General features: G+C 28.7%; 5 protein-coding genes across 11 annotated transcripts; 4 read left to right on the top strand and 1 right to left on the bottom strand.

The window, feature by feature from the left end:
• The first annotated feature begins 47499 nt into the window (after positions 1-47499).
• LOC107447835 (band 3 anion transport protein) lies at positions 47500-156076 on the top strand. Of its 5 annotated transcripts, none has more exons than XM_087168227.1 (27): positions 47500-47677; positions 80655-80727; positions 92385-92520; positions 103395-103470; positions 105456-105612; positions 106744-106964; positions 108579-108754; positions 112289-112437; positions 114134-114197; positions 114995-115122; positions 115255-115400; positions 116255-116432; positions 118331-118550; positions 121292-121421; positions 124506-124700; positions 125280-125384; positions 127522-127699; positions 127926-128123; positions 129546-129694; positions 131159-131353; positions 133139-133354; positions 144642-144731; positions 146480-146628; positions 147349-147596; positions 148816-148985; positions 150627-150794; positions 155228-156076. In XM_087168227.1, exons 4-27 carry the CDS (start codon positions 103405-103407, stop codon positions 155294-155296), a joined length of 3765 nt encoding a protein of 1254 aa, XP_087024353.1. In that variant the 5' UTR covers positions 47500-47677; positions 80655-80727; positions 92385-92520; positions 103395-103404; the 3' UTR covers positions 155297-156076. The 5 variants fall into 5 exon arrangements, with proteins under 5 accessions (XP_087024353.1, XP_042897163.1, XP_087024355.1 ...); XM_087168228.1 differs by lacking the exon at positions 92385-92520 and adding an exon at positions 72827-72936 and having other exon boundaries at positions 47551-47677; XM_043041229.3 differs by lacking the exon at positions 92385-92520.
• Positions 156077-170959: 14883 nt separating this feature from the next.
• Ucp4A (Uncoupling protein 4A) lies at positions 170960-183721 on the top strand. Its single transcript, XM_043041233.2, has 10 exons — positions 170960-171188; positions 174364-174489; positions 176395-176457; positions 176650-176734; positions 178459-178581; positions 179681-179793; positions 182340-182421; positions 182585-182677; positions 182760-182862; positions 183547-183721. The coding sequence occupies exons 1-10, from the start codon at positions 171092-171094 to the stop codon at positions 183616-183618; spliced, it is 957 nt and encodes a 318-aa protein (XP_042897167.1). The 5' UTR covers positions 170960-171091; the 3' UTR covers positions 183619-183721.
• Positions 183687-231552, bottom strand: LOC107447834 (transducin beta-like protein 3). Of its 2 annotated transcripts, none has more exons than XM_087168246.1 (22): positions 231305-231552; positions 230935-230986; positions 228344-228439; positions 223650-223775; positions 223131-223279; positions 215204-215371; positions 213889-213964; positions 212791-212887; positions 212043-212248; positions 210774-210977; positions 210580-210683; positions 207071-207275; positions 202791-202880; positions 200541-200609; positions 200269-200339; positions 197887-198043; positions 197012-197070; positions 195144-195247; positions 191717-191785; positions 189686-189844; positions 185979-186067; positions 183687-183796 (listed from the first exon to the last, which is right to left on the bottom strand). In XM_087168246.1, exons 1-22 carry the CDS (start codon positions 231316-231318, stop codon positions 183767-183769), a joined length of 2394 nt encoding a protein of 797 aa, XP_087024372.1. In that variant the 5' UTR covers positions 231319-231552; the 3' UTR covers positions 183687-183766. The 2 variants fall into 2 exon arrangements, with proteins under 2 accessions (XP_087024372.1, XP_087024371.1); XM_087168245.1 differs by having other exon boundaries at positions 231124-231405.
• Positions 220052-222737, top strand: LOC147807297 (zinc finger protein 862-like). The gene has a single exon (XM_087168506.1). It carries the CDS (start codon positions 221065-221067, stop codon positions 222634-222636), a length of 1572 nt encoding a protein of 523 aa, XP_087024632.1. The 5' UTR covers positions 220052-221064; the 3' UTR covers positions 222637-222737.
• A 192-nt stretch (positions 231553-231744) lies between the features above and the next one.
• On the top strand, positions 231745-267781 carry BBS9 (Bardet-Biedl syndrome 9). 2 transcript variants are annotated; one of them, XM_087168244.1, is made up of 23 exons: positions 231745-231994; positions 233394-233524; positions 234808-234970; positions 236928-236992; positions 238970-239083; positions 240642-240813; positions 243045-243120; positions 243298-243382; positions 245828-245923; positions 247158-247287; positions 249873-250048; positions 250286-250362; positions 251686-251748; positions 252900-253101; positions 254668-254808; positions 255856-255951; positions 256156-256331; positions 257789-257941; positions 259930-260112; positions 263218-263416; positions 265505-265630; positions 266036-266168; positions 267622-267781. In XM_087168244.1, exons 2-22 carry the CDS (start codon positions 233413-233415, stop codon positions 266125-266127), a joined length of 2697 nt encoding a protein of 898 aa, XP_087024370.1. In that variant the 5' UTR covers positions 231745-231994; positions 233394-233412; the 3' UTR covers positions 266128-266168; positions 267622-267781. The 2 variants fall into 2 exon arrangements, 1 of the variants encoding a protein (XP_087024370.1); XR_015435605.1 differs by lacking the exons at positions 263218-263416; positions 267622-267781 and having other exon boundaries at positions 266036-266922.
• The last annotated feature ends 864 nt before the right edge of the window (positions 267782-268645 follow it).

Below are 268645 nucleotides of genomic sequence, written 5' to 3'. Positions count from 1 at the left end.
AGCTTTGACCTGCGCGCGCCGACCCACAAGGTTTAAGTACACTTACATCACCTACGACGTTTTATCTCTAAAATTTGCATACAAATAATCTTTCTACTGAATTACGTGCATATTATACTGCAATTTCATGACTATCTTATACTTTGTTGGGGAGCTGTGGCCGAAAAACCACTTGTTGCTTAAGTTTTGCACACCAGTGTATGTACAGTGAGCAAAAAATAAACGTACCCCTCCCCTGAAAAACTTTGGATCTAATGATAAAATTTTCCCGTTCTAGAAATCAATCTAATGATTCAAGCTGGGGGACTTCAAATATGTTAATTAAGTAGTGCAGACGATATTTTAAATTATGAAATCAAGCACAAAGTGTACTTTATCTGCTGATTTCTGATTCGAAAATTATTGGATTAGCCGCAATTTGGGACATATGGTCCCAATAGCATGGTCAGGAAAGCGGTCTTAAGTTTGGACCCCTTATTGTTTATTTTATTTTATTGCGTATTTCGCCATTTCTCGAGAAGTTTTAGGCGAATTGAAAAAATTCCTGCTCACAATTAAAAAATTCGTTCATTCAGAGATAATTCCATGCAATAAAAGTATAATTTGATAAGTAATTACTATTATTTTATTATATTATTTAGTAAGAGACAAAAAAAATTTTTTGTTTTGTAGGCAATTTTGGATGCAATTTGTTTTGTTTGCAATGCAATTGATTGGATGCAATTTGATTTGTTTTTTATGCAATTTTATTTCAAAAAATGTAATTTTACATGGCAAAAAACAAAATTTGAGTGAAATCGTGGAAGAGTATCTGAAAAATCAAAATCTAAAAGTCTTATTTTTAAAATTCGATACATATCCGAGATTGCGAAAATTCCCAATATTCTGGGGGTCTGAAATCTGAATCCGTCAGGAAAAAAGGTATGCTTATTCAGTATTTTTAAATTTATTCGAACAGTAACCGTCAAAAGCCTCAGCCTTAATCAACGTTCAAAAATAACGACATATATAATTTAAAAATCCTTAGTAAAACAACTTAAACAAGTTAACGCATTGAGGTTCACAAATTTTAAGTGAGAGAAACAAAATGCGATCGAAATCTAATGGATTGTTACTGAGGAACACGGGTGCCAAAAGGGGTACCTTAGAGTTTCAGGAAAATCCCCTCACACCCGTTTCCTTCCCTTTTCTGCTATTTTGTTCAAACTTGTTTCTCTGTTTCTATTGGTTAAACCACTTTACACATGTTCGACTTTTTACTTCTCAGTCATCATTCGGTTTTTAAAAACTGAGGAAGGCTCATGTTTATAGAACCGAAACTACAGTATATCCTTCTTTGTACTTCCATTTTTGATTTATTCACGAATTCACGTTGTTTTTCCGCTTTTGTTAACTTTGATAAAACTTTGTAACTTTAAACCATGTTAACTTTGATAAAAAATAAAGTTTATAAAAAATGCCTTGCTAGACATTTATATACTTAAGAATGAACAGAATATTTTGAATAACTGAATAATTTTAACCAACAATAACATACCTATTGATATTTTGAACATGTTTTATTCTTTGCAAGAAATTATAAAGCCAAATTGTATTTAGATTCAGAAAATATTTGTTAACATTTTAGTCTGTATTTCTTTGAAACAAGGTACTTGACAAAACATCAATATAGTTATACTTTACCTTTTCTTTTTATATAGAAATAAATTTTTTACATTTTTTTCTTTTAAAATTCGTAAATGACTGGCGGCTCAATGGTTCCTGTTTTTAGTTGCAGAATATTAAACAATGTATTCCGGGAAAAGTTTAACATCAATATTTGTTCAGTGGTCTGTTGAACTATTGCCCTCGTTTGTCAAAAAGCAATTTTGTTTTATATTAATAGCCTCGGTCACAGAATCAAAATTATTATTTTCCATAGATTTAAGGAATCTATCAATCTTTGCTAAGACACTGTATTTTTTCTTACTTACTTGAATTTCTTGGCGAGAAAAATCGTTTTCCATGAATCGGCATTTTTCATTAGCGAATCTTAAATCTGCAGACTCTTCCGAATAGTTCATGAGGGGAAGAGTACCAGAGTTCTTCGCCTTATCAACCGAGCTATTTTCGTTATTTTCCTTTCCATTCTCAAATGCAGAATTATCATCGATATTTCTGCTTCCTCCCTCTGTTGAGCTAAGAGAAGAATTCGCAAAGTCAGTATTTGTTATCTGGGCAGTTGAAGTCTTTTCATCGTTTTCAACAAAGTATTCTCGCATAACCTCAGAATTTTCAGATACTTTTGGGTGATTTGTCTCTTTTGTTTTTGAAGAATTCTTAAATGAAAATACTTCAGAAATTTTTGCCTGGTTTGAGGAAGCGTCATCACGGTTTTCCGTAAAATGGACCCTCATATCTGCTGTGGAATTTCCAAATACCTTTAGGTAGTTTGCCTCCGTTGTGCCTAATGTGTAATTAGGAAATGGGACTACGTCGGAATTTTTTTCTTTGCCAGATGATGCGTCTTCGTCGTTTTCCGAAACATATTCCCTCATAATTACTTCAGAATTCCCGGATATTTTTTTGCAGTCTGCTTCTGTGGTGTCTAGAGGCGAATTTGCTGAAGAGAGTACGTCAGGAATTTTTGCCTGACCTGTTGAAGTGTTCTGATCGTTTTCCATAATATACTCTCTCATATTTATTTTAGAATTGCTGGTTATTTCTCTACAGCATCCATCAGCTGTTTCTGAAAAAGAATTTGCAAACGAGAATATGCCAGAAGTTTTTTCCTGGCCCCCTGAATCATATTTATTGTTGTTCACAATAATTTTTTCTTGAATATTCACATTAGAATTGTCAGCTATTGTTTTGCACCCTTTATTCATTGCTATTAAAGAAGGTTGGGAGAAAGGTAAGATAAAGTTATTTTTTGACTCATGAAGGGAATTATTTTCCTCTTTTTTGTCAAAGAACATTCTACTCATATTTCCTCTCATAGAACGTTCAATAATTTTTCTACGGTCTTTATCGGTTATATTCTGTTTGAAACTTGATAAATCAGTATTTAGTATTGCATGTCTCGGTAGGCTGTTCATATTCTCACCAAAGCACTTTTTATTTGCATTGCTGAAAATGGCATGATCAGAAGATTTTCTGTTGCCTTCTTCCATTGCATTAAAAAATCGCCGAGCATTTTGCAAACTGGATCCTGCTTTATGTTCTTCATCAAGCATTTTTAAGCGCTCAGGAGATTTTTCATTTCCTGACTGAAGAAATTTTTTACTTTCCCGAATTTCGCTTGAACCAAAAGAACAGTTTTCACAATATTCCGTATAATCAACCCCTTTCTGTAAAAATGGAGTTCTTGGAGCAATTGTTCCTGGTGAACAATTTTTAAGAACTCCGATATCATTCTTGCTACTTAAAATAGGAGTATTTGGAACTGTTGGAGGCAAAGGATCTTCATTGTTGCATATTAAAGCATTATTTGAAGGAAACTTTTCAATAGTTCCTTCTATAGTTATGTCAGGACTATTTGGTTCTGTAGGGGGTAGACTATTGTCATATTTTGTGTTATTTCTAGGTTCATCCTCAGTTTCAATATTAGTGATAATTACATTATTTTCTAAATGATTTTGATTTGTCATTGCATATCTATCCAATTGTTTTCCCCCTAGAATACAGTTGCTCTGAGAGTTAATTTCATTCCCTTTTGTTCTTTCATTAGTTTCAGCCTCAGTTTCAATACCAGTGATATTTATGCTATTCTCTAATTGATTTTGATTTGTTATTGAATATCGATCCCTCTGCTTCTCAGCTGACTTAAAGGTCTTCAAAATATTTTCTTCATTCCAAATACTCTCTTTTGTGTTGTCCTTAAGTTCATCTTTAGTTTCAATATTAGTGATAATCCCGCTGTTTTCTAAATGATATTGATCTCTTATTGAGTATTTTTTCATTTGTTTTTCATCTGCCACATAGCTGCTTGTAATATTAACTTCATTCATGGCAGGACTGTTGGCATTTGAAGATAATTTTTTATTATTTTCAAACTCATTTTGCATTTCTTCCTTGGTGTATTTAATTATTCCATTTCCATCGGTTTCAAGCTGAGTATTACAATTAGTATAGGGATTACAATTTTTTAGGTGATTTTGATCGTGATCAGATAACGCCATGAAGTTTTTACTTTTAGCACACTCACTATTTGAATAAATATCCAATTGATTTTTTGTAGTGTATGCTGATACTTTTTCTGCGTTACCACAGTTAGTAAAACAGTTAAAGTTCTCTTTTGTACGATTGCTTGCATTGATATTTAAGTTCAGGAAAGGACTTGTTCCAGCATTTATTTTTGGAGCACTGCAAGTTGGGCAATAGTTTAATGTAGCTGTTTCAGTAAAAACGTTTACTTTTTCAAATCTTGTTTGAGTAGAAGTAGAAGTATATTTACCTGAGGACTCATCATAATCTCGTGTTGAATTTTTCGAATCTATTGAGTTTGCGTTGGTCGTTTGTTCATATAGTGATTTCAAGACATCTGTTGGAGTGGTCTGTGAATGTTTAAATCTTGGCATTGGTGAATTTTGAATACTTATATTTAAGTTTCTATTCTTAGGAACTTTTCTTGGAGAAATGCGGCTAATTTGGGAATCCTGAGATGTCGTTAGAACATTTGACGAAGACTCTGTTGGTTCCTCCATGTTCTGCCTTGAGAACTTTTTGCAGCTAATGTTAGTTGTTGGATGGAAAGAAAATGGATTTAAAGGACTTTGACAAAAACTCGGTAGATCTGGACGTCTAAGATTTCTTAAAGGAAGTTTTGATAATTCACCAGTGCATCTAGCAAATGGACTGTGAATGCTAACATCTATTTTGGGTTTCGGAATTATATCTAAAGTAACGTTGCTCATATTTTGCTCGTCTCGAGAAGTCAGAGTCTTTGAGGAAAGATCCGATGATTCATTACTAATTCTGTTTTGTGGATTTTGAATTAAATAGGCAGGATTCGCATTTTGTAGATTTTGCGATCTTACGACCATGGGCGAAGGGAAATAACTTAATACGGAAGAGGGTTTTTGTATATTTTTACTTTTGCTATTATTTGCGTGGTCAAATCCGTATGGATTAAGTTTTTTCTGAAAATCTGATTCAAATCCAAATGAGTCTTTTAAATGAGTGTTGGAAAGTTTAAATTTCTTTCGGTGACTTAGCGTGCCGTTTTTCACTTTTAAAGTTTCAGATTGTTTGAGACTTGCTTGAAACATTTCATAACTCGGCATGTATTTTGTTGGGTGCAAAGGATCAATGTTCATGTGTGCGCAAGAGAAAATAGTTGAAGGAGATGAGGATGATGATGTAGAATCTGTTGAAGATAGTTGTACATTTGAAGACATATTGGCTATGTCATGATTGTCTCCTTTGTGAGCTGTCCAAAATATATCGTAAACATGGCTCTTATTGTGCTTTTTAAGTTTAAGGTCACAATTTTCAATCATGGTTTCTAGGTCATCTAAACTTCGACGGTAATCATATGTTGGTTCTGCAATCGAAGGCCGTCCCATGTCTCTTGACACTTTTAAAGGCATTGACTCAACCGTACACTGACTAATTCTTGAATACGATAATTTGGATTTATGCAAAACAGCATTTAAACTCTTCTTTTTCTTTTCATGGTTATTAAGATAAGAGCTCATTTTATCCAATATTTTCATTTTCTTTTTAGATCGATTTTGGTTTTGTGAAATTTTACTACGAAAAGGTTTTTCAGTATTAATTTCCTTCAATGTCTTATGCAAAAAAATGTCAAAAAAAGCATTCGTATCTTTTTTATTTGGTGAAAATTTGGCATTTTCGCTACTTGTCCGGAAATTATCATTGACTTTACCAGCTCTCTTCAATTGGTCAACGTCGGCTACATCGTCACGACAAGCGTTGGAAATGTCCATAAACTGCCTATCGGTTTTAAAGAAGCTGTCTTCTAAAACACCATTTCCAGATTGGTTTACGAGGTCATTCGTATTTTCGGGGGTATCCTTTTCAGCATATTCGCGTGAAATGTTTTCAACATCATAAATATCCGCAATATTAATTTCAGAATCTGAACTTGTTTGATGTGTTTTTGTTTGATTAAGAGAAATCTGCCCATTTAAACGCATTTCTGTTTCAATCCCATTCTCAAATTTTGAATTGCGAGCTTCCCAAGAATTTTTCATAATTTTATTTTTCGAAACTGGATTATCTTCTAAGGGTGTTTCAGGTAATGGAAGAGTTGCATGAAGGACAAAGGAATTGGATCTCTTATCTAAGTTTTGTTTCATCATTTTTAAGGGTTTGGAAGGAACGCTGCCTTTCTTTAAATTCCGTTGTTTTAAATAAAATGTAATCAAATCGTGACTTAATGTAGATACGGATAAGGATTCATTAACGTTGCTCGAAGATGCTTTTTTTCTTTGCTTCTCGAAAAACTCTCGTTGTTTCTTCTTATCATTTTCTGCTTTTACACGACTTCTAGCTCCTCCAACCCAGTTCATATTCTTGAATTAGTCAGTTTAATTTCTGGTTACCTATAAAATTTTAAAAAAATATCAAAAAAGTGTGCACATTCTTTAACTATCAAGAAACATGATATATCTTAAAATGCTAAGAGCTATAATTTTCTTTAATTTATTCTAGCGAAAAAAAAGGTGTACATTCCCCACCCTTTTTCCTCCCAGAATTGCTGGTTTTAGTTTTAGAAGTTTTCGAACAAATAGTCCCTTCTATTATTGAATGTTAACCGAGCTTAAAACCAAAGCGTAAATGTTTTCTTCATCTTTGTTATTTAAATATTTAAAAAGAAGAAGAAAGAAAAGAAAAAATGATTTTCCCTTTGCCCAAAGCAGAACTTGAGGAGAATTCCTCCAGACTAAAAGTCTGAGACCGTTTGCTACTATGGTAACAAGTGAGAGCACATTTCTGATGGGGGTGAAATGGAGGAAAGAATGTGTCACCTGATTTACTCACGATGCCCTATGCCAAAATTAAGACAAAACTATTAACTCTATACCCCTATTCGAAATGTCTTGTCCTCATAGCCATAGTAGCCGCTATGACGCGAGACGGGCAGGGCCGTAACTACGCCGGGACAGTCGGGGCACTGCCCCGGGGCCCCGACGGTCAAGGGGCCCCACATAAAGAGACCACATCATGCTTTTTCAAAATACAGTATTCTAATTATATACGTAGGAAAGAAAATGTGTTAAGATAGAGTTGCTGAAAATTTTCTTTTATGTAATTACGTACCTACTATAACATAAAGGAAAGGGTAAAAAACGGTAAAAGACCTTTTTGCGAGTTATTTCCCTTTCTCAAAAGAACAAACACGCTTTGCAGAGAAGGGGAAAGGCAACAGCTGCATGTAGTTGATTGTTAACACTTTCTGTATATTGCACTTCTGGTTTACTTAGTTGTTTCCTCTACTATCTAGCGTCAGACCCAGTGGCGTGCCAACCGGGGGAGGCAGAGGGCCCCTCTAAAATTTAAGTGATGGGGCAAACGATGCGTTTCGCCCTTCCTGAAATTCAGACGCTCACAAAAATAAAGTAAAATCGGAAATTTAATTTTTTTTTTCAATTTTGAAGCTATTTTTGAAATAAAAAAAACTTTATATTCCACTAACATTTATGTGCTTTGCCTCTTCTGATATTTAGTTATTCGCCAAGACGAAGTCCATTAAAATAGGTAATTTTAGAGAAGAAAAAAAAAGCTATTCTTTCTCAGCTTTAAAGTTAAACATCAAGTAGTAAACTTTATTTTGTTATGGGCTTTTAATGTTCCAATTTTCCAGTTTCCAATTTTCACTCTTCCGAAATAGTAATGAGGGGGCGAACATAGTGTTTCGCCCCTTTTGAAATTTCGAAGTGCTAAAAAATAATAGAAATTGGTAACTAAAAAAAATTTCATCTTTGAATTTATTTTCCAAATAGAAAACTTTATTTTCTTCTGAGATAAAAGTCAGGGGGGGGGAATTTGCTTCTTATCTTCAGAAATTTAGATATTAATAGAATAAAATCAAGTAAAGTAGGACATTTTAGAAGAAAAAAATTGTTTTGTTTCATAGCTTCGACGATATTTTCCAAATAGAAAACTTCATTTTCCTCTTAAATTATAGTAAAGGGATAGGAAACTTTATTTTCTCCTGATATAAAGTAAGGGGGGCTAAAATGTGTTTTGTATCTTCTGAAATTTAGACATTTAAAATAATAAAGTCCAGTAAAAGTTTTTTCTTTTTGTTTTAAAAAATAAAACTTTGAATCTATTTTCCAAAAGGAAATTTTATTTTCCTCTTAAATTAAAGTGAGGGGGCGAAGAATATACTTCACTCCTTCTGAAATTCAGACATTCGTAGGAATAAAGTCAAGTAAAATATATATTTAACTCTTATTTTCGACTTTAAAGCTATTTTCCAAATAGAAAACTTTACTTTCCTCTGAAATTTAATTGAGATGGAAGATAATGTGCGCCACCCCTTCTGAAAATTTGACATTCGCTACAATAAGGTAAAATAGAATTGAGAATTTTAGAAAAAGAAACTACTTTTTTTTCCAATTTACTAGCTATTTTCCAAATTGAAGTAGAAATCCCCCCCACAAGAAAAATACCTCGGTCTTGTTTCAATTTTTTTCTACATAATACGACTTTTAATTTATTAAAAAAATTTAAAACTAAAACACGAAAGGAGAAGAGGAGCACATCATAAAAAAATATAACAAGTGTTTAGAAAACTAAAATAAGTACCACTGTTTTGCATCCTGAAAAATGCATCCTACACTGAGACTAATAGATATATTTTAAAGAATCTTTTGACTGTGGGTGGTATGAGGGTGTTAAAACCTTCATACCACCTACAGAGTTGACCCACAGTTATCTGATTCCTCAAAAAATAGCCATCTCCTTTTACACCATGGGAAAATGACCTTTTGCTTCTTTAAATTGCCTTAATCATTTTTATGACCCTGGGCTCTTTTGCGCTTCTATAAAATGTCATATATTAACAGTACCATCTATATGTCCCTTAAGTTGTCCTAAACTAGTAATTATCTAGATGTTCTAGGAAAACAGATGCAAGCTTTTAAGGGATCCAAGGGGATGACTCTTGCTGACATTTACTTAGATCATTTTGTCAAGAGATTTTTCTGAGACAAACGCAAAACGTTCCAGTTAAATTCCAGTTTTTAGCTCATTTAATTGCGTCATTTAAACTAACCATTTTTAATTCAGATATAAATTTTCTGTTCGCTCTTATTTTATTCAATTTTTGAAATTAAAATTTAAATTTAATTAAGAGTTATGGAAATTACTTGCAACTTCCTTTTTTAAAAACATAAATCATGATATCAATAATTCCCATTCTTAATAAAAATTTTCTTTGGAAAAAAAGAAAACCAAATGTAAATTTATTTATAAGGAGGTAAGTAAATGTTTGCATTAACTCATTTAATACATTTAAATTTTATATTTATATACTGTTCTAATTCTTATATTAGAATGGTAACATAAAAATTGCTTTTTTTTATGTCCGTTTATAAAATTTTATTTGTATAGTACTTTAATTGATAATTTTACTGTTTATTGTGTGCATGGATTTTGTTCTTATTTTATATTTTTGAAATTATTAAGACCTTTAAATTTTTTAAATTGGAACTTCGAATTTTTAGGGTTTTTAACAACTTTGTTTCCATTAAAAAATGAATCTTTATTTTATATTAAAAAAATCATATTTAATTAAATAAAAGAACGCATTTAATTTAATAAAAAAGCTATGAATATCAGCTTAGAAATCCGTAGCAATTAAAATTCGTTTCCGAGACAAACCATTAAAAAGAATTTTTTTTTTAATTAGCAAATATGCTTTGACTTTTTCTCATTTCTCTTTCATAAAAAAAACTATTACTCTTTGTCATAATTTTGTCACATACGATTACATGGCGTCATGAATACATAGGCCAAATATTCAAGAACGATTTTCTAGGGGCCTGTCCATATTGGAGTAAGGCAACTTTGTTTTTGTTAATCGATGTATATAGAGAAACAATTTCTGAATATTTTTTCAATTACGACTATAGATCAATTTGGAATATTTTTTCAATTAAAATGTGGGTACGTGTGCCGATAGAAAAAAAAAGTCTACAATTTCCTTCAGTTTCCATAACGCGATCAAAAACTTTTAGATTTGAAACTAAAAAATAATTTTAATTTTTAAAATGGTTTTGTCTTGAAAAGACCTTCCTAACGATATAGTAACCGGATTTAACAGGTTTATAAAATTAATATTTTATGATTAGCATTATATTTAGAGGAAAAGGAGGCTACTGTGGATATGGGGGCAGGAGTGGACAACATGAATAGCTATTTTCCCCCAAGTCAAATTCCCTCGGTGAGATGTCGTAAATTGGTAACATTTACGTACAGTGAACCAAAAAAGTACCACCCTGAATAACTTTTGATTTAGTGATCGGATCTTCACGTTCTATGACTCCATCTTAATAATTCGTAAGGTGTGACATCAAATATGCAAATTAATTAGTGCACGATATTTTATTTTAAGTTACGTAATCAGACACAAAAACATACTTTCTCTGAAGAAACATAACTTTTGTTCAACAGGTTCGATTTTCTAACCCCCATAATATAGGAGGTAGCTGTAATCTGGGGAATATGGTCCCAATAGTTGGATCGGGTGAGCTATCCAAAGTTTGGACCCCCAAATGTTAATTTTATTTTTTTGGATTTCACTACAGATCGAGAGCTTTTTAAGGGAATTGAAAAAATTTTGCACACGATTATAAAATTCTGTTATCTAAAGATAATTCCATGCAAAAAATAATTTTTAGTAAATATTTATCATTTTTTAATTTATAATAGTCTGATGTTGATCATTTACGTCGCACTAGTGCTGCACAATAGGCTATTGGCGACGGTCTGGGAAACATCACTTGAGATTTGATCCTTTGTAGACGGGATGGCACCCCCGCTTCTGTAGCCCGGTGACCTGCATCCGAAGTCGAGCACTTTATCGTAGAAGAGTTTAACGGGGACCAATACCGCACACCCTCGGTCAATACGCAGACACCGTGTCTTAACGATCAGTCCTCTTTGGGATAATAATAGTCTGAAAACTTTTGAATCGTAAGACATACAGTTTTTTTTTGTATCATTTTAAAGTATCGAATTCCACATGGAAAATACAAATTTGAGCAAAATTGGTTGAATAGTGCATTAGTTCCTGAGAAATCGAGTTTTATAAGTACGACTTTTTTAAAATTTAATTTCTCAGGATTAGTCTATTTCTCTGAAATTTTGCATTTTGTCATGTTTAAAACTTACAATGTTTTGCAGTCAAATTTATATGCGTACAAATAACTTGTTTTCATAAATATGTTCTCGAACATAATACATAAATAGCTAAAATGACGGTTTGAGATGGAGTACTGAAAGTTTTTGAAAGGGCCCCCGCCAAAAATGTTTGCCCCAGGGCCCCGAGGGGTGAAGTTACGGCACTGGAGACGGGTGTCTGGAGGAGTTCTGAAAGCCGCACTATACTTTGTACATAAGGCAAACATAAACAATAAAACTGAAACAGTTAAGAGGCTCTGCCCTTGCTTAATTCCAGTATTTTAAAAAAAAGACGGATAGCAGAAATACAAAAATTTTGAATCAAGAAATCATTAACAGACTTAGTGAGTGGTGTGTTGTGAAAAATTCGTGAAAAATACTCGAAAAGACCCACAATTGAACGTACTCCGGACTGAATTATTCGAACCATATTTTCCAGATTGTGGTTCCTTCCTCCTCCCCTCTTGCTAATATTTTGAATTCAGAAGTGTGAATCAATAAAAAAGGGATGTGCATTCAGAGGAAATAAATTTTTTTTGTCTAGTTTCGTGACTTAAAAATGTAGCTCTAAGCAATTTGAATATTTAAGATTTATTCTACGAAATATTTATTATTCGATCTCACCGTATGTGAAAAACTGTGATCATCAGATCCATCCTTTATTTTTTTTTTCACTCTACAGTAAAAGAACAAAAAAGCATCACTTTAAATAACTTTTGTTCCAATGATCAGATTTTAAACTTTGGTTTGAAAGGTTGACCAGAAATACATTAACTAATTTATTACCAACAAACAAGTCATGATATTATCAGCATTTGTTATACAAGAAATAGTGGGATGCAGTCCACCTTGGGTGGAGTGGCGTTAGTTTTGAAAACAGAAACTTTTTTTGTGAATAAAATTAAACACAAATTCTTGAATTCTCACATCTGCAGGTAAAATATGAAAACATATATTCAATTACTTTACTGTTAAAAAATTACTTGTTCTGCTGCGCACAACATTTTAAGTATCTTTATGTAGAAATATAATAAGCATGAATCAGGATGAGACCTAGAGGTGTATTGAAACACTATTTGTAGAGGATTAAGCTATTAAACGATTATGGAAAAATAGTTTCATTCTCCTTAAAAGTTTCTTTTATATAAGGCGTCTTACTATCATAAAGTGAAGTTTGTAAAATTTTATGAGCAGGAGAGTAATACCTATGTATTCAAATTTGAAATTTGATTACCAAAAAAAAGATTAATAATTAAAAAATAAAATGAATAAATAAAAGAAAATTAATTCAGTTTCTTTTCTATTACTGAAACTGTGGTAGATTTTAATTGAAGCAAATATGCCTAAAACAGACACCAATTTTTTTTAAAAACAAAATGTGCATAAAATAGAGATATTTCTAAAAATTATCACCGCTTTTCTAACATATTAACTAAGATGAGGATTTATTTCAACTTTCCTGCACAGCCGTATCGTAATTGTTAAATAATTATCATAATAAACAGTCATTTATTTATGCAAAACATGTTCATAAACAGATTTCTCTTAACTTTTTAAACAGGCATTCTGCATTATTGAAAACTGCAGTTAGAAAGTTGCTCAGTGGAAAATGTGAATATGTGCTTGGTCATAAATAAAATGAATTATAAAAAAAATTCATTTTTATAAAGTTAATATTTTTACAATAAAGTTAATATTTTTACAAACTTAAATACAGGTATACAATTCCACTCAAAATAAATTTATTCAAATAAAAAAAGACAACTAATCGGCATCATTAAACATTTTTATTTTAAACAAAAAATTTTCGAATAATTAAAAAATTTTTCTATGAATTTATTTTGCCAATGTTTAAAATTTTTCATGCACGAAAATCAAATTTTTGCAACTCTTAATTCTTTTAAATTGCTAATTTTCATATAAAAACGAAAGTAATATGCATATTAAATATAAAATAGATTAAAGTTATATTTAAAACTCAAATAAAATTTTGTATGCATCTTTATTTAGTATTTAAAATATTGATTCACTTTTTTTACGGAAGCGGAGAAGGATACGAAGACTACAATGTTATTCCGTATTTAGAGAAATATTATTACACAAAACAAGAATATAATCGAAATTAATAAAATTAAGTCGTAGAAATATTTAAATGTAAAAATTTAGAAAAATAGTAAATAATTTTAAAATGCATACAGGATAAGTAAATTGTGCTTAAATTAACAAAAGAGTATGTATAGCCAACAAAAATTGCATATATTTATTAAAATTAATTTATCAATATAAATGACACCTTAATTATAAAAAAGTAATTTTTTATTCAAAATATAATGAAAAAAATTATATAAAAATTTGCACATTAATGATTAATAAATGACCACTTACTTGTTCTTAAACTTCATAACCTCTACAACTTCATTCTAGTTTTTATGCTATATTTTTTTGTTTCAATAAAAATTAAGCATTCTTTATAATGAATATTTTAACACGTTCATTTGCACAAAATATTTAAGCATTAATCTAAGACAACTATTCATAACAAAAGTCATGTTGCTCGAATTGGAAAACGAATGTCTATTATCATGATGCAATTTAATTTATTTATCTTTGAAACTACTCGAAATGAGAAATCAATATCACACAATTATTTCGCAAACGATTTTGATTAATTGTCAAAAAAGAAAATTAGAGAATTACAAACTTTTAGAACTCATTAAAATCAGGTATTTGTTTGTACTATAGTTTTTAAAATAATGTGAAAAATTTTGGTGTTGTTGTATGGTATTAGTTTGAATAATCATAATATTAAAAAAAGAATTTGAAATTCATAAAATTATATTTTTTAGATTTACAAAATTTAGGATCGTCTGCTTTATATTCAAGGTAATGTCGTTGATCAACATCTCAAGTTAAAAGAATTTAATAAATCTAAATTGTAAGTAGCAAAAAACAATGCTAAAGGGAATTAATGATAAAGATACTTTTTTAAACTTCACATTTACTGAACAGTAAGATTTTTTATTCTGTAGATATGTATACTTATGATAAAGTGATTTGTTGTAACATTTCTTCTTAATTCAAAATTGAATGTAAGAATTTATTGAATATAAGAATTATAGAATATAAAACTTCCAAACACAAATTCGGGTATATATTTGCAAGCAAGTTTATAAATCTATGTCTATAATTTAATTAAACAAAAACTTTATTGTTACTTAACAAAAAGTGAAAATTATAATATAAATATTATTATAAAGAATTATAAATTTAACTAATTTTAATCTTAACGATTATTATATACTGATAAAAAGAATAGATACAATTTTTTAGCTCAGAAGCTTAGCTAGAATTTATTATAGTACCAGCTAGTCAATATTTTTTCAAGAATATATAGTTTTTATTATTATTACTAGGAGGCGCCGCCCCCTGCTCGCTAACGCTCGCCAACCCCCGAGAATTGCTACGCAATCCTATGTGGTTCACGCCGTGAACCATGGCTCGCTGCGCTCGCTCGCCAATGAACACAATGTTCTAGCACAAAGACATAATATATTATCATCAAAGACATAGTATTTTATCAAAGACATAGTATTGTACTTATGTAGAAGAATTCTATCAATGTTCTTATTGGCTTTTAAAAAAAAGTATATTAGCTATTTAGATTGTACATGGCGAAAAAATCAGAACATTAGCTAAATAAGAAACATATTAGCAAAATAAATTATCAAATATTGCTTCACTAATATTCTGCATTTTAAAGCGTGAAAATTCAATGCATAAATAAACGCGAAATATAAAAAAAATTCAATACATTCAATACAAGCACTTAAACGTTTTTTAGACGTTTAGGTAGCTCCCAGTAGAAAAATATCAATTCAACAGCGGCCTTTTAAAGCATTCTCACTTCAATTAATTAATTAATTCCTAATTGAGTTTAAATTAAATATTGTCATGTTTTTAGTGCATGAATCTGAATTGAACAACCTGATAATGCTCACTCTGGTTATTGTTATCTGGTTGCTCACTACGTGCTCTTACGCGCCGAATCCAATCAATTAAAAATGAAAACTGTTGCCAGCGCGAGAAAAGAAATATCATCGGTTTTATTGATACATACATACGTACGTATTAGCGTTTTATATAATATAGATTATTATTTAAAAGATAATAATCTTTCAATGATAATGGGGAGACATGCCCCTTGCTCACTAGCTTTTGGAACGCTCTTCAAATTTGTTCAACTTTTGATAAGTTTATCGTTTAACGGTTGATTTTTCGATTGATCTAATTTATAATTTTCAGTTATTTATAAATAAATATTTTTTTACTGTAGATAAATTCATAAATCAAACTACTGAGAAAAATTTTGAATTTTAAAAAATAATAAAATGCATGTGCTCTCTTTACAAACTTAGGGAATATTCCTACTGATGTGATTTGATTTTTTTTACTTAAAATGCACAAACTAAATGCTTAATTTCGTAATATATATTTAACTTAAACTTTTATTTGGTGAAAAAGTGACAAAAATACTGTCGGTACGAGTATATTTTGTATTAAAATGAGAAGCTTACTTCCAATTTGAATTTTACAAAAAATCGTATTTATAACAAAGAAAAGAGCAAAGAGCAAGTTCCACGCTGTGGAAAAAGCGATTTTAATGAAAATCCTTCTAGCTTCATTAGATAATTTAACTATTTTTGGTGTTTGCAACCCTGTTTGATTTCAAAGTGATCCGTCATATTCTGATTACGATATTAATTTTTCATTACTTAAATAATAATTTACAATATTAGATATGTCTATTTTTTACTTCATTTTTAATTGGATTATATATTGAAGGTGGTAATTAAAGAACACCCTATGCATAAAAATCACTATAAGGAGTCAAATTATTAGAAATACTTACTGTCAGTATATTTTTTATCCCCCATAATCCATTGAATTTCAGTCAGTATTAAGCCAGTGAATATATACAAAAATAAATTTTAAATAATGTTCCACGTGTTATCAAAGTTCTCTTATTACTTATATTAGAATAGATTTGGGAGGCATTTTTTTTTACATTGAATGTGTGGCAGAAATACCTTGGTTTCATCAGTTCCACTTTCACTAGGTGGTCCTAGAGGTCCTGGAGACCCCTATAATTATTTTTTTCTGTCGTATGCCTGTTTTAGGCAGTGGGGAGTGATTTTTCCTGTTTTTCAGTGGCGCCATCTATGGCCAGGAATTCGACTTCTGCCACGCCATTCACAAAACCACAACCCGTTTATAGGGCATTCACACACAAAGCAGAAAGGAATTAGAACACAGAGAGAGAGAGAGAGAAACATCCATGCCTTCCCGGGATTCGAACCCAGGTCCGTTCTGATGCTGCCCCCTACACAGGCCGGTCGGCCCCTATAATTATAAAAAAGTATTTAAAAATTCGACGAGTTTTTTTATTTTCATTGGCAAAAGCAGTAAGTTTTACTACAATACTGGTTACTAAGAGAATACAACTGTTACGTTGCATTCTCAGAGCAGAGACAAAATTTATTTCTGCATTTTGGCTCCGAGGACATGTTTTTGTAGCATTAAAATAGCTGCCATTATTAATCTTCTTACATCAAATGGATTTATATTTTAGTAAATAATAGATAGCCAACCCTTGGAGAGGCTGATTTTTAAGAATGGCAAGTGAAAAGTTCTTAAAAATCGTCTTCACTAAGAGCTCTACTACTAAAATTATATCGAATTTAGAAATTTTGCTCTGACTGTAATTGCCTAAATACACACGATTTGACAGTCATAGTTGTAGGTTTGAATCAACATATGTTAGTGAAAAGATATTTTTTTATTATAAACCTAATAAAACCAAAATTCGAATCAGAATACACTGATCTGCATCTTAAACCTCCAATTTTGTAAACACCTGCAAGAACTTATCTAAATATATATGGCCTGATAAGAAATAAACAAAAATTTTAAAAGCTGCGATAATTATTCAGTTATTCATTAATAACTTTCTACAATTAATTGCTTCAAGTTATTAATTTTTATTTTGCACACAACACACAACCTAATCAACTTAACCTGGAAAAATGTTTATTAATAATAAAAACCATAATCTGAGCTGTATGCTGTTCATGCCTAAAAAATTAATTATCATTTTTTATTTGTCAACTTGTCTCTAAATGAAAACACTCGCCGAAGAAAAAAATAATAAAAATTTATGTATTTTAATACTATCATGTATCCTTTTTAAATTGCCCTATTCTATATTTAAAAAAATTCAACAATGCGTTATTGTGATACAGTGCAGAAGAAAACTTTAAAATCAGTTATTTCGACTTTTTATTTTTTGTGTTTCGTAGATTGAAATTTTTATTCAGTTTTGATCGATTTTTATTCAATTCAGAAGACAACATTAAACAAATTTTAGGTAGATTTTTGATATATTGCTTCTAAATTTTTATCATTCAGAGAATGACTGCAAAACTAACGCAATATTGTTAAAAAAATTCATTTTAAATCTATATATATATTTCTCTTACACGGCACCAAAAAAAAAAAGCCTCATTACAACTCCCTCAATGGCAACGTTAGAAAATCGACCAATGATTGCTGCTAAAAATGTCACATGCCAAATCTAGCTCAGGTGGCTCAACATATAGCGCTTTTAAAAACGGAAGCAATTACCAGAGTGAGCATTATCAGGTTGTTCAATTCAGATTCATGCCCTAAAAACATGATAATATTTAATTTAAACTCAATTAGGAATTAATTAATTAATTGAAGTGAGAATGCTTTAAAAGGCCGCTGTTGAATTGATATTTTTTTACAGGGAGCTACCTAAACGTCTAAAAAACGTCTAAGTGTTTGTATTGAATGCATTGATTTTTTTTTATATTTCGCGGTTATTTATGCATTGAATTTTCACGCTTTAAAATGCGGAATATTAGTGAAGCTGCTAGGGCTTTTAAACGTAATGAAAGAAAACGTGTTCGAAGAGCCCAATAAAGTGTCGAGGAATGTTATGGAAGACGTAGATTGCAGAGATCAAGTGCAATAATAACTGTTCAAGATGTAACAGTAGAGTATAATATTGGCTCAATGACGGAACAATGTAGTTATTGTAATGCTTACTTCTGGGCAAAAGAAAGAAATTCTTCTGGCAAATATACGAAATGCTGCCACGATGGAAAAATTAATTTGCCTACACTAATGGACATTCCCGAGTTGCTGCAAAAATTATTAAGTGATAATTCGATTGAAGCACGAAATTATCGAAATCATATCCGGGAATATAATTCTGCTCTTGCTTTTACATCATTTGGAGCACACATAAAGCCACCTCCTGGAAATGGACCGTATTGTTTTCGGATTCATGGTCAAATTTATCGTATGGTGTCACCTTTGTATAGCAATGATCAAAATAATGCTGGATACGTACGGGCAGCTGTATATTTTTGATTCAACTGAAGCTACCAACAGACGCATTGAAAACAATACTGGATGTTCACGCTCTGTAATGGAATGATAAAATGTTATGTACTTTATCACAAATGTTAATTAATATAGAAATTGATTTCAATAATGCTGATCACCAAAAAATATTTCATTTGGCGATAAAACAAATTTTTGTGTTCTTGAAAATGAAAGATTTTTTGAGGGTTATTATCTCACAAGGAAAAGTTAGGGTTTGAAGTTTATATTTTTAAATAATAAAATTTTTTTCTAAAACTTTCAGAATTTCTAGCATTAACTAATTTATTATACACATTTAGTTGAATTTAGGTGAGTAACTGCAATATTTGATAATTTATTTTGCTAATATGTTTCTCATTTAGCTAATGTTTTGATTTTTACACCATGTACAATCTAAATAGCTAATATACTTTCTTAAAAGCCAATAAGAACATTGATAGAATTCTTCTACATAAGTACAATACTATGTCTTTGATGATAAAATACTATGTCTTTGATGATAAAATACTATGTCTTTGATGATAATATATTATGTCTTTGTGCTAGAACATTGTGTTCATTGGCAAGCGAGCGCAGCGAGCCGTGGTTCACGGTGTGAACCACAGAGGATTGCGTAGCAATTCTCGGGGGTTGGAGAGCGTTAGCGAGCAGGGGGTGGAGCCTTCTAGTATTAATTTTATTTTTATAAGGATATTCTGCTTTTTTCTCCCTGAATAAAATTGGTTACAAATTAAATAATTGAGACAATTTTTAAAGCAGCTGTCTTTTGTGCTCTTTTAATGTTGTTGTTTTTTTGTTATTAATTCATAATTTGAAATCCATGAAAAATAATTTAGTTCCAAACATATCTAAAAATATATTTAAATCGTTAAAAAAATATTTCAAATTTGTTGAGCTTGCTCTTTTTTTTCATAATATCTCCTCAAACAAGCATCTGTAAATATTCCATATTTGACTAATTTAGCGAATCTTTGTTTGTTAACTAAGTTATTTAATATTTTTAGCATATAATTTGAAATAAAATTCCTTTCTAACAACTTAAATTTTTTCCCCAGAGTAATGTAACTTACAGGGTCTCCAGCTTGAACTACAGATCCAGGAAGCCCATGGTTCTCCCTGATCACCCTAAGACAAAATGGTAAAAGACATGATCTATATTACAATGAATGTACAATGAATGTACTACCTGAACTACAAGTAGGTAAAACAAGATAAGATATCTAATATATATAATTCTCTTACGTGGCTCCCAAATTTTGGCTGTATTTCTTTTCAGCCGGTGGCAACGTTTGCTTTGTTTTGTTTACGTTACTATTTCTCTTACACGGCGAATCGACCAATGATTGCCGCTAAAAGTCTCACATGCCAAATCCAGCTGAGGTGGCTCAACATATAGCGCTTTTAAAAACTTAAACAGAAATAACCAGGGAGCATCAGCTGCGGCAATCTCATATTATTAAGTTAGGCAGAAGTGAGTAGTCTTTGTCGATAGATCTCTATTTTAGTATTTTGTCGAAAGCGTTTTTTTCACGAATTTATATATTACGAATTTATTTGACGATTTTTGATTTATATCACGAATTATACTATAGCACATTTCTAATAGGTTTATCGAATTACATGTCATTTATATGAATTCAAATTTATTTTAATGACTTAGTATTTACTAAAAAAAAATTTTTTTTAAATGTTTTTATATGGATTTGAATGATTGTTTTGAATTCTTAGAATTGTGTGCATTTGCAATGTACCTAAGTTAGTAGCGAGCGAAGCGAGCTTGGTTTGCGAAGCGAACCACATAGGATTGCGTAGCAATTTTTTTCCACTAGTTATCTATTTTACAGTGACTGCAATCAATCTACGAGGCAAAACAGTAAAAGATATTATCTATGCTACGGTGAATGTAAATTATCAGTGAGGCAACAAAAAAAAATATTTTTGTTAATGTAATTAATTAGTTATTATTAATAATCACCAGTTATTATTAATAACAACCAAATAAATCTGTAAAAATGAATAATTTATCAGAATTCATCACATTTACAGGTTATTATTAACAATTACCATTAAATTTGATTCAGTTTAATAATTTTGAACGCATTTGGCTAGAGATTTTTTATACTCATGCATAATAGTAATTCCCCGCACAACAAATAAACAATGTTAGTTTCTGATATACTTTGGAAGAAGACTCCCGCTCTTAGTATGCCTTGTTAATTTGTTGTATGAATACTTTGTGCTAGAAAGTTTTAATTCTTTTATTATACTTTTTACATTTTTTGATTTTTTTTAAAGCACTTAACTTAAGAAAAGACGCATCAGTGCAGGATACACCGGGCAGTTGCACTTAACCTAAATAAACATCAGTACGGGGCTTTACCGGGCAGTGGCACTTAATATAAATAAACACCAGTGTATTCAGTAAACAGAGTAGTGACACTCAACTTTTAAGAACATCAAGCTAGGGTATACCGGGTAGTGGCATTAATCCTTCAAAAAATCAGTATAGAGAATAAAGGGCAAATGTGCACCAGGCGGTAACACTTAAACTTTAAAAAACATTAGCTGGGCAATGGAACTCATTTCCCTTGATTAATCCGATTATTAAAAATAACAAACAGCGATTATAGATAACAGTCGTAATTCATACACTAATATTTTCATTAATTTTTTGCTACGATATTAAAATTTATCAAGTCAAGATTTCGAAAATTTTCATTCATCAATAGATCTGAAGACATATGAAAAAATAAAATCGAATTTTAAAAGCTATTATTTTAAATTAAAACATAAGTAAGAAGTCGCACTTAATATCACTATCAATAAAACCAATGATATTTCTTTTCTCGCGCTGGCAACAGTTTTCATTTTTAATTTATTGGATTCGGCGCGCAAGAGCACGTAGTGAACAACCAGATAACAATAACCAGAGTGAGCATTATCAGGTTGTTCAATTCAGATTCATGCACTAAAAACATGACAATATTTAATTTAAACTCACTTAGGAATTAATTAATTACTTGAAGTGAGAATGCTTTAAAAGGCCGCTGTTGAATTGATATTTTTCTACTGGGAGCTACCTAAACGTCTAAAAAACGTTTAAGTGTTTGTATTGAATGCATTGAATTTTTTTATATTTTGCGTTTATTTATGCATTGAATTTTCACGCTTTAAAATGCAGAATATTAGTGAAGCAATATTTGATAATTTATTTTGCTAATATGTTTCTTATTTAGCTAATGTTCTGATTTTTTCGCCATGTACAATCTAAATAGCTAATATACTTTTTTTTTAAAGCCAATAAGAACATTGATAGAATTCTTCTACATAAGTACAATACTATGTCTTTGATGATAATATATTATGTCGCCCCCGTCGCATGATAATATATTATGTCGCAGGAGCGCCCCCGTCGGGCATGGCCAGCCCCCCCATCGGGAAAAATTTAAAGTCTCGTCGGGAAAATAGTCTGGTCACATTTTTTTTTCTAAAAAATGTCAAAAATTCATTTACAAATGCCTAATAAAAATTTTTGTAGTTGACTTTTTATTTATTTATTTTTAAGAATTAGTAACAAAATTTAGTAAAATATATTGTAAATTCTATGTAATTGTAGTTTCACTGCACTACTCCTAACTTTGCTTATACATTGTTAAACTAGAGTCCGGATGCGATTAGACATGGTTGAAATTGAAGACTTTTCGAAGACCCATAGAAATCCTTTCCCCTCAAACACATCTTGATTTTCTTGGAAACTTATCTTTCAAACTGCTATTCTTTTTTCTCGAGAACTGAGGAGGGGATAGATAATCATCCCTCTTTACTGGGAGAATAACTGACAAAAGCCTGAGGGACAGAGAGAGAGAGGCAGGTCCTCTTTACAAATTCTTTTTTATGTAACATGTTTATTAATGGTTTATGGGATCACATAATTGCTTTGTGAAATTTTCAAGCAAAATGAAAGTAAAAGAATAAAATTAAAAAAATTCAGTTTTAATTTTTTCATTTTTTTAATACTTTTAAGTGAGGAAAATCATTTACTTATTCGGATTCAAGGTTTATATTTTAATCAACGCATTAAATAAGCAGTCGGAAAAAAAAAGAAAAACAATAACAAAATATTTGTAATTTATTTTAATTTTTTTGGCAGATTTAATTTATTATTTTTTTTTATCATTTTCTTAGTAGTAAAAAAATTGTTGATTGATTCAGAGAAACAATTAAACTGTCCGTATTCAATATCTTAAAATATATATTAATCAACATAATAGATTCTCATTGACTTATTTTATGTACAGTGTATGAAATGGAAAAAGGGAACACCTTGATTAACTTTTGATTTAATCGTATATTCACGTATAAAGAGTCAATACCATATTTTTACGAAAAAGAGCACTAAAGCGCATTTTGTTCAGGATAAACATGCAAGTTTGTCAAAAGTTTAGTTTTAGGTTTTTAATTTTCAAAATGCGGAAACAGCCGCAATCTGGAAGATGATAGTGTCCAAAGTTATGGCAAAAAGAGAGATGGAAAGTTTGGGTCCTTTAATTTTAACTTCATACTTCGATTATTGCGCATTATCTCGAGAACTTCTTGAGTGTATTGAAAAATGTATACATTAAATTACAAAAAAAAAGAAAAAAATTAGAGAAAAAGAAGAGAATAATTTTAAATAATTATTTGTTATTTCTTACTAGTTTATTAAATAATAATAAGATATATTGAATTGCATGTTCTACATATTTTTACATCCTTTTAATTTCAAAACACAAACTTTCAGAGCAATCGATCGATTAGTTTCTGAGTTCAAATTTTAAAAACGTCGGTTTGTTTAAATTTCATTTATCTTTAATTATTCAATCAATTTTATTCAAATTTTGTATTTTACAATTTAAAATTACCTTCCACAAAATAATATAAAAATTTGTATATCTTGCTATTTTATTTTATTCTATCCGTCGTTGAACAGCAGACCTAATTTTCGGGTTTACGACTACTAAAGTTTAACTCCGTAGCCTTGTAATTTTGAACCAGAGCCATTTTTAAGGATGGGCTCATTGGGCCCTGGCCAGGGCCCTGAGTTCTGATGGGGCCGCCGAAAAGTCTAAAATCTCATTGCATTAATTGTTTTTTTTTTTTTTTTTTTTAAATTCTAACTCATTTATTATTTATAACTCAAGAGGGCCACCAGATCCCACTTTTTTCTTCTTTTTTTAAAGTTTTATTCAGAGATTTATTCAGATTATTTTTTCTTTTTTACATAGTTGGATGCTTTTCAAAATCTAATCGAAGTGCTTACAAACATAAAATAATTGTTATTCTTCACTTTTCTAACCAAAAGAGCAATAAAACGCTTTTTCTACTGATGAAAATATCCCCACTTTCGTAGCTACCACCACAGAGCTACCACACACAGAGTTGTTAAATAGCCTCCTCACTTTACACTGTGAGAATATGTTTTTAGCTTCTTGATATTGCCTAGGGGCTCTTTTCTCCTAACTTCGGAAATATCAGATATCCACAGAAACACCCTTTTGTTTGATTTCTGGTCATAAATTTCTAAGAAGAAAACATTTCTTGGGCTGTAGATAGGGGGAGGGTCTTGTTAGAATCTGTCTTGAGATTTCCATACTGTCCTTAAATTGGGACTCGTTCAATTCGAATTTTTCTCTCTTACAAAATTTAGAAGATATTTTTTCTAATTTATTATAAAAGCTTTTCTTTCCTTTAATCATCCTAAATGTTTCAACTAGCATAATTGTTTACTTTATTTAATTATTGTAGTTGATTTAATTCTGTTATTTTTCAAATCAATCGTAAGAGAATGAAATAGGAATTTCTAAATCAACTTTTTGTAGGATATTAAGAAGACATAAATCTTTCACATGGAGGTAAGCAAATGTTTCAATGAAATAAATTTTGGTAAATCAATCAAAACGTGAAAGATTTGAGCAGTTTTTTATATATACATTGAGATTTTTTTGTTTTGTTTATTTATTTAAATGGCGGGCCACTATTCAATTCCCTCTTTGACTGGCCTGTTTGCCAAAACTCTTGATTTGGTCTGTTCCGGATAAAATTGATATAACAAATGTAATTTAATTTTAATTTTACTTACTGCTAATAGACAGAAACAGCACATGATTTTGTTTAATAGAGCATTGAAATCAAATGATCATCAGCTAAAAAAATGTTACAACATGAGAAGAAAATTGTCTAAAACTCCTGTATGATCAAATTTTCCATGTTTCCCCTAAATATGAAATATGTTTAATTTGTAATATTATAGTTCGTACACGAAATTAATTAATTTAGTTAGCTTACGATTTTATTGTTTATTGATCATTCTATTTTTAACTCCTTTTTGTTGTTATTATGTGTTTAAAGTTAACAAGGCTTCTCAATTTTTTCATTAGTAAGGCTTTTAAATTTCCTAATCAAAGTCGAAGGAATTTCTTAAAGTTATAAATCGAAACTATATATAAAAATTTGACAGCTTTGTTTTTATTTTAACCGTGTGCATTTAATTTAATGAAATAAAAATAAATAAAGAAGTGGAAAAAATTTAAATAAATGACTGAATAAAAAAAAAAAACTTCGTTGTCATATCATCTTTTGAATAATTTGAGTATTAATAAGTTATATTAAAATAAGCAAATTTTTAGTTTAAAAGGTAAAAAAAAAAATTTTGATTTGTTTAAAAGGTAATTATGCTCCATCATTCGATCATGAGACTATTTAATATCTGTTCCTAAGGATCAGAATTCTTTTTCATTTTACTTTATTGTAAAAATGATATATACTTAATATTTTCATGTGATATGCTGCAGTTTTAAATACCTAAGAGATGATTGAAATTGTCAATTCAAAAATCAATTAATATTTAAACAATTAATACGTAAAAAAATAATTGTCGCAAGCAAATTAATATTAAGTAAGAACGAAACAAAAATGATATCAATATTTGCTGAATCACTAGTGAGACAGGTGGGATGAACGACATCGAAACCAATTTGATTGAATAGTAAAACTAGAAGGTGTTTCTAAAATCCGGAAATCAATTAAGCTTCAATTTTTTTTTTCTTTTTTTTGTCACGAAATTTATCAGGGGCTATTCGTTAGATTTCAATATGTGTTATGTTTTTTCATAGATTAAATATTAAACATTAACAAATATTTGTCTTTTAAAACCTTTCACTCTACAATAATTATTAATTCTATATTAATTCTATAATAATCTTATAATAATTATTCCATAATTGTAATTCTAAAACTAATTGCTAATTGATATAAAGCGTTAGTGTGTAGGGGAGAGTGGGGTCAATTGTAACATTTTTTACTTAACTATTTTTAACTAACAAATAATTCAATATATTATTAGTATTAATTGACAGACGAGTAAAGTAGACTATCCTCTACTAGAAAGAAAATAAATACCTTATTTTAAATGTTATTATATCAGTTATTAACAATTTTCGACAGTCGTGCACTTGTTACAATTGTCCCCACTTACGGGGTCAATTGTTGTTAGACAAATAATAGAAGTTAAAAGGTATGAGGTTCGATTTTCCATCGTCGATCTCATGCATTCAACTTGCGTCGGTGACGTCATGGTCTGCTGGGATCGGCCAGTTTATTTTCATTTGCTGTTGGTCGTTCTTGCGTGGATCATGACGTCACCTGTTATCTGTATTTAAGCTTCTGTTGAAGCAGATAATTTTGTATTCTTTCTTTTCGTCACTCTGTTTGTGACATTCTTTATTACTAATGTTTTTAAATAAACTCATTTCTTCAGAAACTTCGTTTCTCTTTTCTTTTGAGTTATTGATATACAGGTATGATATTCTGAAAGAATCTCGGCTGTCAAGGTTATGGTCCAAGTTTTAGGCATAACCTGGATTCATTTTCTATCGTCCTGAATACCGAAATTTCATTAGCCTGGATTTAGCCGAGTCTTTGTCAACTTTAAATGGAGAATCTTAAAGATGGGGGCCGTTCCCGCCCGCCAAATTTGCAAAGTGAATCGTCAGCTTAAATCACAAGTTTGCTGTGGAGTACTTCAAGGTGCTGTGGATTTGAAAAATAATACCACATTTAAGAAAATATGATGCTTCTAAAGAATTTTTCTCCAGTTGACAAAACTAATAGTAAGAATTTATTTAAAGAATTTTAGACCGGAATTTGAAGTCGGCACATCCAAATTTGATGGCTACCGCTATAGATTACGAAGTTTGGTATCTAGTATAGAATGAGCAGTGATACACCCTTTTGCTTTTAAAGAACCTTTTGAGTTATAATTGTTTCATTATGGAATCTTCGAACCTGCATATAGATTTCCTAAATTCGTCAAATTGGAGTACGTGGAAAGAAAATATTAATCCTCATGGACCGAGGAGTGTGGAGTTTTATCTCCAAAACTGAGCCTGCCCTACATTCAGAAGCAAGTCGAAAAGAAAGTCAAGAATACCTCTGGAGACGGGACAAAGCGTACACGTCGCTATTTCTTAGTGTGGAACCTGAATACCGAAGTCTAATCTCAGCGACAATGGATGGTGCTGAAGCTTGGGAAATTTTAAAACAACATTTTGAGCCGACTACGAGAGCAAGAGTTATTCAACTCCTAGACCAGTTCTTCGATCTGAAATACACCCCAGGAGAAGAAATTGGAATATTCGCTGCAAGATTAAAGAACTTGGTTTCTCAATTGAAAGAAGCAGGACATCCTGCCGACGACCTATACCAAGGATTCCAACTTATAAGATACTTACCCAAGGACTTTCAAGGTATAGTTCAGATTATTTATAGATGGGAGGACACTAAATTTAAATTTAAGAACATTTTAGACGAATTACTTTTGGAGGAGAGTAGACTTAAGCAACTTAATTTTGATTTAAATAATGTTAGTGATATTGCTCATAATGTTAATTCAAGTTTTAATGAAAAGTTAAGCATAAGATTTCTAAAATTGTAAATGTTAGAACTGATAATGGCATGGAATTTTGCCATAAAGAATTTAGTGATTTTCTTGAGAATGAAGGGATAAAAGCTGAACGTACTAACGCTTATACGCCAGAGCAAAACGGTGTTAGTGAACGCTATAATTTAACTGCCTTAGATAATGTAAAAGCTATGCTAAAATCTAGTAAATTGGGAGATGCGTTTTGGGCTGAAGCTTTACTATGCTTTACTTACACTTTCAATAGAATTTGCCATAAAAACCAAATTAAAACCCCCTTTGAATTGTATAGTGGTAGAAAACCATCAGTCACTCATTTGAAAGCATTTGGTTGTTTAGCATTTGTGGGTCAACCGAAACAATTGCGTAACAAACTTCAAATGAGAGCTAAAGAAGGGATTATGTTAGGTTATGCAATGCATACGAAGGGTTATAGAGTTTGGCTTAAAAACGAAAGGAAGCTTGTTGAAACAATAAATGTTCGTTTTGACGAAAGTGTAATTGGTGTGGAAGCCGTACTGGGCACCAAACCCATTAAACCCGATTTTGCTAGTTTTAAACCGGAACGTCTCGATTTGAACGAAAGTTCTTCAGATGAAGATATAGGCAATTCAAGCGTAAAACCTGATTTAATACAGTGTAAAAACATTTCGTGGATTAGAAAAACTGTACCCCGTCCAGATAATAGTCGAACTGATATTTATTATAATATTGAAGGAGTAAAAATGAGATTAAGATCCTATAACGATGTAGAAAATTACTGCAATAGCAACAATATTAAGTATGATAGGGATTTATTTGATTTCAGTGGGAAAAATGCTTTTTCGGGTAAAGTTTCAAATTTTCAGGTTAATCATAATATAAAACATGAAGCAAATCATATTGAAATAAAAATTCCTAAAAATTATGAAGACTGTTTAAAATCTCCTCAAGTTAAAAATTGGGAATTAGCCATGTCTGACGAGATTAACACTATGAAAGAAAGAAAAGTTTGGGATTTGGTACCAACTCCTAAAAATAAAAGAATTTTGGGAAGCCGTTGGGTTTATACAACTAAAGTAAATGAAAAGGGGGAAATTGTAAGGTACAAAGCACGTTTAGTTGCACAGGGATTTAAACAAATAAGAGGTGAAAGTTATGATGAAGTATTTAGTCCTGTGGTTAATTTTGTTCTTGTAAGAATGTTTTTCACAATATTAGTTTGTATGCTAGGATGGTATCATTCCCAATTAGATATAAAGTGTGCTTACCTTTACGTAAATTTGAATGAGGATGTTTTTATGTATCAACCTCAAGGTTTTGTTCATTTAAATAAGCAAGACCACGTCTGTCATTTAAAGAAAGCTATTTATGGACTCAAGCAAAGTGGTCGAGAGTGGTTTTTTGAACTGGATAATACACTTGAAAATTTAAAGTTTGTAAGATTGAAGTGGTGTAATTGTACATATGTATATAAAAATGTAATTCTTATAATTTATGTAGATGACATAATTATTTTTGCTAAAACAAAAAATGAAGTAGACAGTGTTATTAACAGTGCCGTAACTTCACCCCTCGGGGCCCTGGGGCAAACATTTTTGGCGGGGGCCCTTTCAAAAACTTTCAGTACTCCATCTCAAACCGTCATTTTAGCTATTTATGTATTATGTTCGAGAACATATTTATGAAAACAAGTTATTTGTACGCATATAAATTTGACTGCAAAACATTGTAAGTTTTAAACATGACAAAATGCAAAATTTCAGAGAAATAGACTAATCCTGAGAAATTAAATTTTAAAAAAGTCGTACTTATAAAACTCGATTTCTCAGGAACTAATGCACTATTCAACCAATTTTGCTCAAATTTGTATTTTCCATGTGGAATTCGATACTTTAAAATGATACAAAAAAAAACTGTATGTCTTACGATTCAAAAGTTTTCAGACTATTATTATCCCAAAGAGGACTGATCGTTAAGATACGGTGTCTGCGTATTGACCGAGGGTGTGCGGTATTGGTCCCCGTTAAACTCTTCTACGATAAAGTGCTCGACTTCGGATGCAGGTCACCGGGCTACAGAAGCGGGGGTGCCATCCCGTCTACAAAGGATCAAATCTCAAGTAATGTTTCCCAGACCGTCGCCAATAGCCTATTGTGCAGCACTAGTGCGACGTAAATGATCAACATCAGACTATTATAAATTAAAAAATGATAAATATTTACTAAAAATTATTTTTTGCATGGAATTATCTTTAGATAACAGAATTTTATAATCGTGTGCAAAATTTTTTCAATTCCCTTAAAAAGCTCTCGATCTGTAGTGAAATCCAAAAAAATAAAATTAACATTTGGGGGTCCAAACTTTGGATAGCTCACCCGATCCAACTATTGGGACCATATTCCCCAGATTACAGCTACCTCCTATATTATGGGAGTTAGAAAATCGAACCTGTTGAACAAAAGTTATGTTTCTTCAGAGAAAGTATGTTTTTGTGTCTGATTACGTAACTTAAAATAAAATATCGTGCACTAATTAATTTGCATATTTGATGTCACACCTTACGAATTATTAAGATGGAGTCATAGAACGTGAAGATCCGATCACTAAATCAAAAGTTATTCAGGGTGGTACTTTTTTGGTTCACTGTACGTAAATGTTACCAATTTACGACATCTCACCGAGGGAATTTGACTTGGGGGAAAATAGCTATTCATGTTGTCCACTCCTGCCCCCATATCCACAGTAGCCTCCTTTTCCTCTAAATATAATGCTAATCATAAAATATTAATTTTATAAACCTGTTAAATCCGGTTACTATATCGTTAGGAAGGTCTTTTCAAGACAAAACCATTTTAAAAATTAAAATTATTTTTTAGTTTCAAATCTAAAAGTTTTTGATCGCGTTATGGAAACTGAAGGAAATTGTAGACTTTTTTTTTCTATCGGCACACGTACCCACATTTTAATTGAAAAAATATTCCAAATTGATCTATAGTCGTAATTGAAAAAATATTCAGAAATTGTTTCTCTATATACATCGATTAACAAAAACAAAGTTGCCTTACTCCAATATGGACAGGCCCCTAGAAAATCGTTCTTGAATATTTGGCCTATGTATTCATGACGCCATGTAATCGTATGTGACAAAATTATGACAAAGAGTAATAGTTTTTTTTATGAAAGAGAAATGAGAAAAAGTCAAAGCATATTTGCTAATTAAAAAAAAAATTCTTTTTAATGGTTTGTCTCGGAAACGAATTTTAATTGCTACGGATTTCTAAGCTGATATTCATAGCTTTTTTATTAAATTAAATGCGTTCTTTTATTTAATTAAATATGATTTTTTTAATATAAAATAAAGATTCATTTTTTAATGGAAACAAAGTTGTTAAAAACCCTAAAAATTCGAAGTTCCAATTTAAAAAATTTAAAGGTCTTAATAATTTCAAAAATATAAAATAAGAACAAAATCCATGCACACAATAAACAGTAAAATTATCAATTAAAGTACTATACAAATAAAATTTTATAAACGGACATAAAAAAAAGCAATTTTTATGTTACCATTCTAATATAAGAATTAGAACAGTATATAAATATAAAATTTAAATGTATTAAATGAGTTAATGCAAACATTTACTTACCTCCTTATAAATAAATTTACATTTGGTTTTCTTTTTTTCCAAAGAAAATTTTTATTAAGAATGGGAATTATTGATATCATGATTTATGTTTTTAAAAAAGGAAGTTGCAAGTAATTTCCATAACTCTTAATTAAATTTAAATTTTAATTTCAAAAATTGAATAAAATAAGAGCGAACAGAAAATTTATATCTGAATTAAAAATGGTTAGTTTAAATGACGCAATTAAATGAGCTAAAAACTGGAATTTAACTGGAACGTTTTGCGTTTGTCTCAGAAAAAATCTCTTGACAAAATGATCTAAGTAAATGTCAACAAGAGTCATCCCCTTGGATCCCTTAAAAGCTTGCATCTGTTTTCCTAGAACATCTAGATAATTACTAGTTTAGGACAACTTAAGGGACATATAGATGGTACTGTTAATATATGACATTTTATAGAAGCGCAAAAGAGCCCAGGGTCATAAAAATGATTAAGGCAATTTAAAGAAGCAAAAGGTCATTTTCCCATGGTGTAAAAGGAGATGGCTATTTTTTGAGGAATCAGATAACTGTGGGTCAACTCTGTAGGTGGTATGAAGGTTTTAACACCCTCATACCACCCACAGTCAAAAGATTCTTTAAAATATATCTATTAGTCTCAGTGTAGGATGCATTTTTCAGGATGCAAAACAGTGGTACTTATTTTAGTTTTCTAAACACTTGTTATATTTTTTTATGATGTGCTCCTCTTCTCCTTTCGTGTTTTAGTTTTAAATTTTTTTAATAAATTAAAAGTCGTATTATGTAGAAAAAAATTGAAACAAGACCGAGGTATTTTTCTTGTGGGGGGGATTTCTACTTCAATTTGGAAAATAGCTAGTAAATTGGAAAAAAAAGTAGTTTCTTTTTCTAAAATTCTCAATTCTATTTTACCTTATTGTAGCGAATGTCAAATTTTCAGAAGGGGTGGCGCACATTATCTTCCATCTCAATTAAATTTCAGAGGAAAGTAAAGTTTTCTATTTGGAAAATAGCTTTAAAGTCGAAAATAAGAGTTAAATATATATTTTACTTGACTTTATTCCTACGAATGTCTGAATTTCAGAAGGAGTGAAGTATATTCTTCGCCCCCTCACTTTAATTTAAGAGGAAAATAAAATTTCCTTTTGGAAAATAGATTCAAAGTTTTATTTTTTAAAACAAAAAGAAAAAACTTTTACTGGACTTTATTATTTTAAATGTCTAAATTTCAGAAGATACAAAACACATTTTAGCCCCCCTTACTTTATATCAGGAGAAAATAAAGTTTCCTATCCCTTTACTATAATTTAAGAGGAAAATGAAGTTTTCTATTTGGAAAATATCGTCGAAGCTATGAAACAAAACAATTTTTTTCTTCTAAAATGTCCTACTTTACTTGATTTTATTCTATTAATATCTAAATTTCTGAAGATAAGAAGCAAATTCCCCCCCCCCCTGACTTTTATCTCAGAAGAAAATAAAGTTTTCTATTTGGAAAATAAATTCAAAGATGAAATTTTTTTTAGTTACCAATTTCTATTATTTTTTAGCACTTCGAAATTTCAAAAGGGGCGAAACACTATGTTCGCCCCCTCATTACTATTTCGGAAGAGTGAAAATTGGAAACTGGAAAATTGGAACATTAAAAGCCCATAACAAAATAAAGTTTACTACTTGATGTTTAACTTTAAAGCTGAGAAAGAATAGCTTTTTTTTTCTTCTCTAAAATTACCTATTTTAATGGACTTCGTCTTGGCGAATAACTAAATATCAGAAGAGGCAAAGCACATAAATGTTAGTGGAATATAAAGTTTTTTTTATTTCAAAAATAGCTTCAAAATTGAAAAAAAAAATTAAATTTCCGATTTTACTTTATTTTTGTGAGCGTCTGAATTTCAGGAAGGGCGAAACGCATCGTTTGCCCCATCACTTAAATTTTAGAGGGGCCCTCTGCCTCCCCCGGTTGGCACGCCACTGGGTCTGACGCTAGATAGTAGAGGAAACAACTAAGTAAACCAGAAGTGCAATATACAGAAAGTGTTAACAATCAACTACATGCAGCTGTTGCCTTTCCCCTTCTCTGCAAAGCGTGTTTGTTCTTTTGAGAAAGGGAAATAACTCGCAAAAAGGTCTTTTACCGTTTTTTACCCTTTCCTTTATGTTATAGTAGGTACGTAATTACATAAAAGAAAATTTTCAGCAACTCTATCTTAACACATTTTCTTTCCTACGTATATAATTAGAGTACTGTATTTTGAAAAAGCATGATGTGGTCTCTTTATGTGGGGCCCCTTGACCGTCGGGGCCCCGGGGCAGTGCCCCGACTGTCCCGGCGTAGTTACGGCCCTGGTTATTAAACTTTTAGGTGATAATTTTGATTTAAAAATTTTGGGTAAAACTCGTAAGTTGTTAGGTGTTGAATTTGTTCAAAAGGATGGTGAGATGTTAATACATCAAAAGAGTTACATCCAAAAAGTTTGTAAAATGTTTTCTAGCTTTAAATTTCCTTTGTCATCGTTGCCGATTACTAAGGGTAACTTATTATCAAAAGCTGACTCTCCATCTTCTAAAAACGAAGTGGATGAAATGGCGAAATTGCCGTTTCGGAGCATTTTGGGTTGTTTGGCTTATATAGCTAATCGCACAAGACCGGATATATCCTATGCGGTAAATATATTATCACAATTTCAAGAAAACCCAGGTTTAAAGCACTGGAATACTTTATTAAGATTATTAGGTTATGTTCAAAATACTCAAGATTATTTCTTAAAATTGTCAAATATTGAAGAATTAAATGTTAATTGTTACTGTGACTCAGATTTTGCTGCTAACAGGGATGACAGAATATCAGTAGGTGGTATAATATTGTTTTTAGATAAAACTCCGATATTCTGGAAAACTTTCAAACAAAAATGTGTGAGTCTATCAACAATGGAATCAGAATATGTGACTTTAACTGACACTGCCAAAGAGGTAATGTGGATCAAGCGTATAATAGATGAGTGTAGAGAATTGAATTTAGAAGACATAAATTTAAGTGATTGTATTATATTTAGTGACAATCAATCTGCAATTGATTTTTCTCATTCACCTATTGAAAATAGTCGAACGAAACACATCGACGTAAGGTATCATTTTTTAAGAAATTTAATTTATGATAAATTTTTTGCTGTTAAGCACGTTAGGAGTAAATTTAACTTAGCGGACATTTTTACAAAACTTTTAACCAAGTTAGAGGTGGAAAATTTTTGTTCAAAAGTATTTGCGAAAATTTAATCTTTGGATGGTTTCAGGACTGAAACAGTTTAAGTATTAGTTTAAGGAAATTAAATATTTCTTTAGTTTATTGAAGATTTTGATAAACTGTATATGTGTATTTTTTTGTAAAAGTTGAAGGCATGAGAGGGGGCCGCATGTTAGACAAATAATAGAAGTTAAAAGGTATGAGGTTCGATTTTCCATCGTCGATCTCATGCATTCAACTTGCGTCGGTGACGTCATGGTCTGCGGGGATCGGCCAGTTTATTTTCATTTGCTGTTGGTCGTTCTTGCGTGGATCATGACGTCACCTGTTATCTGTATTTAAGCTTCTGTTGAAGCAGATAATTTTGTATTCCTTCTTTTCGTCACTCTGTTTGTGACATTCTTTATTACTAATGTTTTTAAATAAACTCATTTCTTCAGAAACTTCGTTTCTCTTTTCTTTTGAGTTATTGATATACAGGTATGATATTCTGAAAGAATCTCGGCTGTCAATTGTAACAGTTCATAAATTCAACTAAAACACAGTTAATTATACATACTATTATCATAGTTGTGATATATTTTTTTATTGATGAAAATAGTAGTGATATTTTAGGAGTAAAAATAATAATGAGCAGAGACCTAAAGGGTTAAACTTTTAACTTTAAGGGGTTAAAAATATTAATTTATGCTGTGAAAGGTGACAAATAAAATAATGCACATGCAACATAATATAAATGATATAGGAAACTATTGGCTGTTCTTAAAGAGTTATGTAATGGTTTGTAAACACAAGATTATTTATTTTCAGCCGTTACAATCGTCCCTTTACTTATTGTTACAATCGTCCCCAAGACGCCATTTCAGCTTCATTTGTTAAAAACAATACTAGTTAATTAACAAAACTAAAATTTTTTTTTATTGAAATGTTAATTAAGGTGTCCACTTACATATTCAGTTAATAATTTTTATTTGTTTAAACAAAATTACTTTGTTACAATATAATATTCTAATACCAAAAAGAGTACTTACGTAGCGTGAAAATATCTTTTGTGATGTAACTCTTACAAAAGTACATAAAAATGGTTGCCAGCAAGGGCGTACATGTGAATTTATTAAATACATCTTGTGCGCCACCTAGGAACCAAATCTAGAACCCGACACTCGAAATTTTTGCTCTGTTACAATCGTACCCTGTTACAATTGACCCCACTCTCCCCTATAGATTAAATGTCTTCCATCGGCGGAACCCCGACATTACGATTAAAGTTTATTAAGGTAATTACGAATATTATAACCTAAAAACAGACTATTTTTAAAATATTTAATTCGAGGAATGTAGATTTTTCCTCGTTTTACCATTTTCAATCTTAAATAAGGTTTTATATCCGACAGTTAAGTTTGCAGTCCTTGAGTTATATCTAATCTAGTTTTGAATAATTTTTGGTGTATATACATAAGCTGAAAATGAATAAGATAAGCCGAATTATGGTTTACTTCTAAATGAACTGATCAATTTGGAAAGCATTTTTCAAGAATGTTAAGTATCCAAATGACTTAATTTATTGAATTTAAAAAAATTTTTAAAAAATATCCGCAAGGCAGGTTTGTATATTTGGGGCTGATGATTATGAAATCTAACACGAAACTGTGAGATCGGGGGCTCTATTCCAGCTGATGGCAGTTTTTAATTATTATTTCTTAATACTGAAAAATGTTTTTCGTATTTTTTTAAGTATGCATGTTAATAACTAGTAATTTAACAATTATTTAAAGAACTGGAAGGCTCCGCTACCTGTTCATTTTGCTCACTAACCCTCGTGGTTGCTTCTGCATTCATTGCAGGTTTAGAGGAAAAACGGTTTATTTCCCTTTTTTTCTACAAAAATTACGATTGAATTACCATTTACATTTTGAAGGTGATTAAATTTAAGTAAATCAATAAAATTGGTACCAATCAATAAAATTGGAAAATTGGTACCTGCCGCAGAGTTATTACTCAATAAAGTTGGACTCAAGGGATAGAGCATTCTCCTCCGAATGAGGTGCACCGAGTTCGAATCCCAGTGATGGCTGAGTGATATGAATTCCACACCCGGCTTTTACCGACCACAGTGCTGACGTGAAATATCCTCAGTGGTAAGCGGATCATTTCTTGGTATCAGACTAACCGTAGGAGGATTTCGTGGTTTTCCTCTCCATGTAACTCAAATGCGGGCTATCAAAACGTCCTCCACGAATGCAAAAATTTCTTCCACTACTTGATCCTGGAGTTCTCTTGTCTGCTGGATTAGGTTCAAAATTACAAGGCTACGGAATTAAACATTAGTAGTAGTAAGCTCGAATTTTTGGAATTTTTTCTAGTTGTGCATAAATTTTTTATTGTTTGAGTTGCATTGTTTGAGTAGAATATTTAATTGAGAACACTGTAGAATCTTATGATGGATGTGCATATATTGTTTATTTATTCAGATATCACTTTTATATTTTTTCTTTGTTAATATTTGAATCATGATAATTTTTTTATCAGAACAAATATGTCTATGTCATATTAATTATTTTTCGTATATTAAAAATTATTGCTTATTTTCAAAATTATCTTAGCCCCCCTGTCGGGGCATTGCTGACCCCCTGTCGGGCTAAGTCTAGCGCCACTCTTGATTTTTACGTGCTTGACTTCGCGTACAGGTCGTCGGGCTACCGAAGCGGGGGTGCCATCCCCTCTGCAGAGGATCAAAATTGTGATGGCATGTCTTCGGATCATGATGTTTCCCAGACCGTCGCCAATAGCCCATTGTGCAGCTCTAGTGCGACGTAAATTAACTACAACTACAACTGGTTGATTTTTACAAAAATTCAAATCTTGCTTCAGAGTTAGAATTGGACAAAGTAAGGAATTGCCAACAATGTACCAACTTCACAATTTAAAGCTAGATGATAATTTGCATAATGGACTTAATCTCGCTGCTTGAATAACATGCTAACACTAATGTATGATGTTACACGGCATCAAGACTGCCAAAAAAGCGAGTTTCTGGTGCATCCCTACGCTTATGTTATGCTTATGAGAGGATTTGTGAACAGGCTTAATATTCTAGGAAGTTTTATTATTATGATTTGAATTTAAATTTACTCACAATTTTATCATTCATGAGAGTTTTCCGTAATTTATAAATTCTATTTGGTCGTGAGTCTAAAGCAAATTTAAGAAAATTAATATCACAACATAAATAAAGTTTAAGGTTTGCCATGTTTTGAGTCTTATCCCTTATTTGGGAACTTTTGTGCAAAACAGCATCCTTTGTTATTTTTTTGGGTAGCTCCATTGCAAGCTTGTGGAGTCTCCCGAGTTCCAGTGGCGTGCCAACTTTTTTTTGATTGGGGGGGCGAGCCAATGCTAAGTCACAAACTTTGCCCGATTTAATATTTTAAAATTAGTTGTATTATTTTAATATTGTAATTAAAAATGGTTATTATTTTAAATCCGAAAAATTTAATCACATACTTGTAATAGTTGCATAAATTATTCCCGTTGTTTATAACGACTATGACTTAACTATAACATTCACACCAACAAATTAGTTAACAAAAAATGATTAATCAATCGGAAACAAATTAAAAAGAAAAAAAGTGCATGAAGATTAAAAATTATTAATTAATTATTTTTTTATGTCTGTCGTTGAGCAGCCGAACCAATTTTTGGGTTCAAGACTACTAATGTTCACCTCCGTAGCCTTGTAATTTTTAACTAATCCAGAAGACAAGGAAACTCCTGGATCAGTACACCCAGAGGTATTGATTTGTCATGGGGAACATTGAGGACTTTGTGACTCGACAAATTTAACGTGCATCAGTCACCATTTACTACACGAGGAGTCAGTTAATAAATTTTGTAATTATTACTCCTTTAAATTTGTTAATGCTGAGCAATACATTTTATAGATACACTTTAATCATAATGACATAAAATGTTTTTTCGCTCCTCAAAAACATATTGAATCAAGAATAATTTGTGATTTACATTTCGATTCTGATATAGATTTGAATTTAATCATGAATATAAATTTGCAGAATACAAAAAAGGAGAATTAACTTTATCATATTAATTTAATTTTAATGATAAAGCACAAGGTATAAAAAATTAAAATAAATGAAGGTCGTAAAAGATATTGATTTCTCAAACTGAATCTTATTTTAAAATGAATTTTAACAAGTCTTCTGATTTTTCTGGTTTATTCCAAGGTAAAAATTATGCCTAAAGTGCACATGCAAACCTACAATTATACAACATAGAATTATACAAGGTTAAAAAAAGGGTAAAACTTTATCATGCTAATTAAGTTTTCATGATAAAGGACAAGGAATGAAAAAATCAAAACAAATGAAGGAATTAATTTTCATTTAAAAATGACTTTTAATTTTAACAAGTCATCTGATTTCTCTGGTCAGAGTAAAATATAAATATATAACTTCTAGGATGCCATATTTAAATAAGTTTCTTATTTACAGAAGTATAATCTAAACACGTCGTTAATTTTAAAATTATAACCAAACTTTTATTGTATATTAGAGGTTTAAAAAAAAATTTAATTTTTTTTTTTAACTTAACAATGTAATATTATTTTTGGAATTGTTGCTATTCGAAACAAAATTGGATAGCTGGATAGGGAAAAAGATTAATGAAAATTTTAAAAAAATCTTTTGAAAAACCAAATGATATTGGGAAATTCTGTTACATACTTTTAAAATATTTAAAAAATTTCAAGTATGAATTGAATGAAATATATTTAAGGATTTTAAATTATTCTAACAAAATATGGAGAAAGCAATTAACAAAAATATCATTAACACAAACAACGTAAAAGCTAAAATCCGATAAAAATGAAATCGAAAAAAAAAAATATTTACAATTAAACAAAATCGAAATCTGAAAAATGTGTTGCACTTTTAAAAATTATTACATGGTTTTTAGTAAGACTTATTATTTTATTAATAAGAATTAAGAGTTACGGGTTACAAAATTAATCACAAAAATAAACAAAAAGTCCCATTTAGCTTAAAAATGTTTGAAAAATAACAAGGACTGAAGAATAAAAATTATTATAGAGAAAATTAAAATCAGAAGGAAAAAATAACTAGCAAAATAAATAAATAATAATAATAAACTACGAAGTTTGAAAATTAAAATGTGAGGAAAATGCATTTCAATATTGCTTGACTAAATATAGAAAGTAAATCAAGTCAGACAAAAATCGTAATTATTAAGCCAGGTATACCGACAAAAAATGCATTAAACTATCTGACGCACAAAAAAAAAATTAAAAGATTACTGATCATTACTGAATAACCTTAGAATCGTCAGTCCTGTGTAAACTAAAAAATGCAAATCGCAAACATGAGAAGGCTCTAACTGCTCAGGCAAAATTGTTGGGACCATTTTTTTTTCTCCAGATTACGGCTATACCATTATTTTAAGGGTCAGAATCTGCATACGTTGAAAGAAAAATGTTTATTCGAAGCAAGTACGTTTTTGCGGGGGAAGTTTTTTGACTCTTAATATCGTCTACTCTTACACCAAAGAATATATAAGTGTATCACTTATATACTCCGTGCTTACACTACACTAATTATTTCGCTTACTTAAAGTTAGGCTCTTGATCCATTCGAATTGAGTCCTGCAAAAATCCAATTGTTTGATATAAAAGTGTTCGCTTCGTTTATTTATTTGCGCTCAATACATTGTTTGATATTGCTACAAAATAGAAAGCTTTAGCCTCTTACACGTTTACGCATACATAATACAAATGGTGATTAATTAAAGTACCTGCACTGCACAGGATCACAAATTAAAAGTGTGTGAGTATGCGTGATTTTACGCGAAAGTGCTAAACCTCTTTAACAACGAAATAACGTTTATGTTTGAACCAAATAATAATTTGTGCTTGGCACGATGTACCCGTTTCTGTACATGTTCCGTAAATTTTCGCATTTAACTGACCAATTAGAATGTGAAAAGGCAATAGCTACCTTTATCACTTTTATAGTAAAAAATGTGATGCAAAAGAAAAGCTAAATGTAAATTACTACTAAATTGATATTCAATTATTATAATAATTTTTTATAAAATTGAACAATGTTTTAAACTTCTTTTTTTTCTTCAAGAATTGGGTGTTAATGTCAACTAAGAATTTTTGTTTGCTTCTTCGAAATGAACTATTGTTACAATTAATAATTTTAGTTGAGATTCCTCAAAATTGTCAGGAAATCGCATGAACAATTGGAATTCAAGGAGAGGATTTTCCATTTTAAGAGATCCGGAAAATTACTTATCAGAAGAGAAATTTACACAGAATGTATTAACTATAAAATCGAGGATGGCTCCTGATTTATACTTTAAACAAGAACTTCTTTTTTCTCTTCCTGTCGAAATCACAAAATAAATTTAAAAATTTTTTTCTTTGATGCATACTTCTATATTCATTTTGGCTTATTTTTAGCTTTCCGAAATTACTTTTTAAGAAATAACATGTTTTTTTTCTTTACATAAATTTTAAAATTCTAAAAATTTACTGAAATTAATTTTTAATTGGACTAAATATTATAGTTTTATTAATTCACGTAAACTAAACGAAAAATTAATTATAGAACTTTTAAAATTGGATATGATGCATTTGAAAACTGATGATAAAAAAAAAAAAAAATCTTAACTCCAAAAAAGTTCAATTGATATGTTCATCAAAGAAAAAAATTTAAAAGGACTATTAAGGATATAGACCATCAAATAAAACAAAAATATTTTAATTATTATTATTATCCGGTATACAAAAAGTCAGGTAAAATGGAATTAACAGGTCAGACATTCAAAACTGCATTTCGACGGTTTTATAACATCAAAAAATGGATTTAATATAAAATTAAGACTTTGACGAAAGTATAGCTCTGTCTATATATAATATGGTTACCATCTGACATATGAGATAAAATGATATAGTAAAATTAGAAAAGAATAAAAACATTTGGACCTGATTTAATTCATAAAGTTACTACTTATCATTTTTTAACTTAATTTTTCAGACAATTTTAGCAAATATCTGTATTGTTATATTGATTTTGAATCTGGTCTTATCCTATATTTATCATGAATCTGGTTAATATATTGTTATAAAAAATGAAATCACTTATTGGTTTCAAATGGAAAATTTTCAACTCGTGTTACAGAAATTGGATGAAATTTTAGGGTTCTATGTATCACACATGCCCCCGTTTTAAATGGTCACTATTAAAAAAATATTCAGCAGTTATATCTTTAACATCGAGGTAAAAATAAAGTTGCGTTACTTCAGCGTGTTCAGGGTTCTAAGAATATGGACATATATAATAAAAAATATTCATTTTTAAATATACTGCCTATTAAACCTTCTGATTAGAATAACATATAAATATTATGTATTCACGACGTCATGCAATTATATATGACTAAACAATCATGACACGGAACTATTGATTTGTAATTATTATTATTATTATTTTTCTTTTTTTGGAAATTCCAAAGCAAATATCTTACCAAAGAAAAACGTCATACAACTTTTTTCCTAAATAAAAAACTCTTTTTAATGGCTTGACAATGAATTTTATTTCCTTCAGATTTTTATAGAGAAAAATAAAATAAAATGGAAAATGTGGAAAAATAAATAAAATTTAAGCAGTTTTATGTGTAGTGTTTTTCTTATCTTGTTCCAGTTTAATTTATCTGGATTTAAATCTAAATTGCCATGTTTAAAACGGAATATAAAAATACTCAATTGATAAAGAGAAATATTCACATTTTTAAGAAATGACAAATTACAATAGTGTTGGTCGGATTAATTTTTTATCCTTTATCAACAGCATTTTATTTTATTTTTATATCCGTCGTTGAACAGCCGACCCAATTTTGGGTTTACGACTGCTAAGGTTCAACTCCGTAGCCTTGTAATTTTGAACCAATCCAGAAGACAAGGAAACACCTGGATCGGTAGCCCAGAGGTATGATTTGTTGTAGGAACATGGAGGGCTTTGTGACTCGACAGATTTGCATGCATCAGTCACCATTTACTACACGGGGAGTCTTCGGCCGGCGGGGTTCGAACCAAGAAACTTTTGGACATAGGCCTAGTGCTCTACCAACCAGGCTATCCCGGCCTGTCAACAGTATTTATAGTTTCAGCATTAAAATTTTTATAAATTAATACTTTAAATTCAGAAAAATTATTAATGATAAAAGCTTTCATAATGTTAATTAACACAATTTGACCCTCCTATAAAATTATAAGTGCAAAAAAAATTACGCTAAAATTTCCCTTCATTGTTACGGAAACAAATTGCCCCATTTTTAAAAATATGCTTTTTGTTTAATTAAAGTTTTTATTACTGAAAATAATAAAATATTATAAACAATTTTAATAAAGCATTTTTTAAAATAATTTTTTGACATTTTTATCGTTAAAAATGCAAATGGTAGTCCATTTTTTTGTATTAAGATAAAAATTATCATTAATCATACAAATTTGTTGGGGAATAAAGGTTTTTTAAAATGGTTTATTTCACATGAGAGAGAGAGAGAGAGAGTAAATGTTTAACGGATTTGGTGATCGAGTTCTGCTCTACGTAATCATATAATATACATAATCATATATAATGGTTATAATATAAGACAGAAATAAAATGGTGAATTTAAAAAATTGGAAAGAAAAAAAACACCTTGCGGAGCTGATGTAATGCATTCTCAATTGTGTTATTTTCCTGTTTTTAGAATTAACAGTTTCTCGTTCATTATTATTTATTTAAAGTATATTAAACTACAATATTTATCACTTTTGTGCAATAAAAGCAAAAAACTTGAAATTAATTTCAATAAAATAAAGACAATGATGATCTTAAAGAACCGATATTAAAATGAGCCTCCTAAAAGTCGAAAGAATGATCGGAAATACAAAAACAATTTTTTTTATTTCAACGTACTTTATTTATTATTATTTCATTGACAGGGATATTTTTTAAAAAGTAAAGGTTGAATTTCAGTTTTGAATAAAAACAAAGTTGTTTAAAAGCAAAAAGAATTCAAGATATTATTTTACAACTTAAAAAAAAAGTTAATTCGTAATAGAAGTTAATAACAAAATACTTACACAAACAATAAACGGTAAAAATTCTAATAGTACTTAAATACATAATTATTAAAGCATTAAATAATTTAATGAAATGAAAACATTTGCTTACCTCCTTCGAAATTTATTTTATGTTTTATTTATGCGACGAGAAGATTTATTAGGAATTGGTATTATTGATGAATGGCACGATTTATGTTTAAAAAAAAATAACTGTTGCAAATAATTTATCAAACTGATGTAAAAAAAAAAAAATTATTTAAAGCAATTAAACAAAATAAAAAAAATATGCTTTCATTTAAAATCGATAACTTAAATAATGTAATTAAATTAACTAAAAAGAAAATTTGACAGAGTGCGTTTATGACCGTTTATGGCAAAATGACCAGAGAGAATGTCAACAAGGGTCTTCCCTAGTTTAGATCCCTTAAAACATCTGTTTTCTCAGAGAATCTAGATAATTGCTTGTTTGAGACGATTTATGAAGAGATATTCAAAAAAGATATGATTCAGTGGATATCTGACCTTTTAAAAAGGGGTCAAAGGAGTAAAGGGCCATAAAAAGGAAACAAAAGTACTTTTTCCCATAGTGTAACATGGGGTGGCTGTTTTTGAGGAGTCGAATACTGGCTTGGCCACCAGAATTATATGTCAATGTGGGAAAGGAAATTGTTGAAAGTAAAAGGATGCTTTGAAGCCAATTTTTATCAGTGAAGGATGCATTCTTTCCAGGGAAGGGTAAAAGAGATGAAATTATTTTAATTTGCTAAACCTTTGATATATTTTTTATGCAATGCGTTTTTTGAGATGTATTTTGTTTTCAAATTTTTCGTTCAATTATATAGAAAGTTATCATATGTAAAAAAAAAAAGTCTTTCTCTAAAGAAAACAAAGTTTTCTATTTTGAAAGACAATTTTTTTTCCTAAAATTGCCAATTTAACTTAATTTTATTTTCACGAATGTCTAAATTTCAGAAGGGGCAAAGCGCATTATTCATTTGCCTTTCAATTAAATTTCAGAGTAAAATAAAAAAAAATTATTTCGAAAATAGCCTTAAAGTTGAAAAAAATAGTGCTTTTTTTCTAAAGTTACCAATTTAACTTGAGTTCAATCTCACGGAAGTCAAAATTTCAGAAAAGGCTAAGCACACTATTCGCCTCCTCAATTAAATTTCAGAAAAAATAATCTTTTTTTAAAAAAAAAACTTTAAAGTTGAAGAGAAGTTCTTTTTTTTCCCTAAAATTACTAATTTAATTTTATTTTCTAATTTTATATTCTGGCTAAATTTCAGAAGGGGCGAAGCACATTATTCGCCCCCTCAACTGAAATTCACAGTAAAAGAAAGTTTTTGATCTGGAAAATAATTTTCAAATAGAAAAAGGAAAGGTTCTTTTTTCCTAAAATTGCCAATTTAACTTAATTTTATTTTCACGAATGTCTAAATTTCAGAAGGGGCAAAGCGCATTATTCATTTGCCTTTCAATTAAATTTCAGAGTAAAATAAAAAAAAATTATTTCGAAAATAGCCTTAAAGTTGAAAAAAATAGTGCTTTTTTTCTAAAGTTACCAATTTAACTTGAGTTCAATCTCACGGAAGTCAAAATTTCAGAAAAGGCTAAGCACACTATTCGCCTCCTCAATTAAATTTCAGAAAAAATAATCTTTTTTTAAAAAAAAAAACTTTAAAGTTGAAGAAAAGTTCTTTTTTTCCCCTAAAATTACTAATTTAATTTTATTTTCTAATTTTATATTCTGGCTAAATTTCAGAAGGGGCGAAGCACATTATTCGCCCCCTCAACTGAAATTCACAGTAAAATAAAGTTTTTGATCTCGAAAATAATTTTCAAATAGAAAAAGGAAAGGTTCTTTTTTTCTAAAGTTATCAGTTTAACTTGACATTATTTTCACGAATGGCTAAATTTCAGAAGGGGCGAAACGCATTGTTCTCCCTTTTATTAAATTTAAGAGGAAAATAAAATTTTGAGTAAGAAATTAGCTTTAAAGTAGAAAAAAAAATGGTGCTTTTTTTTCTAAAGTTACTAATTAAACTTAACTTCAATCTCACGAATGTCTAATTTACAACAGAAAATATAATGCTTTTTTTTTCAGAAAAAAAAAACTTTACATGTGAAAAAAGTTCTTTTTTCTAAAATTACCAACATAACTTAACTTTATTTTCACGAATGGCTAAATTTCCGAAGTGGAGAAGAACATTATTCGCCCCCTCTATTAAATTTCTGAAAAAATAATCTTAAAAAAAAAAAAAAAATCTTAAAGTTGAAAAAAAGTTCTTTGTTTTCCTGAAATTACCAATTTCACTTTATTTTCTAATTTTGTATTCTGGCTAAATTTCAGAAGGGGCGAAGCACATTATTCGCCCCCTCAACTGAAATTCACAGTAAAATAAAGATTTTGACTTCGAAAGTGATTTTTAAGAAGAAAAAGGAATGGCTCTTTTTTTCTAAAGTTATAAATTTAACTTGATATTATTTGCACGAATGGCTGAATTTCAGAAGGGGCGAAGCACATTATTCACCCTTCAATTAAATTTCAGAGGTAAATAAAGTTTTTTACTTAGAAAATCACTTCAAAGTTGAAAAAAAAAAAGTTTTTTAAAATTTTTTTTTAATATAAGTCTACAAATTTAAATTGACCTTATTTTTGTGAATGTCTAAATTTCTGAAGGGTCGAAATACATTATTCGCCCTTTTATTAAATTTCAGAAGAAAATAAAGTTTGAAAAATAGCTTTGAAAAAAAAGAGTGTTTTTTCCTAAAATTACCAATTTTAGTTCTTGCTTTTATATTTATTATAGCCTCTTACTTTAATTTCAGAAGAAAATTAAGCTTTCTACTTGGAAAATAGCTTCAAAGTTCAATTAAAAAGTTTTTTTTATTTTATTTTTAATTTTAGTTTTTTACTTTTTTTTTAATTGGAATTTTACTTTATTTTATTTTTTCGAATGTTTAAATTTCTGGAGGGGCGAAACACATTGTTTGCCCCCTCACTAAAATTTCAGAGGGGGCGATCGCCCCCTCTGCCCCCCCGGCTGGCACGCCACTGCCGAGTTCATTTGCTGTTTGTTCCGTTGAAAATTAAATATGAAGACTGCGTTACATTGAAACACTACAAGCATAATTATATTGAATGGCACGCTTTTCAAGCTTTTGGCGAAAAAACCAAGTAACAGTAACCCGGAAGTCTTATGATGAATTTCTACCTTTAGGCACCATTTGTGCGTAGATTTACGTGGTGAACCATCCATGGCAATGTACTATCATATTTTCCCTCCGATCACAAAATTTTTCCTATTTAACTGTCAAAAATATTTTATAAAATTTCCACGATACTTTCTTTAATAACTATGTTTGATGCAGTTTTGAGTTCCATATAGTTTGTAAACTTAAAAGTTTTTAATCTGTTTGAAAATCAAGATAGAAAGTAACGTATACTTCCTTATACTATGATTGTCCACAGACTAATGGTAAATGCATATGAAGTGTTGCCATAGATAGAGAGTCCCGCTCTGTGCCATCGCGATCGCCAGTACGAGAATTCACTTCTTCTTTGAACGCATATGCAGAGAAATCGGATCAGATTGGTTCTTTGTCACGTTAGAAAAAACTGCGTTCTTTTTGTTGGTAGCGCCATCTATAAGTTTATTTTTCCTGTTATACAAGTGTGTTGTCGGATTAACTTGATTCTCTTTCCGGCAGAATGAAAACATGTAGACTAGAATCTAGAAAGAAACCGCCTGTGGATTGATTAACACCGGTTGTTGTGACCATGTGCTATTGTTGATAATCTGTCACTGGAGTAAATAAGATTCCTGTTATTTATTTCTTGCTCTCAAAGATATCTTATCTTCATAACCAGTGTGAGTAATTCTATCTTTTTTTATCTTTCAACATTGTAGATAATTTAAAGTTGCATTTTCGTTTTCTCTTGTTTCTCTTTTTAAAATTATTTATCATTGACGTTTCCTCTTACATTTACCCTTAACAACATTCATTTTTGTTTGTTTATCAATGAATTGTTTCGTATTTTCCTTTCCTTGATTGTTTATGGGAATTGTATGATTAATGAGTTGTGAAATATATAGCTTTATTTTAGTTATTAAAATTTATTTTCCATTGTACTTTTTATGAATGCATTTCATAATTTAAAAATTGTTATAACTTTCAAAATGAAAAAAAAAGCGTGTAATTTATATTAAATATCTTTACGAGTGGACACTTCTTTTATTAACAAATTTTAATGTTTTCTGCCATGTAAAAAAACTTTTTAAATAGAATCATACCCTTTTTTATTAAATGAAAGCAAAAACAGCAATTTTTTACATTGCTTTTTAATAGTTTATATTCTCACCACAAAGTATATGTTTTTTAACTATAAATTAAACTCCTCTAAAGTTAGATATTTATAGTACCAGTGATCAATTACTTAGTCATTTTTAATTGTTACTAAAACAGATCTTTTTTTCTCTCACATAAGCTATTGAATTTATTGATTTTAGCATAAATATATTACTTACATAATTTGTTTTGCTTTTAAATAATTTATTCTCTCCTGTTCTAATTTGTGTTATAGTAAGTATATGTTTTTTAAACAATAAAAGTAAGCACCTCTGAAATTAGATATTTATAAAACCTGTGATTAATGAATATTTAGTCATTTTTAATTGATGAATCTGAAATAAATCTTTTCTTTTACTCTTTAAGCTATTGAATTTGTATGGTTGTTGCATAAATATATTACTTACAGAAGAAAGTTATTCAGTTTGTACATGTATAACTCCTCTAAATTAGATGTTTTTTTTAGATCTTCCGATATGTACCTACTGATTTTTTTTAAATTTGTTAAGTTACTTAAGCTGAGTTTTTTAATAGTTTACAATTGATGTTACTCATAGTTGTGTTTTGAGAAAATTTAAAACAAATGGCTATTGTTTTTTCTTAACAAGTTGAATGAAATATTATCTTAAACATTTCAAAAAATATTCTGGTAGTTTTAATATCAAGACTGAAAGAACAGATAGAGACATGTATATGTATATATATCTATATATATATTTGGTTTATTTAATAATAAACAACTTTACAATGTGAATATCTTTTATAGTAATCTTCAACATGATACTTAGTATATTTCTACAATTAAATCATTTGTAGAGCAGTTAATTTTTTCTTTTTTTAAAAAAATAAGTATTTTAATTATACTTGAAAAAAATAAAGAATGAGGCTGCTTTAAGTATTCTAAAATAATATGACAGTTTGACAGTTGAAGATATTAAGAAAATCTTTTTTAAAAAAATTCTGCTAATTAAACAAAGAATTGTTTTTTATATTAGATGTTTTTAATACTTACTCTAAAGTATGTTAAGCAAATGTTGTGCTGCTTTTTCTAATTTTTAAATTGAGTGTTAGGTAATATTTAAGGGTACAATGTTTTTTATTAATTTTCCTGCTGTGTGCCAGGGTTCTTACTATTGTGGACCAAGATTTTCTTTCTCTTTTTTTCTTCTTCTTTTACTTGGTTCAAAAGTTTTATCATTATTATTATGAATGATTTGATAAAATACTTCTATATTCAATTTATAATATTTGTATGTTTTCTAGTTTTTAAAATAGTTTGGATTGGAATTAACATGTTTTATTGCTTCTCTTTACAATTGTTGTTATATATCTATCTATATATATATAACTAAATTAAGCTTCTAGTTAAGAAAATTAAAATTATGTAGGTATATTCATGTAGGATAGGGTATGTTTTATTTTTGAGGAAGTATGTTTTATTTTGAGTATTGTTGAGTATGTTTTATTTTTGTTTTACTCTTTCTTTCCCATTCGTTAAATGGCAGTAAAATTTATTGTAAAATTAATCTTAATAAAAATTTCATGTAAATTTTAACTTGACAAAAACTTAGTAGACATACTAACTTTATTTAACATATAAACTTTAAAACTTTATTTTAACAATATTTAGGGTGTATTATTTTTTATACTAGTGTTTTTAACACTTAATTTGTATTATGATTTGCTAATAATATATATATATATTCAAATTTTTGTTTGATGGTTATTCAGGATACACAACATTTTATATATCATTTTTCTTATCACCATGGTTTTAATTTTTTTTTTTTACCATATTAAATAACTTTTTTACTACCAATTTTCTTCAAATCCTGTATATTTGGTTAATAAAATCTATATATTTTCTAGTTTGTTTCAATAGCTGATATGAAGTATATTTAATTAGATTAGACATTTAATCAAAATAATATTAAAATGGTGTAGGTTCATTTATAAAGGATGTATTGTATGTTTGGGAGGGAAAAAAAACTTAACTTGTCCCATAATATAGTAAAGTAGAATTCATTGTATAAATTTAATCTTAATAAAAATTACGAATTAGCTATAATTATGAAAAAAATATCACTAAGCGTACCAAGTCAGCAGATTTTTATTATGCATTTTTAAGTTTAAAATTGTTGATGAAGGTATAATTTTCTTTTTTTTTTTCCTTCCTTTTCGGAGCAAGGAAAAATTTTAAGTATAAAAATGCAGGTTTTACATATTGTTTCATATTTAAACACGCACCAATAATAAAATTTTATATGAAAGTGTCAAGCCATTTCATAGTATGTACTTTTTTCCTTCTATATTGATTATGGATTTCGAAGCATTCCATAATTGTATAAAATAATATATGTTACTTAAATATTGAATAATGAAGTCATAAAAAATTAAAGATGAAGTGAAAAGGCTTTTGTATTTTTTAAATAAAGAAAATATTATTTAGGCTGTGGTACAGCTGGAGAATTTTTTGGGGGGAAGTTTTAAAGTTGATAAGTAATTATAATTTCCATAAATTTTCAATAGAATCACTATTCAGTGCACAAAAAGAAAAAAAAATCGAACGCCTTTTAACATTTTGATGTAGTGATTGGATTTTTACGCATTTAACCTTGAATATCCTTGAGTTTATAGTTACGAAAGTAGACATATGAACGTATCTTCCTTGAATAAACCTATTTTTCAGTAGATTCGAATTTTTGTAATTTATTTCAGGTTTATTTTTTTTATTGAAGCAATTAAAATAAATTTGCACACAATTGTGAAACATGTAAGTACAATGATAATTTGATTTTAATTTATTAAGATTATATATTATTTTTTGAGTTTTTATTGAATGAATTTGAATTTTTTATTGGGCGAAATTTATTTAGGTACATAAATTTTTTTAACATCATTTTTAGCTTTGCAATTTTGAGTGACGGCAGAATCGGTCCGAATTGTTTCCAATAAAAGATAAACATTTAAAAATAAAAATTTTTTAATTTAGAAATTGTTAATTTTGTCTTTTAAAATTACAAAGAAAAGGAAAAATTTGTCGAAAGAAAGGTATGTTCATTGAAACACTTTTGTTTCCGATTTCGTAATTTAAATTATCCTCTCCACAAATCAAATAAAAGGACGCTACACTGCGAGAGAAACTATTTTCGCGAATTCTATTTCATAATTCCATTTCTAAAATTAAAAGTTTAAGGATAAGTGAATTCAGATATACTTAGAGTAAGCCATGAAATTTTAAATGTTGAAGAAAAAAAGTTTTAAATTATCAAAATGCGAGAAAACTAGTGGAGAACTTTCTCACAATGTAGTCCTTAGTGATTTCTCATAAATTGTTCGCATTGAAGTCTTTTTTTTTTTTTTTTTTTTAGTATGAAACTTCATAGCTAACTTTTGGTATGGCTGTGAAGTCACCTTTTCTAATCTTAAGTTTTTAATTACTTATGGAAGTGAAAGATAATTGCCATGAAGAGTTTTTCCTGTGGTATAGCGTCCTCTTAAGAAAGGAAAATAAAATATAGTATGAAAATTAAATGACCAGCGAAATGAAAAAAGAAATGACATACATTTGAAAAGAAAATCTACAGATTTTTATTGATTTCTTTTCTTTTAACATTGCTCTTCAGTGCGCGAAAATCGAATAATTAAATCAAAAAATATCAACACAGCTCCTTTATTTGTTTTGCGCTCTGTATAGCAGTAGTTTTAAATTACTGAATATTTTGTTTTTGGTGCCGGGCTGGCTCAGGCAATAAAGCGGTCTCCTCTTAATGAGGTGATCCAGGTTCGAATCCCAACGGTGGCTGGTTAATACAAACTATGCTCCCGGCTGTCACCGACCATAGTGCTGGCGTAAAATATTGGTTGGGTTAGAATCCCCTTGCTGTCGGACTAACTGTGAGGTAGTCTCGTGGTTTCCTCACCTTGTAACGCAAAGGCGGATCTATACCATCAAATAATTCTCCTTCAATTAAAAAAAAAAATAATCGTTTGTCCCAATGCACGATCCATGAGTTAATTTGTCTTCTGGGTTGGGTTCAAAATTACAAGGCTACGGAGTTGAACATTGATAGTCCAGAGTCGTTTTTAAAAAGTGCTTTAAGGTGTTTATTTCCGATTTTCGTTTTTTAAAAAGCCCTTAAAGGTGTTTTTTTCATTGGGTGTTTTTGAAAAGTGCTTAATTTTCCCTTTTTTAAAATTAGATTTTTCCTATACCATGCTGATTTTCGCTACGAATTATGCAAAAAGACACAGTTCACATTGTTCTATTCAACGTTTTCACAATTAATTCAACCCCAATCTATTTCGGCGTATTGTCAGTCCGTAGTGTATGAAAACACCATTCGTTTTACATGATTCAAAATTTCATGATTTTTGACAATTGTCAAAAAAAAAAAAAAAAATGCCAAGTTTTTTTTTTTTTTTTTGACATGATAAAACCGTCAATTGTCTAAAACTTTCCAACCCTGCCTAATTATGATATCTTTTAAACTGCTTAAAAATATTTTTGAGTGCTTAAAAGGTGCTTATTTTTTGTTGAATAATTTGGCTACGCACCCTGTAGTCGCAAACTTAGAATTAGATCGGCTGTTCAATGCCGATTAATTAGATATAAAATGCCTGTATAAAATGAAACATGCATGAATAAAAATGTATAAATATAAAAATATTTCATGGACTGATACTATAACACACCTACACACACCCCTGCACAACTTTAACTGTGTTGCGGGCCATATTACAACTAAATTTGCCCCAAACCGAAAAAAATTCAAGAAAATAATAGTGTTGGGATTAATAGTATCAGTATAATAATATACCAGAAAAAACAACAATTGAATTATATAATCACTCAGGAATTTAATAAGTAGCGCTTCATTCTAATTTTTTTTTATTTAAAAGTATACTAAATAATTAAATAATAAGATTTATATGCAGTCTACTCGAGCCACAACCTAAATGTTTGTTGTGCGGGTTTGTTCTAAAATGATCGATAAAATGAGCGAAACCAAGAATCATAATTTCAGGAGATAAGATAGAGGAAAAGAAATCATACTTTTATTTTTATAGTATTTATTTTACATTATTGCTTCTTTAGTGCGTTTCGTATAACCTTGAAATAGTTGCTTAGAAATCAAACGTTCGTTGCGATCGATCTGTTACTGATATAATTTTTAATAATGTATGATTAGTGGTGCATGTTTTAACTCCTGACCCTTCCCTTGGCTGTGCTGCTGTATTTAAAAGAAGTTAATTAGTTATTTCTCGAAAAACTTTTAAAAAAAAAGTTAGATCTGAATATTTATTGAACTAACAAACTTGAGTTTCCTGGTAGGAAAGAAGTCGTTGGTTCGATCCCCTCCGACCGAAGACTCCCCGTGTAGTAAATGGTGACTGATACACGTTAAATTTGTCGAGTCCTCCATGTTTCCATAACAAATCATACCTCTGAGGGTACTGATCCTAGAGTTTTCTTGTCTTCTGGATTGGTTCAAAATTACAAGGCTACAGAGTAAGTAGTCGTAAACCCAGATTTGGGTCGGCTGTTCAACGACGGTTATAAAGTAAAAAATAAGAACTTGAGTTTGTATGAATTTAAATGAAGTAGATAAATATTTTTTTACTGATTTCAGTTTTAAGAGTTAGAATTTCTTTTTCAAAATAATGAACATTTTTAATAAAAAAATTTCAAAGTGGGCAATTACGCTTCGTTAATGAAAAGATACTGAAATATATGCTTGAGTAAGTCTCTTAAAAATGTTTTTAAAAATTCTGACATGAATCAAATACTCAAATCTGGTACATATACGAAACAAAATGTATACATTTTTTTACGAGTCCGTCATAGTAGTAGTATAAAAAGAAATAAATTCCTACTGAATTTTATGCGAAGAATGAGTAGTTTAAAAGAAAGGAATAAATTGTTCAAAGATATTCAGTACGCTATAAATAAAATAATGTATCACTTTTCTGATATTAAATGGATTGTATCCAGAAGTTATGATTAATGGTAATAAAACCCTCTTTTTAGCATCAGTATAAAATATTTCGATGTTTTCAAAATTCTTATTTTATGATTGATTGCTACTTTTGTATCCTATCTGTGAGAAGATTCATTAAGTTCTTGTATTAAAGCAGTTTTTGATTATTTTGGTTTTTTTAGTTATAATTTATTAGCAAATTTGAGAAAATTATTTTCCCATGTGAATATTTTAAATATGATCGTTTGACTTATTACGGACATTTTAAGCAAAACTTATCTAGCCTATAAAACATTCTTATTGCATTTCTGCATATTTTGTCTGTTAATGTACTGTGGTGATTTCTATGGAGTGAAATAAATAAATAATAATATTTACTCGTGTAAAAATAATTGCTCATGGAAATACACTTTTATTTTTTAATTTAAAATTTTTATTATAAAGAAAAACTGGAAGAGTTCTCTGGGAGAGAGGATTTTGTAACGAATACGCAGGCAAACAGTTCTTAAAAACATTCTAATTTGCTAAATGTTGCAGGCATAAAACTGTGTTTTAGAAATATTAACTCAAATTCATAATTTAATTCTTTAGACTTTTATTTCTGTGTTCGCCTTTGAAATTAGGAATCGTTAATGTCTTAATTTTTAATTTTTTTAATATTTATAAATTTTTTGTTTGAAAAAAAAGACTTATATTGTTAACCCTTTGACGCAGAATTTTTATTTAATATATTTTTTTATTAATTTAGGTCAAAATAAGTGAAAAAAATTATTTTTAGCATTTTAAAAAGGTTATGAACTACACAGCTTAAATAACCGTTGTCATTTTTTGCGTTAAACGAAAGTAAAATCTTCCAAGCAATAATTTTTAAAATTAACTAATTAGCAGTTATTTAGATCTAAGAGAAGCAGTGAGTCATTATTTTAATTTCTTCAGTTTATGAAATCAATTATGGATAAGTTTTTAAATATGAAAAACACATAAAATGAGCAAAAATGTAAAAACATTTTCAAGGACTTTACATAAGCATGATAATAACTAGTTTCTGACTAAGAACTCTTTTTTTATTATTATTATTATATTAGCCACCATAATAATAACTTATGCACAATTTTAAATGTGTTAAATATAGAGTCGTTTATTCCTTTTTTAAAATTAATATTTATTTATTTAATTATGTAAAAAATTAGTTTTAATTTGAAATTATAATTAGTTTAACTTTTATTTAAATAAGTGTTATTAATGAAAGCGAGTTAAAAAAAACATTAACAAGAGTAATATTATTAATCATACTAAATTTATAAAGATATGCAAAGAATTCAGCAAACTAAGAAAATCTTAAAAATTCATATTACGAATTAAGTAAGTGAACGGCCCCTATTAAATTTTTATTATTTTTTTATTATTAAATTTTTATTATACGTAACTTGGTTCAGTATTTTTTTAATGAAACGTTTGAAATTTTTCTTAATTATTTTGAAGTGTAAACATAATACATATTGGAGCTAAACATTTTTGTCAAAAGTAAATTATTATATGGTCCTTACATCCAAAATATTATGCAAATCTTAGATTATTGAATTTTTTTCAATCATTTTTAAATGAAATTATTAAAAGATGAATTATATTTTTTTGGAATAACAAATCGTAATAACATAAGATTTTTTACTACATTCGCAAAATGTTAAAATAGTGAAAAAACCCTTAACTTCATTCTTTTTCAAAATCCTACCTCGAAATTTTATTGAGTTTTTTTCATAAAGTAACTTAAGAGCAATGGAAATTTTAAAAATAATAATACAATAATAAAAGTAATAAGAAAAAAGGTCATATAAGTAGAATAAAAGTTTAAAAACGTATGTAATTAGCGGACCTCCCTCAGGGAAAAAGTCCTACGATTTAAAAAATCAATTACTTATCTTTAGTAAAATTAAATGGATAAAAAGGCGATGGAAATTTTGAAGTGATGAAGCTCAGTATTTGTTGACTGCTCTGAACCCAAATGAAAATACGTAATTACGAATTAGTCAAGTTCAAGGAGTATGGTACTCATCTATAAATAGAACAGCACGAGAAAGTCATTGGCTTGCTGGTGGATGATGGCGCTACACCAGCTCTGAAATTGACCGAAACAAATTATTTTGCTACTCAGGAAAAAATTTAGCTATGTGTAGTTGGTCCTCATGATCAGCAAAAATTTGAGATTTATCGATTCGATTTCAGGAAGGCAGAAAATTAATCCTGAAATCCCGAATCTCTTGCAAAATGCAGCAGAGTTGCACATGAGAGTGCAAGAACCATCAAATCCAGCATAGTGCAGCTTTTGCAGACCCACAACATATGAAATGAAATGATTTGTGCTTTCATACACTACGGACCTACGGTACGCCGAAATGGGTTGTGAAAAAGTTGAACGAATTGTGACAAAGTTGAATAATACAATGGGAAAACCTTTGCTTAATTCGTAGAGAAAATTGATACGTTGAAGAAAAAAAATCTTATTATTTTGGAAAAGGGAAAATTATGCGCTTTTTTAAAGCAGCTGTAAGGGCTTTTAAAAACGAAAATCGAAGATAAGTACCTTTAAGCACTTTTTAAAAACGCTACGAACACTGTAATGCATTAATCTATATTATATAAAACGCTAATACGTACGTATGTATGTATCAATAAAACCGATGATATTTCTTTTCTCGCTCTGGCAACAGTTTTCATTTTTAATTGATTGGATTCGGCTCGCAAGAGCACGTAGTGAGCAACCAGATAACAATAACCAGAGTGAGCATTATCAGGTTGTTCAATTCAGATTCATGCACTAAAAACATGACAATATTTAATTTAAACTCAATTAGGAATTAATTAATTAATTGAAGTGAGAATGCTTTAAAAGGCCGCTGTTGAATTGATATTTTTCTACTGGGAGCTACCTAAACGTCTAAAAAACGTTTAAGTATTTGTATTGAATGCATTGAATTTTTTTATATTTTGCGTTTATTTATGCATTGAATTTTCACGCTTTAAAATGCAGAATATTAGTGAAGCAATATTTGATAATTTATTTTGCTAATATGTTTCTTATTTAGCTAATGTTTTGATTTTTTCACCATGTACAATCTAAATAGCTAATATACTTTTTTAAAAGCCAATAAGAACATTGGTAGAATTCTTCTACATAAGTACAATACTATGTCTTTGATGATAAAATACTATGTCTTTGATGATAAAATACTATGTCTTTGATGATAATATATTATGTCTTTGTGCTAGAACATTGTGTTCATTGGCGAGCGAGCGCAGCGAGCCATGGTTCACGGCGTGAACCACATAGGATTGCGTAGCAATTCTCGGGGGTTGGCGAGCGTTAGCGAGCAGGGGGCGGAGCCTCCTAGTATCAATTATAAGACAACTCCTGCATGTGGCTATCACTGACCGATAGTCAATTAATACTCGGTGAATCTTAATAAACTTTATTTGTGTCTAGGTTAGACGGAGTGATTGGCGCCTTAATCTTTTTTTGACCTTAAACTATCACTTTCACACTTCTAAAAGAGCAGGTTTGGTTTGTGTTTATGCAAACTTTACCATTTTTATATATTCCCTGGATATTTTTATCTAACACGGATCTTCATCGATGATGGCAGATTTGTTACAACTTTGCCATTTGGACAAATATTTATTATTATAATTTTTTTTTATTTTGTCTGCTGTAAAGAATTTAATAGTTGTAAAGAATTTAAGCAACAGAAACTAATAAAATTCAATTCTTGAATTTACATATTCATAAAATACCATCTTTGTATGATTTTGCTATAACGATGATAAGCTTTGTTTTATTCACCAAAAGACTAATCGTCCCAATTCTTCAACTGAAAATTGAACTGATTGCATCGCTATCTCTATTAAATAATTAAAGTAAAACATTTATTATTAAACGTCTTCAGCTACCAACTAGTCTGCCAAATACCTGTCTTCTAAAGATGTACGCATTCATTCATTTCATTTATGTCCTTTTATTTAGAAACTTCGAACAAAATACTACCATCCTTAGCACCCTCTACTTATAAGTTTTTGTCTCACTTGTCTTCAAATGTAGCTGATCAATTACAATTTGCAAGAACATCTGAATTTTTATGTATTTTCTTCGTATAAAATGGCAAATTCCATAAATGTTTGAATTTTACTGCTTAAGAAAGACCATTAAACAAAGTAATATTCCACATTTTTTAGATAATAAAGACATTCTCAATGTATCCCGCAAATCACTAATGTTTTTTTTTATGGCAGTTATTGGCTTATGTAATATGGAACAAGTTCGACTACAGGGCGCCATTTTCTTTCTCATGAGACGCAGATGGTCTCTTCAAACCTCTTGTTATTTTTTTAAGACAATTTCTTTTATTACCTCTGTGCACCAGACTATAAGATTGAAGCATGGAATTGTCCAAAGCGTATGACCATTATTTTATGGGTGTTTTACAGCCAAAAAATACAATGCAAGAGTTTGTTCTGATGCCTGTCATTTGTCTTGTTGATGGTGTGTCATTTGATGGGAAGAGGCGATGGTTCGCAGACACAATAGTTGAGGGTTGCTAGTTACCTAATGATTTGGATTTTATACGACCTAGTGTGATTTCAAGGTCATAATGACAAAAGGGATTTGATTTATTATGCAATGAATGAGTATCAAAATTTTTTTTCGTGGGATTCTGCCGGAAGTTTGTTACACTTAAATTTGAAATAATGTTTGACAGGCTGAATTTGTAATAGAATACTTAATAAATAATTGTGCCGTCTTTTGTTTATAAATTTCCCCATCACCGTTTTTTTTTTTAAGACTTTATTCGAAGTTTTGTTTGTTTAATTTTTATCGAAAACCAAAAGAGTTCCGTGTGCACCCACTAAGTATAACACGAGGTTTAGAAATGAAATTTTGAAAGCATAATAATAAAGAATGGATAAAGTTTTTATGAAATTCTGTTTCACATCCATAACTAATTTAAAATTAACAAAGCAAACATAGAGTAAGTCACGAAGTTACAATCGCTGAAAAGGAAATTTAAAATATCAAAATGCAAACAAATTATTGGAAGAGAACTTCCCCCAATTGCGTAAATCTAAGTAATCTTCTCATATACAACAAAGGATAGGGTGATCTTTGTGCTATGTTAGACTAAAGCAAAAAACAACGTGTATATACATAATGAAAATACATAAATTGTGTACTACAGTTACAATTATGTAAACAAGAACCTTCCTCAGTGTCAAAACGTCAAATGAAGGTAGAGAAGAAGAGACAAACACGTGTTAGCACGCCCATTTACGTACTTTCATTTGTGCTCTATTGACGTTTTTTTAGTTTGTTTTCATTTTGATGTTTTGAAAATTTATTTTCAGTATTTGAAACCTCGTGGCTTACTCTGGGTTTGCCTGAAACCACTTTATCTGCACTTTAAATTTTTAATTACTTAAGGAGATGAAAGAAATTGCGATGAAAAGTTTCTTCTGCTCTATAAGCGTCCTCTAAAGAAAGGGAAATGACATGTCATAATGTAAAAATTAAATGGCCTGCAACATGAAAAAAATACAATAGAAAAGAAAATTGACAGATTTTTATTTTTATAGATTTCTTTTCTTTACGATTTGATATGTAAAAAATCTTTGCTACACTAAAGAGTCAAAGGAATTTGTAATAAACAAAAGTTAAATTATATATATATATATATATATATATATATATATATATATATATATATATATATATATATATATATATATATATATATATATATATATATATATATATATATATATATATATATATATATATATATATATACCTCACATGTGTATAATTCGGGGCTTGAAGAAACTCAGAAATTTTACCCGTCCCCGAGGATGGCTTGTCCAACAATGTACCCGTCCTCATTTGAATCTAACCCGTCCCTTCTAAATAAATAAAAATATTTTTTTTTCTTCTTATTTATTACAAACATTTATATAAATAACACAATGAATTAGTAGCTACTAGGATTACATTATACAGTAATAAAAGAAATACTAGGTAACTAATAGTAAAACCTAGTATTTCTTTTATGAAATAATTTAAATGACAAAGGTCAAGTTATCTGTAATGTCAATTTATTCAAGGGTACTGAGTTTTTTAAATGAATCAAATATGACGTTTGCCAGTACCACAATAAAGCCTATGATTTACAGAGGTTTCTGCACAGAAATCTGAAAGAAGTTTACCATTTAGGTGAATGTTCTTGAATTGCGTTTAACGCTTACGTAATGTGTTTTTTTGTAAGTTCATTGCTGAAAAGTCCCTTTCAACTGCTGCAGTACTCCCAGACGGAAAAAACATCAATCCACCATGCGCAGTATGTTGCTGTACGGGATTTCTAGATTAGAGGGTCATTTTAGAAGTGAGGCGCTAGACTCTTGTAAGATAACAAAAATTGAAAGTGTATCACGAACATTAACGGGAAAATGGCCATTCGCGCGAACGTCTGATTCGAGAAATTCGTTGTCCGCGGGAAATTTTTGACCGGCGAGGACGGATGGACGGGCTGTTTTTCGAGCCCTGGTATAATTAGCTTGTGTTGTTCAAGGATAGCGGTGCAAAATTCTTTTCGGCAATGGAACCCTTATTGATTAACCTTCTTTCGGTAGAACCCCAACTTACTTGATAAAGTAAATAAAGACAATTGCGAATGTATTGAAATAAAAAACATTAAAATTCGAAGTTACGAAGCTGTATCCAGTCTAGTTATAAATTTGTTTTAGATGTAATGTACGCTTATAGCTGAAAATGAATTTTTAAAAAAAGCAAAAACAAGGTTTTCTTTGAAAAGTTAAAACGAACTGCTGTGAATATTGAAGATCGTTATTTGGGAAACATATTTCTTTATTAACGAATTTAGTAATTTTACTTTCATTTGAAAAGCGTGAGGGAAAGTAATAATGGAAATTTTATAAATGCATGATCTTTTCATTTATACAATCTATTGTTATTAGAAAAAAAAATAATTTTTAAAAAACGATTATCCATTTCTTTTTCAATGGCATTTTTCTTTAAATAATTTCATAAGGGTAATCGAAATATGAAATAAATAACGGATTATTGATTGTATCTAACTATAATTAAAGATTCCAAAGATTACTGGTTAAAACTAATGTCCTAACTCTCGGAACCCCTTTATAAATCTTCCACGGTACCCTAGGGTTTCGCGGATCATGCTTGGACACTGCTGAAGACTTTTTTTGATTAAAATTTAAAAATAAAAAAGTTTAAATTATTAACAAATTATTTAATGCGAGCTATAAAAAATTCGAAAAATTCATTTCTGAAAGCATAATCTTACGATTTGCGATTTTAGGACCGTCTGTCGTTTCTAAAAATAGTCTGTCTTTCCTAAAAAGAAACCGTAATAGGTTAAGCGCTGAATATTTTGTTATTACAAAATTTGAATACTTTCTTTAGCAACAGATTTTATAAAAATGCGGTTTTAAATAAACATTTTAATGCTATAAATTAGAACCAAGTGTTGTATAGTGAAACTTATTGATAGAATTCAACTTTAAATATGTCGTAAAAGAAATATTTACTTACACTTTTTCTTTTAGCTTTTTCTTCCCCCTTTTCTTTAAACGGGTTTCTTACTGGATTCGCTTGGTCGAACAACCGTAAAATATGATAAAAATAATATCTAGGAGACATTTTTGAAAAACTTTTTAAAATTCAGTGTGCAGTCTTATTAAGAAAAAACAATTTTTGATGTAGTTTACCTAAATAATTCTAATTAAAATCTGTCATTGTCTCATTATTGCCTACTTATTTAATTTAAATATGCGTTTTTTTATTATGGCACACAAAGCGTTTTTTCATTGATTTTTTATTTTGATATCTTCCGATTCCATAAGTTGAGAAAAACAGGGTTTCCACGGACCTTAAAAACTGATTAATATTGGTTTTGAAAAATAAGGGCCCTTAAAAAAACTTTTTTTTGAATCAAGGTTTTTTAAAAGTTCTTAATTTCCAGTATCACTAGTTAATTGGAAAAATTTTTTAAGCTTGCGAGAATATTTGAAACAAAAAGTCTCTCTTTCACCTAGAAAGAGACCCTGCAACCAGGGTAGAGCATATTGAGAGACTAGAAAGGGTATCTGAGTGGGCTACAGAAGGCATGCCCTTGCTGTGGTAGTGTTATTAATATGTTCTTTCTTTTGCCTGTGTGAGAGGGGTGCATTTTGAAAGAAAAGACTAGAGTGTGGGGGGGGGGACTCCATGTTGCAGACTCCTCTAAGGTTGCAGAGATCATTTTTTTTTTTTTTTTTCCGGTCAGTTCTTGGGGGCTCAGATTGATCTTCGATGTCATCAGAGTTTAAGAAATTAAATTCTACTAGTAGTGCTTATAAAAACAAGTAACACAAAGTATTTTTGAACTCAACTCAATAAAAGAAACAATTATTTTTTAAAATTTATGTGTGTATTTTTTAAAATTTCTATGTGTTATAACTAAATTTTTTCAAAGCAGTAACATTTTTCTAAGATTCATAATTGTACCGAAATAAAAAGTTGAATAATAAATAAAATAATATCAACACTTGCAATTTAATTTTTTCGAAAAGTAAATAATTTATGCGGTCACTGTGAGATTTATTTATATAAATAATTATCATACTGTTTTTAAAAAATAATGACGTTGTGTCCTTAATTATTTAGACAAAAGACCTTAATTGTTTCAATTAAAGTTCTTAAAACTCCCTAATTTTTGATTTGATAAAAGAGTGGGAACCCTGAAAAAAGAACGGAACAAAAATATTGTGAGAAATTTAGTGTCAAAATATTTCAGTCGTTAAAAGTAGTAATTCGATACAAACTTATTCAGAATCTTTTACTCTTCTAGAATGGTTTTTTAAATTAGAAAAATATGATTTTGACGTTAAAATTTGAAATATAAGAATATTTTTTAACAGAAAATTGAATTTAAGCGGAAATAAAAAAAGAATCAGTGACAGAAATCTAAAAATAAAAGAGTGAGAGAGAATTATTATGTTACATTAGAATTGATTGTAATTGTTATTGAAATATGAGCCAATGCAAACTTGGAAGGAGAAAATAATTTTATTAATAAATAAAATCATAAGGAGTTTTTTTTTTGTTTTTTTTTTTATCGATTCAGTGGTTAATCGGAAAAATTAGACAAAAATAACAAAAACTGCGGAAACGTTCAATTTTCTCTGCCAGGTGCTTGTTGTAAGATCGAATTTTCGTGCAAAAATTTGTTGTTTCGATCTTCGTTCACTCAACTGATGGTCAGAACGAGGTCAAAATATCGATTTTCGAACTCTGCATACCTATCACAAGCAGTTCTGGCGCTCCTTCAATACACAGCGCAAATATCACCAGCAGCTTTACGTTCTCGATTTATACCTCTATTAAAAACAACGAAAGTGTGAAAATGGCTCATTTTTCGCAACTTGTTATTCCATTTTAATGTTCTGAAAGTTATTTTAAATTAAATCGAACCGAAGACAAAGCAGATTCTTGTAGAGCAAAACGCTCTTTTTTCTAATTTTCAATAACATGCAAAATATTTAAAAATTTAAATAAATAAATAGAAAGACGTAGACGGCAACGTAGTTGCTAACTTTCAAAATTAAACCCTTTCCACGTGTAAATTTTCTTGTTCTTAGCTCACGCGTGTCAGATTGAATCTCAATGATTTTAAAACGAAATATCTTCACAAAAACAACATACTTAACCAAGCTTTTAATGCTTGTTCCAATTGCGCAGCTTTTAATTCCAACTCAAGGTCGCTGTTTAAATTTTAAGTTTTGAGGAATTGCTCTTTTTCTGGAACCGAAACGTTCCATGTCACTTATCTCCGAAACTAGATCTAAGAATAAATGAAAGGCTTAATCCCACACACAAATACTGTCTTAATAGCATCAACTTATATTTCGAAATAATTCATTCGCACTTGTTAATTAGATAAATCTGTGTTTTTGCAATACAGTCGTTTAAGATGCGCTATTTATTTTACTTGATTATCTTTGTTCTTTAGCAAGCAGGTGTTGCGAATCGACCTACAATTTTACCTTGACCTGTATCACCTGTACTATGTTGGTGTGATTTTATTCATTTTCTGAAATAATAGGAAATTTAGAAAATTTATTTTGGATGTGGCTTGTGGCGCACCTGTACAATTATTTTATTTCCACCTGCCTTTGTATTTATTGTTGGTATCCACAACTATGATATTTATTCGTTAATGCCCAAGTTCTAATTTTTTTTCCAGTTTTATTTTGTTTACTAATAATCTTAATTGCGAGAAAGCAACCGGACAATTTCCTCAAAGAAATCTCGCCTTGTTTTATATCAAAATTTAAAAGATGCCTAAAATTTGGTGATGTGATTTAAAATACCACAATTACAAAATTTTAAATTAAACGAAATTCCAATGAGTAAAGTATTCATACTGATTTATATAAGTTTAGTATTTAGTTGCTTAGTAGATTTGGGTTATATAAAGTTAAATATTGGTAACGATGTTCTTTAAAAAATTCTCGCTTTATGTATCGTGTTGCATATTTGACGATAAATTTCGTTTCAGCGATAATTATTGATATCGATAAGATCGCGTATAGTGTCGATAACGATAATTATCAAATATGGAGCCGCGTTGGCTCAGGGGATAGAGCGTTCGCCTCCCATTAAGGTAATCCAGGTTCGAATACCTGCGGTAGCTAGCAGATATGAATTCTGGTCCCTGGTTGCACTGACCATGACCACAATGCTGACGTGAATTCTCCTCAGTGGTAGACGGATCATGGGTTAGAATACACTTGCCGTCGAGCTAACCGTGGGAGGTTTTCTTCTCCATGTAACGTAAATGCACGTTAGTTTCATCCAAAAGTCTCCCACTAAGGCTAGTTTGCCCCAATGCTTGATCTAGAAGTTTCCTTATCAAAATTAAGGGTTTGGTACAAAATGAAAAGGCCGCGGAGTTGAATATCGATAGTTGTAAACTTAGAATTAGGTCAGCTGCTCAACGCTGGTTATAAAATCAAATATATATCAGATAAATAAATATTAAATACATATTCAATATACGTTTTTTTTAAAACTGCAAGTTCATTGTTAAATTTGTTTAAAAAACATAGTGCGCGAAAAATATTTTAATTAAACCAAATATTTCCATGTTATTTAACACTTGTTTTAATAGTATGCAATTAGTTTTTTGCTTAGGATATAAGAAACATTTTAAATATTTATTGTCCCTATAAAATAATAAATGCTATTGCCCTGTTTAAAAAATTATGAATTTTCTTAAACATGATTACGTTTTCATGCGATAACAGTTTATAGAATATTTCCCTTTAATCAAATATTCTCCTGTTGTTTATCACCTTTACGATGCAATTATTATTATATTTTTTTATGAAATGTAACAAAACATTTTACGTACTTGCTTTACGTACTTGCTATATCTATAAATTACTAACTACCTATCTACGCAACTTCCCAGTTTTAAAAATATATAAATTTTCTTAAGCGTGCTAAAGTTTAAATGATAATTCTTTGAACGTTCATTATAACGAAGTGATGTAAAGCTAAACCTGACGGAAATAGAATACAAGATCTTGGATGCTTGAATGTTATTAGGAACTGTGCATAAGGTAGGATTTAATTTGCATAAGGTAGAAACTAAGGAAATTTTGTCACTGGCAAATGCTTAAATATGTAAAACGGAACAGTTTACCTTTCCTCTACATAGGTTAATGTTTCGGGCTGTTCACTGAAAATTTATTTTATGATGACGCTAATTAAATTTTAGTGTTCATGGATCAACGGATTATTATTGATTTCGATCCTAGCCCACAGTACTGAAAAAACTTATACAAAATCTAATTCAACTCTTTTTACATCAATTGCTTTCATACATAATGAAGTAATAATTTTATTATGACCATAAAAAATAAATTGTTCAAGAATAATCGAATATTCAGAAAGATTGGCCGACTGCCGAATATTTAATGTCTTCTTAGCAGTTAAACAGGGGTCTGTCCAGACATTTTGTGAAAGGTTCGTTTTTCGTGAAATTGTGAAAAAATTACTCACATTCTTTCAACCAGGGTCCGCTTTTATGAATTTGTGAAAACTTTTCAACTTATGAATTTGTGAACTTTTTCAAGGAGTTTTTAAATTGTAAAGATATACAAGATTATGCTCTGCACTGTAAAATTATAATAAAAAAATTTTAATTTTTAAAAATAAACAACAATTGCTGCTTCTAAATTAGAGATGCAACATACAAATATTTGATATTTAGCCTATACTGCTGAACGCAGAATATTCATTTCGGACGAATAATGGAAGAATCGTCTGCCGAAGACAAAACTTAATTCGTTTACATCCATCTTTCTTGTTATCTGCCCTGGAAAAGGTTTATTCGATTAACAAAATAATAATGAAGATAAACAAATTTGTGAAGGTTCCGATTATAAGAAAAATCATTTTGTGAAGGGTCCGTTTTTATGAAAAGATATTTTGTGAAGGGTCCGTTAACGGACCCAAATTTCTTCTAAACAGACCCCTGAGTTAAATATAGTGTTTTTATTTTGTTTTTTATCCTTGTTCTTTTTCTCTAGTTAACTTTTAAAATAAATATTAATTCTAGAATTCAGATTCTCATATTTTTCAACTTTCTTTCCTAAACTTGTTTGTTGCACTATATTTTTAATATTAAAACAGATATCATCTTAAATTTCTATCTAAAAGAAAAAATTAATTTTAATGCAATCCTGAAAAGTTGATTAATAGTTTCTTAAACATGATTAAAATATATTTCTTTAATTAAATTACAACTTGGAGTAAGCACTATGAAAAATTCAGTCTAGATACTTGATACTATCAGATACTGATGATGATTCAGTCTAGATATCTACTCTAGATACTTGAAATAGTTTAATTTAATAAAGCTGGTAATTTTTCATAGTGAAGTCAACCGATTTACTTATAATTTAAACTACTACACTATGTAGCTGGAATAGCATGGTCGGTGTGGACGTTGGGCTCGTGTTCGGAAGTTCTAAACGCTCTGGCCGAAGAATCACCGTGTATTAAATGGTGACTGGTTCATGTTAAATCTGTCGGGGTCACTAAGTCCTCGGAGTTCCCATAACAAATCAATACCTCGGGTACTGAATCGTAAATTGATCTGTCTCTGATTCAGGTCAAAATTATCATTTGTGGATGAATGAATGGTGTATGATTGGATCCTCCCTGTAAAACTGGCTGTGATGTGTGTCTGGCAAAAGTCGTATTCTTTCCCATAGATAGCGCCACTGAAAAATTAGAAGCGTCTTAAAATAGCTTGGATTCCAATAGCAGGTTTGCTGGTAATGGCAGGGAGCATTTGTAACAACAACACTCCTACAATCTGCCTCGAAGTCCTAAAAATGCAAAATAGATTTTAAAATTCAAGCTCTTGTCTTGACAATTTGATTAATGAAAATCTCGATCATTGCATCTAAATTTAGCATTACACAGGTTTCTTACCAACATATTCTTCACAAGGACATAAATTTTGTGTTACCGCATTAATTAAAGATGAACTAATATGCTTTCAAAACAGGGTTATTGCATTTCAACTCCTATATTGAGTGAATTCAACTAATTATTATTAATTAGGTGAATATTAATATAATTATTCACCTAGTTTTAGATGTGTGACGATAATTTATCGAACATGGAGCGGTGTTCTTGATTTAGTGGATGACAGCTACTTTTTTTAAGAAAACGCGCAATTCTTTTGCTTAATCATATATTTCATTAATATTACAAAACATATCTAGAAACATTAACATAAGACAAACAAACTAGTTAAATTGAAAAATAACTCTATATATTGTGAAATATCGATCGATGAATCACGAAATTAAAACTCAGTTGTTGGACTCTTTACTGAATGTTTTGGTGTAAGCTGACGTTCATAAAATGATAACATATATCTGACGATATAGCTCTATGTTTAAGTACCTTTATAATAAATGTAAAATGTAAGCAATTATTCAGTAGTCATTCATGTCAACAGTTAAGTGAAATCATCTAGTGTTTGACTAAATGTTGTTGAATTTGAATGAAGAAAATTGTTTTTCGTGTGAACTCAAAAAACTAAGGCGTGACTATATTGTCTCAGCATGAGTCAGGTTCCTCTCTCTCTCTTTTTTTTTTAATGTTTAACAATCGAAGTATTTCGGGCGTGTTTAAATAGTCAATTATGACGTCACAAAGTTTTTTTCTTTCTTTTGTTCTTAAAGTTGCATAAATTTCAGAGCGCGCTTTAGGTGGTAGGGAACGATATAAATTACAGAGATGCCAACTGCTCCGGACACGCCAAAATAATAAAAAACACGGTAAATAACTACAAAGTAAATTTTGTAAATATTTGACTATTTTTGCTTGCTTTTGAAAAGGTATAGCATGTTAAAGTGGTGAATTATATGAGTCTATGAATTATTTAGAAATAGTGGTGGATGAAAATCTACTAAATTGAATTTATTAAACCATGAATCACAATTGATAAACTACCACTTTAAAATATATATTTGCTGTCCGGAGCAGGTTGGCTTCTCTGAGATTATATAGACGCTCTTGGCCTCGCTATAAAGCATGCCAATCTGACTTTTTTTAAAAAAAAGTCAGCAAGAAAACAAACGATTTTTTGTTTTTCTGAGCTTTAGTCAAGCAAAAGTTTTTGTTTTGAAAATTTTTTGAAAAAAGGCTCTTGCCCTATGTTATTTTAGTTTTGAAAATAAAATAATGTATGGAAAAGTAAATTTAGGCCTCACTCCATGGAAATAAAATAAATTAAATGAAAAAAGTTATTTTCTTAACGCATTAAAAAAAATCTGAATTTTCTTCGAAATACTAAGAAAACAAATGCAGGTCCTCGAGCTAATTAATGTATTCAAATGCATCTCAATCATCATACAAACATAATTTTACATTAAAATTATTATATGTCTTCAGTAGCACCCAAGAATGTTTAATTAAGTCAGAGCCAGTGAATTCAGGAAAAATCAGAGAGTTTGATAATGCCAAGCATGCTATCTTCTCAACAACATTTCCTCCCAAACCCATTTTCCAACCTTAAAGTTTCGTTTTCACCCATTTGGCTATAGCATAGCCTACCGTGGTATTACGACTTAGAAAACTTTCAACTGGAAAAGGATTAATTACGGATAGAAGGATAAATGGACTTCAAATTATTTATTCTTATTTTTGATTAAGAAATTTATTAGGATAAATAATGTTTTAAAATTTTTTATAAATTAATGATTTTTATTGCTTACTTGCTTAATCCTCTATCACCTAGGCTTGATAAATGAATTGAATTAACCTTGCCACGAATTTAATGTTTAATTACACTTAATTAAACTTGTCACGAGTTGAAATCGCAGGAAGCATTTGGATTATTGTTCCATGTGGAAATTCTATAGCAATACTGTAATATCGAGCCCAGGTTTTTTTTTTGGGGGGGGGGGGCATTTAATTTGAAAAACTGAAATTATTTTTTCCAAATATTTCTTCATTGATGAAGAGTTCAGTTTTAGCATTCACTATTTTTATTCTCTTTTTTTTTTTTTTTTTTTTTTGTAAATTTACTAGTATTTTCGATTTTTTTTGCGGTGGATATCCTATTGTTTTTCTAATTAATTCGTATATTTTAAAACATTATTCCGATTTGCGAATTTAAGCCATCCATTTTTTCGAAACTTTCGATTCGCGATGATTGCATCATAATTTTACGTCGTCTGATGATAGTTCATCCGCAGTTATTTTATCATATTTTCGGTTCCTTTAACATGGTTTTTCTGATTCCGATATTTTTAATGCGATGTTATGACGTTCGAATTCACATATTTTTGCTATCACTTTTTGTCGCCTTCGCCTGACGTTTGATGACAGTTTTGTTAAGGGGCCGGGCCATTTTTTATAATTTAAATGTCATAATGAGGCCGTAAAAGGGCCATAATTTCTTCCTGGATCTACCCCTGATATCTGTTCTGAAAATTTATTTTATATAATAAATAGACAGATATATTGCGTTTTTTTTTATTCTTCATTTTTATTTCGCTTTGTTTTATTTATTACAGATAGACATATAAATAGATAGATAAATAGACAGATAAATTGCATTTTTAAAAAAAAAAATATTTCTTTTTATTTCACGTTGTTTATTACAGTTAGGTATTGCAGAAAATAGTTACATAATTTGAGCTTTCTTTTCTGCTTGTTTTTGCCGTCTTATTTTTACTCTCAATTATGTTTATATCTCTAATTTATTTTATATTTTATAATGGAGTGGAAAATAAATTGCACTTTTTTTTAACACTCTGTTCTATTTTCTGTTCTTGTCTAATTTATTCTTTAATAGATTCCCTACCAGCAAGATTTGAAGTTGATAAAGCTTTTTGTATCATTGATCATTTTACGTTTGTTTGGGTTTAATTCTTATTAATTGTATCATTAATTTTTATATTTTAATGAAAATTTTTTGGAATACTTGTACTTCCGTTTTGGAAAGACGTTAATATCTGCATTAATTTCTATTGATACATTGCTAGAATTTTGTTTTGTCAAGAAATAATTTTCTTTTCGAGATATTTAAAAAAAAATAAAGTTCTCTATAATAAATATCTACATACAGTAGTGTTATATTTTTAAATTAAATATACGATATAATGTACAAATTACAAATATTTTTTGTGGCACACTGTATATTTTGTGACCACCATTGTCAGTTCCTTTCATTGATATTAGACTGGAATTTTTTAAAAACATACTTGGAATTTATTCTCGTACTTGAGTAGCAACCATATTAGTTATTTTTAGAACTAAAAACTCAATCGTTGTATAATCTAACAACGCTAATCGATAGAATTGGCTTTAAAAAAAGTATTATAGTTTATAGTTAAAGTTATTTTATTTTATTTTTTCTACAGGTTCTTTTATTTTAATAAAATAAATTATCAGATTATAGATTAACGTTTATAGATTATCGTATGTTAGCATCAAGGGCCTTTAATCGATCGAGTTGATTAAAGAAATGAAATTTTATTCTTTCTTTCCACTAGATCTTTTTTCTGTGTTTAATATGATATTCTTAAGTTTAATTTATTGACGATTGCTATTAATATCATTATTTAATTATAAAAGCTATAAAAAATAAATGAAAAAATAAGTTATTCTATCGAGTTGATTTAAAAAAAAAATATATATATCCAAATGTCTTCCCCAAGGTTTTTCATATATTTTTTATAAAGGAAAAACCTAGCGGATGTATTTTGAGTTTTAATTTATAAACGATTTTATTTTATATCTGAATAAACTTATTTTATGGACTAAGTTAGCACCGAGGACCGTTAGTCGGGGATAGTTAGCCACTAGATCTTTATGTGTTTTAATGTGATATTCTAAAGTTTTAATTTATTGACGATTGCTGTTATTATCAATATCACTATTACTTAATAATATAAACTAATAAATTAATACCAAAAAGGGTTGGTCCATCGAGTTGATTTTTAACAAAAAAATATCTAAGTGTTCTATTTATTTTTTCTGTTTTTCATATATTTTAACAAGGCAAAAAACTAGTGGATGTATCTTAAGTTTTAATTTATAGACGATTATTTTATTTCTTAAATAAACTATCATTTTACGAGCAAAGTTGAAACCAAGGGCGAATTAGTCGATCGAGTTGATTAGAGAAATGTAAATTTTCCAGTTTATTCTGTCCGCTAGATCTATTATGTGTTTTAATTTGAGGTCCCAACTGAAGTTTTAATTTTTAGAGCATTTTTACTATTTAATAGCAAAAATTGTTTGGTCGATCCAGTTGATTTTTAAGAGTTTGCAAATGCAAGTGTTTCAATTGATTCTTTCACAAAGATTTTCATATATATTTTTAAGTCTTATAATTTTGAAAAGTTCTAACTTTGGAGATTAGTTTTAAGAAATGTAATCACAAGATTTTCATATATATTTTTAAGTTTATAATTTTAAAAAGTTTTAACTTTGGAGATTATTTAATCTATATCATGATATGGAAGAAGTTAATGCCAAAGTGGGTTAGTTGTTAGAGTTTAATTTTTTGGAGATATGATTGTTCCACTTTTTTTTCACACGGTCCTAACACACATCTTCAAACACACCTTGTACCATTATGTACAGTTTCCATGCTCCTTTCCACCTCATATATTTCGATTGGACAACATTAGAATAATAACGATGACTTTAGACCCTGATATGTATTATTTATGGCGATTAAGTTTCATTGAGATCGATCTAATATTCGATAAGATCTTTCTAATTTTAACAATTCACCTACTCTGCATGCAATGTTCGATCCTTGAAAATAAGATGGGCTTTGGTGAATGATGGGTAAATTTTCTTCTCAAACCGGTTAGAAGGGCTGTTTAACATTCTACTTTTACTTTTTTTTGTTTTGTTTCAGGTAATGAGAGAGAACGTTTGTAAACAACCATTTTTGTATGCATGGATGATCGCATGCATGTGTTTGCCTATGATTCATGGTATCCATTTAAGTGAATATTATGTATAATGACCTTTGACCTGTCTACCTCTGACACGTGTTAACAACAATTTTTTATTTTTAGGAATAATAATTGATGTGCTCTATTAACACTCATTCTAGGTCTGAGAGGTGGGTATGTACGCAACCATTGCTTTGTTAGGTGATAAGTTAGGAACGGTTTTCTCTTAAAATGTTCGTAAATTTTCTGATTATTAGATTATTAATCAGTATTTGTAAATGCAGAAATCTACTAACTCACAACATTACTGAGTTTTATCAGTTTTTCCTGGCTTAACAAAAAATATTTTGCTTTTATATACAGTTTGGAACAGCGTTTCCCAAATTTTTTTTTTTTTTTTTTTTTTTGGTCTATAGAACACTAAATGATCACCCCACTTTTTACGGAACACAACTTTATAAATAAAATCAATTGTAAACATATCAACCAAAGAAAGACTACTAAATATTTTGAAAATATTTAATGTTAATAATAAAGTTGTTTTGTTTTATCAATAATCCGTTTAAAATTGATTTTATGTCAGACAATTGAATTCGCAAAGCTTGAGCGGCATCTTGTCTTTAGTTTTTAATTAAGTTTTGTTGATTGCTAATGCTGAAGTAGTAATGCAATTTTTTAAAGCTGCTTGTTCTTTTCATAATTTATTTAATGCGTTGTTATTAGAATAAATAAATATTTTTTAAATTTTGCTATTTTTTTTCCAATGATATTTTTCTTAATTTCTTATGTAACCGAAATATTAAGCAAGCAATTGATTATTGTTTAGATATGATTACAGGTTTCGAAACTCATAACTATTAAAAAATAAATTCAAACTCTTGGAACCAATTTTGTTTCTTCCAGGGAACCCTAAGATCCCACGGAACACCTTTCAGGAACCACTGGTTTTGAAAATTCTGTGAAATTTGGGTAAATTTTAAAAAACAATACCAGAGCTGAAAGGTGTCTGGATTTACAGTATACGAAATATTTGTCCCGTTTTTTAGCTTTTTCTTCTGATATTCCTTTTTTTACGTATGTTTACAATCATGTTTCTACGAATGCAAATTTTATAATTATTAGATTGAAGAATCGTAAGATATGAATTTTCGATCCAACTTCATTATTTTTTTAATTAATAATGCTTGTAAAAATCTCTAAATTCGATTGTTCTAACTTGGGGATCGTCGATTAACTATATACATGGTTCAGACATATAGCACATGCCATTTTTAAAACACCCGTGCCATGTAAAAAGTTGCGTTATTTGCATTTTATGAAGATTATTTCAATAATTTATATAGTTATTGTTTTTCCCCCTAAGAAGCTTGACCGTTAAATCAGATTGTTGTAAATAAACGTGAATTGTGGCGTAGGTCTTATATAATTGAGATGTTAATTCATACCATTGCATTGTAAAGTTTCTTGATACAATACATGACTTTTCGCCAGTCACGACAATCGTATTTATTCGCAAACACGTCATAAACAAAGCTCTTTCGTCGCATGTCGTTTTGGTGACATTTTAACGCACACCATGATTCCGTTGTTTTTTTCTAGAAGATTCTCTTTTTCCTGTGCCATACACAAGCACGAAGTCATTATATATGCTGTCACCGAATATTTCATTACATAAATCTTATTCCTATATGCATATGATTTTTTTTACTCAACTTGTTGTTGTATACCACAACGATAGTTTAATAATAGATAAATGCTGCTTGCTTTTCTGAGTTGATATGTGAATAATACTTTTTTTTATCATAAATGTTTTGCTTGGTATTTCATGCTTTTGCTATGTCTTCAGGTATATGACGCAATTTTATAAATTTATTGTAAATTTTAGGCGACGAATTTTGCTCTTAAAATGATTAGACTATTTGAGAGTGGGAGAAAAATCTCGTGTTTTTGTCTTTTCAGTAATTCAATGAAATAAATCAAAGTTCTGAAAATAAATCCTAACTAGTGGGCTGCGGCCCCTGCTCGCTAACGCTCGCCAACCCCCGGAAACTGCTACGCAATCTTATATGGTTTGCTTCTCTCGCTACTTACTTAGGTACATTGCAAATGCACAAAATTCTAAGAATTGAAAACAATCATTCAAATCCATATAACAACTTTAAAAAAAAAAAAAAAAAATTACGTATTTTTAGTAAAAACTAAGTCATTAAAATAAATTTGAATTCAAATAAATGACATATAATTCGTTAAACCTATTAGAAATGTGCTATAGTATAAAATCTTAAATCGTAACAGCACGACTGAGACTCATTTTTCAATGAATAGCTAATAACAATAATAAAACAAATAAATTCGTGATATAAATCAAAAATCATCAAATAAATTCTTAATATATAAATTCGCGAAAAAAAGCGCTTTCGACAAAATATTAAAATAGAGATCTATCGACAAAGACTACTCACTTCTGCCTAGCTTAATTGTATGAGATTGCCACAGCTGATAGGGTGAATTTCGGAAGAGATCACATTTAGTGAGAATGCTCTCTCTGGTTATTTCAGTTTCCGTTTTTAAGAGCGCTATACCTTGAACCACCTCAGCTAGATTTGGCATGTGATATTTTTAGCGTCAATCATTGGTCGATTTTCTAGCGTTGCCTTTCGGGGAGTTGTAATGAGGCCTTTTTTTGTCGCCGTGTAAGAGAAATATATATATAGATAGATTCTACAATTATGATTCTTTATTGTGAATTGAAAAAAGTAATTTTTTAAGTTTGATACAAAATAAAATGGCGAAAAACAAAATTATTCTTTTTTTTCCCCTTTTTGACGAAACCCTTGTTTTTGAAAGAGGTGCAGCCGAATTTGCAGCATTTGAAATTTTTAAGTTGTTTAAAAAACTGGATGATGAAAATATTTTTTTCCCTATTATATATATTATTAGCTACAGCAGTAAACTCAGTGGTCTTAATTAAATTTTTGTGTAATTAGCTACAACTACGACGACTTTTTTATTTTTTATTTTAAATGTAGTGACTACAAACTATTTCGAAATGTAATCACTACTTTTTGATGACGAACTTTGCTAGACTGTAAAAAATTTTGGTGTTTAGTTGCCCCATTTCTGGCGTTGAGATAAACTCAAATACATTTTTAAGTCAAGTACTGTTGTTATCGTCGAAAAAATTTTATTAAATTGGCAAAATAGCTAATGTTTGAAAGAATTAATGCTAATATATACTAAAAATGTGCTTGGTTTTTAAAAACGCAATATAATGAAAGTAAGAAATGTTTTTGAATGTTTTAAAGTCGTAATTTAGAAAACAATAAATTCAAAAACGTAATAATAGCATAGTGAAATAAATATTAAGGGGTTGCTTAAAAAGTATTATTACTTTAAAATTAAGATTTTACGCAATTTTATTATTATTATATTTTACGTAATTTTATTATGTTATACGATTTAATAAAATTGGGATTGGGATTATTTTTCTGGAAAACAATACCTTTCCTTTATGTCTTTTATTTATTTTATTCTGTTGAGTAAAAAAAAAAAAAGTAAATTTATGGGAGAAACTGGATCCTACCACCTCCTTCATTTGAAACAATAGCAGCGAAAATTATTATCTAATTTACATATTTAGTTCAAATTAAGCGGGTGGGGTGACCACTTTGATCAGCCTGCTTAGGGACCAAGGGTGCGCCGTATCGTTTCTCGTTAAACTGTTCTACCATAAAGTGCACTACTTCGCGCGCAGATCGTAGGGTTATCAAAGCAGGTGAGCAATCCCCTCTGCAGAGGATCAATATTGCGATGGCATTTCTTCGGATCCTCCTCAGGGATGTTTCCCAGACAGCCGCCAATAGCCATTGTGCAGCTTTAGTGCGACGTAAATGAAGTACTGTCTACCTACCTGTTTGCACTTGAAATATTATGCCATGAATTCAGAACAATGCAGTCGAAGTTAGCTGACAAAGTGGTGTGTTCGTGAAGATAAATGTCAGTACGAAAACGCAAAGCATCTTTAGGGAATGCTACTAATGCATCTAGTTTCATCTTGAAGTGAATTTCTCATCTCATCAGCCCTTGTTAACTGTTTCAGTTGAGGTTTAAGATAAAAAGGTTTCATGACTCAGAGCTATCATTGTGATCTAGTTCTTCTATCTTCCTTTTTGTATTTTCGTCAGACATAGCTTCTAGCATCTAACTGTTAGATTACTTTGAGTTTGGCACATGGGTATAACAGTACCTGGCCCTTATGTAATTCAATCTTATCTTCATTTTATATTCAAAATAGTCCTTAAAATTCTACATTCGGAATTGTATATCCATGTAAAATCAGTTTCAAAAAATAAATAAATATTCTCTTCCTTTTTTTTTTCATAAGTAAAAAATTTATAAAGAAAATTAAATATGATTTAAATAATAATTTTTTCGAATTTCATTTCGAGTTTGAATAAAAATATAGTTCAGAATACCTGCGATTGTATATAATTATCACCCTATGTATTATATCGCCCCATATATGAAAAAAAAAGAAGCAAAATTATAGCTTCCGGAACCAACGAAAATTGCTGTTCTTAATAACCCTATCACATAACTGAAGCAATGAAAATAGCACTCTATAATCGATTAAATTATCTATTCGCTTGTCAGAGAAGAAGAATTTATTGAATGGGATGAGCTAACTATTGTTGGATAAGGTTTTTTTTTTATAGTTAAGGTAGTGCCAAAACCTTAAGTCTTTGTTCTCAACAGCCAACCTTTATGGGTCATTCACCTCTCTTCTTTAACCAGACAGTCATACAATTCTAATAGTAATCTTTGGGATCTTTTACTAATTATTTATCTTTTAACTAACTATATTTCTAAGCGTGAAATGAGGCATTTGCGTGGAACAAAGAATTAATTTTCGTTCTATAAAGTGTACATATTATAAGGAACAAACTTACTGAAGTGTTAATATCTACAGTTGAGCGATATATCGGGAAATATCACATCACGATAACGATATTTTAAAAAGTTTTCTTATTATATATCGAAAATATCATTTTTTACTCTTAAGTATCAAATGTATGATCAAATCAACGACGATATGTCACGATCACTGTCGAAAACTATCAATCTTGAATACTTTAATGCCGTAAGTACTACCCATTAAATATCAAATACGATCAAGTTACAATCGTACAAAAAAAAAAGGAAATGTAAATTAGTTAAATTAGAATATTATTGCATTGAAATTCTCTGATCTTCAGCTCTGAATTCAGGGCTTTTAATATTCTTTCACGTGACTTCCAGTTCCGCCATTATTTTTCATTTTTCCATTTTTGAATATTAATAACGAAAAATTAAAACATTCACGGAAATTAAATAATGTAAACATGTTTATTTTATTTTTTACTGCTAGCTTTGTCTTTTTTTTTAGAAAAATTTAAATTGTGAAAAATAAATAGTTGCATAAAAAATAGAGTTTAAACAAAATAAAGTACTATTCTTTTAAAAATACTTACCTGTCCCTATATTTTTATAGGATGTCCCAAGTTAGACTGTCAGTTTTTTTTTTTTTACAAAATTTGTAATAAAAAACGGTCAGTGTTCTTATTACAAATACTTATAGTAGGGTTATACTTATTACAAATACTTTAATAGTAATAATAATAAATTATTATTACTATTTTATTATTAGTTGTAGTAGCGCTAAATTCAGTAACCGAGCTTAATCTTTCCATAGTTTCTGTTTTTAATTTCATTTTTGTAACAGATGGCACTCCAATTAATAAACGTGCTTGGCATACAGAGACTATATAAATAAAAACAATTAATTAAAACAATTAACAATATAAATGAAACAATACAAATAAAAGCAATTGAAACCATTACGTCATTTTTATTTATCAAAATGCAAATAAAAATTTTTTTAAAAAAAAAACATGCATCTTTACCAGTTGTATGTATGGGATGGGTGTGTGAGGGTATATATATATATATATATATATATATATATATATATATATATATATATATATATATATATATATATATATATATATATATATATATATATATATATATGGGTCATTCTCACGAAAACTGTCATTTTTCAGTTCATAAAATCCCAAAAAAGTAAAGTGAATAAAAAGCTCTGAAACTTTTTATATTAATAGAAATATGTAATGGCATTATAAAGAAAGTATATATCCTATAAATTATACTTAATATTTAAATTAATTAATTTTTTAAATAATTAATTTATAATTAATTAATTTATAATAATTAATAATTAATTAGTTTAATAAATAAATTAAATAAATAAATTAATTAATTTAATAAATTAATTTATTAATTTTTTAATTTATTTTTCAAATTAATTAATAAGTAAATTAATTATTTTCACTATTTAAAAAGTGAGGGAATGACACTAATAGTGAGGGAATGATATTTTATTTCAATACATGTTTTTATCTAAGTTACATCTACCTAAAGTTTGAAAATTATAACATACTAAGTATATCTAATATTTATTATAATTTAGTCTTATATATTTAATAGTTTTTACAGGTTTGGGAAATAAAATTGGCTGGCACGATTGAACAAAAAAAAATTTGATAATATACTCATCTTGAATCATTCCCTCATTTCAGCGTCATTCCCTCACTTTATACACTAGTGAGGGAATGACGAATTCAATAAAATTTAAAAATAACAGTTAGGCCTAATTAATTTCTGAAGTCAATCGCATACAAATATATTCATACAAGAAAGCAACATATAATTATCCACTTTCTCGATGAAGTTGTATTTTATTTTACTCTAAAAAATGACATGAGGGAATGGCGAATGTAAAAAATTTTACCTGGTTTGATTCATTCAAATTTATTCCTCAGCAAAGCTTCTTTAAGTTGAAGATGGAAACATACTGCAATTTTGTTCTATGATGCCACTTGTTAACTTCTGAAGTTTTTATTAAAATATTTTTATTCTAAGAAGATTGCAGGTGATAAGAACATTGTTGTGAGGGAATGACGCGAAACACTGGGGACAAAGTTTAAAATAGTGCTGTGTTAATATTTTTATCAGAAATTAAATTTAAAATTGATTTCCTGAATTCTACATTTCAGTATTCTGAAATAAAAAACACGAATTTGTAAAAAAAAAAATTTTTATTTCAGAAACAATTTTTTTCTTTTTTTAAATCAGCAGTGGGGACAAGTGAGGGACTGACATATTGGTATATTTTAATTACCTAAAATAAATATAAAATAAAAATTGATAATTTTATTTTTATTCTTTTGTTAGATTGCATTCTGAAGGACACTTTCCCTGAATTTTTTTTCTTCGTAAGCTGTAAAACAAACATAAAATATACTGGGGACATGAAAATGTCTGTTTTTCTGAGAATGACCCATATATATATCAAAATCTGCATGTCTGGCTGGAAAAAAAAATTGAAAAATTTACCTTTTCTCACAATGATTTTGTTTTTTGATTTCTCACAAGTTTTTTTTCTTCTTAATTTTCTTCCTTTTAATTTTTTTTCTTGATATAAATTTTTGAAAACCGTTAGTCTAAATAATAATATCCTCTATCTATATGTATTCAGTTAATTCCAGTTAGCTTCCATGAAAAAATTAATCTATCATCGGAATTAATCTATTTAATGGAGTTCTGGGTGATGGCAAATGACAGCGATGGGGGGGGGAGTGACTTTAAACTCTTGATATTTTACATATGAATGTTCTCAAAGCTCACAATCAAATATTTTATCTTACATAAAGGCGTTGGAACAAGATTTCTCACTTTACCAACCTTTCATTTCATCGAAAAGTAAACAGATGTTTAATTTACTCATTTCTGAAAAGTGCTGATAATTTGGGTTGGAGAAATTCTTTCTTTCTGTTTTCTCTTTCATTCCAGAACATTAAAGCGTTTTCATTCTTTTTTCATTTTACAGATCACATTGAAATTTCTGGTAACTTCAGAACGCTTTTCAAAAGATGGCACACTTAAACGCATGAAAGAACAAGGTATGTAAAAAAAACGTTTTAATAGATTTTCTGTAAATATAAACGTTTTAACCTCATGGCATATCATTTCTTGATATAGAAATGATCTTTGATTGCACTGTAAACAACAACTTTCAACGGAATGTTGACAGAGATGCCAACTGCTCCGGACACGCCAAAATAATTTAAAAAAACAGGAAATAACTACAAACTAAATTTTGCAAATATTTGACTATTTTTGCTTGCTTTTTAAAAGGTATAGTATGACATAACTACTATAAAGTGGTGAATTATATAATACTACGAATTATTTAGAAATAGTGATCGAAAAAATCTACTAAATTGAATTTATTAAACCAAGAATCACAATTGATAAACTACCACTTTAAATTATTTATTTGCTGTCCGGTGCAAGTTGGCATCTCTGTGCTGAAGACGTCTGAGACACGTCAATTATTGTTCTGACTTTAGAAACAAATGTCGTCTCCCAGACGTCTCCGTACGTCAAGGGGTCAATAGCAAACCTGCTAATTTCTTTGGAAAAAAATTAAAATTTACTTTCCAAGTATGTCACTTTAGCTCATAATTCGTCTGACTACTTCGATGTTACTTTATTTTTAACTATTTTTCGAAATTATGGCTTAAATTAAGTGACTTTATCTCGCGAAAACAAGTGTCGTCTTGAATTTGTTATTCGCATAGATTATAAAATATTTTGCTTGTAGTCACTACTTTCCTTTTTTAAATCTTCAATTAATTAGTATATGATAGAGACAAATAAATAATACTGAGATTCTGCGGAACCTTTAATTAGTTGCCTGACACATTCCCTAAAATGGAACTACTGATTAATCGTAACTTTACATAATATTATTCTAGAAATATTGGTTACTAAATGACGCACGCACCTCGGAATTTAATATTTTCAGTCTACTTCATATATAATCCGTTGCTTGGTAGACTGACTGGGTAGTGGAAGAAAAAAAATTTTTTTACTTACCGTTATTCAGGAAATATTTTTAAGTGACGCACTTAGGAATTTTTTTTTTTTAGTCAGATTGCACCTGTAATTAGTTACCCAACTCATAGGCTAAAAGCATGAAAATAAAACTTTTATTTCCTTGGAAGAAATATTGAAATTGCTGTTTATGAATCGTTAGCTGCTAATTTTACATTATTTAGGAAGTACATCTGTTTCTAAACAGCGCAACTTGAAATGTCTAAGACTATTTGCGTCGTTAATTATTTTCTCAAAACATCCGCTAAAAAAACTGAATGACAATTTCCCCCCCGGAAATATCATTTTATAAAATATGTGAAAAAGAAAAAGAACTGTGACTATAGATGGATTTTTGTAACTGCTAATTTTACATAACCTGTGTCAGAGGATATATATTACTGAATGACGTACCTTTTAAACTGCTAACTCTCTTAAATAACAAATAAGGGAAATTATATTTGATATCGCAGTCGAATCACAGCCATAAACAGATATTTTGTAACTGATCTAAAGTATCTGTTACCTGGCAAAGTTCTAAGCTAAATATATGTTGTCTAATTCTATTCACGTATATTTCTGTTTAAACTTCTCAACTTGAATGGCTAATGTATAATTAAAGACGTTCTTACTTATTGACGTAAATATAAAATTATGAATGTGGAAAACATACACCTTTGGCAATTTAAATGTTTCAGCTTCAATTAATATTCTTTCTTTATCTATGAAAGAATTTTTCTAAGACACGTAAATTTTTTTTAAAATTTCTGTTACATGATTACAGGAAAATTTGAAATAATATGCTTGGTATTATATGTATGCTAATTGATGCAATGTTCTTTGTAATGTTCGCAATATGTCAAATCTAAAAAAAGAAAATATTTAAAATTTTATACTTAATATATTCTAAATTTTCTTAGCCCTTTCTTACTTAGCGTTGGTCCAAAACATCACAATTTAGATAGTTTAAAATCAGATTTTTTTAAAAAAAAATTAATATAAAAGATTTTTAAAATCTATTAGGTCTTTTTGGTTGATTTTTCGTGTTTATTTTCAAAAAACCTTTCTATAGAAATTTTAATGTTCGTGTTTATGTAAAATAAAATCCAGTATATCCATTAAAATATAATCCAGTATAGAGTTTAAAGGATAAATAAATTGCTTTTGGTGTAATTTTCACCTCATGCTGCTTACGAGAAATATTTAATTTTAAACCTTTAAAAATAAAAATAAAATTTCACCCCATCTCAAAATTTAGGGGAAAAGCAAAGTCCGTTCCTGCTAATCCACCCCCCCCCCAAAAAAAATATGAATTAAGCGAGAAGCCAATTGGAGTCACTTTGGCGTCTTCGCCTGGAAATATTGAACTGATTACGATTTTTAAAGGTATTAACTTGCCACTATTAATCAATGGGATGCCTGCAAGTGTCGTAGTGTAGGTATATCGATCCAGATTGGTTGTTGAAACGTGGCATTTGTTTACGTTTGCAACTGTTCTTTCCATTCTATTTCGAGTAAGCCAAGCCCTTCAAATATCAATTTTCTTGAGTGACACATTCTATATTCTTGCACAAAGATTCTTTCGTCAAGATTTCAATTCTTTTATGACTTATTTCTTACTTAACACTAAAACAAGCATGAAGTCGTGTAGACCATAAACTAATTTTGCATCGAAGTTGCCAGGTAGTACACAAAACAAAAATATATCACAGTTACGATAAAACAATAAAAAACAGTTATTGTTTTATTTATCTATGTTTCAATAAATTACATAAATCTAAGTTAAGTAAAAGACGTAGACGAGAAAGAATTATATTTCCACAAATTCGATGTGCGATAACTTTAATCAAGTTTACGTTAATTAATATTCTGACTTATGTGGAGAAACTTAGCTCAACATTAATTCGCCATTTTGCGTATAAGCGATCAGCTTGAGCTGACGTCATAAGTCACACGTGTGGGTATTGTGATCTTCTTAAAGTGCAAGTACCCAATAGCGAGATTTTGTAATGCATTACAGTTTGCATTAACTCAACGCTCCCCGAGTTTCATAGCGCGGTCGCGAAAATTTTCCTTTAAATCGCATTATGGCTGAGAGATAGAAAACAAGGTTACGTAAGGACAAATCCTATTTCTAAATCTTTTTAATGCCGAATCAAATACTCGCTATCTCTAATATATAATCTCTCTATATAAGCGTTAATGTTTTCAATAACTTGAACCCTTCTTGAGCTTCTAAGCGCATGCGTGAAAGTTTCTTTACTATCTCATTATCGATGAGATGTCGAAAACAAGGTTAATGTTACATAATTCCTATGCCAAATTTCTATAAGTGCAAAACAAATACTCGCTGTTTCTAGCATATAATTTCTCTATAAAAGCTTTGTTTTCAGTTACTCAGTTTAAAGCGTTTCGATTTACATTAACTCAACGCTTCCTGAGCTTCTCAGTGCGAAATATGCTAAATCTCTTTAATACCGAAACGAACACTCGCTGTCTCTAACATATAATCTCTCTATATGAGCGTTAATGACGCTTCTCAGCGCATGCGTAAAATTTTTTCTACAAATCACATTATCGCTGAGGGGTGAAAAACAAGGTAAACGTATGACAATATCGTAGCTTACTCGCTATCTCTCATATATATTTATCAGAGTGCGTAGCGTTTTTAAAAAGTGCTTAAAGGTGCTTATTTTCGTTTTATAAAAGCCCTTAAAGGTTCTTTTTCCATTGGGTGTTTTTAAAAAGTGCCTAATTTTCCCTTATTCAAAATGACATTTTTCTTCTATGTTGATTTTCGTTTGGAATTATGCTGCAAGACACTGTTCACATTGTTCCATTCAACGTTGTCACAATTAATTCACCCACAATCTATTTCGGCGTTTTATCAGTCCGTAGCGTATGATTCAAAATTACATGGTAAGCGTTACATGATTTAAAATTTAATGATTTTTGACAATTGTCAAAAGCTATGCCAAATGTTTTTTTTTTTTTGTTTTTTTTTTAGCATGATGGTTAAAACAAGATAAAACCGTTAATTGTCGAAAATTTTCCAACCCTGCCTAATTATGATATTTGTTCCAAGAGCTTAAAAATATTTTTTGAGTGCTTGAAAAGTGCTTATTTTTTTGTTAAATAATTTGGCTACGCACCCTGTTTATAGGCCTCATGAAGATAATCCGTTTTGCCAAGATGCTTCGCATTTTTCTATGAAATGAGTGTAAAAACAAAAATTAGGGAATCCTGAATTATATATTCATTTATTTCCCCTTCCCTCCAAAAAAGTCGTCTCATTTTTTTTTTTCCTTCAATGAATTTATTTTTTGAAAAGTAAGGCAAGCCATGCGGGTTCACAAATTTTCCTGCAAAATTGAGTTTTTTTAAAAAAATTGAAAACAAAATCATCTAGAGTTGTTTGAAAACATTGCGTTCATTAAATAACCCTCCCAAACTTATATCTTTCAGAAATAAACCTTTCCTTTCCTTTAACAAGAAGACAATTCAAAACAGTCTCACCGTTCCAAGAAATTCACGAAATCTCGTGAATTCCGCGTATAGAATGTGTGCCAAATAAAAAGATGTGTTTTTCCTCCTTTTTATTATCTCGATTCCTTGAAACAAGAGGAGGAAAAGCCCATTTAACATGATGATTCAGTTGCCGCCGAGATCGGAATTCAATCACGATTCCGTTTGTTTGTTTTCTCACTCCTTGGAAAGGAATTGAATCACTTTTGCTTTTTTTAGCGCATTTTCTTACTCTCTGCGCACTTTAAAACGCGCCATTATTTTTCGCACGCTTTTTTTCTTCCTCTTTTTTTAAAAAAGTGATTCCAAGGTGAATAAAACAAGCAAAAAAGTTCGTCATGCATATGCAAAACTGGAGCAAACACGTGTAGAAAGGAGAATGTCTAGGTCAATGGAAAAATTGTTCCTGTGTGACCGGTCATTGAATTTTGGGAACGTGGATGCTGTTTCGTGGGAAGTTTATTTATGCTAATTAGCTGTTGGAACTTAAATTATGCAACGGCTCGTTTGTTTGTGGACATAGTTACTGAGTTTGAATCTATCTTTGGTTTTAAGTTAGGATTATATTAAGAGGACACAAAAAAGTTTTTAGCTTTGCCTTTAATGGCTGAATTTTTTATGTAAATTGTATTCTTGTTCTTGAGTGTATTAAGAACAATATCAATTGAAATTTAAAGTAATTTGAGGTTTTGTTTAATTTATCTTAATTAAAATTAAATTATAGTAGGTTTTTAATTTTCTCTGTAAAAAAAAATATTTTAATGTTCTCAGTGGTCAGAGAGACATTTTTTTTTTTGTAGTTAACTACATTTATAATTATTCTTTTTAAAATGTGACTATTAAGTACTTTCAAAAATAAATTATAATAATAAATAAATAAATAATAAAAAAGATACGAAAATTTTAAAGAAAATGTCTTCTATCCCAACTCATTCTAAAGAAATCAACCACAATAGAAGACCCCAAGGCTATTTAACCCCTAAACTGTTGAAAGAAAGTAAAGAGGCTATCTCCTAGCCCCAAAAAAGACCCCCCAACTAGAACAATTACGAATTATTTGATTGGTAGATGAAGAGAGGACAGGCAAGAGGGGTGGTTTAGGCTCTTTTCGTAAATTTGTTTAGTATTTTTTCATTTTTCTTTTATAATAACGCCTTTCATAATTGAAAAAAATAATTACGAATTATTTCTTTTGGAAGCTTTAAATGTATAGTTTGTGTACGCGTGTACTCAAAAATAAGGATTTACTGTATGAATTTTGATAAAAACGGATTTCTAGAAGATAACTCAATTACCGATATTTCAACTCCGCCCGAAAAATCATCCGAATTTCTTAGTTCTAATGTCGTATTTTCCAGAAACGTGCCAATCTTATTGATTTAAAGGGTTGATCTAATATACTAATTAATTAGTGTAACTACAAATGAAGTTGTGGAACAGACACAAAAACATATCTTCTCTAAGTAAACATACCTTTTTTCGAGTAAACATAGTTAATTCTTTTTTCTCTGATTACACATACGCATTTGGGTTTTTGACCTTCAAAATACATGACAAATATGGACGAAGTGCAACTTGAAAAATATGGTCCCAATAGACAGCCTGCTGAAGATGTTCGAATAGCAAAATCATAATGAGCTTAATTTTTTTATTATTTCTCATTAAGAATTGTTTCACCGATTTCTTTCAAACTTTTTATTTTACCAAATTATATTGCTTAAAAAATTGTAAACCTTATTAGGGGCCGTCCAAATAATGCTAGGTGTTTATGAAATTTTGTAGTTTATGACAAGGAGATTCGTGTAATTTTGGTAGCTTATGACAAAGAGGAAGGAGGGGTAATATGAAGTGTGGCTTCTATTATTTTAGTAAAATTAAAAACTTTTAAAATCAGTAGGTTGAATATTTTTTATGGACTATTTTTATATCTTTTTCATGAAATTAAATTCACATGCAAATAATATTGTTATGGTGGCAAATTTCATTGAAACGCAGTTTTTTTTCCCTTCCTAAATTGAAATGTTTGTCATGTATTGCTTCTGCCAAATATTTGTTTATGCAATATAGCTTGTGTTAAGGTGTGCAGTTGGTATGATGTGTGACAGTTCGTAAAAACGGCATAGACGTTAAAAAAACTGACATCATATTTAGATGGTCCCTAATTCACAATTTTTTCAACCTTTATTAATAAAAATAATTATTACAAATAGTTTTTATTTATGGAATCATCTTTGGAAAACAAATTTTATAACTGTGTGCAAAGTTGTATAAATCCGATTAAAGTTTTCATACGATTGCGAAGTACACAAAAAGTCATTAAAGGCCCACTCTCCTCATTAAGCTCTATCAGGACCATATTTTTTCGATTGCGTTTATCTCCCATTATTTTAATAGTCTAAAATCCAAATAAGTCAACAAAAAAAAAAAATATTTTTCAGAGAAAATATAATTATGTCATAGAAAGTGTCTGTTTTCGTAACTTAATTAATTGTTATCACTAATTGATTGGTATACTTATGGTCAACCCTTTTAAACCAATAAGACTAACATTTAGTTTCTGAAAATCCGATTATTATAAATAAAGTTATTCAGGGTAATATATTTTTCTCCTTTCACCGTTCACATAGTTTAGAATTTTAACTTTGCTTTGTGTTTAAAGCACAACAAGTGGCGGTTTTATTTCCCGTAACGAGAGAGCTTTTAAGAACGTTTCACTATTGGGGTTATAGGAATTTCATTGGATTTCTATAAATATTACCACTATCTGTATTTTGCCAGGCAAGTTGTTTATTAACAGGGCTTGATTTAGAAATCCGAGGGCCCTCAGCACAGAGCTGTTGAGAGCCCTACCGGTCCTCAAATTTACATGTACAAAATGGTTTTTAACTTATTATAACACCATCACATTATGTTATATTAGTAAATTTGTGCTTTTTTTATTATAATTTTTGTTAACTCATAATTTTAATAATCAATTCTTATACGAAAAAATAAATATTTGTAACATTTAGGCAGCCTCTAAACATATGAGGACCCTAGGCCCGGACCTTTAAGGCCTTGTGATAAATCATTCTCTGTTTATTAATAGTTAACTTCATCATACTATTCTAATAAAAAAGTTATGTTCTTATTTTTTCTTTCCTTATAACAGATAAATATCAAGTGATTTTTCTGGAAGGTAATTATATTTTTAGCTAATTTCCGAAGTAAATATCCGGTTTTTCATTATGAGGAATTTATAACTTTCTCATTTGTCACGGCCAAATATTCTTTTATCATCCTAGGGAAAGAGTTTCATTAGTCACAGGATATTACTATGCATTTTAGATTGAAGCTTGCAGACATCCTGCTCGAAAAAATATACCCTTTCCCCAGACCTTTACTATATATAAGTGAAAGAAAAAAAAATATTAACGTGATTGATTGATTAATCGAAGGTCGTTATCATTGATCTGGCAAAGAGTTGGGGACATTTTTATGTGGTATGTATACTTGAAATTTATTTATGCTGATTCTGTTTTATTTTTAAGGTTCTTAAACCCACATTATATGCTAACGGAAATACTTTTTTTTAAGATTAATTTCTTTTAAATTATTCTTTCAAATTTTGTCATTAGTTCGAGTGTTAGTTATATAGAATTTAGTCATTTTTCTTGCTTAGCTTTTCACTATATCTAAAAGGAAAGTGATAAATGGGTGTAATTATTAATTTACACTTAGATATTTCGATTAATACGGTTGTGATACTTTATTTTAAAGGAATGTAAAATAATTGAAGATTTTGATTGTTTTCCTGCATATATTACATTGCGTGTTTTGCGAGTATATTCGTCTTTTTCAAAAGAAACTACGTTTTCAGGCAGGTTTATAAATTTGTTAATTATAATTTTTATTTTTTAATTAGTTTTCCAGCCGATTATATACGACACTCATTACTATACAAAATATTGAAAATCGGGACATCGGAATTAATGTGCGAATGTTCAAGGATGTCATGCCAGTAGACCTTATGCGGCCCGAAATTATTCGATTAAAAAAAAATATATATTAATACAAAACTTCGCTCTTATATTCATACAAAACTCTTAAAACTATTTTAAAAGAATTTGCTGTATTCTTATAATGTATCCGTTTTTCACACTTCATTATTCACTCTGTTATTTTGTGGTCTAAATTAGCTTCATCTCAAAATAGAACGTTATGTTGTGCAGCTATTATTAAACAAATGGCTTATCCTGCTTGCTTTATTTGCATTATAGTTTTTAGTGTGTATAAAACAAACGAATAATATTTTTTTATTTATTTATTCGTAAAAGAACTTATTAAAAACAAAAATCTTGTCGTTTGTAAGTACCCAAAGAATAAATACAAGATATAGTATTTATTCTTCAGGATTAGGCTTAAAACATCTGCTGTGAGTTAATCAGCTGCCATTTCCGTCAACAAATGAAACAGATGGTTAACCGTTTAAATCGTTCCTCGTTCGCTACTCATCAATATGAAAACAACATTTTCTATAATTTAGTGGCCGATTTTCACTGAAGCTTCCTTTTTTATAGGTCTTCAAATTTCTAGCTCTATGAAGCGTCATTTTAAATTGATAATTCTGTTCACACTCATTAGTAGGACTCTTAATTTTACTATTCTATATTGATGTAATGTTATTTTAATGCTTATTGTAACATCCGTTCTGAACAGTTTATTGAAGTTTAACGATCGAAATTAGGTTCTTCCCATATCTTGTCTTTCTTTCATCCCACCCCATTTCCAATAACAACCTCTTCGGTTTGGAGGATTTGGCCAATGTTATAGAAAGAACAGTGGTCGGAAAACTACATTGTTCTTGTAGATTACTACAACTACTTTGTAACAAATGTAGTTAACCAGGGTGCGTAGCGTTTTTAAAAAGTGCTTATAGGTGCTTATTTTTGATTTTCGTTTTTTAAAAGCCCTTAAAGGTGCTTTTTTCATTGGGTATTTTTAAAAGGTGCTTAATTTTCCCTTTTTCAAATTGAGATTTTTCCTCTACTGTGTTGATTTTCGCTTCGAATTATCCAAAAAGATACAGTTCAAATGAAAACGCCATTCGTTTATAAGATTCAAAATTTCATGATTTTTGACAATTGTCAAAAACAATGCCAAAATGTTTTTCTTCTGCATGCCAGTTGAAACAAGATAAAACCGTCAATTGTCAAAAACTTTCCAACCCTTATTAATTCTGATATTCTTTTAAAGTGCTTAAAAATATGATATGAGTGCTTGAAAAGTGCTTATTTTTTGTTGAATAATTTGGCTACGCACCCTGTTAACTATAACTACGTGTTTTTAATGAAATGACTGCAAACTACTCTGGAATAATAGTAACTACTTCAATACTTTAATGAGACAAGCTTACGTTAAATGTAAGGGGATAATTAATAAATATTTATTCATGTTTACATAAGCCAGTTTGTTACTCCCCCAATTTTTTTTGTTTTTTAAATTTGTTCTTAACCTTCAACTTTTTATGCCTTTCTCGACAGCGAATATTTAATTTAAGAATTGTGAAATTATCAAATACTTGAAATTTTTTAAATTGTTTAATGCTATTTTGTTTCCCCTAAGAAATTAAGCACATATCGAAAATATCGTTCCCTTCCTTTGAAATAACATCAACATTTCACGAGTGTACATTCGCGTGTGGAAGTGTGACCAAAGTAATATATTATAAACTCTGGAAAAACAAAAACATAAAAATTCAACCAAAATTAGAATTTTCAATACTTATAATAAATCTGACATACTCTATGTATCTGAGCCATATAAAAATGACATGAAAATACTTCAAATATTTATTAACACCAATTAAAGAAGAATCTTCCGTATTGAGTGGTTTCTTAAAATTTGTAACACTGAAATCTATAGAAAAGCAAAACAGAAACCAATTGAACAGGGAAATTTAAAAAAGGAAATGGTTCTACGTAAACCTGTGAAATTTAAAGTATGACAAGGTTTTTATTGGTACCCACTGAGCTACTGGTACTATTACATGCATACCAATATTAAAATAAAATAAAAGATGCGTTTTTAAGAATTGTTCCATCATATTCCTAATTGGTTTTTAAAGTATATCGTAGTTTTGTCACAATTAGCCCAGTATTCCTTAGTTTATGAGTAAGTGTTGGCGATTTATTTTTTAAACTACTCATGCTGATGTTCTCGTTTTTTTCGAAAATGAAATCTATCTTAAGCTATTAAATTTAAAATAAAAAGATTTCCTTTTTAGTATTTACATGTCGTTAACCGTCATTGAACAGCCGACCTAGTTTTTGGTTTACGACTATTGATGTTCAACTCCGTAACTTTGTTCTTCTGAGCCCAATCCAGAAGACAATGAGAAATTTGCTTTCGTGGAGGACTTTTTGATGGAGCTAACTGGCATTTGCGTTACATGGGGAGGAAAACCACGGAAACCTCCTATGGTTAGCCTGACGGCAAGGGGACTCGAACCCTTGATCTGTCTACGACTACGGATATTTTAAGTAAGCACTACGGTCAGTGCGAGCCGGGTACAAAATTCGTATCAATCGGTCATCGTTGGAATTCGAACCCGGTTCACTTCATTGGAAGGCGAATGCTCTATCCCCTGAGCCACCACGGCTCGGTCTAATTGAATTGTTATTATTTTGCCATGCAGTGGGCTAATTGGGGAAATCTCTAGTGTTACTATTCAGTCTGATATTTTTAGGCTTATTGCAATCAGCCCATATGCTATCAGGATGATTAGAAAATATGCTAAAAATTACTCAGTTTTAATTTCCTTTGGCTTATTACTAATGAGCTTTGTCTTCCGCTGGCTCTTTAATAACTCTTTACTTAACTGACCTCGTTAAAAAAAAGCCTACATTACTGCGAACTCATTTAAAGCAGTTGACTAATTGATCAATGAGTTCTAAATTCTCTAATTAGCCTAAAGGAAAGTGGACTCATTGCAGAAGGCCTAAAAATTATCAGACTGATTATAAATTATTACTAGAGGTTTTTCCAATTAGCAACAATTCCAACATAATTTGCCCATAATCGATTTTTTTTTTCATTTAGCCTACGGCATATTTGATATTTAAAGAAGCTCTTTAAAGAAAAAATCTGCGAATATTAATCTGAGATTTTCTTCTAGGACTCCAAGCATTCACGGCCGGGAGCATTTTAATTGTTCTGCATATTTCTCTGTGTTATCTGTTGTTTCTTCTTGACCATGCAGCTATGATAACAGCAAGACTAAGAAAACTTGAAGGCTGACTTTAAAAAAAAAAGTATATAATATGGAATTCACTTCTTTTATTTTATTTTCAAGCATTTCTTACTGTGTTTTCTTCATGCTTTCGAAGCAGTATTTATAATGAATGTTTTACTAACCGTAATACAAAGAGTTCTGTGAAACAGTTCTTAAAGGAAAGCGAGACAGAAAAGTTTCCTCTCTATGGTTAATTTTTAAAGTTTTTTTAAAAAAAAGGCAAAGGAGTTATTAAAATCATCAAAGACCAGTTTATTTATCTAGTGAATCATCTTTCATTAATCATTGCCTTTATTTTTGTAGCCTCAACATAAACTGGTTTAATTTTATTGATGTTTTTTTTCTTGGTTACGTCAATCGTGATTAATAGTTTTGAGTGATAAAAATTTTTTTAACATCGTGATATTTTCCAATTCATGTAATTTGCATTATTTTTACATTGATCAATATTTCGTTGCTCAGATAAAATTCGTTTACATTTACGATACTATCATATTTGATGATTATCTTAATCGATAATTTCTCACTCGCTATATTAACTTATTCGATGTTTATTGTGGACCAATAATGATCGCAATATTATTGTTGTCCGTAATTATCATTGATTCGATTTTTCATGAAAGACATGGTATTCATGGTTTTTCGTGAAAATTCTTTTTAAAATATCTTTACCCCGTGACCTTTCGATATTTAACGATACATTGATGTATCACCCAGTATCAATAATTTACCATATTTCAAAAACGATTTTGGTTTTATTCTCATTTTATTATATATTTTTTATTTATTTATTTTAGTTTTTCTGGCCTTATTTTTTATAAGTAATTTTTAAATATATGTTGAGCTTTAAACCTGCATTGTAAAATATTAATTGCTATTTAAACCATCGTTTCTATACATTAAAAAGGGGGGAAATATATTAAGCTCTTATCGACTATTATTATGTTTTCCCAATCCGATTTGATAGAGGAAAAAAGTAATATTGTCATCTATAAGTACTATCAGTCAAAGGATGGTATTGTCACTTATGGTGTTTCTTTTAAGAAAATCGGTTGTCATGGTTACATCACTGAAAAATATGTCGCCTTGGTTTCGAACCAAACAAAGTATCCCTTTCACAAACTGTTATTTAGATAAAAAATATAAAAGAAATAAATAAAAAAAGAAAAGAAAATATGCTATTTCTTATTTTTAACATTATTTTTCCCAAGTTCGTATTGTTATATTTCTTTAATGTAAAATTACTTTCTGTTTATTACGAAAATACATTCACGATATATGGTTAAATAATTTAATAATGATAAAATTTTGTGAAAGTTAAATTTTAAGCGTATAAAAAAGAGATGAAAGAAAAAGAGTATATAAGTTTTATACCGTGTGATATTTTGTTACAAAAACTAAACAGTTCTTAAATAAATCTTCAATTCGAAGTATTTTGGAATCGTGTATTTAAAGTTAAAGTGCAATTTTTAACTTATTTCAGTCTACTAAACAACTGCATTTATTGGTAGAGTTAAAAGTCTGTTTTCATTAAAATTGTTGTAATTTAACAGTTAATTAAACAGTTAATCAAATGTATATTATTTGTCAGTTCACTTTTTCCTCAGGAGGGAGAGAAATTAAACATTTCGTCAATTTTGATAGCATTTAACGTAACGAGGCATTTAATTCATTAGACTAGATTCGGTTGAAAATTTTGATTCCTGTAATATTTCGAAAATGATTCAACTTAAAATAAATGTTAATTGAAGTAATAAATTTTTAAGGTTTCCAATATATTAACCAATTTTCTCTCAGTAAATCGGGAAAAATATTATAATTTTTTTTTAAAAAAGTTATAATTTTAAAAAAGGAAAAAAAAAACATTAAAATAAAAACGAAATTGAATAAAATAGACTCTTTTTTCGGGGGAAAGAAAGGAGATGAGTTTTATGAAGCATTCATTGCCAAGGTCAGTTAAACATTAAGAAGGTGAAAAGTCCTGCCCTTCAAATAAAAGGCAATTGAGTCATCTAATATTCCAGAAGAAGTAGAAAAGAATTATATTAAGTGCCAGCTGTTCGAACTAACCATCAGTAATCAGGCATACAAAATAGCACTTAAACATATACAGTTAGCATTAACGAAATTCAAATAAGTGATATTTTAAGGTGTGCAAACTACTTAATTCTACATTAGTAAGATTATGATTATTAAATAAAAAATATGTAACACTCACATAAAGTTAAAAATAATACAATACTGAAACTTTATACTTGATTTTAAAATTAAATTGATTACCCAGAATCAATGTTCGTGTTTTTGTTTAAATTAGAACTATCCCCTATTGCCCATTTATCATCATGTAATTAATTGAACCATTCAAAATGTTTACTCACCGGAATTCAAATTTTAGTTATTATGTAATTTAGTTTTAATTTTCTATAAGGAGAGAAGATTTGATTTATGAATAGCTTGTTAGAAAGGAGAAAGATCGATTTATTTTATTTTATTTTATTATTTTTTTTAATATATTTCTTGTTCCTATCAAATCGTTTTGTTTTCAAACGGTTGCTATTAATTATTTTTAAAATTGATTTTGGAATGGAAAAACATCGTAGGTTAGTTGCAAATAGCAAAGTTTCATAACTCAAGGTATTTTAACACAAGATTGCTCAAGGAAATCATTTTGACTGCTTTTTCATTTGCAAAAAAATGTACAAATAATCATTCATAAATTATTTTTTTTCTTCCAAGTGAAGTAAATTTTTTTTATTGTTAATATTTACTAATAACTTGTTATATAACTGTAAATAACATGAAAAATATTAAAAATTAATTAAACAAATTTCTTTACACATTAGTTATTTTTTCACAGTGCAGTAATTTTGACTGCTTTTGGGCAATACTAAGTTTCAGTCTTTCTAGTGTTAAAAAAAATACGCATATTTTAAACAGATTATTACGGAAATTCTCAAAAACCCTAATAATTACGGATACCGTCACGGATTACGTCTTAATTGGCACCTGTGCAGCACCAATTTTAAAAGTAATCAATAGTAACAATAGTCGGCTACTAGAAGTAAATTAATTCAAGATAATTGTATCAAAATTATAAGTCCATTCGATGAAAGTTGGCGATGATTAATAGTACCTCCTTGCTCTGATTGTTACACTAACTTCAAAATCCATTATCTCGAAAACATGTTTTTGAAGTGTGTTGTAAAATTTCCCCAGCTGATCAATGTAATTTTTGTTACTCTGTGTTCAGCAAGGTTTTCTTCATCGTTTAGTTAGTTTTACCTTTCGATTTAAATTCAATTTTTCACAGTCGAACAAACTTATTTACAGAGAGAAAAATAGATATCTAAAGTTTTTGTAAAGTCGCCATTTTATTGCTGATTTTTTTTTTTTTTTAATCGAATGATAAAGTGCTAATTTTTATTCCCATTAGTGAAAATGCGGTGGAATTATTGATTTTAGGTCATTTTTCTGTTGTCAGGAGTTGTCATGAATTACTATTTCAAATAACCTTCATCTGAAATCAACCGTTCAAAATATAAACTTCACGATTTTTTCATATATATATAGATAGATAGATTATTTTAAGATTTAAAGATGCCATTAATAAGTGTAAGAAAACAATTAAACAATTTTTAAAATGATAATTTTTCCAAAGGAAAAAAAAAACTTTGTTGGAAATGAGAAGTGTTTGAATTATTTTTAATTGTATATATCATCTTTCGATTTGTCACAGCAACTCACAATTTTAAATCTGAATGCGACCGTCCGATTTAGAAGGCCTGCAATTTATTTATTTATTACTTTTATTTATTAATTTATAACTGTAAGAAAACAAATTTTAAAAAATTTTCCAACTCTGTATTAAAATCTAATAATGGTGTCACAGTTTTCGATTGTTGTCGGTACATTTTTATTGCCCGGCGTGACATGGTAGGATTAAGTTTTTCCACATTAATTTCCAAAATTTTTTCGGTGGTCATTAGCATAAAATTAATTAAAGTCATAAAGGAATTTCCGGTAAAATATTTTTGTATCCAAATTTTAATTTTACTTTATTTTAATATTTATTTTTCTTATTTTACTCAGTAATTATTGCGTTTTTGATTTTGATTGTTTTCTTAATTCCAAGTTTAAAACTAAGAGAGTTATTTATTATAACGTAAATTACCCTTTTACATTACCTTATTACGCAATTAGCCTGTTTGGTAAGCGAAAATATTAAATTACGGTAACAAACTCACCAAATTCGTCATTAATTTGAAATGTTATTAATATTTTTTTTAAAAAATGATTAGTAAGCAAAATTGTTCACTAATTGATCTTAATAGAATCATACGAGATCATTGATATTATTTATCAATCAAATTTAACTTAAAATAACATTTAATTTAAAGAATTAAATATTGGACGTGGCGTGGGAAGGGGAGAGCATAAACTTAAGCAAACAAATTTTTTTTGTAGTACATATATTTTAAAGGAATAATTTCAACTTATGTAGAAAAAACTATTTTATACTAAGAAACAACAATTATTGCGAGGTAATCGGGCAGGGGCCCTAATCTCCCTATATTTTTCATAAAACCATGGAGCGTAGCGTTTTTAAAAAGTGTTTAAAGGTGCTTGTTTTCGATATTCGTTTTTTAAAAGCCTTTAAAGGTGCTTTTTTCATTGGGTATTGGTAAAAAGTGCTTAATTTCCCTATTAGAAAATGGATATTTTTTCTTTACCATGTTGATTTTCACCACGTATTATGAAAAAGTGTGCTTTTCACATTGTTCTATTCAACGTTTTCACAATTAATTCAACAATCTATTTCGGCGCACCGTCGATCCGTAGCGTATGAAAGCGCCAATCATTTAAATGTTTGATGAAATACTTGCGAGTCCGCATGTGCGTCTACTGAGCAGGGTCCGGTGAGATTATTGCACTCTCAACCGATAAATCTCTTGATCATTTTATAATAGCTAATATAATCAAGAAAAGCATTCTTTGTCAGAAGCTAGTTATTTTTTCATGATCATGTAAAGTCTTTGGAAATTATTTTGCATTTTGTTAATGTATATAGTGCTTTAAAATATTTTTGAGTGCATGAAAAGTACTGAAAAAGTGCTTATTTTTTGTTGAAAGATTTGACTACGCATCCTGTAAAACAAAACTATTTTTTTTTTTAAATCTACTAATAGTATTTAGTAGATTCAAAATCTAGTTTTATTACTTCTAATATTAGAAGCGTGAAAATTATTGATTTTAGGTAATTCTGGAGTCGTGAGTTCACACCGCAATTCGCAATTTTAAATCACCATCTAGAAGTGTAGATCGTCCGCTATTTTTCTTTCTTTATTTATTTATTAATTTATTTTTGTAAAGAAAAATATTTTGAAACTTAGGAAAAAAAGACTTCTAGAAGTTTTTTTCTTCTTTCCCTTGCTGATATGCAGGAATTCTTTATTCAATTCTGCTGCGCATTTTTTTCCCCTACAATTTGTTTCTCATATTTTGAATTTTTTATAGCGAGAAAGCAAATGATAAGTTTCATAAGAAAGAAAATTATAGAAATTTTGTGTGGAAATGCGAAATGTTGTGTATGATGCTGTAAATATAAAAAGCACCTCAAAACAAATAATTGACGCAGATTCCCATATGGTATTTACCTCGATATTCTTTCTGAATCAAAGAATTCAATTTATCTATAAGTTATTTAAATTATTTATAAAGTAATTCAAGTTAGGAAATATCTTGGATTTATCTGTTGCAGTTTTTTGTATTTCTCATACAGTATGAATTATATTCTTATATAAATGATGACAGTGTTGAATAGGGTATAATTTATTCTTTATTGAGCTTGTCAGTGCTAACAAACGGCCTTGCATTGTAATTCATCGTGTTTTCCATTATTTGTTGAGTAAAATTACGTACGATTGTTATTTTATTTTTCGCTTTTTTTTGTGAGGGAGATTATAGTTTACTTTTTTTTTGCTTTCTTTCTTTCTTTTTTTTTTTAATTCTTTTTCGCTCATCCGTGAATTGAATTTATTGTGCTATACTATTAATGACTTTAATATTGTGTTTGTGAGAAAGTTTTTATTGAAAATTATAAACTTCCTGGACTAATACTGACAAAGTCTTTTTGCAGGAGAACTGTAGATAAGCCAGATGTAAGTCTTTTTTTCTAAGTATTTTTTATTTGTATTAAATCCGTCGTACGCTAATGTAAGACGCAGAAAAATTGCATATTCAATTGCGTTTTTTGTTATTTTATTATATTTCCAGTAATAAATTCTTTAAAACTTAATTTTGAGTTTCAAAACGTGCAAATTATTGAAAAAAATTATTTGTTCCAGATATCTTTATTAATGTGCTTTATTACTACGTTTAAAATCTACAAGTAGAAATTTTTGAACTGTCGATTTTATTAATTTCGCATCGGTGTCAAATTTTTGGGAAAAAATGCACTTATGCTTTTTTTTTTTTTTTTTTTTTTTTTTTTTTTTGTGGAATCAAGTTTCTTTTTTACTAATAATTATTCTGGAAGTTATAAGAAATTACGTGTTTTCTTATTATAAATAAATAAATAAAAATTTATTTACAGATGCTTATTATTTTATGTAAAAACCAACTAATAAACAAATAAATAAATAAAGCTGAAATTCGGGTAATTATTTCTTCGATAACACTTAGTGTATTTCATATTAATTGTGCTATTAAAAGCTTTCTATTATATTTGCAAGACATCTTTGTACTATATATGCAAGAAATCTTTTTACTAAATTGGTCTGACTTGGAAATGTTTAATCTACAAATCAAATATATATTAAATGAGTCTTAAATCATATGTAAATAATTAACAAAATTATTTTAAAAAATATATGATCCTTATAGCCTAAAATATTATTGTAATATCTGCATAAATATATTTAGACAAGTTTTGAATCATACGGACATTTTTAAACATATACCAAAATATAAATGTTTATTATCTAATAGAATATTGTTATCTGTAACATGGTATTTTGATATTAGGTATTTTTACGATTTTCGGATCATTTACACCCTTTTAAAGAATTAAATGCCAAAAAAAATAATTTTTTTTTAGAAAGAATACTATAAATAATCTATAACATGCATATATTTAGACATTTTTGAGAGTGAAGGTATTATAAAAAAAGTAATTTCCAAAACTACAAATGCTTCCACAGAATATTATATAAACACGCGCCTTGGTGCGTATGTAGCTGGCGTAACTTTTTCATCTATACAATAAAAATTTATCTTGATAAATTACTGAATTATTCAAAAGAATTCATAAATGCGACGCCAGTTTCGTAACATTAAAATGCTAGACCAATAATTCTCTTCGCAATTTTGAATTTTAAATGCATTCCATTTACAATTTCATCAAATAAATAACACATTTCTTTCGTTACCTTGTAAATTTTTTTTTTAAAAGATGAAAAGGGAAAAAAATGTTTTATTGCTATATAACAATGTTACTTAAGATGCATATTTCTTTTTCTTTCGTTGCTGAAATCATTTCTAAAACACCTCCTCTGTGGCCTTCATTTTAATATTTCTTTTGCTCTTTAAAGGCGGGCGTTTTCGGCGCTGTTGCTTTTCGTTTGGTTTCAGATTTCTTGTACATAGTTCTAATAATATCGTTTGTTCTAATATTTTTTTATTTATCGTTATTATTTTTATTTTAACATTAGTTTTCTATTTGAGTTCTAAAGTAGACAAAAACTCGTTAACTTTTGCTCGTTTTTAACAACATTTACATATTGTTACTCTGTATCTAGGCTAATTTTAATTTTGATTTAAACAAAATTTAATTGCCTTATTGTTTTGATGTATTTTTTTTCCATCTTTTTTTTTAAAAAAAATATTGGAGGTAAATTTAAACTTATCAATTTATTTTTTTCTTTCCTGAAACGATTTAGTTCATCTTATTTCATAAGTATTATATTAGTAACATACAATGCGTTGACTTTAAATTAAATATTTTCTAGTTAAGGGGAAAAAATTAAGTTAATAATTATTACGCAATAATTATCTGTATGTTAAATCTTAATGCGCATTGCATTTATTCTTAAGTTGTACTAATATTGAGGACTAAGGTCTGTCAATTTAGTGCATTTAGAAAGATCTTAAATGTAATTCCAATCTTTTTATAAAGATTATATATAAATAAGACTTTTTAAGAACATTTTAAATTAATTAGATCACATATGCTTAGTTAAAAAACGTTATTAGAACATTTGTTCTAAAATTTTTTTTTATTATGTTTTAAAAAATTTTTCAATCTTGAAATTTTTTTATATTTTTATCTATAGTTTTCTGTTTCATTCAATAAAAATTTACAGGAACTCCTAAACTTATTGAATATATTACTTATTGTGATTCAAAATTAATTATAATTTTGATTTAAATAAATTGCCTTCTTGTTTACATGCTTTTTTCTTTTTTTTTTTATTAAATATTGGTGAAAATTTTTAATTTATTAATTTATTTTTTCTTTTCTGAAATGTTTTATTTCATAATTATTTTATTAGTAGAATAAAATTTGTTTTCTTTAAACAAAATATTTTCAAGTTGAAGGTAAGTTTAAGTAAATGGTTGTTATCATTAGATAATTATCTCAATGTTGAGCTTAAGGCATTTATTCTTAAGTTCTAAGGTATGCCAATTTAGTGTAATTCGAAAGCCCTAAATGCACTAATAAATAATTTGGATCTTTTCTTAAAGTTCAAAGGTAATTTACCATTATAAATGAGACTCTTATTAAGATCGTTGTAAATTAATTAGATCACCTATGCTTCTAATAACGTTTGTTTTAGGTTTTTTTTTTTTTTTTTTTTTTTTTTAAATTTATTTTTTTTAGTCTTTTTTTTTTTTTTTTTTTTTTTTTTTTTTTTTTTTTAAATCCACAGTTTTCTGTTTGTTCAATAAAGTAGACATGACATATAACGTGTTGAATATTTATATATTGTAATTCTGATCACAGCCAGTCTTAAATTTGTTCTTAAAAATTGCATTATTTTCCAATTTCTGTTAGTTCATAATTATGCTTTTAATATATTGGTGGGAAATATAAATTTTATATGTTTTCAAATTTATTTTTTCCCTTCAAAAATGATTTTATTTCATCTTTTTTCATATGTGTTATATAGATGTAGTATAAAATATGTTGGCTTTAAATAAAATATTTTTATTTGTGGAGGAAAATAGAATTAATAAGAAAATATTCTAATTGCACATGGCATTTATTAAGTTTTCATAATTGTCTGTTACTTTAGTGCATTTAGAAAGCTTAAATGTAATTTAAGTCCTTTTTTTTCTTTCCCTTCCTATTTAAGTCTTTTTTTTTTTTTTTTTTTTTTTTTTAAGTTCAGAGATAATTTATTATGGTAAATAAGACTCTTATTTAGAATGTTTTAAATTAATTTGATTACATATATGTTCATTAAAGAATAACTTTCATGTTCATTAATTATTAAACATAATCTAGTAACAATTTTAATAAACTATAAATTTATAAGCAAAACATTGTTACATTGATTTTATTTCATGATATCAACATAATAAAACAAATAGATTTTGATTGTGCTTACCAAATGTATCCAAAATCCTTATATGAATATTATCCTCGTTATTTCATAAACAAAACAGAAAATTTTTTAGTTTTAAATTGATCTAAAAATTTTAAACGTTATTTCAGTTGTGAGCTCCATTAATCATTTGTGACCTTTGAATTAATGCCACTTTTATTGCTTTTTGAATTAAGCAGAAGAATGTAAAAATATTTATTTTATTTTATTTTCTACAAACGTTTCTAGTAAATTGAATTTTATTCAACCAGACTACCAGACTTATTTGTTCTATCATTATTGATCGATTTCAGTGTAGTGCAGAGAGAAGTTCAAAGAGGGCATCGAAACGACCACTAAAACTAAAACTTTTTTTCTCCGTCCAATACCCACCCGATTGACTCTCGTCATTCAGGTATCAATAGGGTAGATTTGTTGGTCACTCTTTCAGGGGCATCATATTAGGTGGGCTAACATTATTCCCACAGTAAGGACAGATAGTACAGATAAAAGAACACCCATGCCTTATCCGGGATTTGAACCCAGGACTTTTCTGATGTGAGGTCAGCTCTCCGACCACTGCACAATCCGGACGGCAGCTATACTAAAACTTAAATCTGAATGTAGATAATTAGTATTATTTTCTTTAAAAAAAATTTTTTTTATCACATAAATTTCATGGAAAATAAAGTATGATTTCCAAACCAATTTAATTATGTTTTAGGTCATAAAATGTAAATATTTTTTACATTTAAGAATGCTTTGTTGGAAATAATTAATTTTTGCAAAAGAATGATTTTCGTATATATATATCTACTTAAAATTAATTTAAAATATGGATTTAAATCTTATGAATACATTTGTTCAAATATTAAATATAATCTTTATACAAATGTAATAACACATAAAATAATGTTATGTATAATAATGAAATGTGTAAAAATACAATAGTTTTATAATATATTACTTTATAAAATATAATTATTTTCGTAAAAATAATAAAGTTCCACCGTTTTTTTTCCTTTTAATTTAATAAGAAGTTTTCTACTCCCTCCAAAGATAACATTATTATACATTATTATAATAATGTTATACATTATTATAATATTGTATAATGTATATAGAACATTATATACCAGAGATAATATTATTATACTCCTTTTTTCAGAAATTGTTCTCCTCTGTACACTATTGCCTAATTTCATAAGATATTTTTTTTTTGCAATTTTCATTTATTTGCTTACATGTTTTGTGTGCTGAAATTCTTCATTATAAATCATTAACTTCTTATTTAAATTTTTTACTCTAGTTAAAAGCTCATGATGGAAAGAAGAAATTCGAATGATGATAAACGATATTCAGTAGCAAATTATAATTATAACAGGGTGAGTTTGTTATAGAATAGAAAATTTAATTCTACTTTTGTCAATTATGTTATTAAATAAAATTTTAATTTTGACTGACTGTGTTAGTTATTCATTCAATCAAATTTATTACTTTCTTTTTCTTCTTTTACAGAATAAAAACAGTTTGTGATTTTGTCTATTTCATAACTATTAATGCAAGAGCTCTTAAAATTATATAAAAAATTTATCATTCATAGTTTGTTTAGTTTTTATAACGTACGTATTGTTCTTTGCATTAATGAAAGGGAAAGGAAAAATTTCACTTATTGTTAAAATAAATACTAAAGTTTCCATTGATACTAGTTTTTCATTTTTTAAAAAATGATTTTTGTATTTATCAAATATTTCATAATTCATATTTTATTTAATTAATATAACATTCTTAAATTTTAGAGTTTCCTTTTCATGTTAGTTTGTTATTTTTTTAAGAACTCTTTTGCTCAAATTTTTCCTGACTAACTCAAGTAACTATAAATTTATAATTATAGTTACTTGAGTTAGTATTTCTTCATTTTTTAATGAAGAAATAATTCATATTTTGTTTTATTTAATGACATTCTTATTCATATTTCATATTATAATTCCATCTTATTCATATATCATATTTCTTATTCATATTTATAATTCATATATTGTTTAATTTAATGACATTCTTATTGTTCTTTGCATTTATAGAAGAGAAAGTAAAAATTTAATTTTGGTATATCAATATAAAATTCAAATTTTGAACTTTTTTTTACAAGACTAGTTTTTTTGTTTGTTTCTCAATTTAGTTTTTTTTCTTGTTTGGTTCAAGTGTTCTTTGTAATATATAAAAATTTATAATTCATATTTTATTTTATTTTTATAAAATTCTTATTGTCCTTTGCATTAATAAAGGGAAAAGGAGAAATTTCATATGTGTATATCATTGTTAAAATAAATATTAAGGTTTTTTATTAATATACTAATAAATTTATCTATTTTTTCTTTTATTATTTATTTTTAAAAAAGTATTCTTAATTTAGTCACATCTTGTAAATCTTGTTTTAGTTAAATGTATAAAAATTATATTTCGTTACATTATTCTTAGGTACAATTATTTTTTTGTCATTCACATCAATGAATGATATAAAAGAAGAAATTTAAAATACATTTGTATTTTTTAATGTATATTTTAACAGTTTGTTCTTTGATTTAAATCCAAGAATGGGTTGAAAAATATAAATGATTTGCATAAATAGTTTTCACCTACTTTTCTGTCTGAAGTTCTTTGCAATTGCTCAGTTTTACTGTTAATTGCATTTTCTCCATCATTTTTTATTTATCTGCAAACAGTATTTTATTATATCGCTTTAAATAAGCTAAGAAATTAAAAATTAGTTAGAAATGTCAGGAAATTATGATACATTTGCAATTTTATTAAGTGTGCACTGATTTTATATTTCCTCTAAGAAATGCAGAGAAAATATGTTCCCTTCCATGAAAATAACTGAGTGTACATTAGCATTTGAAGGTGTTGCAATAGCGATATTTTAACTATCATTCCCATTGGCTAATTTAAATATTAGTAGTACATTATTCTTATTAACGCTCAGTCACTGTGACATTCACATTATGTCATTTGATGGACCAGCGAAGATTTGTACCAGTCAGGTTCAAAAGATTAAGTTGCTCTTGAACTTTCCTTGTTTCTTTACTAAACTAGCATTAAAATTAGTTGCCAAAAGTTGCTACAAACTACTTTTTTGTACCACACATCACTTTATTTATTTCTATGAAAGAGTAGTTTACTACACTACAAACTAAGGAAAAAACTAGCAACAGTAGTAGTTGTTCCGCTTATAAGACACTATTTCCGACTACTGATTATGCCATTGAAGTAATTTAAACTAAAAGGGTAGCTTACACAATCATATATTCACTTAATTTAAATGCAAAAACTATAATGTTTCGTACAATCCTCAAATAATGTTTTTTTGCAGTCAAACTCAAATGAAAGGAAACATTGGCGAGATGAGGATCTGGATGAAGAAATGGAAGACATTTTTCATCCTCCTGCAGAACAGTGTTCTATTGCTAATCTCAGTAGTGATGGAGAAATTGAAGGAAGGGTTCGTTTTGATGAAAACGATTATAACTGTGAGTGAGATTTAAAAAAAATTCTACTACATTTAAAGTGCTTTTAAAATGTGTTTTGTTAAATAAGAAATTTCTTAGTTATTAAGATTTTATTAAAAAAATGTTTTCATATTGAATACCCTTTTTTAGCAACATAACTTGAAACTAAGTTTATGTCTGTCTTTACTTTTTACTTATCCATTAGTACTCTTTCATTTTTTAGTATGTCTGTTTTTTAGTAGTTAAATTAATCACAATCATTGCATAATCCATTAAAAACTCTTTCACAAATTTCTACTGTGTCGTCCTCCTTAAAGTTAAAATTTTTGCTGTAAAACACCACAATTTCCATGTCGAATGCAATGTGTTTCTATGTATTAAATTGTTATCTTGTGGAAATTATAGAAACATGTTTAGTCAAGTCATTCATATTAAAAGAAATGTGTTATCCTAACCGTTTTTAGTAATGTCAATATCCGCTGCATGCTAACAGAATCTTCAGTCGTTATCAACAAATGAACACTGCTCAAACTTTTTTTTAAAAAAATGATAATTTCAACGCCTAGTTACTATTTAATTCAGGGTGTGTAGCGTTTTTAAAAAGTGTTTAAAGATGCTTATTTTCGATTTTAGTTTTTTAAAAACCCTTAAATGTGCTTTTTTCATTGGATGTTTTTAAAAAGTGTTTGATTTTCCCTTTTTCAAAATGAGATTTTTTCTTTACTATGTTGAGTTTCGCTTCGAATTATGCAAAAAGACACAGTTCACATTGTTCTATTCAACGTTTTCATAATTAATTCAATCCCAATCTATTTCGGCATATAGTCAGTCCGTAGAGTATGAAAACGTCATTCGTTTTACACGATTCAGAATTTCATAATTTCTGACAATTGTCAAAAACAATGCCGAAAGTTTTTTTTTTTTTTTTGACATGACAGTTAAAACAAGATAAAACCATTGGTTGTCAAAAACTTTCCAACCCAGCTTAATTATGATATTTTTTAAAGCGCTTAAAAATATTTTTTTAGTGCTTGAAAAGTGCTTAAAAGGTGCTTATTTTTTGTTGATTAATTTGGCTACACGCCCTGTAATTAGTAAATTTAATTCTATTGACTGTATCCCTTCATAACTGTATGTAATGTTTTAATGCAGTGCACAGAAGAGAGAGTTTTCAATACCATCAGCCACTTCGAAAACTATATCACCATAAGCATAAAAAATCATATAGCAGGAAAAGTATTGATGAATCTGCATCTCATATGTCGAAAGTCCCAGAGGAACAAGCATTGGAGTTGTCCAAAGAAAAAGAAAAGGCACAGGACGCTGCTGTCTTGCTTGATGGGGTGACAGATAATTCTCTTCAAGCAAACCAAGTATGCTTTGTATTTCATGGATTAAAATGTTTTGTTTTTATTTTTTGCTTTGGAAAAAGTATATAATTTCTCACCACTTGTTTATAATAAGTTTACATAAAGTGTCCTTGTTAGAAAAATTTTCCTTGAATCTTGCTACTAAACGGCGTTTGAATACCTTTTGGTGCGAATAACGCCCAAAAAGATATCATTAAGATAAAATATATTCAATGTTTTTTTTTCTCTCAATAAATCATGATTCATAATTATGATTCATCATGATTCAGAAATCAGTTAATAATTATGTGAATCATTAATGTGAATCATGGTGCATAATTATTAACTGAACTAGTTTTGATGTACAATTCTGAATTCTAATCTTGATGTGAAATTTATAAATTGTATGAATATAAATTGTATGCAATTACAAGTAGTTCACAAATTAGACAAAAACAAATTATGCTGTGGTACTTAAATTCAAAAATGGAAATTATAGTGTAGTAATGAAAATCAGCTTTTTAAGAAAACAATACACAACTAACTGGTATTGATTCAATTTGTAATACAAAGTTGGAGAAGCAAAGGTTTTAAAACCTTACCTATTGGTATTATATTCGAACTTTTGTTTTAATAGGTTTGGCTTTTAGTTTCCTCTTCTGATCTAATTATTCTTGAAAATATGTGAATTACAGACCAATTTAATATGTTTCAAGTTAATGTCTCCACCTACTGTCATGCATTTCTTTTCAGTATTCTGCTTCTGTCAAATCCCGCAATAGTGGTCCCAGCAATAAGTTCAGTATAAACAGTGATTCATTACATCCAAAATCTATGAAAAAATATTTTTTAGCATATTGCACTAGTATTGTTAGAAATAGTGACTGCAATAACACATAATTTGCTTTATCAATTATTAACTGGCTGAATATGTCTCAATAATAGTAACAATAGTTGCATTGCAGTGAAATACTTCTTATAATGAAATTTTTAATCAGAATATCAAATGACATACAAAATATTCTCCATACAAAGAAGTAGTTGTCTATTTTTTCAAATTTTGCTAGTTTTTAGAATTTTTTTAGATGTTTATCTTATTTTCCCATCAGTTTAAAAAAAAATGCTGCAATTAAAGTTAGCATTTATGTTCAACCGATTCGCTCTTCTATGTGTCTGTTTTTGGAATCGCTCGCATTCATTGACAAACACTTATTTATAATGACACTGACTGACTATATTTTTAGAATTGTATACTTTTGAATGTATGTCTTAAACTAAAAACTTTAACAAAATGTTAAGTACCCATAAAAAAAATATGCTCACTGTAAGCAAACTGACAATTTTTTAGCAGTTCACTATGAGCTTCTGAAATAACAATAGTTTACATGGGGCCACTAAAACCGAATGTTCACTATATCCCGGATTCATTATATGGTGTGAGATTGTATAAAGGTTTCTGTCAGCTGTCAAAAGTTCAGTCTTAGACTTTTAGTAATTTTGGAAACAAAATGTTGCAAATGAATAGCCCATAACTTAGTTGAATGCATTTTAGAAATCATGAATCCTGAAAAAATTTATATGTTAAACTGAGGGAACTTATTTTTTTAATTCTAACTAGAGAATTCCATTTTTTCTTAGGTGAATTCATCCAAAGAAAATAATCATAATGACAAAGTTCAGTTTTATGTCGGAAGTTCCTCATCATTAGAGCATGTCCTCGCACCTCCATCTGAATCAGAAAATAACAATAAGTCACACAAACCTCCACTGAAATCTGTACTTCGTGGCCTATTAAGTGGCCCCATTGATTTAAAGTGAGTAATGGTTCATTTTGATCACTGCCCTTGTATGATGATAATTTACAATGTTTGATTTGTTTTATGAATGTATTATAATATAGGATCATGATTTTTGTTTAATATTTCTAGAGTTCCAGTGTCATTCAATTTTAAAACAATTTGAGTGGAGTAATCATGATTTATATGAAGATTATTTTTTTAATAAACAAAATATATATTTATATCAATTTAATTTAGATATAAGAAAAAGTTTAACTTTACTGTAAAAAATTATTTATTTGGCTTTAAAAAAATATGAAAAATTGTGTATATAAGGTGCTCTGTAATAACCATCCTAAATATTTTATAATCCATGCCAAAAATAACTTTTAAAAAAGTATACTCATCAGGAGTCATAAACTTATATTCAAAACAAGAAATGCTGAAATCTGTTAAATGACTTGAGAGTATGTGAAAAAATATATAAATTAGTTTGTAATAACAGAAAAAAGTTTTTAATCATTTTGTAGTAAAATCATTTTGAAATTTCAAATATTAAATAAATTCAACAGTTTTTCATTTTAAAGTAAAATATGCTCTGTCCACAATTTTTTAGACTAATCCCTGTTGATAGAATTTAAAAGTAAGTTTCGTATGAATATGTGCTGTATGTAATAAACCTTTACCTTATCAAGTGTCATGTGCTTAGATCAGTACTTTAGTTAATTACTTCGAGATCTAAAATAGAAAATGTCAATTATAAAGAAAGTTATAGGTTTATTTTTGCAAGACATGGAGATAATCATTGATTATTTTTGAAGGAATTAATGTAGTATTTCAAGAATGTTCACGTTTTAAACTACTAGGTATTAAACCTGATTTTTTTTAATAAAGTAAATGATAAATTAGTCTGAGTAAATTTATTCAAGCTAAAAAGAATAAATTTATCTTAAAAAAGTTTTTTATTTTTGCTTAAAAATGCTGTAATTTATTTTATATTGTTTGCAATCTTGTAAATATATTTATAAAGAATACGTTTGAAAAAAATATACATAATGTAAGTGAAAATTGATACTATGCTTTAAATTACAGTAAAATATCACTTATGATTTTTTTTCTTTAAGAAAGAAATGTCAAAAAAATAGTTGTATGTTCTCGCATTTATTGGAGATAAAATAAAATAAAAATTTTGCAGATTTTAGACCATTACAAACATACTTGATCTTACAATTACTTATAATACATGCTGAAAATTACTTGCAATACGTACTAAACAATTACTTGTAAATGAGGAACATGCTTACTTATTTTGAGATTTGGGTAGCAAGGTGTTTTTTAGTACAGAAATGAATTTTAAAAATCGCTTTCTTTCATTCTGATAATTTGCATAATTTCTTATCTCAAATATTTTTTCCTGCCAAATAGAATAAGTAGATATTAAAAATGTAGTGCTATGAATGAAGCGCAATAAAAATTGATATTTGGTTTAGCAGTTGTACCAATTAAAAAACACCTTAAATCTTTATTATCTGCACTATTTTAAAAAAAAAAAAAAATTTTCTGGTGTATTTTTTGCACTATTGTTTGCTTAATAATGGCTAGCAAAAATTGAGTAATATTCACTGAATTTCTAGTGCAAATATTTGATTTAAAGGTGATCATATTATTGATCTGAAAAGATAATTTGTCACATTAGCTTGAATTTATGATATTTCATACAAAACTAAACTTTTTGCTTCTTCTTATTAATATAGTTAAAATATTATTTTGCACTGATAAAAATTTCCCAAATTTTTATTTCAATAATTTTTTATACTCAGTAGAGCTTTTATTTGTTGTTTGTTATTCTATAACCAAATGAATATTTTATTCCAAAAAATTGTATAATAATTTAGCACTTTTGTTTAGTGAAAAAAAGCTTTAATTTAGAACTATGTTTCAACTTTTACATTAGACATTTAAACTGACATGCATTTTGAGTGTATTTCAACTTCGGATTGTTTAATATTATAAAATACTATCAATATAGTTCATCATTTTTCTCTTTGCAAATTTGCAGCCTTTTGAATGAAATCATAAACTTATTTTACAGTCATTTTTAAAGAGTCTTCTTAATGCAACTCTTTCAAAAAATTGATTTATACTTTTTATGCATACTTAAGAAGAATTCACATTCATAAATGTATGATTAAATTTGAAAAATCGTGGACTCATTATAACTGATTATGTGCTAAAAACAACACTAATAAAATTTTTTATTTCTGAGGCATTTATTCGTATGTAAACTAAAATTAACAAGTTTTTTTTTTAAAAAAATAAATAATAAAAACCTGCAAATTTTAGAGAAAATTGCATTTACACAATAAACTAAGTAAGGTTAATGAATATGTGATAGCAATTTTTAATTTGGTTGTTTTGAGTATATTACATTGTTTAAGTTTGGCATATTGCAGTAGATTAAGGCTCTTGTGCTTTTAAATTCTTGCATATAATCTAATTCTTATGGTTTTGACTGTGCATTTAGTGCTATTCCATATATAGTATGCAATATTATATATATTCAGTACTATATTAATCTAATTTATTCTAATGTTTAAGTATGAAAAGCTCTGCTGTTATATTTTCTTTAAATTCATTATAACAAACTTACAATTAACCTCAAATTACAATTTACTAACTAATGCAGGTAAATAATTTTTTATGTAAAATTACCTTGATATGCATTATTTATAAAAAAAAATAAGTAAAAGGAAACTCAACCTAGAAAAAAAGGATAATTAACTTTCTAAAAACTATTCAATAAATGGTGCAAATGATTCAATAAATAATTCATAATTATTTTCTTTCCAAATTTTCAATTTTCTACTTTTGTTGTATAGCATAGCTAAGTGAATCAAAATAACTTTTTATTTTTCAAATTTAATAAAAATTATTATTTAATTGAAGTGTAAGGGGAACAAAATTTCTTTTTCAGAAAACAATTCAATAAATGGTGCAATTTATTTATAGTTTTTTACAAATTTTCAGTTTCATGCTTTTTTATAGAGTAAAACTAAGTGAAAGAGTCATTTTTTATGCTACAAATTTAATAAGAAAAAGTTATAATTCAATTTGTAGTTTCAGACAAAAGAAAATTTTTCAAGCACAAACAAAATTTTTCAGAGCAAATAATTTATTATTTTTTTAATTTCCAATATCTAATTTCTGATATAGAGTAAAACAGGATGAATCCTCACTTTTTATATTGCAAATTATTTTACAGCAATGTGTTTGTTTAAAATGTAACGGTTAATGCTGTCCCATTTCTTAAAAATCTGGTAAAAAAAAAAAAAGCCTTAAAACTCTTTAATCCTTTTCTATGCTTCTTGCACTTTAGATATTTAACACTTGAACGTAAGCCTTAAACATAAATCCTCCATTACAATATCAGACTAATAACTACCAGTACCTGATGGAAAAAAAAAAAAGCATTTCATGTGACAGAGTATATTTTTAATTCGCAAAAGCGTTAGAATTTCTCTTTTGTTACACAGCTTCTGTGAGTGAAGACAAAACCATCTTCCCTTCCAGCCTATCAAAAGATTCTTCAACTTCCCCCAAAGAAGATAAAGGAGGGACTGTCCAAGAAACCGCTGTTGATGCTGGTGATGCTACTAAAGTGTTGAAGGATTCTTCTTGTACTTTTGACCTTTCAAAGCCAAAAGTGAAGTTCATGCTTGGTAATCATATTTGAAATTACTTTTATTTATTTTAGAACTTAGTTTTTAATGTGGAGCGCTTATTTAAACTTCATAAACATATAATGTGAAAACCATATTTGTGAGCCAAACTATTTTGATTATATGTGAAAGTATGATTTTTTTGATGTAAACTAATTTTTGCAAGGATGTTTTTTTTTTTAAATGTCAGTCAATTATATGTATTTTAGTAAGGGTTGTAATTTCAAATAAACATTTTAAATTTGAAGTGAATTAATTACCAATTTTAATTTATTATTACACTAAATTCTTGCCATGGATTTGCTCGAATTGGATTTGCATATGGTAAAAATATAAATTTAGTTAACGAAGAAATTTTTAATTAAAGCATCTTCTGAAAAATCTTCCAATATTTAACAAAGAATTTTTTCAAATACATTTTTTTAATTAAATGTTAATGATTTCTTAAAACAACCTTGTTAATATTAAAATTTTATTATTAAAATTCAACCTTATTAATTTTACACATTGAATTATCTAGTATAATATTCTTACCTTGCGCATATCCAGATGGGGGCCAATCCAAGGTAACTAACGCATAAAATGCAGTCCTGTACTTCAGTAAGAACGTGCCATAAGATGATCCCTTCATCCTCTATTTACACTTGTATTCTAATATTTTGTAATCTGGCAAACTTGTTATGAAAACATTTTAAATCATTACTGAAAAATGATTGTAATTGTAAGTACATTTGAATTCGCTACTTGCTTTATACTTGTTCTTGCTTGCTCTTGCATTTTGAGTTTTATTCAAATTTTTTTTAAGCTTTTATTCTTGATTGTTTTATTTTGCATTTTGTGTTTTATTTTTCATTTTTTTGCTTATTAAGTTCTATTTTTGTTTCTATTTTTTGATGCTCCTCACACTAATCTATTGATATATTTTGCTTTGGTTGTATTAAAATAATATTAGAAAGCACTTTTTTGCAGATATAATTGTGTGAGCTGATGACGAAATATCTTTTCCTTTGTTTTATTTATCAATTTGTAAATATTTTTAAAAAACTTTTTTTAATATTTTTTTCTTTTCCTTCAGAAAATCTTTATCTTTTTCCATGTTCTCTCTCTCTCTCTCTCTCTCTCTCTCTCTCTCTCTCTCTCTCTCTCTCTCTCTCTCTCTCTCTCTCTCTCTCTCTCTCTCTCAAAAAAAACTCTTAATTGCTTTAACTCTAAAAATGAAAATGAGCTTTAGAGTAATTTTTATTATTTTATACTTTAACATATTTAACACTAGACTGAGTTGAAAGAAATCTTCCAAAATTCTGAAGGTCTTTTAAAAAGGATTCCTTAAAATAAAACCAAATAGGATAAAAAATCAAAATTTGGAAATTAAAAACAAAATTATGTAATATAATTTTTTACTTTCATATAAAATTTTCAATTTTTTTGAAAAATTTTGTTTTTATTATTTGCTTAAATATTAATTCTTAATCATTCAGAGTAAATTCGGAAAAATTATGATTGTTAGAAAATGCAATAGAATAAATTTAAATGTGATAAAAAGAATTTATTTAAAATTGAAAACAAAGAGCCTAAATATAAATAAGTCTAACATAATTTCCAAGTTCCTTTCAAAATCTAGCATTATGTACAATGGTTGGAACAATAAAAGTGACTTTTAAGAATTGAATTATTAATTGCTATTTCTTTCTTGCAGGTGAAGAATCAAAAAATGATTTACAAAAAGAGATCAATGAAAATTCGAAGCCAAGTAAGCACAGGTAAAACTCTTTATAAACTACTAAACAAATATTTATAATTAATGTGTTATTCTTAAGCTATAGTAAATAACTGTTAATGATTTTAATTTAGGATATAATATTTAAAATGATCTTTATGCTTAAATCTTATTATTGGAAAATAATAAAACTTGTTTTATAATTATATCCTTATATTTGCTCTATTAAGCATAATAAGTTTCATAGTTCAATACAAAAAAGTATTATCTCCAGTGCTGTAGAGCATCTTGAAACATTAAGTGTGAGCTTGTTAGAGGGCATGTACCAGAGATGTTCTCCTTTTATGTTTACCTGTTCCTCACACAAAATTCTGTCAGGAGAGTCAAATTAATTAGAGTAAAATTAATTAATTAGAGTAAAATTAATTAGGTAATTTTTGGACTATTATAAAATATTCATAATAAATCAAATAATAATAGAAAAGTATAATCAAATGCACATGGGGAGCATTTTTGACAAAAATAGTGGTGACTGGCAGATAGTTTTTGTATCTTCATTTGTTATATTTAGCAGGCAGGTGGCGACTGTTACTTTTGACCTATGCCAGGTAATTTATTTTTAAATAGAGCTGATATTACTTTCCCAGATAAATTAATATGTGTTTCGAAAATGAAGAAGTTCTACATAGATCATCAGAAGCAAAACTAAAACTGTTGTATAAATAACAAATGAGAATATATATTCTCTTTTCTTTATTTCATGTGCAGAATCTCAAATTAAGAATTTTTTAAAATGAATTTATAAGCATATATTTTAAATAGATTTCTTCCTTATGGCAGATCTTACAGAAGACATTCAGTTAGGAGAAAACACCATGGCTTTAATATCGATGTCAAAAACTATACTACTGTGTTGGAGCCAGAAGAAGCAGAAACTCTTCAGACTGCTGATATTGATGATATGGCTAGTAAGGACTTATACGAAAATTCTGTTTGCTGCAAATTTTACCAATTTCTTCTTCTAAATGCTTGATTTTATTTTATAATTTTTTATAATAAATTTTTTTAAAGAAAATCCCTAATTTAGCAATATTTTAAAGGTCATCGTTTTGAAGATCCAAAGGGTATTCGAAGGCATTTAATCCAAGATAAGGCATCTGTGGCTTCTCTATTAAATTCCACTAAAGAGGATGGAGCATATAAGACTATACCATTTAAGAAAGTGTTTGATCATGATCCCCATGAGGTATGCTCATTTTTTTCCCCTAGAGATGGCTAGTATTTTCTGCTTCAGCTATTTTGCATTTGTTACAGAATTGAATATATTGATGTTAATGTAAATCTCGAAATTAGTTCCATGTTAATTCTATTGCTATACTAGATTTATTACAATACTAGTGGCTATTTAGTTATGTTGTCAGAAGCTTTTCCTTCACTTTTTTAAAAATTGTCTTTTATTTAAAATTTTATTAAAACTATGTTTAAAAATCATAATTAAATGATAAACCTTAAAATCATAGTTAAATTGTAAAATTTTATGTTCGAAAACTATACACGTTTTGGTGTAGTTCCTATCTGTCACAAAACATTGCTGGTTAGAAGGTTATAGACTCAGTTTTTCTTCACCTCATATCATTTATTAATGTCCATCATGCATTGACCTAGATATCCGGGAGACTTTTCGCATAATCAAAAATGAAATCTATTGTTAATAATCTTGTCACTGTACAATTTTTTTCAAATATTTGTAAAGCATTTATGTTTAAATTTTTTAACACTTACTGACAATTTTGTTTAATTTAGCTATATATTTATTTCTTTAGTATGATGTAAATTTTGTTGAATTACCTTAACTCATTTATCATTCCTGCCATTTCTCTTACTGAAGAAAGTATACCAATGTGACGCACCAAAACGCGTATGGGTTTTAATAAAAGAGTTTACTATTTGTGAGTTTTAAACATTGTTTTATTTGTATCTCGTAATCGTCTTTTATAAATAATTATAAATCTAATTATAAATATAATTTGATTTTTTTTTTTTTTTTTTTTTTTTTTACAAACAGTGCCTTCATATTTTCTTGATATAATTTTTTTTTAGAATTTTGTGGAACTACATGAATTACAAGTTACTGATTTAGTAACAGAATGGAGGGAAACAGCTCGTTGGATTAAGTATGAGGAAGATGTTGAATTTGGTCCCAATAGATGGGGTAAACCTAAAGTACCACCATTGAAGTTTCACAGCATGCTGAAACTACGCCAGTGTTTAGAACAAGGTGCTATACTTTTTAGTTATTTCTTTCTTATAAAATTTGAAACTATTTGGTTAATGAAATAAATATATTGGATAAGCTTAAAAAATGATGAAAATATTTCATTAAAAGTGATTTTAGAGTAGCAATTTGTAGAAATGAAAAAAAGTTATGCAATTTCAATATTCTCTGATAAATAATCTTGATCTCTGATTAATTATCTTCCTGATTCTCTGATTAATAAAACAAATATTTTGGATAAGTTAAAAAAATAATGAAAATATTTCATTAAAATTGATTTCATAGTAGCAATTTGTAGAAATTAAAAAAATTATGCAATTTCGTGGCAAGAACTAATAAAACGTAGAAAATTATTATAAATGAATGTATTTTTTTACAAAAATATGTATTTAATTTGATTTTAAACTTAGCGTATATTTTTAGATTCAATTGATAGTAATCTAAGAGTTAAAATAAAATCTTTAGTTTTAATAACTGTTTTTTATCATTTTTCATTTTAATCAATTGGCTAAAATGAATTCTTTTGAATTTGCAATTCATTTTAATTCACTGATTTATTATAGTGTTTAGTATTTAATCAGTGAAATGAATCTATTCATTTTAATTCACAAATCAATTTTGCTTCTGATTCATGTCTTTCATTAGTTCAAAATATTGCACCCAGGCAAGAATAATGTCACAAGATAATAAGCCTCACTTTACAGTTCACCCAAACTTAAGTTCATTTCAGTTGTAAAATCAGAGTTCAGGTAGCTTAGGAAAAGCAACTGCTGCAAAATTTACCTTTACCGTTACTTATTTTGTACTGTATCCTTAAATTTCAACTTAAGATTAACAGTAATTTTTTTTCTTGTTCAGATTTGATAGACTTTATCAGTGATCTAAATAATTTATTTGAATCTCTATAATTGAATAAAACCTGTTTATTCAAACTTAATAATTTTGTAAATAATTAAAACTTTCAACTTTGAATGTAATCATTATGTCTTTAGAAGCTTGCATATAAATTATTCTATTCTTAAATATAAATAATTAATAATTAAGAACATTTGCTATAGATGTTTAATTTTAAATATTATTTCAGTTTCAGTTTAAACTTCATTAGATTATATAAATACTTTTCCATATATTCAAACAGTTCAATTTCATAATGGTTTTGTTTATTTAAAACGGCTGATGTTTATTTATAGATGAGATCTCTAAATAAAAATTATGGTTTAATTAATAATTTTTTAATATTTTTATATCAGTTATAGTTTTTTTTCTCCCTTGACTGTTGAGAATTTTTACAAAAGTCTATGCTACAATGTCAAGTTTTTAAACAGTTATAATTGTGACAAAGTAAAACTATTTATAATTCAGTTGTCTTTATTAAATAAACATATTTTAAATACATGGATTCATACTTAACATTAATTAAATAATATTTTGCCAATTTCACAAAAAAGTTTATTCCTAATTTCTCTGTCCTTAAGTATTATTGTCAAATGAAACTTTAAAAATATAGTTTTAAACAGTTAAATACAATTTTGAACTGGGTTTGAAAACCATAATTTTTATTATTGCTTCCAAAGACCTTGTCAACCTTGGTTGAACCATATTAGTTTTATAACCCATGTAAATTAGCTTTTTTAAATTACATATGAGCTAATTCTAATAATCTAATTCTAATAATTAATAACCTTAATTCATTCAACTATTATAAAATTTTGCCATTCTTGGTTTAAACCAAATTTGTTATGTGAATTAGCTTATTTAAAATACATGTGATTAAAAGATAGATTCATTTCTGGAATATTGTAATATTAGGCATTCTAAGACTTGTAGAAACAAACTATCTTTTGGATGATCTATTGTTAAACCAATATGAAATAATAACCAATTTTTGTTAAAATTTTTAGGGTCAGTGCTCCTAGATTTGGACGAAAAAGATTTTTTTAGTGTAGCTCAAAGAGTTGTAGAAAATTTAGTTGTCACTGATCAAATAGAGCCAGATGAAAAAGAGTATATTTTGCAGATTTTAATGAATAGACATCGACACATGAATGATAAAAGTATGCCAATGAGAAGAAATAGTTCAGGTTATGGAAACTTAAATCTATTAAGTCACGATAAAAACAGGTACTGTCCATTTCTACTGTATTGTATATCTTTATTTTCATTCAAAGCTGTTATCCATTTTTAATACCTATTTTTAAAAATCTAGTAAACTTTAGTTGCTATTTCAAGTAAAGTAAAGCATTTCCGTAACAGCCTACTGTGGGCCAAAAGGCTAAGGCTCCACAATTTTGTGACCAACAGCATCATTGTGGTTATTTGATCAACTGCGCTTAGGCCCACTTTACTTCCTAGAACAGTTTGTACCAATAGATATGAAGCTGGCTGAGCTTCAAGATTTACCCTGGGAATTAAACCTCATCTCATCGTAATGACAGTTCTGTGCCTTAACCACTAAGTTATTGTAACTTGCTTTTTCAAATTATCTTATGTTTTAGGTTTTTTTTTCAAATATATCACATTATATGTTGTTTTTTTACATTGTAGCTTCATGAATCGAGAGTTCATTGGTTATTAAGACTAAATTTGTTGAAAGTTGTATTCTGTTAAAAGTGTAGTACTACTATTCACAATTTTTAATTTTCAAATTGTTAGGAAGCACCTCTACTTAATATATTTTTTTGATCAATATTCTTAAAGTGATTTTTAATATTTATGATATGAAATAATGCTTATGTTTTGTAATTTCTTAATAAGTGTTTGTTAAATGAATAACATAAAATTTTTTATGTTTTCACATAACAGCTATTTTAAAAACAGAGATTTTTGATGCAATTAGTTATGATAATTAAAACGCAATTTTCTGGTATAATTTTGGGCTAATATAAAATTTATCTTTTTGTACCATTTTGTGCTTGTAGCATATATCTGCACATTAACATGGATTTTTTATTCTTTAAAACCAAATTTGTGTCCTCTTGAACATTAAATAGGGGGAAGTACAGTAATTACATAAATATTTCTAAAGCACTGTGAATAAAGCAATATATATTGAACTGATAACTTCCTATTTCCAAGGGTGAAAGTTTAGAATTTTTCAATTGCAGTAAAAGGGTATTAATTAGACGCTTTCTACGTATAGGCTACATATACTATAAGTTATTTTTTTCCTTAAAGATTTCGTAATTTTAAACTAATTGTATTTTGTTCACCAGTGTATTGCTACTAAAAAAATTTATTATTTTTTAATATGTTAGAAAATTGCTTAAAATTAGAAAATATCTATATTTAAATAAATAGTGCATTAACCAGTACAAACCAATTTTCAAGTACAAACAATAATCTTCTTGACTCACTTCACTATTCAAACAAACTGGGAAACTAATATTGACTTAGTTTATAATTTAAAAAGTTGTCAACAGTCACCTATTTTTATTTGATTATTTATTTAAGAAAATACAGTATAAAGCAGCCTATCTTATCCTATACCATGATTAGATATTCTTATGTGATATATAAAATTAAAAATAATTTTATTTATAAACTGATAAATTTTTGTTTATAAACTGATAACATTGTTGGTGATAAAGATAATGAAGAGTGAGTAGTTAATAGTTTAGTCCTACTAGGACTAAACCATTGCAATTAAAGTTTATGGAATTGAATGAAAATATTTCTACAGTAATCTTTTATTAATTTTGTAACTATTTTCTTTAAAATGCTTATAGCTTATGTATGTATATGTTATTTAAAATATATTTATTTATGGTTAAATAAGAATTTTCTATGTAATTGGTATTCTATATTATTGCCCTAAAGTTGTTCTTCCACTGTTTTTCTCCCCATCTATTTTTTTTTCCTGTGAAATTATTTTATCTTGCTTCAATAGCACTTTTATGTTGCTGCTGTAAGAAATAAGAAAAATTAGATTTTAGTGATTCTTTAATTTTAATTTATTGCATAATAAATAACTGCTGTAATTATTGCACAATTGTAATTAACCATCTTTTCATTGTTAGTGACATCAGATGCATCATTTTGTCGTCACATGTGTTGTCATTTGACAGTGATTAATTACATTTTTGTTAATTAATATTGTTCTCATATTCCCTTAAAAAATAAACTATTTTATCTATCATGTCAACAGGAAATATGGGACTAAAATTTATAAATCAAGTATTTTTTTATTGTTAAATCTGGCAAGAAAGTATGAATAGGCTTACTCTTTTGACCTTTCCTTTGAATTGACAAGCCTCTTTCTGTATTTCCCAAAACCATTGCTTTTTCAACTTTTTTTCCTAAAAAATTCTTTTATAGAAGATTATTTTTTGCAACATTTCTTGTTTTAATTTAGTTGACAGAATGAATGCATGTAAGTTAATGTTGTGATCAGAATTCAAATTGCGTCTTTTTATGCAGCCTTGGGTTCTATTAAAATTAATTTATTTTAAAAAAATTGTGACTTTTTTTAAAGGAAAAAAAAAGAAATAAATAATGCTAGTGACTATTATATCTAGATCTAGGGAGTTACACAGTTTAATTATGTGCTATTTCCTTAAAAAGTAAGAAACATTGATGTCTTATTTATGTTTGAAATAATCTATTTGCAAATAATATTTCTTTAGAATTCCTTTTTTTTCTCTTTTTTTAAAAAGAATCCTTCTCTTCAAAATAATTTGTTATCGGTGATATTAATTTCAAAATCTCATGATTTTGTGTGACATTTTTAAAAAAAAATTAAACAGATATTGTATATTAGTTGTTTTTTTAATAGTATCATTTTAGAACCAAAACTGTTTCAATAAGAAATTTTAATAGTTCATTTTTCTTAAAATAACTGTTAATTATTTAATTTATTTCCTAAGATCACCCATTTTCAATAAGCCTTTGAAGTTTAAACAGGAAAATGATCTGAATAAACACCATGATGATGACCATGAAACATCACCCTCAGCTGCAGAAACAGTTATTTTAATGCCAAACAATAATCATCATGTAAGTATTTTATCAATATTATTAACTACACATTGTTAAATTTTATTGAATCTTAATGTCTTATTAAGTTTTATGTGCAGATTGTCTTAAAATTTTCAGAAATCACCTTAAGTAATAATAATGGCTTGCATTCTTTTTTTAAAAAAAAATCTTTATTTTTTTTATGAAAAAAAAACAGTGAAATTGTACCTGGGAAGATTTTAGGGGTGCAAACCTGAAGCAAAATCATTTTTCAAATAGTATTTGTAATAACATTTTTAATAATATCATTTGTTTCATTGTACATAATTTCTACCAAAACGACCTAATCTATTTTTGCCACAATTTAGCATAAATTTACAGAGTTTTGGCGAAGATTTGGTTTAAATAAATTTATTTTCTGCAACATTCATAATTACATTTTCAGTCTTATATTATTTGAAAAAAGTTACACTGTGGATATAGGCATTTTCTCTCTCTCTTCTCTTTCTTTATTTTTTTATTATTATTATTAATCTTGTCATTGACTTTTTTATTTAATCAATTTCGTAGTGCATTCATTTTTGTAAGGTACACATATGTGTTTAAAATGAAATATTATGTTCAGTATTTAGGATGGCGTGTGCACTATTTAGTATAAAATTATTATTAATAGAGTTGCCAAAACTAATAAGATTTTTCGTAATATATTCTCTTCTATTGTTTTCTGTAATATTCATTAATAAATTTTCTGCATTGATAAAGAAAAAAACTTGACCTGCAGCTATGAGCATTTTATTTTTTAAAATTTATTTTAAGTTAATTTTTTTATTTAAGTTAATTTTTAATTGACTTTTTTATTTAATCAATTTCGTAGTGCATTCATTTTTGTAAGGTACACATATGTGTTTAAAATGAAATATTATGTTCAGTATTTAGGATGGCGTGTGCACTATTTAGTATAAAATTATTATTAATAGAGTTGCCAAAACTAATAAGATTTTTCGTAATATATTCTCTTCTATTGTTTTCTGTAATATTCATTAATAAATTTTCTGCATTGATAAAGAAAAAAACTTGACCTGCAGCTATGAGCATTTTATTTTTTAAAATTTATTTTAAGTTAATTTTTTTTTTTTTAAATTTTTAATCATATTTAACCAAGTTAGTTTCCTCATTTTCTCAACATTTATTGAGAATGTATTTTCTTTTGTTTTTTTCTGTTTTTATTGCAGTGCAGCATTTTAACCAAGTGTTTCTGATACTTTTATTCTTTTAATGTCCCTTTTTTTCTGCAGGGTAATATAGATTACTGATTAAATAGAAATCTGTGAATTTTTTTCTGCTTCTCTTTTTCTTTATTAACTGTTCTTTTTATCAGAATTCTTACAGAATTAAGATCTTTTTTCTGTTTCTCTTCTGCTCTTGCTTATTAACTATTCTTTTTGTCAAAATTTTTATGACAGCAGAGCATTTTAATGCAGTGTTTCTGATAGACTTTTTTCTTTTATACAGTGAATTCGCGATAACTCGAATCTGATAGGACTGACGAAAAACTTCGACATATCGGAAGTTCGACTTACCGTTAGTTTCGGTTTCGGACTTTCAAAATATAGTCGGATTATTTAATTAATGCTTATTAATTACAAATCTTCTGATTGCTTACAATATTTAAGATAATTTTTCTGACAAGTCATTTACGATTTGAAGTCATTACGATAAGACTGTTTGAAGCACTTTATGATACCCTGGTCCATCGGCTGCAACTTTGCTGTTGTGTTTGGCGGGAGAAACTGCAAGTTTACTGCTTTCAAATTACGAAGATCACTATGTGCTGTGCATTTATCCATAAAGAGTATCACTTTTCTTTTTTTTTTGCGAAGAATTTCCGATCCAATTTTCTTACATAGTCTTCAAATAAAACTAATATCATCCAAAACTTTTTGTTAGACTTGTAATCCAAAGGATACGTTTTTACATTCTTGAAACATCGGGAATTTCGGTATTTTCCGATAACAAGTAAGGGCAATTTCTCTGTCCCAGACGCATTTCCTCCAACTTGAACAGTCAAACGTTCCTTGCTCATTTTACCCTCTGAGCAGTTTTCATCCATAAACATCATAGTCTTATTTGGAAGACATTTAAAAAATAAACCCATTTCATCAATAAACATCATTTTAACTGTATCCTTGAAGTAAATTTGGTAACGTTTCATTTAACCACTGTTCACATACTTCAAGAGGGACAGCCTTAGCTTCTCCATGAAGAGTGCGAAAGACATTGTGTGTGTGTTGCAAAGGAAGGGGCAAGATATCAGCTCCTAGGTTTTTTTTCTTTCTTTGAAAAATCCAAAAAAAATCGAGTTAAAGGGAGTAAAATTCGAGTAATCGAGAATAATTAACATGAAATTAAGGATAAAAGGGTCGGGACCTCATAAAAAAATCGAGTTATAGTAATATTCGAGTAATGGTACTTCGAGTTATAGCGAATTGACTGTAGTAACTTTTCTTCTGCTCCGTAATATAGACTACTGGTAAATTAGAAATCGGTGATTTTCAATGCTAAAGTTCTGTTTTAGGAATTAAGTGTTTTTCTGTTTCTCTTTACTTTATTTATTAACTAGTCTTTTTATCAGTACTTTTTTTTATGCCGCAGCATTTTTTGAAAGAGTGTTTTAATAAACTTTAATTTTTTGTCATCATTTTTTTTTCTAAAAATATGGCATTGTAAAAAATTGTGAGATTTTTAGAATTAAATTTTTCTTTTAAATATTAAGAAGGATTTTTGTCTTGGGTTCTATCTTTAATTTCTTTTCTTAAAAAAAAAACTGAAATGTTCAGCTGTAAAATTTTTGTATAGAAGCTTCGTTCTGATTATTTTACAATAATGACTAAACATATTTATTTATGAAAAATATTTATTGATTATTTTTTAAAATGTTACTATTCAGTTGCTGAATATTTAAGTTTCTTGCAATTTTTTGGTCAAATATTCGGCAAAATCATTATACCCTATTCATTACATACCTTGTTATGAATTGAAAGTTGAATATTAAATTATTGAAAATTGCACGTAACTATGTACAATAATTCAGTTTCATTAACTTCATGTTCTTTTTTTTTAAAGACAAATGTAGAAATTACCCCATCAAAGTCAAAAAACTTAGTTCAAGACAAAAGTAATGTTCAAGGTATTCTTAAAAGACTTCCAGAAAATTCTGAAGGTTCTGTAGTTCTTGTTGGAACATTGGAAACATTGGACAGACCTATTTGCACATTTGTTCGCTTAGGAGAAGGTACAAAAATGGCAAATCTTCTTGAAGTAAGTTAAAAAATTAATTTACCTCTATTTTATTTTTCACTCTGAGATCATTATTAATAGTTTTTCAGTTTTAACTAGCCAACTTTACCTAATAATATTGAATAATTTACTTTTAATCTTTAACGTGTCTAGTAAAATTTATAATTATGTTTAAAGCTTATGTGAAAGTGCCACATGATAAAGTTTATGTAATCAATTTTAACAACATTAACAACAAATGAAAATTTTTTTTGTTCTTTCCTTCCTTTTGTTTCTTTTTTTGTGGAGTAATTTTTCACAAACCCCCCTTTGTTTATGTGACCAAGAAATAGTATAACGGGAAATATTATCAATACTTTTTTTGCTAACTTAAGTTTGTTTGGTGTGCAAGTAACTATTCATAATTATGCATAAGTTAGAAAAAAATTGAAATTAGTAACATGAACTTTGGTACTTGGTAAATGCAAATCCACTAACATTTATTCATTGCAGTTTTTAAATTCTGATGCTAAAATGTGGTTTATGAGCAAAATTTATTGGTGCTGTTTCTTTTTGATATTTTGTAAACTTTTTTTAGTTAATACATATGTTATTTTTCAGGTTGATATAAAAATTCGTTTTATATTCATGCTTCTAGGACCATCTAATAAAGGATTAGATTATCGTGAAATTGGTAGATCAATGAGCTCACTAATAAACAATAAGGTACTTTGTTTTCTATCTCTAGTATTTCTCTTTTTTTTAAATGTAATTTGTTTTCAGATTTTAAGTACGGGAAGAAAATGCTAAATTAATCGGCCATCTAATTTTACATAGTAGAATAATTTGTGTAATCCAAATTTTAATAATACACTATGTATACACGAAGATGTAGTTTTTATATGATGGACAATAAAAATAACAGAAAAATTAATCATTTACAAGAAAATAGAGACACAGATTTGATGCATTAATACAAAAAATCCTCCAATCATTTGAATGAGATCCACTAATTAGCAATTGCACTGTGTTTTGTCATCAAAGCAATCATCATTCAGAGAAGGGGAAAACTTGAGAAATAAAAGACTGAGTTTAAATAAAAATATTGCTCAAATGTCAGAGTTCTATTACCAATAAATATTCCAAATTTGATTCATAACTTTTTCTGATAACCTCTAAACTTCAAGTCTGCTGTGCGCACCTTGGTGGCCCAAGGAATAGACCTTTTGCCTAACAATGAGGCTGCCCAGGTACAAATCCCAGTTATGGCAGATTGATACAAATCCTAATCCTATCTCGCATTGACCACATTGTTGACATAAAAATATCCTCAATGGTAGACAAGTTATGCATTTAAATCTCCTTGCCATCAGACTAATAGTGTTTGGTTTTTCTGTCCATTTAATGCAAACATGAATTGTTTCGATCGAAAAGTCTTTCATAAAGTCTAGTTAATCCAAGAGGCTACAGAGTTGAACATTAGTAGTTGTAAAATTCGGTCGGCTGTTCAATGACGGTTTTAAAATATAAAACACCCAATTCAACCTATTTCGTTCTGCATATCTTGTAGTTTCAGTGTTTTATAATGTTGAATAAAATTAAGCTTTTGCTAATTCATCAGTGGTTCAAAAACAGGGTTTTAGACGTGCAAGCGACAAATGATTTATTCTTTAATCACATGGCCACAAAGGTATCCAGACTTTATGCAGTTGAACATTTGACAGTTTCACACTCATAATGCCGGTTAGAAAATAAAAGGAAGCATTATTGTCTAGTGTTGATTTTTTCCTATTATCTATCTGACAAATGCAATCATATGAAAAGTTCGGCTATCTGTATTTTTTTTTAATCACTGGTCTTTAACAGCCGGCTTACAATTATTATTTTCAATTCCATTGCCTTGTAATTTTTAACCCAATTCAGAAGACATTGGTCAAGCATTGTAACAAACTAGCCTAAAAGTACTTGTTGAGAAAATATAGAGAACAACTTTTTGAGAGAAACTTTTTCGTTACTATGTAAAAATAAAAAAAAGTTCCTGTCATTACCTCAACAACCAGTGCTTATGGTCCCTCAAGTTCATTCTTTACTTTCATCTCATGATCTGTCAGACATAAGATATATTTTTCATCTTTGCTGATAAATTTAGAAATAGACCAGCATGAAATAGACATGTCAAGTTTTGGGTTTCCTCATTGCGGATAATGTAATGATGTATCCATAATACTTTTAAGAGCTTTTAAAACACATTGAATTGTAGTAAAGATAAAAGTTATAGTAGCCACTGTTATGAATGTTATGTCTTGTATGCAGACACAAAAATATTACTGAAATCAGTCAGATTGAGCCCGCAAGCATATACCAACTCTAAAAATTACCAGAGTTTCATATATTTCTTTTTAAAATTTCTCAAATTTGAAACTAGTTCCCAAAAATATGTTAATTATTTGAAAGGTCAAATCAGTTTTGTTAAACTAGCTTGGAAATTAATAGTAGATTTTATTTTGTTATTCTTTTTTATTCAAAATGAATTATTATGAAAAATGTTTTTAAATGTACAAATTTTAAATTTAGTATGCATTTACCAATCATGCATTTACCATCATGTGTAAATTTCATATCTTAGAGATAAATCATGATTTGAGAGATTTGTTTTCTTTGAAAGGTAATTATGATGTGGATACTTAAAAGAAATGAACACCTCAATTCAAAATATTACAACTTAGGTATCTGCACAATCACTGATCTAATTAATTTAAGATGTATTGCTCCATCCTGAACTTGTATGTCAGTGTCATTCAAATTAAAACTTATGATTTAGTATTATGCAGAATTTGTCTTAGATTTATATTATTTTTTACAGGATTTTATCATATCTGCTTATAAAGCTAACAATCGTAATGATTTCTTGCATGCAATCCACAATTTTCTTGATAATAGTGTTGTTCTGCCTCCTGGAAATTGGGATAGCAAGGCATTGTTACCTGTTGATGAAATAAGAAGAAAAAGTTTAGTTCCTCCTAAACGTATCAAAGATCAAGGTAATTACTTAAGAAAGAATTTTTTAGCATCTTATCATAAAACTCACTTTTAAAAACTTTACAAAATTAAAGTCTTAAAAGGTAGGCTTTTCTTATTGATTTATTATGTGAAATTTATATGTCTATGTAGAAACTGATGTACTCTTATCTATCAGTCATGAAATCTCTACATGGGTTTTTCATTTTGCATTCAATTTAAAATGCCTGATATTTTTGTTTCTTGTAGAGGAAGATAAACCACCTCCATATGATCCTTTGAAGCGTACTGGAAAGATATTTGGTGGCTTTATCCAAGACATAAAAAATCGATATCCATTTTATTGTAGTGATTTGAAAGACAGTTTTAACTTTCAGTGCATAGCATCCATACTTTTCATATACTTTGCTGCAGTGTCTGGAGCTATTGCTTTTGGTGGGTTATTGTGTAAGTAAAATATTTATAGCTATTCTTTGTTGATCTTTTATGAAAGCTACCTGTAGACGAGGTCTAGTGTCATAATATATTAAAATTTTATCTTGGAAACGATATTTAAGTATATTCTCATGATATATCATGAATACAATAATTGTCATGTATGGTAATTATTGTTTTCAAAATTTATATTTATATATAAATGGACAGTGTTTCTAGCTAATAAAATAAAATTAAAAATACTCGAGTTTACTGGAGTGAATTCAAAATATTAGGTCTTAAATCTCTCTTTCTCTCTCTCTCTCTATATATATATATGTATATATAAACTAAACTAAACTCAGTGGCGCGACAGCCCATTGAGGGCCAAGGCCTACTGTGCCCACCTAAGTTTTCTTGACCTTGGGCTCTGGGATGCAGGAACAGATGTTCCGGTCAGGTGGTCAGCCGAACACAGAACTCCCAGTGTTTAGTTCCCAAGCATGCTTGGTACTCATTTATCGACCCATTTAAGGGATGAAAGGCTGAGTCAACCTTGCCCCGCCCGAGGGTCGAACCAGGGACCTGTGGCACGACAGCGCGAAGTGCTACCACTCAGCCACTGGGCGTCATATATATATAATATATATATACATATGCATACACACAGTGTGTATATATATATATATATATAATTTTATATAGACCTTTAATCTTATTTTAAAATGTCACACCAATGTTTGGGGAAAAAATTTCATTTTAAGAATAGATTTATAGTTTTATTTGTAAGTATAAATCAATAGTTTTTAAGCATAAATCAAGGTTTACTAACTCGCGAGTTATCAATTGTTAAATTTGTATAATTGCTCTTTGCAATTTCTTTTTTAATTAAATATTATTTTGAATGACATAATTTCAGTTAATCTTGTGGAAGGAAATTAATAATGAAGTAGTATAATTAGAATATTCCTAAACAATAGTTTTGGCAAAACAATCTCATGAAATGCAGATTTCAATTGAATTAGTTATAGTTTTCTTTAATTGTTTGTTTCTTTTTATTTGTTATTATGTATGTTCAAAATTGATTGTTTATTTTTATCAAAAAATAATCTCTCTGCACTACAACCCTATTATGTAAATCTATGTTTGTCCAATTTTTTCAACAAAAAAAAATATTAGTTAAATTTATTAAAAAGATATTTATTTAATTAGAAACTATCTAACTGAAAATTTAATAATTAAATTTGCTCATTTATTACATATTTAATTATATTGCCATTTTATTAAAAATCTAGTTGATCGAAGTATAAGATATTTTTCATCTTGCTTGTGGGATCAAAATATTAATTTGTTCTTCTTATTGTAAATGTTAAAATTAAAAAAGTATAAGTTGTATACATAGTTATAATTATTCACTATTAAATTTCATGCTTTAAAGATTATTTTTTATTGCAGCTGAAAAAACAAACCAAAACATTGGGGTGACTGAGACTCTTTTAGGAACCTCAACATGTGGCATAATTTTTTCGCTCTTTGCTGGTCAACCTCTAATTATTATAGGGACAACCGCACCTCTGGTTTTGATTGATGAAACTTTGTATCAGGTAAAGTGAAACTTTATTGTGATTATGAAGTAATTATTTGTTCAAAATTTCTTGATCGTCAGTTATTGGAATTTCTTTTTCCTGTATCACCCACTTTTGGCCATTCAAATATTATGCAAGCACTTAGCGGGTGAGGCATGGGGATTCGTTGTTTGTTATTTTTGCTCACAGGAGAATTTGGAGGGGTGTGAGCAATGCATGTCTAAGACATTCAAATCCCTTTAATTTCCATTTTTTTAAAATTCAATAAGAAAAAAATTACACTTTGAATAATTTGGAAATAAATTTTTACGTTTAGGAAAAAGATTTCACTGAAGAGTTTTCATCACAAAAAGTAAATGCAAAGGATTTTCTAAAAAATATTCTACTTCAAACATTACAAACTGTATGAAAACTTAAATTTTGTTTTGTGCGAAGTTGAATCTTTTATTTGAATTTTAGCAGTCTAATCTTAAAATATGACTGCTACAGTAAAAATCGAAGCTAATGTTCATTGAGAAAGGTGTTGCGACTTTCTTATGCAAAACATAGAAGGGATTTGAGTTTTTTTTTTTTTTTTTTTTTAATTTTTTTTTTTTTTTTTTTTTGCTGACAAGGTAACAAACAGGGAGAGTGAATTGAATAGTGCCAAAAACATGCTACCGTAATATTTGAGCAGCCTCGTGTTGTAAGAAAGTAACCATTGTCCGATACAGATACAGGAGGTAGTTTCATACAGTTTGCTGTGCTTTCTTCAAAAGCTAGAATATTTATTTTAACTTTATTACTAGACTTTATTATTTTAATTTATTACTAGAATATTTATTTTAAAATTAGTTTCAAAGTTTGTCAACAGATGGTGTTGTTAACGTCAGAAATGTATAAAATGTTTTAAAAACAATTATCATTTTCAGCAAATACTATGATGCAGCTTGAAAACAAAATCTACATATATTCATGCTTGTATTTTTTCTAGAATGGTGTTTTTTTCCAATATTGAGTTTTCATTTTATAATTTTTTCTTTAAAGCAAGCTTAGTTTGTTAACTTCAATTTTTAAATGTATAATAGTCTATATATAAAATATAATATAATAAAATGCATTTTCTTTCGAGAAATTTTTTTCTACATATGATAAATTATACAAGAAATGTAGCATTTAGTAATTAAACTTAATTTTTACCTGTGACTAACACGTCTTTTAAAACATCTGAATTATAATATGACCACCAATAAATAAATGATTTTTTTTTTTTTTAGTTTTTTGACAAAAAATTTATGGTTAAATTTGTCAAAATCAAACTTTGAAAATATCATTTTTATCTTCTTTTTGCCAAGAGATCTTTTCAAATATTGTATGCATATAATGGTTAAAGGCTGAAAGTCTGTAAATATTTTTTCTAATTATTTAAATGCAATGTCTAAATTAATACTTTTAACATTTTGAGTATTTTCAGATACTTATTTTTTTTATTTACACTTATAGTATCAAGAATATTATTCATCTGAATATCTAGTCATAAGAGTATGGGTTGGAATATGGATTGCAGTAATTGCTATAACTCTTGTTGCTGCTGAAGGCTCGATTCTTGTGAAATTTTTCTCGAGGTTCGTACAGGAGATATTTGCCACCATGATAGCTTTGATATTTATCTATGAATCTGCTGTAAAAGTTGTTAAGGTAACTATTTTTTCCCTTTACAAAATCTTAATGTTTCAAAAATCCAACCTCAATTGTAGTAGAGTTAAGACCCCCTAAAATATAGATGGTGACAGGTCTCAAAAAATCACAAAATTTTTAGATGCTCTTCTGGGCCTGTTAGTCTACAAAATACATTCCCAAATAGCTTCCTAAAACATATATAAGTGAAAACATACCAATGTATCTATTATTAATTTGTCAGAAAAAACTGTAACAGCATTATCTCCTCATCAACATTTTCATTTTAAGTAGGAATCAGAAGTATTCATTATTATGAACTTGAAAATATTGGGTATTATTAACACAAAACATTAAGCTTATCCTAGCATTGATGAAATTGTTTCACATTTATTAATTATTTTGCTCAATTAAACGTTAATGTAGTACTCACAGAACATTATTATCAAAGAAGTATTATCACATGTTCTAAGAACCGTTGGCAAGTGGCCCTATCACATGCCTAATTAAAAATTTGGTCTTATCAAATATGGTCAATTTTCTTTCTTTTTTTCTTTCTCTCTCTCCTCGTAGTAAAATTTATTTGCATTATTCAGCATCTTGGCAAAATTTGAGAGGTTGTTCAATCAATATTTTGCTATATTTCTGATTAAGTTTTTTTCTCTTAAAGGACATTTTAAAATAGATAAGCGACGTCTGGTCGCTGAGTCGTAGCGCTTTGTTCTCCCATGCCACAGGTCCTGGGTTTGATCCTCGGGCTGGGCAAGGTTGACTCAGCCTTTCATTCCTTTAGTGGGTCGATAAATGAGTCCCAAGCATGCTTGGAAACTAAACACTGGGGGTTCCGTGTTTAGCTGACCACCTAACCAGAACATCTGCTCCTGCACCCCAGAGCCCAAGGTCAAGAAAACTGAGATGGGCACAGTAGGCCTTGGCCCTCTATGGGCTGTCGTGCCACTGAGTTTAGTTTTAGAATAAATAAGCACGACCAATAGGAATTTTTACATGATTCAAGCATGTTAGGTGATTTGATTGAAGAGACCTGATTTGACACTGCAAAAAAAGTTTATAATTGTTTATTATTGTTTTATTTAATGATTTAAAAGTTAAGAACTGTATGATATAAAATTTTTTAATTCGCTGCAGTAATACAATATATAATAAAAATTTTTTAATTGGCATGAAATTAGTTGAACATCCCTAGAAACAATAAATGTAAAAGTTTTTGTTTTTAGACGGGGCTATTCAACTGGTTTGTTTACATATCATCATAGCCAAGTACATATTATAATTGCCAAGTACAATTGAGCATATTTCAAGGCTTTCATCTTTTGATAGTTATGGTAGGAAGGTCACATAAATTTGATTCCGCCATAAGAGGTGGGTAGCATTTAAGCTGGTATCTGCGTCTCCTACTATTCCAACCAATGAGAGAACTTTAGTCTAAGTGTACATGCTGCTTGTTTAGTTGGCAGCTTAAATCTAACTCAGAATTAATCAAATTTAATTTTTATTATTTTATAAGGTGTAAAAATGTATATCTGACAGTCAGAAAAAATTATCACCATTAAAACAAATGAAAGTTATGAAATTACTTGGGTAAATAAGTTTTATAAATTGGTGCAATGGTTAAATCAAAAGTTATTAAGATGATACTTTTTTTTCTTGACTTGTACATGTCTGTAATGCTTGTATAAATTGTTTGTATAATATTGAATGAATTCATTTTTTCAAGACACATTACGTTGTGCACCTCTCATTGCTATTTGAAAACTTGATTAAAATTCACTTTAATTTTATTTTTAGATATTCAACGAGAATCCACTTCTGAGTACTTATCCATCTTTAAATGAAACATATGTTCCCATATTCACAAATGATACAAACTCAACAGAAGCTTTTGTTCCTCCAAAAATTCCACATCCTAATACTGCATTATTGTCATTGATTTTGACGCTTGGAACCTTTTATTTAGCCTTTTCTCTTCGTCACTTTAGAAACAGCCATTTTCTTGGAAGAAATGTATGTGTTTTTTAGTTTATATGTTAATTATTCAATGTTTTTATTTCTTATTCTTAAATATTTTTATCCTTTTATTAAGTTTAATGAGCACTATATCAGTAATATAGTGCAAGGCTTGTAGTTGTCCTGTTATTTCTGATTTCCCTGATGAAAAATATTTTGTTCTAATTAGTCCTGATTTTTAGCCACTCTTTTTTATGTTCCTTTTTTTGATGTTCCTGTTCAGAGCATTCCAATTTCTATAAATTCACAAGTGCAGGTTCTAACATAATGGAGTTTTGAAGTAATTTTTTTAAATTTTATTTAATAATGCTAGTTAAAATTGCAAGAATCAATTGTTCAAGTTGTTAATCTTGTTTTTGTTCTTTTTATGAAAGAGAAACTCTGCATATATTCTGTTCAAATTTGATTATTAAACATAAATTCACTAGTATATAAGACATGCTAACTCGATTCAATGTAGAGGCACCTTTTTATAGAAGTTGAAGATTGGCATTGTTGATTTCTACTTTCCCCACATTGATGACCCAGAAGTGTTATGAACTCACTTACCTCAAAAGTAACGCCCACTCTGATTAGGACACGCCTACTTCAATGGCTGGTGCACATCAAAAAGTTGACTCGCATCCTCGTTCTCCTCGCACTATTGCTTCTCAGTCTTATTTACACACAGTGGGATCCTGCACGCACTCGACTGCTAATAACAACACAGGAGACACCACACACAACCATGAGCTTAATACAACTCTCAAGACAAAACGCTCAAAACTTGGTTAACTTAATACAGCTCTCACCACAAGTGCTCAAAATCCGCGGAACTTAACACAGCCCTCCCGGTCTTTCGCAAATACCGCAACTAGTGTTATCCCTGATAAAATTCTCGTAGTGAAGTATTGTAGCATAACTACCACTACGATTATTAAACACTAATTGACTAGTATATAAGACATGCTAACTTGATTCAATCTAGAGTTACCTTTTCATCGATGAAGGTTGGCATTGTGAATTTCTACTCTCCCTGTATTTATATCTTGATAATCATAAATACGGTTATGATTTTCATAAGAGCTCCATATCTTGGTCTGTGGAATATAAGGTCTTATAACTAAACTAGATCTGTTCAATAATTAATTCGAAAATTACGTATTTTAGAAATATTAGATAAATACCTGTTAATCAACTATATTATGACATCGTTATTTTCTTTTTAATTTTTTTTTATTAGCCTTAGTTTAAAAGAACATTTGATTTCCTAACCAAATGTTTTTAACAGTTTACCACTAAGGGCTACAAATAAGGTCAAGTACAACATTAATAATTTTTGAAAGAGTAAAAATTCAGCAATTCTTAAAGAAAATTTTAACAATATTTTAAAATAGTATTCCAAAAAATCATAAATAAATTGATGACTCCTAATATGCAGAGATTTTCAATTGACTAATTTCAGATTAAATATTATCCTTCAACTTAGTAGCAAAAAGAGATGTTCAACTGGTTTCATTACATTTTATGTTCCATTAACAACCTCCTGTTGGTGAGTTTTTGGAAAAAAATTCTAATCTACCAGTGAAGTGAAAAATGTTTGTTTTAATTTTCATAAAGTTTAAAAATTACTAAGTGAGTTAACTTTCCAAGATCAAAAATCATATGCTGTCTCTTTTTTTATTTTATATTTAAATGAAGAGTTTCAAAAATTTTTTACTGACATACTGATAAGTTTTTTTTAATTCAATTATTAACTTAAAAAAATAAGCAATACCATTATCTCAATGCTTGCTAATTTTGGGCCACTTGTACTGCAGGTTGACCCATGGGAAGCCACATGTTCAAATATATTTAAGTTGCTGACAGAAATTACGATAATTTTAAAATAAACTTCAGTGCTTTAGACACAATTCTTTTAATCAGTTAACTTAATAATATATGTGCATAAAATTAAATTCGTCTGAAAAATAAAATTCTTCAAAAACAGAATACCATGCTGATACTTTTTTTTATAAAAAAACTACCTTATCAAAAATTGATTTTTCGAGAACATAGAGAGATTTTTCTTTAACAGTACATGGCACGAATGTTTATTTTAAAATGAATTAACTGAATTTTCAGGAATGAAAATAAAAATATTTATTAAGCAATGTAAATCAAATGAAATATTTATAAAATAAATTTTATGATGTCTAAAATAATTTAAAGTAAAGCAAATACACTATAGCTCAAAATAAAATTCAACATGCAGTTGTTCAATTCAGCATATTTTTGACTTTAGGGCATTTATATTTAGTGAATTCTAAGAAATTTTATGAATGTGATTCTTAAATGGTTTTCTTAAACACTTTTTTAAATTGCATCAAATTAGACGCAAAGTTGAAAAACCGTTAACAGTTTAAAAACCTATGTTCGAATTTCTTGTGTTGTATAAATCATATTGAGTTTTTTATATATATATAAAAAAAGATGGGAATAAGTAACAATAAGTGTAAAAAAAAGGTTGAAAAATAACCTACATTGATCAGTAAAATCGGTAACCTGGTGAAATAAGTAAAAATAAAGTATGTCTAAAGTGATAATTAAAATGCGTCATTTGAAACTCGCTCAGGTTGTAATAATAACCGTATTAAAAATAACGGTATTTTCTGAACCATGTAGAACTGCGTACCTAGAACTTCTGAAAAAACAATAAACAATCATAAGATTTCCAATGGAATCAGCACTGAAAGAATCCTAAAAGAATAATTTCTCCTCTCAGACTATGCATTTGTAAGTTTATTAAAAAAAAGCGTGTGATAAATTAAAACGCGTGATTTTTGAACCTGTCAAAGAGGGTGATCTGTGGAGAAGACGATACAATTTTGAAGTTGCAAGACTATTTAAAGAAAAAGATATAATAAATTATGTAAAAGCGAAGAAAATTCAATGACTAGGACACCTGGAAAGAATGGAGGAAAACAGAGGCACTAAGAAGATATTCAAGGGGCAGGGCCAGAGGAAAAGAGGAAGGCCGGCCAAGAGATGGTTAGACGAGGTCTAAGACTAAAAGTCCGAAACTGGAAGCAAAGAGCTAGAGACAGGCGACTTAGGAAAATTGTTAGTGAGGCCATGGTCCAACATGAACTGTAATGTCAGGGAGTTAGTTAGTTAATGATAAATATACAAACTAATTGATATTTTTATTTGATTTATGTTGCATACGCCATGCAGCGCCACCTGTAGTTAAGCAGACTCCCTCTACATTTACTCACTAAACGGCTACGGGGAGAGAGCTCATTAACATGTTCCAGCTCTAATTATGTTGTATTGCCATTTAAGTGTTTTTTGTCATAATAAAAGCTTTAAAACGCAACCCTTGACTGCTTTAAAACTTCATCGACACTCCCCGTCCGTAACATGAGGGCCAGGGCCGTCTTAATAGCAAGCAGGGCCCCCGGGCACTGAAATGTTTTGGGCCCCTATTACATTTCATACTGTTTAAAATAGAACTAAAAAACTTCACATGCAGAAAATTAAGTATTTTTAAGATATGCAATTATTTTAACAAAATTAAACACATTTTTATAGCCCCAAAAACTCAATGCACATGAAATAAAGCATTTTTAAACTAGGCATAATTTTTCTTAAAAAAAAAAATGAAATGCTAACAAATCCTCAAATAGTAAGTAATTTTCAAAACGAAGAAGCTAATTAAAATAAGTAAATTAAAAAAGCATTTATTTTGTAACCGTCGCTGAACAGCCGATCCAATTTTTGGGTTTACCAATGTTCAATTCCGCAGCCTTGTAATTTTGAACCCAATACAGAAGACGAGGGAACTCCTGGATCAGTTCCCCCAGAGGTATGACTTGTTATGGGAACATGGAGGACTTTGTGACTCGACAGACTTAACGTACATCTATTTACTACACGGGGAGTTTTCGGCCTGCGGAGATCGAACCCACGAACATACCCATACGTTACATGGGCCCAATGCCCTTCCAAGCAGACTATCCCGGCCAAGGGTTAAGCAAGTTTTTCATTTTTTATTATAACCGTCATTGAACAGCCGACCCAATTTTTGGGTTTACGACTTCTAATATTCAACTCTGTAGCCTTTTACTTTTGAACTCAATATAGAAAACAAAGGAGTTCTTGTATCAAGTATCGGGAGAAATTTTGCATTCGTGGAGTACTTTTTCAGTGGAACTAACCCGCATTTACATTACATGGAGATGAAGACCACGAGAGCCTCCCACGGTTAGTCTGACGGCAAAGTCCGCCTGCCACTGAGGATATTTCACGTCAGCACTGTGGTCTGTGCAAGCCGGATGCAGATTGGTATCGACCAGCCGTCATTGAATTCGAACCCGGTTCATATCATTGGAAGGCAAGCGCTCTACGCCCTGAGCCATTGCGGCTAGGGTATAGCAATTAAAAAAATTCAAAAGGTATGAATTGTTTCGTCAAACTATTAAAAAGTCAGTTATTATAATATTAGTATTTAAACATCTTTCAATGCATATCAGACATAACCAGTTTAAAAGTTGCTGTCGTATGATTCGAAACACTGACAATTATTACTTTAATTAACTATAAATACTAAACAGAGTTGGTTGTCAAGCATATTTAGTTGTTGTTGTAGTTCATTTACCTCACACAGGAGCTTCACAACGGGCTATTGGCGACGGCCTGGGAAACATCACTGAGGATGATCCGAAGACATGTCATCACAATTTTGATCCTCTGATGAGGGGGTGGCACCCCCGCTTCGGTAGCCCAATGACCTGCACGCGAAGTCGAGCACTTTACGGTAAAACAGTTTAACGAGGACCCGTACCGCACATCCTCGGTCCCTACGCAGACTGATCCAAGTGGTTACCCACCCTCACACTGACCGTAGCCAGTGATGCTTGATTTCGGTGATCTCAAGCATATTCAGAGACATTATCACTTAGGGAGTTGAGCACCTAAAAACTTCATTTTCACGAAGAAAAATAAATTTCGGCTGACTTTTTATTTTTCCTAGTGATAAACTATTCAAACTATTGGTATTTGCATGGTAATCAATCACTATTCTTAGAAAAAAAAATGCGCACTTTTTACACTAGTATATATCCCAGAAAGCATGCAACCTTACGGCTATACCTTCTGTCAGAATTTTCTTTTTATTGTTTGTACTAAAAACCTTTTTTTAATAAGGCAAAAATATTGCAGTTTTTAAACCTTTCATCCTAAAAGGATTAAAAATTATTTTTTAAGACTTTTTTTTAAAAAAAAAAAAGTGTTGTCACTTAAGTAAAATGGTCACTTAGGTCCATAATGACGGTTTAGCTGACGTCACACTAACGATAGGATCAAACTGCGTTGCTCATTAAAATTCCATGACAAGGTGGATTTTAGCTGAGCATGCAAGACTTAGTGAAAAGAAACCTTATAATTACCTAGGTTTAAGAGTATTTTCACCTTGAGACTAGCTTTATTAAAGGATTTTTTTCACGCTTGAAAACTCTAAGTCAACCTCGATTTAAGGTTTTTATATAGAAAGTTGTTTTCCAAGGTTTTGTACTAGGGTAATGTGCGTAGAATAGAGCAGATTGCCACAGATCTCGTTTTAAGGTTAGAAGATTTACACGTCGTAAGACGCATAAACAACCTTTTTAGGTTTACATTAAAAGGTTTTTACTGAGTGAAAATAAACCATATTAGGCTATTTGGGATTTATTTAAAAAATTATATAATACAAAGTTGTTTATTCTTAGTAATTTTTTTTTGAGAAAGTAAGATTCTTAAGGGCCCCCTGAGTGCCTGGGGCCCCTGGGCACTGCCCGGGTGTGCCCATGCGTAAAGACGGAACTGATGAGGGCTCGGCCACACACCTATCTCAATTGAGTTAAAGTCAACATCAGTATAAAACGAAACAAGAATCCTCCTACAGCTACACCGGCAAAGGGAAACTGCTGCCATTGATCATCAACAGCAAAAAAACCGCCGTTCCTTCAAATCAACACCGTTGGAAAAATATTTGGAATCATCACGAAAAGGATAAAATTAACGGATTTATCTTCAATATCAAGAAATACAGGTAGGAGCAACTTTATGACTAAACATGTATGAAAATACGAGAAAGGAGGATCTACTACAGATCGCATTTGAATTAGGAATAACTGTACCGGAAAATGCTACGTTAATTACTCTAAAAAGCTTAATTGAATCAAGTGATGTATTCAAAGCGAACGTAGATTTCGTTAAAAATCTAGTCTCATCAACCGTCGAAGAACGAAAAGCCCGCGAAGATAACGAAAGTGCTAAGATAGAATTACAGAAAATTAAACTCACACAGCTAGAACGCCAAATCGAATTAGCAAACCTTCGAAAGACTCCTAGTGCCAACCTGAACTTATCTAGAAATTCAGACGCAAGTGAAGATCGTCCCGATATCGAAAGTATTATTAGAAGCGTCCGAACACTTAGCATGCCTGTGCCGACAAGACCAGAGAACTGCAGCTTATTTTTTTCAATCTCTAGAACGTTCATTTACCACAAAAAGAGTACAGGATGAAATAAAATCTGAAATATTGATAAATATTTTAGGCGAAAAAGCAAGTCACGTTTTATTAAACATTTCAGAAAATGATCTCCGAGAATATGAAAAAGTTAAAAATGCCGTTTTGAAACAATTTCAGCCAACACCACACGAATGTTTAATGAATTTTCGAAAATCTCAACGCATGCCTGATGAATCGCACACACAATTTGCATCATGATTAACAACATCTTTCGAGTATTATTGCAAAATATGCAAAGCAACTGACTTTAAAACATTATCCCAGTTAATTATCGCCGATAAACTTCATTCAACATAAGATTATGAAACTCAATCGCTTATTGCCATAATTCAAGGTGAAGAATGGTTGAAACCTCCAGAACTTGCTCAAAAATGTGATATTTTCTTTACATCAAAACGAAAATCGCTAAGTGAAACAAAATATAATCAACAATCCTTTAACCACGGACAAAATTTCAGAAGAAATCAGCAGTGTCCAAAACCCTACCGTCAACAACTGTTCGACAACAGGCAAAAAAATAACTCATTTCAAAGCTGTAGTCGTAATTCATATGAGAGAAATCCTACAGAATACCAATCACGAAATAATTCCCGCGAAAGCTTTCCCAGAAACAAAACTAATTCAAATCGTAGATTTAACTCAAATCGAGACCCTGTTTGCAAAGTCAAAGCTAAAATATTTAATGAATCTAAGCATGAATTACAATATGAAAAATTTTTCGTTAATGATAAACTGGACGTTCAATCGTTAATTGATTCGGGAGCCAATATTATTTGCGTACGAGAACACTTAATTCCCCCCAAAACAAAAAGTGTTGGAACTGTTCAATTAACTTGTGCTTTCGGAAATGAAGTACAAGCTGAACTTTCAAAAATAAAATTAGCGCTTCCAAGCTTTCGTGAAAATCCCATAACAGTAACGGCAGCCGTTCGTAAAAATCTTTATTGTGATTTAATAATTCCCCCAAATATTTTGGATGATTTAAATGAAGCAAAAAAAGAATATGATCGAATTTCAGAAGAAAATATGATTTCTCCTTATTCTAAAACTAAATTTCCTTTGCATAAAAACGAACAACAAAATACTTCTAATTTAAACTCAATGTCTAAGAAAGAAAATCAAATTACTTCTTTCATTTCCGAAAACGATAATTTTTCTCCCCCAGTTTCTAAAAATAGATCTGACAAGGGTGTAGTACAGTCGCATCAGTAAGACGAAGGTCAGTCATTCTTTGAGATTGAAAATAATAATGAACCACTCCCTTTTCAAACTGAAACCGAAATTTTTTTATGCGAATGCAAATGTACTTCTACTCAAAATTTATTTGAAAAACAAATAAATGAGTTTGATTCAATGACGTCTGCGCCTAATAAGAAAGCGGAAACTGCCCAATCACGTGATCAGCGTGCTCTTTCCGATGTAAATAAACAAACCGAAACCGATATATTTTTGTCAGCTGAAACAGAAACAAACTGTTTTAATTCTTCAAATCCGGAAAATAAAGAGATTAAAAATACGTTTATTGAAAATACGGATTATTGTTTATCTTATATAAATATAGTTTACGCCGATGTTGATTTATCTCATTTAAAATCCGATATGCGTGCCGAAATTGAACAACTTATTAAATCTTATAGGCCAAATAAAATTGAGAACACTAATTATGTAATGCAAATTTTTCTTCAAGATGAAATGCCAGTCTATCAGCATCCACGCCGCCTATCTATTTTCGAGAAATTAGAAGTTAATAAACAAATTAAAGAAATGTTAAACAAAGGTATAATTAGAGAAAGCACTTCAGATTATTCCACTCCAATTGTCTTATGTAAAAAACAAGATGGCTCAACTCGCATTGCGATTGATTATCGATGTTTAAATAAGAAGTTAATAAAAGAAAGATTCCCACTCCCAATTATGGAGGACATTTTCGATAGACTACAAGGTGCTTCAGTCTTTACAAATCTGGACTTAAGAAATGCTTTTCACCACGTAGACATTCATCTTCAAAGCCGCAAATACACTTCGTTTGTGACACCAGATGGACAATTTGAATTCAACAAAGTTCCTTTCGGCCTTTCCAATTCACCAGCAGTATTTCAACGATTTATACAAATTGTTTTTCGAGAACTCTTAGAAGACGGGGCATTGATTTTATATTTGGACGATGTGATTGTTCCATCAGACGATGAGTCCGAAGATCTTCAAACACTCCAGAAAGTTTTCAAAGTAGCTTCCGACTATGGACTTGAATTTAATTTCAAAAAATGCAATTTCCTGCAAAGAATAATTACCTTTCTTGGACATATTTTAGAAAATGGTACGATTAGTCCCTCAACAGAAAAGACAAAAGCTGTTTTAAATTTTCCAAAGCTCCAAACAGCTAAAGATGCTCAATCATTCCTAGGCCTAACAGGATATTTTAGAAAATTTATTAAAGATTATGCAATTATTGCACGACCACTAAGACTATACAGAGTAGTAAACAATCAAGAACTCTTAGTCATACTTCAAGATATGCAAAAACAAATAGTTCAACTACAACACAACAAAGGCCATTTTGGTATCAACAAGACAGAAGACATGGTTAAACAACAATTTTGGTTCCCAAATATAAGAAAGACTGTTGAAAACGTAATTTCCAATTGCATTCCATGTATACTTTCATCACGTAAAGTAGGAAAACAAGAAGGTTTCTTGCATCCCATCTCAAAAAGAGACATTCCTCTAGATACATACCACATAGACTTTCTTGGTCCCCTACCCAGTACAAATAGGAATTACAAATACATTTACACCGTTGTAGATGCTTTCACCAAATTCTAATGGAATTATCCAGTTAAATCAACATCAGCTAAATATGCCTTGGATAAACTACAACTGCAGCAAATTACTTTTGGAAATCCAAGAATAATCACCTCAGATAAAGGATCCGCATTCACCTCAATAGAATTCAAGAAGTACTGTGAAGACGAACAAATTGATCATGTCACAATCACCACAAGTCAACCTCGAGGGAATGGACAGGTGGAAAAATTTCATGAGAAAATCCTCGAGGAAGAACACATACATATTTTACTTGAAAATCAACAACAAATGCGAAAAGAAGCAAAAAACAATATACTTGAGATGCAAGAAAAAACCAAGCACAATTATAATTCTAGACGAAAGACAGCAACGAAGTATAAGTTCCACGACAGAGTTGCCATCAAACGAACCCAATTTGGGACAAGTTTGAAACTTCGACCAAAATTTTTCGGTCCATACACTGTGACAAAAATTAGACCCAACGATAGATATGATGTTCACAAGATCGGTATAGGAGAAGGACCAACTGTCACATCCACATCAGCAGACTTATTGAAACCGTGGGAAGATCCATAAACTTTTTCCTTTTTTTTCATATGAACTATGAACTTTTCAATTGTGCAAGAACTTATACACTGACTTTCGATTTTTTTTAATTTTATTAGTGCAAGAACAGACTTTCAATTATTTTTTTTAAAAAAACTTATTATTTTCATTTTGGATTTTATTGCATAAATCAAAAATTAGTTGAACTTATTTAACTGAATATTAATAACAAATTTCTATTTTAATGATCGAAATATTCATATTGATCGTAGTTTTCAGAAGTGAGATAAAAAAATTTTGTAGTTTTATATGTTTGAAAATATCTTTTTATTACTTATTTTCTGCTAGTTTTATAGGTTGAAGAGAAATTCATTTACTTAATAATTTTGAAAAGTGCATTTTTACTTTATTTACTTAATCAACTAGTATATATTATATTAAAATTGAATATATTTAGAATTAGTTTAGATTTAAATTTTCATAAATTTATTGTTTTATATTTCAATTCAATTGTCAAAATATTTCTGTCATCAATATTTTTTTTATTGTGATGTTTAATATTTACCTTTAAAGCAATTAGTCGGAGACCGACTAAGTCAGGATGACAGAGTGTTGCATACACCATGCAGCGCCACCTGTAGTTAAACAGACTCCCTCTACATTTACTCACTGAACGGCTACGGGGAGAGAGCTCATTAACATGTTCCAGCTTTGAAACGCAACCCTAGACTGCTTTGAAGCTTCAGCGACACTCCCCGTCCGTAACATTTATGGGCCTTTAACATTCTTTAAGTTCCATCCGTTATTTCTAGAAAAAATTGAAAAGTCAGAATTCTCAAGAGCTAGACAAGCATTCAAATTTTTTTTTTTAGATAAACGAAAGGAAAAATTAAAATACACAGCTAAGTAAATTTCTAAATTTCCCACATAAAGAAAAATATTGAAAGGAATTTAAAAAGATTTCTAATTATAGAGAGGGACAAATATCCCCTTCTGCAAGTGATGCCCATTGTAATGTCCAATGATTTTCCAGCATGTAGTGTGTCTATTGGAATGAATTTTATATGAATTCTTAACATGCAAATGATGCTGTTATGAATAGTTTTTAAAATAAATGAAAACTGTATAATACTATGCCAATATTTATTATAATGTTGTGAATTCAACCTATACAAATCTTATTTGAAGGTATCGTTTAAAAAAAAATACGTTCCTAACACTTTATGTTTTACGTTCATAATGAACATTTAGGACCACATCATTTGTCAAAAGCTTGAAAAAATCCTCATTCATGCTTATGACTTTGCTTGTGAAGAAATTAAATTAGTGCACTAAATATGTATTAAATTTTCATCAAATGTATATAAAATTCAGAAATTCCTAAATTTTCTATTTTCTAGGCAAGAAGAGCTCTTGGAGATTTTGGAGTTCCAATTGCAATTGTTATCATGGTTCTGATTGATTATTGTATTCCAAATACTTATACTGAAGTATGTTGCTTCATTTTATACTTATTATTGTTTTGAATTGCTCTCACTTTATAGTGAATTGCTCTCACCATGCGAATAGAATTTGGAGTGAAGTTCCTTGATTCAGGACTTCCAAATTCTTAATAAATTTTCTCGAAAGTGAGTTGCTATCAAAAAAATACAAATGCTTTTTTTAAAGATAAACTTGAAAAGCAAATATTTTATGATTAGAAAAAAATAATAAAAAAGGATATTACAATATTTGATTATTAATAATTCGATTATTAAAAGTTATAACCGAAGTTCCGTATCAGTTGTTTGAAAACTTCATATTAGTAAAATACAAATGAAAAATATTTTTGATTTTAATTTTCAGTTTATTTAAATAAATCAATGTTAAAAAAACATTTAGAAAGGGACTCAATACTAGGTAAGACGCCCGGTGGCTGAGAGGTAGTGCTTTGCGCTCCCGTGCCACAGGTCCTGAGTTCGATCCTCGGGCCGGGCAAGGTTGACTCAGCCTTTCATCCCTTTAGTGGGTCGATAAATGAGTACCAAGCATGCCTGGGAATTAAACGCTGGGGGTTCCGCGTTCGGCTGACCATCTGACCGGAAAATCTGCTCCTGCACCCCAGAGCCCAAGATCAAGAAAACTGAGATGGGCACAGTAGGCCTTGGCCCTTGTGGCGTAACTACCACTACAAAAGTTTAACATCATTCACGAGTATATAAAGCCTGCTAACTTGATTCTATCATGAGGTACCTTTTGATAGATGAAGGTTGGCTTGGCCGATAACTCCGCCCCCACATTGGTGACCCGGACGTGATTTGCTCACGCAAGTAACGCCTACTTCGCAATCTCTTAATGCTAACGCTTACTTCGATGGATAGTCCGCATTGAACGGTTGACTTGCTATTTGTGAATGCATCATTCACCCTCCTGCGCTGTTGCTCAGTCTCGTCTTAAACACACACACAATGTCGGCAAGCATACACTCGACTGCTAAAGGAAACACAGGAGCGACCACGTCTGTGAAGTTAATACACCTCTCACATTCAGCACTCAAAAAAATCCGGTGACTCTCTCCGGTCTTTCACAAATACAGCAACTAGTGAGATCTGTTTATCAAATTATATCCCTGATAAAATTCTGGTGGGGGAGTACTGTGGCGTAACTACCACTACAAAAGTTTAACATCATTCACAAGTATATAAAGCATGCTAACTTGATTCTATCATGAGGTACCTTTTGATAGATGAAGGTTGGCATGGCCGATAACTCCGCCCCCACAGCCCTCTATGGGCTGTCGTGCCACCGAGTTTAGTTTGTAGTAAATACTAGGTAAACTAAAAAAAAAATTAATACACTAATCTCTACATGAGAAAAGAGTGAATGAAACTGAAATAAAAATAAAAAGGGAAAAAAGCTTCTAAGATGGAAAACAAAGATGAACATAAGGTGCAGATATCACCCTGAAAATAAATTGTCTATTTTTGTATTGGTCTATTAGTATGCATATTTATGATTTCTATCTATTGATAGGCAAAAGATAAAGACATACAAAACAAGAAAGGTGTTATATTTGAATAACTAAAGTTTATAGTTAGCATTACCATCTGTCAAAGAGCAATTTAGTTTAGTACTGTTAAGAGCAATTAGTTATAAGTATGAGGGGAAAAAATTATAGTTATTTTTAATTTTGTTTGCTTAGTTATGAAAAAAAAGTTTCATTTACTATTAGTATTTATTGTTGTTAAATTTTATTTAGAAATTAATTGTACCTGAAGGATTAAGCCCAAGTACTGACAGAAGTTGGATTATATCACCCTTTCCTGTCAAGGCATGGGAAGTTGCAGGTGCCTTTGTCATTGCTATTTTAGTCTTCATTTTAGTTTTTTTGGAAACACAAATAGTTGAGTAAGTATTAAAAATAAGTATTAATCACCTGTCACATTTTACTGAGATAATAATTGAATAAAAAAATCGCTTTCTTCAGTTACCTCAGAACTCAAAACATTAACATCTACTTACTATTGATTTTCATAATTTTTTTTAATTGATCAATTCTACAAATTTTAATATTAATTACAGTAAATTTTAATATTAATTATTTAAATGTAATTATTCCTTTTATAAATACTACAAAGTCTTGTTTTCTTCTTTTTTCCCTCTCTTCTTCCTTTGCTTCTCTCTCGTCATTGCTTTGCCTTCCAAGATTCTTTGTCTTGTGAAGCATGCTGCAATTTAGTTAAGGACAGTTATATCGAAACAAATGTTGCAATTAACATTAAAGCACTTGTTACAATTTTATAAATATTATACTTTATGAATTTTTTTAACTCAACTTGAATAGAGATTTGATTTAAACTGATTTCGGCAATACTGTCCGATTTTGGACAATTTCTAAAGTTTGCCTGCTTTTTTGTTTTTTTGGTGAATCACCTAAACTCATGTCCTCATCTTGCTTTGATTATTGGTAAATGAATTTCATTATTTGAGGAATTAATATGAAGTTGTGTTTAAAATCATTCTCCTGGGAAAACTTTGAGTTGTAGTAGAGACATTTTTAGCGCTATATCTAATGCAGAATATTTATATAAATTATCCTCTACAATTTAACTTTTCTCTTTGTTGTAGACTTATCCTGAGTAAAAAGAAGCTGAAAAAAGGATCTGGATTTCATTTGGACATGGTTATAGTAGGTATCATAAATGCTGTAAGTGGATTTATTGGTGGCCCCTGGCTTTGTGCTGCTTGTGTCAGGTCCATTACACACGCATCAAGCTTAACGATTTACAGTAAGACTCATGCTCCTGGTGAAACACCTCACATTATTGATATCAAAGAACAAAGAATCACAAACTTTATGGTATCATTTCTTGTTGGTATGTACATTTTAAGTATTTTATATCATCTTATTATTGCCTATAACTATGCCTTTTATTTTTTTTTATCTTCCTTTGAACTTGTTTAATGCTTTGAGTGTCAAGCCAGTCCTCAGTTACCGACACAGAACTTTCCAGTTTGGCGACATCGGTCTCCAGTGACTGTAAATGTAAAATAAGACATAAAACTAAGATTTGCTAAATTTTTATCTATTTCAATCTTTTAGTAGTATGTTTCACACTGCTCTAAGCATAGTGGCCTGATGGGCATTTTTCCTTAAAAATTGTACATGGTGCTCAAGGCATTAAGTAAGGTACCAGTCTCAGTATATCTTAATCTGAATACTAGGGTGATATCTAAGATCCTAGGGTGAAGATTAGTGTATCTTGATGTGAATACTGGGGTGACTTTAATTATCATGGGGAAAATTATTCTTTATCCAATCCTTTACAGGATCCCCTAGAAAAAGTGCCACTTTTAGTACGAGACTAATATTTGGAAAGTTTCAGGTCACTAAAATATGTAGTTCTCATCCCTGAGCAACAAAGTTTGAAAACAAGTACTAATTAAAAAGAAAAAAATCACATTTTTAGTTTAAAATCTGAATAGATGATTGCACAAATTCTCATCTGGACTCATTTGATAGATAATATTTTAATTCATAGATAGGTAATGTTTTTAACTTAATATTTTTTAATTAAAACCATTTTGTAAAACGAATAAACAAAAACCGTAGATGGTGTAAAGTGGCTCGAGCAAGCTAGATAGTTGTGATGTCATTACTATATTGGTAAAAAATATGAGAGAATTTCACAAAATGAAGCAAATAAAATCAGATTGAATAGATTTTTCCAATATATCATCTCTTTCGTAAATAGATCTTCTTGAAACGTTAGCTCATACATTTTGAATAAGGAAGAAAGTCAAATAGGATAAGTATAAATAAAATAAATTGTGATTTATTAATAACCACCTTTTTATTAAAAAAAAATATTCTTAGCTGGTTATTTCTCTATAAAGGCAAAGTGTAGTAATCATAATTTATGTTGATGTCACTCTTGAAAAAGGGTTACACTAATATTGGTGTCTTCTTGTCTTACCTGATTGGGGAATATCTTCTTCCAGTGTAATATCTTGAATAATATCAAAAAAGTAAAATTTAATAATTTTAAACATAACAAAGAGACCACTGTGTAATCCCATTCTGTGTATTTACAGGAGCATCTATATTGATGGCACCATTATTGAGACAAGTTCCATTTTGTGTGTTGTTTGGAGTATTCTTATACATGGGTATATCATCATTAAGTGGCATCCATCTTTATGAAAGATTTCTCCTTATTTTTATGCATAAGAAACATTTTCCAGACTTCTCATTTGTTCGCAAGGTAAGCACAGTTATCGATTATTTGTCTTTGAATTCATTAATTTTTCAGTGGTGCTTGATAAATGCAATAAAAACATATTTACATATACAGTCAAACCCCGCTATAGTGAACACGGTTCATAGTGAACTCCCTGATATAGTGAACGAAATGTTAGGTCCCGTGCCTTGCTATACACGTATAATGTTATTTTTTGTGGATATAGTGAACCAAAAAAGTGAGGAAGTTGGATATAATGAACTTTTTTCTGTCTTCAACTGATTTTTTTTTTGTAATAATTTTGAAATTTTTATTTTAAAATAAATACATATATACCGATTTTTAAACCCATCTATAGAGGGCAATTTAGCGATAAGCTTCTTTTATCTCACTTTCCCATCCCTAAACAAACCAAGCAGATATTTCCAACCCTGACAGATAATGCACCTGTAAGGTGTCAGTGGGATCAATATGCATTTTCTGTCAGGATTGCTCATCAGCTAAAGATTAAAAATTTTTTTATTTAATTTTTTTTTTGTAAGCAAGACGAAGAGTAATGAAAAATAACAAATTTTTCGCTACTAAGTAATATTTTACAGTAATTTATTTAAATAATGTGTAATAAAAGGGAGGAGTTTGGGAACCATTAGTTAAATTGCCTGCGTAACGGATATAGTGAACTCCCGGTTATAGTGAACCAAAATTTTGGTCCCTTGAAGGTTTGACTGTATAATGGAATATAGAAGACTGAAAAACAAGCATCATTTAAATTTTTTTATTTTTAAATTTCTTAAATCAGAATTTTTATAACGTGAAAGTTGTCTTAATCCCTAAAAAAATTCTTCTACTGTTTTTGGAAACTCGGCTGCTATCTTCAAAGGCATGCTCCTTTTGTCAATTACAATAGATTATGCTGACTATTTTCCATTTTGATAATGAAAATCTTGTTAGAGTTTTATAGTTCACAGTTATTGTTAATTTATCTCTTTCATCCGATTATAAAAATGATCGATTCTCATCAGTATTTAAACATAGAAGTGTTAAATTGAGGGATTATTCCCTGGAAAAAAAATTTTTGCACGAAATTATTAAGCGTCATATTGAGCGAATATGCCACTTAACGTTTCGTATTTCTAAGATTATTGAAGCCTTATATATTAAAATAATTTGATAAGGAACTTTTAAACTTGATTACTAATTTTAATTAAATATTGGTACAAAAAGAATGTTAACTAATTGATAATGATTTTTTTTGGTGCAAGAGTACTACAAAATTTTCTTATTTATTGATCACAAAGTATTGTGAGTTCTTTTTTGTTCCAGTTGTAGTATTATACTGAAAAAATTTTGAAACTTTCTCTTCTAAAGAAAGTAATCTCGAAATTAAGGAGAGTGTATTTTATTGTTCTTTTGCTATAAAATTTGCCTTTATCATACTTAAGTAGAGCAAATTATATTTTTGTTATTTTATTGTTTGTCCTTTTTGAAAGTTGCTTGCTTTATATATATTATTCCTTATTTTTAATTTTTTTTTTAAATGTTGGCCTGATTTTTTTGGTTTTTGGCCTGCTGCAAGATTTTTGAATTATAGAAAAAGCTGAGATATTTAGATTAAAACAACATGTTCTTTATGTTTCAAGTCTTATTATAATTATTATATTACAGGTGAAAATTAGCAAAATGCATACTTATACAGGTATTCAAATCGTTGCTATTGTTGTGATTTGGGTTGTCAAAGAATATGCTACTCTTGCATTTCCTTTTGCACTTTTATCCATGATTGCTGTGCATGCTTCTATGAAAACATGCTGGAATCCTGAGGAAATGAAAGCTGTAAGTTTCAATTTGTATTTTTAATTTTTATTTATTCTATGAAAAAAAATTTCTTTCCATTATTTATGTATCAATACTTTAGAACACTGTTTTCAATTATTAAAATTTTTTTTAAGCTTTTCACTTAAGTTTTCTTATAGAGTTCTGGAGTTAAATTATGTATTAACCATTTTTATTTATTATCAATAATTTAGCAAGCCGTTTAGATACTGAGAACTTAGTTTCTCAAGACTTTCCTTATGTATGCAAGATTTGATTTTATTTCATCAAAATAAGAGTAAGAAAGAAAAAAGGTGTTAGAAAAATGTCCATCTTTGAAAGTGATTCATTCGCTAATTTTATTTGCTTCATTGGCTTCATTCAAAAAGGTGCAAGATAATGCAATGAATTAGTATTCCTTCCTTGCTCACAAAGTGAAATTTACATAAAGTGTAAGAGTTAAATAAAATAAGTTTGTTAAAGTTTAAAGGAATTAAAGATTGAAAATAATCAACTTATGAAATTAAAACAATTAATCAAAGTTAAGACTAAAAAATAAGGTTAATGTTGAATGACCTAATGATAGAATAATGCCTAAAACACTAACTAGAGACAATTGATTCACAGCTTAAGTACATGATCTAACAAATACAATAAATAAATGTGTATGTGGCAAGGCAAACCCACAAGAATGCATAGCAAATTAAAATAAAATAATACTTGAATGAATATGGTAAGGAAAAAAATTATACATTAAATCGCGTTAAATAAAAGGCCAAATAGTGGTGGTTCAGCATTGTTGAACTCCGAAATAACCCAATAGGTCCATTGGGTCAAAAATTTAGAAAAATAAGCAGATAAACAAAAACCATTAATATAAATGATAAGGAGAATTGCATATAGAAATATTTAAAAGAAAACACATTCTTGTGAGATTGATAATCTCCTGTTAACATTATTGGGGTTTGGTTTAAAAGTATTGCTACTGATATGATTCACGGAAGCTTTTGAGATTGACATCTCTTCTAATTTCTTTTCCAAATCAATTATTTTATTCTGAAGTTTATCTATGGTGTTATTTGCCGAAATGCAGTTGGCGAAAGAAGCCGTTTGTAATGACTGCTCAGCCTGAATATATCTTTGAGCTTTATCAACTAGTGACTGGAATTTTTCTTCGCCATCAAAAATGAGTTTTTGCTTGATTGCGGGTGGCATTATAGATATGAATTGTAAGGCCAAAATTTGATCTAACGAGTCGGTTGGTACATTATTGTACACTTTGGATGCTGCGACTTGAAGCCTATGGGCTAAACTTTTTATCGACTCACCCTCGAGTAGGCAAATGCCTTGAAAGGACGCGAGGGCGGCGGAACCAGAAGTTTCAGTTGAGAAGAAATTTTGTAAGGCATTGCAAGCATCTTTAAATAATGCATTTTTGCATAGTGGAGATTGCGCAAAATACTTTAGAGCCGTTCCCTCAAGTTTCGATTTTAGAAATACCAGTGCCACAGAATCGTCCCAATTGTTTAGTGTTTTTATATCATCTACTTGTGACAAAAACCATTTTACGTCTTCATTCCCCGAAAAATTTTGAATGTTTATATTAGAGATATTTTTTTTAATGAATTGGCTTTGATTAGCATTACTTGGGTTTTGTAAACCCTCTTGGATATTATTATTTCCGTTCATTATTTGCTTGTGATTGCGCAGTAACATTAAGTTAGCAAAACAATTGTTTAGGATAAAGGATTAAGTTAAAAATTAAATCTCACTCATTATCAAATAAAAGGCAAATAAATAAAATGTCTATCATAAAAATAAAACAGATATATGCATCCTTAAATCTCATTATTGAGATCACCTTGTAATATAAATATATACTGAACATATAAAATGAACCAAAACCAGAACATATATGCATACATGACAAAATTAAGAAAAAAGCGGCACCATTTGTAAGAGTTAAATAAAATAAGTTTGTTAAAGTTTAAAGGAATTAAAGATTGAAAATAATCAACTTATGAAATTAAAACAATTAATCAAAGTTAAGACTAAAAAATAAGGTTAATGTTGAATGACCTAATGATAGAATAATGCCTAAAACACTAACTAGAGACAATTGATTCACAGCTTAAGTACATGATCTAACAAATACAATAAATAAATGTGTATGTGGCAAGGCAAACCCACAAGAATGCATAGCAAATTAAAATAAAATAATACTTGAATGAATATGGTAAGGAAAAAAATTATACATTAAATCGCGTTAAATAAAAGGCCAAATAGTGGTGGTTCAGCATTGTTGAACTCCGAAATAACCCAATAGGTCCATTGGGTCAAAAATTTAGAAAAATAAGCAGATAAACAAAAACCATTAATATAAATGATAAGGAGAATTGCATATAGAAATATTTAAAAGAAAACACATTCTTGTGAGATTGATAATCATCTGTGCTAACTAAAAAAAACAATGACTACTCACCCCAACATGGCGTTGAGACAACTAAATTGTAAGGTGATAATATGAAGATACATGAGGCTGGTCACTTGTAAAAATAAATCTGTTTATTATTTTGAATCGGTGTTATACATCGACACAAACACTATAACATAGCCTTCGTAAACTCACTATCACAAACAAAAAATCATATTTTTCGCAAAGTATTTCCAACATTTTTTTACATCACCAGATCAAAATCTTGTCATTCAAAAAATTCAATCACATATTGAGATAAGAGCGAGAATTTCTTTTTTTCCGTCATGCATCACCTTATGTAAGCTCGGGGGTCACCCTTGAAAAGCCAATGAGGGAAACGAGGGGTAGGACAACTTAAAAGTAGACCAATGAAAAAAAATAAGGGTTGTTCAAAATTCAACCCCTCAAGAAACCATTGGCCGATAGAAGGAGCAAGTAAAGGACAACACGTGGTCGAAGGGGGTCGGGACACCCTCGTCTGAACGGGGAAGCGAGGTCAAAAAGGCTAAAGGTTAAAAATGACGATTACCGTCCGGTTCGCAATTAAAAGTACACAGCTGTGTGAGAAAAAGGAAAAAAGTCACGCGGTGAAGGGGACAAGACATAAAAAACCTATATATCTATCTTATTCTCACAGTTGACCATCGGATGCAGCTGCAACCAAAAAAAGGGTCCAAAATCCTCCCACGCAGGTGTTAGGAAGAGGGGTCCAAGATGATGGGTGCAGCGCATATCAGATTACCGCACGTGCAAAAAATAAGATTGGGAAATATCACATGAGGGGAGTGCATGATCGAAAAAGGAAAAAAACACTAATTGATAATATAAATAAATTACAATTGCATAAAAAAATTATAAAATACAATAAATCTATAAAAGTTAATAATTAAAAAAAATGTAGTAAATAAACATGTACAATGTAAATTGATGAAATGAATTAAATGTAAACTGAACATTAAATGAAGTTAAGAGCAGGGATCCGTGAACAAGAAATTAAAAGTTAAGATGATAAAAGTAGAGCAAATTAAGAAAACAAAATTAAAGCAAAAAAAAAAAAAAAAAAAAAAAAGTTAAAGCAAATATTAAAAAACAAAAGTGAAAAATTAAAAGAAACATAATTATATTAAGGGGAGAATAAACTTGTGATAATTAACATTATCACATAAAGGAAATTCATTAAAGTTATCTACTGGCATTAGCTCTTTTTTTATTTGAATTTTATATCTAACCATCATTATAATACTTCATAAAAATTGGCCAGTAATAAGGATTAGAGTAAGTGAATAAAAACAGCTATAAAAGTAACAATTTATTTCATCTGATTTCTCAAAGCTCCAGCTGATTTGATTAAAAAGATAACCAAGAAATGCAACAAAATGAAGTTTCCTATGGCTAAAAAAAATCTTGAAAAGAAGGAGATGTTAGGTGAACGGAAGCTTAGAAAGAAGAAATAATGATCAAAATTTAAAAGGTCTGTCTATTAGCCGATTTCCTATTGCATTTGTGCAATTTTTCTGTTGTTTTAAATTTTCTATTTTAAGAGAAGCTTTTTTAGATTACTCATCAGCTTAGCTGTTTGTTACCAAATGCACTTGGAACCTTCTTCAAATTTAAAAATACTCAGATTTGCCTCTTTGTAAGTTTATCTCAATTTTAATGACTCTGCAATATAAATTAATGTTGTATAGTTAAATAAGACTAAATCAAGCTTTTCCTCGAGAAATCTTTCTTTTTTTAAAAAAATATTGTTATTTATAACATTCTTTCACTAAGCTCTTTAATTACTAAATACAAAATTATTTCACCCATTTCATGCTATTTTTGAGAGTGACTTTTATCTGTTGAGTCGTCGGCAGATATTTGTTAATTTTTTAGGCTTATTACCATAACTTTCTAACTTGTGCAAAATTACGCAAACAGGTGATGTTTTTAAATATTTTACTTAAAATGTATGTTTCACATCACTTTTTTTTTCCAGTTGGATGAAGAAGGTGAAGAAGCTGAGCAGGAAGATGAGCCAGATTTTTATGAACAAATGGTGGTTTGAAACCCAATTTTAAAAATTGGCTTGAAACTGAAGCCAAATTTTGATAATTGGTCAGAAACAGAAACCAATTATGGAAATTGGTCTGTTGTAATAGTATTTTAGCTGCTAACTTTGAAACAGTTTTCTAAACTTTCCTTAACAAGTAGTAGATTTTGTTTATACATTATGAATGATGTTTATGTTTGCAAACTCAATGTTTATACTCTAAACACTAATGTTATTGTGTCCTGTAAACTGAAAAGAAGCATTTATTTTCAGTGTGCCGTCTCAATATGAAACTATATTTCATCAATTCATATGAATATGGTACATCTTTCTGTGATATCTCGTACCTTTATTCTTTGTAAAAGTTATTATTCCTTTTATTTCTACTCATAAAAGATTTGTTAAAGTTTAGTCGTTCACTATAATGTAATTTTTTTATTATATGTAGTTAAATCATTCCTTGTTAACTAATTATACTTAATTTCATTTTTTAAAAGAAAATCAGTTAAGTATATATATTTATTTTCTCAAATTAAAAGATATTACATCTGTGTGATCAACAAATTTTCAGCGTTTAACATTAAAAAAAAAAATTTTTTTTTATTCATTTTTCAATTGATAATCTTAATCTAGATTTTGAATGGTAGAATGTTAAAAAATGTAATACATACATAGCAATACGCATTCAGTACAATTTAATTTAAAATCTTTCTACAAAATTTGCAAAAGTCGCAACAAATTAACTGCAAGAATTTTAGTTTTTATTTGCATTATGACATTTTTTAAAAAAAGAAATTCATTATTAGTGTATATCAAAATTATCGTACTAAAATTGATTTTAAAGAATTATGAAGGAGGTAATTGTTAACGAAAAAAACAATTAACACTTTTAAAAAAAAAACTGATTGAAAATTTTAAAAAATTATTCCTTTGCGAATTTCCTTGTATTCTATTAGCATTATTCTGGATTAATTTGATCTTATAATGCTTGATTGTGTTTTTCCAAAGGACTAATGAAAAGTATGAAGTATTAATTAATCCATTTCTTTCTTTATGGCTTCAATTAATAAAATACATATTTTGGAAAATACAATAAGTAGCGAAATTTCATGATTAGAGTAATAACTTTACCAAAATACTTTAAAACAAATTTACTTATTCAATCTTCTTTTCAATCCTTATATTAGAAAATTTTTTTTTAAAAAAAAGGAATTAATACCACTCTCCATTCGTCCGAATATCAGTAATTACTACTATTGCTATGTAAATATTTTGCCCTTTCAACATCTATTTGCATAAATTTTTTTAACGAAATAAAATCTGGAAATAAGATATTGAATTTTACTTATGGCTTGACTTTGAAAGATTAAAAATTAAATAAAGTTGCATTAATCCAAAATAACATAAATGAAAGTTTGTTCTGAAGCAGATTTAAAAACTTTGAACTTAGTTGAAGTTATTCACCAAAAATGCTGGTAATATTGATGTTAGAATTTAGCTGTTTCGCTATTTCACTAATTTAGTTTTAAAGGCATAGTTTATAAACATTTGATGAAAAATTATTTTTTAAAACTAGTGCATATATACATTAACATTGTTTGTATGAGTGATTTGTTTATTTTTCTATTAAAAGTATGTGTACTTTTTATATGTATGTATAAGAACTATAAAGTCTTATTTTAGAAAGGCTTTAATAATATCCAAAGTGGCTTTAATATTTTAAACCTAATTACATTATTGTATATAAAGCTTAAGATATTCGGACATTGATCTAATATGTTATAATCCATTGTCTACATATTTGTTTGCAGCTGTTGTATTTCGTGTTATTTATCTTAACTATACTCATTTTTTAGTTTATCTTGACTTACTATAAATTGTATTTTTTTACTCCTCTTGAAAATTAACAAATTGTATAGATCTGAAAAGTTTTATTTTTTACTAAAACAATTTTTGTACACTATGTATCATATAGATACTTGTAAGCTCTTTTTGTGTAAAAGAAAAACTATGGACTAAATCTATGTATTTTTACACTCTTAAAATTTTTATATTTTAGAAATCTTTGTTTAATGATCTAAAGCTAAAACTGTTTTTCAATATTCTGACATGTATGAAATATATTTTTAGTTTTTTTATAATAATTACTACTTATAGAATTTGTTAAAAAAAAATTAAGAAGCTTTTTTTAGGAACTCTATAGAAGATTGTGAATACAAGTCATTTAAGTGTCTAAGTAGTTTTTCTAAAAACTATTTTTGTTATTCAAAAAATTAACTGACAATACTCATTTTAGTTAACTTTTACGTATAACTTAAGTAGTCCAAATTTTTCTTAATGTTTGTTAAATAAAGTTATGAAGAAATTAATATAATAATCTGTTTTTTTATTTATAAATTTTTTTTAATAACTGTATTAAATTTGACTACAATGTTTATGTGTTAATATGTTTATCTATATTCTGCATAGTTCTAATCAGAAATAAAAAGAACTTCACTTTTACTTATTCAACCTGCAACAATATTTTTGACAAATTTTTTGCTTCTAAAGTAATTATTTTCTTAATATGTATTTATCAATTTCTATCTATATACTGTGAAAATAATTCCTAATAATATAAAGCTACCTGTATTAATTAAACCATAAAACTAAGTTAGGGTTATTAATTATTATTTACCTGTTACTGTTTTCTTCAGGTTAGTAATTTGTAATTCCCATTTAAGTGCTAAAGTAATTTTAACATGCACTCACAAGTTGCTAATATATTTGGTGCTATTGCAACTGAAATAACCAAACTAGAGCATTGCAATAATCCTATTGAATTTTTGTGAATAAAAGTTTGACAGAAATGGGGTTATTAACACAGTATCCCACTTTAATTCTAATTATAATATAATTCTGATTTAACACTTTAATTCTTTTGTGTGTTCACACATTAATATTGGTGCTATAACATATTAAATAACCAACCTAGCTTGTTAAAATAAAAAGCAACAAGATTGAAAAAAATTTAAATAAAGTAATAAAAGTAAAAAATTACAAAAATAAAAATTGCGGAATAAGTATACTTTTAATAAATTAAATACAGTGTGCAACAGTTACATTTAAATTTTTATAAAGATTATTTGGTTATGAAAATCTAAATTGGAAATCACAGAAATGAGATATCCTTATATTGTAAAATATATTACAACTTAAAAAATAATACTTAAGTATCTTAACTTTAAAAAAAAAGACTTAAGAAGTTTTTTTGTCATTTACACTGAAATTAAATATGATATAATATCGGAACTACTTGTAAAACTGTTTTTTTTTTTTTTTTTTTTTAATCTTAACAAAAAATACATAAACATGGAGATTTTTATATTTTTAATAGTTCAATTAATACTTAAAGAAATGTTAACTCTTAAAAAAGCTTAAAAATTTTTATTATAAACATTGTAGTATGAAATTTACATATTTTTATGAAATTATATTTAATAAAAATTGTACATTTTCCTGTAAAAGCATTTTCTTCTTCGATGGTAAAGAAGGTTTTCAATAACTATATTTCGTATTTACATTGTTTCATGTTTGTAAATATAATAAATTTTAAGGATCAAATTGTTCCTATTGTCAATACTTACTGCACCTTAATATTTCTGTAATGAATGTACTATTTATATACACATTTTACCAATGTGCCTGTTTATCTGCGATACCTTATGCACTCTGCATATTATATTATTTTTAAATTTTTTGTGTTATCATTTTAAAAAAAATTCTTAAATTCAGTTTTGTGTTCAGGGATACTTATTATTATCAACACATATTTCACATGAGAAAATATATGATGTTCAATTAGCGGTATATTATCAAATAATTTTTATGATGATCTAAATTTTTATTAGAAAAGCTGATCATAAAATTTGAAAGTGTGTTATCTTCAAAATGTTAAATTGCATTTTATGCATCATTTGATTTGTTCTTCATTTCTAGTACGTTCAACTGAATGTCTATCTAATAACGTGCGATTAACTGGATGTTTCGAAATTCATTGGTAAAAATTTCTGAACAAGCAATTTTTACCATGCAATGTGTGGAGGAAGGCAAGCAGTGCACCACTAGCGGGTATCCGTTACTCTCCCATGAAAGAGCATAACACTAACCGGATAGAGGAGGTACTAAATTAATTTGGATAAATTAAATTTCCTGCACCACCATATATGTCACAGATATAATGCTTGCAATACTGCTCCTATGAGCAATTTAATGCTCTACTCTCCCTTGAAAGAGCATAACAACACTAAATGGATAGAGGAGGTACTAAATTAATTTGGATAAACTCTCCCTTGAAAGAGATTAACAACACTTAATGGATAGAGGAGGTACTAAATTAATTTGGATAAACTCTCCCTTGAAGGAGCATAACAACACTAAATGGATAGAGGAGGTACTAAATTAATTTGGATAAATTTAATTACATGCACCACCAGCTATGTCACAGATATAATGCTTAAAATAATGCTCCTTTGAGCAGTTTCTGTAATTGTGCCAGACACTCTGTCATTAAAATTAATTTAGTACCACTTGTTTGGTGTTTCATTCTTTCATGTGACTGTAATATATACCTCCTAATGGTTCGCTGCTTGTTCTCCACTTGTGCATTATATTGTGAAAGTGGCTTGTAAATATTTTCTGTCAATCCTTAAATTTTTGCCTATGAATTTTGAAGAACCATGTATACTATTCATTCTGCAGTATTTTACGAAATTATATAATAATATTCCAATTTTTTGTCATTTGATCTGTTTATAAAAATATAAAGTATGCTTGAATTTGTATAAAATACAGAAGGTTCACCATTATTTTCCATTACAATTGATTATATTTATTTCAAGTATATTTATTAAAATGTTTGATCCTGAGTGCCTATTTAAAGTGGCGAGATATATCCAGAGATGCCAACTGCTCCGGACACACCAAAATAATTAAAAAAACGGTAAATAACTAGAAAGTATATTTTGCAAATATTTGACTATTTTTGCTTACTTTTTAAAAGGTACAGCATGAAATAGTACTATGAAGTGGTGAATTATATAAGCCTACGAATTATTTAGAAATAGTGGTGGATAAAAATCTACTAAATTGAATTTATTAAATCAAGAATCACAATTGATAAACTACCACTTTAAAATATATATTTGCTCTCCGGAGCAAGTTGGCATCTCTGTATATAGTATTCACTAAGCAGTATTTTATCAAATTAATTTTATGATATTCTAAGTTTTTATCATCCAAGTCATACATAATAATATAAATTTTGCTTGTTTAAATATATAAATTGTGTTTGAATTTGTTACACATGCATTGTGAAATCTATGTTATTTAACATGATCGAATGGAATAAGTTAGATTTCATATATGCTATTCATTCAGCTGTTTTTTATAAAATTATTTTACAATATTCTAAAATTTCGTTATTAGTGCTATAAATAAAAATATATAATTTATTAGATTCATGCTTGATTTTGAAACAAATATATAACGTTTGCAAATATTTTGTATTACAGTTAGATATATAGTATTCACTAAACAGTATTATATAAAATTAGTTTTATGATATTCTAAATTTTTATCATCAGATCCTTGCATTAAAATAAAATTTTTCCTTCTTTAAACATATGAATTATGATTGAATTTGTTATGCATGGTGAAATCTGCTATTTAACATGATGAAATATACGCTATCCATTCAGCTGTATTTCATAAAATTATTTTCTAATAATCTAAATTTTTATCATTAGAGCTCTATATCTAAATATATAATTTATTAGATTTATTTTTGCATTTGTAACAAATACATAATGTATAAAAATCTTTTGTATATCTACCAACTGTTACTCTTCATTTCAAGTATATTCAATTACTTTTTTTTTAACCCGAGTGCTTTTTAACCTGGTGAGATATATGATATATAATATAAATAAGGCAGTATTTTATCCATTTATTTTTATATTATTTCAAATTTTTATCATTAGTGTTATTTTATATCCATGGCATATTTTACATTCTTCTGTTTCAGAAACAAAACTTTTTTATGTAATGAATTTATACCGTGGATTATTTTATATTTTTTGTCTTTGCTCATATTATTCTTTTTCATTTATATTTATTAGCATAGCATATATTTACCAACTATATTGGCTATTTATTATCGTATTCTTCAACGTATAAATCTCTTTTTCCAATCTGGTCATTAATCTCTTTCATTGAAAATATTTTTACACCTATTTTATACATTTTATTTATTCTTATAGATATTTATTTGTTTGAATATCTGTATACTTACCTAAGAAAACAATATTAGTTTTCATAAAATTGTTTAATGACTGAGTGTAGCAGAAGTAAAATATATGTAACTTAACTGCCTTTAGAGATTAGCTTTCTAATTTTTTAATATACTTTGTGTTGAGGACAGTGGCGTACTAGACAGGTCACAGGTTTGACAAAATTTATTGTGGGCTACTTTCTCAAAACACAAGTTTTCAATATTATGAGAATTTTTTAAAAACCTTTATTTAAAATTGTAATTTTCTGCTGTTTCTTTTAAAAAATTATTTTAAAACCACTACTTCTTATTAAAAATTTTTACTAAAATTTTACTCAACAGTTTCCTCCCCCCCCCCTTTAAGTTAGGCCTTGGTAGCATACTAAGATTGGACTAAGGAGAATGTTGGCTCAGGCATCTAGCCACAGTGAACATCCATTCAACCACCTGAGATGCTTAAGAAATAAAACTTATTACTCTTTAGCTGAAACTTTTTAGCAGGTAGCTTGATCAAACTATTTCACGAAGAATAAAATTGTTTGAATTTTAGGTAAGGGAAACTTAATAATGAATTATAGATCATTGCAATTTTAATATTTTTTGCATTCAAGAAAGAAAAAAATTCATTATTTTATTTGAAAGTGTAAATTTTTCACCTTAGAATTAATTTATACTTATATAAATAGAAATGTAAAATATGGATTTATATTTTTCTTCCTGTGTTTTTTTTAAGTGGGTTTTTCTCCCTTACGCTCTGCTTATCAGGGACATTTGACATAAATTCTAATCAAAGAGATTAGCTTAGGCATCCAAACACTTTGCACGCCACGGGATATTAAAGATCAAGGACTATTGTCCTACATTCCCTACACTTATGGATTAATTGTTAATAGTTGAGTAGTTATTTGCAGACATTGGCTTTAACCCTTTATAAGGTTATGGGAAGTATACTTTCTATCAGATTAATTTTAAAAAGTAGGTGGGAAGCTGTTTTCTCACCTATAATTTATACATATAGCTTAAAAAAATAAAGTAAATAAAAAAAATGAACAGCTTTGTTTACATAAATGTGGGTAACAGGAAAGAGTATCATCGGATCAAGAGGAGGTAATTTCCATTGTGCGTTTGATCATTTTTCATCAAGTATATTTACAGTTATAAACACAGAGTTTATAAATTTGGTTGTTTATCACAGAAGGTCGAGTTTATGGCCAATTTTTCTCTGTAGGTAAAATTTTGAGAAATTCCTCCCTCTCTAAAAGAGAAATGGTCTTAATCAAATTAATTTTAGGTAATAAGCTAAATGAATTAATTTTTATAAAACAATTTCAATCCTCAAATTATTTTAACAGAGCAAAAAATGGCCCTATAAAGGGTTACAGAGTTGCAGACTATAAAGGATTACAGACTATGAACGGTTAAAGACTATGAATGGTTAGACCCAATTTTAGCTGGTTAAATGGGGGACGCATTGTATATTCTTTTTGCTCTATCAGACTAGGATTGGTAACCCCCAACTTCAACGACTCCCCTGGTCCATAAGTGGCTGTTACGGGGGTTCTTCATTTTCTAGGAATTCTATTTCATGTGCTTTAAGGGGGGAAATTAAACCTTATTGTAATGCTCCTACAATCCATCTTGTCCGTAAAATGTGTATAATTTCCATAAAATCTCTTGTGTTACGAAAATCATTTTACCAAAAAATCTTCGATAAAATTATCATTTTACCAAAGCTAACCCATAAAATCATTTTGCAATTTGTTACTCTGGTTTCATAAATTGCCAAGACCAAATAAAGAACACTCTAAGCCATTATAAAAAGAGTATTTTCTGTTTATCACAAACTCTTCACTTAATAGATCTTCACAACTTGAAGTATGGCACCAACATTTACAATCTGTTTGCATTTACTATAATGCCATTTTTCTGTATCCAACAATTATTGCAGAAAGGGGCTGTATGTATTATTTTTATTTTGTTAAATTAACTTTCCTTTTAATGCTATTGTTTAATATGTTTCGAAATTTTATGTTATAAAAAATTTTTAATAAAAAATTTTTTATATGAAATATAGATCTTTTTTATCAGATAATAGTTCAAAGTTCTTTTAAATATTTTTAAGAAGTTAAAAATTCTTCAACAGTATATTTTATAACTTTTTTAGTTTAAATTAAACTTTAGTTTAAACTTTTTTAGTTAAAAATTTGTGAACAAATCTTTTTTTAAAAAAAACTTTTTTCCTTACTATTCAAAGAAAATATTAAGATTGTTCTCTGTAACTTCTTCTCTTGCTGATCCTAAACTTAATTGTTTTGTATACAGTATGCAAGAAATTTTATGAAGTATTATTTGTTTTGACAATTTTAAGTACTTATACTCTTACATTATGTATACCTTATTTTGAAACTGACAAGTAAATTTATAATGAATGTTGAAAATTTCATATTATTTAGAATTGTGATATTTTTGTGCATTATTTACCATAGAAATGTGTTTTATATGCTTTAAAAGAATATGTTTTTAGTGACATTCTCTGTAGATATTTTGTCTTTGTTTTTGGGAAATATATTTGTCTTTTCAAAACTTCATAATTTTTTTTCCTTCTGGTCTCTAGTTATTTCTGATAGAATTAGAAAAATAATTTAGTAAAAAAAAAAAATTGAAATGAAGGTATATTTTAGAAAAAAGCTAAGTTTTAATATCAAACTATTTTTTTTTCCTTTACACTTATTTTCAATTAATAGCAAACAATAAGTGATTCTTACAGCATTTTTACTAACTAGCTTTCTTGTCTGTTAGAGTGGAATCTCGCCATTAAAATTTCGGTCAGTTTTCAACTAGCTAGAGCACTCAAATCTCTTCTTCTTAATAACTACAAGTTAAAAACGTTTCCCGACCTCTACTATTTGAATTTATCTTCATTTTATCACCAATTAGTTTTGATGTGTGAACAGAACTAATAAGTGAAATTTGCTATAAATGTAAGAATTTTCTTCAGCTGATTTTACAGCTAATTTTAATTAAGGAAAATAACGGAAGAAATATTAGTAAACAAGCCGCTTTTTTTTCTCTCAAGCTAAGAAATTGAAATTTTACTAAAGATACAAGGTTTGGCACATCTGAAATAGAAGAATATTAAAAATAATTTCTCTAATTTACATAAATTTTAATATCGAGCTCTCTACCTAAAATATTTTTTTTTCTTCGAATTAAAGCTAACATTAGGATATGCATATTAAATGAATTTCATTAAAAAACAGTAGGGATTACCTTGTTAGCATCTTAAAGCAGTAGTGATATATGTAGTACCATAGTTGATATGCGCAATGAATGCATTTTTTCTTTTATGTTGAAAGAATTTTTTTAAAAAATGTATTGTTCCTCAATAATGAAGATTAGAATCTAGATTCCAGATTTTTTATGTCTTTTCAAAATGGAGTATACAAATGTTTACATTTTTTACAAATGTAGGGAAATATAATCCTACTGTAACATGTTGAACAGGGTGCGTAGCTTTTTTAAAAAGTGCTTAAAGGTGCTTATTTTCGTTTTTTAAAAGCCCTTAAAGGTGCTTTTTCATTGGGTACTTAATTTTCCCTTTTTCAAAATGAGATTTTTTCTTTACTATGTTGATTTTCGCTTCGAATTATGCAAAAAGCAGAGTTCACATTGTTCTATTCAACAATTTCACAATTCAAAAAACGCCATTCGTTTCACATGATTCAATTTTGACAATTGTCAAAAACAATGACAAAAGGTTGTTTTTTTTTTTGCATGACGGTTAAAACATGATAAAACAGTCAATTGTCAAAAACTTTCCAACCCTGCCTAATTCTGATATTCTTTTAAGTGCTTAAAAATATTTTTTGAGTTCTTGAAAAGTGCTTAAAAGGTGCTTATTTTTTGTTGAATAATTTGGCTACGCACTTTGTTGAAATTAATTTAACTACTAATTTATTAACTTCATTTAACTTTATGTGTTAATTTTCAATTTATAAAAGTGAATGGAAAACAGGATTTAATGAAACCAGAGCTGAATATGAGACTATACTGCATCAAATTAAAAAAAAAAAAAAAACACACACACACACACATAAATGAGTTTTATAATAAACCAATGATGTGTACTCACAATAACGAAACAGTGGTAGAAACTACGACGCAAAATTTAAAGAGAGGTAAATAACCAAAAAAAAAAAAGAGGGAATGTCTTTGAAACAATTGTGTAGAATTTGGGATTGCTTTTTTCTTTAATAAAAATGACTTCCCTGATAATTTGTGTTAAAAATATGTGTTGTATTAATAACAGAGTACTGTGAAATTTAAATGAAGTTCAGAGGAATTATCAAAGGTCATATTTAATATTTTTGAGAAATTATGAGAGCTAAATATTTAAATTCTTTTCTTTTCATTTTACATGCCAAAAAGAACCTTAAGAAGAAAAATTAAATCGAGTATGCTTTTCGAAATTAGATTTATATTGGTTAATCATGATGGATAGTAATATACGCTACATTATAAAATTATGCTACAGAATAAAATTGAGCTACATTCACTTCCGGGAGACGTTTTAGTAGTATGTAAGCCAATACAATTACACATTGAACTTTCTCATTTGTCCTATGAAGCAAAGAATTATACACTTTGTAGGAAGGCTAAGATGACCGCTCTCTTAAACGAAATTAAAAATGTATATTTTAAAGACATTAAATTAGCAATTGATAAAATTTTCAAATTAATGCTTCAGTGACAGTTATGGAAAATCTACAATAACCAGCCTTTATTTAATATCTAAGGAAAAAAGTATATACAATACTTATACCTTAAGCACATTGTTCATAGCAGGATTGACATTTCAATTCTCTGCTCTCTCTGTACAGAAGTATACTGTTTCCACATCTTCCTTATCGAGACAAACGAGGATGGCGCCAGACTTTGCCGGACAGAGGGTCAAGTCTCCCCCGAAAGGGGGGGGGGGATCAAACAAATAGATTCAAAATATTTAAATTAAAACGCATTTTATACTTTACTTTTTTTTTCCACAACAATTTTTTTCAAGTGTGTTTCTAAGAAGCTAAAATCATTAATTTTGATACCATAATGTATAGATTCATTTTAATGTACGTAAATTTAAAGCGCATTTTTTTTTTCTTTCTGTTGTCGATGTATTTTGTACTGTATGGTGCAATTTACCACACATTGTAAGTTTAAAAATTACTTTTGTAATAAAGGAAAATTGTTGTCGCAGTCACCCCTATTTCAAAAAATTTCCTCACTTCTTACTCTCGTAACGTAAAAATTACTCGGTAATGAAAATTTGAAATTTCATGTACTACTACATTTAACGAAACGTTTAAAGAACATTTTGATATGAAAATGTTATTTTTGTAAGAATCGATTGGCGTTTGAGTCATTTATAGGTTAAATTCAATTTTCTCTTCTGTAGCCTGTAATAACAAAATAAAGTTATAAGTACATTTTTTACGACCACGTATTCTATCTAAAGATACCTTGCCGCGTTTTATACAAACTTCTAGAACTTCGCCCATTAATTTGTAAAATTCGATTCTTTTCTTTTAATTGTTGCATTCTACAATTTTATGGACAAAAAAAAAGGATTATTTTAATCAGGGGACTCGGATGTTAATATAAAGATTGTAAATAAATATATAGAGACAGAGACTTATAAAATTTCTCCTTATGATTCCTTTTTTTCTCTGCAGAACTGAAAGCAGACTTTTCACTAAGATTTCTATTTCGCTCTTCAGAAGCTTTTTACATATTGGCCTGCGCCAGTAATGAATAACATTTCACACAGCTAATTTATTGTTTACCACAATCAACGCGAAACATTCTTTCTTCTAAAATTTAAATTAACTTTTGCTTTTATGGTTATGAATTTTAAGTTACAAAAAATTAAGGAGGTAGGGGACCAAATTTAAAAAAATACGAGTATTTTTAATTTCTTTCTTTCTTAGGAACTATTAGGCCGATTTTGTTCAAATTTTGTATTTTGCCATTTAAAATTGCATTCTTTCAAATGATGAAAAAAATTTTATACCTTGTATTTCTAAAGTTTTTCGACTATCAGCAAATAAAATAATAAATATTTACTAAAAGTTAAATTTATTGCATGAAATTATCTTTAGAAAACGGATTTTATAATTGTATGCAAACCTTTTTCAATAGGCTTAAAATAATTTTGGGAATATAGTGAAATGCGCAAAAACTACAGCTAACATTAATGGGTTCAAACTTTGAACTGCGCTCCTGAACAAACTTTTAAAACAATAATTCCAGATTGCGGTTTTTATAATTTGGGGGTCAGAAATCCGAATTCGTCGAAAAAAGGTATGTTTTATGAGATTAAGTACGTTTTTGTGTCGAATATCCTAACTTAGAATATAGTTTGCACTATTTGACGTGACCCTTTTGAACTATTAAGAATGAGTCCTAGAACATGAAAATCCGATCATTCGGTAAAAAATTATTCCGGTGGGTCCACGTATTTTTTTGCGCACTGTACATTCATTTAAAGTATATGTCAATATTGCTGTAATGTTTTGAAGGTATCGTAATATCGGACTTCTCGCAATATGAATCTCGATATATACCAAGTTTTCACTGTTTCCAAAAATATTTGAACCTATGGAAAGTGCATTAAAACTATACAATGCTGGTTATTATATATGCTGCAAAAAAGTTACAATCTTTAATTTTTTGTGTTTTCTTTATTTTTATTTTAATGCTGCTTTTTAAGTTTTAAAACAAATTAAAATGAATATGTATTAATAGTCTATAGACTAATGAAAAGAAACATAAGGAGAATAAACCTTGCTATGTACATTTGCAATACAAATATAAATTAATTCTAAATGATTATCCAAGAATATTATGACTATGAAGGATTCTTTCTGCATTTCAGCTAAAAAATAATTGAGGTCCTTTTTATTGTAGTTCATAAAAAAACTTGGCAGGACTAAGTATTACAAGTCTATTTTAACTCATATACGAGCACAATTATAATTGAATTTATTAGCATATATAAATATACACTATTTAAAAGCAAAAAAAAAAATTGACAGAACAAATTTATTTTTTCATTTCTTCCAAATAATTTAACCCAATAGAACACCGAAGTCAAGCATCACTGGCTGCGGTCAGTAAATGGGTGAGTGACCATTTTGATCAACCCTTGTAGAGATCGAGGGTGTGCGGTATCAGTCCTCGTTAAACTGTTCTACTGCAAAGTGCTCGACTTCGCGCGCTGGTCGTCGTGTTACCAAAGCAGGGGAGCAAATTTGCGATGGCATGTCTTCGGATCATCCTCAGGAATGTTTCCCAAACCGTCGCCAATAGCCCGTAGTACAGATCTAGTGCGGTGTAAATTAAGTACCTATACCTACTTACCAAATAATTTAAAAATAGAATTCTTTATGTTAAACGGTGTGACGTTTAACAAGACACTGAAAGCAACGTGTGCATGTATAGTCAGTCTCAAAAAGGGTAGTAAAGTGAAGACAATGGGGGTAGGAGCTATAGGACAGTCTTCTAGACACCCCCTATCTCTCGGGGGGGGGGGGGTCGAATTAACTTTCCATAGGGCCACAAACAAACGACTTGTCCCTCAGAATTTTCTGAGGAAAAGTTAACAAGAAGCTGGTGGTAAAGTACAATTCAAAAGAACACATTCTCGTCTTTACTCTTAATTTATTCTCATTTACACAAATAAATAAAGACTTTTTTTTAAAATGTATTTATATTTCTTTTCAAGACGGTAGCATGTTCCCGACGATTTTTAAGTTTGTATTGATAAGGGGCAATTGCCCCCTTTCAAGTTTTCCCAACGTGAAATTTTAATTACTGAAATAACTACCAGTGAAAATGATTTTTGACGGTCCTTCAGTTTGAGTAGAACAATTATTCTATTTATCGTACCAAATATAGACATACCACAAATAGAGGAATGAATATTTTAATTATCGAATACTGAAATTTTTTAAAGTTGTTTTTTCCTTTCCTGTGTTTTCTATATTTTTTTTTTATTTCAGGTTTCTAAAAAATTTTTCTACTGAAACAAATTCAGCAAAATGAATTTGTAGTTCGGCATCGTTCAAATCTGATTTTTGTCTTGCGGATTTTTTTTCTGTTGAAAATTGCTCTTTCTTTAAATAATAATATTTAGGGGACATTTTCTTACCTGTACCTATTCACATTAAATACCATCAATAAAATAGCAAATGGTGTTTGAATTTGGAAAAGAAAAAAAAAATTAGTAGACCTGTAGCGCCTACTGCAATCATCAAGGTGCCAAGTGGATTTTAAATTTGCAATTAGGAAAAAAAAAAAAAAAAAAAAAAAACGCGTTAAGATTTTGCCTGAGGGCGGCTATAAGTTATACTCTTTTATAGTTCTGCTTTGTGATTTTATTTCTTTTCTTTTTGTCTGCGGGCCACTGCCCGGAATTTGTCAAGACATAGTAATTATTCTGCTTTGATCCTGACACGGAAATCTTCCCCTTTCCTCTGCTTTTTTTTCTTCTCAGTTTCTCTGTTGCCATAGTTAAGATCATCTCCTCGCCAAGATAAAAAATGAATTTTCAACAAATTTTTTTTTATTTTTAAGAAAAACAATTAGAAGTTTGCCCGAGGGTTGCTAGGAGTTATACCCCCAAGTTGGTCCCCTTCTGTTGTGTGCATTTTTTCACTTTCTACCGAGCCGCTGTTTGGAAGTTACCAGATTTTGGGGATTACTTTGCCGGAAATCTCAGTTTCCCTTTTGCCATTGACCGGTTGTTGACCAAAATTTTGCGACTTTTCGGTGCAGGTATCGAAGTAGAAGTCTTCCTATTATTGGAGTAGAGTTATCATTTTAATAGATTTGAGTCAGCACTGCTATATCAGTATAAGAATTAACGAGTCAGTTGGTATTTGAACTTATATCGCCTGTATGAAAAGCAAGTACTTAATTCTAACCCCTTCCTGCCGCAAGCAAGCCACCTTAACTCGCTATGATACCAGTTTCGCCCTACTTAAAATATATAAATAGTTAGTAAATTTCCTTTCATTTTCATGCTTTACAGCTTGATGTTTATAACAAGTGGCCTTTATCATTCAATTAATGGAAATTTCTTTATCTAACAACTGTTTTTATCCTTCTCTTTGTCACAAGTATGTTTACATACAACTGGCTATGAACCACAAACATAAGACAAAGGTCAAGAATGACGATGACCTTGTGAAATTTAATCTAGCTTCAAAATTTTATTCTCCCCCCCCCCCGATTTTTTTGTTTTTGTGATGTAATCAAACCAACCAATTGGACAATTTGGAACTCCAAATTCATCGAAGTTTTTTCCAACTGTAACTGTGTCGTTAGGTAAAGTTTGTAAACAAACGAGTCACTTAGACTTGGAATTCCTTGAACTTTGTGCGCTCATGATATATAGACGTTTCCAACATCTTTCGCGTTCGTTCAAGCCTGTAATTTGACAGTAGATAATGAATTCAGAGTCAAAAAGTAAAAATGTACACAGGACAGAAAGTTTTTTCTTTAAATACATTTTATCATCATGCGCTGCAAGTGTTGCCGAAATAGGTAATTATCAATTTTTAATAGGTTATAAGCAAAGGGAAAACTATTTTTCCTTATTTGCTTTATTTGTAATATAGTTGAATAAATCATCTCTTAATTTAATTTCTTAGGAAAGAATTTGTATCGAAGAAAATTAGGAATAGAAAATATAAAAGCATTAAAATATTGCATTCGCAAACACATTTTTTTTAGAAATATTTGTAAATTTTTCTTTACATTGCAAACAGAAATAAATTTCACCTTGCTATTATGTTATGACACTTAAGCATTATATCAAGGACAACTTTGATAACCAAATAGTTAAGCAGATTAGAATGCATAGTTACTATGCATGATAAAGTAGTCACGTTTATTCAGTGTGAGTTAAACACCGTCTTGTCGATAATTTTGTCTTGCATTACAAAATTTTCTTATGCTATTATTTGATAAGGGCAAACGAAAGATCAAGCTATGATTTAAAAAAAAAAATTGTGAAGAAGAGATAAAATTTTTTTTAAGTATCCAATAAAAAATTTAAATTGTTCAAGCCTTATCACATGCATATAGCTACTATTATTGCCAAATAAATATAGAAAAATATGCATACTTTTATTCTTATAAGACTATGCAGATGAAAGTGTTACTATAAATGTGCTTTTCATACATTTTGAATTTACTTTTAGAATGCATGCATTAAAAAAATGGACAGTTTTGAATTAAAAATAATCACATTATAGAGTTTAAAAGTCATTAATACTATGAATTTAGTATGATAACTTCTGGTCTTATGTTAATAACTTTGCATGCAATTTATATAATCTTTAACTAAATTATTACATGAAATAAAAGAGCATAAAAAGCAGGAATTGAATTTGTCCATTTTGCTATAAGTGTATCAATTATTAATTTCATGCTTTTAAATAATCTAATAAAGATTTATAATATATAAATTTAAATGTGTATAAATTTCTTAAAATAATGTAATAAAGATTTCAAAAATTTAATACACATTCAATACTTGACATCTATTCAGATATTCAAGTTAGAAAAGAAATGTAATTAAAAATAGTTTTTTTTTTATACCCTAGTTTGGAAATATGTTCCTAATAAATTAGGCAATGTATTATAATGTTTTGTAGAGAATTAATAGAGAACAAAGAAAAAAAATTTTATATTTAAAAAATAATGTTAGTAGTAATCATTAATAAAAGGCCATCTTAGGATTCATTTTACATATTTAAGTTACTCAGTTAGGGGCCGTTCAAAAAGTACGTACACAAAAATGGAGAAATTTCAAACCCCTCCCCCCCTTCGTACATTACCGTACATAAGGTCTTACTCCCCCCCCTTAGAGTACGTACATTTTATTAGCCTACCCCCCTTTTTCATAAAAATTAAAATAATTATGTTTTAAATAAAATTAAATATTTACTTAAGGAGTGTGTAGGATAAAGTCAAATTTAAATTTGGTGTATGTTTATAAAGTACGTACTTTGTATAATACCTCCCCCCCTCCCCATCGTACAAAACCGTACATAATAGCAAATCCCCTCCCCCCCCTTCGGGATGTACGTACTTTTTGAACGGCCCCTTAGCTAGTGTATTATAGAATTTATTTTTATTTATTCATTTTTTTAGATAACTTACTTAAATTAGAGATAATATAATTATATAAATAACAAATTAGGCTGTACCTTGATCATTACTGGTTAATAATAGTTTGTATAGACTTTACAATTGAAAAATGTTATGTTTCGAAAATAATGAGAATAAACTGAGTAAAATCAAATAATAATAAAAAAATTAGTTGTGCTCGCACTTTAAAAGTATCTGCAAATGCAAACTCATAATATTTTTTATTTCTAAAAACATAAATTTTTTTTAACATACTTAAACATTTTAAAGTAGGCTTTATGGTTGAACAGTCAGTGTAGAAAATATCTCTTCTGATAGTAAATAAAAAATTTTTTTGTATAAGTGTCTATACTATTCTTTTAAAATTAAATTCATTTCAAAATTAATTTAATTTCACATTATTACACATTTTGATAAATTTTTACTGTGTTAAATGAGTGCTCTTTTTTGAAGGGCAGCACCTTACCCTTTTTTATTCCTTGGGAGAACTCTCTGCATTTTGTAAATGCATTTATTTCTTAAACTTGGTGTGAAGATAGGTATTTTTGTATTGATTTGAGTAACTTATGAGTATGCAGGCGAAGTTGCAAGTTCAGTTTTTTTAAAAGAAAAATATTTTTTTTTTGGTAGTCATTATGGTGAACATGGCCATTCGAATCATGCATGCCTTTATAAGTTATTGATGTGTGGTGAAAATGAAGAGGTGAAAATATTGTTGAATATTGGATTAATTTGCAGTGGAATATTTGATAAATTTGGTTGTCATTTGACAATTTATGAATGGAATTATAGTTTTTAGGTGTTTTTTTTTTAAATATTATGTGGATTTTCTTATTTTGTTATATAATTTTGTGTCGAGCATTATCATATTTTTTGACTGGTGGAAATGATTTGAAATATATTTGTAAAATTTTTGTTTTATTAATACATTTGTAATTTAACCAACACTGATGATTTTTAGGGTTAAGCGCTACTGATCTGAGATACTTTTTTCTAGTATATCCTACACTGGTGTTTTTTAAAGTGAAGTATTAATGCCTGGGATACGGTAGTTTGGTATATAATTAACGCAGTGCATACTGGTAATGTTGCCTAGGGGCTAATTTTCTGTATTCTTTTTGGGCACTACAGCCTATGACAGGCCAAGGCCGTCCCAATAAGTTTTTGCTATTTTGTATAGACCTGCTTTATTTTTTCTAGAAAAAAAATGGATAGTAACAAATCAGTTCCTGGAAAAGACATATTAGGATTAAATTCAGTAAAGGGACACCTTAATACTAAGTTTGCATATTTTACTTAAGTTAAATTTTAAGGAAATAAGATTTTTCTAATTTTTTTTTTACTCCAATGCTCTAATTTCAATGTCTATTAGTAAATTAGGCTATGCATGGATCATTCCTGTTTAATAACACTATTTTAAAGACTTAGTATTGAAGAACAATTAAACAATGCTATATTTTCAAAGTAAATAAGTTATATTGATAAAAGATCATCTTAAAATGAAGTTTTATATATTTAAATATAGTTTAAGTTTTAATTGGTTTTTGAAAACTTTTTTTTCCAGCAACATATCCCCTGGATATTACCAAAACAAGATTACAAATACAAGGAGAAACAGCATTAAATAAATGTAATGCTTGTAGTGCTGGTTTAAAATCGAGAGGGATGTTTCATACTGCTTTTGGTATTGGTAAGTTGCACTTTGCTAAGTTTTTTTCCCCCCTTCTGAGTAAGGCTCATTAATGACATTTGTATGTGTAGTCCATGGATCGAGATTCAGACAAAAAGTAAAAGTTTATTAACAAAAAGCAAACAAACACGTACAAATTTAAAAAGAACGCCATCTGGCGGTATAAAAAAAAAAAGACTCCGTAGCTATCCTTCCCAGGGAATGACAACAATCTCCCCCTGCGAGAAGGATTTTACTTTTTGAAACAAATAACAATATACATCAAAAAATATTAATTCTCTTAATATAAATTTCAAATTAAACTCATTTTTTCCAAAGAAAAAATTAACTTCTCAAAAGTTACAGCTTTAGTTAAAAAATCAGAAATATTATCATTAGTATTGTTATAAGCAGTTTTTAACATTTTATCTTCAATCATATCTCGCACATAATGAAATTTAAGATTTATATGCCTGGTTTTGTTAGAAGATTTACCATTGTTCAACCAGTCAATAACTGCTTGGCTGTCAGAAAATATAGTAACAGGAGCATCAATAAATTTTTTACAGTTCAGTTCATTTAACATATTTATTGTCCAAGTAAGTTCTCGAGCTGTGTCAGCTGCAGCAAATAATTCAGCTTCACATGTTGATAGTCCTACACATCTTTGTTTTCTACTTTTCCATGTAACAAGAGAATTACCAATCATAATTACACAACCTGAAAAAGATTTTCCTCCTACTTGTTTCGGAAATAGCAGTCTTTAGCTAGGTGATTCGTTTTATGGCAGATGAAAATTTTTTTCTTGCTTCTATTTTCATATTTATATTTTACTCCGAATGCTTCTGTTCGTCTAGGAATATCATTCTTTAATTTTGATAAGATGTTTTCTTCTTCCCGCAGTATTTCTAAAATTTCCTCCATTTGTTTTTCGTGTTAGGTTTTCAGAATTTCCCTTATTTTTGAAAATTTTCCTCTTAATCCTCTAACAGTATAATAAACAAGTTCTCTTTCAGAAATTTGCAGTCCAAGTGATGAACATTTCGTTTAAGTCCTCGTGATCTTGCAATATAGTCTGACACATTTTCATTTTCTTTCATTTCAAGATTTTTTATTTTGTTACTTGCATCGATTTTTTGATCTTCTGTTTTACCAGTAAATGTGCTTTGAATTTTTCCCCATAGAATTTTAGCATTAGTTTCGTTTGCGAACTGAAGACTTTGGTCGTCAGAAAGCGATAGTTGTATGTATGCAACTGCGTCATCATTGTTTAGAGTCCATTGTTCTCGCAACTTTGGATCAACGGGGGCTTCTTCAGTTAGCACATTAGCTATTTTCTTAAGTGTCAGCAAAGCCTTGACTTTAATACTCCACTGGTAAAAGTTTTCACTGTTCAGCAGTGGGATACTCGGCAGATCCCTGTTCATTTTGATTTTGGAATCTAAACGATGTAAATCACAGCGAAACTAAGTGAAACTTTTTACTGCATCATAATTTTCAAAACCACAGCCGTGCTGCCAACTGTAGTCCGTGGATCGAGATTCAGACAGAAAATAAAAGTTTATTAACAAAAAGCAAACAAACACATACAAATTTAAAAAGAACGCCATCTGGCGGTATAAAAAGAAAAAAGACTTCGTAGCTATCCTTCCCAGCGAATTACAACAGTATGTTTTCTGAATTTTTTTACTTTTTCACTCTTTTAAGATATTTTTTTGAGATTTTGTGCTTTTTTTCACATTTGAGAAAGGGCATTAATCTTTTTACTGTTTGCAAAATGCCTAGGTTTTCATGGGTTATTATGTCGCTGCAGTTGGGTGATAAATTGATATCTTTTTCTACTGTGAAAAGCCATTAGAAATTTTTTCAATCTATGCCAACTATTTGCCACACATTATATTTTTTTAAATGTGTTTTTAATTTTAGTGCAAGAAGAAGGTTTGCTGAAACTCTGGCAAGGTGTGACGCCTGCTATTTATCGACATTTAGGTATTTTTCTTTTATACACCATTAGCTTATTTTAAAAATTTTTTGCCAATATTTTAATAATTATCTTTAATTGCCATAGTGATAATTAAATAAAATATTATGCTCTTCAAAAATATTAATAATTTTTATACAATATATGTAATACAAGGAAAAACAAACCCCATGACTATAACAGAAGTTTATGTATTTTAGTATACAGTGGCTGTAGGATGACCTTCTACGAGATGTTTAGAGAAAAGCTGTTAAAACCAAATTCAAATGGTGCTCCAGCTCTCTGGTAAGTTAACTTACCAGAGGTTAAATTTTAATGATTACAATATTCTATTGCATTCTTTTATTTATTTATACTGCAGAGTAATTATCATTTTTATTCACCATTTAAAAATTCATAAAAAGTATGTTGATATTTTTTAAACATTTTCTTAAAAGAGTCATGTTTGTTATCATAATTGACAATTGTTATTAAAAATTGGTGTCATTAGTAATCAATATAGAGTAACTCTAAATATGTCGCACACAAAAGAATTTGTGAGTTTTTTCCCCCATTATTTTACGATTTTAGATATATTTCTGATTTTTCAAATTTTTTTATGGTAAAAAATGGCCCCCTGCCCAAAATTTGCTATCATGCACTTTCCAAAATCATATCAAAAAATTTACTTCACAATCCGGAGATGGAGATCATGTCCTAGCAATATGGATTTTTTACCATATTTTATTGAGGGGTTCTTTAATTAAATCTTGTAATTTTATATTAGTTCAATTAAATGAAAGCTTCTACGGTCAGTTTATCTGTTTGTCTTTTCCATTAATATATATTCGTAGTTTTAATTTCAAATAGCAATTTAAACTTTATTACTGTGGTGCAGCATGTCCTCATATGGACATCGTGCCACTAAACCCTACATTCAATCAATAAACTTTATTACTGATACTCTATTATTTCAAGATAATTTGAATATTTTTCAAATACTACATTTTCTGACCCATTCTTCTGTTAATAGATTCTTTTGTTAAAAAACTTAACTTTCTGTAAACTATTATTATATAATATAAAATTCAATATCCTCCCCTTCACTCAATATTTAATTTAAATCGTTAAACACTATCATAAATCATTGAATTTGCTTATCACAAAATAGTTTTCTAAATTCTGTTTTAGACACATTTTGTTTTATTTCACATCCTTTTCCGCAATCTCATTCTTGATTTATAGCTTGAGTCTGCTAAAATGTTTGAAGGCTACTTTAGCGATGCACAATTATGTTTCGTATAGAAAGTAATCTAAACATTATATATTTTGATTGGCAGTTTGGCCATTCTCTGAAAATTGTAGATAACAAATTTAGTTAATATAATTAATTGATATTTAACTATTTCTATAAGATTCCCTTTTTTTGTTTGATTAAAAAAAATAAAATTGGTTGCTAAAATTAATGGTAAATGGGGAAAAAAATCAAAACCCTATTATCTGAATTATTATGATCTATATTTTTATGAAAACTTCAATCACATCTTGTGCATAGACTTAAATGATAGTAGTTGAACGTTGTAGAGAATTATGAAAAGCCACGGTAGCTCAGTGGTTAGAGAAATGGACTCCAGACCTCATGGACCTTCAACTATACTAAGACCCACCAAGTACATATGATATACATACTCAATCTGTGGAATCGAAAGGTCCTGTGGTATTGTGGGTGCAGGGATCTAGGGAAAATTTCCTACCCCTTCAGATCTATGTAAAAATTGTGGAAGTGGCCTCACAAATGTCTGTCGCTGCCATCTATCGGGGAGGTTTTGAGCATATTGTACTTTCACTTTAGTGGCACTCTGCGGTAAAATGAAAGATTCAATTTACTGACTTAATTGGCAAAGGCTTGGCTTGTCCAAGTGTCGTAAGAAGCAAGAGAGAATTATATCACCTTAACTACTACGAAATTACTCTGTACTAGTTTTGCATACTTTTTAATATAAAATTGACTAAAATAAATTTCTCTGTAGGAAATCTGTTCTCTGTGGAAGTGCATCTGGCGCTTTAGGTCAGTTTTTGGCTAGTCCTACGGATCTGGTTAAAGTTCAGATGCAAATGGAAGGAAGAAGAAGATTAGAAGGTTATCCTCCAAGGTTGAATATTTATTAGTCTTTTTAATATTATTACTTTTAACAAGTTTCGTGTATTGAAATATTTTAAATCGAAAAATATTAATATCATAATTTTCAATGCTTCATTTATTGTTTCAGAACATAGAATAATTAAGTTTCAATGAATGCCTAACTATCTCCTTTTTTATTAAGTTGATGCAGAAAAGTTTTTTGGTATTCCTTGCAGCTTGTTATTAACTTTTATGATCAATTTATATAATAATTTTCTTCAAAATTTAATTTAAAAAAGAGGTTTTGAGTCTTGTCTATGGTTGTGGTAAATATTGCATTTATTTTAAATTGAACTAATAGAGTAAAATATTACATTAAAAAGCTAACTACAAATAAGTGCTTTTAGGAAAAAACTGATTTAAAATTTTATCTAATTATTTCTATATTCTTAACCTGCTTTATAGAAGTTGTTAAAAGCCCATTGCTTCCAATTGGATTTTAGAAAACATTTTTTACTTTTAATTGGTTTTCTATTTTTTGTGAGCAAAAGCAAACTTTTGATAATATAGTATTTTATTTTGCCTCATACCTTTTTAAGAGGTGTGGGAATTATAAGTTTCACATTTTAAGAATAGGAGAAATAGTACTCGATAAATTTTGATAAACTTCTGTGTGCATTTGTATGCAACATTTAAAGCAATAAGATTATGCATTTAGTTATTTTGGATAACTAATTTAATACTGTGCAACACTCTAAAAAATTTTGAGAACTGTACTTTTATTGAAACTGTCAAAAACTGATTTGAGTGATGCTGAAAAATTCTTTTAATATAAATTTAAAATTAACAGATAAAAATGTTTTTTTTTTGTGGAAAATTTAACAAGAAGCAAGTGTTTAATACAAATGTATCATTTTAAGGCACGTTAATATATTTTCATGAGTTTTTTTTAAAAATATTAACTTTCTGAAAAAGCTGCTGGAGAATTGTATTGGCATAATATCGTCATAAAAATGAGTTTGCCGTTTTCATTAAAATGTGAATTTTTATCCGACCTTGTTGATAAGTCTATTGTATTTATGAGATTTTAAGAAAATACGTTTTTCATATCTGTGTAATTATATTTGCAGGGTAAGAAGCACGTGGCATGCATTCCAGAAGATAGTGACAGAAAGTGGAATTAAAGGTCTGTGGAAGGGCTGGGTCCCTAACGTTCAAAGAGCTGCTCTGGTCAACATGGGTGGTATGCCTTGACTTCCAATCTCTATTTGTTAGTAAATTAAAAAAAAAATAGTTAAAATATTTGTTTTTAAATTTAAGAAAAAAATTGTACATTATATATAAATTGAAACATTATGTGTATGGTTTATTCAGAAAGTGAGTTTCCCTTCTGGTACAGAAACAGTATCTTTGTTACTATCAAGGCCTGATTAATTAAAATTAGGTTTAAACTCAGATATAATTTGGGGTCTCTTAGTTATTATTTATTTCAATGCTGATTAACATTTTATTTTGTAGACTCATTTTGTATTCATGCACTAAATTAGCGGTTCCCAAATGGTGTCCCACGGAACCCTAGGGTTTCATAAGAGTTTTGAGAGTAAGGTTTTTTTTCTTTTATTTTTATGATTATTAAACATATGATGATTTTTAAAACATATTCAATCAATAATCCATTATTCATTTAATATTTCGGTAGCCGTTATGAAAGTAAGATGCCAATAAAAAAGAAATGGCTACATGTTTTTAAAAAATATTTTTCTGATAACTATATATTAAATAAATTATAGATAGGACATGCACTTATAAAAAAATAATTAGCATTTCCTGTAGTATTTTTCAAGCCAAAATGATAATATGTTTCCATATTAAAATTTTTCATCGTTTATAGTACTTTTTAGTTTTTCAAAGAAAACCATAAATTTGGATTTTATTTTCGTTTTGTGTTATATACACCAAAAATAAATTAATTACAAAATTAAGCACAGCTTCAGGACTGTAAAATTAATTGTCAGACATTAAAGGTAATTAATGATAAAACGATAAAAAAATTTCATTTTATTTATTAACTATTTTCAAAATCAAGTCATTTATTGATTAATATGCTCACGTTTTTTTTTATTTATCTATTTTATTTATTAAGCCAGGATTCTGCCAAAAGAAGCTTGATCATTTAGGGTTAAATAGCCAAAAAAAATAAATAATAAAAATAAGGAATCGCAGCACTAGATTATTGTACCAAAACAGGGTGGGGTGGAGTCCTTTTTATACTTTCTTGAATTTCTAATAAGGAGTTATATTTAGTAAGAAGTTTATCAGGAACTATTTTATAGCGATTGTGAAAAAGGGAAAATGAGTCAAAATTTGGGAACCACTGCACTAGATCAAGATTATATTAGGACTAGATCTATATTAGGATGCTTAACTATTAAGAAAAAATGTTTTAATAAAGCATGAATAGAAAATTGATGGATCCCAATTGACTTTGCGTTGGACAATTTAGAAACAGTTAATTGATAATGTAACTTTATATTAACTTTAAATAAAAATTTTTGTCTCAATTAAATTGTTTTTAGGTTCAAATATTGATTTATTACAACAAATGCTTGAAAATCATTTATAGCATTAAAATATCAGTGTCAGTAGTATTTTAATAAAAATAAGTGTGGATTATTATGGACACAATCCTATTTTATCTTTTGTTTTGAGGATGGAAAAGTTTTGTTGATTCAGGGTTAATTCAACTAAATTTACATGTTCTGGATTCATGTAATTGAACAATTCGTGAATTTCATGTAAAAATTATCGTAGCAATGGATTAATTCACATAATGTAAAGTAAATAGTGGTGAATAAAGAAAAGTAAAGTAAACAGTGGTCTGTTTGTGAAAAACAAATGTATGAAAATAGTAGAAGTACGTATTTGTTTTCACCAAGTGGATGTTTTTTTCTGTTATCTACCACTTTATGCTTAAAATAGGACTGTGTTTTAATTCTAGATCCTAGTATATGTTTATACTCAATGTGCGATTGAAGCTTTAAAAACAATGAGGAAATCATTTGCATTAACTTAAACTAACTGGAATTTACGATGGCATCCAGCTCTTTGAAAAGTGAATGTTGAAATGCACAATTTCCATGTCGTAATATATTAAATATTAATTCATTTTGACTGTAGTCAAATAAGAAAAAAAAGGTGGGTGCGGTGGCTCAAGGGATACGGAGTTTGCCTCCTAATGAAATGAACCAGGTTCAAATCCAACACCCGGCTTGTACTAGTAGACGGATCACAGGTAGAGTTATCTTGCCGTTAGGCTAACAGTGCGAGGTTTTCCTCTCCCTGTAACACAAATGCAGGTTAGTTTAGTCAAAATGTCCCTCACTTCATCCTGGAATTCCTTTATCTTTTGGATTGGGTTCAAAATTACAAGGCTATGCAGTTGAATATAGTTGTAAACTCAAAATTGGGTCAACTGTTCAACAACAGTTATATATATATATATAAATAAAAAAAGGGCAAATACATTGATTTAATAATTCTCCTGTTACATGTGCCACGAAGGACAAAAAGTATTAGGAAAAAATTATATGATTTATGAATATTCGCACCATGATACCAATAAACACACATTCAAAAGTTAGTGAGGCAGGTGTCTAAAATTAAAAGGGAATTGCATAAGAGGATGCTGAACTGCCTTATAGTTTTAATTTCTCTTAATAGTTTGTTATGCATGATGTATTTTTTATTGATCCTTTTTCTTTTATACTACCAAATGATTTTTTTTTATAGATCTTGCCACATATGAGTGTAGCAAACATTTTATGTTAAGAAACAACCTTAAGGATAATTGGCTGACTCATATGCTTGCAAGGTAAATAATTTTGGTAGGAAACAGAATTTTATAATTTTTTTTAGTAGTTAATTTTTGTACTAATATTAGAGAACATGCTTTCTTTTCTATTTAATAAAATGAAAGCAACTTTGAAATGTAATAAAAAAACTAGAAATAATGCTTATTATATTTAATTTTGTAGTGGTTGCTCAGGATTGATTGCTGCTACTCTTGGTACACCTGCTGATGTCATTAAAACTAGAGTAATGAATCAGCCTTTAGACTCAAATGGAAAGTAGGTGTTCCAGGATTTTAAACTATATTTAAAATAGCACAAGAGTCTAGTGAACTAATTTTATTATTATTTTTTTTAACAGAGGACTATTTTACAAGTCTTCCATTGATTGTTTAGTAAAAACTGTACAGGAAGAAGGATTTATGGCCTTGTATAAAGGATTTGTACCCATTTGGACTAGGATGGTAAGTTTTAAAATATATGAACACTGAATAACTTATGATTGGATCTTTTTGTTCTTGAACTCAATACCTGCTCAGTTTGCCTTAATAGTATTCAAGTGTTACTTGCAATAATATTTTTCTTCTGGCTCAAATATGCATTTTCAACCTCTAGTGACTAATTCATCTTTGAGAAGTGTTTTTAAAAATATACAATAAGGGTGAGTATTTTTGAACACCCTGTAGGAGCAAAGATCTTTTAATTAGGAGTGCAGTGTTAAGCAGAGTCCACTATAAAAATGAATATTTTTGCAGTCACATTTATTCCACAACAACAAAGACATTGAATTATCCGTATCAGGTTAGTATAAACTTCAAATTCAAAAGCCAACAGCTCTGTTGTTCTAAGAATTGTTATTATAATTTTTAGACTTTAAAATGATTTTAGTAGCAAGCACCTAAGAAGGGTCTAAAAACAGTAGATACATGCCTAAGTAATAATGGCAGAAACTTTTCGGCATTTATTTTGCCACCTCATGGCTCAGTATAGGTTTTACATCAGGAGTTAGTTCCTGCGATTTAGTGGAAGAAAGTCAAATTTACCTATGTTATTTAAAAAATAACTTTCTATCATAGCATACTAAAAAAATCGAAATTCATGCCAAAATAACTGTTTCTTCGTATGCATTATAAACACATGTATTTCAGGCACCCTGGTCAATTACATTTTGGGTTACGTATGAAGAATTAAGGAGACTGTCTGGAGTATCTTCATTTTGATGTTTGTAGATGAGAATCAGTATTTGATATGTTATGTATGTATAGGTGCTAATTTGTATTCATAGCAATTTGTTATAGAATAAAAATATTTATTTTAATACTATTTACAAAAGTTCTTTACATCTTCAATAATTATAGCTCTGCTTACTCACTGCTCCATGGACGAGTCTGTAGGTACCTAATTGTGAAGGAAAAACAACTATAAATATGAATAACTTAGGTAAAAAAAAATCAGTGCAGAGGTTCCATAACATTAAGCTTATGGAAACATGTTAACACATAACTTTTTGGTTGCTGTAGAGATAGATTAGTGGTTCTCAACCTTTTGCTTGTGAGCAACTAAAAATATGCTTAGTTATATTTGAAAATAAGGAGGCATTTTTATTAATTAAAAAAAAAATACTCATCTTTTTATTTCAAAACAAAAGTACATGTTTTAAAATTCATATTTGAACGTAATCAAGAAAAAGGAAGAGTGAGAAAGTGCTTGGTGTATTTCAGTTAAAGCTTGAATGTCAGATTTTAACGCAGGTCTCCTTTGAAGCAAATGTCCAACCTATTTATTTGCTTTGTGAGAAGCTGGACGACATAACTAAACCTTCTCTCCACTATATATGTTGATGGGAACGAGAAGAGTGGCTCAGTTTGCTTCCACAAGCTTTACCCAAGCTAACTCGTAACCATATTTTTTAATGACGACTTTAGCTTCACAGTCATACTAAAAACTCAGTCTGCAAAGAGGAACCAAGCTTACCCACAACTTCAAAAGAGAAAGGATCAAAAATCCAACCCGGAATTTCTTTAACTCTTGATTCCATATCAGTAAAAATTAAGATTTTATTTTCCAGAATCTCGATATCTGCCATTGGACACTTTTTAAGAGTTAGAAATTGCATTAGCTCTTTGTGACCAATGTTTGACTTGTAGATATCAAACTTGGCAATGAATGAAGATATGATTCCCTTAGCCTTGATAATGTTGATTTTATCCGTAAGGTATGCAGTTTCCAACTTACGTTGCTTCAAACTCTCACTTAAAACAGGATCAGTAAACGAGTCAAGCAATTCGATGAAACGGCGGTCTGGAGTTTTCCTGAAAGCTATATTATAACTGTTAAACCACAGAGTTATCTAGCGATAGATGTTTTGTCTATCCTATTACATGCCTTTTAAAATCGGAGGGCAAGGAATGAGACCAGAGAGGAACATTTGAGGAGAAGGTATATGAAAGATCTTGAAGGTCAAATATCCATCTGCGATACCAAAACGTATGACTAAAACAATCTGGAACTTTAATTTTTAACTATCATAATTCTTTTCTACACTAGAACCATAAGTTTGACAAATGTTTTCTATTTCAAATAGCTTTTGTTATTAATGATATTATTGCTCGTTCCTTTCCTGCCCTTGAGGTGGCTGCAACGCAAATGGGGTTGGTCATAAATGTAGAGAAAACAAAATATATGTTATTCTCAAGAAACAGAGTCCCAGATCCCTGTCTTGAATTTTACTTACTTAGGTTCAATTATTACCATTGACAACAGAATTACTCCTGAAATAAAAAACCAACTCTATTTGGGCGAATAGGGTTGAGAAGATTTATTAAATCTAGGTTTCTTTCTAGCATAACAAAGTTCTTAATCTACAAAACTCTTGTCCGGTCAGTCTTGACATACGCTTCAGAAGCTTGGACAATGACAAAATTAGAGGAAAATTGTATCGCAATATTTGAGAGAAAGATTTTGCGGGGTATACTTGGTGGTGTAAATGAAAACAATGAACAGGAAAAGGAGATTTAACTTTGAACTGAATAAGATTTATAAACAACCTGATATTATTAAATACATAAAAACAAATAGAATGAATTGAATCGCCCATGACACAATAAGAAAGATACTGCTTTTTAGACCCACTGGAAAAAGAAACCGGGGAAGGCCGCAGTTGAGATGGGCTGACTTAGTGGAGTCTGATTTTCTCGCAATTAATGAAAAAAGTTGGAGATCAAAGATAAATCGGTTGTCGTCATGGAGAAATCTTCAGAGGAAGGCATTGGCTCACATTGGGCTGTCTGGCCAACTATGATGATGATGATTAATATTATTAGCAATTTTTATCGTTGGAATACTCTTTGCCCCCTTGAGGAGCTCTATTGCCCGCTTTAGGGCGATCGCCCCCAGGTTGGGAACCACTGGATTAGATGTTCTAGATGCATGTATACAAAAGTTTAACAATTATCAATGCATATCAAATAACAGGATAGCTCATCATAGGATAGTAAATCAGTTAATTACATGGTTAAGCTTAATAAAAGTTTAGACATGCTTCAAATAAAAACCTTTTAAGCGATATAAATTTTTTTACCATTTGGTTGGTTATCTTGAAATGAGAGCATAAAAAGTTGAGTATCTGCATGTCTTGGCATCGTTTATTCAAACGCTTGAAATGTCTGTCTGTAAAATGAAAAAATAAAATATTAAATGCAGCTTAATTATTTTTCAAGCAAGAAGACACAAAAAAAGTAAAGCATTTATTTTAAATTGAATCAAAGATAGAAGCCTGCATTTAAGTGTATAGGCGAATTTCACATTATAGAGCGCTTCTTAAAAACTATGATTAACTTTAAATTAGTTTAGAAATTGCTGATAACTCGTTAAAAAATAACAGTTATCCTTCAATCTTTGAATAACTTTCACCCTAGAATTTCAGCAATAAAGTTTCCAGAACCTTGTTTTATTAATAATTCAGAGGTCTGTCCGGGACTAATTTACTACTGTTTAGCGGTACCCTCACAAAATACTTTTTCTTAAATTTATTTTTGTCTGTAAGAAATTATAAATCCATATTTTTACCATATTTCTGTGTTGATTTTTCAATAAAATTTTTAATTTTCACAAAAACCTAGACAGACCCCTGTAATTACAACATAAATTGTAAAAAAGTTCTTTGAAGAAGTTGAATTAACATTCATAAGCTATTAATATCTTGATCTTTTGCACCTCATTCGACAAAACGTACATAAAAAGCAAACATCATATTAACTTAATGTCAAAACTTAAGTAAAAACTAGTTTTTATCTTTATGCGAAAGAGGAACTTTAACCACTTAATTTTACCTTTCACTTAATTCATATGGTTTGTTTCTTTCACTTTGTTTGTTTTTCTGTGCATGAAAAGGAGCTAAGTTATAAATTTAATTTTGAATTGTAAGCAATCTGTATTATCAGGGGTCTGTCCAGACATTTTGTGAAAGGTCCTGTTTTTGTAAAATTGTGAAAAACTACTCATAATTTGTGAATATAATATAAGCTGTAAGTTACATTCTTTCAACAAGGGTCCTGCTTTTGTGAATTTGTGAAAATAGGGTCCTGTTTAGGACTGGGCTATAAATCGATGTATCGCGACATATCGATTTAACGCCTATATCGGCAAACCGATACAGCAACTTTCATTCCAAGCGATGCATCTGAAAACTGATTTAAGCCGTCGAGTGAAGAAGACGATATAACGATATAGCGATACACGCAAGGACTTTCTCTTACGTTCCGATGCCAACTCGCGCTGTGGAAGACGATATTGTTTTGTTATGTTGAGACGGCCTTGACTGATGAGCGGTAGAATCAGAATCACTTTTGAGACTTTATATCGTTATATCACATGTTCGTTTTTGCACCTTCGCGATTTGAAATCGTTTCTTGTAGATTATTTTCAATGGGATTAACTTCGTGATCGCCGTCGTAACCTTGTTCTGAACGCAATCTATTATTGAAAAGAATTTATAAAGAAAAGTTTCTTCATTAATTAGATAAGTTTTTTATTTATTTTCTGACAAAACTTTTTTTATATTTTTAAATGTGAAAATTATCGGAAATCTAATTTAAGGCACCCATAAGGAATTAAATTACAAAGTAAATAAATTTGTTAGGTTATTTTTTTACTTTCTTTTAATTTATTAAAAACCTTTCGGATAAAACTTCTAATAATTTAATGAGCTTCTATTTCTGATTTTAAATTTATAAATCTTGAGTTGTTTTTATTTTTAGAAATAAAGTTAAAACAAAACTTATTTTTTGGACATAAGTCAATAAACTTTATTTGTTCAAAAGAATTTGAAAAGTTTGCGAATTTTATTCATTTCTTTTTTTTTTTTATCAATTACTACTTCGTTTTATTAGAGAGTAAAATCATTATTTTTTTTTAATTTTCGTTTTATATTATTAGTTAATTAGCTAAATATATTACCGAATATCACAATTCTTTTGTTTCTATTTTTAAGAATTTAATTAAGAAACTTTGCCTTACTTTGTTTTTCGTTCGTTCATTATTTAATTTAATTTAATTATTTATATGAAATAATAATAAAAATAGTGTTTAAGAAGCATTTTTTTTCTAAAATTTATTTAGCTCTTTGTTTTAAGCATACAAATAATTTTTTAACGAACTTATTTTTTAAATTTTGTTCCTATGCTGTTAGGTAAATATATTGATAAATTTCACTTTTATTTATTTTTTTATTTTTAAACTAAGAAATCTTTTGTTATTTGCGTGATCATTTTTAGAAATATAACAAAACTTGTGTTTACTTCTTTATTAAGAATTTGAACATTACGATCGAACTTAATAATTCTGTAATTATTTACGCATAATAGTACAAGCAAATATTGATTTGTTAAAAAAAAGTTTCTTTTTTTAAAAAAAAAAAAAAATATTTTTAACACTTTGTTTTAAGTGTATAATGAATTTCTTAACAAACTTTTTTTTTAATTTTTTAAATTTTCTTTCAATAAATTCAGCTAGATATCTTTATAAAATTCCCTTTTTATTTTTAAACTGAGAAATCTTTCAGAGAACGAAAATTTTAAGAAATTATTACAATTCTTATGTTTACTTTTTAGTTTAAAATTCGAACATTTTTAATTTTAAACTTCGGCTTTTAGTCAATCTAACTTTTATTTTAATTAAAATATATTTTGAAATTTTAAAATCAGCTTTTGTTTAATAACAATATTTTTTTTCATTAAGGGTGTTTTAAGGGTTAACTTAAATTAAGACTGCTTATACCTTATAAACGATAAAGAAGTGCAAATATTTCATTCTGTATCTACACACATTTTTTCAATAAATATTTTAAGTAAGATTTGTACATCTTTGTCAATTTATTTAATATCTTTCTTTAGCAAAACATATATATTTTCAAATTTATAAATTGATTTAAATCAATATGCGTATGAAGTCTTGATAGAAATCTGACTTTCTGTGCCTTAAAGTAAATGAAATTCAAAAATACTATATCGCGATACATCGCTATATCGCGATGCAAAACTGACGGTATATCACGATATATAATTTCTAATATCGCCCAGTCCTAGTCCTGTTATTGCAAAAAATCTTTTCAAGAGGTTTTTAAATTGTAAATGGATACAAAAGTCTGCTCAACAATTGCTGCTACTAAATTAGAGATACAACATACAAATATTTGGTATTTACCTCAACACAGAATATTCATTTCAGACAAATAATGGAAGCAAAATTACTCCCATTTTTAATAATTTCCAATAACTATGTATCATTTTTAATGTGTTACACATTAAGTAATTTAAACAATTCTTAAATTTATAATATTTTATTTGCAAAAAATATCAATAAGAATGTGCATACGATGTTTGTAAATATAGAAATATTTTCTTAGAATACTGCATTTCGAATTTAAACTTAGTTCGTTTCAAACCGTCTTCCCCCCCTGGAAGGGTTTATTCGATTAACAAAACAATAATGAAGATAAACAAATTTGTGAAGGGTCCGTTTTTATGAAAAGATATTTTGTGAAGAGTCCGTTAACGAACCCAAATTTCTTCTAAACAAACCTTTGATTATAATAAACATAAGATTTGAAATGAAATTTTCAACTTTTTCTTAACAAGACTTAATTTCATAAGCATTTTTTTCAATTTTTATACATAAGTGGTTCTTATAGATTACATATTCTGTAGTAATTGGAAAATTCCAAAAACTTTGCAAGAAATCCTTGAAGGATACCTGATAATGATATAAATATTAGAAATTGCTACAAACCTAAATATGGCAAGGCATCCCGAATGTAAGTAGAGATATTCGGCAATTTCAACAGCTCCTCACAATCATGACTGTTGTAAATCATGTTCAAAATTAATACAGCTGGATAGAATGTTTTTGCATTTGTGACCCAATCTCCAGAGAACTTCAGTAGCGCTTCTGTAAACAAAGAAAAAATAAATAGTAGTTGCCAACACAAAATACTGATTATCCAATAGCTTGTAGAGAGGGAAAAAAATTGATTGAATTTTTTACCCCCTCGCGTAACCGAATGAGACTAAATACGAATTAAACGGACTGGCATTTTGTATTGTAATTCAATTCAGCTTAAGAAAATACAGTACAAGTATGAGATTGCACAATAGTGAAAAAACTTGTGTAATACATGTAACATGCTCTTTAAAAAAAGTTGTATTTTGTGAGTAGCAGATTTAATACTATGCAATAATAATTTACAGCAAGTTTTTCAAACTTTTAAACAAGATTTCTTCATCATATCATTAATAGACTACCTACTACACAAAAATATTAATTTCAGTGGTGCAAGTGGCAAAACATGGTTTGGGAGCATCTTTGGAGCAACAAAAAAGCAATTTTGGAGCATAGTTAATAAAGAGAAATAAAATAAGAATTTTTAATTTTGTTCATTAATAACATATCTTATTTTTTACACTTTTTTGAAGGTTCCTGCATTAACAAATTAAGTTTCTTTTTGCTATCCTCCAATGCTGTTAAATATTCTGCTATCCTCGACTTAGCCTCAGATAAGAGGATTTGTCCGCTTTCTATAATCAACATGTCTTTATTTTTTTCAGTTGTGGCTAAGAGATCGTGAGAAGCCTTAAATTTTTTTTGCAAATCAATTTCAATCTGCTTTCCTTGGTTTCAGTGTTTTCACATTCTTTTTCCTCAACCTCTAATCGAGCAGAATAATTTTTAAATGCTGCACGTGCCACTTTAATCAGATTGTTGTTCACTTTAAAGTTATTTAAACCCCCTACTTTGTTAATATGTGACACAACTTGTCTCAAACCATTAACACTATGCGAATTTAAACTGGCCCTATTGTCAAGTAGCGTTTCGCTCACACTAAAACCTCTTTCAACATCAACATGTGGTATGCACAAAAGAGCTTTAAAAAGCTTTATTTCAAAAGGATATTTAATGTTTCCCAAATTATCTTTCTTCACAAAATAGTTTTTCCAAAACACATCAATTGGTGCATATTCATTTGACTCAGAAGAATAACCTTCTGGTTCCCCACGTAACCTCGTCCATTCATCTAGTAACAAAGATGCCTCTTCAGGTTTTATAATGGATGGGGTTACTTTTGCCAGATATCTTATTGACTTAATAGAAGTGGGCCACTTTAATCATATTGTTGTCCACTTTAAAGTTATTTAAACCCCCTACTTTGTTAATATGTGACACAACTTGTTTCAAACCATTAACACTATGCGAATTTAAACTTGCCCTATTCTCAAGTAGCGTTTCGCTCACAAAGTGTTGCATTACAAAATGCAACACTTTAAGATGGTAAAGTAACCTATTTTCAAGAGACAATGCTTTTAAAAACCTTTTTGCGCATGCCAAGTAAAAAAACCTGAACCTAAATACATAGATTTTTTTTCTGAAGAAGATAAGGACGTCATCGCCTTTGTGGTATCTATTCCATTATCTATTAAATTTGAATTTTGCCAAATATCTGCGTTTTTTTACATCCAATGATTTTAAGTCCTTTCCTGACAAACTAAGAAAAGCATAACTCATAAAAAAAATTGAACTTAGATAAATTGAAAAACTTACTGAATCATTACCAAAAAGCCACATTGAAAGTAAGTAATTGATCACAATCTTCATCAATCCATGGATTTAAAAGTTTTCATAATAACATCTCAAAAAGTGTATGATAAAAACATTGCATAATAAAAACCTCCAATGTATTATAAAAACTGATGAAAAAGGAAGAAAATTTTAAAAATGTGGCAGAATATCATGCCTGATAAAAAATACAAGAAATTTTTTTTTTACCTTTTTGATCTTGACGCAATGTAGAAAAAACAGTTTCTAGAGTTTCCTCTCCATTTTTGTTTAGAATTTCTATAAAAAAAATGCTCATTAAATATGAGTACAATTTTATTGAATTATACTAGGTTCATGCTCTACTATAAAAATAAAATTCAAGTACTTTTCAAGGACTTTTTAAGACTTATTATAAAATTCTCAAGGACTTAAATTTTAGTTAAAGATAGACTAAAATTTAACATTCTAAACTAAAATGTTTTGACGATAAATGTTAGTCGATAATAGCAGTACTGAAAAATAAGACTTCCATTGCTCTCTCTTGATTTCGGAAAGTGATCTAAGTATATATATATATATATATAAAAACAAAAAAAAAACAAGGGTGATTGGCATCAAGTCGAGAATAAATTTCATGATGCATAAAAACGTCAGGTTTGAATTTTGCATTAAGCCTTATTTTAAGCTAGGTATACAAAGTCTGAATAAGCAAAGATTCGGGCAAAAGGGGGGAATGTTCTATATAATACTGTGATATCAATTAGATATTTAAAAACAACTCTGCCGGGAGACTTTTATTTAATATTTAAAGTGGCAGAAGCATTTAGATAGTGAAATTTAAATTGTTCTTAAATATAATTTTGAAATTTCGACCTCTTTTCAATTTAAGAAAATTAATCAATTATTGGATGTTGCGGCTTGATTATCGTTTTAAATTTATTACCAGTCAACCATTTTAAATTGAAACAGATGCCAACTTTCACCTCAATACCTTCTGATAGATTCTTAGTAACAATTTTGGTCACTGACTTTTTTAATTAACCACTCATACTTGAATTAACTTTTTTTCAGTAGCATCGATCATACGCACTTGACATGGTCACGTGAATATGAATTGCAACGAGTAGTTTTCAAATCGAGTATAAATACGAAAATCGATGTTTGATATCGCAAAATGCGTGAATACGAATAGCGACATTGGATTTTAAACTCGCGGAAAAACTAATTGCGCTAAAAAAACGCTTAAGTACAAATCGCGATATTAGATTTTTAAATTGCTTTAATGGGAATTGCGAGTACGATTTTTGAATTGCAACACCAGGCATTAAAGTGGACAAAAATAAAAAAAGCTGAACTTTTACAATGCAGGTCACTAGGAGGAGGGGGGGGGGAGTGTTCTCTATGATACTGAGATTTATAAAAGCAACTTTTAACTATGCTGGAAGATTTTTATTCAATATTTAAAGTGGCAGAAGCATTTAGACAGTTAACTTTAAATTTTTCTTAAATATAATTTTAAAATTTTGACCACTAATATATTAAAAAAAATTAAGCAATTATAAGAAGGCACGACTATTAAATTACTTACTAATGAAAAATATATCACATCTTTACAGTAACTAATTCAAGAGAAAGCTTACTTCTACTTCTTTCAAGCTGAATTTTTACAACGCAAGGTCACTAGGAGGAGGGGGGGAGTGTTCTATATGATACTGAGATTTATAAAAGCAACTTTTAACTATGCTGGGAGATTTTTATTCATTATTTAAAGTGGCAGAAGCATTTAGACAGTTAACTTTAAATTTTTCTTAAATATAATTTTAAAATTTTGACCACTAATATATTAAAAAAAATTAAGCAATTATAAGAAGGCGCGACTATTAAATTACTTACTAATGAAAAATATATCACATCTTTACAGTAACTAATTCAAGAGAAAGCTTACTTCTACTTCTTTCAAGCTGAATTTTTACAACGCAAGGTCACTAGGAGGAGGGGGGGAGTGTTCTATATGATACTGAGATTTATAAAAGCAACTTTTAACTATGCTGGGAGATTTTTATTCATTATTTAAAGTGGCAGAAGCATTTAGACAGTTAACTTTAAATTTTTCTTAAATATAATTTTAAAATTTTGACCACTAATATATTAAAAAAAATTAAGCAATTATAGGAAGGCGCGACTATTAAATTACTTACTAATGAAAAATATATCACATCTTTACAGTAACTAATTCAAGAGAAAGCTTACTTCTACTTCTTTCAAGAATCGCGATATTGGGTTTTAAAATCGTGTGAATATGAATCTTGATATTGGATTATAAAATTGCATGAATATGAATCGCGATTTTGGATTTCAAAATCGCGTGAATATAAATCACGAAATTGGATTTTAAAATCGCGTGAATATGAATCACGATATTGGATTTTATAATCGCGTGAATATGAATCACGATATTAGATTTTAAAATCGCGTGAATATGAATCACAATATTGGATTTTAAAATCGCGTGAATATGAATCGCGATTTTGGATTTTAAAATCGCGTGAATATGAATCACGATATTGGATTTTAACAAATCACGATATTGGATTTTAAAATCGCGTGAATACAAATAACGATATTGGATTTTAAAATCGTGTGAATATGAATCGCGATTTTGGATTTATAAAATCCCGTGATTACGAATCAAGCTGTTGGATTTTAAAGACACGAAAATACAAATTGCGATATTGAATTTTTATATCGCGTAAATAAGATAGATCACGTGAATACGAATCGCAGTGAGTAAATTTGGATTTTGAACTCACGAGAATACAAATCGCGATATTGGGTTTTAAAAACGCTTAAATACAAATCGCGATATTGGATTTTGAAATTGAGTGAATAGGAATTGCTAGTACGATTTTTAAATCGCGTAAAAAAAATTGCAACGCGTAAGTTTTAAATCAGTTAAATACAAAAATCGATGATTGATATTAAAATCGTTTGATTAAAAATCGCGATTTTAGCAAATTCCGGTGCAGTTCCTAATATTTAAAATTCCAAAAATCAGCTAAAAAAAAAAAAAAAAAAAATCAAATATCGGCACTCGTAACGAAACGCTTAGACTCCTTTCCACTTTATAGCAGAAGTCGCGGTAATCCGACTATCGTTCGGGCGGCTTGGGTTTCTCCAATAGGACTTCCCAAAAATTTTAGTTTTTGGAACATGGTCGGAAATTTTCAAAATTGGGGAAAAAAAGCGGATTTCCGCTTTTTCGTGGAAGTCTTTCATCCCTGCAACACATAATATTTAAATAAGTCTAATACGAAGATCGATATTAAAATCGCCTGAATAAGAATCGAGATTTTGTCAGAATCTGGCGCAGTTTCCAATATTTAAAATTCCTAAAATCAGCCAAACGTACATAAAATCCTAAAATCAAACAGTACGTGTCATCATCTGAAAGACGGGGAAGTCATTCTATCACACTTACGCGCGTCAAAAAGTTAAACATAGAAATACTGGAAATAGGGCTGCTTTCCTGAGTTTTCGATACTTTTCAAGGTCATTTCGAAATTTCTAGGGGCCCTTGAAAATCAAAATGAAATTCAAGTACTTTTCAAGGCCGCGGGAACCCTGATTATATAATTCACTTTTAATATGATCTTACCTTGAATTATAATAAATGCTTGGTATGGTTTATCCAATGTAATTGCTAATCCTAAAGCTTTAATCCACTTCTCTTTGTAAACTAAATTCATAAGTTCTTGTTCTCTGGAAAAAATATTTTTATTAATATTGATTAAAAAAAGGATATTTTTATTTTTAAAAAGAAAATTTTTCTGCAATAGAGAATGGCCAATAGCTTTCAATTTCTAGTTCTTTAGGGAACCTTTTTTATGTGGTTCACAGTTAAGGTGGTTAGGGGTAAAGAAAAACAAGGTTATTTTTTCTACTATGTTTTTTTCCCTGCTGCAAAATATTTCCAGTCATCTCAATATACCTGGAAATGAAAGAACCGATTTTCTTAGTAATCACAACACAACAGGTGATGAAGACAGTTGAAAAGACACCTCAGACATAACCATAGATAAGACTCGATATGCAGTGACATTGAATACGCAGCTTTTATCCGAATGGTCAGCTTTTATCCGAACATGACCTTCTGTTAGAGTAATTAATGATCATGTTTTGTACCCTCTGGACTAAGTTATACCTGAAATACACTTTCTTTTGTTACTTTCACTCCTTAATTTTTATTAAGCTTAAAGCCTCAGAAGGCTATTGCTTTGCGTAGAATAAAAACAAAAAAATTCCTCGACTTTTACCGATGTATTTAAAAAAAGTCCAGTCTAATATTACAGTATGCACTGTCAATGCAAAGGTCAAAATATTAGAAAAACCACGTTAATGGAGCCAAAAAATGCTAAATAAGGTAAAATTATGATGATTCGTAAAATTATGATGGAATCGTCACGAAATGAACGTTTCAAAAAAAAGTGACGGTTTAAATTTACATATTGTAACAACATATTAAGTACATAGGAACTAATTTGAAAGGCAACAGCAAAAGTGGCCAAAAAACGTTAGGAAAAACAAATGGATTTACAATAAGAAAAAAAGATATAAAAAATAGAATTTGTTAAAATTATATGTTTTTCATTAATCTCAGAAATTTTCAGAAAAAAATAATTTCTATTTTTTACACAAATAGATCCTAAAAATAAAACCTGGATTGACCCGAAGATATTATAGTTGCTGCTTTATAATTTCCATGTGGAACAGCAATTTCCATGCTTCTTGCGAATCCTTAACAGGAGACAAGTTTGAGTGCTATTAAACATTAATTTATAAGAGATTATAAAACATCCCAACGAATTTCTTAATAAATATAAGAATAGACAATCTGAAGTTCATCCATCCTTCTATCTGTTCTGGATTCTAACAACAAACAACTCATTTCCAGTTGAAAATTTCCCAAGTCGTAACTATGGCTATGCGAAATTCGGCTCCTGTCAAATGAGGGAAAAAGAAACTCATGCTTTGGAAATGTGTTCCCTGGAAAATGTTACCGCAAAGATCGCTTGTTTGGCGCTCGTCAAATCTAACTCCCTAGCGTTTCCAGATTTTGACACAAAACTGTTTAATTCCTTGCTTTTTTTGGACAATTTCCAAATTCCCTGGCTTTTCCGATTTTCCAGGTAGTCTGTTATGGATACTTAGTGTACTAATGCAATTATTTGTCAATTACTTAGCAATACACCCAAAAAAAAGGTTTATAACATTCCAGATCTCATTACAATTGTTTTTTTTATTTTATTGTTTGTTTGGTGCGTTGAGATGAATTGATGACTACAGCAGTCATGAGTTTTCATACAAGAACTGTGACAATGTGCGTGACAGAATGTGATAATATTCAATTTCATATAGTATGCATAAAATTAAAAAAAAAATTTTTGTTCTGAATGATTGTGAATATAAAAGTGTGTGGCGATGTGTTAGCTAAAGGGAAACAAAAGCAAAAAACAGATAACTCACTGAACTAAATACTCTTCCTTATCAGAGATCTCCTTTTCTTTTTCTATTTTTGTAGTATCCTGTAATTTAAGAGGAGAATAATTGTAATGATGAACAATAAACATAATTTTTTTTGTTAACTTTGTAAATTTATATAAGAGGGAAACAACAAAGACCATTATTGGTTAGCCAAATTGTTTGTTATTTTTAATATTGAATGTTAACAACATTTGTAAAACTAAGTGAATCATCTATAATAAGTAGATTCTTCTCATATGCATAAAATATTCATATATCCTAATAAATTTTTTTAAATAAGAAATATTTTTGCAGAATACTTTAAAACCTGTAAATTTATACAAGAATTTCTTTCTAGACATATTTTATTTCACTATAAAATATGTCTTAGAAATAAAAAGAAATCAAGTCTATTAAATTGACATTATCTGAATTTTTTTTTCAAAAAAGAAATAGTCTGCCTGAAAAAAAAATGTAAACATTTTTGATAAAATTGGAGATAAGTTTCTTTTCCGATAAATAACAAAAGTAAATAATAAGGACAGTCAGTATTTGGGCTATAAAAAGCATATAGAACAAAATAATAGCAAAAAAAAAAAAAAAAAAAAAAAAAAAAAAAAAAAAAAAAATAGAAATGGGAAGAAAAAACCCCTAAGCCAGTCTTTTAAAACAAGCTGATTTTTTTACTATATATAGAAAATAGGGAGCTCAGTTCTTTGCTTGCTATAACGCAACAACCATTAGAACTGCTCGTGCTCACTTGGTTAACCATTAGTACTCCATCAAACATCCTTATAATTTATTTTTGCTTTAAACATATATAAATTAAATCTCTTCTTTAAAAATCAAAACATCACAACAAATATGTTCATGCATACTTTCCAAACTATGATATTGGAATCTGCTCCTCCCGATACAACATATTCTTCATTAGAAGACACTGCCAAAGTCCACACTCTAAGATCATGCTCTGATAGGGTCTTTGTACACAGGCTATTTTTAATATCCCATAATTTTATATTGCCATCAGAAGCACTGAAAATAGATAATATTAACAATAAATAAATAATAACGGAACCTGAATATGTAATATATATAATATGGAGCCCTGATTTTGTTTTCCATCAGGCTAGGGTTAAAAATTGCACGAAGCGGACTACCATAAAATAGGGGAATTTTTTTTCTGTATATTTTTTAATTAAATGATTACTGAAACAGTTGTTTGTAGTGTAACGTTCTTTACATGATTAGATAATTCCTAGATTTAAAAGTTAACAGGGGTAGCAGCAAAGCTTTTTAAAATTTTAGGGTAATTTTAGGAGCTTTTTTCAAAAAAATTTAGGTAAATTTTAGGGGTAATATATGATTTTGTTGGGATAAAAACAGATCACACGGTAGTTTATTACATAACAGAAGATTATTACAATTCATCCACACATATCATAAATAATTGCAAGCCATAAAATAAAGCTCTGAAATTTATTAAGTCAAGTAATGAAATCTCTAAAGTGTAAAAATGAAATTTCAACTTTACATATTACCTATCAGAAATTAAGTGCATAATTCAGGAACAGGTAAAAGTGAGAATAAATCAAGAGAAAAAAATAAATTAACACCAACTTGGATTTTTATTTAATTTTTACCTTTTTAATCAAAACTTTATTATTATCCTTTACCTTACTTTATTAAGAAAAACTATTGTGTGATATTATTAGATTTCAAATCAGCAATTTATATTAGAAGTTAGAGAAAAACAAATTAATCATGATCATTTTTCTAATATATTCTTGATATGATTTGTGAGATTCTTTTACTGCCCTCAATAGTGTTGTGGTGATCTTCAACACTCCTCCATAATTTTGAATGGTATCTTTGATTAGTCTAAGAGACATAATAGTATTCTCATGGTGACTCACATTAAGCATTGCTTTATTTATCGAAAAACCTCTCTCAGGATCAGAATTCCCACGTGGCAAAATTAAAACAGTTTTAATTAATGTAGTTAAATTCTTATATTTTAGATTATTGCTGTTTTATTTATATTTAGCCTATAACTCTAATTTTATTAGGAACACCAACAAAATTTTATCAGATTTTTAGGAATTTTAGGGTTTGCACATAGTTTTAGGAATTTTATGAATTTTAGGGGGAATGCGACCCTTGAAAGGTTTGCTACAATAAATTCCACTCGCAAATTTGAAAAATTAAGCTCCCGTACTTACTTTAACTACCGTTCCAGTTTTTTGCCCATCCCACCACCCGCTTGATTCAAAAGGGGAAATCCCTTCTCACAGAAAAAAGAATGTCAGTAAATCCAAAATCAGCTAATAATTGAAAAAATTCAGAGAAAGCTTTTGCGAATTTTATAGAGAAAAAATAATTTTGATTTTTAAGAAAAACATATAAAGCAGAATCTTCTTTAAAAAAGGTAACATAAAATCCGTGATAGCATTATCGGTATAGGCTATTTTCATTGACCAGCAAAAAATAACGTAGGAAGCAGGATAACCTACAAAACGGACAACATAAAACCGGGGTTCCATTGCATTGAGAAAAGGTAAATTAACACTGATTGCATAGTATAGTCCTCCTGAGAAAGCTGACACGAATTCCATTCTTTCATTGTGTTTTAAATTTAATTGTGTGCTGCTGTTACAGTGGATCAATCAGGTATTTTGTCTTAATTTACATTTTCTTCAAATGTTTTATTTCAGTTGTAAAATTAGCAGTTTGGTACTGTTTCAAATTGGAAATATTTGCTCTATTTCTTAATTCTCAATGTAGTTTCTGTTTTAAATTGCACTTTGTATTTTTATTATATTTATATACACTTACAATGATTAACAGAATCTCCCCTCTCTCAATTTTTTATTATTTTTTTTACTGGAATTAGACAAAGTTTGTTTTGCTAAGGTATATTGTGCCTTACCAAATATAAATTTGACCAAAAACTAATGGAATGTTAAAATCAAAACAATTTTTATATGAGTAAGACGTACATTTTCATTGTAAAAAAGTTTAACAAATTATAATTTGAAAGCATTTTGATGCTTATTATTGATAAAAGAAACCTATATAAAAACTATAATTACATACTTTTGAAATCTCTATGTACTTAATCCTATAGAAGTTACTTTTCTGATTTTGAAAATTAAAAAAATGTACATAACAATTTTTAATAAATGCAAAGGAAGTATATTACAACATCAATAAAATACTAGGTATGAAATAAAATACGAAACAAAAATAAATTGCTTTACCTAGATAAGATTTGAGTACCCCTACTTAAGAAAACAACTTGCAAAACTGTTGCTTCATGTCCTTGAAAAACCTGTATAAAAATTAAAAAAAGAAAGAAAAAAAGAACATTTAATAAACATCCCTGAAAATATTAATCGATAAATACAACCAAGGACTAAATTATTGTAAAATAAACATACATAAAATTAGCTCTGTATGACACCATTATAATATTTGCTTAAAAAAATTAAGTAAATAATTTTGAAAAGAATTTAAAAAAAAACAGAATTACCCTTAGACATGAAAAATCATTTATTGACCATATTCTTATAGTTTCATCTCCAGAGCATGTTGCCACTGCCTGAAATCAAATAAATCTTAGTGAGAAGATCTGCAGATTATCTTCTAGAAGTTGTAATACATAAAAAAAAAGAAGATAATATAGATTACCCACTTAATACAGACTAAAAAAAATTTATAAAACAAACTTGATGAACTTATACAAATTGAAATCATAAAATAATAATAAATGAAGCAAGAAACAAAATTTTTAAGAGAAAAAAGAAATTGAGACCAGCAGCTTTTTTCGGCTTTGGAAGCCTAAAAGATCAACTTTTTTTTTTGTGCAGAACCCCCAATTTTTTAAACAAAGTATGTAAAGACAATTGTGAATGTATTAACCAATAAAAGACAACTTTATTTTGAAAATACTTAACTTAATAAAAGGAGCAAACTTTCTTATATCAAATTAAGTTTGTCTCTGAAAGTTAAATTCACAGTCCTGAAACTGAATCTAGTCTAGAGGAATTTTTTTTTTGGCGTATATACATAAGCTGAAAATGAGAAAAATAAGCCAAATTGTTTTTTTTTTCCTGCTATAAACGCTGAAAATGGTTACTATGGAAACTATTTTGGTGACTTTTGGGACTATAAGGTTTTACTATAAATTTTAATAAATAAATGGTATTTGAACATTTTAAGTGCAGGCTTGCTACAGTAAAAAATGAACAAAAATAGTTGCTATTAGTAACCTAAAACTATGAAAATAGTTGCCTGAACAGGAACAAAAATAGTAGCCAAATAACTAAAATTGTAGCTTAATTGTCAAATACTAAGATTAGGACTGGGTGATGTCAGAAATTTTAAATCGTGATACATCATCAGTTAGATATCACGATACAAAGATGTATCACGAATGTTCAAAAATTACCTATGGGAAATCTTTAAATCAATCAAAAATAAATAAAAAGGAATGAATCTATTACAAAATAAAATATTAATTCTAAACATATTCTACTATGACATCAATATCATTGCTTAATTTTTTTCAATTAAAATAATAAAGAAGTCAAAGTAAAAGCAAACCCAAGCTTTATTTCATTTTTCCTAAATTAAAAATGATTTAGGATTTATTAGTTTAAAAATAATAATACTGTAACAAAATATTTTAGATACATGCATTAAAAATTAAAAGAAATTTAAGATAACAGCATTTGTGCAGCAATTGCAAAGTAACAGTAGGTCTACTAAAAATAATTGACAAGAATCTAGACCATATGCTGGAAAATAGAACCAGAAGTAAAAAAAAGAATTAACATGTAAAAAAGGGAACTTACATGTTAATTCCTTATTTGGTCGCCTGGCTACGGAAGAATATTTTCTAATCAGAAGAAATTGCTCTAGACCAAATACCATTCACCACAATTAGATAATTGTTTAATGCAGAAGCAATTGCAAAGATTGCAGAATGAGAGTCTACAGATATAGCCTTCTTCAGTACCGAAGAATTTTTGATCAATTAATACCAATTGTATAGGATTCATCAAAAAACCCTTCACAGTTAACACTAACATCACTCACAGAGTTATTACAAACTATAAATGTGAATTCATTCATTTCCTGGGTATTTTAAAACAATAATCTCTAAGGAATATGCCTTTAAAGTTTCAAGGATTGCATCATATATTAGTTTTCTGTAACTCAATAGTTATAAATAGTAAGTTCAAATAGTGAGTCAATAAGATGGGGTTTAGTAACTAAGAGGGGGAGGAATTTTACACAAAACTGCTATCTTTCTCAAATCATGGTGAAACATAGCATAATAGCTCAAAGACGAAGAAAATTATTGTTAACCTTAAGATGGATGTCGTTGGCGGAAGGAACAGTGACAATATGTTCTCCTCAATAAATAGCAATCTATAAGTTCCCCAGAGAGTTTCAGACAAATAAGAGAGAAACTGATAAGAAATAATCTTTTTGCAAATATTTAGTAGATACAAGAACTTTCTTTCTTATGCATGAAATTTGGAGAGTTATTGTGGTGTGAATTTTAATCTCGTCCCCTACGTGACAATAAGGAATATTTCTTACACTGCTAACCCACCTACAAGTTAATAAATATTTTTCAACTTAACTGAGAAAACTCTCTCTACTAAGTCTCATCAAATCAGTGAGCTGCCAGTTTTGTGTAAATAGTAATAGATGAAAATTAAATAAATAGAAAATTCTTAAAAAACAACAACATTAAAATAAATAAACTTACTAAATCAACGGGTGAAAATTTCACACACCAAACTCCTTTTTTGTGACCTCTTAAAGTACCCATAAGACACAGATCAGAAGAATCCCAAATCTGTAACAAATGAAGATAAAGTAACACAAAAAAGGTGTCAACAAAATAACAGACAGAAATCAAAAATATTACTATTATATGGCTAAAATACAAAGATAATAAGACCAGTTAATACATTTAAAGATGGACATTTGAAAGTATCTTTTATAACGGATTGCTAAAATAATATGTAAGCATTTGAGATGATGGAAATGGTTTGCCTATTTTTGCTAGCATTAAGATACACTGTGTTTCAGCTGATATAAGGTGTAAAAATCATTAAGAATGAGTCATGATGGCTCAGGGGTCTCCCAATGCGGTGACCCAGGTTCGAATCACAGCAGTGTTCGTCTGATACGAATTTTGCTCCCAGCTCGTATCAATCACAATGCTGAAGTAGAACATCCTTAGTGATAGACAGATCATAGGTTAGAATCCCCTTGCAGTCGTGCTAACTTATATAAGTTTACCTAAGACATGTAATGCAAATGTGGGCAGGTTCTATCAAAAAGTATTCCACAAAGGCTAAACTGTCCATAACGGTGCGAGGTGTTCCTCTCCATGAAAAGCAAATGCAGGTTAGTTCCGTCAAAAATCCTCCATCACGGCAAATTTCTCCCAATACTCGATTCAGGAGTTCTCGTCTTCTGAATTTGGTTACAAATTACAAGGCTACAAGTTGGACAAAAGTAGTTATTAACCCAAAATTTAGGGTGACAACGACAGTTTTAAAATCCTTGATTCAAGAGTTCTCTTGCCTTCTGGGTTGTATTCAAAATTACAAGGTCACGGAGTTGAACAGTGATAGTGGTAAACTCAGAATTGGGATTATTTTATTACATAAAATAAAATCAATAAGAAAGCCTGTTTGCATCTTAATGTAATATGCATTAAAAAAATATTTTTTTTTGGAAAAAAAAAAACTAGGTATAAAAATAATATTACTGCTAGTATATATATATTTAAAAAAAAAATAATCCATTAAAATCATTACACAAAATATATTTCTGTTCTACATTTATACTGCCATAAAGATTATTTCTTCCATCTTTAGACCCTGTAATGCAGATACTCTATTTAGCACTGTCTTTTACAAATGAATAAACTACAAAGTTTTATTCATTTAGAGTAAAATGTATGTGCATCAAAAGAAATAAAATTAAGACTGAGTTAAAATCTTCAATAAAATTAATATTTAATATCAAAACTGTAAGAAATATAAAACATGCTGTTGAAAAATTGAATATTTATTTTATAATGTAAAATACTATATGACCACTCATTAAATAATTAATGAAATAAAAACTAAAGGACCACACAGTGAATAATTATTTAATAGTAAAAAAAATCAAGATGATCAACAGGGATTTTTTTTTATTTTAAACAATGCATGGTATATCAACATGCGCAGGACTTCATTACCAATGCCTTGGAGGAGGCATTTATTGGTGCAGGTTATATCTAGAAGAAATTTGTTGACATATTTTTCCCAAAAGAGAGCCTTCTTTTAAACAGGGTTCGTGATTTTTTTGACTTTTTTAAAAAAAAATCAAAAGAATCAGATTTTTTTGATTTAAATCGGATTTTTTTGATTTAAATCAGATTTTTTTGATTTTTATTCAAATACACTGTAAGAACTTTAATTTATGATTAAAAAAAATTGTAAATGTTTAATCAAATTAGCTTAATATTAAAACTATGTTCTAACAATATTTTAGAAGCTCTAACTAAAATAATTTTTCATTATAATACATGGCTTTGAATGCATAGCAACTGTTTTGAAAGAAATGCATGATTAAAATTTAAAGACTAGATTAAATAGAGAATTTAAAGAATACTTCAGGGGTCGGTCTGGGTTTTTCTGAGAGGTACCTATTTTGTGAAAATTAAAAATTATATTAAAAAATCAACACAAATATAGTAAAAATATGGATTTATCGTTTCTTACGAGACACAAAAAAAACTTTTTAAGAAAAAGTATTTTGTGTGATTATTCTATCATTTTTCCTAAAGTTGAATTTGTAAAGGTACCGTTAAACGGTAGTAAATTTGACTTGGACAGACCCCTGCACTTTAACTATTAAAACAAAGTTTCAGTTAGCAAACCATAACTTTAATTTAAAATTGTGATTTCTTTTTTTTCCTCTTGATTTGTAAAATGACAAAATAAATGTAGCACTGTGTTTATAAATGTAGTCATCCATCAAATAATAAATAAATATTTAATTTATATATTTTTATATTAAAATATTCATTTTTAATTCTATATCAAAATAGATAAGCTAAGCTAAACAAAAAGTTACAAAATCTATCTACTTATTGGAATTTTTTTTCACAAAATTTCTTTACAGAAAATCTGATAATGTCAAAGATACTGTAAACAAATTATGAGAAAAAAATACCAGTTAATAACCCTACTGCATCAAATAGACTTTGAAAGAGTTTGAAAGGGAAGAATGACATTATATTTGGAAGAAACATCTGAATTCATCAGCCCTCTTTTTTTCTTTTTCTGTTTTTGGCATATTAGGGTAATTTCTTTTTAACATAACCTCAAGCTTCAGAAATACACATTTTCTACCAATAAAATATGATGTAGATTTTAATTCACGCTTTTTCATTCAAAAGGTAGAATTTTAATTAACATTATTTGTATTATTTTTTGAAAAATATTCATGTTTATTAATTACTTTCTACAGCTATGCAAGTCTATATTAAGACAGCATTAAATGTTTACTTTAATCTGTACTTTCAATCTCAAGAATCAAAACATTTTTAAAAATGTAATTTCAAATGTGTTGGAATTTAACACACACCAAAAAAGTAATTACATTAACTAAAATTAATTAATGCAGCAATTTGTTTAAATTGAATTTTAATACTAAAAAAAAAGAAAATAATAAAAGTATCAAAAATTTAAAACACTGTCATGATTTAAATCGTGATTTAAATCAAGCTGATTTAAATCAACAAACCCTGCTTTTAAAGTGGACAACATTTATACTGCCATAAAGATTATTCCTTCAATCTTTAGACCCTGTAATGCAGATACTTTATCTAGCATACAATTTTTTAAATATGAATAAACCACAAGGTATATTCATTTTTTTTCCAATTCCAATTGAAAAGTATGCAGTGCAATAGAATAAGTAAAATAGTTAAAAAGTATGAATGCAATAACTAAATTTGAGGTTTATGATTGGATGTTTGTAACCCCCCTGTTTTAAAAAATTTACAAGGAGTAAATAATCAAGGAATTCAGAAGTTGCAATATAATGAACTCAATATTAATAACAGAAGACTTAGATACAAAATTTCAATAATAAACTTTTTCACAAATTCAGTTGGAAAATTAAAATTGTCATTTATTTTAACTACTGAATTCATCAGTGTATATGTAAACTTTTCAAAGCCTCAAAATTCTATGAAAATCAAGGGGGCTACTTACACACCAGTAAAGAATTCAGACATTTGTTGATTGTGAAATATCAATGCATTATAAACAATGAGGAGATAGATATGAATAACTAGATATCAATTTGACCCTTTCAAAAACTATTATTAATATGTTATATGCAATTAATTTTGCAATTTTTATCATATTTTCTTTATATATAAAGTTTTTATTTCACGAAAAATTTTAAATTACATTAAAAAAAATTATGAATTAGAAAAGTTAAAATAATTTATTCAAGAGTATCGCAAAGTATACAAAGGAAATTTAAAAAACATATCATAAAGCTACCAATTCAAAGATTTAAGAACGTCATCTATGTCAGATTCAATAAAGTTATGCATCTGTATTTGAGGACAAATGTATCATATTTAGAGGGAACAATGTAAAATATTCTTTGGACTTTAAAATTTTTATTTACGTGTAAGTTATTATTTACGTTTTATTTACGTGTTACGTGAACTTAACGTGTTAAATCATCAAATAAAACCTGAATTACCAAATAAATCCAGTTACCAAGACCAGTTTTAAACATATAACAAAAGACTCATACTGAATAAAATCAGTTTTTAACAAAGCAAAAAAGAATCACACTAAATACTACCTGTTTTAAACAAAGCGAAAAAAAATAATCCTACTTTTAATCAAATGTTTTCTTCCAGTCCCGTTTTCTTAGTAAGTTTCTTTTCTAACAGTTACAAAATAATGAAACATAAAAAAATATATAATTGACTATATAAAAAAAAAAAAAACTAACTTTAGCAGTATGATCTTGAGAACCGGTAACAAGAAATTTATCATTTTCAGAGATATCAATATCATTAATTAGTTTATCATGAGCTTTCACGGTGCAGTAAGGACTCAATAGTGGCTTTGTGGCCACTACTGGTTTCGACTCGGGGACTTCCCAAAGCTTTAAGGTCGTGTCTTCAGAACCAGATGCAAAGAATCTTCTCTTTCCCCTGTAATTATACAAAAAAATCATTAAAAACCACCTAATTTAAAATATTTGATGCAACTGTGGTGATAGCAAGTGGGCCTACTTGATATATTCAATTGAAAAAAAAAAACAAGCATTTTTTTTCAAGGTGTTTTTTTTCCCTTCAAAATTTACAGTTCTAGATCAAGAGGTTTTGCTTGAAAAGCAAAATAATTGTTAATTATTGTCATTTAAACAAATACTTCCTAACAGGTAAAGTTAAATTAACTTAAAATGTATATTCAAATGCATTCAACTTCATATTCTTGCATTCAATCAGAGCATACTAATGTGCCTTTAATTAGGTTGGACAAGTGAATTATCCTCCTAGAAGAACACATTAGTAACATAGGAAGAACACATTAAGAATTGGGGCTTGTATACCCAAAGAAATATTTTTTTTTAACTGGGTCAAATGCTCTCAAAGTGGTGAAGTTGCAGTACAACATAAATATTGAACAACCTTATAATAGAAATACTATGCCATCTTTGGATTGGCCACTACATAACCACACCTTTTAGTATTCCTTTTCACACAAAAATTTAAAATTTCACTTTTATATCAGTTTTGTAAATAATATAAAATAAATATATAGAATATGTATAACATAAAAAAATTTACAAAGTTTATATTTTTATTACAGTTAACTGGTGAATTATGATTATTGTTCCTAGGTTATGAGCAAGCATTTTATAAACACACATATAGATAGATATATATATATATTTATATAAGTTAAAGGTTAATGATAGCTTGTCTTACAATTTATGTCAATGTACTTGTATCAGATAGAATAGTATTTGATACAAGAGATGCATATCTTTGTCACATAATAATCTATTTTTGTTAGTTCAGTTACTTTCTTTAATGAAATATTTTTAATAAACAGAAGCACTCACATTAATTTTTATTTAAACTAATAAGAAAATATATCAGTTTTAAGGTGATAGGAAGAAAGATGCATTTTAGAATTCTTAGATTTTAATAATTGCTTAATAGACATACAGAAAATAAAATAGGGAACAATTAATATACAACGTGGCAAAGAAATGACAAATAGAACTCTTCTTGGAATTGAATGAATGGCAATACTTAAATACACATGCTTAACTACTATAGAACAAGAGCAGAATATTTCTTTTAAAATTTAATATTAAAATTCGAACTTAATTCTAAAAATATGAACATTGGAATTATATTTATTTTTAAATTTACATTCTTTTGACAAAATTTTTTATCTTCAAAATAATTGTAGCTGAATTTAGAGTAAAACAGTTTATCTCCTTTACCAAGGTGTGTGTAGCCAGGCTTGTTGGTTGTAGCAGGACTCATTGACACTGCCTTTAAAAAACTTAGATAAGAAAATTAAAATCCTAATACAAGAAAACATGATTTTGCTACCCCAATAAGAAATCAAAGGAAAAATGATTCAAATAAAAATAGCACAACTTTTCTTTCTCAAATTTGCACCAAACAGTTACACATCCACCAGGTTTTTTGCCTTTTGCAACAGAAATACAGACAACAGAAATACATTTTAAAATTCTTATGTTTTTAGATGTTCATTCATATTATAAGAAAACCATTTGCTTAATTGCTTTTTTTTTAAAGAAAGATAGAGATTATTGGAGGCAGTTATTATTGGAGTTACAAAAATCAATTTTTTAAAAATACAAATTGTAATACATGAACATTTTCGCATCATGCACCTAGTTCAAAATTGATAAAGCTCATATCTTTTGCTTGTCAAGAGCTGAAAAAAAAAATGGTTTTCAGATTTTAAAGATGTACAAAAATAATAAAAATTTGCACCCAAAGACATGTCAAGCACTTATACTACCAGTCAGAAAAAGACTTCAGATCTGCTGGCCTTGTAGTGCCATTAGTTTTATTTTAGCACATGCACCATCAGACATGACATGAAATTGACATGCCTTATAAGGCATCAAAGTGTGCATTAAACATATTCAATATAATTCCATATATTTTAAATCTTTAATTATATTAAATACATATTTTAAAATGAACTTATAACCAAAATCCTTCCGCATACTAATTACAAAAATACAAGAAAGAAAAATAATATGCCATTACCATTATGTATTTATTGTTAAAATTATATTTTACATGCTTATAATTATATTTTACATGTATATTCCCAATAATCAAAATATAATCATATTATCACCATATTTAACAGAATACAATTCATATAAAAATAAAAGAACTGATTAAAAACAACTGGCAAAAATATTGCAACACACTTTGAGTGTGTTTTATTTGCACATCTGCACTTCTATGTTTTCCTTTAAAATTTTTGAAATGACAGAAAAGTGGCAGTATTTGGTTAACTTACTTCAAAAGAAAACAAACTTTATGGTGCAATTATTGTCCACTAAATGAAATGACAAAAAATCAATCAACAGAAAACTGAATCATTAACTTGGATAAAACACAGGTTTTTATTTTGAAACATTGTATTTCATATGAAGCACTTTATTTTATTTGTTTTTGATAAAAGAATTTCATAATAGCGTGAAAAAGTTTCCGATTTGCTCAAAAAGTTCTTGAGATACTGTGAAATATGTGAAAAGTTAAATTAATATTGAAGGGCTTAAGCTTTCGACTACTCTCTTGACCAAATCATCGGGACATTTTCCAGTTATCCTGGGGATTTTTTGAGTTTCAGAAATCCGAATCTGTTGGAAAAGTTCGCATGTTTATTCAGAGAAAGTACATTTTAATTTTCAATTTCGTAACTTAAAATATTGCCTGCACTAATTAATATATTTGAGGCTAGACCCAAGAATCATTAGGATTGAGTTTACTATGCGCTAATCTGATCAAAAGTTGTAATTTTTTCTTCTTCATTTTTTACTTTGCGTTCTATACATTATTTATTTAATTTACTGCTCTTCTGCTAATTTTAAATATTAAAAAATGATTTTTAAATCGTTATCTTCAGCTAAATTAGAACATTTATTGATTTTTTTAAAATTTTTTACTAAGGGTACATCAGTAAAAAAAAGTGGAAAAATTGTAACGTGTGCAAACCATTCAGATAATTTTCAAATAAAATATAAAAACAATTCACATTTTTGCAATTTGGGCCATATAATTACGGCTCCCAACCTTCTTCCTTATGACTGGTATTCAAAAATGGTTGTGCATCTCTGACATAGAATTAAAAAGTACAAAAAAAAAAAAAAAGACAAACTTGACCCAAATGAGGGATATATACCCCTTACTAGCTTTTACAGTCAAAAAGTAAAAAAAAATTACTCACTTGCAGCAGCAAATGGCAGTAACTGAATCTGTATGACCAAATCCAGTATATTCAGCATTGATCGGAGAGTCAGAGCCAACAAACCAAACTTTAACATTATTATCCTATATACATAATAAGAAATTAAAACCCAAAACAAAAATGGCTCAATTCCTACCAAGTGTAAACAAAACTTAATAAATAAAAAAATTTACCTTTGAACCACTAATAAGAATGTCTTTGTGCTTAGGGAAAGAATCTAAACTCATGACAATGTCATGATGTCCTTTTAAAAGCTGACAATTGAAAGATGGCAGTTGAAATACTTTGATGTGAGAGCTATTAGTGGCAACAGCAGTGTGCTCGTCTTTCTTACCAACAAACTTGATGCTTAGAATGTCATCATTGTAACCTATAAACTAGAAGAAAATGAAATAAGTTATATGCTAATAAAAAATCTTGATTTTTTAAAAATAAAATTAGAGATCTATTGAAACATACTTCTGATATAGTTTTAAAAAATGTTTACACATTACGAGAAAAAAAAAACAGAAAGAAAACATCAATAACACATATCCGTCAACATTGGATAAACAAAATGATGGAGATTTTACTAGATAAATTTTTTTGGGCTACGAGTAAAGTTTTGATACATCCTACATTCCAATTTTGACTTACATGATTAAGTCAAAATTGGAAGGAATATAAGCACTTACATTTAGCGAAGTAAAAAATATGTATATAAAGCTTTCTCAAAAGAAGATATTTCTAAACCATTAATTATAATTGCTTAAACTATAAACACTCACCATCACTGGCAATAGCACCATCTATTGAGGAATATCAACAAATTTTCTTTAAAAATATGGAGAAATTTGAGAAAATACGGGTAAACAGGAGATAGTCGAAAAATACAGAAGTCTTGGGGGGGGGAAAAAAAGGAGACTTGGCAGGTATGAAGCAATATACCTGTACTTCAATGCTATATAAATTTTCTCCTGAACTAAATTAGGGATGAACAGCTCATGACTTACATTATTGAAGCAAGTGACTTTGAAATGTTACAAACACATAATTTTTCAGAATAATTTCCTAAAATGTACTCATTTCTGCTTTTTATCACAAAAGACTAATACTTATGCTGCATAGAACATTATTATGACCAATATTTAAACGGGTGATTAGGGTCAATAAAAATCTTTTTGATAAAACATTCATCCTTTTAAAATATTTGAGAACAAAGACAAAAATGGTTTAGACAGTAAAATCCAGGATTAAATAACAAATGAGATTTATTACTTGATTAAAAACTTTATTCACTTAAAAAATATGCAAACTGGAAACATGTCCGCTGTTGTTTCTAATTTATATATTTTTGAAGCGTGTGAAATTTTCAATTAAGTAATATCTCAGTTTCGTGGACTTAGTTAAGTGAAGTTTACAAGAAAAAGATATCAAAATAAGTTTTAAAAAATTGTATTTACTTGATTTTTAATGGAGAAATTATCCAACGTGTAGAACAGTATATTTTGTTCAAAAGATATCACAGCTACAACTTCTAAAGCAGGGATGTAAACAGCTTGCGTTATTAATGGACCTTCATAAGATGAATCTTCAGGCAACATAATTAAGGAATCACTCTGTTCAAATATACATGTTCCAGATAACGTACTCCAAACCCTCAATATTCCTGGTTTTTGAACAATACAGAAGTTTTAAATTGCACACATAAATAAATGTCACATTCCTTTTATTAAAATTAACTTAATAAATACTTATAAATTGTACGCAATATTTATTTATATACAGTGTTAAATGCTTTCAAAATTTTTCTCTTCCAAAAATTATTATTATTTTTTTTAAAAAGCTTAATTAGTCAAGTAAACATTTGCGTATTTGTATTTAGCTTAATAAATATTTAATATACATTTTATTCATTTTTCTGACAGAAATCTTTGCAATATTCATTGAATGTAATATGAAACATATCCATTTCAATATAGTTGCAATAAACTTTTATTTCATTACCAGTTTCCAAAGTATTTAACTCTTAGAATTTTAAAATTCTTCTATATCCTACAATATTAGTTACAGTTTCATCTCAAATAAAATACAAAATGAAATTTCACTGAAAACTTCAATTTTCAAATTTCCCTTACAATACAGAAATAAAGTAATGAAAGTTCTACAGGGTACAGCATTAAAAAGAAATCAAAAAATTTATTAAAATACCTTTATCACCAGCAGTAACAAAATAAGTGTCAGAACTTGATAAAGATGTATTCGGCAAAACAATTTTTTCAGGAAGTAATATACAAGATTCAACAGTCTGCAATAAAATATTAAAATCTACATATGTACAATATGCAAAATAAAAAAAAAAAAACAAAAGAAAAAACAGGCCACCCGGAATAACTTTCGATCTAATGATTGGAACTTCATGTTTAAATGTCAAAGGTTCAAGGGGGTGACCTGGAATAAGCTCCTTAGTTAGAGCGATATTTTAAGTTACAAAATCAGACACAGAAACATACTTTCTCTGAATAAAAGTACCGTTTTTTTTAAAACAGATTCAAATATATGACCCCCACAATACAGATGGTGCCGCAATCTGAGAATTATGGTCCCGATGGTTAGGTCAGAAGGGAACTTCAAAGTTTGGACCCCTTAATGTTAATTTCACTTTATGCGCATTACGCCATATTTATTTTATTTAATAATAAATCTGACTTTTTCAAAGTTCGATTTTTTCAGGAACGGTTCAGCTGATTTAGCTCAAATTTTGCACCTCACCATTTAAAAATTTCATTCTTTAAAATTAAGTAAAAATTTGTATACTTCACAATTTAAAATATCCTAAACTATTATCAGATAAAAAAAATATTTCCTGAAGTTTTTTTTGACATGAAATGATTTTTGGATGAACGAATCTTATAATTATACGCAAAAATGTTTAGATTTGCTTGAAAAATTTGCGAAGTAAGGCAAAATACACATAAAGTAAAATTAACATTAAGGGGTCCAAGCTGTGGACCATTCTTCTGAAATAACTATTGAAACCGTAATTCCCATATAGTGGCTTCCCCATCTGAAATTTGAATCCATCGAAGAAAGGTATGTTTATTAAGAGAAATTTCGTTTACGTGTCTGATTTTGTAACTTAAATTAACACCTGCACTAATTAATTAGTATATTTGAGGTCACACTCTTGAACCATTGAGTCCTAGAACGGGAAGATTCAATCATTTGATCAAAAGTTATTCAGAGTGGTCCATTTTTCACATTATACATAAGCCCTTCACTTTAAGCAAACCTTTTCAAATTTCTTACCTCAAAAACTGGAATAGTCTTCAAAAGCTTAAACGTAGAAAGATCCCACAACAGCACAACCTTGTCTCTACTTGAGCTATAAAGTTTTTAAACATTTTTAATAGCATATTTAGAAGAAAAATGGAAAAATGAAATGTAATTTGCACCATGATATTTAAAAACAATTGATATTCCATAAGTAACAACCTTTCTAAGCAATGAACAGTCATAATGATTTAATGCATCAACTTAAAGCAGCTTTTAAACTTAATTCTATTTTGGCTTATATATATTACATTAAAAGAATCATATATTAAATTTAATCCACAAATAGAGCTAATTAGGTATGAAGACATTAACATCGTTAAGTGGTAGTGTGGCTGGTGGTTGTAGAAAATATATACAGAAACAGTCATATTAATAAAGGATCTTATTTAGAGGCTATAAAACATTACAAAAAACTAAATGAGAACATAAACATTCTGGTAGATAGAGAAGAACAAATTGACTATGAAAAATGGGGTTTTATACTGTCTGGACAACAAATATAAATATTAATAGATCTTACTGTGTGACTTTTCAATTTCCCAAGTTTCTAAAGTCCTATCACCACATTTTCTATGATAATTACATCAATATTTTATTTTTGCATTTTGGGAAAGGTTTTAACTCAGTGTTTTAGATTTAAGCTCTATTTATGAAATGGATGAGATATAATACATAATTTTTTAACATTACTTTCTTGCCATTTTACATACATACATTCAATATATATATACACATATATATATATTTATATATATATATATATATTGTGTGTGTGTGAAAGTGATTTTTTTTAAAGAAATCTAAGCAACCAACTAGCATTTTTAAACACTTGAGAACAAATTAAAAACAAAATTATCTTTGAATTATTCTCATATCAGGAACCGTTAAAATTTGGAATTTGTTACTGTTGCTACCAAAGTATTGGATTAAATTAAATTCACTGTGACTGGAATTACAAAATTATAGTTCTTATCTTAATAATTTATTTATCTTGGCAATTGTGGAAACTTTCTTTTCTTTTCTAAAATCACCAAAAATTTCAAAACTACCAAATTTTTCAAAACTAAACTCGTAAAATTTTTTTTTCACAATCAACTCACTCTGGGAAAGACTAAATTAGATATATAACTCAGTTAATTATCTAAAATCTTCAGTAGAACCAATAGCTAGAAGAAAAATTAAAATGGAAAATTATGCAGTTAAATAAAAGTCTTAATTTTTACAGATAGCATATATTATTTAAAATTTCAACAAAGCAACTTATCTACAAAACAAAGGGACTATTTACCTTAACAGCCGTCCATCTTTTGTAAAAACGAGTTCGGTCACAGAGCTGAAGTGGCCAGACAGGGAAGTAACAAGTTCACTCGTATGAAGATTCCAAACATGGATTTCATAATCATCAGCAGTTCCAAAAACATGAATCTTGGAGTCAATATTATGAAAACATACTTTACTGTAATTGAAAAAGGTAACTGAGTAATGGGAATAAAAGAAATACATTGATATATTTATTTATTATTTTATTCCAACCTCCTTAATAAAGAAAGTAATCACGCATATAAATATTATGTAGAGTTTAAGTCAAACAAAGTACATAAGAATTACAAGAGGATAAGAAAAGGCATCCTCTTAAAAGAAGTTCAAGCAATCTAAAATGTGTCAGACAAAAGCTAAATGATTGTGTTACCAGGGGTCTGTCTAGGTTTTTCTGAAAGGTACCTATTTTGTGAAAATTTAGACATAATTTGTGAAAAATTAAAAATTATATTACAAAATCAATACAAAAACATGGTAAAAATATAGATTTATCGTTTCTTAAGGGATGCAAAAATAAAATTTTAAGAAAAAGTATTTTGTGAAACTACCGTTTTTCCTAAAGTTGAATTTGTGAAGCAACCGTTTCACCTAAAATTGAATTTGTGAAGGTACCGCAAAACGGTAGTAAATTCGGCCTGGACAGACCCCTGGTTACTTAGTGCAATCTTTCTACTTCCATGGAACGAGATACAATAAATGTATCCATAGCAGGGTTGGCAGGTTTTTGACATGTGACAGTTTTTGACGGTTTAAACCGTCACATCAAAAACCTCACTGTCAAAAACCTATATTCATATGTGAAATTTAATTAATACATAAAATTTATATTTTTTTTTTATAAAGGATAGTGTTTCTAAATATGTTCCAGAAAAAATAAATTTAAAATTTTGAAGAAACACTTATATTTTGAATAGTAACCAAAATCTTGTACTTTTGAAAGCTCACATCTTTTGTAATATTATGTATTCATTTTCATGTGTTATTGAAAATCTGCAGTGATATTATTAAGAAATTTATTTATAACCAAATTTAGTGTATAGTATAGATTATACTAAAAATTAGACATTTTTAAAGATAAACATTAGAAGTTTTGTACATTAGACATCTTTTAAAGAAAAATCTTTTTAATATTCTTTTAAATCTTCTTAATAATCTTTTCAACATAAGACAACACAAATTTAATTATTTGAATATAAATTTAAGTGCTTTCTGTTAAATACAGAGAGTAGTTAGTGTCGATTTACAGTATATTCAGCCTATTCATTTACTATGCTGAAAATTTAGTTTATCCAAATACTTGTGAATTTCATTTTGCTGAATACTATATAGTTTTGTTGAATATCTAAATATTCAGCTGTTGAATAATTACTTCTTGCTTTCAAGATATGCATTATTTGTATTCTTAATACAAGTAGAGAAAAAAAAATTAAGAGATAAAAATTGTTTTAAAATGATAAGTGTAATAATTATAAATACTTATAATAAACAATATGAATTATATTTATCATTATTCACAAATATAACTACTTTTAAATTCAAATTAACATACTGGATAATAAAGATATTCGGTATAACATTAAATTTTTTTTTTTATACACTTGTATCAAGTTTGTATTTATACAACATAACTTGTAAGTTCCTTATAAATATTAGTTATATGTCAAAAATGCATAGTAATAAACTTTTAATTTTCCTAAGTATCAAAAAAAAATTTTTTTTTTTCAAAATATAAATATTTAAACAATTTTTGTGCAAAATTTTTCTGCACGTGCATTTGAATATAAATTTCTGAGATTTTAAATCTGTTATTTTACCTTAATTTTAATTAAAAAATATTTAAAAACCTGCTGATTACCTATAGTATTATTAAATTTCAATATAATGCATGGCAACTGTTGGTAGTTTTGAAGTTTGTATATTTTCTTGGCAAACTTCAGTTTTTGACGGTTTAAACCAGCATTATACCCTTGTCATTTCAAAAACCACTTTTTGATGTCAAAAACCCAACCCTGCCATAGACAAGTCTATAAGGCGTAGTTGATGAGCCTCTATCACACATGAGAAACATCCTAGTCTATTAGGCATATACCACTGATGGCGATGGGTGGGTGACTTAAGTCAATTAGCCATAATTACCATCAGGGGGGGAGGGGTTACCACCTAGAGGGATAAAGGAAAACAGGGAGGACAAGAGACTACAACCCTCAATAACAAGTAAGTCCAATTCATATTTGTAATTCTCCACATTGAATTTTATCTTGGGTAAGATTGAAGAGCTAGTTTTGTTAACAAGGAGGAATAATTTAATATGTTGAAGGGAGCATCAACAATCTGACAGGATACATAGATTAACAACTCCTTTCAGTTAGTATGCCTTTGAGTTTCTCACAAATTACCATTAATACTCTTTCGAAGATTTAAAGAGAGATAGAGAGAGAGAGAATGTCATTTTTCTTACAAGAAGTTTCAAAATAAATGTCATTACTTGAATGATAATCTATTTTGGTGCTCTTAGCATAAATCTGAATGTCATGTCTAGGAAAGCTGTATATAATTTCTAAGGTTCAACATTATATGCACATTAAGTGCTGATCAATTTGTGACTTTTTTTTTGAAATATAGTTTTGAAGCCTAAATCAAAAGTAAACTTTTATAACATCAATGAAAATAGTTATTTTATTTAGTCTAAAAAGGCCAACTTTTTCATAAAAAACAAAAACGCTACCCAAAACTAATTACATCTCTTTCCTATAAGAAAAAAAAATATCGCATTGTTTCAAAGTGCAAAATTTTGAAATTTTAGTATCCACAATAAATTTTAGTGGGCATTTAAAAAAATGTATAACCCGTGATGAGCAGCTAGCTGGCCTAAGTCCTGAGCTTACAACTATTAATGTTTCACTTTGTAGCCTTGTAATTTTGAACCAAACTCAGAAGTCAAGGGAACTCCTGGATCAAGCATTGGGACAAACTAGTCTTCGTAGAGAACCTTTTGATGGAACTAACTTGTATTTGCATTACACGGAAAAGAAAATCACGAAAACCCCACAGTTAGCTAGACGACAAAGGGTTTCTAACCAATTAATAGTTAATTTCAAGGAGTGAAAATTGAAAATCTCATGCAAAATACAGCAGAAATCCACACAAGAGGGCGAGAATCCTTTTCACTAAATCCAGCTCAGTATATGCACATGTGGATCTGAATTTTTTTTTAATATCAAGCATGTAAAATGATTAGCGTTTTAACACGCTAAGGATTAAAGGTTCACCGAAATAGATTGGTATTAAATGAATTGCGAAAATGTTGAATAGAACATTTCAGTGAAGACATTTACGCGCTATAGCGCGTAAAATACGAAAAAAATTGAAATCGGACGCAAAAAAATGATCGCTACGCGTCCCGCGGGATGCGTAAATTTTTGAAGAAAGTTTATAAATTTCCCGACTTTTTAATCTTTGATATCGAAACATTTTAATAAAATCGAAAAATTGGGACGCAAAAAATAAATCGGTATGCATCCTCGGTATAAAAAAAAAAAAAAAACCCTGTCTCCAGAGTTAGACCAACACATGTTAGACACACAGGTGGGAAACCAGTTCTATGACTCAAAATGTTGACCATTATAGCAGGAAACATCCTACAAGACTTTCCCCCCAAACTTCTTTTCTCTGCTGAAAACAGTGACGTCATCGGAACTGAGGGACGCAGGTGTTATTGAATGGGGGGGAAATGACAGTACCTGATTTAAGTGACCTCGAATGAGCAAGTAGAAAGAAAGAGGTTGAAGGGGTGGGAAAAATTGAAGGGGTTTATTTTCAAAATATCATAGTACACACGTAGAAGATTAGGGTTGATTGGTTATTTAATACCTACGTCATGCAATCACATTTTTAGTGGCCCCTTACCCTTTATTTTCGAAGGAGGTACTTACGCACCGTTATATTAAGCTATATGTTACTTTTAGTTCAGTTAGAGTCAAACATTTTTAATGACCTGACCTACGCATCCAAACTTTTAATTTTGTTTTATAATTAATACATGTGCAATAATTAAACGATGCCTAAAGTACGTAACTTTAATATTAGGTGGAAAACTGAATTTAATTGGTTAGTCTACAAAAATGGTAAAATGTTTTGGGATATATGCCGCAAGGCACGAATAAAAAATGCATTCACCACTGGCTGTGAGAATTTTCAACGTAGCGCACTAGTCCGGCATATTGACACATCGGGAAAAGACTCTTCTGCTCATCATTTACGTGCTCTTAATATATTAGAACAGCAACGGTCTTTTAAAGTGTCATCTGAAAAACAAATTGCTAATTGTGTTCAAGATTATTCACAAATGCGAACGGTCTATTGGATGGCTAAAGAAGAAATAGCAGAAGCTAAGTTCCCCGCATTAATTGAATTGCAGGTAAGTTTTTATTTTAATTATTAAAGAATTATAATTTACAAAAATTTTTATGTTTATACAAGTAATTAAATAACAGTTACGCAAGGGCGTGTTATACGGTTTGAGTCGTGACCACGTGTCAAATTTCTTTTTTAAATATTAACTTAAATGGTCATTCTAAGTATAAATTAGAAAAGTGTAATAGGATATATTTTATTTAATGCTATAAATATTAATTATTTTCGTATTTCCGCACCACAGGCCGTGATACGGAATTCAGCTTTCAATTATTCAAATAAGTGCCACTTTTTCTCTTTTAGGGTTTCCTTATAAAAAAAACAGAAAGATAGTTTTCAAAAATAATTAATTATAAAAGAACATAGTTTCACTATTTTGTCTTCTCTGTAATGCGTATTTTTATTAATTTTTGAGTTTTTTTTTTGTTCGGTTTATTGATTGGGCCGGTCGTTTACAATAAATAAGAATCGAATTGTGCCATTTTGTCTTTGCTGTAATGCGTATTTGTTTTCTCCCTACGATTTCGCTATAAAACTTTGGATTTTTTTTTCGTGGGATTTTTTAAAAAGGGCAAATCGTTTAGAATAATTAAATAATGGAATTGCGCCATTTTGTCCCCGCTGTAATGCGTATTTATTTTATAGCTACGATTTCTATATAAAACTTTGAGTTTTAATTTTGTTGGATTCGTTTTTACAATAATTAAATAAAGGAATTGCGCCATTTTGTCTTACACGTGATTTGTATTTTCATTCTCGCTAAAATTTCTCTATAAAAACTTTGAATTTTATTTTTGTGGGATTCATTAAAGGGGCCGATCATTTATAATACTTAAATAAGAATGGAATCTCGCCATCTTTTCTTCTCTGTAATGCGTATGATTATTCTAGCTAAGATTTCTCTATAAAAAGTTTGAATTTTAGTTTCGTGGGATTTATTGATAGGTTGATGGTTTTACCGTTTTTATCTTCGTTGTAGTGCTTATAGATTCTGTGTAGATTACATCATTTAATGATTGTTTAAATAAAATAATTGATTAAAAAAACTTATAATAGTTTTATTCCTCTAAGAAATGAATTATGTCATTTTATTTTTGTGATTAAAAAAAAGTTGTTTTTTTAAAAAAAAGTCAATAATTGGTTTGCAACTACTTATGAATTAGATTAAATTTTAATAAATTGACTACAATGAATAAGAAATTTAAAGTTAATTATTTTTTTGTACACTGCAAAATATATAATTCAATTTTAGAATTGTAATTTTTTTATTAATAGAATTTTTTTTTTCACTTACACTTAAAAATTTTTTTTATTATTTTGTTTGTTTTATATTTATTACGACACATGTTTGGATAAAATAATTTTAAAACCCCCCTTTTTTTTAAATATTCATATATATTTTTTTTATTTCAGAAAATGAATGGGGTGAATTTTCAGACTAGTACTTACCAATCTAAACTGTCTATCTCTGATATGACATCAGCATCCGCCCAAGCTATTGAGGAACTTTTGATACAGAAATTTAAACCATCATCTTTTTTCGGAATTATTTGTGATGAGTCGTGTGACGTTTCAAATTTTAAAAAACTTATTGTGTATTTAACTTACATAGATGAAGATGGGTATGGTAAAACCGCGTTTGTGGACATATTAAACATAAATGATGGAAAGGCTGATACAATTGTCAATTCTTTAAAATCTACAATGGAAAAATTAAACATTGATTTAAATAAAATTGTTGGTCTTGGCACTGATGGTGCAGCAGTAATGACTGGCTGTAAAGGAGGTGTTGGTGTGCGATTAAAGACTGCTGGTGCAACGCATTTGCTGCAAATTCACTGTTCTGCTCACAGGGTTTCTTTGGCCTTGTCACAAGCAGCGAAAAATATTAAACAGACTAAAGACCTGGAGAATACTTTGCAGCAACTTTACCATTTTTTCGATGATAGTCCTGTCAGAGAATCTGTGCTACGTCAAATTTTTCAAATAAATGAAATATCGGAAATAAAATTGAAAGAACCCAAAAATGTTCGATGGCTGAGCTTGTATGAAGCGGTGAGCGCTGTAATACAGTGCTTTGGGTCCATTGTAGAGGCACTTGAGCATATCGCCGAAAAAAAGAACGATTTAAACTCTGTAAAAGCAAAAGGTTTGTTGTCAAAAATAAAGAATGCCAATTTCCCATTTTTACTTGCGATCATACTGGACGTTTTAGAGCCAGTAAAAAAATTAAATGTATTATTTCAGCATCAAAATGTGATTTTCTCTAAGGTGAATGTAATGGTATCCAGTTGTATAAGTGTTTTAGAGAATCTTAAAGGTAATAAGGGGGAGCATGAAAATAATTATATTGAAAATTGTACTAATGATGAAGATGATGTTGTTTATCAGAATATAAAACTTGGAAAGCAAATTTTAAATGAACATTTTAAGTCTAATTTTATATCTGAAGTTGTAGGTAATTTAAAGTTACGTTTCCCAGCGGAGTCATTAGATGTATTAAAATCACTAGATTCGATGTTAAACCCGTTTAATTATCCAACGAATTCAAAGGAATTACTGAATTATGGATCAGAAGATATTGATTTATTGATTAGAACATTTGGAGAATTGATTTCTGGTGATAAACTTAAAAATAACTTTCAGTATTTTAAACAGATCGTATTAAACTTTAAATCTATGAGTATGAAAGACTTTCTTAGAATCTTCATCAAACAGTATAGTGATGAATTTCCAGAATTTTCTAAATTAGCAAAGATAGCCTCAGTATTGCCAATTTCATCAGCTGATGCTGAGAGAGACTTTTCAGCCATGAAAAGAATAAAGACATGTGCTCGAAATAGGATATCTGAAGGAAAACTGAAAACATTAATGATGATTACACTTGAAGGGCCAGATATGTCAAATTCCCAAGATGTAATTATAAGAGCACATAAGATATTTCAGTCTTGTAAAATACGTAGAGGGGGAAGCAGTGTAAATAAGTAGAGAGGGAAGCACACTAATAAAAATATTTTACATAAATTTAGATTTTGTTTTATTTTATTTTTCTATTATATTTCAATATTAGCATATTACAGCATTATAATTGTTATAATTCATGTACTAATAATCTATTAAGTATTTTTCAGAAAGATTATATTTGTTTAAAAATTTATGTAAAGGACCCATTTTCTTTCAAAAGGACCCAGTTTTTTAAAAGTCATGGGTCCCAGGGACTCGGGATTTTGAAAGCCTAGTGTCTTCCCTGACATTTTGAAGAATATCTTTAAATTCAGTGGCATAATTTGTGGCGAAATTCAACAAGGTCAAGAATTAATATCACATTTTGTAAAAGAGAAAATTAAGCACTCTTTAAAAACGTCCAATGAAAAATGGCACCTTTTAAAAACACTATGCATCCTGTAAATTTATCTATCTATATATATATATAAACAATATACAATCTAATAACTAATTTTAATAGGAAAATAGTGAATTACCTATAGACACCTTTACCGCCTTTAAGGTTATGAGTGTAATACTTTCTAAAAGTATCCCAAACTTTTATCGTTGAGTCAGAGCCACCTGTAGCTAATAATGTATTGGTTGAGTCAAAGGCCATACAGCTTATGGGACCTATATGTACAGACTATAAGAAAAAATAAATATCATACAATTGAAGTACAGTTATTTAATTACTCAAAAATTTGAAAAGAATTAAAAATGTGAAAAAATAATCACTCACTAATGATGATATGAACTAATGATATGAACTAATTAAAATTTACAGTTTCACAATAAATTATGTTTAGCTATCTATTACTTAAGCGAGTAAAATTAAGAATATTATCAAAAATTAAGAACATTATACACATTCAATATTATTAAAATAATTATTCCTAAAGGAATGCACTATGTACTTAGGTAAAATTAAAGCTGTATATTAGGTGAAAAACAATCTTTGAAAGATATAAGTGACTTTTCAATATGATAAAAAAAAAAAAAAAAATGAAGCTCACCTTCCAAGATTTTACGATTTCTTTGGTGGATAAATGCCATATTCTCATAATACCATTTCTGGAAGCAGTTACTAATGTTTCATCATCAGCAGCCAATAAAAAAGAAGCTATTTCCTCTCCTTTTAACTATTAAAATGTATATAGAAAAACCAAATTATTGTTAAATCATTTGCAATAAGTATTCAACTAAGAACAGAAATATTGTTTATATCATTTATTAAACATATCTTAAACATCTAAACCAGACTGAAAAAAAAAACAATTTAAAATAAAATTAAAAAATACATTATATTTTCCAATTGAAAATCTTTATGCAGTTGCGCATGCAACAGGTCTGATTTGATTTCCTTCAAATAGGTAGAAGATATAAAAGAGGTGGAGTTAAAGAATATGGACTATTTACTGTTTTTCAAAGTCCATGCAAGCCTCAGACTTTCATAAAAAAAGACAAATCAGCTTGTCACCCCCTCTCAAAGTAGTCTTGGAGCAGTTGTGTTTGTTTTCATAAATATTTAGTAATTTTAAGTACATATCACACATCATAGAAAAAAAAAACAATGGGATTTTAATTTCAGACTTACACTAAGAAATTAAGTATGTAATTTTTTTGTCATACCGTAAAATACCGATAAAGCGCCCCAACTCGATAAAGCGCCCCCCTGTAGCTTCACATCTATGCAGATTGCCAATCAGTACCCAAAAAACGCCCCCCCCTCCTACATGCAGCGGCGCTTCCGACGAAATATTTTTTTGTAGCAAAAAAATTTGTCAAGGAAAGTTATTTAAGAAATAATTTTCTGACTATTAAAAAAAATTAATAACGAAGTCGACGAAATATTCGCCCGTATCGCGATCTGCTGCAGAACATCGCCAATTCTTAGCTAACTTTCGGCAGCAGCCTGTAAGAAAATAAATAAACGAAATAATAATTTTAAAAAAACATCGCATAAGGAGAAAATTTAAAAGGTATGCATCTTGTATCCACCCCCAGCTTGAAGAAAAATCGCAAGCTAGAAATCTATTTAGCGCCTTAGCAATTGTAATTTAAGTGAACAGAAAAGGAAGAATAGGACCCTAAATCCGACACTCACGGGACTGACGAAATGCCGCACTTCGGATCTCTTTCGGAAATTCCAATATGGCCCCCAAATATTACTATAATTCAATTCCACTGTTAATTTCAGAAAAACCAATAAATTTAGTCAAGTTTCGATCATAGATTATGATGGGGTGAATTTAAAACTGGCCCATCATAAGAGAAGAAGAAATAATCAGAATCCTATGAAGAAGAAATAATCAGAATCCTATGAAGAAGAAATAATCGTTTCTTCTTTGGAGCGAGATCATAGTTCTCGTTTTTTCTTTTAGATAACATTTTGTTTTAACAAAAGACGCTTACCTCGCAAGAAAAAAAAAAAGCTTTTTAAACTAAATGCTAACAAACTAACAATGAATAGCAACAAAAAACAAGCTAAAAATTAATAACGATAAAAAAAGAAAAAAAGCAAGCAAGCAACAATTAACAAGAAAAAATAAAAAGCGGCAAAATAAAAAAAATTAATGAATCGAATAAAAAATCGCAAAAGGGATAAATTCATTTTATTGTCCATGTGGTAGTTTCAATGTCAACTGGGTGTGGCCAATTTATGGTCAAACAGAGGAGGGAAATTCGGGGGCAGTAAAGCACAGCTGTCAAGATTGATTGATCAGTTTTTTCCAACTTCCATTTCTTTATTTTGTTCATTGGAAATGCGGGTGTTTTTACTTCTCACTTTATTTTAAACTGCTTTAGAAACAGATGTTTCCTTTGATACAGATTTATTATTATTTTTTTCTTCAGGCTTCGTTTTTATTTTTAAAAGATAAAATAAAGTAAGTTACTTCAACAGAATAAAATTCAAAATAAAAAGAATATAGCTGATTTTTTTTGTCTTAACAATATAAATTTCTTAAAAGAAAAAACGAAAAAGATTAGAAGTCAAGGTCACCTTGATTGGAATGTACACTCACTGATAAGAATGTGAGAAAAATTGAGGGTGTGGTGGGAGAGTTGAATGTAAAAGATTGAGCAGAAAAGAAAGAATATCCTTTGCCAAGCAGGGGAAGAAGAATGTAAATTGGAAGGGGGTGGAATTGAATGAAAGAGATAAGGAGTCAAAGGGAATTATCATTTCTTAGAATTGTACTACAGGGGCAAGAAAAATCAGAATATTTTGGGGGTGGAGACTGAACACTCCCCTTGTTCACAGAGATTAGAATCAGTCCTTATTGTGATCTCTAACAAGCAGGATGCCTAAAATCAGCTCTTATACTGTTTCTAAAAAGTTGGAAGTCATCCAATGGCATAAGGAAAATGGTTCTGTTATACACCGAACTTCTAGGCATTTCGGCATCGACAGAAAAAGAATTCGAGAGTGGATTAATAAAGAAGAAATTTTATTAGCTAATAATCATGGGGAACAAAAGAAAATTCGGAAATTAATCACTGGGAGAAAACCTTTATCAGAAGAATTAGATGATACCCTGTTTGAATTTTTAGAAAAAGAAAATGGCTTTGCTGTATCCAACAGAATGCTAGAAGAAGAAGCATTAAAAATAGCAGCTTCTCTTGGACTTATAGATTTCAAAGCATCCTCTATGTATATAAAACGATGGAAAAAAAGGTTCAACATTTCCATGCGAAGAGGAACAAATGAAAGCCAGAAGTTGCCAAGTGATCACGTTGAAGCCGCAAATAGCTTCATTCAAGCTATTCGTTCGTTAAGAATAAAAAATGACTACACGCCATATAATATTCGAAATATGGATCAAACGATGGTGCGGTTTGATGAGCCATACGCTCGGACTAATGATATTGCTGGAAAAAGTACAATCAGAATCACAAACACGGGGTGCAAAAAGCGAGGCTTTACCGTAGCGCTAGCAGCAACTGCCTCAGGGCATAAGCTTCCCGCTTTCGTGATTTTAAAAGAGCCAACAGGACGCATCCCACCTCGCGTGCTGAAAGACTTAAAAGTTCCTCATAATGTAAAAGTTACCTGCTCTTTCAACGGATGGATGACGACCAACCTTATGGAAAGTTGGTTAACGAGGATTTGGGGTCCCAATGAAGATGATGTAAGAAGATTGATTATCTTAGATCGAGCTTCAATCCATAAAACTTCAAGTCTCCAAGAAAAATTAAAAGATCTAGACACTGATTTGGTTTTGATACCGGCAGGGTGCACAGGTCTTCTGCAGCCAGCAGATGTTTCGTGGATGGCGCCCTTCAAAAGTGCACTGCGAAGAGAATGGGCCGTCTTCATTAGAAACAAACAAAAGACTCTTGCTGGGAATTTAAAAAGGCCAACTCGGCAAGATGTGATTGGTTTTGTGTCAGCTGCTTGGGAAGCGGTCACCGAAGAGACTATTTCTAAATCCTTCAAGCGTTGTGGTATATCGAACGCTTTAGATGGAAGCGAAGATGGGCTATTTCATACCAGATTAGCGGAAGTCAATGTCGGATCTGTAGACAATGATATCACTGATGAACTGAATGAAGAGTGTGTTAACCTTATTTTGGATGACGATTCTGATATTTCTTTTAATGGATTTTCAGATAATGATTAAAGTAACTAAATAAAATATCTTTCTTCTTATGAAATATGCTGTTGTATATATTTTTTATTTTTTCACCTATTTGCATGTGCCGCAATCGCACTGAAATTTAAAAATGAAGGATCACTGTAAAGGTAAGTGATTTTACTAATTAAAATTTATATTTTCTCTCTTTTGCTATGATTATTTTTACTGTATATTTTACGATTCATAATTATTAATGCCCAACCAATATAGACGATTTTTTAGAAATAAATGGTGCTTAGAATTTTCTTGAGTACCGTTTATCGGCCCCCCTCTATATCACGCCGATTTTAGTCAAAATTAAGGGGGGCGCTTTATCGGTATTAAGAAAATATGTTTACAATATATTTATCCTATCTATTTAACTTTTGAAATCAACTAGGCAGGATAAAAAATAAATAAATAGGAAAGCAATATTAGATTATGTAAACAATTACAGCATAAAAACAAGAAAGCAAAAGCAATCATAAATAGCAGTTAATCGAAAGTTTAAACTTTGCGTATCTTTTTGAGATTAGCAAAACTGAAACGAATGTTAAAATTGAATACTGATGCTTCTTATTAGATACTTTATTCATTATCAACTTAAAATGCTGATTAATTAGCTATAGAATTAAAATATATAGAATACTAATTCAACCAGTAGCATTACTAAAATACCGTTACAGTGTTGCATGTATGCAGATTCAAAACAGACTACTATTTTTGAAAGAAAAATACTACACAAAATTTACTATGCTATCCAAGAAAACATTTGACAAATTTTCACAATCATACAAATTATAATGAAAAGCAATTTACTAGAAACTTATTTAAATCAGTGGAAAATAACACCGATAAGCTGTAACTTTAATAAAACCAAGTGGCACAAGAAAATAGGGAAAAACAAAAAACAGGGACTTGATAAAAAATTTATTGTTGGCAGAAACAAACATTCGAAGACCTTGTTGGAAAAAAATTAACCAGCTCGGATCAAAATAAAAATATATAAAGAACAATTTTTCATTAGATTACATATAAAATGAACAACATTATTTGGATGAACAAATTAAGAAATAAAAGTTCATACTTACATTTTCAATGGCATTACTTGTTGTGCCACTCTCTATATCAAATAATTTTAAATTATCCTGGCATATACTCAGAATATACTTTCCATTACAAGAAAACTGAAAAACACAGGATAATATTTTTTATAGAATTTTTAAAAGGGAAAAAAAATTCATGATATCAAGACAGGGTTCCCACTCTATGATGAGATTGAAATTCAAGGACTTTCCAGGACTTTTCAAGGACCTCAACAAAATTTTCAAGGACCTTAATCTAAGACCAATTTTAAAAATTATTCTCTTCTATTTTACTAGAAGCAACAATGCTTGTTGTGGCAACAATTAATTTCAAATATAATACCTAAATGCTTTGCCTATATAGAGAGAAGAGAGTATATGTATTATAAACTAAAATTTATATTTTTTTAAAAACAACCCTACTGGTTTTACATATTAATTCACAAAATCATTTTCAGCACAATCTATAACAAATGGTAATGAGGTGTTAATGGTAAAATCCTTTAATCCTGCGTATTTCCATGAGAAGGCTGCATGAAAGACAGAGCTAAATCTTAGGTATTTCATATTCCATGATTATTCCATAACCCCCTCCTCTCCTCTATTAAACATCGTTTCTGAAATTATTCATCCATAATTTACACAACCTTCTCTAAATGTTATGCAGCAACAATTCTTTCTGAAAATAAAAATTAGAAGGAACATATCCCATTTTCACCATGTTTAAAAGCATTATTCGTTATGTGTAATCCACAACTGCCAACGAATATGACCTGGTGGGAATATTTCTCTTCTAATTCACACTGAAGCTTCAAATAGAATTTCCAATTGACATAGGGTATATTACTATGGATAATTGAAGTATTTTAGAGAGCTTTTAACCATCATCCATGCATTTGTAAAAAGAGGACAAAATATTTTCTGCAGTTCCATGACCCATAAAATTGGGAGGTAAGATACTTAGTGCAAACTTTATTATCAATTCCTTACCATAATGTCCATCTGCTTAGATTGTAGAGACGGATTTAACGTATCATCAAAGAGTACAGTGTAGCAATCAACATTCTTCAGCTCATTTATAAGAATCCCTTTGAAGTATAGTGCCAATCCAAAGGAGCCCAAATAGGCTCACTTTGTGGCACAACAAAAAATTGTCTCGCTATACAGCTATTAGCAAACATTTTGGAGAACAATTTACTAATCCCTTCACAGGAGTTACATGAATAATTACTAGTGATGCACTTAAGACTCCAGAGAATTTCAGCATCAAGCACATTCCTTTTGACCAGATAAGAAGACAATGTTACCTTGGCCACTAAAGTTTCTGTTTCACATGGGGCACACGATGTTGAAGGAGTATTTACACCAGATGAATTAGATGTTGATGTCTTTGGAAAAAGAGAACTCAGGGCATGAGACTGCTTTTTTGTTTTACCTTTCTTTCACGAGTGATTTCAGAGCAGATTCTTCCATTTTTGCGATATCGATCTCCTTCATGCATAATCGGCACTTGGCTCTGAACTTCTTTTCGGGCATCGATAAAATCCATATCCATCCATTGGGGATTAAAATAGCACTTCCCAGACATAACTAGTCTAAACTACATAACACAAATACGAAGCCGTGCCTTTGCGAATACGCTTTACAATAAAGTTTCGAAATGACGCAAACGTAAGGACAAGTGCGGATGGTAAAACGGCAAATTTATTGAAAACTGCAAGGTACATATTGTTGCAAAATTCGAGAGTATTCCAGTTTCAATAAGAAAAAGAAGATCTAAGCATATGTGACAGAAGATGAAGTGGAGTCTCGCCCCGAACGCATTGATTGTCTGCTGTGCTCCGCGTGCTTGGACGCAGAGCCTAGCGTCTTGGCACCAAGACGCTAGGCCCCGTTAGAAACGGTGGCGTTAAAAACCACGTGAGAAAGCTCGGGAACAAAACAGAAAGAACGAGAAAGATCCGCGGGTGTTTCATAAAAAGGGCCGCCGGCAGTATTGAACAAATTCAAGGACCTATCAAGTTTTTCAAGGACCTAAGACGTTTTTCAAGCACTTTCAAGGATCTAAATTTAGCAAAAAATAATTCAAGGACTTTCAAGGACTCTCAAGGACCGTGGGAACCCTGCAAGATAAACATATTTCTTGTCAAATTATGGATAACATATATTTAAGGCTAGATTTTTTAAAAAAAATTCATTTTCAGTCATTTTTGTGTTTTTTTCCTTTATTAATATATTAAAATTGACATTTACTAATTCATATAAAAAAATATTTTCATAAAAAAAAAAAAAATATTTGTTTTTGGTATCTACCTTAAAGTGATTGAAATTGATTAAAAAGAATAAATATCCTCATATTTGACAATATAAAAAAGAATAAATATCCAAATTAAATAATTAATATACACAGACATATTGACTTCTTTTTACCCATTTCTAATAACTTAATCCAGTGAATTTTTTTTTTGTCTGAGCCTGATTTTAAAGACCTCCTGAATGAATTCCATGAGCACAGGTAGCGATCCGAGAAATATGTCGAACAAAAAAATTCATTTGCAAAATTCAAGTACAGTATAAATAAAAGCTACCCTACTTACTTGGACTTTACCACCAGTAAAAAAAGCTTCATATTTTGAGTGTACGTCAAAGCTGCAATTAAAATGAAAAATTATAAAAATAAAATACTGAATAGGTAAAAATTGTTATCATCATTAAAAGTATTATTAAAAATAATTTCACGAAGGTACAGATATATACTAAACAAAAAAATCAGTGTAAAATAACACCTTTGTTTGGCTGTAATTTTCATTGACTTCTTTTTACCCATTTCTAATAACTTAATAAGTTTCGGTTAATAACATTAAATTAATAACAACCACAAATAAAGAAACAACTGTAAACAACTAATAATATTTAAAAACATGTGGGGAAAAGTAAGCGGGCATCATGTCGGACGCTTCTGGTTACCTGTTTCTGTTCATTAAAAGATTTATAAAACTGGTTGCCTTTTTAATTTCAAGTTGATTTAAAGGTTATATCCAGTTGTTGCAAAAAATTTTACGTCGCACTAGAGCCGTGTTACTGGCTGGAAACAACTGGAGGCAACATACATACGTCACATCCCGTTTGACAGGTGAGGACACCATTAACACGCCACTCATCCTTCAGCAGATCGTGCTAGCGTGCATTAGCCGACCTTTCGTATACGGGGAGTCATTGGCAAGAGGGGATCGAACTTACAACCTCTCGACATGGGCCCAACTGGTCAGATTAACGCATAATTTAAATGAAGAGAAAAAGATAAAAAAGAAAGAATACAATTGGTGTATTTTTAAATTTTAAGAAGCATTCTTGGGTTTATTGAGATTTTTGTCAATTTTAATTTTATAGTAATGGCCACACAAATTACCGTTGTCATGGAAACAAGATATTTATATTTTCTTGCTTCGGATATTTTATTTAGTGTTTGGACGTGACTTTTGTAATATTTAATCAAATGAAAGATAGGAAGTTAATTCAATTATTCATAGACATATTTTCGTGCAAATAAATTTCCCATTATAATAATAATCAAATAATGTAATGTAAAAAAACCTGATATGAGATAAATTCCAGAATGATTTTTCATTTGTCACTTTTACTTGTCTTGTTTTCGAAGTAAGTTAATCTGTTTTTAACTCTTTTATTTTTAGCATTAAATCTTAAAATATTTTTAAATCAATCGAAGAAATGGGGTTTTTAGATCTTTATTTACTTTTGTTAATATTTTTGACCACTTAATAAATATTATTATTGTATTTATCACATTAGCCAGCAATATTAATAATTTATAACAGATTTTAATCAAGATTCGTTGCATGATTATTAGAAAAAGATTATATATAACTTCATTAGTTGTTAGAAGAGTAGAATTGTATGTTTTTAATAATATAGCTTAACTAATCATCTTAAAATGCTTAAATAAATCTTGTGTTTTAATCCATATAATTTTGATTAAGTTCTTTTTTGTATGGAACTGCTAAAAATGTGTATTAATAAAAACATCTTCTTTTCGATTTCATCTATATGATGAAATAATAAACAGGGTTTTTGAGTGTGTAATAACAAAAACATAAGGAAATTTTTATAATCATTAGAACATTTTTATTCAAGTTATCTTTGATGTTGGTTGCCCATGTGTTCTAAGTATTATCTGCTTGTTCTGACAATGGCTATGTACATAACATAACTTTCTATTCTTTCATTTCTTTTTCACCCGTTAGATAAATTAATAATTCTTTCTTTTCTACTTCACCCGTTAGATAAATTAATAATTCTTTCTTTTCTATTTCACCCATTAGATAAATTAATAATTCTTTCTTTTCTATTTCACCCGTTAGATAAATTAATAATTCTTTCTTTTCTATTTTACCCGTTAGATAAATTAATAAACAATGTGTTTGAATTTATTTTTATAAATATTGAAATATTTTTGTTCTAATACCACTGACGCTGGATCCTTAAATGTTCTAAGAATTCTCTGCTGTTCTTATGATGGTTCTTTATATAATAACATTCTACTGATAAATTTGTTTTTATTACAACCAAAAATATGAATTAAAAATTAATTCATTTGAATTTATGCAAATTTAAAAAAAAAAAATCTACTCTAATTTATCACGAACTTGAAAAGCATAAACATTCGCATTATGCATGTAAAAATAACTTTTTTTGAATTGAGGGTTCTTCTACATTTTAGAACCAACCTGGAACCAAACTCAGTGATTTTGGCAAAAATATAGCACTTTGACTCTGCAACTTTACTGGATATTTAGCTATATCAACATCATGGGAATCACCGAAACATTTTTCCAAACGCAGTTGGAAAAAAAAAATTAATTTAATTTAGCATTTAATAAATTAACATTTAATTTAGTTATTTTGTTAATGTTAAAAGGAAAGAAATATATCTTAAAGCAAAATGAGTTTTTATGTACATTATAATTTTTTAAACATGTAATTTCTTAATAACTTAATTTTGTGTAATTTTTATTTTATGATAATTTTTATTTTGTAGGATCTAAAGTTTTACATTGATGTCACTTTTCAAAGCATGTGATTGGTGGTCCACAATATGTGGAGCTGATGAAGAGTTTGATAGAGGCTCTTTGGCCATTGCTAATATTGACAACAGCACAGAAAAATCAGGTGGTTGAAAGATTTTAAATAAATTATATTCAATGATTAATATAAAGAAAGTTTAAATTGAAAATTTTTTCTAATTCAGAGTTTTAATGGTTGCATTTTATATTAAATATTTTCTGTTGTGTTTTATTTTTGCCTGTTTTTATAATTATTTTAAAATAAACGTTCCATTTAAAATGATTTTTAGTTATTTTGTTTTTAAATTTTAACTACATAGTTAATGATTTTTGTTAAATATATTCAATACATTAAACTAATTTTAGCTGTTAATTCGGTCCTGTAAGAGATCAATAATTAAAAGAATATCCTCGTTCTTACCCACTGTTAATACTCCATGTTAATTCCTATTAGATTTTCAAAAAAAAAAAAAAAGAAAAAAAATGCTTTAAAATGTATGAAGCAAAAAAATTAATATGATATTACAAAATGTAGGGCCTTATTTTTAAAGTAGTCATTAAAGTAAAATTAGATGAACTATCACTGTGTTTTTTTTAATTTTTTATTATTGGATGTTGTCTTTCATTATTTTAACTCAACATTAAAAAAAAGCTTTTAAACATTAGTTCTAAGAAAGAAAAAGAACAGTGCTCATCAATCGAAACAGAAACAATAATTTAAGCTATTCCTTGCAGTTTGACAATTTGATATCATTGCTCTCGAAACATATATTTATCAGCTAGTGTGATATAACCTATGATGAATTATATCATTTATGATTTGCCTTTCCTAGAATTCATCCTAGTGATAAAGCTGTATACCTAAGTGGCACTTTAATGTGTTTCGGTTTTTATAAAAATTTATTATTTGTAATTATTACATACCTGGCTTACTTACCTTTTTCCTGCACAGAAACGGGTAATTCACCAGCTTTTCTTCACTGAGGCATGCAAATGCATCACAATTTCTTTCTTGTTCTGATTGCCTTGGAAAATGAAATTGACATACTATTAATTTGTCCTAAGATTAAATTGATGATGGCTGGTCATATGATCATTAGTTGGTTGCCAAAAACAGCTCGTTAATATAATTACTTTAAAAATGTACAATAACTTCATCATCATTGAAAAACTCATTGAGAAAATGTTTAGTAAAGAATATGTAGTTAATATAAGCAGAGTTTGATCAAACTCCCTATATGGCTATTAAAGTGTTAAAAAGTAGGACTATAGGGGAATTTATTGTTAAAATGTGTTAATTAACCAGAAGCATTTTTAATATATTCTATTTTAGACTAGTTTCATGATTAGTTATTAAATGAAAAACTATGATTTTTGCATTGATCTCAGACAAAATTATTACCGGAAGTCTCAGTGGTATCCTAAGAATATATATACCTCAACCTATAAAGCAGGAAGATGGAAGTTACTCTTCATTCCGAGCAGATGATTTACTTCTGGAAGCACAGCTTAAAGCTCCTATTATACAAGTTGCTGCTGGAATCTTATCATCGTGAGTTATTGTTTATTTTTCTCAGTAATACCTTGAAATGCTGATAAGTTTTTCACTTGTATTTTAACTAACCAAAATTGCCATGGATATTTTATTAAATAATTTTGTGGTGATTAACAAATATGTAATGTATTGCAAAAAGTTTGCTGATGTAGTATATATTTTTTTAATGCTTTTAAATATTGTGTGCCCTTTGTTGTCTGATTTCCAAGCAATCACTTGAAAATGAATTATTCTTAACCCACTGACGGTTCTGCACGTAAAAAGTCGCATTTTAACCGGCAGTCTTCTCTGCATAGCCAAACCGGTTTTACCATGTTAACTGATAGGGGAACTGTGTGTAGGCGAGAAACATTCTCCCTATTTTGCCCATTTCCTTAACCGCCAGTGGGTTAAAACACAATGAATTATTTTTGATGAATGAAATTTTTTGCATATTTCACTTTTAAAACTTTTTTATTTTGTTCACTAAATTTGTTAACCACTTAATGCTTGAAGCAAATAGTCTGCTCATAAATCATGTTAAAGGTGAGAGAAATAATAGCTTGGATAAAGTATTATAGCTTTAAATGAACATAATATAGCTACTACATACATAACATAACATAATATAGCTTTAAATGAACATAATATAGTTACTAAAAACCATATTATACAGAATAATTATAAAGATTAATGTAATTAATTTGATCTTAAGATTACTTACATAAAGTAATTTTGGAAGGATATTTAAATTCTTGAAAATATTAGATTTAATATAATATTTTTAAATTCATGAAATGAGTTATAAATAATTTTTAATGAAAACAAAATGTGTTGAAAAGGAAATGTGTTAATTACTTTTACTACATTTGTTAAATGTTATGTTGTGCCACAATTTTTTTAATTAATCGTTTATTTCGAATAATTCTTTTTTATTCATATCCACTATTAATGAACATGACTAAAAAATTTATTTTATTATTTTATATTTTTTTATGTGTGCTGGCTGAATAAAATTGATTCTGTATAGGCTTAGCAAAATTAAATTACAATTTATCTCTTACTAGCCAGCTAATTGAAAAATTTCTTTTGCACTCATAAAAATATCAGTTTTTTCCCCATTATTAAGAACAGTTACTAAATAATGAATCAGTGGCATTTCATACTTTTTATTTGATGAAACTCAAAAGTGTTGTTTACAGTTGTATAAGCATTTGTCCTTTTGTTGTGACGCAAGCCCCCCAATACCATGTTCGTAAAAAATAACATTGGCTGCTGTGACATTGAACCGGTTGCACATGCATTCCTTGACTGTATCAACTGATGTCCTTGTAGTGCTTCTTTGAGCTCATGTAAAATTGTGAAGTTATAATCGACAGATCTAGTATCAGTAGTTCAACTCAGGATAACTCTTAGCTTTTGTTTAAAATTTATTTATTTCCTTGACTTGCCATAAAAGGACTTCTCAAGACATTTTACTTGAACCTTTTGACCTTTGTTAATGTCTCCAAGTACTGCTGATCATTGACTATGGTTCCAGAAAATTGATAAAAGAAAATGGTCCTTAGCAACCCATCGTTCGCTTAAAGAACTAATAGCTGCTCAGTTATTATTCTTTTATCTTTGTTTCCATGACAAGTGCTGCCATCTCTAATGCAAAGCAGATTAATTCTTTATGCCACTTCTGTGTCAGCTGTGTCATTTCATGCCTGTCTTCATTTCTCTAAACGACATAGTTTTGATTTAAAGCCTTTACATAATTGTTCATTGACTGTAGTTACTATTTTTTGTTTCTAAATGTCGAAGAAAGGATTGTAAAACAGTTTATGATGTTCAGCATTGTGTGTTTTACACTGGTATTGCACAGCACCATGGGAATTCTATTTTAAAACCTTTTTATTTTAATTAAACCTTTAAATATTAATTTTTAATGATAATTAAATAATAATTAATTTGTATTTTCCTCCTTTCTTAGGACTTCCTCTTCTCTTCAGTTAGCTGTTCTACACCCTTACAAGCTATCTGTATTTTCAATTTCTGGTAATTTTAATTTATTAGTGTTTCAAATTTTATTTTAAAAGTAGTACAATGCAAAGTTACTCATTTTCTTTTATGATTTTAAATTTGTAAGTTTTTTTCCTCACTATCATGAATTTGTTTCTTTTTAAAAAAAAATATTTTGTAAAACTTATTCAAATATTTACGAAGTTTTTTTTCTAGGTGTCATCATTTTTTCTTCTAAAAGTCATTAATTGAGTTACTAACACTTCATCATTAAGAACACCAAATTGGTATACTATTTTTGTGAATTAAAATAATTAACTAAAATTATGTTTACAGTCAGTAATAATTGCAAAATTTAAAAGAACTATAATAAAAAAAAAGAGGAGATTCTACTTGTTGCTAATCATTTAAAAGTTTGCACCTTTGCACACATTCTATTACATAAGATTTTTATATTTTTTGAGATCAAAACAATTATAAGTTTTTAATGATATTGTGCCTAAGCATTACCTTGCTACTTTCTGAAAAGTCAAGATGAAAAGTGGATATAATTCATTGTTCAATATTTCAAATTAATGCATACAAAACTTGTAATTTTAGACCCAGTGCTAAATTTTTGTGTTAAGCATTTTCTTGGTGTCAAATTAAAAAAATTTTTTTTTTTTTGAAATTTATAATCATAGTTTATTAAAAGGTATTGATTTATTCTTAACATTATAAAACTACCGAAGTTATTCTAAAATATTTTCAGATTTACTGAATCTTTAGTACTTGTAACAATAATAATGAAATTATAATTTAAAAAAAAATTCACAAATATCTTTTTCATGTAACTGAATGCTGATAAGTGTGAAACTCATTTCATAGTTTGTGATTAAAATGATGTGTTCAAATTGTTATTTATTTGAAAAATATTTAAATATATCAATATTTTGCTTGATTTCAATATAAATAATTTGTAAATTTGTAAAATTTATTTTGCATACATCACACAGTTGTAGATATTAATATTTTTTTCTAAAGAAAATAAATATTTTAAATAATGAAAGAAATAACTTTTTTTACATGAAATTTAACTGCCCAAGTCAAAACTTTGATGGTTTTCTATTGATGGACCAACATAATCTTGATGGTAGCCATCAATAATTCAAACATGAACCATTATATTTTTTGATAATAACCTACAGAAGTAACCAGCACCATGTAGGAATTTGGACTGATTTATAATGGTCCACCATAAGATTAAAAACTTGTTTTGATGGTTTGTTTATGTTTAACCATTAGAAATTTTAATCTTAGTTTTTTAGAAATTAAATATTAGAACAATTACAAACCTCCATCATCCCAATGTAGGAATTCGGATTGATTTATTATGGGCCAACATAAAAACAGCCAAATTGTTTTGATGGTATATTCAATGGCATCATAACCTTCCTGCTGAATGAACAAGAGTGAATGAGATTATTATTAAACTATCATGGAAATGCATTGTTGTACCATTATGCATAATCACGAATTTCCATCGTAGTATCTTAGAAATCAAATGTTGGAACGATCATGAACAGCCATCATCCCAACAAAGGAATTAGGACTGATATATGATAGACCAACATTAAAAAACAAATGGTTTTGGTGGTATATTCCTGTGAACTAACAAGGCTACCTGTTAAAAAAAATCATGGAAATGTATAGTTGGAACCATCATGGACCGTCACGGATTATCATGGATTGTTTATCCAAGAGAAAAAAAACTTCTCTTGATGGTTAACCATCATAGTATTAAAGTAGCATTTTCCCACATGGAATGATGGAAATTTGTTGGCATATAAAAAACTATGAACGCATAATGGAAAAATTGGATGATGGTGACTATCAAATGATATTGGACCTTCATTAATCGCGCTGAAACCAACATAAACCATCAAAATTTTTTGATGAGATCATCAAGAATTTTGACTTGGGTGTACATCTTTTTTGTTATGTATGATAATAAGCCTCTTTTTTTCCATTAAGCTGTACAAGGAAGTGTCGAGCATGGGACCCAGAGTAAATTATCTCTCATATATGAACACAATCTACAAAGGCATGCATTTTCCCTTACCATTGGACGTTTTGGTGGGATTCAAGGTATCGAACATTGCAATTTAATACCAATAAAGATTGTTATAATGCATTATATTGTGTTGTTTTAAGTACTTTTTTGTATTGATTAACCCTTTATTAATTAAGAATGTTTTGTAAGCTTAAGGTGTGAATCCAAAATCTGTTTTATTAGAAAAATAAGCTTATATTTTTATGAAGTGTTAACTTTTAAGATTATTAGATGATATTCCTTTGCAGAATGTCTATCTTAAGCTAAATCATAGAAAATTACTACATTAGTTTATTGTAAACAGCATTTAATTAATTCTATTTTAGTTAGAATGCCAAACTATTAACACAGTTGGAAAGATAACAGTTAAAATATTTTTTTTATTTATCCATAATAAATCTTTTCTTGGTTGCAATGAGTGACAGAAACATTTAGCTTAGTTTCCTCTTAAATTAGGAGAATTCTCAAAATATTTCCTTTATTGAAAAATAGGTATCTAAATGCTATAATCATGCATAGGAAATTTATACAATAATAAAAATAAGTCTTAGTGCCAAAATTAAAATATTTTTATAAATAAAAATGCAAATTTGCACTAACTTTTGATTAATTAGGTTTCTACAGATAAAAATTATTTCATAATTTTTCATCCTTTATTCATCATTTTTCAAAGTGACACCTTGCTTTAAATTATTCAACACTAAAAACAATTAAGACTATTTATAATGTGATCACCTATATGTTTAAATGAAACTAACTGCTAAAACTCTTAAGATATCAAATCATGAGGTAAACATACATTACTTGAGCAATATACTTATTGATATTTACCTCTGTGCAGCTACATTATTGTTAACTTTTTAGAACTAGTTAAAGCAATGAATGCACTAAAAGGCAACATGACGAAAAACAAAATAATACAGCAATTCTTGTATTTTTCTTTGCTACTGAAATAAAAAATACTTTAACGTGATTATAATCGATATTTTACTGCAAAACTGTATTGATATTTAAAAATAAGACTCTTTTATATAATCTTTCAAGGTGTCAGAAAACACTTCATTATAGAAAAAGGCATGACAACATGATAATGCCAAGATCCAGAATAACCTAAAGCAAAATAGTAGCAATGAAATAACAGCTATAGTACAAAAATTTAAACAAAAATAGCTGTAGTGAAATAATTAAATTTTGGGAAGAAAAACCTCTTTGCGGAGAGATAACTAAAATTAAAATTTAAAGTGTATTTTGGTACTGTTTGGTAGAAATAATATTAAAGTACTTAATAAATAACAATACTTAATAAATGTTTGCATGTTAAAATAAATTATCTTTTAATAAGATGAAATGTTGCTAAAACATTATGATGAAACTATCATAAAATATAAAGTTTATATAGGATGATTTTATTGTGCCGAATTGTTGATGTAAATTATTTTATGAAGCTAGTTATAGTGTCAAAAAAGGTATTATATAAAACCTTTTCTAATGCTTAGTGTACTAAGTCAGTTCTGTACTTGTTATAAATAATTTTATTTCATCTGAATTTTTAGCAATTTACTATCATTCATACAATTCCTTTTTCATATTTAGGAAAAGACATGATATGCATTTACTGCTTAGATGGGACTCTTTGTTTTTTTGAACAAGAAAGATTTTCATTCAGTCGATATCTTCCTAATAGTTTATTACCCGGACCAACCAGTTACATACTCAAAACAGATTCTTTTATTACAGTAAATGGATTTTCTGTTGAAAGTTACAGGTAATCATTCTGAAAACATAAAAGTTTAGGCTGTTAACAGATTTTTATAAAATAGTTTTATTAGAAAATTTTATTTTTTAAAAATATTTTACTGGTTTTTAATGCTTTGTTCAAAATGATTTATTTTGCAATTTTCGTTGGAATCCATTATTGTTGATATTATTAGTCTATTATTTTATTTTTCTTTACTAAGTAGTTTATTATTTTGTAAACCCATTTTGTATACTGTTTTGTATTTTGTATTCTGTGATTCTAATCTGACAAATACACTGAAATATGTGTGTTTTATTATATTTGTTCATACTTATTGTTTTAAAAGTTAATTTTTTTCTGTTCATAATCAGAATTTATTTTATAAAAATTCATGTTTAATTTCCCTGAAAATAATGAATGAAAAGTTTTAATCCAAGTGTTAAAATAAGTTCTTTGTGTACTATTTTCTGCATTGTGAAACTAGCAATTAAAAATGTAGTGCTTAACAGCGTTTATGAGACAAAGTCCTGGAATTATGGGACAAAGTCCTGGCTGGTGGCTAGGCTTATAACAGATATAATTTTATCCCTTCTTATTCAATATAAAGTGAGTTTTAAATTCTTACAATTTAAATTAACTACCACTACTATAAGTTTATAGCCCTCATTGTTACCTTGTAAAAACAGCTCTTAACTTTTAAAGCCTTTTTTAAAAAATAATTACTTTGATAAAATGTACCAAGTGATTTTTGCAAATAACGATATAACATTATGAATTTATTTGGATTCATTAGTTTATTCTTTAAGAATAAGAACAATACTCATAAAACAAGTTTGAAATCCGGAATCAAGTGGTTTGTCAATTTTCGTAAACAGACATTTTGAGCTGTGTCTATATTTGTAAAATATGTTCTAGCATGGCTTTTATTCAGCAATTGCAGTATTATTTCACTTTTAAGTCCTAGATTTTGCTTGAAATGTTCGTTCTTTCACCTTATAGTCCTTAGTAGTAAACCTATATTGGTTGTAAATATTTATAGTCAGTGCAAGAAAAAAACCCGGAACATCGTGAATGACTTTTGATAAAATGATTGTAATTTGAATTGTATTTTTACATCATTTTAAAGAATATAATTTTATTCATTTATCTTTGAGCAACATCAGTCAATTAGTCCCTGAGAAATCAAATTTTGAATATATATGACTGTTTTAAAATTCGATTTCTCAGGAACTATTCCACTCATTTCATTCAAGTTTTGTATTTTGCCATATAAAATTACATTCTTTAAAATGTGTAAACTTTACAATTAGAAATTTTTTCAATTATTATTAAGTAAAATAATAAAAAAATAAATAATTAAAATTTTTTTTTTGATTAAACAAATTTTTAAATTGCGTGCAAAACGTTTTGAATTCATTTAAAAATTCTCTTAGACGTAGCAAAATAAGCAAAAAGTAAAATTGACTTTAAGGAGTCCCAACTATCAACCCCTCTCCTGACCAAACTATTGTAACTATGACATATTTTCTACATTGTGGCTACTACAAATAATTTGATGATCAGAAAAATGTTTATCATATATTTATTCCGATATTCAGAGAAGGTACATTTTTGTGTCTGATTACATAACTTTTATATAATAAATTAAGCAAAAGTTGAAATATATGATTTTTTTGTGTATAAACATTTTTAAAGATTCAATAAGCTAGGTTATATATACAAATGAATAGTTTGTAGCATTTAATTTTACATAATTATTAAATACTCATTATGTCGTTTTTGAAGTTTATGATTTTTTTATCAAGTCATTACCAGGATGGCTACCAAAATCAAGGGTGTGTGGTACATAAATCATCATAAACTTGAACGATATTTTGATTTTATTATGTAAAAATAGAAAACATTATTGCCCAGTTATGTGCTGATTCAAACCTACAATAATACCTCACATACTAATCATGTAAATAAGTAAAAATTGTTTGTTGGTACAATTCAATATAATTGGTGTAATAGATTTTATATGGATTTTTATTTAAGTTCTTGAAGCAGACAGATTTTTTTAAAATGAATTTTTTAACAAGTCCTTACATATCACTGTATAAACTCTGCTATGCCACACTGTGGCAAACATGCCTCAGGTTAATCATCCTTTTTATATTTAAAGTATCTAAAAATGAAATACTTAATAATAAGTTTAATCATTTATGTTTTTAACATCACTCTTTATTAATAATTATTATTATTTTGTTCAATTATAGATTTCAGGCATTAGCTTCTGCAACAGATGACTCAAATGAAAATGAGTCCTCTGGATTCAAAGGAAAAAAAGTCAAAGTATGTTAGTATGTTATTTTCCTTATCAGATACTAATTATAAAATTTATCTATATTAAATTGTTTTATAGTTTTAAAATAATATTAGTTTTTAATGTAATTATACATAATAATTTTTACATATTATTTAATAAAATTTTTCTCTAAGTCAAAGTCATTCTTTTTAAAAAATCTGCAGCCTGAATGGACCTATGTTTTGGAAGATACTGCATTAGACATCGCTGTAGTTGAAGACAAGGCATCTTCTTGTCTGTTAATTTTAGGTAATTCATTGTTTACTTTCATATAAAAGCTATGTTTTTAAATTTTGAAGCCTTGGTAAAACAGTTTTAAAAATTATCACTTATGTAACAATAAATCTATTATCTTACATTTATTCAAATGTTATTTTTATAATTATAGAATTGTTTGATTAACTTAATTTAAATTGATTTTATGTGTTTTTAAAATTTTTCTAATTAAAAAAAAACAAGCAAATGTTTGACTTAAATATGTTCATATTTATATCAGCATTTATTTCATATGATTTTAATTCTACAAATAGTCTAAAATTGTTTTTCATTTAAATAATTGGAACTATAAAAGCTACACTAGCTAATTTGTTAGCCATATTATTATTGCAACATCTCATGTTATAACATTTATTTTACATGTATAACAGGGTACCCCAAAAATGATTGACAATTTAAAAAACAGACTTGTGTTCTTTCTCAGAATATCTTGGATTACGTTTTTGAATGGTCGAAACTTTATAAGCTAGAATTCAATCCTTTGAAATCTAAAGTTATGATGATACATAAAAAGTCGATGCCGGATGGGGTTATTCAGTTGACTCTTGGGAATGAACCTATTGAAGAAGTAAAACAGATAAAATATTTGGGAGTTATTGTTGATAATAAACTGCAGTTTAAGCAGCACATATCTTATGCATCCAGTAAAAGTGAAAAACTTCTTCTTGCTTTATTGCGAATTTCAAAAAATACCTATGGGGTTAAAACAAATGTTCTTAAATTAATATATAATCAAGGTATTGTACCACTTATTTCATATGCTTCAGGATCTTGGGGAAACTCTTTGAGAAAGAAGATAAATATTAGAATCCTTAGAAGAACTCAAAGAAGAATTCTTCTACGTATTATTCGGGGATATAGAACTGTTAGTTATGATGCGGTCTTTGTTATTGCTGGTCTTCCGCCTATTGATTTAATTACTTTAAATAATCTTGAATTAAAGGAGAAGATAAAAGATAACGATTGTCTAACCCTGGACGGGAAGCTTCCTATTTCATGTTTGCCCCACCCAGCATGCAGGAAACCTGTTATAATTATTCCTTATGTAAATAATGTTTTTCAGGAATATAAAACTATCTGCTTTACGGATGGTAGTAAGCTTGATGGAAGGGTTGGTCTTTCTTTTGTAATTTATGAAAATGGAACATAGAAGGTTACTGCCAAGCACCGACTACATAATCAATGTACTGTTTTCCAGGCTGAACTTTTGTGTATAAACCTGGTTGTTAAGTGGATACAAAATTCTTTTAGTGAAAACCAAATTTTTAAATATCTCATTTGTACAGATTCTCTTTCTTCACTTTTTCTTTTGTGTGACACGACTTCTACTGAGAAGCTTGTGGTGGAAATTCACTCGATTTTGAACGCTCTTGAAAACGTAACTATTCATTTTTCTTACGTTCGTGGTCATAGCGGTATTTTGGGCAATGAAAGAGCAGACCAATTGGCTAGGGAAGCTACGTGTGGTGAAATAGACTTAAGGGTGTCTGTTCCAGCTTCTCACTGGAAGCGCATCGCTAGAGATAAAATCATTGCGGACTGGAATGCTGAATTTCTTGCTTCGCCTCGGCCGCTTTGGACGAAAAGGTTCTTTCCATCCATTTTTCACCGTTTGCAATGTAAATTCTTTGCAACTGATTTTAAATTGACCCAAATTTTAACAAACCATGGAAATTTTAAGAGATATTTATTTCGTTTCCATCTGCAGACCAGTGGAATTTGTGCTTGCGGTGATGCTGATGAAGATGCTGAACATATTCTTCTTCATTGTAGTCTGTATGCGAGTGCCCGAATGAATTTAAAGACAGATTTGAGACGTCTTTCTATTTGTTGGCCACCTGTCTTATCAGAACTGGTCAAAAGTATTGAAAGTCTTGCGACCTTGCGGAATTTTGTTTTTATTGTAAATTTGTAAATTTTTCTTCTTTTTGTTTTCTACTTACAACTGTAAGCCTCATGCTATACTTTGTGGTGCATGAGGAATTTTAAGTCGGTTAAATAAAAAAAAAAATTAAAAAAACAATTCGAAAAATCAATCAAACATTCTACTCTGGAAACCATAGAGTTTATTCTCATCTAGTTTCAAAATTAGCTACTAAGTTCATCTAAGTGCTACTAGCTAAAAAAATAAACCAATCTTTTCCAAATATATCACTATTTGCAGCAGCAATGCACCATAGTCTGATGACAAAATTAACAGAAGCCTGGGCAAATATTTCAGTTATAATGGTCTAACTTGTCTGTTGACTAACTTTATAATTAATTTTGAAACTTAAGAATAAATTCTTTGGTTTCCTAAGCAAATCGCAACAAACCATATATTTTTGTGTAAGGGCATTACTTTAATTGATCATTTTTGGAGAGAACACCCAGTACATTATATCTACAAAATGTGTTTTGATGCTAATATTTTTACAGGTGAAAGATTTTTAACTGGTCTAAACTCTCATGGTTCACTGAATTTTTCAAAAAAATTAAGCTTCACTCCTAGATGCTTTACTTGTTACAGAGAAGGTGGGTATTTTTTGAAACTTTTTTTATTGAGTAATTAAAATGTTTTGAAATTCACTCATATTTTAAAGCATTTTTATTTAAATACGAAGGTCAACACAACATTATATATTTTTAATTTTTTTGGCAGTTTAATAAATGCTTCATATTGTGTTTAGTTTGGTTCCTATTACATGATGGTTGCTTTGCAGCTTTTAACTGCATAACATGATATTTCAGTAAGATGTTCTTTTGACTTTTTGTGCCCCTATACAGAATTCTTAGTTTTATCTAATATTGGGTAAAATCCCAAGAATTATAAAAATTTAAATGGTATTAGCCAGAGATTAAACACTGTTTACAAAATACCAGTGATTAAGCCTAAATTCATTATTTTAAAAGAATGAATCTTCCAAAATGCTAAAGCTTTCCTAAACCAGACATGATTCGAAAAAAAGAGAATTCAAAATGTATGTTTGCTACAAAAAAAAAAAAAAAAATCTTGACACAAAAGTGTAAGTGTATTAAGGTATCATAACATACCTTAAGTAATAGCAAAACCATATTTCCAAGAAAATTTACTTTATTATAAATGTTAGTTTTCAATTCAACAGATAACTATCTGTATTTAAACTAATCTGCGTCTTTCAATTGAAGTCTATCACTTTTCAAATCTATTTAAATTTATCTTTGCAAATCTAAAATTTTTGTAGTATTGTTAATGTTTACACACTCGACTATGGTTGATGTATTTTTTATCATTCCTATTTGACTTTTAATATCTTGTAACAAAAAACTACTTTTCATATATTTTTCATATAATCAATTTTAACGTATTGAAACACACTGTACACAAAACAGGAAAAATAACATATTTGAATTAAAATGCAGAAAAAACCTCTATTTAACAATGCTCATCAGATGGTCAAAAATGTTGTAAATAATTGGTCGTCTCTGTATTGAGGGCTTGAAAATCTCCCTGAAATCTGGAATTTAAATTCATACAAATATAGTTAAATTTTTTAAATACCTGAGACAGTTTAAAATTTAAATGTAATTTATTTAGTAACGAAGAAAAATTTTATTATTTCAATGAAAAAAAAATCCGATATTTGTGTTTGTTTAGTTTTATTGCCTTAAAGTATACTTTGAATTTTTCAACAATGTATACTAGATCCGAGTTGGACAGTATAAGTTAAACTTGCACTAAACTAAGTTCCAATTTATTTATTAAAGCCTTTATTAATTATGTTTTCAGAGCATCATGGATATTTGTTGATTCTTATTGTTACATCCAATCAAACACTTTTGGTTTATCATGAAACTCAATTAAAATGGGCTGTTCAATTGATGTTTCCCCCCGTTAGTATAAATCGAGCATTTTTCACGTAAGTAATCAATATTTGAAATTACTTTTTTTGTGTGTTTTGATTTTTCATTTATATAAAAAAAGCGCACGTGTATGATATCACTATTGATCTTTTTTATGTTGTATAAATTGGATAACAAGTTATTTAAAACAAAATGCAAAATATTTTGAGCAAAAAGTATACATAGGGCATTTGGTAATGCTCTAAAATATATTGTTAGAATCCTTATCAAAATTAAAACAAAAAAGTGTATTAATCTGGGATCGCAAATCCAAATTTAATGTGGAAAAAGCAAATATATTATCAAAATTCGGCAAATCACATTGCAGATGAACATATGAAATAAACAGCAAGACAAGTTTCATTGCATGTGTTAAAAGACAATTGTTAGAAACACCTTTAAGTTTCAACTTTAGGTTAAACCTGTTTTGATGTTTTTTACAACCACTCTGTAATTCTACTGTAATTTCTCAGATTTAAAAAATGTTTAAGTTTTTACTTTGCTTAAATATTCGATTATTATTACATCCAAGGTGTGTACTTTTTGGTTTTCATTTTTTGATGAGGGCTCTAAAAATATATATTAAGGACAGTCTTTGAAAAACACCCTGTATAAGAAATTTAGATTCTTGAAACTAGCTATCAGGTTAGGAAAAAAAGCAAATTAGTTTTCATTTGTTGAAACTAAAATGAATTTATTCTGAGCTGCTATTAAAAAATATTCACTTAAACATTTGACCCAGGACTATTTATAATTCTGTGGCTCCACAAATTGATTTATGTATATACATAAACCTTGATAGTGCCTGAATGCATATCAATAAATGTTATTACATAGCAAACCATCTTAATTGTAGTCTATTAGATCAAAATCGACTAGATTCTGGTAGATCTATCTAAATCTAGTAAAATAATCTACTGGAACAAAAGCTCATAATATCTAAAGGCTCAAAGCGTTCGCCTTCCAATGAGGTGAACTGTGTTCAAATCTCAGCGATGGCTGGTCTATACGAATTCCGCATCCGGTTTGCACCGACCACAGTGCTGACGTGAAATATCCTTAGCGATAGACGGATCATGGGTTAAAGTCCCCTTGCTTTCAGGCTAATCGTGGGAGGTTTGTGGTCTTCCTTTCCATGTAATGCAGGTTAGTTCCATCAAAAGGTCTTCTACAAAGGTAAATTTATCCCAACACTCGATCCAGGAGTTACCTTGTAATCTGGATTGGGTTTAAAATTACAAAGCTACATAATTGTAAATACGAAAATTGGTTCGGCTGTTTAACGACAGTTATAAATTAAAACAATAATAATACTAATATCAAATGCATAAGTTTTGTTTTTAATCATAATTTTGAATAAAATTATTTAAATGTGTACTTAATTTTGCTTAATTCTTAAGCAAAAAATTTTTGATAAAAAATTATTAAATTGTAAAATAAGCAAGATGACAAAAAATTTTTAATCGAAAGTTGGGTTTCTTTTATTAAGTTTTTAACAGGAATCCTAATTTTAACTTTTAAAAAAAAATCTAGGGTATTAAATTTGGAATTTATCTTGAATTCAATTCAGTATAGAGGAATAACAATATGTTTTTACTTAATATGTTTGATTCAAAATATTTTTAACCATTTTATTATTTATTCGAAACTTGTTTTGCGTAATGATATTCTTGCTTTCTCATCCATTTTTTTTAAATATTTTGAATACTGTATGGAACTCTGAGGGTATGAATTTTCCTATAAGCTCAACAATTTAAGTTTTAACATTGTTTATATTTTAATTATTATCTTATTTAATCTATTAATTATTCCAAATGTAACTATTTTCCTTGCAAAAAGCTGCATGTTACACGTGTGCGTGTCATAGTTTACATATTTTAAATCAAAAATACAGAATTTTGATATTTTTTTATTATTAATGGTTGTAATAATTAAGCAACAGTGGTGAGTAATATTTTATTATTATGACTATTATTATTTTCTGTAGCATAAGATTTTTTCGTAGGTCTTAGATGCTCTCACTGATTTTAAATCTGCTCTCAGTGTTCCTCTCCATGTTACAGATTTTTTTAAAATGTCATTTTTAGTGCATTTTTTATCAACATGTACGAGTTTTAAAACGTTACTTATAACTAGAGGTCGCATAACTGTTGTGACAAAATTCTAGGGGAGTCAGGATTAAAATGAATTAAAATTACAGAAGAACTTATGCCCAGAAATGTCGTCATAAGCCGCTAGGGGTACTTTCCGTATTATGATTTGTTTCTTTGTGTGCTTTTGAACAGGTTATACTAGAGAAGCGCCCCTAGCTGTGTATGAAGACACTTCCGGGCATGGGCTCTTATGCAGTTTTAATCCTGATAATGTGACCTAACTCCCCTAGAAGTTTGTCACTACATTTATGTGTTTCCCTGTTATATTTTCTTTTAAACTTGTGCATATCTAAAAGAAATAGGCTAAAACTGTTGTTTGAATTTGTAGCTTCAGGAGCAAAACTAATTGATTCTACATCCGCATTAGGCAATTATTTGCTGAAATGAAACAAAGAATATATATCCCCCATTACAGTTTATAACCATTTAGAAAAATGTATTTCTTGTAGAGATATCAAAGGAATTTTAACGATGATATCTGAACAAGGCAACTTGAGCTGTTGCTATCTTGGAACTGAACCTTCACTGTTTGTATCACCTTTATCAGAGCCAAAAGAAATAGATTTTAAAGAAGCAGAAGAAGAAATGAATAGGTTGAAAAGAATTATAAAATCATCAAATCAAAGTAATTTTGCTTTTTTTTAAAAATTAATTTACTTAATTTTTTTTTCTTTAAAATTAATGTGATATTTTAGTTCACAGTATTTTTGTATAATTTATTGATTTTTAAGTTTTTATATGAACAAAGTAATGAACATATTACAATGTTGATTAAATTTTTATTTACTTTATACTTCATTTAATTATTGTAATTATTAAAAAGAAGGCAAGTGGGATAAATTATTATTATTATTTTTTTTAGATTTACTTGGCACTCAAAAGCTTGGAAACGAAATTTCATTGTCAATTAATGTATCTAATCTTCTAAATAATGGTGAGGTAAGCTTAAATGAATTATCTGTGGTATATATATTATCAATACATTCATTTTTAGATTCATGAAAGGTTTTCATGTAGGTTTGAAAGTATTTTTTGAATGATATTTTTAAGAATTCTTTCATAAATTTTATTTTCTACTTTTTTTAAAATCAAATCAATATCGTTTATAAATTTATATTTTATTGTCAAAAGCAAAACTATTACCAAATCCTAGCGTTAATCTTATTTTAAGTAAATTTTGGTACATACTTAGATTAACTGACATAAATGATTAAGGCACAATATACAATTTAATATGATTCAGTATTACAGATTTTTTAGAGACGTTGATGCTTTTTTTCCCTTCTCATTTTTATAATCAAGTAGCTAGAACTGTCAATTGGAATAAAAAGCACATAATGGATATTTTTCATTTATTTATAATTGGTTCATGTTATGAAAGGAACAAAGTATAGTAAATATTGGAAAGACATAGAATCTATTAAATCGGAGTCCATTAAAGATTCTGAATTTGTTTAACTTTGAAAAGTGCATTTAGTTTATGTCTATAATAATTTAATATTACATACTTTTTGGAGGCTATAATTCAGTTATTGTATTGCAGTATTCAGGAAGTTAGAATTGTTGACTAGAAAAAAAAACTTTGAAGAGAAATTTTTTTATTTGTTCATAATTAATTTAGATATGGAATGCAGAAATTTATCAAACCGAAAAACCAAAAAATCTGATTATTCACCTAACTTAAAGCCCTTAATTATTTAAGTCTTATAAAGTGCATTCAATTCATACCTGTAAATAAATAAAATTTAATTTAATATGTGCTTTTATTTTGACAAATATTGCAATAGTTATTGCTTTCTGTTCTATATTCAATGAAACTGCTTAAAAATATAATTTATTCATGTTCTTAATCTGATAAGTATTGCAATAGTTATTGCTGTTGCTGTTTGTTTGCATATTTGACAAAATCAGTAAGTAAAATGTAATTTATCCATTTTTGTATTCTGACAAGTGTTACTATAATTATTGCTGTTTCTATTTTTGGCAAATTTAGTAAATGAAATGTACATTATTCCTGTTCTTATTCTGGCAATTATTGCAATAATTATATCTGTCTGTTTATATAGACATAACTAGTAAATAAATTGTAATTTATTCGTGTTCTTATTCTGACACGTATTGCAATAGTTATTGCTATCTGTTAATATATTTGACAAAATTAATGACACAAGTTCAGTTCTAAACTTAATAATCAGTTATATAAAATTTTATGAAATGTATTTGTGTAAAAAAGTAATATTTAAATTGTGCTTTATATTTCAGACTTCAGAAATTGGAGATATTGAAGGGAATTCACATTCTCCTTTCCCATCTGTGCCTGTAAAAGTAAATATATTTTTGATGTAAAGAGTTTTTGTAATTATGTGTAAGTTTTGTTCAGATTGCAATAAATCAGTGTTTATTTTCTTCCTACTGTGTTGAATATTCACCTTCGTAACACTCAAATAAGCCATCGGGTTAGAAGACCGGTTTCATGGCTTCACTCTTCTCTCTCCTCCTCTTCTCAATTGTAGAGGAATGTACTAAGATATTTTCCCTTTCTCAATATTTTTCATAGTCACAAATATTTTTAAAAACTCTATGGTGCTTTGTTTTAGAACTATGTTCAATGTAGTTTTCAGTTTCTAACTTAAAAGTTTTTAATTTATTTGAAAATCAAGACAGAAACTAACGTACTTCCTTCTGCCATGATTCTCCACACGCTAGTGGTGAAAACATGCAAAGTGTTGCCATAGGTAGAGAATTCTGCTCTACACCACCTGTAGCCTATTTCGAACGCCTATAATATGTTCTTTACTTTTAAGTTACACATGTTGATTAATATTTTTAAATCACATTTAATTTTATTGAAAGTTACTTATTTTTCTAACTGTAGTGTAGTAATAAATTGTAATAATAATTATAATAAAATAACTAAATTAATAATCATAATTAGTTTTTGTAGTTTAAAATTATCTATTTGATCTGACAATTTTTCGTTAACGGCTGGTTCAACAAGTGGAGACTGGAATTAGCAGGCTTTAGCATGCTAAGCACTAATTCCAAATGGTTAGATCTTTAAAAGCACTAAATTTTTTTAAAACTTATGACCTTAAAATGCCTGTCTTTTTATTTTCTAGTATATTATACTTAACTTTACAATTTGTATATCTTTTTGTAAATATATATGTAGTGACTGTGTCAAAAGTATGTCTTTGATTAAAGTATTCATTTTTTAAAGTAATTTAATTCAAATTGAACTCTAAATACTTAAATAACAATGTGATTTTTTTAAAATCTCTTGATATATGTAATAGAATTTTCTACATTAATAAATTTATTTGACATTATTTAAAACAACCTTCATACATAAGTATTTATTTATGTCCTGCAGTTTTTATCCATTTGTAAAAATATCAAAATTTGGTTATTTTGCTGATAAAGGTTTAAATATTATTAATTTATTATCCCTATCAAATTGTTATCTCTTGTTGCAGATTAATCTGAAATGTCGAACTGTTGTCCATGATGTTCGGTTAATGATTCATGTTCAACTACCTTTGAAAGTCTCCCAGAATGTATTTGTATTTGGATCTGTGATAGAGGGCTCAAGTGCTGTAGTTGTAGTATCATTACAATCTCCATACCCTCCTCCAAGTTTGAAAATCACAGCTCATGCAGTATTTACAAACAGCTATGGTATGATTTGTATTCAATATTGATGTTACCAAATAGAAATAAATTTGAGATCAACAAAAAATGGAGACTTCTCTGCATGAAAATGCTATTCTATTTATCTATTATTAAATGCTAATTTACAAATTGTAAGTTATTATATCTAACAAAGACTTTTTAAGTTTTTTTAAATTTATTTTCCCCCGTACAGCAATGTAATTAAAACTAACATTGAAACCTATTGCTAATGTCACACTTTTTTAATATTTTTGACCTTTTTTTTCCTGTTGCAAAGTGTCACAATTATAACCCCTACCCCATTTGTCAAAAGTCTGTTTGTATTACATGTACATATAGTACTTGCAGCTAAAAAAAAAAAGAAAGAAAGAACCATGTTAGAGACCATATTTTAAATTTTATTTTTTATTTTTAACTATGTGTTTTGACTACATTAGCAAGTATAACATTAATAATGATTATATGTATACTGAATTTGGTGTAAATAACAAAAGAATTTATCAGCAAGTAATGTAAAAATACATTATCTGCTGATTTTAGTTATTTTTATTTTTACCGAAATATGTGCAATCTCACTTCTTGTTACCTTCCCCCTTTTCACTAACCCCTCCCTTCATGGGTGACATTTTTAGTTCACGGGCCCTAACAAGCAATTAGCAATAAGTGTGATAATATGTTATTATAGAATTTTTTTTATCCATGATATTTTTTTGTTTTGTATACCTGTCAACTTTGATGCATAATTAGTTTGTTTATGTTCTACATGACTCCATGCTTGTCTTTGCGTTTAGTAAGAAATAAATAGTGGAAGAATTGAAATTTTTGGGAAAGAATATAGAATGAGTCACTTAAGAGAATTGATATTTGACGAGCATGGTTTACACAAAGTAGAATGGAAAGAACAGTTGTTACAAAGCTCGCGTTTCAACAATCAGGATTGAGATACCCACACTATATCACTTGCAGGTATCCCATTGAAATTACAGCATAGCTCAGGTATCAAACCATATCAAGAAGTGATTCTTGATATGGTGTTTTGAGACACAAGATATGATGTTTTGTTTTCGTTATTTAAAAAAAAATGATAGTTTTCTTTTTAGTTGAGAAAGTTTTTAGTTGTATTTTAATGAGTCTCAGAATCAAATTATGAAAAGAACTTATATTTTATCTTATTTGTACTAGTTGTGATACTACAAAATTAGAATATATATTTATTACATATTAATGAGGTATACCTTATAAGATGTGTAAAATTTAAAAGCTGTTTTTTAAGCATGTGAAAATTATTCTCATGTTTTGAAAATAGCAGACAATAGTCTTAAATTAGAAAAATAAAGACAAAAGAAAAACGAATTGTGTAATTCTTAAGCTTACTTTAGAAAAAATCCTGTAAAGATTCAAAACAAAACACTTGGTTTGTTTTTAAATAATAATGCAGAATTATTTTCTCTGCCTTTGTGACCAACTTAATTTATTTGAAATGTATAATTTTATATTACGAATTTCATATAATTAGATAGCCTATGTTCTTTGAAATGTCTCATTATATAGCTTTTCAAATATAATTTGTAGGAGCCCCAAGAGTGATTGATGCAGCTGCTTTATTACCCTTTTGTGTAGTAGCAAAACCTTGCCCGCCTGTGAAAGAGGCAGATTTGAAAATCACCATTGATATCAATAAAAAACCTCTGCTTTTAACTGAACTTTTTCCTGGTATGAAAATTATGAGTTTTTATTTCTTATTTAAGTTTTTCTGTTACATTTCTCACCCCTTTGAAGAAAAATTAGACCATATTTTAAAGTAAAATTATTATTATTTTTTTTATCTGTAAGCATTTCAAGAGTGTTTTAATGAAAATTATGTCAACAAGTAAACAGTGTTTTCTTCCTTATTATATTTCACAATATAATTTTAAGATATATTGTTTAGATGAGGTATACAAATCACACGTTTCTTTGTATGTTTCTTATAGAAATCAATTCTCAAACAATTTTTTGAACCAAATTTTGTGTAGATTCATTTGAAGACAGTCTGCTCTGTCTACTTCAAACTTTCTTAAGCCATTTCCATAAAAATTCCACCATTGTCATAGAATTAAGACCACTTTTTAATTAGAATATAAATATTTATGTTTTCAATAGTTTAAATATGGTCGTATAAGAGTTTAGAATAGTAACATCTTTTGAAATTAAAATAACTACCTTTAGAGTTTATGGCATGTTCTTAATGCTAATTCATTTATAGTTTGTTTCGTTAGATTAGCATCAGTAAAACACTTTCATACAATTACATTAAAAATATTCTATAGTGTGTCAAAATGAGATTGATGAATTAAAATTTCAAAAACGATGAATGAAATAGACGTACTATATCGATAAGTGAACTTGGAAACTAACATAGCAGCAGGAAAACAAAATAGATGCCTTTTACTCAAAATGCTTAAGAAAAATATTGAAAATTTACTGGACAAACATGATAAGTAATATGAATCTGTATCGTAAATCCAGTAATTAGCAATAGATATAAAAAAGATAAGACGAAACAGGATTGACCATATATTAAGAAACATGCCAAAAAGAAAGAGAGAAACACATTGCTCTGGTCACCAGATAGAATGAGGAGAAGCGGTAGGGCGAAAGAGGAGAAGTCTTAATCTAGTACTTATCTAAATAAATCATTAAATATCATTGAAATATCATGAAATATCAATATGTTATCAAAAGTAATTTTAAGTACCTAAGAAAAGTTTCTTTTGCCAGATTTAAATTTTGATAATGCATCATATCCTGGAGGTGCTTTGGGGATTGAGTTTTTTTCTGGATCAATAGTTTCTATTTTGCCTTCCAAAAATGCTCGTAAGTAGAAATTCATCCAAATATTAATAGGTTTAAGAAAAATAGAAAATTATTGTTTATTTTATTATTTTAATTTTAGTATTTTTGTTTTATTTCATATTTTAAACTTTAAAATTTATTAGTTGCTTTAATTACAGGCCTTCATAAGAATATTTTATCATGTTCTCCTATATTAATGAAAGTTTTTAATTTTCCCTCCTACAGAACGTTATAGATTGCAAAGTGATCAACTTCCCGTCCTATGGCTTGCTGTTGCTGAACTTGTGCGAAGACTGCAGCACAAGTATCGGAAGGAAGCTGATAACTCTAAACTGCAATGTAGTTTTACGTCTGCTCTTCCACTCCAGGAATATTTCAAAGTTATTGAAGATAACTTTACAGTAAGTTTTGTATAAGCAATTTATTTAAGAACTTTAATGTTATAATATGTAATAAGGTGTAATCAAAGTTTAAATAAAACGGTTAAAAATTCCAATAATTCGAATAGCTCCTAAGAAATCGTATTTTGAAAATACGACTTTTTCAAAATTCGATTTCTCAAGAATTATTTTTGACCGATTTCGTTCAAAATTTGAAATTTGCCATTTAAAATTGCACTCCTTAAAAAATTGTATATCTTTCAAATCAAATTTTTTCGACTATTATAAAATAAAATAATAAAAAATGATAAATAAATACTATAGGATATTTTTTGCATGGAATTATCTTTGGATAAATTTATTTTATAATTAAGTGCATAAATTTTTCAATTCGCTTAAAAAATTTGAGAGATTTGGCGAACTACGCAAAATTTAAAATTAACATTAGGGGGTTCAATTTTCAGACAGCTCTCCTGACCAAACTATAGAGACCATATTTCCCTGTTGTGGCTACCCCCTATATTTTGGTGGTCAGAAATCGAATCATTCGAAAAGAAGGTATGTTTATTCAGAGAAAGTACATCTTTATGTCTGATTTCGTAACATAAAATATTGTCTGCACCAATTAACTGGCATGTTTGAGGTAATCTCCTCGAAACATTAAGATTGAGTCATAGAATGTGAAAATCAGATTATTAGATCAAAAGTTATTCAGGGTGATCCGTTTTTAATTTTGCCCACTGTACTTTGCCTACTATATACAGTGGTCTATACTTAGTTCTAAAATGATTGTTTTTGTACAACATGGTAAAGAAATTATTTTTCCCTTTATACAACCCTAAGTTGGGCACAGAAATGAATCAAAGCGATTTTACAAGCAACAGTGTTGGTAAATTTGCATCGGACCACCGTGTTTTGCTTGATTTTGAAGAAAACTTTATAAACAATAGTATATTGAAAATACTGAGTGGTAGTTTATACTAATTTTTATTTATTCTTCAATAAACAACAAATCTAATTTTATTCTTATACTAAAAAAACAAAATCTGCAATGGTCAGCAATTATTTTTAGTGTGAAATGTAAATTTGAAGTTGCGTAATATAGTTGACTAAACTTAGTTTCATGGCAGCCCAAGGAGGGCAAGGTCTACTATGCCCATCCCGCTCTCGGGTAGAAGAGCAGTTGTTTTGGTTGGGTATTCAGCTAGATGCAGAACCCTCCAGTGTTTAGTCCCCAAGCATGCTTGGTATTCATTGTATCGACCCACTGTAGGGACGAAAGGTTGATTCAAACTTTCCCAGTCTGAGGATAGAACCCTGGACCTTTGGCACAAGAACGCTACCACTGAGGAACCAGGATTCTACATAATATAATCTAAGTTTCTTAGCACAATTGAAAAGTGAGAAAGAAAAGAATGAAAAAAATTGATTTTGCTTGAAAATTGTCTTACAAAATATTACTTGATATATATTTTTAGAATCGTCAAGTTATTCATGAAGTGGAAGACATTATTGCTCATAGATCTTTGCAATTTCGTGTTGTACAGAAGAGGTTGCTGACAAAACTGAAAGATAGTACTCCTACACCTTTGAACAATTTGGATACACTTTTAGAAGCCACCCATAGACAGGTATAACACTATCCTAATAAATCTTGTCCCAAATTCATGTAAATTTGGTTACTGCTCTGTGGTTATCCTAATCCTTTACATTGAATTAATCTAGCTAAAATAACAGCATTTGTTACAAGTTAATTATTTCCAACGAATTGCTGTTTGCATTAATTTAGAAATGTTTTAGTATCCCTGATGCATCTACAAAATTTTTTATCTTTCTGTATTATTTGAGATTCAATCAATTTAGATAGTTGAGAGTTTAAAAAATCAATATTGTATTTGAAACTGAAGATTATGTTTGTCTAATTCATTTCATTTATGATTAAATGTATGCTTTTTTATAAATAAAAATATTTATGCATATAAATGATCTATTTTCAGGAATTTTATTTACCAAAGTGATATTTTTCCTATTTCTTGTTTTCTACCCATTACATATCAATTCCGGAAATGCAAAATTTAAATACCAATTCTGAAAATGTAAATTTTCAATTTAATATCAATGCTGTGTAATTATATTAATTAATAATATGGCTTATTTTAATTTAGTTCATAAAGTAGGATAAGTAGGATCCCAATTACACACTTTAAATAATTGAGAATTATCAAGTATTCATATTATAGAGAAAATATTGTTTTTTTTGAGCAAGTAAATTTTGAAAGATGGAGGTTCTAATATTTAAAAAAAAAATAAGTTTGTCAGATAGGTGCAATCTTAATTTTGAAACTTTAATAAAAAAATCAATTATTGAAATCTTTTTAGAAGCATAATCATCCTCAAAATGTAGCTTCTTTATGAACTGTTTTTTTGTAAAGATTATTATTAGATTCCAAATCATCTTGATCTATTGGTTGTAGAATCAATAATGTTGCATCGGAAAGCAGATGGATGCATTTGATATTTTCTGATATTAGAATATCAGTGTCTGGTTGACTAGGGAAATGGTCTAGTAGCAAAATGTAACATATTAAAGAAACATTTTAAACTTATATGTTTAGTATAAGAGAAATCAAATAGATTTAAAGAAGTGCATTTATATATTTGAATTTCATAATTTACTACATGATTTTGGTTCATTATTAATTTAAATCCAATTTGAACTGATTTTTACTAATGCTAGAGAAACAATTTTTTTCTCCCCCTTCATTCAATAAATTTAAATACACATCTTCAAATCTAGTTCTTTCAAAATTGTTTTGAAATCAGTAATTTTATATAAAATTGACTATTAACTTTACAGTTGAATCTCGATTTAACGAATTGATTGGGACAGGCAAATCTCTGTTCATTAAATCGAAGCAATTTGTTAAATCAAATATCAATTTTTGTAAAGAGTATGGTATATAAATATCAATGCAAAATACCCTTAGATATACAGATATGAAAAAACTGATTATTGTTTACTACGAGCTCAAAAATTACAAGTTATACATTAGGAAATCAACTTTAAAATGATCTTAATTCTTTAACGCTACCTGCTCTTAAAACTTAATACGTAATACGGACATATAGGATTTGGATTAGGATGTGAAATATTCAAAATTTTAAGTGCGGAAGATTCAAAGTCTTTGTTTTATGTGCGATTTTTTTCCCCATTGATTGCTTTTCGTTGAAATCAAAGGTAAAAATTTGTTAAATGAGAGTATTTTAGCACCCTTTTTGTCGGGCAGTGAAAATATTCGTTAAATCGGAGAATTCGTTAAATTAAAGTATGTTACGTCGAGTTTCGACTGTAATGCATGTTCGATCATTATTTTTCTTTAAAGAATGTCTTTTTCTTCTTGAAGGGAATACTGATTAATATTTACTAAATTATTTAAAAACTGAATATGTATTTATTTATTTTGTTTTTTGTATAGGAAGTAAAATCCCATCAAAGCGATCCATGTTTAAATTTAAATAAGGTGTAATTATAGTTTTTTTTAAAAATTACATATTTTGAATTGTATTTTCTTCTTTTTCTTATTGTATATGTTCAATAATTTATTAATGCTTTTCTTAGATTATGTCAATAACTGAGACTATGGATAATCACATGAAGGCGTTAGAGGCTAGTTCTTGTGCTCTGAGCTGTTCTACTAACCTTATTCTACTTCTAGTAAAGTTGTCAGTTGATATAAAAGAGGATCAATTTAAGTTTCTTTCTGCTTGCTTTTCACCTCAGGTTGATTTGGATTCACACCAGGTATTACATTACTTTCAAAATAGAACTACAGATACCATTTATATAATAATATTTCCAAGAATTCAATCAATTATTGATCAATCAGGGTAACTGTATTACTTGTAAAACTAAAACTCAGTGGCGCGACAGCCCATAAAGGGCCAAGGCCTACTGTGCCCATCTCAGTTTTCTTGACCTTGGGCTCTGGGGTGCAGGAGCAGATGTTCCGGTTAGGTGGTCAGCGAAACGCGAAACCCCCAGTGTTTAGTTCCCAAGCATGCTTGGTACGCATTTATCGACCCACTGGAGGGATGAAAGACTGAGTCAACCTTTGCCTGTCTCGAGGATCGAACCTAGGACCTGTGGCGAGGGAGTGAGAAGCACTACCACTCAGCCACTGGGCGTCATTACTTGGAAAAGCTATGCTATATTTTGTAGAAAAAGATGTGAATAAAATGTAATAGTTCTACTATATGTAAAAAATATATATACAGTATCGTCTTTACGCATGGGCACACCCGGGCAGTGCCCGAGGGCCCCAGGCACTCAGGGGGCCCTTGAGAATCTTACTTTTATTGTATTTAAAAAAAATACAAGCCTGCAGGTATTAATTGTATTTAAAAAAAAACTGAGACTAAACAAAATTACCCTATATAGATATATTTCAATAAATATATTCTATTGTATAAAGTGTGCATTTTGTTTTTCTTTCTACAAATAGTGATTGATTATCATGCAAATACCCATACTTTGAATTGTTTATCACCAGAGAAACTTAAAAAGGCAACCAAAATCTCTTTTTCTACGTTCCAAAAAAATTTTTAAGCGTTTTTTTTCTTTTTCTTTTTTTGTTTTTTTTTCGGGTCTACTAAAAACAAATTTAAATACATTTAAATTAAAATGTATTTAAATTTGTTCAAATTATTGTACATCTTAAAAATGCTTTATTTTATGTATGTGAAGTTTTTTAGTTCGATTTTAAGCAGTATGACCTGCTATGAGGGCCAAAGACATTTCTGTGCCCTGGGGCCCTGCAGGCTACTAAGACGGCCCTGTATATATATATAATCAATTTCGCAGAATATTTTTTAAAAAAAATATCTGTGTTGTATGGATTAATGCAGTTACCTATTTAATAATTTTTTCTGAACTGTTCTTGAAATTTTTTTAATAAAAGATTTTCTTTGTTAATGCATATTCAAATTTAAGCATTAGACTGTTTGTTTTAAATTGGATAGTCTATCGGTTTTTCTAACACTTTTTTTTTGCACAACAGTAGAGTGTCATAGCTGCGCAAACTTGTACAATCATTGAGAAAGACTTTACAAATTAGTATTAAAATAATGTGCAACGAAAGTTTTAATAATTAAGCTATTTTGCCAACATTGTAAAGTATAGTTGCTTATTTATGTTCATTACTGATGTTTGGTAATGCAATTTTTTTTGAAATTTAAAAACCAAAATTTATACTTAAACTATATTCCTAACATAAAGAAAAATTTTCTTCAACAACTATACATGTTTGTTCTTATGCAGCATGTAAATGGTATATTATTTAAATGCTGTTTGTAGACAAAATTTAACAATTTTTTTCCAGTATTACTCAATTTAAGACTAGTAATCATTATGATATATCAAAGTTGTTCCCTTTATGTTCTGACTAGTAAAGATTAAAGCATTTTTGTAGTAAGTGGAAGTCTCTACTTCCTGCTACCTTTGCTCACTATCCATCTAAATTCGCTTCTGATTCATCATTTTTTTCTCTCCTTAAAAGTCACTTCCTTAGAAACATAAGGACATTGTAACAAAGTATAAAATTAATGTGTTTATGGGAAATTTTTTTTTGTCAATATGTTAATTGTATCAAAAAGACCAATTGGGTACTTACACTCTAAGAAGAAGAAGACAACCAATACCCACACATGTGACCTATGACGTCAGCACCATCTAATCTTTATCAGCAATATGGAGTATTAAAGTTGAGCTAAGTTTCTCTACTTGACTTAAAATGCTAATTAATGTTAAATTAATTAAATACAAAGCTGTATAATACATCGAATTTGTTGATATATAATTCTTTCTCGTCTATTTCTTTTACTAAAATAAGATTTATTATTTGTTTGTATATTTTATTGTAATCATGATGTATTTTTGTTTTGTGTAACTGACAACTTCGATGCCTAATTAGCTTGTTTATGTTCCACATGGCTTTGTGCTTGTCTTTGTGTAAATATATAGTGGTAGATTTGAAATCTTTGTGAATGAATATAGACTGTGTTACTTAAGAGAATTAGTACTTGACAGACTTGGCTTGTTTGAAATGGAATGGACCAACAGCTTCAACAAACAAAGTTTTTTCAAAAAATAAAACAAAAAAACTAACAAAACAACAAAAATTTTTTTTTTGATTATGAATACAAATAGCTCCAGAATGTTCTTGACATTTCTATTTCTGCAAGAATACTCTGTTTTGTAATAAAAAATTCAAAATTTTCTAGAAGAAATTGTTAGAAAATTGTTCATAACAAAAAGTTATGCAATAAAATAAAATAATATTAGGCAATTTAATAAAGAACTTAATTTTAAATTAAAACTGCTGTTAAGATTTTTTTTGGATAATATTACACTATTCATGTTAAGATTTGTTGGATTTACTAAGACTATGTAAATATTTGTTAAGATTTTTTGTGGAGTACGTTTAGGTTTGCGTGAGTTGGTCCGACTGACTTGAGAAATATTAATTCCTGTTGCTTCCTAAGCATATGGTGTAGTCTTGGATAGACTGCACGAAAATTAAAAATTAGGTATTTAAAGTTAAATTCACTTCGATATTTTTCTAGCTCATGAAATTTTGGATAAATCATTTATAAGTATCAAGGCAGCTTTTCAACAAAAAAGGGTAGTTTTTTTTAGAGTACTAAATTAACTTAACCCATTAAATTCTATGATGCATAATAAGTTCATTCTTACCAAACCATAGTTACCATTGTTAGTTTAGTATTACTTATCTCTAGAGATTGGAGTTGTACCTTAACTATTTGGTTCATTGCAATTCAATTAATATGCCGTTTTATAAATTTTTAAAGTAAAATCAGTTTTATATGTTTTTTTATTTGTATTTTGCAGGGATGGGAAGAAAAAGTGAATGTGTCACTCATATATCTCCTGAAAAATTGCTTAGGTAAAGGTAGTAATGAAACGAAATTTCCCGATGCTCATTTAGAGCCTCTAAAAGATGTATCAAAGTTAAAGAAACATATCACAATGGTTTTGGATAAAATTATGAAAAATATTGAGTTGAATTTGGGAGAGTCGTATGTTGATGGTATGTTTTATTTCAAGCTTCAAATCATTTTACTTTCTCAGTTTATTAGCAATTATTAATTATTAATATTAATTATTAATAAGATATGTCCATAATATTTCTAAATAGTTTTCCTTTATCAATCTAAAGAATCTTGTTGGTGTGTTTTTTTAAACAGCAGCTCATAATGCATGTTTACGAATCTTTTTTTAAAAGAATAACCTAATGGCTCCAAATAAATTCTGTATGAGATTTTTATTTTAATATTTTTGTAACCGTCGTTGAACAGCCGACCCAATTTTTTGAGTTTACGACTACCAACTCAGTAGCTTTGTAATTTTGAACCTAATCCAGAAGACAAGGGACTTGTGGATTGATTATTGGGAGAAATTTGCCTTCGTGGAGGACTTTTTAATGGAACTAACCCGTATTTGCATTACATGGAGAGGAAAACCATGAAAACCTCTCACAGTTAACCTGACGGGAAGGGGACTCTAACCCATTATCCGTCTACCACTGAGGATGTTTTACGTCAGCACTGTAGTCGGTGCCAGCTAGCCATTACTGGGATTTGAACCCAGGTCACCTCATATGTCATCCAATTGTCTAAATCATGTACATTTTTTTAGTTAGTCTTTTTTTTAAAAAAATGTTTAAAGTCAGCAGTTCTTTTTGACAAGGTTGGTACAGGTCCTGTAAATTTATAATAGTGGTATTTGTGATGGTTCAATGCCTGAAAAGTTATACCTGTAACATTGCAATATGACCCTGAAGTCCAGGATTTTGCCCCATAATAATTATGCATGGTATGTAAGTCCCGCAGTGGACTGATTGTTAAGACACGGTTCCCAGCAGATCACCGAAGTCAAGCATCATTGGCTGCAGTCAGTGTGCGGGTGGGTGACCATGTCTTGATGGTGAATTGTGATGGCATGTCTTCGGATTATTCTCAGGGATGTTTCCCAGACCGTCGCCAATAGCCCATTGTGCAGCTCTAGTGCGACATAAATGTACTGCAACAACAACAACAGCATAGTATGTAAAATGATAAGGAAAAATAAGTATGAAATTCCATGTTTAGTTCTTAAATTTGGATTGAACATTGAAAGGGCGGATTATTTTTCTGTATCTATTTTCTTAAACATGCATTTCAAGCTATGTTTGGAATAAAAAGCTCGCTTAAAATATGAATGTATGGAATCAGCTGTCAAAATATAAATAATTAGAATAAATAAATAAATAAAAAAATAACACATTATTATTTTGAAGTCAAAAACCAAAAGTCACAGTGTTCTTTTCCCCCCACGTAAATAACATTTATTAATTTTGTTATATTCTGTTATATTTCACTATTTTATCAAATTTTAAACAAACTCAAAGTGGATAATAAATTGTATGTAATTCTAATCTCTCTCTCTCTCTGTGTTACGGTTTGAATTTAGAATGTAGTCGTGTAGCAAGAGTTGTACTTTAGAAATAGAAAACCAAAACAAAGTTGTTATTTTATTTAATGCAAGGAAGGCCACGTTGCAACAATGAGGTATCTACATAATAATGGTTAGTTTGAGATGAAGAAGGAATTGACTGTGCTGAGGGTTTTTATAGCTTTCTGGACAATGTAGTTAAATTTTAATGTATCTTAGTAACGTGAGACTTATCAGTTTTCCATGACACTGAAGACCACATCATCACATTTACTTAGATTATTTACATCAATATTATAACTTTTTTTTGGGGAATTGTTTAACTCTTAACTGATTGCGTGTTATAAGTGCTTCTACTTATTGATTAGATTTAATGTGTCATTCATTTAGCACAATATATATATATATATATATATATATATATATATATATATATATATATATATATATATATATATATATATATATATATATCTATATCTATATATATATATATATATATATATATATATATATATATATATATATATATATATATATATATATATATTAGAATATGAATAATGACCTTTTACACTTTTTTAAAAATAAAAACATTTTAATTTGGTACACATAAATATTTTGAATTAATTTTGTTCATTAAATTGCTTATTTTATGGAAATTATTGTTTAACTCTTGTTTTAGTATCACAGTATAATGCTAATGAAAGTGATGATATGACTTTGCCTGAAGGAATGAGATATGTTGATAACACCCATGATCGCCCCGTTTCCGCTTCTGCCAAATCTATGTCTGAAGATGTTTCAAATGGTTTGGCAATTATTTATTTTCAAATACTGATATTTATTCTACTAATATTTATCATACTAATATTTTTTATATTAATATTTATTATAGTAACATTTATTCTACTAATATTTATTCTACTAATATTTATCATACTAATATTTATCATGCAAATATTTATTATATTTATTATACTCATTTTTAATCCAATATGTATCTTAAATAAAAAGTGTGTGTGTCTAAGGTGTAAAATGTAATTTTTTTTAGAAAGGATAAAAAAAATCTTTAACGCTTGAGAGATTTCATTTACTGTGTTATACTTTACGAATTGGTGAATTATTAAAAAATGGTAATATAAATCTAGGAAAAAGAAGAAATATAGTTGTTCATAATAATTATTATACATTATTTAATATTTTGATATTGCAGGTAATGTAGATGAAACTGATTATCAGTTACCGAATGAAGACTATGTCACTACGTTTGATGAACTGGATGACAATGAAGAAATGATCATATGACATCTGAACTTGCAAATTTGTTTATTTATGATCTCAAACATGTTAGTGATTTTAATTTCATTATATGTTTACTATGCTGTGGTATTTGAAAGAAATAAGTTTATAAATTTCGCAATTTTTATTTTAGATGTAAAAATCACATAAAAAAACTAAAAATATTTATTTTGTCTGAATTAATGGTTGCTTTGAATAGAATATATTAGAAAATAAATGCATAAATTGTTAATTGATTGCTGAAAATATACAGCTAGATATAAATAATCTATTCATGAAATCAAATTTGGTATTGATTATTTTGCTATATTCTTTGCATTAAGTTGTATAATTCTTTCCATTCTGTTTCATTGTATCATCGAATATTAACTTACATGCATTCTTAAAAAAAATAATCTCGAAAGTCTGTCAATTTACACTATAAATTTGAAATAAACATCTTGTTTCATCTGAAAAGAGGAGGTAGGAACTTAAGCTAATAGTTTTTGACAATGATTAATATTTCTATATGACAACCATAACTATGATGAATGTTTGTTGGGATAATGAATAATGAATGAATAAACGAAGCAAGTGAGTGAATGAAATGCATGAAGGAAGAAAAATACTATGATGAATAAAAAATATAACTAACATTGATTTTGGTGTCTTAAAATTCAAAAGTAATTATTTTATTGGGTAATTTAGTATTTTCAAGCAAAGAAAAGTACGTATGATAACCGTGACTGTAAAGAGTATTCATGATAAAAATTAATAAGAGTGAGTGAATCAATGATTGAATAGTATGCAAGAAGAAAGAAAGATTCTATGATAAATAAAAATTACTATTAATGTTGGTTTTAGTGTCTTTAAAATTAAAAAGCACAGATTTTATTGTATAATTTAATATGTTTCAGCAGTGAATAGCATGTTTCTATGACAACCGTGACTATGATGAATGTTCTTAGTGAAAATGAAAATTCTATAGAAAGCCAGTGAATGAATGAATGCGATGCAAGACACTATGATAAATAAAAAAATATAATTCCTTTCAGCGTCTTATAATTAAATATTTTTTTAAATTTTGTAATTTAATATTTTGCAACAATGAGTTGTATGACAACCATGATTGTGAAGCGTATTCATTATTAAAGTTAATATTGATATAGAGAGTGAGTGAATGAATAAATTGAATAGAATGTAGGATACAAGAAGGATTCTTTGATAAATAAAAATTATAATTGACATTATGCTTAGTTATCTTTAAAATTAAAAATACTTATTTTATTGTATAATTTTATATGTTTCAGCAATGAATAGCATGCATGTAGTGCAACTGTGACCGTTATGAATATTCATTGTAAAAATGAATTGTGCTATAGAGAGTAAGTGAATGAATGATTGAATAGAATGCAGAATGAAAGAAAGATACTATGATAAATAATAATTATTATTGGCATCAAATTTAGTGTCTTTAAAATCAAGAAGCGTTAATTTATTGCATAATTTAATATTTTTCAGCAATGAATGGCATGTCTGTATGACAACCGTGACTATGATGAATGTTCTTAGTGAAAATAAATAATGATATGGATAGTGAGTGAATGAATGGATTGCAGGGAGGAAGGCTATTAGTGAATGAACAAATCAATTTATTGACAAATATAAGTTTTAACCTATATTTTGTAGTACTGTGGACAATGACAATAATTTTATTATTTTTTTTTTAATGTTGAAATATTTATTTTTTAATGAGGGCAAACTATTTTTACCAACAGAAATAAAAGATTTTAATTATAGAGGAAATAGCTACTACCCTGAAAAATATGCTGCTTTTTTTTCTTATTTTTACCCTTTTGCAAAAACAATCTTTAGCTCAGTACTAAACTTATGCAATATATTTTCTGCATTTAAAGCTAATTTGGTAATGTTTGTAACTTAGCAAAAACAAAATCTTACCATTAAAAAAAGTATTTGTTCTTTTAATCTCTTAAAATAAATATTTTTAGGTATGAATCTAAATATGTTACTTGGTTGATTTTTGAAAATTGTCCTCAAATTCTTTTTATCTACTGCTCCTGTCTAGATTTGCTTCCTATTATTTAGTATGAATAATTTAATAATTGATTACATTGAGAAACAAAATTTTTTCTCTCATTTATACAAATACTTGATCTTGCCTAATTCGGGTGTAGGGATTTCAAATCTGAAATTAGTTTTGCTCCTAAAGCTATTGCTTTTTTTACACGACATTTTTAGTCTATTTTTTGTCGAAATGTACAAGTTTAATAATGTTATATTCAAGTGGGGGTGGCGAAAATGTTGACAAACTTCTGGGGAAGTTAGGGCTTATCTTCAGAACTAAAATTGCTTAGGAACCTATGCCCAGAAATGTCGTCATGCGCGTTTTGGGGATCTTACCTATTATGAACTCTTAAGAATCTAATGTAGAAACAGTCCATTATAGGAAAGCACCCATAGAACTCTATGATGATATTCTTCTTAACTGTCTTGATATAATTTATACGAAAATTTACTTGCAAAG

This window comes from Parasteatoda tepidariorum, chromosome 7 (assembly GCF_982258835.1).
Source record: "Parasteatoda tepidariorum strain Cologne lab strain chromosome 7, Ptep-v5.0, whole genome shotgun sequence".
Taxonomy (NCBI): Eukaryota; Metazoa; Arthropoda; class Arachnida; order Araneae; family Theridiidae; genus Parasteatoda; species Parasteatoda tepidariorum.
This window is presented reverse-complemented; position numbering and strand designations above follow the sequence as displayed.

What these genes read in the sequence shown, in the direction of transcription:
- LOC107447835 (XM_043041229.3), top strand. Translation starts at nt 103,405, where the DNA reads ATGATGGAAAGAAGAAATTCGAATGATGATAAACGATATTCAGTAGCA. An exon ending in TTAAGTCACGATAAAAACAG is followed by an intron (nt 118,551 to 121,291) that starts GTACTGTCCATT and finishes TTATTTCCTAAG; the next exon opens with ATCACCCATTTTCAATAAGC. An exon ending in TAAACGTATCAAAGATCAAG is followed by an intron (nt 127,700 to 127,925) that starts GTAATTACTTAA and finishes TGTTTCTTGTAG; the next exon opens with AGGAAGATAAACCACCTCCA.
- Ucp4A (XM_043041233.2), top strand. Translation starts at nt 171,092, where the DNA reads ATGAATTCAGAGTCAAAAAGTAAAAATGTACACAGGACAGAAAGTTTT. An exon ending in TGCTATTTATCGACATTTAG is followed by an intron (nt 176,458 to 176,649) that starts GTATTTTTCTTT and finishes TATGTATTTTAG; the next exon opens with TATACAGTGGCTGTAGGATG. An exon ending in CTGACTCATATGCTTGCAAG is followed by an intron (nt 182,422 to 182,584) that starts GTAAATAATTTT and finishes TTAATTTTGTAG; the next exon opens with TGGTTGCTCAGGATTGATTG.
- LOC147807297 (XM_087168506.1), top strand. Translation starts at nt 221,065, where the DNA reads ATGAATGGGGTGAATTTTCAGACTAGTACTTACCAATCTAAACTGTCT.
- LOC107447834 (XM_087168245.1), bottom strand. Translation starts at nt 231,164, where the DNA reads ATGGGTAAAAAGAAGTCAATGAAAATTACAGCCAAACAAAG. An exon ending in ATGATTTTTCATGTCTAAGG is followed by an intron (nt 200,340 to 200,540) that starts GTAATTCTGTTT and finishes ATTTTTATACAG; the next exon opens with GTTTTTCAAGGACATGAAGC. An exon ending in CCAATATCATAGTTTGGAAA is followed by an intron (nt 197,071 to 197,886) that starts GTATGCATGAAC and finishes CTTAAATTACAG; the next exon opens with GATACTACAAAAATAGAAAA.
- BBS9 (XM_087168244.1), top strand. Translation starts at nt 233,413, where the DNA reads ATGTCACTTTTCAAAGCATGTGATTGGTGGTCCACAATATGTGGAGCT. An exon ending in GCTGCTGGAATCTTATCATC is followed by an intron (nt 234,971 to 236,927) that starts GTGAGTTATTGT and finishes CTCCTTTCTTAG; the next exon opens with GACTTCCTCTTCTCTTCAGT. An exon ending in TTTAACTGAACTTTTTCCTG is followed by an intron (nt 254,809 to 255,855) that starts GTATGAAAATTA and finishes TTCTTTTGCCAG; the next exon opens with ATTTAAATTTTGATAATGCA.